General features: G+C 28.0%; 2 protein-coding genes across 3 annotated transcripts; both read right to left on the bottom strand.

The window, feature by feature from the left end:
• Positions 1 to 12,662: 12,662 nt before the first annotated feature.
• LOC141530884 (cell surface glycoprotein MUC18) lies at positions 12,663 to 136,682 on the bottom strand. Of its 2 annotated transcripts, XM_074248264.1 has the most exons (15): positions 136,380 to 136,682; positions 127,841 to 128,220; positions 113,745 to 113,880; positions 96,198 to 96,403; positions 75,581 to 75,691; positions 67,965 to 68,192; positions 62,045 to 62,196; positions 54,645 to 54,786; positions 33,820 to 33,950; positions 26,126 to 26,285; positions 25,652 to 26,008; positions 23,691 to 23,975; positions 19,410 to 19,649; positions 14,585 to 14,697; positions 12,663 to 14,419 (listed from the first exon to the last, which is right to left on the bottom strand). In XM_074248264.1, the coding sequence occupies exons 2-15, from the start codon at positions 127,971 to 127,973 to the stop codon at positions 14,339 to 14,341; spliced, it is 2,475 nt and encodes an 824-aa protein (XP_074104365.1). In that variant the 5' UTR covers positions 127,974 to 128,220; positions 136,380 to 136,682; the 3' UTR covers positions 12,663 to 14,338. The 2 variants fall into 2 exon arrangements, with proteins under 2 accessions (XP_074104365.1, XP_074104366.1); XM_074248265.1 differs by lacking the exon at positions 136,380 to 136,682 and having other exon boundaries at positions 127,841 to 128,862.
• A 6,441-nt stretch (positions 136,683 to 143,123) lies between these two features.
• Side (motor axon guidance molcule sidestep) lies at positions 143,124 to 197,210 on the bottom strand. The gene is made up of 12 exons (XM_074248266.1): positions 195,750 to 197,210; positions 174,438 to 174,573; positions 169,457 to 169,668; positions 168,388 to 168,495; positions 167,023 to 167,250; positions 160,773 to 161,069; positions 156,333 to 156,463; positions 152,091 to 152,250; positions 150,947 to 151,249; positions 148,578 to 149,036; positions 146,642 to 146,851; positions 143,124 to 144,460 (listed from the first exon to the last, which is right to left on the bottom strand). Exons 1-12 carry the CDS (start codon positions 195,844 to 195,846, stop codon positions 144,417 to 144,419), a joined length of 2,385 nt encoding a protein of 794 aa, XP_074104367.1. The 5' UTR covers positions 195,847 to 197,210; the 3' UTR covers positions 143,124 to 144,416.
• Between the last annotated feature and the right edge of the window lie 15,439 nt (positions 197,211 to 212,649).

Raw genomic sequence — 212,649 nt, forward strand, 5'->3', positions numbered from 1 at the left:
ACGACAATAGTAATTTAACAGATTTTTCGTGGAAATTTGTTCAGTATGATTCAATGAAAAGTTTTTATATCGAAAATTGTTTTGAATACTTAATCATGTTTAATATGATGATTAATATTATTTATCCGTGTATTCAGATTGCTGCGTATTACAAGAAACAAAAAATAAATGTAGCTTCTTTAAAAATTGAGTCATAAAGTTTTATGCTTGAGGTTACTTTTATTTTTCCATAACATGAAAATTATTCTACAGAATAAAAGTTTAATTAAAACAATACTTAACATTCTTTAATACAAGGAAATTAATTTCAAATACGTAACTTTTGAATCGTTAATTAAAAAAACTCTTTTTTTTTTTTTGTTTAGTTTAAATTGAAAATTAAAAGACTAATATTTATACTTAGAACTTTGATCACATTATCAATGTAATAATAATCTTTATAATTAAGAGAATCAGGAAAATTTTGTCTCGGGCGTATTTACATGCTACAACGAATTTTTTTTTTAATTAAATTTAGTTAAAGTGGAAAGGTCTTGAATGAAATATACTTTTCGAAACGAACGAAATATAAATTCGAATTTTACAGTGGATTTAATTTTCTTTTATTTATTCTATTTTGTGCATGTGAATATAGATATACATTATAATTAATCCATACTAGTGAGTTTATTTAATTTATATCTAATTTATTTCTAATTAAAAGAATAGGGAAAATTTTATAGATGACACATTTTTTTTTCATTTATCAAATATCCATAATAAACTTTAACAACAACTTTAAGCGAAAAATGCATAAAGAAATATAAAATACAGTTATGATAAAAACTTCTAATATTTCCAGGTTTAAGTTTAATAAAATAACTAAGCTAATTAAATTTTGACAATGTACGCTGTGTCATAAAGCTTATTTTTTTTTTACCTGTACCCGACAATATAACGACCTATCTTATGTGCAGAAGGTTACGCTTGGAGGTGAATCCTCAGTTTCCGACCTTGGTTGCGTTGATTTTATCCGTGTCTCGAATATTAAATCACATTCGCATGCATATACGACACGACGATTCCAGAATCGACAATAATTTCCTCGATTAATCGCCAGGATAAATTAAATAGCTTCATTAATAATCCACTACCATTAATTTATAATTAAGTACTTCATTATGATTGTTAATTATTAAACATAACGGTATTAATATTTTGCTTTATTATTTCGTTAAGCGGAATCAATATAGAAAATTCATAACGGTGGTAATATTTAATTACTTTGATTATGGAAATTAACGGCTATACTCTAATAAATAACTAATGATTTAAAAATTTGTTTAAGTTTACAAAATTAATAATAAATTAACCAGCTCTGTCCATAAAGTGCAGCTGTGATTTATTCCGATATACAGTTAATATTGTTTATAATCCGTTACAATAGATTATTAAACGAGGTAATGATTGACAAAATTATGAAATGCAGCTCAAAACTTGTGACTTTTTAAAAATTTTATTTACCTGTAAGCTGACAAAGCGAATTTAAATTCAATAATCAGATTAAATCCTCTATTATTATTCTCATATGAATAATATCATTATTGACATAAATTTTATTCGTGAATTAATTAACTATGCACTAGCGGGTTTTATTAATGATCATAACAATCGAATTGAGATCGTCAAAAATGAGAGTAAACAGTAAAAATGAAAGTAAGAAAACATGTGATATTTAATTCAATTTTAATAACAAAATTCAATAGAACATCGATAGTTCTGACAAACTATATATAATATACGGACAATCGAGAGAAACTACACAGAATTTAACAGGAAGTAAAACCGTCAGATGTATACGTGAATGGAAAGACTTCTCTTAATTTCCGAGTCTTTGTTAGTTGTGTTCAAAGCCACCAACACTTTCATTTCCGATATCATCTTCAATGTTCAAAGCCATAAATGTTGTTCTGACAAAATGGGCACTCTAAGTAATATTGATTTATTCACTCATTTATACACGTCTACTGCCGATTACTACAATAGAGTCACGTTACTTGAATTTAAAACTCATTATTATAGACACGTACTTTTGTTATAATCAAAATAAGATAAATTTTTTTTATCAATATTAGCATCCAATTTGTGCTCTGAGTGTCTGTAGATGTATATGTACGTGAATTTTTAAAGAACACGACAGCACGTGGATAAGCACGGCATTCTACGCTTGGATTGGAAAGAATTCCCAGAGGGAAAATCTCGCTGCTGCCAGAATTAAATAATTCGCGTTAAAACTTTGACTCCCATGAGATATAAAAAAGCTGGCTAAGAATAAAAATGAAACTTGCACTCACAGTTATGCATGTGTATATGTGTAAAAGAATGCTGCGATACTTACACTTTACATTTACCCTAGACTAATTGAACAAGGTAACAGGCCTATTAACTGAACATTCACTATTTCCCTTCATACAATAACTTTTCGCTGTGACAACAATTTTGCTGTAATATTTGACATTACCATGTATAATATACTTCAATTTCTGTATTAGAGTATTAAACTTGACATCTCAGTAGGTGTATGACCGCGTCAATGCTAGGCATGCATGCAATTTTTAATGCAAACATATTTTAAGTTATACATGGAATGTAAAAGAAAATAACTTATGTTATTGTGAGAAGTATATTTACTTATTGAAAAAAAATTTTTTTTTCATTTAGACAAAAACTACGTTAATAGACTACGTTTTAGTTAGCGCAGGTTCTGTTCGAGAAGAGTTTTCTGACTCATACTCAAGTCGGGCCTAAAGCAGTTTGAAACAAAAGTAAAATAATAACAAAAATGAACACATCAATTGTATTTCTCTTATCAAAGATCAGTTTGCTGAAGTTTCTTCATTTTTCAAACTTGAATGAAACAATCTTTAGTCACCATCTGATTTTCGTTTTGTTTGTTATCCAAAATACATGACATCTCACTCATTTGATAACAACTTGATAATGTGTATGTAATTGGAAGGCATTTAAATCAATAAGAATACTGGCATTTAAAAATATGGTCAATAAATATTTGAAGTCATAAAAAAAAAAATAATGAATAATTTAGTTTTGTATAAATATGAATTATCGCAATAGCTCATTATTAAACAAGTCACGTACAGTACTTTATGTTTAAAGTGGATATTTGCCTACTAATATTAGCATTACGATTTACGACGTCTACTTACTTCAATGTTATAAAATAAGCAAGCAAATTTGCATTGTAATAGACAACAGTGTCAAAAGAAAAATATTCATAAGTGTTCTAGGGAAAAATAATAATTTATATTTATGATTTGCATTTTTCTAAATTTTATGTAATTATTTGTTGATCGTATGTCAATTTTTCAAACTCTGTAAGCGTGTTTTTTATTGACAGTCAATGAATTCTTTATTATCATACGTCGAAGTTTCCCCGGTAAAGTAGTTTGTCAGATTGCCAGATACATTGACATTATCCTGTGCAATAATACTCACAAGTGATAAAATAGAATTTGCAAACTTTTTTATTATCGACAATAGTTCAAAGCACTGAATGTAAATTATGTGACTGCATCAGCTGATACGTTAAGAACGTGCCCTGATAACCACCTTACCTATAACTTACTGTCAATCTACGTCCGCAATTTGAAGCAAACTTGACGGAAAGAGTTGGCAAAGCGAGCGATTACCTATTAGTTACCTATAACTTACTCTGCAAATAGACGTCAAAACTTGCTGTACAAGTATTTCCTTCAAATTGTAACAAGTATTTCCTTCAAATTGTAGTCAAGTTGAAAGGAAATTTAACTACAAGTTTGATTGTTAACTTGTATTCAAGTTGCGGCCGTAGATTTCCGTCAATTTGCTTACAACTGTTGTTGAGAGAAGAATTACCGCCAACTTGATGTATAAATTAACCGTAACTGCTGGAAGTCAACACTTACTGAGAAAGCGCTGGCTATCAGGGTGCAGTTTAGTATTTTTAGTAGAAATCGTAAAGTTTACGTAAACTTTTTTTTTGAATCAAAATTATATACAATTTGATGAAAATCTACGGCCAGAATTTCAATATAAATTTACATCTAGCTTGAAATCAATCCTTTCACTATAACTCCACTGAAAAAACGTGCACGTTTAGTCTTGACGTCAAATTGCAGAGCAACTTACATTCAATTTGATTGAAATTCTTGCTTTTTCTCTAGACTTTAAGTTAGTTGCCGATTCTAGATGCAAATTGATGGCAAATTTGAGTTAACATAGGTAGGGTAAGGATGGTTACAGGGTGATTTGATACCACTGCCCTGATAGCCAGCGCTTTCTCAGTAAGTGTTGACTCCCAGCAGTTACGGTTAAGTTATACATCAAGTTGGCGGTAATTCTTCACTCAACAACAGTCGTAAGCAAATTGACGGAAATCTACGGCCGCAACTTGAATACAAGTTAACAATCAAACTTGTAGTTAAATTTCCTTTCAACTTTACTACAATTTGAAGGAAATACTTGTACAGCAAGTTTTGACGTCTATTTGCAGAGTAAGTTATAGGTAACTAATAGGTAATCGCTCGCTTTGCCAACTCTTTCCGTCAAGTTTGCTTCAAATTGCGGACGTAGATTGACAGTAAGTTATAGGTAAGGTGACTATCAGGGTGGTATCTTCGGAACATATTACCCACTATTAGTCTGTAGACTTTCTGTTCTATCAATCAAACTTCGGTAAAGTAGAAAAAACAGTACGTCAAACATTGATGTCGATTTACATACAGACCGATAAAAAATCTTATAAGATTTCTATATATAGTTTTCTGACTTTCGAATTAGAGTCGAATTAATGGATAAATTTTTAATGATAGATCGGGAAAATGTCGTGAAAGCTGCTGTACGGTCCTAAGATAAATTAAAAATGCTAGTTTCAATGTTTGGAGTCAACCAGAACTAGATAGTTTCCGAAGAATTGCAAAAATACGATTTTATTATAAAAGTTATTAAGAAAATCAAAAACTACAATTCAAGAAAGTAATAGTTTATTTTTTATTAAACATTATTCCTAAATTAAATAGTTTTTTTGCTCGACGGGCAGAAAGCGTCAACTTTCGGCCCGCTGCGCTAAATGAAGTTGCCACTTTCTGCCTTCGTCGAGCAAAAAAATAGCATACACTCCTCGGGAAGTAAATAAGAAAGCCTCAGATCACATGTTTGTTGACCTCGGCTTCGCCTCGGCCAACAATTACATGTGATCTGAGACATTTCTTACTTTACTTCCCTCGGTGTGTAATATACTATTCTTTTGTCATTCTTATTTATGCTTAGTAACAGAATTACAATGTCAGTGCAGTTGACGGTTATAATGACAATAATAAAGGTATAAAATAAACAAAAGATACTCTGATAGGATTGAAAATAAAGCTGCAACTTCATCTCGCGGGGAGAAAATCGTCATTTTCTGCCCTCCAGGAAGAATTGATTGATTCCTGCAACAGTCGTATTGGTCGGAATTGTCTAGTTTCGGTTGGCTCAACAGACATCGAAACTCGCATTTTTAATGCAGGTTATATGAAAAATTATATAGGTTGATGAATCGGTATCTGTAAAATCCCAAAATCTTACACAATGCCAGACAAATCGGTGCATGGCTTGGTATTTTGAATCCCATCTATATAACAGAGGGTTGAAAATGGTAATGCATAGGGGTGAGCAACGCTATAAGTTTGATTTGAGTTGAGACAGGGCTGAAGTTTGTTCTAAAGCTGCTATCGGTGAACCCCAATGTAAAAATGGAAAAAAGATCACTGTACCAAAATCTTTTCAAATAAGATAAAAAGTAAGCCGTATGAATGTAGACAAGCTGATCTATTTTCTTAAAATAGTAACAGCATAAATTTAAACTAATGTTTATGGAGAATTTTATTCCGTTCTTGTGTTATTAATTTTTAGTATTGTAGTAGCCGAAAATTGTATGTTCACGTAAACCTCAACTGAATTAAAAATATTTATAGTATAATCAACTACTGAAGTAATTGAACAATATAAATGGATCTAAAAATGTCAGTTTCAATCCATTTAATCTATGCCCATTCATTATTTATATTTGATTATTGCGATTACTCTATGATGTAGGGTATAAATAGGATGTGTAACTAGTATACGTAATTGCTAACTGGGAACGTTCTCTAAGTGGATTAACCAATGCAGAGCAGATGGGAAAGTAGTAAAAAGGTTGAATTGTCCAATTCAGTTGGATTCGAAATTAATCAAAAGTCTTTATCTAGTCTAATGATAATAGTTACTAATCGATTTTAGATTCAATGCCAAACTGAAAAATTTTGTGAAATCTTAAAGGCTAAAGAAAACGCATTGTCAAATTTCGACTAATTAATCCTTCCATAGTGAAATTTAAAGAAACAGTATTGCGTTACATTTTAGTTAGAATCTATTGACTTAAAAATTTGCCATAATTGTTATTTTAAAGAAATTCGTTGCAAAATAATTCTTCCACCAAATAGAATTTACTTGAACAAAGAAAAAAATTTTTTAAGAACTTTTTGCTCGATTGAAGTTGATGAAATTTTTTTATCTGTTCCATGTGCATGCCTCTATTTCAAATAGTGAAAACTTGAGGATCATATTTTCAATACTTTGATGCTAAGTTAACTTCAGAACTAAACATAAATTAAGTTTATAGGATCTTCACTTGAATACGGAATAAAATCATTAAGGTTATTACGTCAAAATAATTCAAGATAGACAGAAATTTTCTTTTAAAGTAGAAAACTCACTTTCATGCCGAATTTATAAAGAGGATCAAAGCTCAATCCACTAGCTTTAAATATTAAAAGTAAGAGCAGAAATGTAGATAAAGATATTTTTTTGATATACTTTAAATGTAACATATTAATCCATGTGAATTTTATTTTTATGTATTCCAAGTGAATTAGTAATTATAAGTTATTCATCATAAGATAAAAAAATGTGTCTGGAGATAATATTTTAAAGTAAATAATAACGACACTCAAGTATAATTTTCTTTTCCGAAGTGAATGCATCAGTATTCTTGAAAAATTCATCTTATGAAATCGAATCTCTTATAAGTAAATTGTAGTCATTATCTATGTTGGTACTCTAGTTGAATGCAGAAAAAGACGTGGGGTAATAGTAGTAAAAAGTAAAAAAATGAATGCACGAAGAAGGAAATTTTACTCGAGAACTGTGAATACTCTAGTTCTGAAATCTTCTCAAGTTCAACGTTGCGTGTAATTCCTGGAAAGAAGTGAGTGCATCATCGATTATTAAAAAATTTTCTGAAATATAATGGAAAGTTGGAGGATAACAATTTTGTTCTGCAGTTTAATATTGAAAATAGCAAAATTATTTATTCAATAACTTCAATTTTAGTAAAATTAAGCTTAAATAAGTTGAAAAAAGCTTTTTATGTAATACAGAGATATAATGTAATACATATTAAGCTGCTTAATTTTGTTTGTATTTTAAAATAATTCTCATTGTTTCATTTTTGTTTATGTTTACTGTAGTTCAAAGAAAATAATTTATTAATTCGTTACTATGCAACGTTATGATCTCTCATCGCATTATAATTTAGTATGCTATATTGAGAATAAATAATTTCATAAGTAAAGTTTCTCTTGAAAAGTTTTAAAAATCTTATGAATACTTAAGAATACACAGCAAAAAATTTTTCGTCAAATTTAATACAAAAAATTATGTTAACGACTTTTTTTACACAAACTTAGTGTTATTTCAACTCAATCCATGTGTATTGGTGAAGTCTTAATATTAAAATAAAGAAGAAATGTATGTGAAATCAATTTATTCATGATGTGGTTGGTCGAATATATTTTATAAATTTTAAATTCAGAAAGATTTTAATAAAATAGTTATCAGCTAGCACTTAATTTCCGGCTCTGTTACTGACCATCACATGTTTACAGTGATGTGTGGAGTTCGAATGTACGGAAAAGGTTTTCCGGCTCGCATCGTGTTACAAACCAAGAAGGATTATCGGAACTTTTGTTTGAAATCTATCGAAAGTTTATGCTCTAATAGTTTTAAATTACTGCAGGAAAAAGGAAATAGGTACAAATTAAATAGAACTAGCTTTTTTCGTTAAAAAACTTTACTCAAATTTAAATTCAAAGAACAAGTTGATCGCTCTACGAGATATTTTTAAATTTTAATCACCAAATAATGTTACATATTTGCACTCTGACGATATTTTAAGTCTCATAAATAAAGCTTTTATGTTCACAAATATAATTTCAGCTCACTATAACTATGATGTGTAAAGAGTCACTTCTTCTTATAAACTAAAATCAAACGAGTTCATTAAAGACTGTTTGATTTTTGTTATTCTTATTTGCATCGGATAACATTATTATAATGAAAATATTTGCTTTTGTGGTCGTTATTTACTTTGGACCTATAATTGAAATAAAAAAAAATCTAGTATACCCAATACAGTTAGAGTAAAAGATAAAACAAGAAAGCAACGATGATATCAAATAATCAATAGGAAAAGCTCCGATTGAAAACCTTTATAAGCACACTCCGCTTTGAATTGACGATATATTTTTACGGTAAGTAGTTTGTACACTTTACGTTATACCGTGTATTTAATCATCAAATTGTTTGGTTCTAGTTCTAACATGAAAAGTTACACTTTTTGATCATCGTGAACTGACAGACACGCGAACATTAAATTACCCAAGCACAATACCGAACTTGGATCTTTTTTTAACAAACTTATTATCTCATGCCAGTTACCATAATTATTTAGTTCCAAATCACGCAAACAAAATACAAATTATAGATACATGATTTTTTAACTTAACTAGCCACCTATCGATTTATAATTACATCCACTTTTATAATTTAGATGAAAAATATGAAAATATATCATGTAAGCAAACTATTCGTAACGTGATTGGGCAAATATATCAAAGCATAAAAATATATGCAAATCCTAAATTCATGCGCGCGCTTGCGCGCGCAAATTTAAATTCTAGTGCATGTAATTAATCTTTATAAAGATTAATTTGCTAGTTTCGGCACTTTTAAGCTTTATAAACTTTAATCTATCTATTTCATAGTATTTAAATTTTCAAAATTATTTGAATATTTGATTCGAATTTTAAATTGTCATTCGCCTGAAATATTTAAAGTTTTTAATACTTGCACACTCCACATAATGTTTAGAGTATAATATATGTAAATAGTAATTTACTGAGCATTTAAATTTATCTTACTTTAATAATAAAGGCATAGACTATCATCATCAAATTTATAAGGACCTCAGTGGTGACACTTTATCTTACGTAAGTAATTTAATAAATAAAACTTTAATTAATTACTCAAAGTTTGTAACTTTTAATGCGTTTATTTCATAGCTACATTTCCAAAGATGAAGACAGCTATATTTCCTTCATTACTTTGACGAATTTAAATAAAATCTATGAATCATATTTAAGGTCGTAAAATTTTTGAAAGTATTCAGTTTTGACTACTATTAGATTAAAGATTTTAATTGATGCTTTAAATTATTACAAAAATTTCATGATCATTATTTCAATAAATTTTACATAAAAATTCTGAAAATATTAGGAAAAATAGTAATCTAATATGATTGTTAAAATTACTAATTAATTTTCAGCGATTGAAGGAAAGTTGAAATAATGACATTTGAAGCATTAATTTTTTAACGAACAATATCTGTTATAACATATTATCATGATTTATAGATTAATAAAATTATTTCGTAATAAAGCACAACAAATAAATTAATTAAGCATGCACCTATAGCATGAACTTCAGTTGTTTAATTAAGAAAAAAAAATAACGAATGAAAGGCTCTAATTAATGTAGTGGATTTTTTTTATGACATAGTTGTTGAAAATAATATGCCCTTTTGTATTTTCAATGAGAGGATTTCCGCTTGAAAATTTTACATGCCTTTACCCTCGAACACTGTACTGTTTAAATTCATGCCCACCTCTCATTATTCAGCGATAAATTCCGCCATTATTTTAATGCCCACATTTCAGAGGCTTGGCTCACCGCTGAAACAAAAGAAAGATTACTGCCACTCAATTAAAACTAAAAAAAAAATCAACACCAAATACTGCACCATATTAATCCAATAGCAGTCAAATTGCATGCTCTGCATGTCTCTTATCGACCCGAAGAATTAAATTAATCAAAGGATATTTTATTTTTTTATTTTTAATCATTTCAAAATCAATAGGATATTTTTATTCCAATATTGCATGTATACCTTTCGAAAATCTTTCGTAAGCAGAATCTCAAAGAATCATTTATTTTTATTTTATAAAAATCTCAACACAAATCGATATTTATTTTTATTTTTATTTTGTCATAAACTATTCTATAAATCATACTTTTTCCGTTTTGAAATAATTTTTTTCCTTTTCCTCTATTATTTTCGTTCTTTAGCAGAACGTATAAATAATGCTCAGAAAAAACAATAAAATAACAAATAACTAACACGATACTGCATCCGCAGTGTATTTCTGTGTAACCGCAACGTCACTTGGTATCAGACTATAATGCATATAAAATAATGATACAGAGAGAAATTCATCTCTCATGCATGTGCGTCATGTACTGACGAATTGTTTTTCCGGAAATATCTTTATTTATACATGCACATATGGATACACATAAAAATACAGATTATCAATGAAATAATAATAAGAATGAAAATTGTAATGCGCGCTTTTTTATAAATATGTATTCTTAAATGATAACAAGAAAAAGTGACAAAAGAAATCTGCACATCGGGCAAGTATTTCCTTGAATTTACTTGGTAAGTTGCATTTTCTTTTTTTACATTATTTATATACACGTATAGTTATACATGAGTAGAGCTTTCGTATCTAGTCAGATTACGACTAGTGTATAACGAGAGAGCGCGCTAACCTCGTTTCGACATAAAGCACGCCTCGAACGTCGGAAAATATGGCTTCGGGTAGAGCGTAAATCCTACTGGGAGGATACGAAAGTGCAGCAACGAGTTACGTGTACGAATGTACGTAGGTGTATGAATGCGTATATGTATATATATATGTACCAGAGTCGACATATATAAAAATAACTAGAGAAGTAAGTGTGCACTAGTGAAAAAAAGCATTCGAATAGATTTAATATTAAATTTTAGATAATACTGCTTCGAAGTTCTCGAAATATAAAAGCTTTAACGCATTTATTGTCCATATTTTGTAAGAATTATTTAGAAGAAGCTTTCTGGAAAAAATGAGGATTAATGTTGTTAAAAGGTTGTTATTAATAAAAGGTTATCGTTATTAATAATGATTGCTTACCTGAAATTGGTGGATTATCACATTAATAATAAACTACTAAAAGAAGATAAGGATGCTTAAGTAATAGATTGATAAATTTCATGTTTTATTTTTTTCATTTTCACTTGAAATGATTTTTTTTTTTTATAACATTTTACATCAATATGTTCTTTATTTATATTAAATGAAATCGCAATTGATAATTTAAAAAAAAAAAATATTTTATTAAAAACTATTACTTAATATTATATCATTAGTACTGCATGTTTTGACATAATTCTTGTGCTTTTAAATTAAATAAACAGTAATTAAACATTTTGAACTGTTTCTCTTTCAAATCCAACTTCTACCGCTGATATGACAAAAAATTTTGTTCGATACTTTATGCTCAAAGGTAGGAACCCTGACAGACTTAAAGTGAAGGCACATGTTTGAGGTAATGGATACATTCTCATCAAGACCTCGTACTATATCCGGACTCGCTTCGCTCGGCCGGATATCTAACTCGGTTAAGAATGCGCCCATAGCCGCAAACTCGTGACGCTACTTCAAGTTGTCAGAATCTCTACCTTTGTGCATATCTATCGAAAATAACTAATTCCACTCTATCCTTGATGTAAAATATGGGAAAAAAAAAATTTGAAATAATAAAAAAATCGAAAAAATAGTTATTGAGCAAACGCTAAATTTTTCGAAATTGATAAAAAATATTTAATTCATGATATTACAAAATTTTTTTGTAAAATCGTTGTACTTTCAATGAGCAACACGAAAAAAAAAAATATTTTAAATTGTAAAACTTGTTTTTTTTTCTTTAGTCAAAAATACTTTCAAAACTTAAAACGTTTTTTTATCTTTCTGTTATTTTTTAAGATAGTGCAATTTCATTAATGTTGATTTTGATGGATTTATTTCAATAACAGTTATTTCAATTGATCTACTGTTATTGCATCGCATTTTTTCTCGTGACATAAAAATAAAAAAAAAAGTATCAAAACTAAAAATCTCAATAATGTTTGCTATCGCTAATTGATTTTATTGATTTCGGAAAGGTAAAAATAATAAAAAAATTGAAAATATTTTATCTTTAAATTTACTCTATGAAATATTTTCATTTGTTGGGTTTTAATGATAGTTCAGTAGTACTTTACCACTTTTATTTGTGTATTAAGACTGATTTAAAAAATTCATATTCTCAGTAGCAATATATTTCTTTTACATCAATACATTCTCTTATTAATATGAAAAGGATATTATTGAGTATTGGAATAAAATTTTAAATAACGTTAAATATGTAACACAAATGTATTTTTATTTATATACAATATTTACAAATGTATTTTCTATTATTATTTAAATTATTAATAAATATAATCAAAGTCTTACAAAATGTTCAATTCTCATTTTTAAAAATAACAATTTTAGTTAAATGGCCTTTTAATTTCTTTGTTCAGTTTATATTCGATGTGTTGGCAGTAACTCAATTCATAGTTTCGATTGATACTCTGTACTCATTTATGTAAAGCACATTTCGAGTTACTCTGTCAGAAATCGGGAGTGAATTTTCATTTCCTTCATGCTACTTATAGAACAAAAAAAAACGTTTATACAATTTTCTTAACATTGGAATTAATTTATTTCACCAAATTAAGGATAAAAGTTATATTAATTTATAAAACATTCAAATTTGTAGTTGTTAATCCTTACACGAATAACATTTATTTTTTTATTTTATAAAAAAAAAAATGGAGAATTTAATTCGCGATTTTTTTTTTATGAATAACATAATCAAAATTTTTCTAGCAGTAAGTTTCGCTCTGGTATTAAATCAATTACAAATCATCTATTCTAAAAATTTTTTACAAAGCAACATAATCGTATTTTATTAATTATACGTGTGTGTTGAAGTACATTTTTAGCCTGTTGGAAACATAATAATTATTTACCATAGTACAAAATGTTTTTTGGTTTCAAATGCAAATACATAGAGGATACAATTTTTTTCATTCAAACTTGAATCAATATAGATAAAATTGCTAAAATTCTTTTCGATTTATGATGTCAAAAAATTTTTATAGAAAATTAGTTGTATAACTACGATGAAACTATCCAGTAAAAAATATTGCATCGCTGCATTAAAAATGTTTGTGTTAAATATTAAACACTTTTAGGTGTGAATTTAACATTTTTTTATGTTAATTCTCTTAAATCAACATCAAAAAGTATATAATATTTAACACAAATTTTTTAGCATGTATCGTGAGGAAATGATTCGTAAGTTTGTGATTACTTGATCAACTTTTTTTTTAAAGAAAATATTTACAAAAAAAAAATCGCCATAATTTTTAATGTCACCCTTTATTTTGAATTATTGTTGAAAACTGATAAAAAATTTTCTTTTGCAATAACAAGCAAAAAATAACTTAAATCTCTTGGGTTCAGTTTAAATGATTAAAAATAAAATCGAAGCTCTAGAACGGTTTATAGTTCTCGGCCTCGCTCACCTTCTTTTATTCTATAGATATACGATTTATTGTAACGCAATTTAGGTGAGTATTAAATATATGTAATCTCGTTGAGCATTCGAAGTATTTTTTGCGAACCCCCGCAGACCGTATTCTCTCGTAGGATGAATTTAAAAAGCCATTTAAATAAATTGAAATTAGTAAACCTGATCTTAAAAAATATGTGTTCGATACCTCGAAGGTATATTTGGCATTGAGGTGTTTTTTTTTAATAGCTGGGTATATTTTATGTTACAAATGAAATGCAGCCTTATTCGAGCAATGATTATGTTAAAAAAAAAAAAAGTAGTAATGATGATAATAACATGTTAGATGATATTTATATATTTATAGTAGTTATGATCCATTTTAAATTTTCAATGATTTTTCATTTTGATCTATAATCCATTGCTCGAGTTTTTACCGTGTAGATTTGTATATATGTATTTATATTTTCATATTTATGACTTTTTTTTTTATTATTTAGAAATGAATTTTAAAACGAGTTCAGATACAGCTTTCCTGAAGTGCTGATGTTCTCACAATTGTTTCAGAATAACGATTTGGTCTTTGTAAGCTGTAAAAATTCTGAAAAAAGGTTAAAAGTTATCATTTTTGTTCTTTATTATTATGGCTTTAACTTGGTTGTTTGTATTTAGTGCAACTGTCATTTTTTTTGATGATTAAAGATTATTTTAACTTTTATTACATTTTTTTCAGTAGCTAAAGTTAATGTTGAATTGAGATACTTACATTAGTCGAAACTCGAGGATAATCCGGATTTTCAAGAAAGTCATGAAGCATTTCTCGACCCTCCAGGTGGCATGGTCTGCGCGGCAGAGAACCGTAAACTGAAAGTTTTTTATCTGCAAAAAAGAAATACAGAAATAATAATAAAAAAATTATGTGACATCAAGTGATAACTAGTTTTTCATGAGTTTTCATGTAAGAGAAAATGTAAATTTAGGAAGTGTTTTTCGTAGGTAATAATATTGATAACTATGGGCGACTTTTTACAACACAATAAAATTTTCTTGTTCATAAAATACTTGATCTATAAAATATTGTGAATAAAATAGCAATTTATAATAATAGAAACTGTTGAAAAGTACAAAAATAGCTGATAAAAAAAATTGTAAGTAGTTGTTAATTTTTTTTATTAGCTATGAAATTTTTCGGAGTTGATAAAAAATTAAGTGAATATATCGATCGTTATTAGATAAATATCTCAGTCTATTTTTTTTGTCACTCAAGCATACAGAGAATAGCTCTTGTATTATATTTAGTGTCGTCAAAACAAGCAACTGTTATGTCACTATGAGAACCTGGCATAGTTAACTAAATCCATCGCCTAAAATAATGATACAGATCGTCATTTTGATGATCTGCTCTATAGCTGAATTGGCTATGCCGCGCATCTCTTAAAGAAATGATCATGGATTGTTTATTACAGCTGAAATATCTTTCATTTTGACTACAGATAAAAAAACCATGAAATTCGACAAAAAAGTGTTTTTTTATATATTTTCATGAATATATTTTAAAATTTTAATGATAGGGTACTAAAGTTTTGCAACTGAATTAATTTTTCACTCGACAAGTGAAATTAAAACTAATACATATAATTATTATTATAATTCTTAAGACTAATAGTCGTTTTATTTTAAGTAATCTAACTAATTCATTAGCAATACGGTGTTTAGTTAGGGTATTCTGTTTTAAACTCACTACTTTTGTGATTTTTGGATCGGCACAGAAATTGGCTGATGTTCATCGTGAAGTAATTCCAAATACTGTTGTTAATGATACTGTTATAGATTATTGTAAATCAGTTAAATATCTAGGAATTATACTTGAAGACACTTTAACGTGGTCTTTACAAATTATTGATATCTGTAAGCGTAGCATGCGAGTACTTGCTCAATTAAAAATGAATGGAGATGTTTTTTCGTTGCCGATTAGAAAAAGACTAGTTACTACTCTTATTTTCCCAATTTTCGATTACTGTGCAGCTGTTTATACTGATATTACCGGTCAGCAACAGATCAGACTTCAGAGAAAATTAAATGCTTGTGTACGGTATATTGTTAAAATATCTAAGTATGAACATGTCACTCAGTATTATGCCGACCTCCGTTGGCTGACAATTGGTTCCAGACGTAAATTTTTCTTATCATGTCTTATTTATAAAGCATTGTATCTTAATCAAAAGCCTCTAATTAACATTGACATTCGTCAGGACTACCTTGAGTTGCCTCTTTATCACTTTGCAAAATATGAAAAATCATTCTTGATATCTGCGATTAAAACTTGGAATCAATTGCCAGCTTGCTGTACAAGGTTGTCAACGTTTACAGAATTTCGAACTGCCTGTAATCAATACTTTTTAGAAAATAATAGATTATAATATTAAAACATTGCTATTGTGTGCGTTTTGGTGATGATTGAGTGATGCGATATATTATATTATGTTATACATATTATATTGTATTTTATGCGATATAACTGCTTTATATATTATATAATTATATATAAATTTTTGTATCAATTATGGATGGCCGCAAGGGGTTTCGACTCCATGGCCAATTAAATAAATAATAATAATAATAATAATAATAATACTTTCTACTTTAATAGAGCTTCAACACCGTAATAGTACTTAACTTTGATGTATTCAATCGGTAGCTACTAATACGGGATATTTACTTGTTTCTATGCATTGATTTACATAGTTCATAGTTAGTAAAACAAAGACTAAATAACCAACATCAAACATTTAAAGTTCGCTATTAATTCTATGAATTCTAGTTAATCCTTTGCTAAACCTGAATGCTTTTGTATATTTGGGATTAAATAGAGGTGTTAAAAAATTCAACTAAAATTTTTATGAAATACTGAGAATAAGGTAAATAAAAATTGAACATTATGGTTAAAAATAATCCATCAGATCGTAATATAAGTTGATCAACTCAAGAGAAGTTAGCTAGTATTTAATTACAGGATGAATTGAAAGAGCATGTTAATTCAACACCGAATGAATGCAACATGCATGCAAACACCTTTGATGTGAGGAACCACATTCAAATTTGAGAGCATTGCCGGTAAAAGACGGATATGAGAGAATTTCCTATTTAATAAAACGCCTTTGTAGACAGCATTATTCATGATGAGTTAAAATTAATTTAATTAACTAGTGAATTAATTTGGTATATGATTGTGATGTAAGTAAGCTTAAAGGTACAAAAAATGAATTGTGAACTACACAGAGAAAATTAATTGATTGTAACTATTATCGCTCTTCAAGTAACTATTACTATGATTTGATATGATTTTAGTCAATTAATTCCAAAGCTAGTAACTATTATGAAAGAAGGATAACAATTATAATCATTTAAATTTCTCTGTGTATATTTCATGCTAACATCTTATTCTTTCAGTATTTTGAAAAACTACCCGAGTCAAAATCTCCAACGTTTTTCCAACGCTTCCAACGTCTCAAACGTTGGAATCGCGTTTGAGACGTTGGAAACGTTGGAAATTTCGACTCGGGATATCCATATACATTACAATAGAGATAATTAAATGTACCGTGAAATTTTTTAGAATTTATGTAATGAGTAATGAGGTAAAAAGGTTACCGAGTATATATAATTCTTTTATGGTATAATATTTATAAAATTTCATATACATTTAAGCCAGTTGAAAATGACACCTAAAAATAAAATTATTCCCTAATTGTAACAAAACAACTTTTTTTAAGGATTAAGGGAGGAAGTCGATGTAAAATCCTCAAAATCAGTTATTTTTTAAAAATATTTTTAAAAATGATAAAATAATTTTGTTGTTTTTAAACTTCAACACAACTTTATTGAACCTTTCTAGAGTGCAAAAGTAATTTTTTTTTTCTTTTCAAAATGGATAATGTTTTGTCCGCTGCCTCCGATGCGAGGTCTCAAACTGCTCCATTTATCATTCATCGACCATTAATTTAAATTAAAAAAAAGTCAGAAATTGGGACTATTTGTTTGACATTTTTAACCCAAAAATAGTATTTTATCAACGCAAAATTCGTTCAAAATTTAAATCAAACGAAAGGGAAAACTGAACATAACGAGCCTCTAGAGAGAAATGTGTCACCATTTAAAAAAGTTTGTTTTTTCTAGGTTCAATTATCATGAAAAAGTAAGGATGAAATCACTCTAACTCAAGAAAGTGTTTGTTTAAAAACTTTTCTAATATGACAAGGTTTTATAAGTTTAATGCATTTTAGTCTTTCTTTAAATATAAATTTATGATTCATCCATTAAAAATATCTCCCTTAAGAATGGACGATAACACAATTACTCAAATACAGAGCATATTTCTTAGGACAACCAATGAAAATGAAACCAGTAAAGTAATTTAAATAAATCTGTTGTGACTCAATTGATTTAATATAACAATCATACTTATTCTGTATCTTTTGGATAAAGTGGAAATCTTTTGACGGAATTCAACCGCTAAGTACTTCAAGAATAGGTGTGAGAAAGTTTTAAGTTGTTAAAAGTAATACGAAAGATAAAAGTAAGAAAGTGAATGAGTAATGAATGTATTTCTCAAGTGACTGTTGAGAGTAACGAGTCTCAGCTAATCTCGCGAAGAAGTAGACTTCAGACTCGTAAGGGGTAGCAGCAGGATGACTTGTGATGTTATATAACTTTCTGTTAGAGCAACTACTAAGGTTATCTCTGAAACAACGTATATATAGATGATAGCTCCCCTCGATAGGCAAACACTTAGTATATAAGCATTTAGTTTTGTTTTGCTCACTTTGCTCCCTTTACTCTTTACACACAAATTTATAATATTGAATTGAAATTCAATCGTAACTTGATTCGTCATTCTCGAAATAACTTTTATTATTGGATATTCAGAGAGGAAAACTTTAGATAAAATTTTATTTTGAGATCGGTAACGCTTAAGTCTTCCGACAACTTCTTTTTATAGACTTACTTCCAAACTGTACAGCAAACATTTTAAATTTCTTTTCATTTTTTGTAGAAATATTATCTTCTAATAATATCAATTTTTCATCTAAACTACTTTTTTTTGTTATTTTGTATACTCCACTTGAAAGACTGAAAATTTTGACTGTTGACGGAATTGGTTTGAGTTAAATTTTAAAAATTATGTTTTGTAAAGATTTGAACGAGTTCTTATGAACGAAATCAATTGTAATAACCTGATAACATTTTTTATTGCTTTCAATATGTAAATACGTGGCTATGCGTTTCAAAAATTTTCAATTCCTCAATTACCATGAGAAAACAATGATATTTAGTCAAAGAATGTCAGAGTAACTAAAAAAAATTAAAATTAAAGGCTATATAAGTGACAAAAAGTAATTAGTTATTTCTATAAACTGAACAAAATTTTATTGGTTGAAGCTAATACTACCTTTACTAGCTAATTTTTTTCTATATAATTTTGACAAAATTTTACGCATCAAAAAAGAAGTTTATTTTGTAAGAGTTCTATGTTAAGAGTATGTAATGATAGGATATGCAAGACATAAGGTACAATAAAATTACAAAATTACCTGACAAATGATTACTTAAAACAGTAGTAGGTATGATGTCAGGATTGCCATCATCTTCTTCACCCTTTCCAGTGAATGAAGAAATAGTCGGTTGTTGAGATTGTTTTGGCTTAGTCGGCGTCGCGGCATGTCTTCTCCACAATGCCATCAGTACACCCATGACAATGAGTCCCAATCCCGTCGCCGTTCCACCCAAGCCAATTAAAATAGGCGACATGTCTACTGACGACGTTGAATCACCTTAAAAAATAAACAATTAAATTGACAGGCGTACAATATGAACTTATTTAAAAAAAAAAAAAAATTTCCAATTTAAAATTGACACGTAACATAGAAGATATCATTTTTGATTAATTTAACAATATTTTTGTACCAATTATTATGGTAATTAATCAGCATAAAGTATGACCACAGTATAATAAAATTGAATCAAGCAATTAAATTATTTACATAAATGTCTATTAAAACAGTTAAATTAGCATTTTACTCAATTAATTAATATATCATAAGAAGAAATAAACAAATATATATATATATATATATATATATATATATATATATATATATATATAAACTTGTTGTTCGAAATATATGGTTGTATCTGTAGCATGCTGGCTAATGCTGAGAAGAAACATTTCCGGTTATTTGGACGTACATACACTAGATGCTTCCGTATTGCAGAAAGGCACTTTGCATGAGGGGTGGTGTTTTACTCAGAGCAAGAAGAGAGAAAACGGAATGCATAATAATAGCTCATAAATTTGGCGTGGTTCGTTTTCTAGTCTGTGGTGCAGTAGCAGTGGGCTGGCCACCGGCTGAACTGCAGACTATGTTACAATCTCAAAATTGGTTTCTATATCTATATATCTATCTCTATCTCTACCTTTATCTATACACCACGTGATATTGGTATATGTATAATATACATACATATATTTACATAAAACTTAACATGTTTATTTTATATATTAATTGTTTTCTCTCTCTCTTTCCCTCTTCCTCTCAGGTAGATAATAACATCGTCCCAACGATCACTGTATCAACAGAGATGCCCCGATTTCCGGTTTAAGTCTTCGAGTGTCTCTTAGTACCCACACCTTAATTTGCATCTTTATTATAATTTTATTTATATATTTAGGAGGAGAAATGGAGTAGCTAAGCGAAAAATATAACAAATTAAAAGTTGTCACTGACGATAACTTTTTTTTATGCGTTCGAAATGAGCTGCTCTAGAAATAGGAAAACTTTTTTTATAAAATCAATGAAAATAAAATGTATGTCAATGTCAAAAGTTTCAAATTATATTTTTTAGATAACAATTTTTTTGTTAGTATAGTTTCAAATTGTATTTGAATTTTTTTTGGAAAGTAAAAAGTTAAAAAAATTTGAAAAATTCAAAAGTGCACGCCTTATAATCTTATTTTTCTCAATAACATTGATTAAAATAAAATGTAAAAAGCAAAATAATAAAAAACAGAAAACTCTGCTATGATTTAGTGACGCCATAATTCTAAAGTGAAAAAAAAAATATTATAATAAAATGTTATTCGAGTTGAAATTAGTTGAATAAATTAATTCTAGTATTTTGAGTGAATAGTGGAGTGGATTATAAACTGTTTTGATAAATTGTTTTACAACTTCGCTTCAAAATTTAATAACCAGGCCTGATGCATCTATTCACGGAGTACATTTCCATCTAAATCATTTAGGTACGTTACTTTAACAGCATATGCTTCTTAATATCAATATAAACAATAAATAGCTATTCCTTCTCATTACCACAGTTTGTATGTTTTATTACTACAGTTTTCATTGAAACACATTGTGACCTACCACATGAACGCTATACGTGTAGCTATTTTATCGAGTGATTCGTGGTTTCATCGCGGTCTATCGTACTGTTACCAGAATCCCCCGGATATAGCAATAATACTATTAACGTTGGACGCTGATGGTAGAACATTGCGTTCAAACGCGTTGGTACTATTACTAGCCGTCGTTCCTCGTAAACTCATTCTTGTTAAGCTGAACGTCACTCACTTATTATTATGCATTAAGCACATTAATCGATGGATGTAATTAGTAATGAGTAATGAAAATTTTATTGATACTTGTTACGTTCTCGTAAATTTTAAATTTATTTAAAGTTTTATAAATCTATTTTAAAAATTATTAAATAATTATTTAAATTATTTAATTATTATCCGAGGTATTTCGTAACGGAAATACCTCGAGATAACAGATTTCTAGAACGTCAATGCAGCCTAGTAGACTAAACAGTCTACATTGTGGGTTTTGGACTGCGTTGATGTTCACATAGGGTAACCTGAGATGCAACGTCGCTAAAAATTCTTATAAAACTTATTGTAATTATTATAACAGATACATTCTGTCTTCAGACTTCATCTGGAGCAGTCAGTCCGAGGACTTAGCAGAGGAGAAATCTCTGTTGGTCCGAGGCTGAACCTGCCAATTCCTTGATAATAAATTTTGTTAATTGTTAAACAATTATGGAAATTTATTAGAACCCCAACCCAGGGTTGAGAGCGCTTATCAGCGTTCCACCCTGGTTCCTTTACCTAGAACGCTAGCCAGCATTCGGGTATTCTATCCAAAATATCCTAACTTTTACCCCCAGGGTGAGAGCGCTTATTAGCTGTTCTCACCCTGGTAAAATCGCCCAGAGCGCTAGCCAGCGTTCAGGCACTCTACTCATTACTTACCTGTAGGCAGGTAAAACAAAATTAAAATATTAAAATATATATTTTATAAATAACTTAAAAATATGAATCATTAAAATATATATAAAAAGTACTTCGCGGAGGAATCAGTGGCATGACCCACCTGGAGTCTATCGACTTCCTAACGAGGTCAAAATCTGGACATTTAAATAAATTAATTAAATTTAAAAATTAATTACACCCAAAATTTGGGAACGTAACATACTATAACAGTATAATGTATAATACGAATTACGAATTTAAAAGTCAAACATTAATATTTAGATTCACCAAATTTATAAAGCTACTAGCATACTAACACTTATTCAAAAATTCAAAAATCAGGCTGTAAGTATTGTACGGATTCAATTCGACTCAATTTATTGGACATGTTGTATTTTTAAAAATCTCATAACTTCACGATATGCAATTTTATAATGCAAGCATAGTCTTGTCGTTTGAGATAACATTAAAAAAAAAAAAAAATGGGCAATGTTGTATCAAGAAATTAATTTTTTATTACAACATTGCTAATTTTTTTCAAAGAGAATTTTTTCTCTCAGTGTATTTAAAAATTTTTAAGAATCAGTATTTTATCGCAGATATTGTGCTTGGTTTGTGAGTATTTTACCTGATAAACCCACGTAATAACTAAGGAAAGGACCAAAAACAGTGAAGAAAAAAAATAGAGAGTAAAAACTTTAAGTACACTCATAAACATTTCTTGTCTGAAAAAATATAACTGAGAAGCTTCCACATTTAAAAAATTATGATTCAGACGAATTAGGCCTTAAAAAATTATCATGGAGAAATTAATGGAACTTTTTTTATCAATGAATAAAACTGAATAATGGTTGTTCAAATAAACATAAATGTCAAGCTTATTGTTAAACTTTTATTGTTGCAAATACACCACAGTGTATTAAACAAGTACTATACATATTACGATGTTTGCTTACCAAGAAAATAGAAAAGTCATTTGGTCAAAATTATAAAGTAAAAAAATTCGCTTTTAATAATATCTATACTTCACGTAAGTTGAATTTATTAAAAAAAAAAAAAAAAAAAATCAAATCACACAAAATCGTCGCAGATGACATAAGCTTACAAAAAATAGAGATTTGACATAAACCTAGTCAAGATAAAAAGTAACCCAACATCTGCGGTAACCGGCGATGAATTTAGTGTCACTGAGGTATATAGCCTCATGTCGACGTACTCTATATTTTTTATGGCGAGTGAGCTTCAAAATACATATACTTGTAGGTATAACTATCGATTTATTTTATTATTCTTCGTTAAACCGTTTAAAGAGATCAATGAAATACCACACTATTGTTACAAATACATCAACAATGTTGAAGCGATACTGAATTTTAAACAACGTAGCATTCAAAGAGTGCTTATCAATATTAATGGTTTGAATTAAAAAAGATTAGTGGCTTTGTGACATATCTACACTCGATATATTCTTGAATATCGATCAATTTGAAGAGATAAAATATCCAAATAGAGTATAAGATTATATCATGATCATAGTTTCAATAAAACTGATAGTTACCAGTGAATTTGGCGACTCCTTTTAGACCAATGTCGTCCATAATGACGGGATCGCTTGACCCTTTGATATTCACGGCGTATAGTGCAACAGTGGTTGGCTTGTGAATTTCCAATATCCAGTTAGGACTCGTAGATTCCCATCTACGATCGTCCATTACGGCAACAAATTTCTGTGGAAACCCTCCATCAAATCCTTCAATACATGAAATTCGGATCTTTGTGTTGCTATTGTTATGTGCTGTGCAATTTTGGAGTGGATACGGCTTTCCTGCGTCCAAAGAAGATGCTACGAGAGTTTAACGTATTATTATTTGAATATTATAATACAGGAAAATTCGAAGTAGTATAAGGTCAGGCTGTTATTAAAAACCCGTCAAATATTTTTGTTTTGTAGTTATTAATGTAAATACTGTAAAAAATTTCGGTTTAAAAATAGACCTAGAGCACTTTACATGGCTGTGTAGTGTGAAATAACGGTGTAAAATTTTTTCGGTGTAATTCTAACACGGGATGTTGCCACGATTGTTTTCAAAATTGTCAAAATAGTGAAAAACACGTTTTCAGTGACTTTATTGATGTATAATATACCTTCTATTTCTGGTGTAGCGGAATTGCTTTTTTTTTTTGAATCAACTTCGTTTACTTTTATAAAAAAAATAGTTACATTTTCTATATACTGAGTAAGTCCGCTTATTTGTATCAAATTGTAAAACTGATTCCATGTGAATTGATCAAATAACGAGAAAACAATTCACATTCTACTAATGACAATTATTTCATACTTTCTTTAAAAAAAAAAATATGTATCATGAAATGTATCTTATAATTGGACACAGATAAAAAAAAATGAAACTTGATTTAACAAAAAAAAATCATGAACCAAAGCCATACTTTTGTAGAGGTTGAGCAGAAAAATTCTTCAATTCGAAATAATATTCTTGGCTTGGAGATTTTTTGTCTTGAGTTAAATTAATTTTTTTATCAGTGAATAAACTTGATTAACAATACTGGAACAATGTCATTTTAACGGGTATATTTCTACCGATAAAAACTACCTCGCTGAAGGATAATATGTGAAAAACAGAAGAATAATGAACCTCATAAAACAATAATAACATGATAGAGTAATTAAGATAAAAAAATACGTGACAATATTAACGTTTCACTAGCTATTGTACGATAAAAACTAAAAAAGCATATAATGTTTTACCCCCTTTGTAATTACATATTAAGAAATAACATGAGGTTGATGGTGTGAATAAATTATGAGTCCAATTATACGGTGGACGATATCGCATGAATACCAGCGGTAGTCATCCGTGAAAATACTGACACGTTTGGTATTGTTGTTGAATCTCGTGGTGTTGTGTCAAAATTAAAACCGTCAGCCGTTTTATTCCCAAACTATTTTTATTCTCCCACGTACTCATCACATATACCTAATAATTATTGTCCAAATACAAGTGCAATGCAACTATTTTTTTTTTTTTTTATTCTGAAGGACGTTATTTTTTAGTTCAGCAATAAAGTCCCTACTGTGTGATCTGCTCTTATGATAGAAATGTTCAACTGTAGTTTTTTATTTGTAAAATTTTTAAAATTTATTAGTATGAATAAAATTTGTTGAAACTGAATTTTTTAAGGTTTCTCCAGTAAATGGAGGTAATTTTATATTTTATTTATTTATTTATTCATTTTATATGCTTGTACATGCGGTTGACCGTGTCTCTTTGAGCTGTTTGATATTGGACAAGTAATTCGAGCTGATTCAGCTCGTGTTGTGAATACTAAATCAGCACACAAGCACATAGATGCCAAGGCACACACATAAAGTGAAAATGTAGAGAAATTTTAGTATTTATTTTGGAAAGTGAGTGCATATGCATGGACGCGTTGCATTGCATATACATATAATAGCATTGTTATGTGTTTTATAGAGACGAATGTAATTTAGTAACAAACCTGCAGGAATTACTGGGTAAAAACAGGGCTCTTTGGATTCCCCTATACTGTTACTAGCCCAGCATCCAATAGTTCCGTAATCCATGTCAGTAACAGGAGTGTAGTTAAGTCGGCTGATAGTGCTGTCGGTGGTAAATTTAACCGGTGAAATATCTCGTATCTCACTGCTGCTATTGAAAGTCCAACGAAAGGTGACTAAAGTTGGGTTAGCGTCGACCTCACACACCAGACTGATCATCTCATGCTTTAAAGCCCCATGTAGTTGTTCAGGCACGTTGAATGAGAATGGGGTTGACTTTCCAAAGGACTTTGAGGACACTACGTCAAAGTTTACTACACGCTTGCAAGTTGGCGCAACTAGTTGACAAATTAATAGGGTTTTTGTTATAACTCACGTGTATTCATTCTCCGTTTTACTATTATATGAGTACACATAATCTTTTTGATTAATTTTTATGTTAGTAGTGTACTTACACATCACGTCAAGTTGGATTGCATTTGAAGTCGAGTCACCTTCATCGTTCGCTGATGAACAAACATAATCACCCGCTAAACTACGTGTGATACTTTGAAGTACCAAAGAATGATCCGTCAACAAAATTCCGCTTGTTATGTTGTGCTGTAATTTTTTATCCTGAAAAATAATATTATTTATGTACATATGTACCTTGAAAATGTGTTATATGCATAGATCATGATCATAAATATAGAGATGATTGATCAATTTCGGTAGCAGATACCTCTGAAAGCTTCTTCACCGCGATGATATAGATTAACAAATAATCGCATTCATGTCCATGATGTTCTTTTTTTTTCAGAGGCGCAAAAATTTTTTTTTTTTATCAATCATTTATTTAGCTCAAAGGAATATTGGGACTATTTTTATACTCGAAATAAGCGTTGCTCTCAACAATTTCTGTTGCGTCTATACGAAAATTCTTTTTAATCATTAAAAAATGATGGGAATATTTTTTTTTGTGGAATCATCAGATGTGCATTGTTTTTTTTTTTTTTTTTTTTTTTTTTTATTACTAATGAATGAATAAACATACAATGTAATATTTTGTTAGTCATTGATAATTCTCTTTTATTTTAATGGTTTATATTATAACACAAAAGATTTTATCTTTTACAAGAGTACCACTTTTATGAATATTTATAGTGAAAACGTAAAATGTATCCTAATAATTATACATTCAATCGTCAAAATATTATTGTTGTAATTTTAATTGTTTTAATTCAATTTTAACAAATCTAATAACTTTAAAATATTCAACAAATTACGTGCAATTGAAAAAAAGTTGATTGTAAAAAAAAATTAATGTTTAATTTATTTCAACAAATTAAAAACAATAAAATCTCAATTACAATGAAATAACAATCGCGAAAAAAAAACCTTTTGAATTTCATCAAACGAACATAAAATTGTACTTGGCTTTCGACATTATGACTTGACATTGTAAAACAATATTCTCTGCTCGATTTTTGGTAGTTTTCAAAAATTCAAAATCATAATATGTTATCATGAAAATAGTTTTTAAAACAGAGAGAAATCTCACTTTAAATTCACTTTAGCTTTTCGAGTTAATATTAAACATCACTCTATATTATACGTATGGAGTTAAGGTACAGTTTATTCAAGAAGTTTGGACATGAATATTGATATTAAAACTAAAATCTACTCTACATTAACTCTTTCTACGCTATAATATTATTCTTAATTTAAAAATAAAATGCGTGCAATTTAGTTATACGTAGCGGCATTGGATTTTTACAAAATATAAATCGTATTGTTTCATTGAAAATGGTAACATTTTGATAATGAAAGTACAAAGAGTGAATTGCCCGCAAAAATATTTTCTAATATTTATAATTTATAAATGAAAATCAAAAAATAATTGATAATGATTTTTCAATTTTTTAATTCTTCCATAAACGAGTGCGTAAATTAATATTTCGTGTCTTAATAAAAAAATAAAAAAATGGTTTAATAGTTGAATAAACTGAAAACTATCTTTATCTCATTACTTAACGACTCAAACTTAACTCTCTTATAAGATAATTAAAAGATCATGAGCCCATCATCAGAAATTTTCAAGACCAACTTTGCTCATAAATTCTATATAAGCATATCAAGTTATGTCAGGACATATCAGGCCATTATATCTAAATGAAATTCACTTTCATTTTAATTAATGTTATACATAATGAGCCGAAAGATGTCAACAAAAAGTTTTTTTTTTCGTGTGAACTATATATTCACATGAAAAAAAAATTCTTATTAATCAGGGCGAATATTATTTTTATTTTAGAGATTGATGATTCTGATAAAAATAAAAATTATTAAAATTATCAAAATGAAAATTACAATTACTTGTCAGTTTGTATAAACATCTATACAACATAAAACTCTTATTATTCTATTGCATTATTAAATTTAAACAAAGCAGTATTTAACTTCATTACCTTCAATTTAAATAATACTGTAAAATAAAAAGTACTTTTTAAGCGGAATAAACTTCTAAAGAAGAGAATTTGTAACTAAATAATATAGTTCGCATTCATTTTATTTACTTAACCGTTGTTTTGTGTAAATTTCAGAATTTGCAACAGACTTAGAGAGTAAATGTTAAGAAATGAATGTTTTGGTACCTCGTTTGTAAATGCTTCATTTTTTCTCAATCTTCTCAACCGAAGAAAATTGAATATTCAGCCAAAAAGCTAAATACGCAGAAGGTTTAATAAAAATAACTTTCGAAAAATGACAGCTTTTATAAGGGAATAAGTTAACGATATAAACAGATTCATCGTTAAAGTAATGGCCTGCGGCGACTTAATGTATTTTCTTGGGAGAAAAGTTACCCTGAAAGTCTCCTGAGGGTTTATGACTGTATATGAGTTGTACAACATCAATATACAATGTACATATACAATCTACTTAACACATGAATGAAAGTTTATACGTACGAGATGTATGTAAATTTTGTTTGGTTAACGAGCTAAGCGAGGGTACACAAGCCAACATCTCAAGTGTCCTGTGTATTCCTGCGTTTGCTATTTCTCGTCAGAAAGCTCCGACGATAATGCTTGAATTCGTATTAGAGCAAGAGAGAAGACGTTAATGGGAGAATACAATCTACGAGGACAAGGTCATTCTTGAAATTAGACGCACACGAGCCAACCAGTATACCTGCTAACTTTTCTTGTCCGTAAACCCTGTCACTAACTTTCTCGTCAGTATAACTTATGCTTTAATGCAGGAATTTCGTAGGACATTGTAGCAACCGTCGGGCAAAGCTAGTTTGAATAATTTACTTTATAAATGTTTAATATTTCCGACTATGCCGTAAATATATACTTTTTAAATATACTTGTTTTAAATATTTCGCTATAAATTATTGCTATTAGAAAAATGGGAGAAAAGAAAAGATCATAAGATTCAAAAAATTCAATTTTTTTTAAGTTAATAAATTATTTGTAAAATTAGTCAAAAATATGTTAACAAGATTTCAAATTCGGTCAAAAAATTTTTTGATATGTCCATACAGTTAAATTTGACTAAAGATGCATTGAAGTGTTCAAAATAAACTGACTCACTCCTATTTTAATATTCATCCCAAAAATTCATGTTCGCTGGACCACAAATTTAATGAGTAGCCTAAAAGCCACACTTTAGAATCAATTGAATTAATTTTTGCTGTAATTTTCTATCATACCAGCGTGAACTTCATCAGAAAATCAATATTGAAATTTCTGTCCAGGGAAATATGTTAATTTTCGGGCTATTAACTCGATTAGTAAAATGCTAAAAATTTGAATAATTAGTAGTGATATGAGTTCTACTTCCGGTTTGGTCTACCTAAACTATTTTTCTGATTACATGTGAGTTATTGTTGAGATGGTTATGCTTTAATATTACATTTTGAACGAAAACAGGTTACTTAGATGATAACTTATTTCAGCGAACATGATTAAATATAATTATAAAAATTCTTTTACCATCATAAAAATTTTTATCATGATTTTTTCATCACACACGCGATCAATATTCATTCAAGTAATGTATTTTACGTGATTTATTGTTTGCGTTATATGTAACACAGCTATACATATAAGCATGGACACATGTATACAGATCGTTGATGGGAAATTAATGGATAAAACATTGATTTCATTTCTAGAATACGTACCAAAAAATAACAAAAGAAAAGCAAAAAGACATGAAAGTATAAGATAAATGATAAATTTTCTCCTTCCATAAATATGCTGAAAAATAATTTTATCATAAATCAATAAAAAAAAATATGAGCATACATAGCGAAAGTTGAACTACGTTAAAAATATTTTAATTAAATTCTTCACGTTCATCATCACACAATATTATATTGTGTAGTTAACTGAACAACTCTAATTTATGAAAATGTGTATATTATCTACACACATATATATAAGCAAAATAGGGTTTCTTAAACGATCCATCACGTTAAAACTGCTGAATCTATTGCAAGATCGCGAAAATGTAACAGATTAAAATAAATGCATTTTCCCAACATTTAATATGTGGAAAATAAACTCAGCTCATCTTCAAATAGAATTTGTAAAAAATATGTAAAATTAATTTTCTATAAAAAATTGATGTCACTAAGAAAATTTTAACAAATGATAAAATTCGTCGCACTTGAAGCTAGGCAGATTTTTTCCCCTTATTAGACCTGCAATTTCTTTAACTGAAACTTTCAATACTCATTTCAATTTTTTTTTTTTCTTTCATATCAATTATTATTCATTTTTTTAAAAAACCCACGGGAATGCTATAATAATCGTTTATTGAAAGTTACAATGAATATTAGCTAGAATAATCACATGAATAAAAGGTACATGCCAATTCGATAGAATTTGGAATATGTGCAAGTCAAAACAATACTCTAATTAAATTGTAAGTCTAGATCTAAAAATGAAATTCTATATAGTGCCCAATGGAGCGGGAGAGTAAAAGCTAGTGCAATATAAAAACGAATTAAACTGAATTCCTATCGGAATTAATATCGTTAAAATTATCCAGCTATATTAGTGAACGAGATTGTGCAGTCACCGTGCAGTAAAACCACATCCGTTACCTGTTCTGTATCGGAATTTTGCGTTCTCTATAAATACATGTTTAATATTAATATTTATAATATAACTCTGATTTATACACATATTTTATAAGTCTAATAGAAAGCATGCTTGAATAGATAATAATCTCGGATAGAATATTTTTTCAATATAAAGCCAACACTTACTAACTCTAACACTGATAAATATTCACAAAATAATATTTGTCCACATAAACAGTCATTTTATCTATATTTGAATCATTTACATTGACTGAATAGAAGTTAACCGTACTTAGACATCGAAAAAAAAGTGGTAGAGATATTGTTGTATAGTGAAGTGGAGAGTAAATAATAGAGGCGACGCTGTAACAATTTATTGGTTTCGGTTTTAAAATTGACAAAAGTGTACTCCCGAAAGTGTGTTTTGACATTGAATGAACGAATGAGTGAATGAATGGAAGGTGACAATGCTTGACTCGGAAATTCAAAATAACTTCAATATAGCTAACAATATAGCGATTGTTTGGCTGAATACACACGTAACGGTCTAGACTACCGTCGTAGACTCAACCAGTGATGGACGATATTTCTCATTCATAAATAAGGGTATTTTAAATTGTATATGACAGCCAGAGTGAGCCATTCATAAATACTGCTTTCCAAATTTCTGTCAAAAAAATCCATCGCTCTGTTTTCGACAATTATTATATGTACTTTTAAGGATATTTTTTTGATGAAAAGTGCAAAATGAGTGGAATTGCCTAATTTTCAAATTAATAGTTAATAATTATTAGCTCTACTTGTGACCTGTGCGTCAATTAGTCTTCATAATTCACGTGAATCATCAGTGTGTGGGAAACAACGAGGAGCTTTCGATCTCTCCACTGCACTCCAGCTCCAATTACATCATAAAGTCTCTACCAGGTAATGTTTCTATTGTAAATGCGTTCTGCGAAATTTCTGATAATCTGGGCTCTCTTAGAGGTTGAACATCCTCATGTTTCAATAATTTACACCGCAGAAATTAGCACAAAGTGGAATCAACCACGAACATAATGACTAGTAGGGGTAGTTTGACGTTTTATTCCCATCCAAATACACAATAAATAAAAATGTATCAATGTAATTAAATTAGATAAAAAATAAACTATCTCGGCATTTCCATTTTCCGAAATTTTATCGAATTCTTAAACTAATAAGAAAAGCTCGCTCGAAATATCAATTTTTTCGAGAGTAATTGTTGGCACATACATTATTAAATACAAATAAAATTTTTATTTGAACCAGTTTTGAATAATAACTCCGAAATTTACGCCTTGACTTTAGCATTAAAGATGATCATCCTAATTTTTTATTGACCTTTTTTATATTCTTTAATTTACTTGAATTATTGTAAAGAAGTAAACTAAATGATTTGAAATTATTCTTTTGATAAATTAAATTTTTTATAGTTTTTTTATCTACAATAAATTTTAAAAAAACGTTATAAACGATTATCAGAAAAGAATTGTTTCATGCTAAATAAAAAAAAAGTTGATTTAATTAGTGAGAATCATGTAAATTTATTTTAATTAGATATCAAAGTATTGAATTATATTTTTCCAGTATTTTTACTGACTTTTTTTTATCTAGATACATTATTTCTGACATGTATGCATGTACCTGTTAATCCTGTCATTAGAGAATCTTTCATGTATGATAAAAGAGTAGAGTAAATGAAAAAGAAAAAAATAGAACAAAACAAAAAAAGAAATAGAATAAAAAGATGTTGGATATGTGGAAAAGAATTTAACGCCTGAGATCCGTTTTATTTGATACAGGTATAGTAAGGGTTTGTTGGCTACGTAATTGAAGTTTCCACATGAAGGTGGTAAGTTTGTTGAGAAAACGAGTTTCTGCTCGTGAAATTGACTCTATTCTTGACGTTTCTATTTCTAAAAATTCTTCTTTAGACAATACAATACTTATTTTATACCATCTTCAGATTATTCTCATTTAACTTTTCTTTATAGATTTTTTTTCATCTTAGAGGTTTATTTTCCTGAGTTTGACGGGTCCAAATAACTCTTCTGATACTATTAATTTGAAAACTTTTCTCGTTTCTGATTTTTTTATTTTTATAAAATATCACTGGTATTTTGATAAATGAAATTTAGCTTGACATTTTTAAATTCCGTTACTTCAAAATAAATTACTTAAAATGTATATGGAAAACTAATCCAACAAACTGTTAAGAATAGTTATATACTATTGAGGGAGAAAGAAATGAAACGGGGTACTCAACAATAAATTATGCTTTTGAAAAATTAAATACAGTGAATCTTTATTTAAAAATCGAGTTCTCATCAGATCATCATATTTTTAGGTCCTAAGAAGCTGTTTTGATTACTTTCACGAAAAGTTATTGTTCTGTTTGTGTGTTTAAAGAAATTTTTAAAAAATTTTCACGCCATGTCAGAAAATTCTTTTATCGGCCATATTAAAAACATTTAGAAAATAAATTTTTTTTTTTCAATTTTTCGAAATAACCAAAATTATTTTATTCTTTTTCCAAGCAAAATATATTTTTTAATATTGCAGAAGATTTTAAGAGTAAACATTTTTTTTCAAAATTTTTGAGCTACTCCCCTTCGACCCTATCCCGTTTTGAAATTTTTTTTCTAGTGATGCTCATAGTGGCTGTAATAATTGAGATGCAGATAAACAATTTTGAATTGTATTAGCTGCTAATAAACATTGGCGCATTTTATGTAGTAATGAATTTATATATCGTTGAATAAGTAAACATTAATACCAACGACTAAAATCTGCTGTTAATACATTATACAATCATAAGCATATAATAATTTATTCACGAGAACAATTATATTGAAGTTCTCGTATATGTTAATTATGTGGTATTATCGAATTATATTTATCAATTTTGGTTGTAATATTATATGTACATTAATTTGCGGCTAATAAAATTATCATAGTTAGATAGTCAGGCATGTTTAATGATCCGCGATAATTACAACTGTGTTTTAGAATAAATACATAGTGATAGTAGTAGTATTAAGCAATTCAATTTACCTTATGATACCAAGATAACTTTGACACTGGGGGATTAGCTTTCACGTTACATTCAAAGTAAATATCATCACCTTCTTTAATAACTTTTGGGTTTATAGATGAGCCCATTCGTAATGTCATTACCGGCTTATCTGAAATGTAAAACAGAAATCCTTCAGTTAATATATTTTATAATGACCCATTTAATATTTAACTCTTGAAGTACGTATTAATGTAAGAGTATTATACGCCATAACTCATCAATACACCAAAAAAAAAATTAACTTGATTCAATTAAAAAATTCGAGAACCAAGAAAAACATTCTGAAGAACTTAATCGTCTTGATTTAGGTGAAAAAATTCTTAAGAGAAAAAAATTTTTTCTTTTAATTTAATAAAATTGATTCAAGAATTTTTTATTTTGATTCAAAGTAACGAAAATCTTCAAAATAATTTTCTTGTCTCAAGAATTTTTTTCTAAAATTAAGTTCAATTTTTTTTTTTTTTTTTTTTTTTTTTTTTTTTTCAGTGACGTTTAAAATAAATAACTTCTGTATTTATTATGATTATAATATTTAATCATTTTTAATTTTTTTATACGGTACTATATTATTTGTCCAATTAACTCTAATTTACTATAAATCTAGTTGAGAAAAAAGAATCCCGAGCGTAATCTACAAAGTTCATTTAAATCAGTGAATTAATTTATTTTTATCAATAAACTTCTTGCTCTTTGTTTTAACCTTACATTCCGCTTTAGAAAAAAAAAAAAAAAAAAAACTTTTTTCTCCAATCATATAAATTATCATTTCGTTTTATTCTTTTCACACTTATTCACTTTTAATGTGACCGATTAAATTCTACTTAAACATTTCAAGTGCTGACATCTAAATTTGCTTTTAATTGCGATTCGAAGTTGACAGCGAGGATGTTTTACTTACGAAGAACTTTACGCAAATGAGTGCAATAAATATGAAATGTCATCTTGGGAAAATGAATAGATGTGAATAGGGACATTTCAATTCAAAAGTTATTAATATTAATAACTACTGCAAAACTAATATTAATGACAGAAATCAAAGCATGGCCCATGGGCTTGAAAAAAAAGAAGTCATCACTCTAGGAATCGCCATGAGAATTGACGATAAATTAGCGAAGCATCGCGGTGTATTGCAGTAGCTGTGAATTTTAATTTTTTATAGGGTGAATTATGAGGTCCCAATGGGATACTTGAAAACCAGGGCCAACTTCAACGCAGTGTAATACGTAGCGTATTTATTATTTGTGAGAGGAATAACCGTTTTGGTAGATAGTTCAAATGTATTCACCCTGGTGTATTTATGTTTCTAATATAATATGATACGGACCATTTGTGATAGAGTCCATCAGATAAAATATGCATTTGCTTACTGAAAAATACAACCATGTGACCACGTAAATTGATTTATCAATTAACTTAGAATAACCAATTTCTTTGCAACCGAATATTTTATATTCTGGTAAATTTCTACTGCATTATGCTATCATTAATAATTTAAGTTCCTTCAAGCATCCATAACATCAACTATTCAACTGTTCGATATAATGTAAAGTTAACAGTGTGAGTGTTACTAAGCTTCCTTAAACAGTTATGAAGTTACAGCTTGTAAGCTATATTTATTGAATTTCCTAAGCTGAAATTTTAGTAGAATTACTGTGCCATTTTATTTAAAATATTGGTAATATTGAGCTTCAAATTAAAAACTCTACCACGTTACAAAGCAAATATAGAGGTTTTCAAATACGATTGGTAATTTTACGTATTTTTTTATATATATTATTTCCGTGTGGGTAACATAATCAATGTAACGTTTTAGATAATATTATGATGAAAAATCAATGGTCATATTACGTAAAAATGAGTGAATACAAATATTTAATAATATAAGTTTTTTTTTTTTTTTTTCCCAAAGTAGTGTAGAATAAACATTATTCTCTTTGCTTCAATATAATAAAATCATTTATTATTTAATTATAATACAGAGTGAAATATTTTCACAGATCGGTGAATTTTTAATTAATTATAATTAAAAGAGAACAATACTTTTCGAATAGCTTTATCATGGAAATAAACTTAATAGAAAATATTTATTGTTTTTGGTCGCATGTTTTCAATTTTTTATGAATATCACATAACAGAATAATGTTACGTGCTTCAACGAAATATTTCATAACGTTTTAAAATTTATATTTTACATTATATCATTACAATTTTTTGTTGTTCGGTGTAATATTATCTCATTTAGCAATATTTAACGCGAAGCGATTGTTTGGTAATTATTGATTAAATTTTCATAGTTAAATCTTATAATTAAGTAACATAATTAAATAACTCAAAAGTATTTTAAACAGTAGAACTAAAAATTTCGAAGAATTTCAGCATATTATATGTATATAATGTAAAATTCATAAAAATGAAAAACTCATGAAAGCTCTTGTGTGCGTCTATTAAAGAGACCAAAAAGAGCTGTGACGTGCATGTGGGTACACACGGCTTTATACGCGGTTCACTCGGTAGACCACCCTGGCTTAATTTTCATTATGCATGTACTCTCCACAAAACGTGTACACCAAGCGGACAGGTATGCCTGTACCTCCGGTGGTTATATACATTTACTTGATCTTGCTTCACTCTTACCGACCACATTTTCCATGCAGTAGAAATACAAGAAAATATAAAAAAAAAGTTCTATAATACAAGTACTGAAAGTTATTTCATAGCAGGCATTTGACATAAAATTAATTTAATATGACCTTACGTAAGCCCAATTCATATTTTATTAATATAACCGTTTTTACTTTTCGCAAAGCATTGAATTATTTTTAACATCATCTAATTTCTTTACGAAGAAGTACATTTTTAATTTAAATTATATTATTGGCAACAAGATGTTTAAAAATGTTGGTTTTCTTTATGTCTTTTGATAGAAATATTAACTCATAGTACAGCAGTTCAATCACCACTTTTTCAGTACTCTATTTCATTAACGTAAAAAAATCTTATTTCGTGCTTCAGTAGTTTTAATTTTAATTAAATTTTTGATAAAGATGACCAAAAAAAAAGGTAAAAAATAAATATAAAAAAAAAATAATAAATGTACGCTACTTCATAAGAATATAAAAAAGTATAAAGATATGGAGAATCTAAACGGGAATATTTTAAAGTTTTGTTTATTGAAAACAAGCATATTGATAATATTAATTTAATTTATATATGATTTATAAAAAAATTACATATAGGTAATATCCAATCCATCCTATGTTGTACAAAACACACAAGCTTAGAAGGTAATTTTACTGAATGTAATTCGTTAATGAATATAGACATAAAAGAATATTCACCAAATTGATCCGGTATAAATTGTGACTGTACGATAAACTAATTTGTAAAAAAAAAAAAAATATCTGTTACTCTCGAATTAAATAACAATTTAATCGAGTATTATCCATAAAACTAGAAATAGAGTGGTTGGCACGTAGAATTTGGCAAAGAGTAATCGGAAGTCGTGATCAAGTGAATCGAAGAGTGTCGATTCAATTTATCACTGTGTGATTTTCGGAGCCAAATGAAATGAAATCGTCGCCCTAGTTTTTTTCATTTGTCTATACACCGTTAATTTTTCTTTTCTGTTTCCCATGAAGCCAGATTTTTATACACATAGCTATTGTTTTATGCCAGATTTTCATTATTGTACGTTTTAAATTTCTCTTATTCTCGAGAAGGTTCGACTAATTTATTTTCTTCTTCCTTTCGTAGTATTTTATCCAACGGGGATTTTTACAAACAGTGATTATCAGATTTGATAAGAGGACAATGTCCTGCTGAATTGAACAGTGTACTAAAGTACTAAAAAAATTTCATGAACGAAATAGAAAAGAGACAATGTTTGCGTTTTTATTATTTTATCGTCTTTAGATTGTTGCAGTACCAAGCAATAAATTTAGTAGTTTATTATTCGAGAATTAAATAGAAATCGAATAGACGTAGATTGTCCATATATAAATCAGTAATGATGTCTGGGTTGCTTGGTCACCTCTGAATGAGGAATTTGAACTAGTCAAGGAAAAACGGGTTGGGGCTAAGAGTGAGAAATTCGATTCATTAGAATCCCTCAAGGGATTTACGTAGCCGGTGATGCAGAAGGAAGTCTCGACTGGCATATGGTCAGAAGATATTCTCCATATGAATTTTGCAGCATCGATTGGATATGGATATAGATCTGTCCGACGGTATCGGTAGAGACCTGTCCGGTGAGACGTTTTTGTTGTTCGATGACCCGGCTGATATCTGGGTGATGCGCCAAGATATTCAGGGAGGTGCGGACATATTGCTGTGGGCATACAGCTACTCCAACCCGATAGGAATCCCTTTCTTAGATCATTTGAGTGCCCGTTCAATTGCTATTTCGTAACCTATGTGTTGAATGGAATGAGAATGAGAACGACCCGGATATATATTGTGGTAAGGTCTGATGAGAAGAACGTATTGTATACTGATGAAAATTTCTCTATTAAACTCACCAACTTATCAATATTTTATCATTTTTATTTTCAAAGAAAATAACTTTATTTTTTAATTTTTTAACAGTAGTTACTTTTTGTGTTTATAAAAGATAATAAAATTGAAATAATAATTTAAAAAATTAATTATTTTAGTTATTCCATCTTTACTATTCATACATTATTAATTGAATTCTGACTGTTTAGATATTTATTCTCAGTAACATTTATCAAATGTGTAAGCTACAGTCAGTATTTATAATTATTTGATGAAACGTTTCTGCAGATGTCATGCAAACAGCTGCATTTCAACTGAAATTAATAATCGGTATGAATAAAAATATATTCAAAATTATAAATTTTACATTATAATTTTTTTGACAATGACATGCACAATCAAGTAAAAATCCCCATGAAATGAATTTATAATATAAATATACGTTGAAATACGTAAATTTATTTTAAACTGTAAAAAATTCTCAATATGTTTTTATACTTATATTTTTTATATATAGATCAAATATATTTTTTTATAGTTAGCTTAAAGTTAGCTATTGAGAATATATTTCTCACTCATACTTCATAAAGTTTTATATTTTGTTAATGTATGTTTAATCTTCTTAAAATAAATATTTCATTTGGTAAAATTACAGTAATTAGTGGTTCATACTGAATAGCTAATTGTCAATATGAAAATTAAATTTTCTTGGTGACCTGGATCTGGTACAAATTAAATTTTCAAGACGTTCTGTTGACCACATTCCTCAATATAATTAACGTCGAATAGGAAGGAAAAAATATGTAAATAGATTTAATTCCAAAACTATGAAATTATCTCTTAGTATTTCGTTCAATTCAATATTATTTTACTTTGCTTATATTAGATATTCTCTAGAATATTTAAACCCCTAATGAGAATATTAAAAGAAAAAATATTCGCTTTAACTTTGTACATTCTTTTAATAAAAATAAATAAGTAAGTTTACCCTAACGAATTTTCTAGCTATTTTCAGCTTTTGGATTACCTACGATTTAATTAAATTTTTTTTTTGTTTTTCAGAATAATATGAATGTATAATTTGGACTTATCCATAAACAGAATATAGTATTCTCTACATTAAAATGTCCAAGTAATTACTAAACTATCTCAGTTCAGCTCTATTCGTAACTAAATGAAACCTGTACTCCAAATTTTCGCTGGCTTTATTTTATCATAGAAAGGCGGATGAAACCTCTACTCTGAACGGTAAATTTACTTTTCATTTTGTTACGAATAGAGCGGATAAATATCTTCAAAATAGTAGTTCTTGCTTATAAGAGTGCTTGAGTTGTAGCATAGTAGTTGCAATAGAAGTTCTCATTTATGAATGAATATATTCGTAATGTATTTCATTACAAATAATTCATTTATAAAGTTGAATCAAGTGTATTTGAATATGAACCATAATTTCGATATAAATTAAACTAAATTGACATTTTTATGACGTGAAATAATTTAATTTTTTTGCGAAAATTAAATTGATTTGCTTAAATGAATTCGATTTTAATAATAAAGTCATCAATTACATATGGCTATATCAGGCTATATATAAGAGTAATAAAGAGTATGATTTGTTATAATTTTTTTTTTTTTTGTTTACGGAATGAAATTTTATTTTAAATTCCTTTAAAACTCATTTTCTCTCCGATATTTAATTAAAAACTAAAACTGTCACAAACCAGCTAATGAATATTATGTATATATCCAAAGAGAAATATAAAAAAAATACACTCATATTTGACAAGTAATATTAATTCATATAAAATAAATGTGAGCAATTTTGCAATGTCGATCATTGTAATTAATATTTTTTTATAATGTAGAAAGTTTAGAACAGACTGTCATCTAAATTGATTTTAAACAGTATTTATAGTTTATGGTTGATAAATTCAAAATATTAACTAATAAATTGTTTTCCAATTTAAACGTTTGCCGAGGAGCAATATTGATAAAACAACATATGTTTACTAATAATGAATTTCACCTCAATAAATTTGATTTTCACAATACAATATAAAAAATATAATATATAACTATAAATATAGAAATGTATCATTAAATCGGTGTGTTACTTTATTTCCATTTACACTTTCAATATCAATGTAGGTAAAAAAAGTATTGTAATTTATTATAATATATGAAAAAGTGTTCCTTAGTATTCAGAAGCAGGTTTTAAAAATAAAATAAAGTAGATTTTTACATTTTAGTATTATAACGTATGTATAGGTATCCATTCTGAAATTTTCTCGGTTATCTGTCGATACAGCTACTGCAGATGTGTTTAAATTTATGGTCCCCAGAGTAAAATCTATTGTTGCCCAGTAATGTATCATTCTTTGTATTGATTTTTTAGCCAGGCAAATGGTTTTATCATCGGTAATTTTCTACACACACTTTCGCTATTTTATTCGATATAAAATCACCACTGAAGCTATTTTAGTAATATTTTATTCGAAATCGGAATTTGATTTTAATTATTTATTTTTTCTATAAGATTATTTGTTAATGACGTACACTGTCCATAATTTCGGTGTAAAAATTGACCTAGAGTACTTTACACGGCCGTATAGTGTGAAATAATATTTTTGTTTAATGAGCTACAGCTGATCATGAAATATCTTTAATTACTTAAGTTTTATCCGGAATTAATAAATATATTAATATTATTTGTACATTGGCTATTTCAATAAAAGGTTTCGATTGGTGTAATTCCAAAATGATCTTTTACAGTGATACTGATGCGAATTTAATCACTCTGATAATTCAGCCAAAAAACGTCGACAAAATACTCCGAATTGATGATAATTTTAATCCGTTTTTAGTGTCAGGGAAATTGCGTTTCGTTTTTATAATTTCTGGCATGTTAGTTTGTATCAGAGTGGCAAAATTTAATTGAGGGATTGAAGGTACTAGTATAGCTGATTGAGTGTCCATATATTATATCAGCCGTGTTGATGCGAGAGACTCTACAGAGTGACGTGAGTTCAAAAGGTGTGTCATGAGTCATGACTAAAGCTGTTCGTAAATATTCATGCGAGATTCACCGGATTTCCGATGCCTTTGTATCTATCTCGTGTATACGAGACTTCCCAGTACTCGTGGCTTGATACACACCACACTGAATATCGACGCACACTGCAGAATAATTAGAGCAATTAACTGCCCCGTTGTAAACCTCGTGAGAATATTTTGTTGCTAAATATATTACTCCATTTTACATTCATTTTACGTATTGAATTTCCTATCAATAGTATTTTGTGAGGAGTATTATAATTCCTTTTTTATAAAAGTTTGAAAAATTTACATATGTTCAATCTTAAGCAATCATCTTTAGTTTTGAGAAAATTATAAATTACAATATTAAAAACAAAAATGTTTTTAAAATATAAATACATTTTATACATAAAAATTGTTCTTAATGTTTGAATAAGGTTTAGAGATTGTAAATCTTAAAAAACTCTTAGATTTTTTTATCAGAGAATTTTAATAGTTAACCATGTGTGAAATTTAAAGGCCTGAGGGTTTTGATGAGAATTTCGAAGATATAATTCTCTTGAATCTAGGATAAATACTTTTAACTGTGTAGAAAGAATGGGAAAATTTTTTCCTCACTAAAAAAAATATGAAAATGTTTGACCTTCTAGGTCATCCTATGATCCTCAAACGATATTCGAGCTCAAAGCGCTTGAAAAATTTTTTATGACGTTTTGAAATTTTATCGACAGCAACAAATCTTGAACACATTTTAGTTTAACTAGATTTAACTTAATTCAAGAATTTTTCGTCTTGATTCAAAATTGTGAAACTCTTCAAAGTATATTTTTTTTAATTCAAGAAGTTAATTTTTTTTAACTTATCTAAATCTTTAATTTTTATGGTTTATTGACGCCATTAATATTATCTCAAACAATTATCACTAATTACAAAATCTTAATTCTCCCTATCAAGAGATCGTCCGTTTTTTCAAGAGATTTTTGATTGCATTTGAAAAAATAATTGTTACCATAAAATACGGTGATGGTTTGAGTACTGAAGAGCGTTTGATATTTTTTTATCACTTTTCTGTAAATACAGAGGAATGCAGCTCTTTCTGTAAACTCAACAAAATCTATTTGATTTCACAGAAAACACCTCAACATTAAATGACCGAGAAGCAACATCTAAATGGTTCACACAAGTAAACTGGAACATAAAATCTGAATTGTTGTCGTAAAAGACTACTCTGTCGTTATTTTTGTTTATTTATTTTTTGTTGTAGCTTTACACTTACAACATTTATCTAGGCAATGCGCGCGTTTATCAAGATGACTATCATTTTTGTTTGTTGGTAACAAATAACGTGATAACGAATGGATTTTTTAAAACTATATTTATAGTTGTTCATTTTTTTTATTCTTGTTTCAATCCTTTTGCTATAAAAAATTTACAACAAAAGTGCTAATATACTTACCGGTTTTTTTTTTATAGTTTACTTAAACACGGCAGCTATTTCATGACAATTGGTTTAGTGATTGGAAACAATATAGTAGGAGTAAAAACTGTTCAAGAAGAAAATTGAACTCTAAAAACTCTCCCTTTCCCCTTTTTCACATTAATCTTTTCAAGACGTCTTATTTTTTATTTTATTTCATTTCTTTCTTTTTTTTTTTATTTTACATAACTCTCAATGTCTCATGAGAGAGTCTGGTAAAATCGTAACTCGTTCAAACGACTTTGCAGCAAGTTTCATGCCAGTTTGTCGGCTTTACGACTTACTGTGAGTCTCATTTGATGACTCTCGAGACAAAGTTTTGTCAGATCCATTTACGTAAAAATCCTGTTAATAATTTGACTTTTTTTGTACTATTTCTATCCTTCTATTCAGACATATATGTATATAAGATCGTTGCTGAAAACTAATTTTAGGAAGTTTATATTCTCAGCCCTAGAAGTACTTACTTTTATTCGAGAAAACAACTTTCATGGTTATGAATGCAAGCTTTTGAGAATTTTCCTTTAAAATTTTTTTTAATCAGGCCTAATATGTCCATATATAATTTAATATTTAAATGTTTCAACGTCCTGTTGCAGCAAAGCAATTAGAAGTACAAAAAAAATTTTTTTTTGCTCAAATCAACTCAGAAATGTTAGAAATGTGAAAATTTAATTTTTATTTTCTAACTTTCGGCTTCAGAAATTAAACGTTTTGTACTTTTAGAGGTATGAAAATTGAAATTTTCTAATTTAAACTCTTGAAATACCAACACGTTAAGATTTAAAAAAAGTTTCATTTTTTATCAAATCTATTTAAATTTGATAACTCCTCAGATTTAAAAAAATTTCCAATTTCTTGCTCTAAGGATTTTTTTTTGTCAAAGCAAAAGGGGCGTTTCTTGAGTGACATTCATTTTTTAATCAACTACTAAATCAATTTTTGTTCAATACAACATGTTAATTGCCGTACACATTTCTAAAAAATAAAATAAAAATGAAAGTATCATAACAAATTAATTTTTACTCCCCTGTATGGCTTGATATTCTCATACACGAGCCCATCATGCTTTATATAGCGCTATCACAAAAATTTTTAACGGAGATAACATAGAATAAATATTTAAATATAAATGATTCCCCTTATACACTATTCTTATCTTACCTACTCGTTCGTTAACAAACAATACATCGATCTTTAACACTATTTAACGAGGCAACGAGTTTTTTTTTTTACCTATACATTTCGTTGATTAAAAACGAAACCAATTTTCATTGTTTATTTTATTTAAACAACCTGCTGGTCACAAAACATAAGTGGTGTTGGTTACGTATATTTTAACCATCTCTAACTATAAACACACTGTAATTGTTGTTTTTACGTTCAATTTTGGTATTATTTTTCGCATGTTTTTGTTTACCTTCAATGTTTTTTTTTTTTTTTTTTTCCCGTAAAATAATCAATCATTAAAAAAATAATTGAAGGTTTTGCGAGCGTAAATTATACAATCTAGTTGTAACGAACACACCAAAAATCGATATTCTTTAATCAAAATCATGACAAATAATCAATTGTAAATTATAGATTTGCCAATATGTATTTTTCTGTCACAGAAACGTCAATTGAATCAGATGGGATTATATTTTCCATCGATTTTTTTTCCGTGTCATCATTTCCATACGAGGTCGTTCCTATACGCTGGTAATAAAATTCAATAGAATAAGAGTTGTTAATTTAAATTTACAATTGCAATCCCTAAAGATATTAAAAGTTAAAAATTTTGCATTTTGATGCAATGAATAAAAAACTATTTTTATTTTTGTGCATAAAAAAAAGTATACGTTTGTTGGAAAAATCAACTACGCACCTTCCACCGAAATAATTTTTTAATTTCAATCACAATAATAAAATATTTAAATATGCTCATTCAATTTTAACTCAAAATTGATTGTAATGAATTCACATTCACTTCTGAAGAAAAGAAATTTTTTTTTTTTATTGAAATCGTAGCGAATAATTTATTTTAATTAGATTGTGGTATATAATCAATAGGTATGTAAACAGCAAGTGAAAATTAGTATGTTTAGTCAGACATGCGACTAAAGAGGAAGTTAATCTTGTACAAGTTACATACAATTTTGTGGTCTAAAATAATATTTAACACAATACTTTATTGTATACGGTAAACCGGGTGCGAAAGCATATTTACTATGACTATTTACTATTATTACATTAACTATTTAAATTACTAGACACACCGTGCTTGATTTCCTTTGCCCTCATTCATCCAAAAAATCCGGCCATTATTCAATCGACCAATCAACAACCGAATAAAAAGATTACGGGAGTGACGTAAAACGACTAAAGATACGCAGTCAACTTTTTAGAAAAAGATTACAACCAATTGGAAATTCAAAACGTTCCGTATCTGGTATTCACAATTAATACTATAAATAACTTATTTTACAACAGCGCGTACAAAAAACCTTTTAACGATTAAAAGAAAAGTTATCTACCCTTTTTTTTTGTACCTAAAGTATTTTAAATAATTACATAATAACTGAACCCGCAAGTTTAATTTTACCGTGTATTAACAAAAAATAGGTAAAATTTTTTTTTTTTAATTACATATATTTTATTATTTGACAAGTTATGTACTGTGTATTTGTAGTGGTGGATTTTTTGTCTTTTTAAATTATAATGTGAAAGTCATAGTTGCAAGCGAGACTTGTCCTAATTACTTTAAACTTGTCCAGACCTTTCTGATGCAGATAGCGTGCTCTCGACCAGCAACGCCACTGTAAATAATTCTAAATAAGAGACTTTAACATTGCTGGATACTCCAACTTGAAATTACAAAAAAAAAAATATGTGAAAAAAAACGTAGTTGTCGTCATATTTCACAAAATATATTAAATTTTTATTGTATTACTTCCGACTCACTGAACCGTTTAAAATTAATTTTTTAATATTATTTTTTTTTCCAGAATGAACCATTGTCTTGATTGAGCAATTCGTAGCATTGTCGAACCTGCACATACTTGTTGTCAATTATTGTTAAGCATTGAATTATTCACAAAAGAGTTTCGTTGGTCTCCTTAGCGATAAAACAGTTACATATGATAATCTTTATAGCAGCTTATACTCGCTGTTTGTATTTATATTGGCTTGGAAATCTATCTCATAGGAGTGATGCTCTGTGTCACCTTAGGGAAATTAACTTATTCATACTTGGAAATAAAATGATACAAAAAATTTAGCATTATCTAAAATAGGGCTTAATTTAAATATAAATTCTTTCACTATCTTAATTATTCACTTGTAAATTATTAAATTAATAATAGTAATTCTACAATTATTATTTTTCTATTATTGTGAGTAATTATTGTACTCAAGATTGGTAAAAATTTTTTTTTTTTAATTAAAGCCTTCTTAACTTTATATGTCATTATTATTTATTAAAAATTTTAGTTACAATGTTTTATCAATAATTTTAACAACTTCAATGATTTTTGTTAAATAAACAATGAAAGTTGTAATGTAATTCATTAAAAATTCACAAAAACAACTTTGAAAAAACATTAGAGAACCAAGCTAGGAGTCGGATCTAAATCTCTACGATTTCGAGAACAACGTGTTTTCAAAGTTGGTCTTGTGCTACTCTGTGAATTGACATAATAGTTTTCATTGTTAATTTAACACAAGAGCAAAATTTGTTACTAAAACGTTCTGCATTGAAATTTTTAATAAAAACAATGTCAAATTGAAAAATTGGAAAGGTTTCAATATTGAAAAAAACAAAAAAAAAAATTAGATCACAAATTACAATTATATTCTTTCTGACTACCTCTAAAAAAATAAATCATTTTTTTTTGTCGGTATAAATTAAAAATTTAGTACAATGAATTACTGTTAGCTATTGTATCAGCTATGCAATTATTTGTTAAAAAAAAAAATTTTTTTTAAATACAAAGCAGATTATGTGTATCGTGATGAAAATTAAAAAGTAAAAAGTAGAAACAGAAACCAAGAAATGGATAAAACTAAAGTTTGAGTCTGTACATTTCGCACAGGTGAACAGAAAGACAACGTCTCACGGCACAAGCGCCTAGGGTATACGATGAATATATTATGTACAGGCGAACTCTTCGAAATGATTATATGTATAACTCAGAGACTGTAGCTCGAAGTCTCATGAGTTTGGGTAAAACATTCCCCTCGTCCTTTTAATATTTAATAAACTTGACATTTTAAATTGCGAGGAAAAGCATGACCGAGCTGTGCCGGTGCTCATGCGAGAGATGAAATGAAAAAAAATATATAGATATAAAATACATATATAATATTAATACATATATATTTTCATAGAAAGACGGGAGTTAAAGAAATGCTTGAGAGAAGAGTAGCGCCTTACTCGCTCACATAGCTCAACAACTTGATGTCGTTAACGTTTTATTTTTTTTTTTTTTTACTCTGAGGTGACTCTGGCCCACAGTAAGGCGGAATGCATAGCAGTATTAAATTGAACGTGAGAGTGGAAACGCGTAACTGTGGGCTGCAACATAAAGAGGTGGCGGATGGTTGTACATGATGTGCATGGGCAATATTATACATACGTATGCACATGACATGGACGTATAAATAGGTATGAGTATATATATATATATATATATATATATATATTGTTGTAAATATGTGAAGGTATTATATAATATATATATAATATATATAATAAATAATATATAAATATGTGCATAGAGAAGTACATTGCTCGACTTAGCTCCTCACTTCCATCCGTGAGAACTCATCATACCGTGTCGAAATATTTATACGCACGTAAGCTACTTCAGTTTATGGTGGAGATAAATGAGTTTGAGTACAGTATCCTTTAGTACATTTTGTATAATCAAAATGGAGGAAAAATATACCTTCCGTTTACATATGTTTGTTTTAAATAAAGTGATAAGCCGACGACGGTATATGAAAAATTATATCTTTTAATATCGTTTGAAAGTTTTTTGTTTGTCGACAGAGCGATTTTTATAAAATTATTATATTCGTAATAGAAATGCTCGAGTGAAAATGACTAAATACACACAATATTTTTCACTGAATGTCATATATTGCGGAACTAATTCCAAAAGGGCGCATAATAGTATATTACATTATTAGGGCAGAAAGTTTGAAATTTCTGCACTGCTTGCCATCATGTCCGTGTAGTGTATACTATTTTTCTTTATAGCCGGTCGAAATAAATATTTTATGTATTAATAAAAATCTCAAAAAGAAATAACCAGCTTGAGGGGGCCATCATGTCCCATCCTCCCCTAAAACATTAAGATTAATTTTTTATCAGAATTTAAATTTTCGATAAAATAAGCATTAAAACGGTTTCAAAGGGAAATGCAATCAAATTTGAAATTTATAATTATAACGTGCTGCGTTGAATGCTGAAGACTGTACGAAAGTAAATCGCTAAATTTAATTAGTCAAGACGCTTTATGTTACAGCTCTCTCTCCAGATATTCTTTGTGGCTTTGGTTGGTCCGCTTTTTGAATTAAATTTTTTTTCAATAAGTATTTCAATTGATGCAAAATATTAATTTATTTCAACACAGATTCTTCGTGAATAACTTCAACTTTTCATACAATCATAAAAGAACGTCAAATTTCTTAAGTATTAAATTTTTCTGAAACCGTCAAAACATCCAAGATGCCATTTGTGTTACACTGAAAGAAAATTAATTTCTTAAAAAAAAATACTCTTCATACTTTTACTCTTCTTATATACCAATCCTCAAATTACTATTATTTTCTATATCTTAAAAAATAAGTCTGAAATATGTTTTAGAAAGGATTAAAGTAAAAAATTTGTTTTTTCTTTTTAGATATTTTGAATGAAAAAATTTTTTTATTAATTAAGCCAAAAATTATTTTTAGTTACAGAAAATTTTGGCTTTTAAAAGATTTTTTTCCAGTATATCTACTTCGTAAATTTTTTTATATTTTTTAGTGCGATAATTGAAAATAAAATATGAATTCCGTTATTACTCACAGATGCGTGTTTTCATTAAATCTCAATACAAAAGAAAAAAACAATTGTTTAACCGAGTTTCCATTACTTGAAAGTTGGAATAATGGTTGATTTTGTGGGTATTCACTAATCAGTCTGGTTTTACCATTTAGCATTAGTTATGGCGTCATAATTAAACTATAACTAACTGAAGTTATATAAGATACGGTTTATTGTACCCACAGTATTATTACAGTGAACTATACAAAATTAAATCTTGAAAATTAATTCAATTTTTCTCTTGACAAGAAATAAAGTACACATAATTATAACACCTAGTTTCGTAAGTTAATATAAAAAATTAGTCAAGTTAATTTTTTTATAATAATAACTGTAAAATAAAAAAAATGGGGCTGAAAAAATCCGAGTAGAAGCGCGCATGTTATGAACAATTGATTTAAAAAATTAAATAAAATCGTAAATGCTTCGCAATATGAATAGTTAGTCCATTTAGCCGATGGAAGTTTTAAAAGTACGTACGAGTACTTGGAGTCTTTGTACGTTTTGCTTTTAGCCGTACGCCTTCCTCTATTCTACCAATAAATAACCTTGTAAGACCTACGTAGAACATTTATCGCACTGTGTGATTTGTGGTGCGAAACCAACTGGACGAAGGGGCTTTCGCCTGGGCTCGCCACGAAATAAAAATAATTTCACGGAGGGTTGGAAAGTGTTTCCGGCAGAGTTGTTACGCTTTTCCGCCCAAATATTATTTTGCTTTTATATACTTGGATTCGCTATTTTTTTTAACGCATATTTGCTTACTCACTACAGACATTTATTCAATAACCTTCGGCTTTCGTGACTCTTATCGCAGGTAATGAATTTTATTTTTATCGTATCTAGAAAAAATTAAAAAAATTAAAAAAAAAATAATAATTAAAAAAAATTAATTATCACAATTTTAACAAATTTTACAAATTTTCAAAAAAATTTATTAATTAAAAAAGAAAAAAGTTGAATATCACATTTTTCGAAAAAATTATATAATCCAAGATTCTACTGAGTATAATTCAAATTATACGGGATATTTTTTTGGATTATATCCAGTGTAACCTTACGCGGTATAACCAGAAAAATTACTTGGGCAAATCGAAGATTACACTGAGTATAATACAAAAATAATTTAGTATTATCTGAATTATGTTTGATACTATCTAAAATTTTTTTTCACCACAGATAACACAGTATAATATGGGAGGATATGCAATGTAAATTTGTTCTTTCCGTCTACATCATATAAAGTGTTACAAGCTTTTATGATCTTCAAAATGAATAAATTTATTTATGAACTAATTCTTAAATCAACAGCCATTATTTAAAACATTAATCTTCTCATTCCACTACCCATTAAAATTCTACACTTGAAAAGAGAAAAAACTAATTGGGTCGCGAGAAGTGAAAATCAATAAAGTATAAGGAGTGAAACGCACGTTTGATCAGACAGTTATTCCACTTACAATTTATCTAACTAGCATTAATTTATCCAATAATTTTTATTTGTTGATTTATGATTATTTTTTCGTTTTTTAGAGTCATGGTTATCATTGAGAGTTTCTATTATTTTTTTGTTGGACGAATAATAATAATATATTCAACATATACAGAATTAAAAAAAAAAAAAAAAAAAACTGCTTAGCAAAATCATTCTCATTTTACCTGCGCTGTTTCAACGGAGTATCAAAATGTGTGTGTAAATAAAATACTAGGGGGTTGCATAAATGTATATAAATCAGTTTGTGCGACAGTAAGTGTTCCGACCCGACTGCAGAGCATTTCATCTGGTATGCATTAGTTAATTAACTAACGCATCGTGGATGGCATTGCCAACATAATCGTTTCAATTATCTACAGTATACGAAATTCTCTATCGTAATTAAACTTTTTGGTAGTAAATCTACGGTATTGATTTGTATTGATGAATTATTTTACATTTTTAATTGAGCAAACATTGATTATCCAGAAGAAAATTTAATTTATCGCATTTCATTTACTTTTATTAATTATTTATTATGCAATCAGGCTAATGTTAGCGTAGGTAGAAAGTATTTCGTATTAAGTTTCAACTATAACGAGTTTAAATACTCGGAGTTGCCCAAAAGAACATTAATTGCACATATTTGAATTGTCAAAGTCTTTTGAGAATTAAAATTTCTCTATAAATCAAGGGTTTGAGATTACATTTTACCTTTGTAACAAGAATTCCATGTATCTGCTTTCAAACAACTACTAAATTTAACGAAAACAAAAATTAACCGAAAATTATTAAATCTTTCTGATTACTCACTACTGAATTTTTAAAGCTTTAAAAACGGTAGTTCACAGATTTTAATTTAATTAAAGTTAAATTAAGAGGTTAATCATGAAGAATTGAAGTATTCATTTGAATGCGATAGTAAGACATAATTAAAGCGTTGTACATTTATATAATTGGTTCGAAAAAGGTGATAAAAATTTGGAAATCGGTTGAAATTAATAAAATTGGTAAAATTTGTTTCACAGTTTTGTATAATTTTATCATACGCTGAAGAAAGATTTTGTAAATATTTAATAATATTTGATAAATAATTTTCCAACAAGTGCGCAGTAGCTTATCGGATCCGGCCCTTGCTTACCAAAGCATTGGACCGCGTTCGAGTCCGGCGTACACCAATGAATATTTTCTATATCAAAAGTTTACCCCTTACCGTAGTCGCTCATGACCTTAGTAGTTTATGCAACTTTAAACAATTAAAAAAAAGAAAAAAAAATTAGCTGTACTAAATAAATGAATAAATTATTGACAAATAAATAACTATGTCAACAATTAATAAAGTCTTCTATCAGTATTATTAATTAGTAGGGTCCTACACCTCGAGAGTAGTCAAATGTTTCCCTAGAGTACCTTAGGCGTTTATTATAAGTGCACGTTTTTCCAAAAAAAAGAAAAACGGGCCATGTCTGATGGGCCATGTCAACGGGCCATTTATTAATGTACTTTATTGTACGATACTGATATCCCTGACTTATCATATACACGGTATTATATTTACTAATAATTGATTGGAAAACCGCAAGCAACTTGTGACAGAGCAGCTTATATTAAATTAACACTTTCGCCTTATTGTCACTCTGTTCCACCGCAATTTCTACTGAAGCTGTTTAGTTTACTTTCAACCACTTTCGCGTCAGCTGACTTTGAACATTAATCGAACGAAAGCCAACTATAGTCAAAGGATTGAAAATTTATTTTAAAAAACCAATATTAGGTTCCAATTCAAATTAAAATTAATAAACACGAAAAATGCGAGCTATTACTCCCTTTAATTGCCTGACCGTATCTGACTATATCATTGCTTAATTAAACTTATAATTGTTTCATCATGAGTTAACTCATCAGCGGGCTTATCTCGGTTTATTTCCGCTTGCACATTTGGATCGCTCCGAGTACGTATATATTTTAAATTGAATCGCTAAACAGATTGATGGAGAATCTTGAGTAGTAAATCACATTAGAAATTCCCTAACTCTCGATGATCACATTATAATGTGAGTATCTAGGTTATGAGTACACCGGGATCTACTTGAACAAATTAGATCGGAGGTATAATAGTCGTAAATAAAGGGATAACGATACTGCATATCGTGAGATGTACCAACAGAACATCGGTTCCCTTGGTATCTCCTCATAAAGATAAACAACTCACGAGACAGATCTGATTAATTTTGTAACATAATTTCGTAGGAAGGCTCTAGGACATCATATTGCTCTTGCGTATCTATTTGTCATTTATTATTGTTACTGTAGAAAGATGTTTATATTGATACGCTACTTATGCCATATAAGGTTCTCTATTTAGCCAGTTAATATATAATAATTACTGTAATTAGCCAGTTAATATAATAATTAATTTTTATTATAATAATTTATAATAAAAACTAGCAATAACTTCCGTTTTTTTTTTTTTTAATTTTACATTCTTGATTATAGAACAAGTTTCTTTACTCAAAATACCAAAAAATCTTTAAAAAAAAGAAATAGTAATAAATGAAATACCAAAAATAGCCTAAAAACCCATTTCGAAAGTTATGAAAGACTTGTTTTCAATGATATAGATAATATGAGATATGGGAGGGTTGTTGATATTCTTGAGACAAGTCAATAATATCTTAAATCAATGTTACCGCTCATCTTAATCAATCAAAACTACGCTAAGAGAGTAATCTTGAGAGTCTCTAAATACACACCAATTTCACAAATGTTAAACCCATTATGTTTCTTGTCAGTCAGAGAGAAAATCAAATATAATGTGTATATATTTGCTTACAAAATACTTAACAACTCGACATCAGCTTAGTTGAATTGAATCATCAAGATGAATAATAATAAATATAAAAAAATACTATTCGACAGCCAAAATGGAAGTAGATTTCATAATGATTGAAAAAAAACTTCTTGGATTGTATACAAAAAAAAAAAACATGAAATCTACTTTGAAAAAAAAAAAAAAAAAAAAAAAAAAAATCATAATTGGCATAGCGGAATAGGACTTAATTTCAAGGCTACACATATAATGTGGTACTTAAATTGAAGCTTATTTAAAGAGCTTTCAGATGCAATTTACAGAGATTCAATAATTTATTCCATTCAAAAGTTAGTCGGGTAAGAAAGTGAAGAAATATGAATTTTTATGAATTTAAAAATTTTGAAATCCTGGCATTTCTAAATTACTTGATCGATTAAGATCATCTTCGAACATGACTTTTCTATTTATCTGTAGAATAAATATGTTGAATTTAGTAAAGATCCATTCTAAATTAACGACGCTATCGTCGTGACAAGCCGCGAGATTGAATCATTGTATGTAATAAGCAAATTTTAGACTTTTACAGATCAAAAATATTATTATTAATCTAAGAGAAAAATTATTTATGGGTAAAAAATAGCCGATCTAGTTTCAAAATAATAAAGTGCTTTGTTGAATTCGTGAAATTCTTAATTGAAGAATTTTTTCTCCACATCTTAGTTTTACTTTCTTGATTCTGGTCTTGAATTTTTTGTATTAATTCGAACTGAGTAACTCAAAGCAAGAGTGAAATTTTCAAGAGAATATTTTTTGTAGAATCAAGTTATTTTCTTTTTTTTTACAGTATAATAAGTAACAACTTTATTTTATCTTGTAAACTAGTGAACTCAAATGTCTCTTCAAGCATATAATGGATACATAAACTCTAAAAACAGTAAAAAGAAGTAAATTATATAGACGTGGTTATATTGGTATTTCGGCGGAATTAAATGAACAATTTGACCTTGAAGGACTTGTTCAATAGGACAGGCGAAATTGGATCCTTGTTATCCGTTCTCTTTCTCAGTCTTTCCCTCTCTGTATATAGAACGTCGTAGATTTTATTGACCAATCGGATATTCAAATGAAATTCTCGAGAATACGTAACCCGGTTGACAATGTAGTGTTATTGGATGTATATATGTATATATAAGTATACACATATATCAGTATCGTTGGAGCAACATAGTGGTAAAGAGAAGACTAGTCACTGGAATAATCGATTTTATTTTCTATTATCGTCAGACACGTAACCACTTTATGCGAACGATGTAATAGTGTAGTTGGGTATTATACTAGTAGGTACTCAAGAATGGTGGGATATGTATATAGCTATACATGTACATACATACCCAGTCATAGAATAGCGAGCTTATATCAAAGATCAATATTACTCACAGTGTACCACCAAGTTCCATCGATCTTCAATGGCTGCATCGGATAATCGTGAATTCTCAGCACGGCAAATCAAGTACTTGCCGTCATCTTCGTAGCTCGGGTACCATTCAAGTAGGCTTTCACTCGTCGTTCCGTCTTGAATCTGATTGAAAAATAATAATATAACAATGCATTTAAATTAATTTACATTATAAATAATTAACTTGATTTAAAAAAAATAACTTTTTATTTCTACGATGAAGTTTTTTTTTTATTTTTTTTTATTTACGTTCGCCTCATTTAAATTTGTATTGGCATGATTGGATGGAAGTGCTAAACGTTAACTGAATTTAAATAAGCTATATTTCAATTACAATTACAAACGCTGATTAATTTTATTCGAAAATGGAAATGATGGTTCCGGAATTCATTCTTCATTTTCCATTTCACTTTCCACGTTTCTGGAATATAGATATACATATGTGTGTATATGTCTTGCTATTCTAGTGTGTATAATGTGAAACCGATGGCTAATTGCAACACAATAAATTGATGACATGTCAATTACTAAAATCCTACTGAAATTTCATAACCACACTAATGTACTATATAGTTTGTTGAGGAGTGAGGAGTGAGTACCCTCTACAATTTCTCTCTTCTCTTTATCTCTAGTCCTTCGTCATTTTACATGAATTAATTCAGTGATTCTGAACGGCTATGACAGACATTTCCATGATAATCCCCCGGGTTCATGGAGTAACCTCATGGTAATATTCACTTTTCAATTACGTCAGATCCTTTAAAGACTATTTCACTTGGATTACTATTATTCAAATTTTTTTTTTGTTCGGAAAATATTAGTAATTGTTACTTCATTTTAAATACTTTAAATGTAGCTATTGAATTATTGATGATTTAATAAATACCGTGATGAGAATATTCATCGGAATTCAATTTTTTCTAAATAATACAAGAGATAGCAATATAAAAATTTTGTTGAATATTATTTTTAAAAAATTTTTAATAAAATTAATATTTCTACATAAAATATTGAAATAGATAAATAAAATTTCCTTAATTACGATAAATTCCATACAGTTATACACTAAAATAAAAGCTTGTACAAAAATCTATGAACAAAAAAATCTAAAAAAAGTTGTTTCAAGTGAAATATTCAAATAATATAAAACAATAAAAGTTTTTCTTTTATTTCATCGGAAAACTTATTAAATGCTATCAAAAATAATTTTTAGTTGCCGTTAAAAAATTCTTTAGCGATTTCGAGAGTAATAATTGATAAAAAAAAAAAAAAGAAGAATAATTAAATGTCTTTTTCTGAAGTGACGAGTTCACTTTTAGAAAAAAATCTATTAAGACTATGAAAATTGTTTATATAATTTTATTTATTTCTAGCAGAGCAGTATCTTTAATATCTTTTGTTCTATGCAGATTTTTTTCTCATGAAAAATTCATAGAATATCAACGTATGTTCATTAAAATGTCATAATGTACAATAATAGTATGTAGTACATCTTATATTAAACAGGATATTTGATACAAAATATACTCTTAATGTTAACTCAAATGTCTTTCAGCGGTAATTTAATTCTCCTGTAATATTCTGATTCTCTATACCTATCCGCAAACGGCTAAGTAAACAACGAGCACGGAGTGAAATGAAATAGAATCAAAATAAATGCATTTAAATATGACGCTTGAGTGAAAATAACTCGGATTATGTTTATTTTCACCTGCATAATTTCATTTTTTTTAATATGATCCAATTTATAAGCATGACTTGTCATTCATAATGGCGAAATTTTTTTAATTATTTTATAAAAACTAAAATAAATATCCAACTCGTAATATTTAAATTGATTTTCTGGAAAACTGCTCTCATGAAAATCTCATAATTAAAATGCAATTGTTATTACTGAGTTTCTATCTATAGTACATTTCAATCAACAGAAATTACTTGAGCTTAAGACCGGGAGTACAATGCTGCTTTTGTCATTGTTTATCTGAGGAAACGGTTCAACATTTTCTGCAAGAATGCTTGGTTTTCACAACTCTCCGTTAAACTATTTTAAGACCACAAAAAGAAAACGGTAACACATTGTATACTTTAACACTATTGTGCTTTATTTTCGCAAATGCACGGATCTCGTCCATTTTCAATCGGGTTTATCATTTTTTGTCCTTCTCACTCAGTAAGTTCAATTTTCGAACCCTGGGTGTCAACCGCAAAATTACTGATTTTTACACCGATAAAGAAAAACTCGATTCAAAAGAAGAAATCTTGAACCAAGAATATCATTTTGAAAAGCATGATTTTCTTGAAATAACAGAATAAATTCATGAGCAAAATAATTATTTTTGAGCGAAGAATTTTTTATATGGACTCAAAAAAATCTATTTCTTCAAAATGGTATTCTTGGTTCAAAATTTTTTTCTCTTGAATTAAGTTTACTTTTTTTATCAGTGTAAACCCTAATTTGTCACCTAATTTTTTCCGGCCTGGGCCGCAAAAGGTACTTTCGTTCTTTTTCCTTGTACCTTTCTTGAACAACAGCATAGTACCGAATAGTAGAAAAGTCACAACAACGTCATTTTGCTAACAATTAATATACAGTATATATCAGAAAAAAATCATCATACATGATCATATGAGACCACGTGTTAATTTCTTGCATGACCATGCCTGAATATTCGCCATACGTGAAAAAGCATGACCATGCATGAGCAAGGACTCTCATGTCTGACCAAACACGATCATGCTTTTTTAGATCTGGCGAATATTCAGACATGACCATGCATAAGCAAGCATCATAGTGTATGACCATATATAGAGAACAAAATAACGATAAAAAAATATTTTAATCAAGCAAACAAATTTTTTTTTGTTCATCATTGTTATAGACATTCGCTATTTAGTTGTGATCGATTATTTTTTTCACTGCACTTTTGGATTATCATGTCTTTAATAAAAATATCATGAAATTCAATGTCAATCCTTAAACAATTAATTTGAATAGTCCAATATTCGAACAGTTTGTTTTTTTTTTTTTTTTTTTTTTTTTATTTTTTAAAGTGTTTGATATATCTCGTTTCATTTCACAGATGTTGAATGTCGGTTAGCACAAAGTGAAACAGAACATCACTCCCATTTGATTGATTTCTGAGTGTATAAACGAAATTCAAGTGTGAGGTGCCATAAATGTCATAATATGTGATAGTTTCATCCCGAGGACCTCAACAAACTCGTCAGTAATCCTAATCTGATGGGTTACATTCTACAATCTACGTATGAAAAGAGCCAGAACAGTGCAATAAACTTTGCTGTAATAGCTCAGTAACACCCAGAGGCGTACGATAACTTATTCCTATGCATATGTTTACTTCAGCAGTTGAAATAGCTCAGATACGATGATTTCCATAGTTAGATGTTTATAATTTACTTTGTAAATTGTAGTGGAATTTTTGCAGTACACTATCCACCTGACGGCAAAAATTTCATTTCAGTATTTTTATTTAAAATTATTTATCGTATGAAATAGTTTACTGAAAATATCATAATACTTTTTTTAATCATCATAAACATACAGTTCAAAACACTTGTAGTTTTTTCTTCATTAACAATAATTTCATTAAATTCTCCATGAAACTACAGGTATTAGGAGAATTGATAGTCGGACTTTAAGCCATATACAGTTTGTATAGCTTATAAAACTTTTAAAATATCAGTTACAATTCATTTTATTCATTTAGGGTTTTAAAATATAAACACAGAGTAGTTGGGTTTTTTGATCATCAAAAAAATACCATAAAAGCTTCTGCTTTTATTTATTTTTTTTTTTTTTAGTGCACGCAAAAGTATTTAATGTACACTAAAAGCTTAACTACTCTTCCCGCGAGTTGAATTTAAGATAAGAAAGTCTACCGTGCAATTCTAATAATTTAACTGACGAAAAAGTTGGGTAGTTAGTTTAATTAAGCATATAATTACAACTTGAATATTTTTTTTTCAACTTTCAACTATTGTTATGAATATGGCCCTCCTGTTAAAACATTTTTTGATTAAGCTTGATGTGATCATATATGATGGCCACATCAGAAAATTTTATACGTCTACTGATATCCTAATATGTCCATGAATGAACAGATCTGGCTTGAAATGGCTGGATTTGTCCTAATATGACGTAATTTGCCCATATGTTGCCTAATATAGTCATAAATGCCCATTTATAATATTTTCATCAAAAGTAGTATTGAAAATTTCCGGCAGTGGGTGCATGATCGCTAAATCTGATTTCATTTCCTTACACCACAATTAAGTCTAAACAAAAGTAATTTTTTTACTTCTAAATCACTATTTAATTTAATTAATTGTTAAACTAGTTTTTGTTTAAATTGATATTTTATTTAGCGTGCGCATTTCTAGAAAAATAAAAAATTGAAATAGTATAAAAAAATATTGTTTTATTCTCACATATACGCTGATATAGCTACATCAGATAATTTTTTCTCGGTTCATTTTTTTTACAGTAAAAATTTTAATACACAATATACATATTTATAGCCTAGTATTGAAGTATTTTTTCATCAAAAGCTTCGGCAATCGAGTATAAAAGTAAAATCAAACATTTTTTTCATGTACTACTAACTAAAATAGTAAAAAATTTGTGTTGTAACCACTAGTCCATTTCTATGATATACAATTCAAATATTTCTATGATTGGATTCATCCCCATAATATTTTTTCTGACAATCATCCTGTAATATAACTGGAATAGGGTCTCCCGAATCGATCGAGCTAGTTATGATTGTTGCAGTATTTCGAGCTTGAAAATTAGTAAAATGTAAAAAATAAATCTTCAAACATTTTGTTATGGTTCAAACACGGACTATTTAAAAAAATGTATCCTATGTGATACATATCTCACTTAAACTTATTTGTAACATTTTAAAAATGTTATTAGCAATAAATCCTTTAAAATCCGATAGAAATAAAAAATTATTGTTTTTTAATAATATCGTTTTTTGTTAGTGTAACTAAAATCGTGGATTTAAATTTTACTAGAACGTGAAAATAGAACGGGCTAAAAGTTCATAATACGGATTATATACGTATATATCTATAGAGATAAAAAAAAATTTGAGTAAAGATAAAGGGTCATGGGAAGGCTCAGCCAGATTATGAAACTGGCAGCTGTGTGTTCGTACTTCTTCTCACGAAGCCAAGCGTACTCTCGTGGAAATAACAGGAGAAACTCAAAGTGATTTCCTCTTTGCCTTTTAAAATTTCTTTTGTATTGTTTTAACTGTTTATTTGTTCCATAAAAAAAAAAAAAAAAAAACGGAAATTAAAGCTTTGATACTATTAATTTTTTATCACTATCGACAGCTTAAAGTATTACTTTTGATTTTATTTTTATTTCTTCCTAATTTCAGGCTACTTTATATATGATATTATCCACTGTCCGATCAGATGAATTCATGGAAAGAGAGAAATTCAACAACGCTAGGCAGTCAAATTTATTGAGACGATTGCCAATATTTAATATGGTTTTACATAAAATTCATAAAATTTCCAATTTCATAGCAGCTTACAGAAGCCATCAATTTTTTACCAAAATTTCTGTCTATGCAATCGTACATACATTATATTACATAAGTAGAAGTATTTAATTTTCTTACATCCATAATAAAGCTCTTTTATTATCAGTAAATGTTATTGCATAAAAATGATAATACGCTTCAACAAAAATAACTCATAAATTTATCGTAGAAAATGTTTGAAAGATTTTTTATTAAATTTTTATTTAGGATGCAAAAATATTTCAACGCACGTATGGAGCAACTTTATATTCACCACATGTCGCTTTTTATTTTAACATCATTTTATGTTGCTATTTCTATACAATATGTGAGCTTAAATAGGAATATTCAACTTGTCAGTTTATTTAGACGCAAAAAATCAGACCCGACTTACATTCATTTTAAACCCTCTGGAGAATAAACTAATATAATCCGAGAAAAAAGTCACCTCCTCAGAGTTTACCACTGATTTTCTTTTATTAGTGCTTGTTGCCCATGACTTTTCTATTATCTGCGATTTATATAAAACACTGTAATCTCTCACACTGTCTACTGCTCTCTGAAAAAAGTATATTTTTTATTATATTATACGAAAGTTGTATTTAATTCCATCTTGATAAATTACTTGTTGATATTTTTTTTTTTTTTTAAATACACATCATCTATGGCCGAGTTACATTCGACTGGATGCATAACGTATCACAGTGTCTATTCGCTCTTAAAATAAATTAAAAAGCTGCGAATTTATGTTGAAGATTGTTTTGAAATATTGTTTAAATAAGAGTTGATATATCGTATCCATACATATAGAGAGTAAAGGTAAAACAAATGTCTCGAACAGAGACATGACGACGAATCGCAAGATAGAGGATGCTGAAAGTAACGGGAGTAGAGTGCAGTTGGCATACAACCACGCCCGTTGCATTTGCTGGCCGCGCTTTTTCATTCCGTTATTTACGCCTTTCTTCTCTCTTTTTCTTGCTCCATGGATTTTTTTTCTTTTTTTTTGTTTATTCTCGGAGCTTACTCGCAATTTTCTACTTTTCTGTCCATGGTACGGTTTGTTGTGCAACAAGAAATTTCTTTATGTATGGAGAAAAAAATCAAGGAAAACATATTCACGAGCATGAAACTAGAAAAGACAATTTTTTCTGACTACTCCAGAATACACAATTCAATTAAAAAAAAAAAAATTACAAATAAACCGCGTTTATTTGTTATCTTAACGGCAATCTTTTTGTTTGAATCCGTAAAAAATGTACTTGAAAAAAAGAACAATTAAATAAAAGTATTCTTTTTAGGTATGTTTGCAAGTATAAATTACTCGGAAAATATTTTTCATAAAGCATTACACACATATTTTCCAAGTAAATGAAAATGTTTCTGAGCAAGATATTTTTAAACTCTGAAAAATTCACGTAATCATGGAGTTATATAACTGTAAATAAAGCTTACTGTCTTGAAAAATCGAACAAATAATTTTAACGCAGCTTTGCATGTTTTTGTTCACATTTATCTTATAATCTTTATGTTAAATATTTGAAATACTTGAAACGATTATTATTCTTATTATACTTAAAATAATAATTAAAATCTCCATGAAAAAAATTTGTGGAATATATTAATGAATATCATATAAAGTATGTATAAAAATGTATTCTAAAAAGCTGACTTGCGGCCGATTTTCATATATATTAAATATATGTCTTAATTATAATTAAAATTATTTAAAAATATATGTAAAGTTATACATGGATGAAAATATAAAAAAATTAATATTTTAAAACTAATGAATAATGAAAGTAGTATTAAATGGTGCTTACATTTTTAACTCCTTTTTTAACTTGCTTTGATCCTTTCCACCATGTGAAATTCGCCGGTGGCTTGGAACCAGCACTACGACATTTTATTTCGTACCGTTTTCCCGCCGAGACAATCCGCTCTTTTCCCACGATCTTTACTGATAGCGGTCTCACTGAAATAGAATCGAAGTATACTCATTAAAAGGATCTTTTAAACTCTCTATCAGCGTTTTAATTACTGCCGAACTGAAAGTAATACTATTGATTCACGCAGCTATCTACACAGATTAATTGCAAAGAAAATTTTTGTCATTTCTTATTTCATACTATTTTTATATTAATTGCACGGCTCATAACGGAAATCAGTTGAGATAGAGCTGTACTCTCAACACCTCAAGATTAGGCAATTTTCTGAAATGCCATTACCTTTAATGTATTCATATTGCACTTATACTTTAATATTACACTGATAGAAAGAAAAATGATCATTTTAACATAATATTAATAAATATTTGATAGATTATCATTTATTTTTATTTAGCAGGGCCTATTGCAACAATTTATAACAATAATAATAATAATAATAATAATAATAATAATAATGATAATAAAAATTTATCGATTTGTATTGAAATGATGAAATGTGTTTTATTCATTCAACCATAATATTCCAATGTTTTTAAATTCCCGTCAGCAATCTGAATTTTCTATCAAAACTGGCATTGTGTGATTTTAACTTCCGGGTATTAGTGAAAGTTCATGGCACAATAAGTGTGTCCAACAATACCACAGCACAGTAATATCAGCATGTAGCCACGCTTGCTGGCTGGCTGCATAAACTGTTTAGGGGATGTGTTATTCCTCTAAAAACTTTGCTCATTACAAGCTCGCGTTTGTCTGTATAAAATTACTATAATCATCGTAAAAATACAGCAATTAATGTCTGTGGTTTTTCTTAATTAGTATTAATGTGATTATAATTATATACAGGAATAATATTAAAGTTTCATTATCCAAAATGTAGGAATTTATTTTGGTTTATCGATTGATAACATTGGTGGTATTTATCGCATTAAAATAGTTAGCGCTCTTGAAAATCTTTAGCAAATGTTTATTCACGATAGATCAATTTTATTAAATTAGGGAAAAATTTTTAATTAATGTAAGTAAAATGTGAAGAAAGAAACGTGAAATTACTCACATAGCATTCGAACTTCAAAAATTAAAATTTTCCGTACAAAAATTTGACTTGACAATCATTTGTGGGTCGTTTTTTTTAAATGCATATTTTTTAATTTTTTTTCAGCATTTCAACAGTAAATTGATTAAATATAAAATTTTGTATACTTATTCAGAAATTTTTTTATTTAAAGTTTTAATTTTCACAGTAAAAAGTAGAAAGAAAATTGCTTAACTGAACACACGCATAAAGATAAATTTTTCACTTTATTTTTACAGTCAAAGAAGTATATCTAAATAAAATAAATTCATTTAAATGAGCTTAGTAAAACTCTTAATTGCATGCTATATGCTGTAACTAACTCTTAGGAGAGAAACTCTAAAAACAAAAAAAATATTTTAAAAGGACATGTAAGCATAAGTTCGTTAAAATTTTGCGGTTCTTTGAAAGAGTAATGACATTTTCGCAGTGCCTCTAGACTATTAAAACTGTTTAGAGAGATAGAATTGGGAAACAGGTCAAGTCGCAGGTGAGTTGAAATTCAAATCTAACTTTGATTTTCATTTACTAAGAGCAACAAAACAATTTTCATAATTTCCTGAAATATCTTCTCAATTCTACATCTATACTGGCATGCACAGAATCAACCGACCGTCTAACTAACTTCTAAAGTAAGTAAGTAAGTAAGTAAGAACGATAACTCCTAGTGGCTATCTAAAAAAAAAAAAAAAAAGAAAAAAACGTAAGGAAACTAAAATACAAGATGAAATTGAGTTTGTTTAATTAAAAGAAAGCTGTAACAGGTTAAGTGAGTGGAACTTAGCGAACGAGTCGGTTTTCCTATCTTGCCTATTATTTGCCGGAGGACATTGTCGAAAATTTTTTTTTTTTTTCCGTTACAATTATCAGAAGTAAAATTAAATGGTAAACTATCTGTAAGGCAAAATGACGCAATTTTATCTTAGCGGAGAACACTATTCCGAGAGTGGTTAATATTAGTAGATTGCCTACTACTGCACTTAAGAACGTGAAACTGGCTGAATCTAGCGTTCTCACGATACAGATTTCCATCTACTATTATTACTACGATTATTTTTTGACTTATATGCATATTCTCTACGGAGAAATACTTACAGAAAAAAAAAGTGATGCAATATAATACTATCAGGAACAACTTTAACACTCAACAAATAACTCCCAATCAGATGGAGAAAAAAATTTTTTTTTATTGTATTTAATAAGAACATTTGTGATTTTATAAAAATTGTAGCGTAACATTTTATCGTATATAGCTGCTAAAGTAAGCATAAAAATTTTTTTGCAATATCTTAAAAATTTTTTAATTGTGTGTTTAATTTAAATTATTCTTTATTAATTAATTAATAAATGGATCCTCTAGTATAACTGTCTATTTTTAATATGTTAAAACAGATAATTTTTAATAAATTGATTTCACTTGAGAATGAGTTATAGGTCATGGTATTGCCGCACATTACAATGGCTTAGCATTAGTCAAACTACTGAACGGTGGTCTAATCTGCTGATGAGTTTATTAACTTACTCGGAATCAAATTACACTAACATTAAGTACAAAGCTACTCAGTGGGACTTTGTGCATGGAAAGAAAATTTGTGGATTGGCTAACGAACCAAGAAGTAAACAGAGATGGCTGTCTTTCTAGATGGTTATTGGTATGCCAAATTCAGATGGTATATTTTGGCTGAGAGACTATTGTTCCGGAATATTTTAGTCGAGAATTTAATGATCTGAAACTCCAAGCACTATGAAATCGGTATTTGTCTTCAAAGTGCTTATAGTAGCTATGATATATTTATTTTCTTTGATATTTTATTTCGAAATTTTTCTTTCTTATTAAAAAACGTTAACTGTCTTAAAAATTATTATTATTATTTTTTTTATATTTACTTTTTTCTAAAGACTGGTTTTATAATACTTTATATTTACTATAAAAACTATAATAAAAACTGAAAATATAAATTATTATTATTATTTTATTTGTGAACTTAACATAATTGTTTTTGTAAATATCTGGGGATACAGTTGTAGTTAACGGTAACGAACATACAGTTCTAAAGGGAATCTTAATAGTAGGTTGCTCGAAAATCACTGAAATGTTGGGGTTAATTGTATCTTCTGGCGACTTTAGTCTCAAGCTCACCCCTAGGAAAATAACTGGAATAGTCTTGTCGGTCTTACACTAACAGGATTTATCAGGTACAGTGTAGTCTATTCTCATTCTCTCATAAGGGATCACAAGCAACTGTTGTCACAATCTTGACTCTGTGTCAGGCTTTGCAATACCTACAGCAAGATACCTGGCTTTAACTTATTTAATATATTATAAATATACAGAGTATAACATTTACTTCAAATAAATACGTTTCATCATTTATTTTCAAATATAGACATATACCAAGAGAATAAATACATACCAGAGTAGACAAACTAAGCTGGCTTATTTATTTATTTTAAACTTGAATCACTTTCAACTTCCATTTCAAAACAAATAATAAAAAATATTTTGCTATAATGATCTTTACTTTTTATATGATTGCAATCATGATGATAGTGATGGTTATCGTTAACATAAAATTCTCTCCGTGTATATATCAATACACAATACATATCTCTTTTATTTACACATCTGTGAGATTTTTGCTATTATTTACTGTTAGTTATGAACCAACCATTATAAACACAAACCAGAGTACATAATAAATTAATCATTAAACTGTGTAAATAATATTACTCGCACCAGTTATATAATTGGCGCAATTTTCATTTCGCATTGTATATTTCCAGGCAATTTCTATAAATATTTATTCAACCTACAAAAATAGTTTGGCCCATATTATTAAAAATGAAAAAAATATAAATATATAATTTTGACGTAAATAAATTTTATGTATTAACACGGCGAGCTAGCAGTATTTTTTTATGTCCGTAGAGAATATACTTTGGAGTGCTTTGCCAACCGAACAATTTCCTCGCTTTGTCCGATTGCGTCGTCGATTTATTTATTATATTTTCAGCGTAGCTGTAGCGCATAGTTAACCGTAAATCACATCGATACATGAACAACGTGACTCGAAAAATGGTTGACTATCAGTCCAATACGAAACATTGAATTAAATTCAATATCTCAACGTTTGAATATACATATATATTTTCGATGCAGATTAATTCTTTTCTCGATATCCTATTTTAAGTTTTTTTTTTGTTGAAAAATATATATCTGTACGTAAGCACCAGCGAGTGTACGTTATTCTGATGTGTTGTGTATATGTATATACCGTTTTTTATATTCTTAGCTTTCTGGCAATACGACCAGCTGGTTGTACGTTATTAATGTTATCAATTGCAAAAGCTTTGATTGGTTTTTGACATTCCCATCACTCTTACCCAATACGTGTCCGCATAACGCCGATATCCCATTTTCAGTCGGCAATTCTATGAAAAATGTTTCAATTTCGTAAAAATGAATTAAATATCGTTATACAGAATAAATCAAGAAATTTTTTTTTAACTTATTTGCCTTTAAGATAAATTTGTGATATTGCAAAATATTTCTACATGCTTTCAATTTAAATTACAAATAATTAATTTTCCTTTCAATGGGTAAGGTATTTATTAGTATAATTTTTCTCAATATTTTCCCTGGATTTCTCCATTTTCATTTTTAATTAAATTGTATTGAGTATCCTTCAAGCGCTGAGGTTAATTTCACGTAAAAAATTTTTCTCTATGATTAAATAAAAATATACAGAAAAAAAATTCATTATTGCTAGTAATTAATGAGGAAATAAAACTTTCCACGGGCATTGTAAATAATATTAGTCAAACTAATTTGAATTCGAATTTTATTATTGAATTCTGAATAATCTCATACATAGAATATTTTATGATAAACTTTATCAAATCATCTCAACAATATAAAAAGAGTTTAAATAATTTTTAATAGAAATTTTTTCATCTCAGTGTATTTAACTTAAACTACTGCTTGATCAATGATCTGGTAGATCACTAATAGAATCAGTAAGAACTTTACTCATAACTGATGAATTGTTATTAATAATAATAATAAATAATGATAATGATTATAATAAGTCAATAATAGACTCACTGATTAGTGTTGTATATAATTACTATTTCTACAGTGAAAAAATTTTTTCTTGCTGATGTAGAGGAAATTTTTTTGATTCAATTTTTTCGGAGAAGAAAGTAATTTCGTAGTCGAATATTAAACCTCATGCCATCACAGTAATTTTTGATGTGGGAAATTTATTAGGTATACTTGGTATATCTAATTAAAAAGTAAAAGTCTCGAGATTAGTGTAGTCAAAAGGAGTGGATTATTACTTTAGTCTCTCTATTTTCACGGGACCCTCGCTTACAGATACATATAAATATTTATAATAGGGCGATAAGAACCCTCATTTTTCAAACTTATCCATTTTAACCCGAAATATGTTAATTCTTATCAGAACAGTAAGTATTCGTAGTTCAAAATTATTGCCATAGGTGACCTAAGAATTTTTTATTTTTGTGAATTATGAAATTATATTCTAAATTTTCTATTGGCAGTATATAGATTAGAAAAAATTATGACTTTTAAGAACTTTATTTGATTTAAAATTTTTTTATCTACTATTCGACGGGATACGAAAAAAGAAAATAAACAGAATTAATTAATACCATGCCATTAGAACTCTTTAATTATTAATGAGATGTTATACTTACTCAAAAGTTCGATAACAACAGTGGTTGATGGTGGCTCAGCTAGGTGGGTGTTATTGGTTTTGCACGTCAATTTAGCATGATGTTGGCTTCGGTTAAGATCTTTTAGCGTAATACGGTTCTCAGTAATGAAATTAATATCTCCCGTTGGTCCCTGGACATCCCGTTCTTCGTACGTTCCGTCAATCATTCGGTTTTCGAGGAACCACATAACTTGAGGTTTTGGTTTACCTGTCAAAATATCATAGTTGAAGTATATCAGTCAGGTTATTTCATCCAAATTAAATTGAAAATTATACAAAAAATTCAAATTTTTCTGAATAAAGTGAACAACAAGTCTCGACTTTTCACTAAGTTACATAAATATCGATTTTCATTCATTTATTTATTTATTTATTTAGTTTTAATGCCAAGCCGTTGAGTCGAATAGCAAATTTTATCTACATAGATAGTATTCAAATAAGTACAATAAATTTTGAAGTATTAATAAAATATACAAAACAGATTGCATTTAAAAACAAGAAAATACATCATTAATGTATCAACAAATATTATATCCCATCAAAAAAATTACTGAAATAGTCTGATACGTTCATATGATTTTTTGTTAAATTCTAGTGTTAAAAAATTCCGACAGGTGGCGCATAGTCTCTGAATCGTCTCTCCGCAAGAAAGTTAAATTTGCGGTATTAATTTATAAAATGAAAATTATTTTTTAAGAAGCTTATCTGGCATCGGCTAAGGTGTTATTCGACTATTAAATCAATTTTTAATTAATACGACGTATCCGTAACTAGAAAAAATAAAAATCATTGAAAGTCATCTTTTTAGTCTCATATTTAGCCTAATATTGTCATGTATGACCGTATCAGACTATATCAGAAAATGTTTTATTAAACTTATAGGAAGTGATTGGAGGTTTTTTAAGCTCATCCTTTGTCAATGTTAAATTTTTTGTCAATAATAATTAAAACTCTTCCTCAATAACTTTAATGAAGAATGTAAAACAATTAATTGTCCTCAGGATTAGATAACGGGGTTAATCGATTACCGGTAATGTATAATAATATATTTATGGATTCAAGCTTCAAGTCACGTGTTGAAATTGATGATGAGGATGGTTACTTAGAAGGGAATAATACCATGTCGCTTGGGCAGTATACATTAATATGTTGACGAACAGAACGTCAATATATCCCAACACCATTAATTATTGCCTAGTTTACTGTTTAAATACCTTCGTATTTTATAGCTCTAAAATGACCTATCAATATAATATACTTAAATTAAAATAGTATTCGAAAAATTATGTAATTTATATTTTTTTTTTACGATAAAATTATAAATTTACTAGAGTTGGAGGTTATAGTTGAATATACCAATATTTATTCACATGATATTTAATAATACAGAAGGGTTATAGCAATTCATGTTATTTATTCAGACATTTCTTGTGCAAGTTCTGTTCTGACTATAATAGAATACCCGCAAATAACCGTCATGTAAAAAATTTACATAAATTGTATTCACAAAGTGTCATATCCAAACATGTTTCTAAAAGTATTAGGGCACTACATTTTTATGTAAATTATGTTTTCAATATTTCGGTTTATTTTAAGTTCCGTAGTTTGAAAAAATTATTAATTAAAAATTAAAAATTAAAAATATATTGAAAATAAAAACTATTATTTTACACAATTTCGGTAAAATCATGTCTCAAAATTATTTAAATGTTCTGGAAAGTAAAATGCTTAATATTTTCAGGAAGAAATTGAACAAATAAATTTTAGCATTGGAAAAAAATTTATGAAATTATTTACTTTATGAAATTATTTACTTTTGAAATTACATATGTACTGAAGTTTCAATTTTTAAAGTATCGCTTAATCTTTGAAAGTAAAATTAATTAATTATCATTTTTTGCAATTGGTATCATTTAAATTATGCGCAATACAACAACCGTTGATCATATTATGTAACTGCAAGCAAGGTTGATAAATACATTTAGCCGTTTATAACAACTAAATGGAGATTAAAGAAAAAAAATCAAATTTTTTTGCTACACTTCTATAAACATATTCGTATCTTGCTCACGTAAGATCTTTGTTTTATGGACCATATAATATAAATTATTTGGTTTTCGGTACATTAACTATATTTTAGGATGTAAAAGATTGGCTTTCTATTTGTATGCAGAATTACAACTCCGGTGTATTTTTTGTTCAATCTAAATAATTATGTATTTACAAGCCATCTATTTTGCTGGTATTCAGATTTGTTCAACATCAGAATTATTCACAAATATTAATGTAAGCACGTAGATTATACCGTATTTTTACAAGAGAAATTCTTTGTCAGAGCAAAAACTGGGTTGTACTACTTGATATTGCTGCGACGTAAAGGTATATGGGAAAAATTATTAGTTTAATTACAATAAAATTTAATTAAATTCAGTCTCCAAAATATGAACGGCAGATGTTATTTTCGTAATTAAATAATTACAAACATTGTTGTAATAAGTATTATTCATGTACAGCGTATTACATGGTTTTTTGTTGATGTTGTAAGAGGTTAAGATCTGATTAGATTTTAGAATTTATCGGTACAACAGAGCTTAAAAGTTATTTCAAAAAAAAATAGGGTTTTGACAAAGTTATTTTTAAGATTCCTCAAATTATTAGAAAATTCAAGTTTAGTGAAATCTTTTAAAATTTTGCAAAAAAAATCAAAATTAAGGTCACGATGAAAAAATCGTTATTCCGTGAAATAATGATGTAAGAAGTCACAGAAACACAAAGTAATATTTCATAAAAAATAAATAATAAAATAAATCAGAAATTTGTTATTCGTTAAGTAATAAAAGAAAGTGCGACATTTATTGGTAACGAAACAAAAGTAAAAATGTTATTGGTTGAGTATAAAGAATTCTCGGTATGGGATCTCCTTGCTCGGCAAATCAACGAGCCATAGCTTCCGGTCTCGGAAGGAAATAACAATTACTTTCGTCTGGGACGTGCAGCACTGTGGTTTAAGTAACAGTTGTATATATACTTGAACACTCAACTTAACTTAAAAAAAAAATTTTTTTTTATTTATATTATCCTCCAGATCCAGAATTTTATCAAAACAAAATTAATAAAAAGTTTAGTGAATATTAAGCACAGTAATACTATTTTATAAACTTGCTCCAAAAGTACGTAGTCCAATATAAATTTTGTTTGTTAAAATCTCAGTTCCGACCTAAAAAATTTCAAACGCCAAAGTAACTGCTTGAGTTCAGAAATTATTTGTCTTAGAGTGCAAAATTAAAAATTCATGATATCGGGAAATACTTTTGTCATGGGGCTAAAGTATCCTCTTCTCGAAACTCAAGTAAGCCCGACAAAGACAGCTCTATATCGAACTTGAGATAGCGTTAAAAAAGTAAGGACGGAAATGTAAATTTGTCAAAAGTTCAAGCCAGGTTTTCGATCGGACTTTTCTTTATTCTTTTTACACGTCTCTGCAACTGAACAAAGTATATAGTAGTTCGTTCCAAAAGCTATCTGTCTCTCGTTACACGTCGACCTATCGTAATAGATGGCCAATCGAATTTGAATAAGAATGCAAAAACTTGCATCTCATATAGCGAATTTAGATTAAAGTACATCCTGGTATTAAAAATTCATTTTTTATTTATATTTTTACTTTTTATTATTACTTTATCATGAAAAGTTATATCCTTAACGAAATCTCTCAACGTCTTTTACTTTCTTGCTATAAGATAAAGAATGACAAGTTATTAGTTTTTATCCAATTTGACATTTTCAAGTCTGAGGAAATGTTTTTCAATATTACGAAGGAAAGAATATCATTTTACCTCGAAATTATGCTTATAAGATAATCGTAAAAATTTTCATTCGGTAAATATATTACTCTTAGATTTAATAATCTTCTGCATAGTTGATTTCGTAGTAAATTAGACACTAAGATAGTGTCATTTTAGGGGCAAGATGCCCCTTTTTCTGACTCTTCATCAATTAAAATCTACTAATTTGTCTTGTCTTGAGTTATTGAATGGGAAAAAAAATATGGACTATATTTGCAAACTTTATTAATTATAATTATTGCAATTAATATGTTCAGTATACCAGCTTCGGTGATTTTATTTCCTTACTTTCTAAATCAAAAATTGTTTCTGATGTAGAGAGTAAATCTAAATTTTTTGTGTATTTCTATGACTTAAAAATAACAATCGCAGTTTTTGAAATGATTGATCAAATGATGATCATTATTATTTTATCAATTGAACTGCTGATGTGCTCATCGGAATATTATATGTATCAATTTTATTGCGAATTTAAGCACTTCTCACACAGACCCAGTGATTGCGCTCACAATGTACCGTATTACGACATAATCCATTAATTAATAACGGTCACTCGAAAATTTTCCGTGTGACTTTTAGTCACTCTGAATCTATTAACTTATTCATATTCAAACAAATTGCAGTAGTGCACGGATGACCATTTGTTATGGTTCTTGTTGAACATTTTGAACAATTTCAGTAACATTAAATTTATTCACCTTTAAATAGATTTGTATTGGATTTTATTTTCTGTGACAAAGTTTTTATAATTATCCGAAGCACTTGAATTTAGTTACATTATTCAGAGTTATCTGCTTTTTTCTAAAAGTTTTTACTAAAGAAACTGTAAGCAAAGTTGTAACAATATTAATTGTAACCAGGGTATTTAAAGGGCGCCACTGGGATTTTAGACATGGTGTCCCAGAAACCGGAGAAGCATAAGACCGGGAAAGACAAGGTCGTGAAAATTTCGAGAGGGTTGTAAATACCACTGAGAAAATTATTAATAACAATGAAATTATTTATTTAATTTCAATAATAAAATTAACAAATGAGAATTTTATTTCTAACAATTGTTTCCAAACTTGCAACTTGCTAAAAAAAATCTTACAACTAAATATCACTGAACTCTTTATTTTTCTTAAACCTTTTGTAAAGTTTGTTTACTTATGTATTCATAAACTCTAAAGAGATATTGGAAAAAAAATGATATAAGTAATTATCGTTTGTGATATTTAAAGAAAAATATTAAGGAGTTTCGAAAGTTCAAAAAAAAGTGATAAAATTATTTTTTTTAAATAAAATCGTAGTGAAAAAGAAAATTATTAAAAATTGCAGACTGAGAAAAATGGATGGCCTAATTTTAGCTGACAAAATATGAATTCTTGAAAAAGATGAAAGAAGATTAGAATAAATTTTTTTCTTGCTGATTAATTTCAAATAAATGTTATAAAGAAACTCAAGTCGCCGACAGGATTATTCCATTTCGTTCGAGTATCACCTTCCTTAATATTTTTTATCCGAGACTTATCCACTGGTTGGTTATATAGCAGTAGCTCTTTGTGAATTCTGCGTTTCAAATGAAAAATCTTATTTTCCTTAACCACAGGGACTCTGGCGTTTCGCCAATTCCATTTAGAGCCTCTGGGCACACTCAAGACGAAGGAGTATACTATGTTGGCTAGACGAAGACGATAATAGAGTAAAGAGTTTGCTTTTGCTTTTTCGTAGGCTCCTCATGGCGCGAACCATTGCACCATACACTACATTTTTCTGGACGTGCGCCAATTTGATACGCATTTTTTTTTCTTATTTTTTTATAAGTTCTTGTTTTCATTTATCAATTGTTTTTTCTTACAAGAATCCATCTCCTATGCTTACAAGTGATCTTTTTCAAGAAATTGCGAGCTAAGAGTTACCCCCACTTGTTTCCGGTATACGGTCCAAAGAGTTACCGGAGCCAATAGTAAATAAAACAGCCAAATGATACTTGAACGAATTTTCCATCGAGTTTTAAGTGTTTACCCTCCGATTAAACACCCTCACATAAGTATGTATATTTGCTTACTAACTTATTCTAGTAGCAATCATTACTAATGAATATTTAATGTTGTTTGCATGGCGTAAAATTTACGGCTCAAGAGATTCTTATTATTGCAAAAGAAAAATTAAAAAGGTTTAAATGATGGCCTTTAGAGTCAACTGATTTCAAATTTTTTTTCGTAAGTGCTCAAATAGTATTGTAGTTTGGATTTCGTATCTATAGTATTACATGTTATAGACACTTACTATGCATTGATGTGGTACCTTCGACATCAAACCCGCTGATACAATATCTACACTAATCTGGTAGAAACGATCCCTTTTTCTGAAAATGTTTTTTATAAACATTATCAATTTACTCCAATAATAAAAGATAGCTAACTATCGAATAAAATTCTGATGAGTTGGTGAACATGTTATTTTAAAAACCGAAATTTATGCTATAAGGGGATTCCATGCCAAATCGACCATTTTTGGCTCCGACCCTTCTCGATTTTTCTGAAATTTCGGTATCTTTCTTTATCCTATTGAAAACGATTTTCAGAATGTTTTCAAATTTTTTTACCCAACCAAAATAAAATTAAGAGTTGGAATGCCCCATACAAATACTGTACTATACACAGTCAAAAATGTTAATCAGAATAATAAAATAGCTTCCCAATTTCAAAAAAAAATAAAAAGTTTTGTTTATTTTTGATTAAATTTTGTTAATACTGAAAACAACAGACATGAGTTTTATTATTTTCAAATGAAAAAAAAAAAAAAATTATAATTTAATCGTGAACTGCCAAAAGCACGAAATATTTTCGATATTCATAAATTATAATCACATGATTATCAAATACATACAATGTTTAATCTTCTTTGATACATAAATTTTTTTATTTCATCGATAAAATACATAATTTAACTTTTAAACCTTATATATAATCTGTACTATCAGAACAATATCACAGTTTTTTGTTTATTACAGACACTATCTTTGTGTGTGCTCATACCGAAATAATATCAACATAAATATGAGTCTGTATATATAAGTACGCAACTTTGTTGCAGGTCACATTAATACCTGCTATAAATATCGTGCTTTAATCTGATAAAAATTTTCTTTTTATGACCATTCATGCGTTACTAAATGTAAACGCGGAATCCGTGAATACGAATAAAATTTTCAGATTATACTTTTTAATCAAATAAAAGACTGAAATAAAAAAAATTAAAATTATTCAACTACACTAAATTAGTTATTTATTAAGCTTTTTCCTACCTGAATACAAAGGATTAATTTTTTTCTTTCATTACGTTTGTAATTTTTTATCTCAAAGAAAGAACACTCGGAATGTGTTGTAAATTTTATTGTGAAAGAAAATTATTTTCCACTGTTATTTATTTTGTAATTATTAATTTTTTTCACTTATCATACGCAAAATTTTCTACAATTAAAAAAACAACTTTTTCAAAAATTTAATTCTCCATTTTTTCACCTCATCTTATTGATAAATACAAGTAATTGTCTGACTCAAAACTCAAGATATTCTCTCATGGAATTTCAATTGAATGCTTATCGACCTATAACTGTTTTTTTAATAGATGAAAAAAATATCCAAATTCAGGGAAAATTTTATGCTTTACAAACAATAAATAAAGAATAAAGTTAATGTCTTTACATGAATGGAATTAATCAATTATCGACAACAATGCATCATTTTGAATATAATATTCCACTTACCTCCACGAACCTCGCAGACTAGAGTGAGGTTAGTTCCTTCGGCATGTGCCACCAACAGCTTGCTCATGTCACGACGCTTCGTGTCGTAGATTATTGGTTTTGACGGTGGCACTAGAACATATAAGATTTAAAAAAAAAATGAAAATAAACATACAAATTTGATAGATAAAAATAAAAACATGTCTACGTCGGGGAAGTTATTTTCATTTTTCTTTACTTGTGTTTATATTCGTAATCATATTTGCCTACAACAATGTAAATATTTACATATTGACATTTTCCTATAAAGTCATAGTCTTTTGAGTACAAAACACAGGCATAGAGATAACGATAAATAATAAAAGTAAGTTCCCTCTGAAAAAATACACAAATATCCATCCGAGATATAGAAGTTGTTTTATACAGTCGGAATATGTCTATATCTAGTCTATATTATATATTCTATATTGTACATTTCTAAGATCTTGTTGTCTATTGTATTGGTTGATGTTCGATAGCGGTATCATATATAAAATAGAATACAGCTTCACGTTTCTTCATTGAATTCAAGTAACATGTCCCGGTAAATTCGATAAATGTAACGAGATGAATAAAAAATGTTTTTTTAAAATATAAAATATCTTTTTCTCATATGTTTATGTATATGTTTTTTATACACATGTAATAATATTAAAGCACAAGGGTATATTTATACATATGTATAATAAAGCTCGTTTGTGCTTGCCACCTGTGTGACACACTCTATAGTATAGTACAGCATCTCCATGTCAGACTGAAAGAGCAACTTACTGCTATATGATAGCAATAAATGTGTCTGCATGAGTGCACCGGGTAAAAAAGGGTACACGAACTTATATTATGGCTACTATATAGACTCTAAGAAACATATATGAAAGAGGTAGAAACTCATAAGTTTCCTCTTGATAGTTCTCTGCAAAATGGTTTTCTACCCACTACCGCTTTCTTATCTTGTCAGCTATATATACATCCAGAAACGACGCACAAACTGATATGACATAGCACCGTTGTATACATGGATAAACTTAAATGTTGAAAATAAATCTCGAATCATGAATTATTTTTTTATTGATACATTTCAGTACTCAATCGGTTGTGACACAGAACGCCACTAAATACGCATGACTTCATGGAAATATTTATTTCCTTTCACCGAATTATTATTTAAATTTTCGTCTGTTATTTTTAAAATATAGTGGTCTAAATGCAGAGGGGTATTTTTTGATTTTTATTAATCAGAAAAAAATTGGAAGTGAAAAAAAAATTTTAATTCAGTCAATTTTTAGAGAAATTTAAGTAAAAAGAAAATGTTAGTTGATAATTTGTCGATTAAACTTATAATTTTTTTAACTTAAAATAATTTTTACTTTATAAATTAATAGATCAAGCTTTCTTCTCTAGTAACGAGACGATTAAGCCATCATGCGCTCTCCATCAGAGATTTCGACACTACCTTTTGTTGAAAAACTATGTATGGGTATATCAAACCACATCAATAAATATAAAAAATTATATATGGATATATCAGGCCAAATCAGACAATTTTAGGACGATTAAAAAAAAACGTTCCGTTGAAACATACATTAAAAATATAAATATTGAACTAAAGTATGTCCATGCTATAAAAATAAAAGAAAAATCCTCTTTTTGAGTTGAATAAATATTTAATACTTATAGTCGGGTTTTCAACAAAAAATGTTATGATTTAAGATGTAAAAATTGCACAATGTTGGTAGAAATTACGTAATTTTTCTTACTGTGTATGTCATTTGTTATGATAATGGCGTTTGAATTTTATCTCTGTAGAGCACGGCGCAAGCTGTGATTTTAATAATAAAAAATTTGTTAGTTGGGAATAGTGTGTTTGCCTCTATGGTTTGCAGATGAAATGTATGAGAGTTATACATACATAACATATGTACTTATACTTATTAATACATACATGGAAGTTATGTACTTTTATAGCTGTACTTGTATATATGTGTTTGCGTATTCTAAAATCTCAAGCTGCATCATCTCATTTTCTTTTTTTATTGTGACCTATTTTTATTTTTACTCTTTTAGTTTATTGTATACTTGTTTTTTTTTTAATCAATTTTTTAGAAAGTTGAATAAATCAGTACCAATAAAAAAAACATGAATCGCGAAATTTTATGGATTAAAGGCTTTATTGATAATAAACAAATATTTAATACGATTGCAATATTTCGAACGTCTTTAGTATATAATAAATAATTGGAGATTAAATAGAGAGGGCTTAAATTTGTGCAGTAATTATTTGTGGAGATAAAATGATGATAAATATATACGTGTGGTGGTTTGGCTCCGCTATACCAGATGGCACGAACATCATGCACCTCTCACAAGTATTCATTCTTATGCTTGTCAATATTAGTTATTTATGTACCTTGGGCGAGCCATGCGCCAATATGGTCAAGGTGATAAATATTTTCAGCAGGGATAGTATAAGGCCGATCGGGCCGAGGCTTTATATCCCTGCTGCAAATAATATGGCAGACGTACGCGGGTTTTTACGTACAAGGGATACTCAATTTATAAATAAATAGCGTACGACGCCATAACCCTTTAATCCTCTAAATAAAAATACACGAAAATCTTGACGTTAGTCATAGGTGCGCTTTTTATTAAAATGACAGTTTAAACGTAAGCTATTCGGCTGTATAGAGATTGGTGACACATGCGTGACATTGCCTTTGACTGTATAAAGTTCTATACAGCCCAGTAAATACTGGCGCGTACGCATTTTATTTACAAATTGAGTGTTCTCTGCACGTAAAAACCCCTATACGTCCACCTAGGACGAAAAGAACAATTTCCATCTCCTACTTCAGAGGTGTACTGGGCTGTATGTACGAAACACCTCACCCCTACATATTGCCTTTTTCTTTCACTCCTTTTTTTATCATCTTTCTCGCTTTCAAAGTGTTTCGCGACTATATCTTAGTAGTTGACTACAAATCATAATTAATTCAATTGACAATACAGTCGTACACTAACATTAAATATATTTATATAGATCTACAGGGGTAGAATAGTACTCGGTAAAATTAATTTTCATTACTTAATCACTGCTTTTGACTAATTGATTATTTAGTTTAACTGTAAATGCAGTAATAGTATATTACCATATCAATCAAAGTAATAAAACATTTTTGGAATTAGGTAAATATAATGAATAAATCGAAACATAATTCCGAAATCGGCTATTCACACATGCTTTCATAATGTATAATTCAAACAAATTTATACTTTATCATAGTAATTATTTAATGATTGATATATCTCGTATAGCCTTAAACAAAATAGAGCTTATATTTAAATTAAAATGATAAACTGATAATTGAACATTTTTTACTCATTACTACTCTTTAATACTAATACTTTAATACTCTCAATACTACTCTTTAATATTGATCGATGTATTAACTGGTAAATTATTCACTTTTCTTCACATGTGCTTTAATATACAATTTTTTGATGCTAACATTTATTTTTCATTCCGTTATTACTCGTTAAAATTGTTGGCAATAAGTGCCACGAATAAAACAATTACCCCAGAGCAAATAAAACATAGTTCATTAAAATACACCATTGTGCTCGTGTATTATGTTTTGAGTTATCCATCAATAACGGAAAATAAGGTCAGTGGTGATATTAAAATAAAAATGAGAACATTTGTTTGTTATCAATATTTTTTTGAATTTATACTATAAAAAATCGGGAAATAAAATAATCAACCGAAAATTATTGAATAGTACCGATTGAATGTACTTCATACAATGTAAAATTTATAACTTCGTAATTATAGACGTTAAATATCATTTAAAAAAAAAAAAAAAAAATTCAATTGAACAGCTGAATAATGCATCTACTAAAATAAGTTTTAAAACTTTTATTGAAAATTCAGTTCTATTCAAAATCAAGAGAGATTACGCACGACAATATTTTACATATAGTTAACTGACCTGTATATAAAAATTAGCATATGTCAAAACATATTTACAAAGTTTACTCAACAGCTTGTCACTGTATTTTTAAACAAGATATTTCTGTAGTGAATAACTTTGTTGTATATCCATTTATTTTATTTTTCGTAGCGCTGTGGAATTTCAATATTCCTACGAAAAACAGTAGAGAGTAGCCCCACGTACACTCAATGTCGGATCTCGTTGAGCACAATACGTTTTGGCACGTGATGGTGCACACACATCGTTGTGCTCATACTCATGCCTGTCTATCTATCTATCTATCGAGTCGGCTAAAATATGCCTTTCCTGGCAAGTATCGACGAGCACTTCCCACTGCGATTATTCATTCTTAACCAAAATCTACCCTATTGGCAACTATTGATCTTCTAAACTCGTAAAACTGAAAAGTGTTTCTACTTTATTTAATGTGCCTGAAGATCTCTTAACTACTTTTTTTTACCGATAAAAACAAACATTCAAATTCATTTATTTACTTACCATTCGACTATCTATGTAACATTCTTCCATTTATAACCCGTTCATTTATAAACTCGATAAGGTCAGAAATAGTGATATCAGGCTGGGTATATAAATATAAAAAAATAATTCACTGTAATTTTTTTTTATTTTTTAAAACATCAATTCAAATGTATTAAAAACAAAAATTTCATTAATTTAACATTAACATCAGTGTTAAATAAGTTCTTAAGGAAAGACAAGAAATCATTTTTAATTTAGAATTTTAAATTCAACTCTCTTGTAAGAAAACAGTTCAAGGACCATGCGCAATCTATCAGAAATTTAGAAAACTACCTTCGATATAAAAATCATATATAAGCATATATATGATCATATCAAAAATTATAGATAGACATCAGAAAATTTTTTAAGGAATTTTATACCTCAAATAAGACAATAAAATAATTCCAGTTTCTTAAAGTTTTAATATTAAGGTCGTACTTTCAGCTGTGAAACTTTAGAGGCAGTTATTGGGGAAAATTATATGATACGTTATGTTTCAAACAAGATGTCTAGTAGACAGATTAAAAACAGTCGCCTACGGTTATGATACATCTACAACAGAATGCGTTATAACCTCAGGGTCATATGAATTATGAATGTGTCATAAACTTTCTGAATTTTCAAATTTTTTTATAATAAACAATGTAAATAAAAATAGTCATAATCTTGATAAGTTATTCATGAATTTTATTCGTTTAACTGAAAAAGTTTCATAATTTTTTAATTTGTTAATTTATTTATTGTAAATAAAAAATACTTATTAGCGTTCTTAATAAAAGCTTTTTCAAAATCTAAAAAATAATTTCTTTCCATTATCCATTCATAATTAATTGTTATCTTATAAAATTAATTTCACCCGAAGATAGTTGTTTTTTTTTCTGAAAAGTTAGTCGTTTAAAAATGAGATTTTTTATCTTAAAGATTCGTAGTTCGTATTCTATTTCCTCTATTCTAGTTAGTACTAAAGATTTAAGATAATAAAATTTTTCTTATGGTAATGCATCGTTGAAGTATGAAAATGAAAAAAGTATTTGATGTGGGCATTAAAAGTGTATATTTATTAAAATTTTAAACAAGATAATTCCAGGTGGTTTAGCAGAATGCAATATGCAATAACGTATGCATGTAATGATCCCATAAAATTTTCTGAAAGAACAGTAATGTGTCAGCAGCAGGAGTAGCAGGAGCAAAAACAAAGGTGCTGTGTATAGCTTAAAGCCAGAATGGAATGAATATTGGAATATACGTTAAATCGTAAAACCGGTACCGGAAGTGGAGGAAGGAAAGTGGTTTAATCGATGAACAGCAATCACCAATGGATTGCCATTTTCTCAAATAGTGTCTCCTAGCGACAACGTGTAAACCGATCGAGCGCAGGCATTGCAACGCTAGTGAGGTATATAAGGCTTGCTGAACCGAAGAAAATATATTGCTAATAGGGTTGCAACACGGCCCGTTAGCTAAGAGTAATGTTTTACCACATCGGCACACATTAAGCCACTTAAACAAGTTTACGTGGTCCAAGCTCAATTGTGTTTCTCTTTAAGTCTAAATGAAATTTACTAACTTTTATATGTACACACATTTATATCCATCTAGATTACTCCACTCAATTATTAACTTACTCTTGCTTAACATTAAATACTCTACGCTGTGTGGGTAATCTCTTGATTTCTATTCTGCTACCGGCAGTAAACACCCGCGGCTTACACTTCGGAAAAGTTATAAAAATAAAATATCTCATTATTTTTTTTCTTATTCGTTCTAGAAGATAGGAAAAAAAGAGGATTCTGTATAAAAATTGTAGTGCCTTGTTTACGGTGAAATAAACTAGAAGTCAATCAACATTCTGTGCAGCCTCTTCTCACGTGGATTAACGATTGTACTCTTCTTGGTTGTTCATGGTTCGTGGTTCATGATGGCAACAACGTATGTAGGTTACAAAAACGTATTCTTGGTGTCTGTGTTTTGTATCATTCAAGTCCAGTCACGTTTCAAAGAAGGCTGAGGGATGAGATCTCATATAATACACTCTCTCTACTCCAAATGTCTTCCTTCCGAGACCTCTACACTCTTTTAATAGTGTTAAAACTTTGTACTGTTTACAATATTACTATAAAAAATACCAGATATAATATTGTACCAGATAAAGTTTAGATTGAGTTTTATTCAGCTGCACTCGGATAAGGATAATAAATTTATTTATTTATTTTTTTTTTTTTTGGAAATCACTCAATTTATGATTAATTTGATAGAAATTTTCAACCATAAAAAATTTATAGAATTCATTAGTGCAATTTTAAGTGCTTAGATATGGAATTAGCCTAATTTTTTTTCTCCAAAAATTCTTAAGATTCGCAAAAATATCGGAACATTAAATTTTTTAGTTAAAATTTTTCACTGAAGCCCAAAATGTTCGTTTTTATATCAAGAATTATTTTTCTTATCTCAATGATTAAATTATAAATGAATTGAAAAGTCCACTAACCAAAAGCAAACCTGAAACAATTTGTCACTTGGTTCAATTTCACAGTCACTGCAGCTAAGGAATATTCGACAATGCATGAATTCAAAGAGAAAAAGGTATCTTTCTGAACAGGCGTGGTTAAATTGATAAGAATGGATTATTTATTATTGGCAATGGGCTAAAAAAGACAGCGAACCGATAAAAATAAAAATAAATATTTTTTCTTTTTCCGCATAGTTTGATAAACGAATCTCATACGTGGTGGATCACGGTGAGTAATTGCAGTGTGAGAAGTTAGATCCAACGATGAAAGACGTAGTTGAAAGATGCCAGCTGTATATGAAGAAAGACGATATACCGTACCAAAGACAGAGTTGAGCGAGTTAGGTGGTAGGTGATGTATAAGCTTGGAAGCAGTAACAGCACCACCAGATAGACGATAGACACTGTTTCACCGAGGAAGAGGAAGATGGAGAGAGAGAAAGAGAGAAAGAGAAATGATGGGGGTACTATGGTACGGAGAGATAGCGTAACCAGGGAAGAACCATTTGTCATCGGATCTTCCACGAGGATGATCTTCTTCAAACGGTAAAAGCCATCGTCTGGAAATGATCGGGTGCGGTAAAGCTTCTTGGTGCTCGTCTTACCAAGACTTGGATGCTCCGCTTATTCTGGTCCTACTGGCGGTGCTTACCACTACGGGTTTGGATTATAATAGCGAAAAGGACGATAATAGAAAAGGGAATAAGACGAGGAAAATGACGTAAAAGAACAAGTAGGTGTCTGAATGGACAGATGGATAGTAGATGGTTGAATGTAGAATGTAAAACGGATAATATTCTCCATCAAAATCCAGGTTTACTGTGGAACGTTGCACAGACCATAACACACACCACTTCTGTCTGATGTGTCCTACTACTAGTCAGCACGTCCTTTTGTTGAACGAGCTTGTGGCATATGGATTTACTCACTCTTATATACTACACCATCCAACCACTTCCGACTATTCACTTTCCGGTGTAAGGACTTTTTTTCATCAACTACCGCTGAGAATGATATTCAATACTGGCGTATTGCACCGACTACCGCGATTACAATGACGACGGAAAGCCAGTCAAAACATTTCTTCTCAACACACTGCGTATCATCTCAATTTATTGAATTTCCAATTGTATATGCTGCATTTTCTGTTTTTAATACTCCTCGTGTCAAAGACCTCTGCATAGCTATTCAAATATATCGATGATATATGCTATTTCAATATTAAAGCCAATACTACTTTTGTATTCCGTTGCCAATAAGTAACGATAATGAAACGTGCAGGAGTTTGTTGGGGCTAAATAATCGATTTAAAATAAAGTTGACATTTTTGTTTTGATAGTGTTATTGTAGTCACATATGCTCAACAAAATTTAACAAATGGTTTTTTTATATAAATGATAAAGTGTCTGATTTCATTGAAATATAGTCTCCGTGAAAAAATTTTCTGATATAGGCAATGTCTATACATCGCTTGATCTCATGATATACTGCCATATCAAGCTATTTGTAAAAATATAAAATAACTTATTGTAATTTTTGCATTTTTTATTTTTCCTGAAATATTTCTTCTTTATCTCCGTTGGAAATTTTCAACACTACCATTGGTCGAAAAATTATATTTTTTCAATATACTTTTTTATTTACAATTTATTCAAGTCCCTCGGAGTGGATTAATCTATACGATGGAGTTATTTTGAAATGAATTTCTTTCCCGTTAATCAGCTAATGGAACTGTTATGTCGAAAACACAACTAAAATTTAATTATTTTTATCCTAGCCGTTAGGCTAATAGATAAGGATCTGAAGCTTTATGGGAAGGGGTTGAAGTTATAATATAAGAAAATGAATTCAATTTAATAAATATATTATAAAATTATCATACAAAGATTTGAACTATTAAAACAAACATAAAAATCTCAATTAAGAACTTACTTAAATGAACACTTATGTAAAGAAACTTACCGTTTCTTTACATAATTGAAATTGACTTTACTAACAATTGTTTTTTTTTTAATCTGACGCGTGGTTTCATTGAAACTTATAAAAACTTTTTCGATGTTAACACTAGGACGTCAGGACAACGAGAGATATTTTTGTTGAAAATCGTAAAGGTGTCGAATTTTAGGGCGTTACTTATTTTTACTAGATGGGAGAAATAATGTCCAATTATTTTTCTATTTCCTTGAGCCCTTGCCCTCTCTCTTAGATTTTTCTATAATGTTGCATGAGTCCCCTCTACTTGGGTCAGAGTACAATATCGCTTCTCCTTTATTCTTATGCTCTATTATACATCTATGTGTTTGTGTATACGTAAGCGCATTTATGCATAGACAAAGGCATACATGTGTACTATTTTACATTAAATTATTTACTGTGACCAAATTTTTATATTAAATTAGTTAGATAAAAATTAATTTGTTCATAGATTACAAATTATCATTAGTTTCTTAGATCTAAATTTTTCTTTTTATTTAAGTCGTTATTTTATTCGAAAATAAAAGAAAACCTTTATTTATTTTTTTTTTTGTTTAAACTTAAATTATAGTTATTAAATTTTGTTCTTTAAATTATCAACATATATTTTTTTTTCTGTTGATACTAGAATTATCATAACATTCCTTTTATTTTTTTTTATCATTATTTACTTTTATTTTATTTAAACTATTGTTTATATATACATTTATTTTGTTATCGAAAACTTCTATTTCGGATCTCGACAAAGTTTAAAATTCCATTAGGGTATTTGTTCAGGCTCAAATCCCTTAGTATGGTCAGGCCCAACTAAAACTAAATTTTTCAAATAAGTTTCTTTTGAAAATACTATTGATAAATTTGAAGATAACAAAAATTTAAAAATAAAATAAATGTATGTAATTAGTTGTAAGAACATAAAACTATTTATGAATAATTAAACTCCATTTGTTATAAAATAAAAATGTCGGACGCTGAGTCCGACATAACAGAACTTAGGTCTGAATTTTTTCACCTTACTCTCAAAATATTGTCAAAGAAATAGGAAGAGTGCATCGAATGGATATAAATGGAAATTTAAAACCTTGGACATTTTAAGGCTTGATGTAGTGTGCTGAGATTCTTTTTACGACTTCACAGAGTTTCGTAAAATTCTCCGGGTTTTTTCTTCCCATTCTTATAAAACTAAGTAAAGTGTGTTTCCACCTCACTGTATATAATAGAGTGACTTTTGCTTCAACTGCAAAATCTCACCTCAGCTTGTAAGAGCAGCTGTCTTCTTATTCTCGTGAGCTTAGATGCAAGTGTGTATGAATGTAAATATATGTTTATATTATATATATATATATATATATATATATATATATATATATATATATATATATATATATATATATATATATATATATATATATATATATATATATATGTATATATGTACATTGTGAGAAAATCTTCGAGTGTGTAATAGTCATACCTAGCTGTCGTTTGACTTAAGTTTTAGTACTTTGATTTTCAGTAAATATTATTATTACATTTATTAAAGTACATAAGAAGAAAAAAAACGCTGAAGATTAAAAAACTTTTTTATGAAATTACATCCAATAACTATATGAATTTATTTAATTAAAGGCAATAACCTGTAAAAGTTGAAAAGTCAAAATTTGATATGAATTTAATCTTTTTGTTTATCTCAAACTGCTGTTTTTTTTATAAATGTACTTTTCCTAATTATTTTTGTTTTCATGTTTTTAAAAAAATTTTTCAATATGTACATTTATGATCAAATCTATCAATTTATATTTTTTTGAAAGATAGAGTTTAAAATCTTCGATAGAGGGTGCATGATGGCTGATTAATCTCCTTACAAGAGAGTCAAGATTCAAAATAAAAATCGTTTTTTAAAATTTTCTAATAAATCAATTTTCATTTAATTAACCTATTTGAAGGTCATGTAAACTATAATTAATGTATATTAATTATAACACAATCTATTTTTGCAACAGAAATTGTCTTAGTTACAATTACGAAAATTTCCATTTTGTTGAAGATTAACCGCTAACTTTTGACTTTATTTCTTGATGTTTTAATCATAATTCTCCTCAGAGCAGTTTCTTGAGCCTTCACCGATTTAAGCGAGGCTTTTGATGTGGCAAACCACTAGAATCTGACACGGCAACCCAAAAACACTGGTAAGCTATCGTGATTTATCTACTAAGAAAGTCTTTGTTGTGTTTGATAGAGATACTAAAAATAAAAGAAAATTGACAGCTAAAAAAATAATAATAACAACAATAAGAAAGGCACTAAAAAGTGTTAAACGTTTTTAATTTTTAATAAATTTTTTAGGGAAGTCAAAAATTAAAATTCGATTGTGATCTAGTGAATTTTATATGAAAAAAAAGTATTTTTGTAGAATAATCAATAAAAATTTAATTTAACTATTGAATTAATTTATAAAAGCGAGGATTTAACCTGGAAAATATAAATAAAGCTCAGTCATTAAATCATAAAATGAGATTAAATTTTCTTGAAGAGGTATTAAATGTAATGCATTAAACTCTAAAGCTTGATAAGCTTACTGATTGATATATTAATATTATTTCCACACGAATTTTCATGTACGAAGAAATAATCGCTTATAATCCGAAAAAATATCAACAATGACAAACCAAAATTTTTATTTTTATCTGCAAACTTTTTTCCGTTGCCTAATCTTGCGCCGAGTTGATTTCTGGTTGGAAGTAATCGAGCATCAAAAGCGAACGCAGAATGGGAATTCAAGTCTGTAGAAACTGACAAATGGAAATGGGAAACGGAACCGGAAAATCCTGCTCTATTCCTTCTGCCTCAGAGAACGAAACGACTTGTTCTTTATTTCTTTTCATTTTCTTCATTTTTGTTCCATATATTTTTGAGACGTCGTATAAGTATCATTGTAACGATTAAGAGTTTTGCATGAAACATGTTATTCTTAAAGCTCCACAGTACTCATAATATATAACTACGATCGAGAATTATTTATGGAGTAAATAAGCTACAGGCATAAACTACGTAACTATTGAATATATTTTATTCGGCATATGTAGGATCTACTATTTGTCGAGTAGGTTTATTAAATATACAAGTTTAATTTAGATTCACATTAAATGCTCAGAGTATATGTGGTTCATCAAAATAAATGACTCACGGTTTCCTTTCAGAGTGTGAGATTGCTTCGGAATCGAAATTACTCTACTACCGAGCAGAGATGATGATGGAGACTCCTCTTAGACGTCCTTTCTCAGAATTCTCCAAGTTTATGGATCAGTGCCTTGAGGGCAATAATGGATCAGAGTCTCCTTCCTTGTGAGAAGAGGTTGTGCTTTCGCCTGCAGCAAAGTCCTCGCGGTTTCGAGTTAATTTCGTCTCGACTTCCTTGTGGTTTGGGTTAAATTTGAGTAGTACTGAAACTATCAATGGGAGGGAAAAAGACAGAAGACCAAATGAATTGAGCTAAAGATTGATAGAGACGGAATAGTAACATGAACACTCAATTTAAACTTCTATTGTCATTTCTACGATAGTATCATTTTCAATTTGTACTTATTCAAATATAAGATATAAATGAATTTGCTCATCTAAAGTATTAATTTCACTAGTAATTGGGAAGATTAATTGATTGTACGACAATACGTTTATTGGACGACGATTTCTTGCAAGATAATACATTTAGTATTATTCGCGTTCTTATCTATGGTTCCTAATGCATTCAATAGGTTCTTGTTTTAACGATATTTATTTATTTAATTTTACTTTCGCAGCTTTCTCAGGTACTACAACAGACAGTGATAATAATTAAAATTCAATTATATATAAAGACATAAACAATTAGTAATAATTTAATTAACAGATCAAATTAAACTAATTTAATAATTAAATATACTGATAAATTACCTTAATTACAAAAATTAACTGTTAAATTCATGTATAATATTTTGTCATTCTTCTGTTTCTAATTAGAAGCTGTGAAATTGTTTTGAATTATTAAAAGTTACATTTTATATTTTATTAATTTAATAATTGACTATTTTATTATATTTATTCGACCGCAAAAATAAGATTTTCCACAAACATTGATTTTAGAATTTAAGTAAATTTTACTTGATACAAGAATTTATCGTTTTGATTCAAGACAATAAAACTTTTCAAAATTATTTTCTTGGTTCAAGAATTTTTCTCTTGATTCAAGTTAATTTTTTTTCTGCTTACATAAATTTCAAAGAGTCAAAAGTTAAAGCTTACAACATATGTATTGAAGTACAGAAACTTTTCGGGAATCAAAGGTAATTTCTCATTAATCCGTGACAAGCAGTATTCGTGTCAATTAAAACGAACTTTAATTGGTTTGCCACGGTATTTGCTAAGGTCTCTATTTCGATATTCTGATGTTCATTCCACATATACACTCTTAGTTAGCAATTAAGTTTTTAAAAATTACTGTTTTGTAGGATAAAACATCTTCAAATAAATAGTAATCTCCTTTAGCGCGAATTTCCAATTTATTTTAACCAATTTCAAAAACTTTATTATAATCATAATAAATAAATTATTGATAAAAATCAATAACTTCAACGTCTCGGAATATTTTTTTTAATTACAAGTTTTCAATAGATCTGTTGCAATGCATATTTTTTTATAAAAAAAATTGGAGATGTTAATCATAAATTTTTGCTTAGAATTTAAATTACACCCCAAATTAAAATTTTACATTTATAATTTAAATTTCGGAGTGAAAAATGCGGTCTATTTTTTATCCTTCAATTACGCATTTTATGTAAAGGATCACTTTCTATGAATAGAATTGTCAGCACATGTTCGAATTTGAAATCAGAGAAATGATTAATAGCGGGATTACAAAGCTATTGAATTTTATGTGTGTATATGTATAAGAATAAAAAGGACGGTATAACCAGTAAAATCGTCAATATATACGAGAACATTTACCATAAGTTCGATCTCAAAGCTCTTTTTCCGTTGTGCGATTCGATAAAGCATACGGTTATAAAAGAATGTGTGTACGAGAAGCATGCAACTATGCACAAGTCCTTCTCGCCTTCAGCTGTATACATAAGTCACTTGAAAATCGGTTGGGACAACTGACACCTCGTTTTTCCGTTGAGTTTAAGATACGTGCCTCGAAAAACTGCTAAAATATACAGGTATTCGACAACGATTGTTCGTCTTCATTTTTTCTCATATTTCGAAATGAATTTTAAAGCTGTATACAAACATAAATATGATAATAATAATTTCAAATTTCAAGTGAGTTATTTTTAACTCCATTTAAATTTATCACTTTTTTCTACTACCATCACTTTAGAAAGTTAGTTCTTACTGGAATATGTGATCGCGTTGTTATTTTTTGTAATAAAAATACTTAATAATAATTATTTTCACTTAAAAAAATTCGTAGATAAGAGAGATAGATAAACAACTGAAAGCAAAAAAAAAATTTTTTTTTCTGGACGCCTCATACCGCGAAACGGTTGAGGTTGTACTTTACTCTCGACACGTCAAAGTCAAGCAATTTTTTGCTCTTAAAGTACCTCTACTACAACCAATTTGCATTTATACGATAATATGAGTAGATGTATTTCAAGAAAACACTTTAAATAATTTATCTTATATTTAGTGAAAAAAAAAAAAAAAAAAACAATAATTTTATTTTGCTACCTTAAAAAAAAAAAAAAAAAAAAAAAAACTGTTTAAAAATGAATATTCTCGATATTTTAGTAAATTTCTATCCAAGTTGAAAATAATATGAAGGTGTTGTATTTCATTCGGGCCACCTACGATAATATAATTATTCAATTTAATTTTTTTCATTTGTATGTCGTATATATTTCCTTTATTGTTCTATTGCCTGGAAAGCAGACAGGTTTTGCTGGCATGTATATTTGAAGTATGGTAAATATTAAACAAAAATTATCATTGAAGAAGTTTTCTATCTACAAATGAGACAAAAAAATCTCCTTAAGCAGGGTAAGTAAAAAGTGATAATTGCTATTGAAATATATTTAAGTTATAATAAAAGTGAAAATTTTTTTTCGTATTTAATCCCAGTTCTAAAGATTATTAAATAATAAATCTCTTTAGAAGAAGTATTTAATGAGTTTTATAATTAAATATCTGTTGTCTAAACTCATAATTTCTCTTCTGTTGATGGTAATCAAGAATCTTTAATGGAAATTTGCTTTCAACTTTTTTCTGTACATTATATTTTCCGCTGAAATTAGAAAAATGGGTACTCAGCACTCTTGTCCAGGGATAAATCTCGCTTTAGGTCTCCTATTTTGTTCAAGTAATTTTAGCATCAACGGTATGCGTAACAACGTTATTATTTAAAGCCCTCTTAACTTCTAGTTATTTTTAAAAATTCATTGCACCTGAATAACTAATAGCGCTTTAATGTAAGTCTGCAAGAAAAATGTATTGTTTTAAATGTATTATCATAAAACGCCATAAGATTTAGAATTTAAAATGTTTAAGATTCTTCGATTTGGTCTCAATAAGCAATGTATGAATTTTCAATTATACACCCATAAAACAAATGTGTAAAATATCTATCAATGTTCTGTATAATTTTTTTCACAATATAAATACCCGAAATTTATTTTTGATCCTACTTTAACTTTAAATAACTCTTCGAAAAATATTACGAAACCTTTTTCATAGAGCATTCAAGTTACTTCAAAAATATGTATTTGTCCTTCCTAATAAGTGCGTTGTTTACAAGTAACAAAATTCGATAGTTTTAAAATCAAATCGTGAAAATAGATTAATGTTCAAGGTCTCAGTCCATGAGAATGGCTTGACTTACGAAAATTCTCAATCAAACCTCTTTTATAAAACATTGGTTTCTTTTAAAATACATGTCACTTTAATTTTTCCGCTAGATGATTTTAAAGTTTCGAAAAGAAAATGCGTTCAGAAAGAAACATAAAAAATGGTAATAATAGACTTCGTCACATTAATATTTAAGACTTAATTTTAAAAATAATTTTATTTATGTGATTTTTAACGTGAATCAACTTTATGAGATGTCACCATATACGTAATACAACAATAAATACTCGATAGAAGGTATTTCACTCATTCAGTACGATAATAAACCATCAAGACAATCATACAAAGTATTTCACGCTTACATCCTAGTAAGATATCTTATTCTTAGAATATAAAAAGCGACTACTGCTTTAAACGTTTTCAATAGATATATTCAAGTACCGGTAGATTTTCTCACTAATTAATTTCATAATAATTAACGAAGAAGTGGTTCCCAAGATTAATCAATGCAACCTCAAGGATTCAAGTCAGATAAGAGGAGTCATAGAGTATATAAAGCAGTGAAAAGTTTAACAAACTAAATGGATAATGTCTAAATCAATAATGAACTTAACATTGCCATAAATTTTCCAACAAAATCGTTCGTTGGCTTTCTTATCGTTTCAAATCGACTTCTGGTACGCTGCCAAGAAGTGAATGACTTCCGACTGTCGATGTTACGGATTCTACAGTACGCGGATTTTCCATTGGAACAAGTTGTTTCAGTTTAATGGCCGACCGACGGCTTAAATTGTGTTAAAGATGTCGATGTCGAAAGGATGAGTTTCCTCAGGAAGTACGACAGAGTAGGGCGACGTCCAAGTCTGTGACTTGATTGTATTAGTAGATGTTAAGAGAAAGAAGGATTCGCTTATCTAATACAATGCTTATATTTATTCTGAGAATCTGCAATCAATAGATTCCCAATTACGATCAGCTATTATTACCATACCAAAAACTGTGTAATTTGCAGAGGTGGGGAGTTTTCAGTTATCAACTCAATCGAGAACAAAAAATTATTTTTAAATCTCTATCTCTAATAAAAAAAAAAAAATAAATAAAAACAATAACGGCTTAAATCATTGAAATGCGTAAAATGTTATTACATTTCAGCAGAATTGAATCAACCTTACTAAATAAAAAATGATAGACTTCAATTTATACGGTAGATTAAATGCTACTTTTTGCTACTTTTTTTGTTTTATTAATTTATAGAATTATCGATACGCTAAGGACAATTTTATTCACTGTGTAAATTTTTTACAATTAAATTGTTATTTAAAAAATATAATTTATTTAACTGTAAGGTATTTAAATAAATTTTTCATATTGATTTTGACCATTTATTTCCAAGTAACATTGTTTATTATTTCATCGTAGAAAAAAAAATGCACTAATACAAAAATTGATTTGGTTCAAGAAAAAAAATTTTAAACCAAGGACACGATTTTGGAAAGTTTGATAATATTGAATTATTAATTATAATCACAAAATTATGAAACTAATTATTTTAAAAATGGAAAATTTCACTAGTATTTTAGATGATGAACACTAAAAATTTCGTGTTGTAAATAATATAATTTAATTTTCTCCATATATACATTTAGAATGTTATTGGTAATTTTTTTTTTGCATAATATAATTTGTACTCTATTATTTATATCAAATAAGCTTTTTCAAATTGCATGGAATGAATAGTTTATTAACCTGGAGTATTTTATCAAGTTATAAAATACATCCATACATATTTCCCGTAATGAAAATAATAATAATTAAAGTCACTTGAAAGTTTGCTTAAATTACTGTTAATGAATCATGATACACTACGTTCTATTATATGCTACAAAATTTAAATAAATGCGCTATAAAATATTAATCTGTGCATTTAAATAGCAAGTTTTTTACTACGTTGATTAATGCATAAATTTATAATAATCACAAATTGTTCTACTGGTGAGTTAACGAGATTTCTAACTCAGACTATTAACTGGAGAATAGTTTAGAACTATTAAATTCTTAACGTTGAGAATAATCAACACAACGCAAAACTTTTAAACAAGCTGAAGATACGGAATGTGCAATAATAAATGTTGAATAATTAAATTTAAAAATACAGAATAATTATAAATAACTTGGGCACGCACAAGAATTTAAATTACTGTCATATATGTCCGTTAACACATCGTGTAACAGATGCCATGAAGGCGTTTTCTAGCCGAAATTGCCGTCTAACAGGCAATATGATATGTTATACAAGTATAAATTAAAAGGGGAATTGGTGGACTATGTAATTAATTACTCATTATTTTGTTTATTATCTAGTACGAATTTGAAATTCGTTTTCAAAAAATTCTTTTAACTACGCGCCACTTTATCAAAAAAAAAATTTTTTTTTTTTATAAGAGTTCTGACGACAACTATATTTATACTAATTAAAAATCTATCATATTTTTTTATTTCAGATCAGAAGGAGAGGTCAATCAACACGCGCCAGTCAGGTCCATTTTTTTTGGAGAGGAGGATTTCAACGCCATTTTTCTAATTTAAAAAAAATTTTTTTGTGTAGTTGATAAGTAATTTTCATTTTTGTGTAGTTGATAAGTAATAGAATAAGGGTAATAAAAATTTGAAAGTATTAGTCATTACTTTCGTATAGAAATAAAATTTTTTAAAATAGTTGAAGTTTTAAGCCGCTTTAATATTTTATAAAATTGATAATTTTTACAATTATTGTCATGTTTTATGAATAAAAGTCATCTTAAAGAATACTTCAACATTGTCTTCTAATTCAAAGGATTATTAGAAGCTACACGAAACCAGTTCTTATAGGAAACAAGTTTAAAGTATCACTTGTCTTAGTCTCAGAAAATGTTTTTACCTTCAACTCCACAAATCTCATCTTACAAAATCTTTCCCTCTTTGATGCAAGATCTTGCTATGTTTTTGCTGGAATTATTTGATACGTAAACATGAAATGCTATTTCATAAGAGTAATTCATGATCCGTAAGAGAATAATTCTGACTCGAGAGTTTGTTTTTATTATCTAGCATTAAAAAGAGATTTGCTTGAGTTTCCTGGATCACACCGAGGATAATATTAATAAATAATTAATCGAGTGACACAGTAGATGAACTCAGAAAGGAATTCCGTTTCTTTAAACATAGATTTTAATTTGTATAAATATTTAAATTAATGAAATTATAACGTTAAGTCCTCCGTTCTCTACATAGTTATAATTATATTAACACGAAATCGGAAAACTAGTTTACGTAATTTTGTAAAACTGCTTCTGCCATTGCGGAATTACATAAAGACTCGGTAATGAAATAACTAAGTGAATTTCTCTGCGGAAATTTTTATAGGTCACACTTATTTCTCAATGTCCCTGATCTTTAGTAGTTAAAACAAGAAAAATTAACAAAACCTATTCATACTAATTTCACAACGTTGTATTATTACTGCATTGTTTGCTTCCAAAAGAATTGATGTTACTTTGGGGTATACATTATTGGCCAGTTTTAGATCATTTTCGGTAGTTTCTAAGAATTATTAAAAATTCGAACCTTCCATGGTAATTAAAAATCTTTTAAAATCGTATTGAGTTCAAAACTTTACTATAAAAATTTTTTTGGACCCGGTGTAGTGTAAATGAGTCGGTGTAAAAATTTTCGTGTTCAAATTACACCAAATACCGTCTTAAATATTTTTACTTTTAAATATTTTAAATATTTACATTTAAACCGTTTTAAATATTTTATTAATGAGTAAATGGTTAAATTACTTACACTAAATAAATAATTATAAAAATATTAAAATATTCAACAAACTATATAATACATAAATAATATTAATATAGTTATGAATTGAGGATTAAAATTAAGTAATTAAAAATATTCAATGGTCGATTGTAATTCATTCAAGAAAAATAAATTAAAGAAAAATGGTGTAAAAAAAGGAGGTTACACCTTGTAATTGACGTTAAGTAAATTTTAAAGGAGTTAACTAATCAAAAAATCATAAGAAATTTTTTTTTGTAGAGCATTTGATTTTCTAGAAAAAAAAAATTTTATTGATTATTACGAAATTTTTATTTATTCCAGAGAATAACATTAAATGCAAAAATACTTTACATTGTTTGAGCATGATATTGTTATGGTTTGGCAAAAGTTAGGAACTTATTTTGAGTTAATTATTTTCTTTTTAGGTCAAAAACTAAAAATCTAAAGGAAAGCTGTACGAATAATCTGACTAGGAAAATAACGCCTACCTTTATGACCCTAATTTTCTTTTCATATAAATTACCTCACCCTTTTGTGTAATAATTCTCTTTTATACTCAAGAATAACATTAAATCTTTCTCACTAGCTAACATTCAGCGCATGAATGGGCAAAGAGTGTTTCCTGTCGCTATATAAATAAATACAATTTAGTAATAATACGAGATAAGTTTTCAAAGGTAGGAGGTAAAAAGCGACTATTGATTGTGAAATTATAAAAAAACACCGATTTAAAAATATCTCGAAATTAAAGTCAAACTTGATGCAGATTTCGTTTATTCTTATGAAAAAATTGATTAATAAGTTGTATTTGTTTAACACTTATGAAATAAGCCGTGAAAAAGATTTAATCAATAGTTATTTAAAGTTTGCTACAATATAATAATTAAGCTAGGACAAAACAAGTTATAAACTTTCTGTGCAAGGATTGCTGTAGGTTATATAAAATAATATCTTAACTCACGTATAACAGTAAAGTTCACTTTGATGTTACGTGTAGGAGAATTTCTGAAGTCAACTCGACATCTGTATACTCCTTCATCGCTAGGCCACACCTCTTGAATTTGTAATTGGGCTGGTGATCCAAGACGAAAAGTCGCTCTACTTCCCCAGAAATTAGGTTCACTCCATAATTTAACTTTTCCTGCTTGACGATTTCGAGCATCATAACTGTAAATTTACATTTTAAATTATTTGTTAGGCTTCCTTAGTTGGTTCAACTTTTTTTGTTAAATTCTGACATCCTTATTATTAATTGTAATATTATTATTGATATAACGTGAAGATATACGTTTTATCTATGAAATATTATTTATTGTGTACACATTTATAAAAAAATTTTTACATCAAAAATAATTGTAAACAAGAGTAACTAGTGATGTTCGTTTTTTCGGTGTTCATTTAAATTTAATTTAAATTTAATTAACTTATAGCAATTAATTTTCACTGCGTAGCTTTGTGTTGCAGTAATATCAAGTAGTATAACACAGTCTTCGTTCATATAAAAAGTGTTCAACAAAAAATCGCGTTTGACAAGTTTTATTAATGTTAAAATTAAATTTCATACGTATTATGAGGTTAAATTAATTATGAAGCTTCATTTCGGTATTTTTTTAATGGGTATTTTTTACAATATCCATGAAAATTAACTTAGCAGTTGATAATTTTAAGAATTTTTGTAACAAATAAACTATGGCAAAAAAAAATTGACATTTAGAAATTTTAAAAAACTACAAATGCAATTTTTAAAAATAATTTTTTGAAGCAAATTTATTTGTTAAAAAAAATTAAAAAATTGTCAAGTGACAGTTAACTTTAATGTCATACAATATACACATCTATGAAAAAAGTAAAAAATTGCAATAAATAATGTTTTCATTTTTATTTATAGCCTGATATGTCAGATACATACAAATCAGGCCATATGCACATGTAGCCAAATCAGAAAATTTTTTTACGAAAGATGATAAAAAAAGTTAATGAGATTATAATTACATAAAGAGAAAACTTGAATGTTAACAAAAAAGTTTCTAAGAATCTTTAGCTCAACACATATATTTTTCCCTCACAAATACCACAAATATACAGAAAAAAAGTGAAAGCAACAGTCAAAGATCACTCACCAGAGTTGTAAAACAAAAAAAAATTTATCTAGTGACTACCTAACTTATTTTTGCAGACATCTGATGTAAACGTTTCAAGAAACCTGTTGATAATCTCTTTATCAAATTCTTTGAATTCTCCGTCAGATAAATCAACTCGGTTTACTTTTATCTTTTATTTCGAAATTCTCAGTGACATTTGAAGCAGCGGAATTCAAAAAAAGAGTTTGATGGTTTTTACGGACATTGATAAACTTTTATATGGATTAGTCTATTCATATTATTTTCATTGAATTCATATTTTATCTATTTACATAAGTCAATAAATCAATAAACAATAACAGTTCGTAAATAAAAATTTTATAATACCGTTTTTATTCATTTTATTCATTTGACTCTATTATTTCGAATGCTATATTTTCTCGGTATTTACTATGGTCTTATTTGATTATATTTCTTTTGATTACCGTTATCTCAAAAATATAAAATAAAATCTCTCTAGATTCCTACTACCCCATCTTGGTTATTAGCTACCGAGTAGACGACAAAAGAAAGCCATATAGTATATAAACCATACGCTCGTTTTCATTAGAACTACGTAGTGCAAGAGCACTGTCTGTTTTATTTCAACAAGGAATTTCATTAGATAATATAAATAATATTTTCTTCTGTTATATCAAAAAACTCCATTAATTTTACAAATACTTTTTTAATGATATTTGTTTTATAGAAAAAGAACCATTCGAATTAGTAGTTCCGTATCTTGCAGGTTTTTCACATCTTCTTCGAGAAATTTCCTTTGAATGTAATATTACAATTTCATACTATTATTATTATCATTAGTCGAATTATTATCATCGGGCTGCAAAATGAAAATTTTTTTTCACTCGGCTGAGCGAAAAAACGTTTATTTGAGAAAAATACGCTCAAAGTTTTAAAAACCTTCATCATACTACTACAAAGCGCTCTCGAATTTCCACTGTATAACTTAGTTGATATTTCGAATTTTAGTCTAAAATTTTTACAATGTACTTAATATATTTTACTTTCGAAATAAGCAAAAAAAATTGTTTTACCATTCCAAGTGGCCAGACTATTTTAACCTTTATTCTTTTAAAACTAGAATCTTGATATTTTAAGTACTATATTCAGATCGTCATTACGAAAATGAAATCAATGAGTATCCGCGAATTAAAAATAAAAATACACAGATACAAAATTCAATCACAAAAAACATTTCATTTGACTTTTTTTGCCAACAATAAATAAATATGAAACCGAAAGAAGATATTATAATGATGACAATAGCCGAAGAAAGATATGAAACCATGTATCAAATAAAAAGTTTCAGTTTAAATAAAATGAGATACAGATATTTCTCCACCTACAACAAATGTGTATGTATGTGTAAATATAACTATATATTGGAAGATATCATGTGACTAAAGCTTTCCTTTTACCGCGCATCAGTGAATGTATATCCTCACTCCAGTTACTAGCTCGTATATCTTTAACTGAAAATAATAACAAATTTTAAGATTTATGAGATCTGTTCTCAATAGACTAATACATAATACATAATTCCTTGAAATTCGGAAAATATAACTTGTTCAGTTTTTTGAAAACTATAGTCAAGGTAACAACATTTTTATGAATTAAAGCATGTAGGTTTTATTGCAGGGAGTAATAATGTTTCTCCATTCAAGCACAATTCAAGCTTGATGTAATAAAATTCAAATAAATTATCCGATCATACAATCAATTCTCCTATCATTGAATGCGATCATCCAAGCTCCTCCGGATGCTTATTTATCAAACTATACAAGATGAGAGTCTATCACGGATATAAATTACGAAGGTAAAATACACTTCAGAGGTTCTTTAGTAGCATGGCGGCAGAATTGTATTAAATAAACCAATTTTAATCCATTGTATGAGTATCTGGTGTAACTTCCACAATAAATACGTCATTTAAGTATTTGTTATAAACATACGAAGAAAGGAGAATGAAACATCTGTAACGGCGATAAATTGAAGAATTAGCAAAAAAAAAAAAAGAAACAAACGAAATCTTTGATCAGATTATATTTTCCTATAATTCTATGAGATAATGTAAATAAATTAAATAAAGTAAGTAAATAAATAAAAAATTTTTTTGATATGGCCATATATGAGTCAATCTCGTAATAAACATATCAGATTGTATAGAAAAATTAGAGAATAATTTTAATTTTTCGATTTGTTTTTTTTTTTTTTTTAATATGTAGATCAATTTACATATTACATCAAACCAAGAGTGGTTAAGACCTTCATATAATAAAATTGTTTTTATTTGAAAATTTACTCATCAGATTTAACTTTCTTGTGAGGAGAGGATTGAGCGACCATGCGCCTTCTGTCGGAATTTTTTAACATTTACTTCGGTTGAAAGATTATATATTGGCATATATGACCATACTAAGCTCGATATGGGTTTTTAAAATTTTTTTTTCATAAACTACATTTTAATTCATAATTCCTGATTGGTATCCCATCCAAAATCTCGCCATAGCTTTAATGGAAATTGTTGACGCACACGCATAAGCCGATAGGAGAGTACTCAACATACGACGGGGATTGCTACTAAAGACATTATGTTATACAGGGTTGGTTTTAGTCCACGTGTTGCGCACTATACTTTATTTAACACATGTCTGGTTATCCTAATCTATCAAGAAGTATTAGCGATCGTTCAACGATAGAGTTTGGATATGGGTATGTAGAATTGAAAAGTGAGGGAAATTAGATCGCGACCATCTTTTGATACTTATTTAATTTTGAATTATTGAAAAAATGAAAATTTTAATTATCGTTCAGGAGTGGAGAAAAAAAAATTTATTGCTATTGATCGACAGCTCGTTAAAAAAAAAATTAAAAATCAATTTGTGTAAAACTTTGTTATTGATTTTTGCACACATATGCACATAATTAAATGAAATTTAATGCATTGATCATTAAAAATAATCCGCAATATTTTCAATTTCTATTTTCGATTACGATAGTTTTACAGCTGAGGACCGTTTATGTCACGCTTTTAACTTTTTATTCATAGCTTATATATACGTAGATATGTCAATGAGAAAAAATTAATGATCACCGCAAAGAAGTGTAATCATAGTATTAAGTCACACACCACACATGTTAGTTGAGTACCTAGAAATCTGCAGCGCCATTTTCTCGATTATATACGTCGGTCGATAAATGGTTCTATAGGGTTCACTTTACAGTAATGATGAAACAGGACAACGTACATACGCTGAATAATGGATATTCTCATCTGTGTTAAGTAAAAAACTGATGACCGAAAATTGAATAAACACACATAACGATTTTTTTTTTCGAAGTACCTTTAAATGAAAAATTTTTTTTTTTTTTAAATTGTTTATGAAAAAAAATATTACCGTCACTTTTAAGTCTTTAATATTAACTTCTTAAGTTAATTATGACTTCATAGATAAGTTTGATGAACCAAATATTTGTATTCACGCGATGCATGTCATGTTTTAAAATTGTTCGATTGAACAAAATATTCAAACCCAAAAACTGGATTAGTATTGACTCATTGACATACAAATTAGATTTGTTTCGACAATAAAGGAAAAATGATTGTCAGTACTATTAAAATGAGATTGACACACCACTCTGACACAGATATCATGCATAACTTTTTAAAATATTCATCTATGTATGCATCGAAAAAAATTAGTTATTCATATTGTCCAATTTTAAATTTGTTTTGTGGTGAAATCACAATGCAATAATTATTTTTTTTGTCCATTTTGATTTGAATCAAGTTCGAAATTTTGAAAATTTTATCTAATTATAAATAAACTGTTTATAATATAATTTTTATAGTTTTTATAATATAATATAATATAATACTCAGTATATTATAATAATTTAGTAATTAACATTAATAATTGGTTGTAAAGCAGCGATAATATAACGCGAATTTCAAAGTTTGAAAAAATTTATCGATCAATTCACTTTCGGGTGAGTTGACTATTGATTTCTGAACTTTTGCAACCTCAGAAAGTAATTTGTTAAAAATTTTTTCGTAACTTTTTAGAATTTCATTTTTCAATCCATTGAATTGCGGTCGAAAGTTGGATCTGCTGTCACGACTATAACAGATTTGATAATGACAGAGAAATAAGAAAAAATGCAAAATTATATAGATATACTACCGGACCCGACAAACGTTGTCCTAGACACACGTCTTAAATTTCCAAATTTCCAAAAATCTAAAAAATTATGTAACAGTTCAATTCGTTGAAAAAAAAATTTCTTACGTGGCTACATTTGACTAAATCGGGCCGTATCAGACAACAAGAAGAGCTCGTAGAGCTCAAAAGCATAGAACAGCGAACTTTTTGAGCTTAGAGAGCTCAAAATAACATAAATTATATTTTTGATCTCAAAAAACGTCATTATCGCAATTTTAATGGCTTAGGTATGGAATTAGCGAGTAGTTGCATTGATGTCCTTTAGAATCAACTGTTTTCCTAATTTTTTTTATGTAAATAAGCTAAATAAACTTTTAATGAAATTTCAATCAGTTACTAAAAACTAATTAATGCCAATTATTCCTAGTTCTAATTTTCTATTAAACTTTTTCCTGTAATTAATTAACAAGTAAATAAGATTTATCCGGGTGACTTTTATTAGAGGTTTTTCCCCTTGTACTCATCAAAATTTATTTAAGCTATCTGAATCAGGCTCTCTTGAGGAGTCTTATTACACCAACTTGATTCCCTTAATGCTTTTTCTATTGTTGGTTTGACCGGATCCAACTCTTTTTCCTCCTATCAATCTAATCAATTGGCGGTAATCTTGTTCTACATTTTCTTTTCTCTAAATTCTTCTTGGTATCTACTTCGAACTGAAAGAAATCGAGGGGATTTGGATAGAATTTTTTCTTTAATAATAAAATTATTTGAGGTTTGACAGTATGTACGTATTTCTGTAAATTTTCATTCATCCACTTTAAAATTAAATTTTTTGAACAGACAATCAGCATAAAATTAAAGTCGAATAAACTATTCAAATTGATTTTATATTCAAGCAGAATGACCTCCGGGAATATTTGGAAATGTTAAACTTTTCCGACAGAAAATAAAAATTTTATAAAAATTATGTACTCACTCATTCGCTTAGCATATAAAGCACTTGTCACTTAGTTTTATAATTTATAGAAAGTCAGCTATTAAAATACTTGATAGTTGAGGATGCAAATGAAAATAATTGCAAAATTTTTAAGAAACAAAAAAAGAATAAATGAAAAAAAGAAGCACAAAGTCAAATACGTTGCGGTAATTCATCTATTTAAATTAAATATAAGAAGTTTAATCTTGAATAAAGTTAAAAAAGAAAAAAAAATGAAAATAATAAATAGCAGTTTTACAGAAGTTTCCTTAATGAAAAGAGAGGTGAGATGTATGAAAGTTAAAAATGATCCCGTTTAGCGGGTATGCAAAAGAAAAGGATAACAAAACCAACAACAACTCTCGAGACACTTAAAAAGAACTTAACTTTGTGCATAAAATTAAATAATTGTAATTGCAGACGTGATGCGGAAGTGTGGTTGGCAGAAACCAACAGCTAAGCATCTCACTCCTCAACATACGAAGAGAAATATAAAATTTTTCCCTAGCAACTTTCATTACTACAGCAACGACAAGTTGAGCGACAAGGGAACCAGCCAAATATAACGAGAGTACCCGGGGAGATGGACGGAATTAAAATAAAATCAACTACTGCAAAAATAAATAAATAAAAGTACAAACCGACAAGATGAATTATTTCCTCTGCACAAGGGTATTCACTTGAAGAAACTAAACACAAATAAAATAAAAACACTCTTGTTTATTGAATATTGATTACTACTCGACTCTATAATCAGGAGGCACTCTAATTATTTTCGGATTGTTGACTCGTGTATGAATGAATATTTCATGAAACAATCAGTCCGATTTTTTAATTCAACTTAGAGGTTATTGCAAGAGTGGTAATTATTGCAGATGGTACCGCTGGTAATTGAATGATTGTAATTGAATATTACGAATTTATGGATACTTGAAACATATTTCCGATATTGGTATTTATAAATGGATTTATCTACTTTGATTTGTTTTCAATCGAAGCTTGCAGCTCACATATGTGATCGTTGCAAATATATCGTGGATTTTCTTGTGGAATATTTGATTAGATCAGAGGAAATATGACAAATTTTGTATGTAACTTCATTTGACTTTGGCAAATATGTCTCTAGAGAATATTAAGACTCATTGAAATTCGATTTACAAAATTAACTTAGCAAGTCCTTAAAAAAAATTTTTGGATATGGCCATGTATGAACTAATATAATCTCATACAGCCTGGCCAGACGTATCTGAAGATTTTTTCACTGAAAGCTAACTAGGATCGGTTAAATTACCCACGATTTTTGTTAAAATTATCTCACTTTTATATTAATAATAAGACTTATGATTTTAATCATTTTAAGGTTCATCTCAATGGGCGTGTGAACAGACTTCACTTTTATTATTTGAGATTTTAATGAATCAATTACTGGCAACTTGAAGAAATAAAATAAAAGAATTGAGTTGATCTTTTCATTTCAATATTATAATACGGATATTGAATTATCTCTCAATTCTAATATCGAATTTCCGCTTCAATGCAATTCTAGACTACAAATTGATATTTTTTGTTTGAATATAAAAAGTTGATGTGTTGTTATAGGAACATAATACATTAAAGAAAAAGTTGAATAATCTAAAGCGCGCTTTAAAATGCTTGTGCTACTTTAAGTAAATGAATTTGGGATTGATGCGCAAATCCGAATGAGCAAAAATAAAATCTCCATTTCTCACCGAATTATATAATTTGTATTTTCTTTTGTGAGAAATTAGTAATGGTTATAAAAATTTATTTATAAAATATTTTATCTGCATAATTTATCTGTCACATAAAAAATATGAAGGTTTCTGTGAGCATGTTCAATAGATACTTTATTGTGATACGCTATCCGTCATAATTGAATTTTGTTTACAGATCTTTTACCGCAAACAAAGAACTCTTTAATTAAATCCTACTGTGTAATGTATTAAAACAAAGCGAGTTTGTATGAAGATAATAGCTCTATAAAAGTTTTGGTTGGTTTTATTTTATCGCTTTTTATATCATATACGGAATAGTATAAACTGTTCAATTGTCAAGTCCTGAAATAGAACGGACAGAGTATCTATATATGAATATCTTCAGAACAATGCAGATGAGCTTTGTTATGAAGCTGGTACTGAGAGAAAATATAACATTCAGAGATGTAATTATTATTTCATTTTCTTTGTTATACTTTTTTCGGTTTATGAATTGATAACTTCTAAATTGAATGAACAAAGAAGTTGATAATCCGAGTCGAAAAAATAAACTTAGATGAGCTTAAATCAATTGTTTTAATATAGCAGTTAAATTCATTTAAGTTAATTTTTTCACCTCAGTAACGTATTTAATAACGGATTAGTTAATGCGTTTATAATAGTTACAAGGGGAATAATATTTCCTCGTGAAAAAATTTTCTGATATGGCCAATTACTATATCGGGTCATTGATGGCCTGATCTGATAAAATTTTTAGACACATCAGGCTACACATGTGAAATTAAATAAAAATTGATTAAATTGTTGGTTAAGCCAATTAATACTTTAGACTTAGCTCTTATTCAAGGAAACGATTCAGCGGTAAAAAAATTATATATGAGTAAGGTGTATCAACAAAAAAAATTTTTTTCTAATTTTGGCTAGGTATTTATTTTGACAATCTTCGATGACCTGTGAATGATTTTTTTGAAAGTATTTATCCCTTTAATAATCGGAGCTCTACAATATGACCCTGACCAATTGTTTTCACACACTTCATAAAAGCTTAAATCTTGCTCTATTATAATGGATTCATGCAGTAAACTTGTCTATTGATCAAAAATTGGTTTTAATATAGTGCTTAAAGTAGTAAACAGTTTGATGGCGCGGATTAGCGTTGTGCATGTATATATCGGTGTATAGAGGAAAACACGTTGGGTGTACGATGATGATAGTTAAAAGGACATAGCAGCATCAAAATATACATAGATAGATAAACCATTGGTTGGTAGTGTTAGCACATAATTTTACCGAGAACGTGTCCTGCCGACTGGTAGGATATACCATTAAACGTGCTATTGAAGATTAATTACACAACAAATATCTCATAATTTTACAGCTATTATACGAAATAATATTTCCTGATTGACGTTTAATATTTTCTAAATGTTTACGTAGAATATTTTACGCAAGAAGCTTGCAGCAGATATTTGTACATTGCTGAGAAGTGACAGAGTCAAAGAGTTATGTGATTTACTGAGATAAGACATAAATGAGATAAAAGCAATGCCATAATTTGAATAAATAAATTATTTTTAGTTTTTGCTTGAAAATAACTACTGAAAGATTATTTATGACGGATAAATAGAATTCATAATACACATTGAGGAAAAGTTAGTTTGGATTAGAGGTTACGTGAATGCACAGCTCTCTCAAGAGGTTAAAATATATAGTGTGTTTATTATGCGTACTAGGTCGGGTTACTATGGACTAAAAGTTATGTAAAGTATACCAATGAAAGGCCGAGTGTTGGAATACGGAGCTTCCAGACAAAAGCAAGTTGTACGATGGCGGTAACGTAACCGTTTTAAATAAATTAATAATTATTATTGTTATTATTACAACTACTAAACCGGAAATTCTTAATACTTCAAAATTAATTTAACTTGAACGTTATGTTTGTAAATATTAAGTACAAGCAATGATAAACATTGTTATCGCTTTGTGCTTCCGATTCGATCTAATTACATCTAATTATATTTCAATTAACTTGACTTTCGAAGTTGAGATATTGAAGTGAACACCAGTAATGGTTTGATCTTGTGTAATCAACGTTGTTACGCAGATTTAATTAGTATTTCTTTAGTCTGAGAAAAAATATACTGTTGTTGATCATTATAAGAGTGTATTTTATAAATTAAAAGTTTTGTTTTGCTTATGATTGAAATTATGAAAATAAAGTTAAATCATACAGTAAGCCCAGCTGAACCTAGTGGTTGTTGTAGGTATATAGTTAAACCAAGTTACATTTTGGCACACCCTGAATGCATAGAATTATAGCAAATATTAATAAAAAAATACGAATGTCATTAAAGTACGTCTTTAAAATTAATAATTGACTGATAACATAAAATGTTATTGTAATAATAATATTATAAAAGTTGAAGTTTTTGACATGAGAAGTTTTATAGACAGCTGAGAAGTCTAGAGCGATTACAGTGTCGCCTCAAAGTCGGTGGATAGTACCGTTACTTTGATTCTTTTTTACCGGAGATTCCGGTAAATTTTACAGTAGTTTCAGTAAAATCTTTTGATTTTAAAGGTAATTTTTAAAGAAAATTTCTTTCCGTGTACAAAATTAGAATCACTTGTTTTTTTCGTTAAGGAGTAAAATTTAGACAAACCTTTTTTCGTAATAATTAAACACAAATTCGTGAATTTGCGTTTTAGGTATGCAATATTGAAAATAAAGTAGTCAGATGTATTTTATATTCAACTGATCTAAATCTTATGTGTACTTGGTATTTTTATTTAATGTATTCTATTCAATTGCCTTTAGATTTTGTTTTACTTCCTTAGGATTTTCGTTTAGTCTATAAAATAAGGATATGCGGCAAATCACTTTGGATTAGCTTGGCGTAAGAGTGTGAGAAAAAGGTTGAGTATAGTGCGGCAAAGAGAGTCTGTAACGTAACTAAAAACAAAAAAAAAGAGCATACGAGCTGGAAAAGAGTATAACGGTTGTTTGCTGTTCTCTAACGTTGCATCCGTCATACATAAATGGATGGTGGATATAAAAGGGTGGGTGATGCTTTACCAAGGTGGAAAATTTTTATATTTACCAGCTGTATAAATGTAAATAAAACGTAAGTAGATAAAAATCTTATCTACACTTTTTTACATCTTTATTCTTACGGTTTGCATTTGCAAGCATTTCAACATCACCATCTTTTCAACTTGTCGAACGAACTGAATAGTTGTACGGATTTAGAATACTGATTGTCAGCTTACTACGCCATTTTTTTGTTTATTCCAATGAATAAAACAATTCTAAATAACGTTCGTGTTATTTTGTCTTACTTTTTTTTTTACATCGTCTTGTATACCGAGAAATATTTAACTCTTTGTTTGAAAATTCTACAAGTAATTTTGAAACTAAAAACGCATTCAAAAGTTATAGTAGTTTAATAAATAGATTTTGAACTCAAAGAGCTCAAAATGTGAAAAACGGTGGTTTGAGCTTGAAAGCTTAAGTATTAACCAAAAACTACATTTCATCTCGCTTCAAATTCAAACAGCGGAAAGTTCTAGGATTGACCTTCGCGCTCAAACGATTTTCAGATTTTTTATTCTCTTACATGTCCATATCAGGCCTCATGTGGGTAGATATGCCAATTAGCTGTGTGTAATCATTTTACTTGAAGTTGTTATTATTATACGAGAGAAGTTCCATCTCGATATAAAGCGGCCGTAGTTATGAAGTTTGACAAAGCAAATTACGTTAAAGGTTCAAATAGTTTTCGCCAATCCCTTTGCACTACGCGAAAATTATCCCTCGTTACCGTCTAATAATTCAATATCAATCATCGTTTATTACCAATTCTCATTCTCTTCTCTAAGTGACTTAACTAAATTTTGAAAGTTTGGAGTAGCTCTGTAAAATTGCTGAGAGTTTTTCAAAGTTTCAATGTATTGCAAGCACGAAATCATGAAAAATTTAAAGAAAATTATGATCGATTACTCAAGTAGTTGCCGGAGTATTATTATTATAAAATGTATTAGCCTATGAATTACACGATGAGAAACTTTTTTTAATGACTGTACTTTAACAATATTCTTTGTTTGTAAACTTCTACAAGATTATTATATTAAAATTTTTAAGCAATAAAAAACAACTGTCCTCAATTATTTCTGTAAAAAAAATTTACTGTTACATTTTTGTTTCTAATTTTTATTTTAATTATACTTCAAAAATGACAAAAAAAATCGAGTACAGATTATTTTAAAAACTTAGTTATTTTTTTCAGCGAGAATTAAATTCATCCTCCGTTAGTTTATGACATCCCATTTAATTAAATTGTTTTGTTCTTTATTTATTAATGAACAAGAGCTCAAAGTATAAATTAAAAAGGATTTCATCAAGGATGCCTACCAGCCTCGCTTTTCTCTTCACCCCATTATATACCAGATAAAAAAATAATTATAAAAGTAAAATTAGTAAATTAAATGTGCAGCCTTACTTTAGCTCATTACAATTCCAAGGGTGTTTGAAAAATGAGATCCTTGATAAAAGAGCAAAATAAAACGTTTAATTTTTTTTTTTTTGGACCCGCGGTATGTTGACGCTTCTCATTACCCTATTCTAATTAGAACAAGTTGACGTCAATGGCCAGCTCTGTAATGGCTTGAATGAATAGGCCGTAATAGGACCAAAGAGAGAGCCAAGCACAATTAAAAAATTTTTTTTTTCACTTTTATTTTCAATCGTACCACTAGTACAAAAAAGATTTAGGGAAATTTATTATTTTCATTTTCAGCTCACAACTAATGATAAATTATCATTGAAATTAAATTAAGAGAGGATTGTGGAAAAAATTTTCCGGATAAAAATCCGTGAAAAAATTCCCTGATATAGCTATATAGGTCCATAAAAAAAATTTAATAGAACCATACATTTTCTAATATGTTTATGAGTAGTCTTTGATATGACCTGATATAAAAATTGGTCATTTCAAATCATTTATTGATACATTTGCGTTATTATGATTTCATATGTCGTTTAGTAAACAATTTTTTTCCATTTTTATAAATTGCCTGATGTGGCCATATATGATCAGATTTATTGCGTGAACTCCAATGACAAATATCATATAATTATTATACTAAAGTTTACTCGATCGTAGATAATATTTACATTTTTAGGGCTCTGACTCAACTACAACTAAGCTAGTAGAGCTAAATCAACAATAGCACGTAACAATAACTACAGGGTAGTTCACTGGGATCGCTCGATCGTGGTCAGTTACACAGTACAGCCTGGTCATTTAAACTCCACTGGCTATCATGGTATACGTTTAACTGGTAGATATAGGGACCTACCGTTCGTCGTTACCTCCGTAAATGGTGCGGACAATAGTACGATAATTCGAATCGTTGTTACTGAACGTGGTCTATTCAAATTTCCAATGGTACGCGCACATACGGAAAATCACTGACATCTTACGCGTCTATATTTATGTGCACTATATATATTACATAATAACGATAATCCTACAACTACAACTACAATTATAATGATAATAGCAATAATAACCATAATTACAGTACATACTGGAAATATATTATTTTTAGTTTGACAGCAAATACGAATGTACGATTTGCTTTTCATTGATGCTACCCTTTAAAAAGTTGACAGAAATTATTCAAATGAAAGAAAGATTTTATAATTTTCGATTAAATCTGTTTGGATCATTACAATTGGTCGCTACACTTATGATAATAATTGCTCTTAAAAGACACTAGAAATTCCAATTGATGTTTTGTGTGTTTATTGCAACGAAAATGGACCCACAGGAATTGAATTAAGGTCCATTTCTATTCACAATAATCGTCAACCCTCTAGGTACTGCCGATCTTGTCAGTTTTCTGAGCGTTATTTGCTGATGATGCAAAACAGTATCAACTGGTCAGGTCACTTCAAGATAACCGATTCTCACAGAGAATATCGATCCATTTGTCACCTTACATAGAGACCATAAAATGGCATCGGAAACAATCGAGTATGAGATAAAGATAAAACGTCCTTCACTTAATCTCATAATATGATCCAATAGCCACATAAAATTGACAATGTGGTACTCCAACATGTAACATCTTGCAGTGATTTATATTGAGAATCATAGTTGACTCACAACTAACCCTTGCAGTTTATTTTTATGAAAAAGTTTTCTAATGTGTCCTAATACGTTCATAAATGGAAATTAGCCATATCAAGATATGCCTGGCTATTCATATGTCCTGAAATGACTAGATATGCCCAATGGTAATAAATGCTTATGTTTATATGTAATTTTTCAACCAGAGGTAGTGTTGAAAATATTTCACAGGTGGCGCATGATTATTGAATCGTTTCCTTGAAAGAGAGTAAGTTTAGTGTATAAAGTTTTTGATAGACCAGGAAAGAGAGGCCTTAAAAATAATTTATTTTTTTTTACTCCCTTAAGAAGCTTATTTGAGATTTATTTTTAGTTTAATCCTATAATTAAAATTGATGATTGAAGTGAAGGTAGATTAGTATTAAAATTCTCAATACTGATCGAAAAAATGAACCCTGATTCCTTATTGGCTTCGGATTAAAGCACACGCGTATAGCGCGCAATTTAAATTTCTAGTCAATGATTAAACCAGATTTTGTTTAATGTGACATCTTAACTGATGTACACATCTCTTGATGAAAAGGAAAAATTATAATTAATTATTATTTTACTCTACATAGCCAGATTTAAAAATTGTTCATGGATTATTCTTCTATAATTAAAATTAAAGACTCAGAAAAATACGAATTTGTGATGAAATTTTGGTAAAAAATTAAAACAATTTATTGCCCTTATACACAGGGGGATACTGATATTTTGCTACGCATAAATGAAATAATAAATAGGTCAGTACTGCATTGTTCGATTGATAATTTTGATAGGTAATAATTAATTGAATTGTAATATAATGTTTGTAGTCTATTCAGTGATGCTTGCTGCTTCAAATTTTTATATTCTAGGGCTATTCATTAAATTACTATTACTTTGACAGGAAATAAATAACATTAATCAATGCGCTATTTTGCAATGGAATATTAGATAATATTCATTCAGCTTATAGCTATTAAATATCAATCGAAATTGATTATTTAATTCAACATTGAATTTTATGAAAAAATAAAATAAAATGAATAATTGATTAATAAATAACTACGAAACTTTAGGTGATACTGATTAATGAGTATGATTGTACCGTAAAAGATTATGTGGTGCGAAGAGCATTTTTGTGTGAAAGGTAAAGTTGGTAAGTAGAGGGTATACATGTATATACTAGTGGTAAAAGCGGCAGTACTGTGTCGCGCAGCTTCCGTCTTCAGAGTCAGCGCTTTAACACTATCGCTCGAGTCAGCATTTGCCACTTCGAAGGATGATTATAAGAGTGCACACCAGCATTACCAATGTGTCAAGTGAAGTTATTGAAAATTGAAAATTGTCAGCTTACTTTATCCATGTTTTTCTTTTTTAAATTTATTGCTGAATGCTTATCAACAAAATCTTTTTATTTGTATTGTCTTTGTGAAATTTTTGTTCCCTCTCCCATTCTCTTGACTTAATACTAATGAAAATGAAATTGTGTGTGTGTAAAAAGGAAAAGTAATGAAAATATAGATCATTGGGTGGAAGACGTTTCATTTACCCGTACGATAACAGACTCATCAGTTAGGTGTGTCGTACAACTCACCTAAAACGCCCCATTCAATTTTGAGAAATGGGAATTGTGTTATATTGAAAAGGCTTAAATCTAAATGGTTTGACTTGTAATAAGATGTTTCGACTACTTTTAGAGTAAGATCTAGATATGTTTATTTATAAAACACTTGAATTTTTTCTGAAGTTCTTAGAAATGTAAACTTGTCAAAGATGAGTTCGATGCAGAACACTTGTAATAGTTAAAATAAAGTATATTTAGTTTAATATTGTCGGAAAATTGATACTATTGTCGAATAATTAAGTGCCACAAAGTACTACTGTATGTAAAAATGACCAAAAAAATGTTTAAATTATTATAACTCAACACTAAAACGATGAAGCGTTATTTTTGTTATTAATTAATCAAAAATACACTTTTTTTTATTCCGATAGTTTTTTTCCAATTCTGTCAAGGAATTTTTCGATATAACAGAGAATATTTGGGTAAAAAAAATTCTACAAAATCTATCGGAGTGGTAGGATGGAGAAACTATACCTATAAGATCGTTAGGGTATCATCAGATGCATTTTTTTTGGATCCTTTCGAAATTGATAAATATTATTTTTCATTGCAAATAATTATGTGTTAAATTTAAAATTGAACTAAATAACTTATTCTTTTTTTAGTTGTTGCTTTCAATTAATCGATATCTTAGTTACCTTTGTGTACACGTTGAAAGCAATGCTGCTCGATACATCCAAATCAATACCATCTATGTCTACATATCTTCTGTGGATCTCTTTGATGTACACATATTACTTCATCAAATAATTGTTCAAAGACGTATAAGCATCTACATACATGGGTCTATTGAGCATAAATTATTTGTGGCGCATATTTGGGCAGATAATACTAGTAACAATATTGTTCATACCATAAGGCATTTTCTTCAAAGTCAATTTGTTACAGCGAGAGCAAAAATTTTGGACAGACATCAATTCTTTTCAATGAAATTTTTTCCGTACTTTTTACCGGCTATCAAGAAAAATAGCATATACCACACTTTCTGCACTTGCAGTGTGATATACTATTGTTCAATAGCGCGACAATTAAATCAAAAACAATTGATGCAAAGTCCGTAAAATTTGAAGCACAAAATGGCATACATTCATAGATCTACAGTAAATAATAAAAAATTTCAACAAAAACATGAAAATTTTTCTTATGACGTTTACTCATTGTTCGAGTTTTAAAATTAATAAACGATAATAGTTCACGTTTCAATTATTATAAATGCAGCGCTGCGACGGAATATATATCTATTGTATTCTAAATTTTAATAATAAAATATGATCGGTATAGAATAAAATAAAATAATAATTTTGGACTCCAAGTGAATTAATTAAATAACTACAACGCATTCTTGAATTGTATTTGTATATTTTGCAAGCAGAATATTTAGTTTTTTTATTTTATAATTTAATTAAATTAAGCGTAATATTGACGTAAGAAAATTAATTTTTTTAAGCATTACAGTATCTTGTTTATTTAATTTTTAATAATTTTCAAGAAAATATTTTCATTAATATTATACTCATATTATCATTTTATTTTTTAAAATACTTTTTTAAATTTTTTTCATTTTTAATTGGTACCAAGAGTATTATCAATGCATAAAAATCGCATTTATATGCAAAGCATGGTTAGTGATAAAAGACTCAACTGGGAACGATAGACGGGATAATCCAGTAAAAGTATATGAATTGCTTATAAATATCGATGTACCTGTATATTGGCTCGCCACTTGACTCTTTGAACCACAATACCATTGAAACAGCATCGTTGGTATCGCGGGAATGAAGTAAATCGCAAGGTAGATATGCCCGTTGACCTGCCACACCTTGGACAGCTTCAATGGGTACTAAAATAAATCAAAAAAGAATAGATATATAAGCTTACCAGAATAGATATAATATATAAGCTTACCAGTTATAAACTTATGATAAAACATCGTAAGCAAAATAAACGTTATTTACATCATTTTTGTTAGAAAATATATCAAAATTAGATGTCCACGGGAAATTTTTGATCATTAAAAACTGATAACTTATATTTACTTTTTTAATTTAAAAAAAAAATCAATAATTTTTCAATTAAGAAATTAAAAAAAAAAAATTTTTGTCTGGCGTATTTGTGTAATAAAATGGTTTATTTAAAGAAATTGGAAAAGTCTTGATCTGTATTTTTGCCTTTTCAAGGTTTCATATAAGTTTAAACAATATTTTTTTTTTTTGTTTAAAAAAGAACCCAAACTACGTCTATTGTAATTAAAAATCCTGAAAAATCTCAGCGCCCAATTTCTTTTATTCATAAAATCCAACTCAATAAATTAGTGTATGAAAATACAATTTCATTAAAATTTAATTGAAGTAGTAATTTTGTAAGACCCTCTTAAAAGAACGTAAGATGTAATAACTATGTTGTAAAGTAAATATGTAATTTAGTAGACGATCGTTAATCGTGATTTTGTAGAAGAGTAGATCTTGAAGCCCATTGGGGATAAAAGAGACCAGTTATATTCTCGAGCCACCACCTAGTCTACCATCAGAAGAGACTTATCGCGTTTTCTTTTTCCTCGGCAAAGTATCCAATTTAGTTGAGAGGAATCAGGGAACGCCCGTTAAACGTTATTCCTGACCCTTGGGAAGGCTCCAGAGTCGATCAGAATAGAAAGAAATGTGAAGGAGGTTACGGACCACAAAACGTAAACCTTTAATGTTATTATGGAAGCTTGGCAGATTTCAAGTTTCATCACTTAACTCTATTTTTATTTATTTTTATAAATAAACTTTTTATTGGTAACATCAAGCTCGAGAGATAGAACAGTCACAGCTTAATTATTGTTGTGTAATTATCGATTGCATGTGCTAAAAAAAAAAAAAAAAAAAGAAATTGATGTAATGAATTTACAATTCTCTAAGCCGGTTATCACCAAACTTTTAGTAAGAACTTTTTTGATTGACTCTAGTCGTTTTATTTAGTGACTCATTGATTGTTTAATGGTGTAGAGACTTTTTTAAACTAAAATAGTTACAGAAGTAAAGAAAACCAGAGCAAAGTAAGCTAGCCTTTTTTTTAATAGAAAAGTTTTTTCGTGTTTATAAACATTTTCCGGCAACATTTTTATGGCTCAACTTATTCCTATTAAAAGTTAGAATTTCCTGATTCTGACATTATTTTTATGTTAAAATTGAATGTTTATTAGTAGAACCCGATTATAATCATAAATAGCAAAATATTTAATAAAAAATGATAAAAGTTTATTTCAACTTTTTTCTTTAAATTAAAAATTTTTTAATGTTATATGAAAAATAGGCCTAATCCATAAATTAACTACACGGAGAGAATGTTATGGTAAAAGCTCTAAAATACTTCAATAGTAATGAATACTACCTTTTATTATTATAAATATGACATTAATTATTCCGTTCATTCGTAATCTTAGTAAAAGTCAAAATTGATAATTTTATGTGAGTTGTCAATAATAAATTTATAAATAATTTTTTTATTTTATTACTGAGCTAAGAAAAATTGAATTTAAGTTACTTTGCTTTATTAAAGTTTTAAACTTAACGTTATCTTCAAGATGAAATCTAAACTTTTATGTTGTCTCACTAAATGCATCATTATTTTCGTTAAACTGATTCTTACGTACCCATTAACGAGAAGACTTTTTTTCAGCTGAAGAACTATAGATAAAAGTTTTGTGTTATAGACCTACTGTGGCTGGAGTTGCGCACTTATTAATTAATAAAATATGAAGATAAATAATGACAAATAGATAGATAAAACTTAAAAATATAGTCTTGTTACTATAAATAAACGGGAACTGAGGATTATAAGTTGGATATATTTACAAGACACGTAATTTTAAATAGAACCGAGGGCACATTGTGATTGTTAGAAATTACACGTTTATTACTCTGATCACACCAATCTCTTGTTTTCTTTCGCGATAAACGGACGCCAGATACTAACTAACTACTATCACCTAAAACAAACCGGACGGTGTATAATTAGTCGTTCTGTACACAGAAGTTTTCACTGTTTGTTTTTACTTTGTTCCTGTATTTACGAGCACCAAAACTACTTTTTTTATTATTTCTCTTCACGGACAAAATTGTTAGTTTAGGTATTTGAAATAATTTAATTATTATTTGATTTAATTAAAATATTGTCAGATAAAAAATCTACCAAGCTATCGGCAATTTTAACTTTAACAACGTAATTATTACAGTTTCAAACAATACTCCCAATTTTAGAAACTGAGAAATTCTCTTTTTCTTTTCTAAACAGTAAAAATTCTTATTTAAACCTTAAATTTTACAGTTTCCGATAGAAAATAGTTAAAATAAAACTAATACTAGCATCCTCGTTGGTTAGTTTTAGAATTACACAGTTGTTTGTAAAGTAGGAAACTTAAAGTTTTCTGCAAGATAAAGAACTCAAATACTCGATTCTCTCGATGTAAAGACACATGTTCTAGACACACAGCCAATCCACCTAAACTCAACTGTAGAGTGTATTTTCGTATTTAAAGGATTTACTAAAACCTGTTTAAACATTTTAGTTTCAAACTAAAAATTGAATTAGGATTTATTTCTTACAGAGAATGTAAGAAATACAGAGTATACAGCTTGTAAGCTGTAATTCTTGTATTTACAGTGTAATATTTTCTAGTTTGTTTTTGAACTTTGACTTTTACTACTTCACAGTAAAATTTGTAAAATTTTCGTTCTAGATGAAATTTAGAAACATTTTTAATAATTAAAGTTAGAGCTGTAAATTTTGCATTAAATCATTTATTTGTATATATTTTACAATATGCATAATTTAGGTAATTCTTGATAATTAAAAAACAAACATTCTCCTTTTTGAATTGCATATAAAAATAATAATCAGAGGTTGTTTTTAACTTTCAATGTTAACTTACGTATAAATAAATTTTAACGTTTTATATTTTAAATGAGTAAAATAAAAAATGAAAGAATAGAAAGAAAATTTTGTAATTTTGTAAAACGAGAAAATGAAAAGATTTTCTTTACTCTTAGTGGTCACAATCCCAGCTGTCTATCCTTATGGTTCTTATCATTTTTGTTGAAGCAACAAATTTTCTTTTACCTCCAAGTAAAGAATTTTTGCACATTATAATACTCCTTTCACACGCCCTTTTTACTTGATTTCTTCTATTCAGAGTATTTCCATTTCCATTTTCCGCTTTTGACTTAAAGTAGGCGTACTATTTCTTAGGAGCATGACTTCAATGTTCATATTTCTCATTTCATAACTGAATTTTTTTTTTTAATTTTTTTTAATATTTAAATTCTAAAAGAGGCCAAAGTTGCTCAGGTGGGAAAAGAACGAATTGGATAGCTGGGAATCATCCAGACGCGAACCTTAATTAATCGAAAAGACTGGGTAGCATAATCATAACTTAGCGATTTCTCGCGGCTATATTTCACAAGTTTTAATCGCTCCAACTAAATCGTTTAATCATCTCTATTCTGAAGCAACTTTTGTAACTTTTTTTTTTATTTCCATTTTTCATTTTTTTTTTTTGCTCAAGACGGAATACTTATAGTTATAGTTATGAATTGTCGTATCACAAGATTTACGATTTGGACTTAGATTTTTTAAATTATAATTAACAATTTATTCAGAATTAAATGCATGCATCTAACAAAAGCTCTACCCTTAAGACGTATTAATTAATGATACTATTAAGAATTCTATTTTTTTTTTATTTTAGTAATAAATTTTTCGGTAAAAAATAGCACACTAAAGTGGTAAAACAAGTGCATTGTTACAGAAAAAAACATTTCACCGGAGATATCTGACAATGCTTCAGGTCAGTAAACTTTAATAATAAAAAGGAAAAATCAATTTATTTTTTCATCAGCGATGATTGAAATATACGCAAGTCTACCCCTATTATTACAATAAGATTAAAAATACACGGTTCGACATGAAAAACCAAAATTACAATAGCTGATTTTAGAATAGTTAGATCGGATATTAATTTTATCAAGTTCTATGGTTGGATGAACATTTTTGTATGAAATAAAAATCAAACAAATTCGAAAGTTATGGAAATGAAATAAAGTTTTGAGGGTTATTCTACACTCTTTACTACTAGTAATGAAAATAAGAGTTGCATGGCGGCTTAAAGGAATAACTTTCAGTGTTGTCAATGTTATTTTAAACTTTCTGCCACTCGTTTCATCACGTTATCACTACGGAATATTCAATCTCATGCATTGTTTAATTCTACAGTAATATGATTTATTCACGGTAAAACATTTTTTTTATGTGGCCATATAAACACTGATAAAAAAGTTAACTTGAGTAAAGAAAATTAATCTTAAGGAGGAACACCACTGTGACAATCGAAAAAATGAGATGATTTTCGGAACTTTTTTTGACATGGAAAATAAAAGAATTTGGGGATCAGTTTTTTTTACTTTATTAAGGGCACATTAAAGATTATTACCCTAAATTTTTATTATAAAATATTTAATTATTACAAAGTTATTAATAATCCCATAGAGCACTCGAAAAAATTTCCCTCTCCATGGTCGGTTCGATAACTCAAAAACGGATCATCTGAAAATAAAAACCCAAATTTATTTTTAATCAGTAAAGATGTAGTTATCGTCGCACGTACGGAATTTTAAAAATTTTCATTTTAAAAAAAAAATGGCGACTGATTGAAAATTTTCTTACTATTTTTTTTTTGTTTTAACCCGGCTAAAAAAATTTTTAAAACAAAAATTTTTTTAATTCCGTACGTGCGACGATGACTACATCCTTACTAGTTAAAAAAAATTTAGATTTTTAAAAAGTACATCTCAGAGAAAAAAAACCTGTATGATAGGTTGAAGAAGATGATATAACACAATATACGAAGGATGAAAAATGTTTGAAAAGGTTAACTGTTACCTTATATACTCTAGAGATACCTAGCAAGGATAAGATATGTCAAGTTATACATTGATCTATCCAATATCTCCGATTCTATCCTCTCGAGTTTGCGATAATAAGCTTTAGTTGCATTTGGAAAAATTCAGTTAAGGAAAATTCAAGTTGAATTTCATAGAAATTAATATGGCTCACATTGATTCAGTAGAGTTAAATGCACTGTGAAATTGATACCCGTGAAGAAATTTTCTGATCTGATAATATATATGGCTATATAAAATTGTATGTAAGAACACACAAATAATTTGTTATGACTTTTTATTTTTCCTATGCTCAGATATGTCTAAAACATGTCATATCAAATAAGAATTGACTAACCAATGAAAGAGACATACATGCTTTGTAGAAGAGTAAATTATTTTTATTATTGAACTTGAAACATCGAACTGAATTCTCTTGTAACAAGACCATTTTAGAATAATGCGCTCTTCGGGGGAAATTTTTAACACTTCGGATCAAAAAATTATAAATGGACATATATTGTCATATTATATAATCCAACCCCTTACACAAATAATGTTTTGCTCTTTTTGATATTTAGTCAACAGGACACGAAATTTTTTATTTTAATTTCCATTTGCCGCTATCAACGATACAAGTAATGGTGTAATTTGGCTCCTCTCTACAAGATGGCAATAAATGATTCGCACTTTCCGCAAGGACACAACGATAACTGATTCTGCAGTACAATTTTCAACATGGGTACTAGGAGGAATTTATGACGCACTTAGCTGGCGAACATCCTACGTATGCATGTCTGAAAGAAATATATTTCCCACATCGTATTTTTAAGTAGAACATCTTTGACGCAACCGTGGAGTAAGTTTCGATTAATTGAACAAAACTCAGTTCTTAACCTTAAAAAATGACGTCGAATGCCGTTTGGAAGATCAGAATCGGTTCATCCGTTAATGAGATATCGTAGTCAACAGATTTCGAAAAAAAAAAAATGTTTTTTCTGACTCTTTAATAATAACTTCGGAATTTTCAAAGTAATCGATTTTTCACCTTATACAATGTCTTTAGAGCTCAAAAAATAACTTAGATCTTTTCTGTGTAGAAAGTCTTGAACGAATGCTATTTTTTGATCCTACTTGACCTCTGGAAACATAATATGACTAAGTTATCGGTAACTTTTGCCATTAAACCAAATACAATTGTTAGATAAGTAAATAAATCTAGTAATGAAGACCTATTCTTCAACAAAATCCGTCTTCTGCTAGCATTGTCTGATCTAAGGAGTATTCTAACTTAGATACTACTACAAAACGATTTAACTGCGTTATTTTATTAGTTAATAATAATATGGTTAATATCGTGAAGCACATTCAAGCTGAACTAGCAATCATTGTTAATAGAGATGAGCTATTATTAATCAAGTGTGTGATGGATGCAAATGTGAAATAATATTGAAGCTGTATCATGGATTTAATTTAAAATTCAATGAACTATTAGCTGTATTTTTCAATTCAGTAAGCCCAGGAAACGATGCCCAAAGTTTAATGAAAATCTTATTGGAGACATTATTTTATTAACCATATTCGACGCAACTTCGCAAATTACCTTTGATCCCTTATTCGTAATTATTCTGTGAATAGAAAAGGCATCAGTTATGTACTCTTTGAAGCTGCCGGTTTCAGGATCAGCTGTAGAATGTATAGTAGGCACTTTGAGCAGCACCATTACTAATATCCTTCTCAAGAGCAAAGTTAATTATGAACGTAACAGGCCTCAATTTTAGTTGAATCCAATTATTTATTGTTTTCTTAGTTTATTCGAAATAACTAACTTACTGATTAATGTTTTGCTAAGATCCGTTGTATAACTTTAACTTCACTCAGTAAAGTTTAGGTAGTAAAATTAGAAATAATTGAAGTTTTTTTTTTTTCAAGAATAAATTGAATATAAAATTGTTTTAAAATTTTTTTGTACCCACATAATATACCAAATAAAAGTTTTGTTAAGCAAAAGTTTTAATTGTTACTAGCTAAAATGAATGCCTAAAAGTTTCATCAGATTTAAATTATTTTTATAAAATATGTAAATGAATAATTATTAATTAAAATATAAAAAAAGTATATTCGTGGTATAAACCATTTATAATTAAAACCTGAGAGATCGTACGCACTTAGTCGAACGCTTGCCAAAACACGTGTTAAGGACGTTCCCAAGGAAAACACTTTTCTTGGAATATCGTTCAAATTTTGAATCCAGATACTTATAAGTGTCCTGTATACGTAGAAATTTTTTAAAACCTTTCTTGCGGTGCTAAATTTTGAATAATCGAAAGTTTAAAATCACATATTTAACATGTGATCCCTATCCTAACCCTCATTGTAGCGCACTTTTTTTTTAAATAACTACAGTAATTTTCTTAGAATTTTTATAAAAAACTGAAAATTGTTAATTGAACATATAATAATCATATTTCTCAAAAATTAACAAAAAGGAGCGGTATTCATTTAGTTATAAAAAATGTTGAAAGTGAGTTACTTTTCACTTTTTTTTCATTACTCGATCAAAGAGAGATGGTGGCTTGGCAACGCTGCGTTGGGCGGGAAGTTTGAAATACCGTAAAGGCGCAGCAGTTGTAAATAAATGCGAGTTGCTCACAAATAGGTTAACTGTAGGATGTTGTAAAAAAAAATGTAATTTCGTAAATCTCTAGAATATTTATTATGAATTATTTTTCAATATTAATACTCCATATGTTAACATTATTAATAATTATAGATTCAAAAATATAATTAACAATATAATTTGTATAAAAACTCTTGTTTCATTTACTAACATAAAATGAAAGATTTTAGAAATATATTATTTTTTAGACAAGTATATTATTTTTAAACCAATTATAGTGCTATAACCATTTAAACTATCGTAGCTACGCCCGTTACCGCGTTTAGACCAACCCATATCAAATGAAACAATAATATTTATTATTTCACCCAGTGCATTATTAAATAAATTTTGATCATCCTTTGAGGAAAGGGAAAGGACATCTAACTGAGGAAAAATATCTTGGACAATCTCCACTGGTCTGAAATATGTAATTAATAAAAATATTAATTAATACCAATAGATTTTTTTATAAAATATACAATTATACAACGCATATTTGTGCTTGTCAACTTATTGATCAAAATACTGTAAATAATTACAACAAAATAAAATATCTGCATTATTTTGTGTAAAGATAAATGGTATTGCATATTATACATTTTCTGATATCATAATAATTATAAATCACCAGTTTATGTATAATATTCTAATATAATATAATATACTAATCCTATAATATTCATAAAATCAAAGTAATAACTAATTCCGCTTAATATTTAATTACAAATAATTCATTCGCAGAAAATATAAATTTACAATTTTATAATAAATTATATTACGATTTAATAAACATCTGTGTTGAGAAAATGATTTATAATTATTATGGTGATCAGCGTTAGTCCATTGAACGGTTTGAATAAATTAGAGTGGATGCTTACAATGTGTCACACAAATTTTTCACATTTTTATCACCAATTCTTTTTCCTCTGAAGCAGCTCGCTTGCAACTTTCCTTAGTTTCTAATTCAATTGCTTGACCAATTATAGCTTCGTAATTTTTATAAATATTGTCTGTTATTCGAGGTAAATTAGCACAAGCAAGAATTTTATTTAAGCCAGTATTTCCAACACCAGCATGGATAGCCCTGAAACATTAAAATAGTAAATATCATCATAAATTTCGTATAAAAAAATTATAATAGCTATTAATTATGTTTATTCAAGTTAGTTACTTTTACATATAAATACAGAATTCCAAATTTACTTACCTAGAATTATGGACGTATTGATATCAGAAGCACCATTGCTGGACTCTCCGGTATGAATATCATTATATCTGTCACAAGTATCACATTTTATTTTAAATTTTACGTAAAGTCCTTCTCTGTTATAGTCATACATTTTTTCCATGTCCAAAAGATTTTTGCACCTGGTGCATTTGAGGTCTTTAGCTAATTTTTTTAATTCAATGATACTATTCCCATCTGGAATTTTAAATTGAGTTGTTGCATGCAATGTATCTAAAATTTTTGGGTTTTTAACCTCTGACATAGCTGTTAAAGCTTTAGCTACTCTATCACCAATTTTTTTTTTCACAAATCTTCCATTCCTCAAGCGTGAAGTCATTATTAATAAATTGTTTTTTATTAATTTCTCTTCAAAATAAAAGTAACCTTAAAATATTTAAACTCTATTACACTCGGCTCAAATATAAATAAAAATATACAGAAAGAGAATACAATGTTGCCAGATCGGAAAAACGACGCAATGGGTATATTTTTGGACTTCTGCACACGTTCGCGCCACTGAAAATGTACAGTGGATCGCAACTTTTTGTTGTTGCATTTATAGTATGGTTTATATGGGGAGACTGTTTTTAAAGTTGAGCACAACTGCTACTTGGGAACGTCCTTAAATTTTCATATAATTATGTGAAATACATAGTACATATGCACGCTTGTGCATACATGCACGTTGATAAATAATATATTCGTGTAAAGAGCGATACACAGACCACGTAGCTTACGGTAGGGAGCAAAATTCATTATTCCAGTCACCGTAATTTCCATATCCTAATTAATTTAAAGGTTTATCTTGAGCATATCTGCTATGTTATCTTTGGAACTTCTACATAGATATACATATACATATGCAGAGATGTTTTTAATAACAGAGGTTGAGATGAAATACATTCGACATTATAGTTCAACTAAATGGGCTATTTACATGTATACTCTTCATACACGTACTTTGAGTTGATTAAAAAATTACGTTTGTCGTCAAAAATTAATATCACCGAAAACATAATAGAACTGAGCTTAAGTGATAATTAATTTCATTATTTTGTGAACTTTTAATGCGATTAATCATTTCATGCGATTTAATTAATAAATAAAAAATTTTCTTTCAGTTTAAATATTTTGTGACAAATTTTTTTTTAATTCTATCCTTTATATTGTTGACACTCTTTGCATAAATAAATACAAATATGGATTACTGATACAAACCAAAACTGCTAAAAAAAATCAATATTTTAGCCAACGCATAACAGGATTAATAAATTCAATGCTATTTTGTCACACAGACTGATCCGAAGTGAATATTGGATTTAATATTGTAATAATACGATTTGTTATCAGTAAAAAATATCACCGCTCAAATTGAAAAGCAGAACATCAGCGAAAGATTTCAACAAAAAAGGGCAATCGTAAAAGTCGAACAGCGTCGAGCGAATCACACCCAATGTCACAAAATAAAGGTTATCTTTTGCACACCTCACAACGTGGCTGTATCTAGAGATGCACTATTCCCCGTCTGTTTACTTTGTTTCTCCATAAAATCTTGTCAATGCTCTAAGTTATACGTTAAATTCAAATTCAAATTCAAATATCGAAATTCACACAATCTTATTAATAAAAAATAAATTTTGTTTATAGTATAGCACGTAAATTAACTATAAAAACTCTGTGACCTCAGAAATCTGAAGTGAAGAATAAAAAAAAAAATAAAAATATACCTAACGCAAATAAAATATTTCTATAAATATTTTACCGCAACTTTTAGTTGGTGATAAGAAAATAAGTACAACCAAGCAACAAAGTCAGAATAGAGAGACTACATTCAAACTTTCATGAGTATAGTGGAGCAGAGCGGATTTCAGAGTACGACGTGCTCAAATTCTAAATACTGCTCTCTCTCTCTCTCTCTCTCTCTCTCTCTTTTACCTTTTTCCTCACTTTCTCTTACTACCCATGCATCGAGTACAACGTAAGCTGCTGCTTCGCTGATATCCAAAAGTTGAATTTAAACCAATATTACGACCGTACAGGGCAGTGTTCATAGCTAATAAACAATAGCAAGACACGAATTTGGCTTCTTTACCGATCATCTTCAATTGGCAAATTTTGATTAAATTCTTCATTTACGCCATAATTTTAAGTTATATGGTTATCTGCTTGAATGCTAATTATAATTATGAGTGAATTAAATTACAAATATTTGTAGATTGTAATGTTCTGTTTATCTTTAAATTTTCTTTTACACATCTCGTTAATCACGTAAGACACGTTTGATAATAAAAGAACACCATTTAAAAGAACAATATTTTTTGAAAATTTTTGAATTAAATTAAATATTGATTTTTTTTATGGGATTCGACGCAGTTCTTTACTTATGAAATTACTAAAAAATTACATAGATATACCAGTAATATGATTTAAAAATTTATAAAGTCTCAAGACGATTTACCAAGTGAATTCGAAATTTAATTTGTCAAATAATATATCACAATAACTAACTTTTAACAGTCATCAAAGGTCGAAAATATCTATTTTGAACAATTTATTTTTCCTAGAACATTCATTATTCAAGACTAAATTCAATTTTTAATTTGTAACAAAGTATTGGTACTTTAAAGGGCGAATTCAGCAAAAAATGATACAAATAGAGTACTGCTAAAAAACGTTCCGTTAAATTGAATAAAACTAATAGTTTTAGATTAACCCGGTAAAAAAAGCCAGTCGAAAAAAGTCAAAGTAAACTTTTAATTTGACTTAGTCAGTTTATCTGTATGTCTGTTTGTGAGTCAGTAAGTAAAATTCTGAATAAAAGTTACTTTAACTGATTCATGGCTCTGAGAGATTTTAGTTTACTTTTTACGAATTTACGAATATTTTACTATTTTGTTATAATGATAATTGCCGCTTCTCTAAAATTATTGCATGAATGACAAGCTTGACATATTAGTGATAGAACAACACTATACGCTTATTGAACGAACTAAAATTCTTCTGATAGTCGTGTGGTTCAACCGTTGAGTGTTTGAAGATATTTAGTAAGAAATAGAAACAGAAACACTTGTGCTGATGTTTCTAAAATGTTAATAAAAGGTAGAAAAAATTCCTCATTATCGTGTTTCTGAAATCTGAAGAAAAATTGATTGACTGATTGATTATATATATTATGACCGATGGCAAATTTCAGATGTAAATTTTACCGAAGAATAATAATAAAGTTCAAGTAGTTTCACTAGTTTTAAATAATACTGTTTTGATATTAACAATAAGATATTTGTAGGTATTATTAAAACTTATAAGATAGATTATAATCAGATTATTATTTAGTTATAGTTTAATTAGAACCATAATTAAACAAGACTTATGAATAAATAAATAAGTATAGAGAGCTTATCGAATTACGAATGTACGTAGAGATTATATCAACTTAAACAAAAATCTAGATTATTTAATATAACATTCATAATTATAGGATTACCGCCTTCGTAATTAAAATTTAGTTCATTAGGCGTTAAGTACTCATCACATTAGTTTTATCCTATTGCTGTATAAGCTGTGAATTTTAACGTAAAAGTTGATTGTAATTTTGTAACTTTACTAAGCACTCTTATTCGATAAGTTCAATCCATAAATAGTATTAAAAGTTTGTCAGTATGCAAAATATGATTTATTTCACCTGTAATGTAAAGAGTCTTGATATATACTGATTTAAACATTTGCTGTAATTAAGTTTAATGTGCTCATATATAGTTTTTCAAAAGAAGGTAGTTTTGAAAATCTCCAACAGAGGACGTAAGATCGCTAAATCGTCTCTTTACAAGAAAGTTAGATTCTAAAATATAAATCGTTTTTTTTTTTTCCTTTTTGAGGGAGATTATCTGACATTATTTTTAAATTAACTGACTACAAAACCAATTTTTGTTGATATTTTACTAAAACATATTAATTGATGTACACATCTCTAAAAAAAAAATAGAAAAATTAAAAGACTTAATTTTTTTATTTTCATATATTTATAACGTGATCTATACATGACTAGACTAAGCCATATCAAAAAAATTTCACGAAAATTGAAACATTAAAAGCATCAAACTTGAGGATGGATTGTAAAATTTGTTATAGATCATAATAATATTATTAATGAATATTCAACTAGTTAGTAATTGAAAAGTTAAAATTATCAACTATATACATACCAAAAAATAGTTTAAAAAAGTGTTGTTGACTTGTAAATTTTTTTTACTTCTCTTACTTGAGTGAGAGTTTACTCCCGATAATCTTCATAATGCCGGAATAATTTTCAAAGCGTTATTTGATGTGTAAAGAATAAAATACCACGTTTGTACGCAAATCTGAGAATTGCAAATGAGTGGCCTATTTGCATTCTGCTGAGCACTAGCTTTGGCATTTGCGCAGCAATAGTACTGAAAAAAGTGGTAAATTCGAAGAAAAAAAGAGTTTATCTTAGAAAATTCTATCAGAAATAAAATTGTTTTTCGATTAAAATTTTTTTTAGTTGAGGAAAACTTTATTACTTTATACATTCGAATAATTTTAAATGAATCATCTTAGTTGTTGTACTGTATTACAACTTCAGTTATTGAACACTTGAGAAATTAAATATTCTGTTATTTGATCATTTAGTTGTAAGTAATAAGTTTATCGTTTAATTATTCTCTTTGAAAGTTATGTAACTAGACTGATATCAGCTTACAAAAAAATATGCGTAAGTGATATTGATTATTAGCATAAAAAAATCATTTCGTACTCATTGAGTATATTACCAATCTTTTCATTAATATTCCGAAGAAAAAACTTTTCCATAAAAACATACAATCTTTTAGATGATCAAATACTATTAATGCAATATATAACGGAATATATTGAAATAGTTATAAGTACTTGGACAAGGAAAATAAAAAAAATAAATAGTTACAGTAGAGATCACTGTAACTAATACAATAAGTAAAGTTATAGAAATACTCACTGGAATGATCAAGCTCATCGTTAGCTAAGTTATAGTCATCCGGGCTCCGGGTTGGCGACGTCGTTCTTCTTGCGATTGCAGAAACGAGGGTCGACATCTCGAGGCACAAAGCTAAGGCGATCATCCACAGCATGCTGACGGACCAAATCTCCCTTTATTCTATCATCCACGTAGCATTATCTCGTCCACCCGACTACTTTCCACCTCGACGACGCTTTATAAGCGTCTTATATTGTTGATATTGTTTATTGTACTTCCACCACCGAATCTTACTCACCACTATACATGTATTTACACATGTAATACAATTAATTACATTCAGTACACTATTATTATTATTATTATTCGACTGATTAAATTCCTTTATATTGATCACTAAACTGTTGTTACAAAAATAAATTTATGTAATGAAAATAATGATTAAATTATTAATTATTCTAAACGATTTAAATAAAATTAAAATAAGAAATAATTTAATATAATTTTTATGATAATTGACTCAATAAGATTATCACGAGTTTCACTTTTGTCGATAGCTAAATACGAATCGAGTTTTCCCTACCGCGTGATCAATTTAATCACTTTTCTACTAATTCTGAGTACGCTCTGGCCAATTTAATTTTAGTAACTTGACTGGATCGATTTGAGTAAAACTTTTGACAAATGTGTTTATTATTCTCTATTCATGTGCATATTTTCAATGAACAAAAGGTTGTTCATTTTCTTGTCATTTAATTGCCAATTATTTTGATAGAATACGAATAATTAAGGAATGGACGACTGAACTATTGATTTTTTCGAATTAATAGCTTAAATTAAGTGATAGTTTGAATGTTTATAAATAATTTTTTATGAGTTTTAATATGATCGTGTATGGCTTGACATGCGCTGATTAGTTTATATATGCGTATATATAATTTTTAATATAATATAAAAAAAAATATTAGTGAATGTTTTGTCATTCAAAAAAGTTTTCTTCTATTAATTAATGTTGGAGCTATTCAATTATCTAGCGAAGTAACTTTTAACAACAGAGCGTTGGATTTTAAAAATAAATTGCATTTTTTTTGCGACGATCTTTACAGCTTTTTTTTTAAACTGAATAAAAAAAAAGTCTAAATTATAGTGAAAAAGAAAAAATTATTATAAACAGTCATAAAAATAAGGTCCGTTACCATTTATCATTTTTATAATTTTAAGCCCTGAAGTATTTAATAATTAAGCGGTGTTATATTAATATCAATAAAATGAGTGTCACATTAAATAAACCCTACGACAGTACTCAATTACAAAAGTATTTTACTCTCAGGTATATTCTATGACTTTCAATCAAAAACTTTTCAAACAAAAGTCCTTATCCAATACCGCGGCTTTTTAATTCATTCTCTTTTTAATTTCGCCGTCTGTGCTGATTAATAATTGTCGAAGAGCTCTTGTACAAAAAAACTTTATCATGAAAGAATTTTGAACGTGAAAAGTTTTGATGATCACAAAAAAAAAAGAATTTAGAAACTAAGGAAAGTGGTAGAAAAATAAAACGGCAATAATAATAAAAAAACTACAATTCTATTTTCTTTTTTTAAAGATTTAGTAAACCAGAATGAAGTACTATATTCTTTCTTTTTCCTCAAGGTTTACTTTAAAATATTAATGAGTTGTATCGAACATTAGATTTTTTTTTGAACGTTAGAATAGACGTGATACCAAACTATACCTAAAGTCATAAGACTTTGTCCCATTATAGTTCACGTCCACTGTTCTCTATAGTTTGTAAGTACTTTTTTGCTTAAGGCTATTTGAGTGTAGAGTCGAGTATATATAGGAACGAAAGTCGGATGAGAGTGTCGGATAAAGAGGAGAAAAAAAATAAAGAAAAAAGGAAAAACAGCGTAAAACTGAACTGACGGAAAATAAAGAGAATAGACAACGTGTAACAAGGAGAATGATCGAGAAATTGTGCTTTTACCTTCTCCACTGTGTTCCATTTCCGTTTTTTCTCACATTCCACTTGTCGTTTCTTCGACATTCGATATTACACGATCTGTCATTAACTATTTGTCGACAAAAAACTTAGGAATTTTTATCGCTGTCGCTTTAAACCTTTTAGCATAAAATAAAAGCAACCAAAAATTCACTAATGTTGATCAAATCAACATTTTATTTATCCATCGGCTAGCTATTTAAATTAGTGATTGTCCACTGATAGAAGAAGAAGAATTTCTTAGAATTTAAGAAGATTTCTGTGTATTTAAGAAATCATTTCTTAAACATCATTTCTTAGTATTTAAGAAATATTTCTTAAATACTAATAAATCCTTCTATCAGTGTGCTTAAAATGAATAATTATTTATAAAAGAACGTTGATACTAATAAAATAAATTTAATCAATGATTTGAAAAAAACTTGAAAACCAATTGGCTCATCTGAACTATCTTAATTTTTCAAAATCGAATCAGAATCATACTGCCCAATTTTTTTAATTTTAATTAAATTTAATTCAAAATTAACCAAAAATTGATTAAATTTAAGCTAGTCAATCTTTGCAACCGAGATTTGCTCGTTAGACATCTTGAGACCTGACGTTAGAAGCATCGGGTCTAACCCTCAACTTGACGAGGATCTCCGCACAAAACACGGATCGAGAGGACGTAACGTGACATGGCTCTAATCAGACGTCATCTAGTTACCCCCAATATCCTTTCTTACATCAATTATTATGTATCCGTTTCACTACATTGTCACTAATCATGACCGGAGGCTTAACAAGTGTCCTTTTATATAAATTTCTCTATATACTTTAGTATATTGCCCACTTGTTAAAAATTTTTTGACTAAAAAATCATAAGTGTTCTCGCATGAAAATTGTCACTCAAAATTTTATCTTGGCACTCAATACAAGAACCTGTTGTAACACGAGTTCACATACCACCCGTAATAGATATTTCCGAGTAATTGCGTATCATCTATATACCGGCAGCTTAGATTCTCATTTATCATTAATTTAATCATTATCACACATTCAATTGATCATAAGTCCATAATGACAGTTGAATTATATTAACACGCAATCAGATGTTTAATTAGCAACACAGTTGTCGATATACATCGACAGTAAAACAAACCTTCATTAATATTTTTACACCTAAATACATTAATTTTTTACATTAATAATTTTAAAAAAATCAAAACGAAAATATTAAAATATATAAACAAAACCAGATCTGAAATAGCTGATCCAAAGCGAGAAATTACAAAGTAACTACATTTAATTAAATTTTTATGTAATTAATAAATAATGTAAAAATGAAAATTGTCAATAAAGAGATCTAAAAAAAACTGAAGAAAAAATTCTTTTCACTCTCTTGCAGAGCTTATCTGATATTGGTTTTGACAAGTTTTTTTTTATTTCCATAAATGGGATGGTATTACCAGAAAATTTTTAGAGGTCCTTTACCATCAAAATTGATCTTTATTCGGAATTTATTGGACTAGAAAATAAGTAAGTCCTTAAATTAAATAAAAATTGTTTTGATTTCAGTTCGAAGTTCTGACAGGTGTCATAAACCACTATAGTAATAAATAAGCTCAATTTAGCAATAGTCTGATTTGATTTTTAAACTTTTTACGTTTTCCAATGCCTCTATATTTATGTATACACCTGGTTGTACTATTTTGCGTCAATCATCCCTCAGTTAGTGTATCTAATATAACAAGGTTAGTATACCTAATGTTATCAGGTTGGAACAGATGTATGTGAAGTATGCTCTACATATCCATCAAACTCATAGCACTGTAACTAAATGGATTACGTATTTTTATAAATAATCGCATCTTTCAGGAAACACAGGTCGAATTAATAAAAAAAAATTATATTATCAATTTTCATTAAATTTATACGGACAGCAAGTACAAAGTTAATATTCACTTATTAATACGTTTTGAAATAAATTAAGTCAAGTGAAATAATTTATTTGTATTAAAAAAAAAAATAAACAATAAATAAAAAACAGATTTGTTTATGGTTTAATCAAATTTATTCTTCCGTATTTTACTCTTTGTTATTCAATATAATTCTAAATAATGATACGGAACAATTCAATGAATTGAAATGAATTCATTAAATTCATTTATTCACTACGTCATCCCTGGTTGTGGCATGATAATGAAAAATTTCAAACTTTTTATAAATGACCTAAATTAAAATTACTCTTTGTGAATGATAGAATTGTATATCAAACTTTTTTTATCAAAATGCAAAATTACTACTTTTTATTAGTATACTTTTTACTATGTACTTCACATCTCGAACGTAAAAGCGTTTATAAAGTTCGTCTTCGAAAAATTTAAATATTAACATTAAATTTTGTAGTGCTTCTGCATAGTATAACGAGTATCTTCAAATCAATGGTATAAATTTTAATTAATTTGCTTGAAGTTAGTTTCCATCTTTCAATTAATATTGTTTTATATCAACGAATATATTCATTGTAAATATGAAAAAAAAAATTATCTCTAAACCCATTTTATTAATCAATAAATTATGATTCAACAAATCATAGAAAAGAGAGTGCATTTTCATCCAGTATCTTCTATTTATTTTCGCCCTTTTTCATGCAATGAAGAAATAAGATTTTCGAGAAAAAAAAATAAATTAATAAATTTGTTTGTCCGAAGTGAAACTAAATGTAAATCACAATTCATGATAAATTGATCTAATTTCTTTAGACAGCTTTCACTTAGCTACCCTAAAATGTTCCCTATAAAAATTCACTAGTGGAATTCTCATCGCTAGTCCAAGAAAAAGTAATTTAGATCTTACTATATCTGATAATCTCTGTACGTTTCCCTGAGGGAAAATTTTATTTACATTCACGGTGTCAAAGTATTTTTCATTCTCCACTACCTTCTGATGTATTAACAAGTATCAATGAATATTGAATATATCATTTTCCTTCCAGTGCCTAGTTAATTTCACTTCGCTGCAGATTTAATAAAGAATCAAGATCATTATTTTTACTCTTCAAGTTGCTCGTTAAACTTTTAGATTAAAAGAAAAATAATTACTTTGCCTTTTTGTTCCATAACTATCATGAACAAGTAGTAAGTTTGTTCTTATTTTTTATTCCTTTTTGATCATCAATTTTTTTTGTCCCGTTTTTTCTAAGTAAACAATTTGTAACGATATCACTTGTTTGCTGAAACAGATACTTTTTTTTACTTATTATCATTATTACAAGTTTTTACTTCATTCGATACAGCAATAAATTAATGACTTTCTAAGCTATATCTTCAATTTATTCTTTTTTTGATATTTTGTAAATTAAAATTTATCTCCAAAAAAATCTGACAAATCTACACAAAAAGAAAGAAAGTCTTGAGTCAAGCGTAAATTTTATTAACTTTTTTTATGCCAAGAAAATTTCTTCTTGCTCCAAAATAATTTCGGTCTTTCTTACAATTTTCTTGGTTCAAGAAATTTTTTTGTTCTGTTTAATTTCTATAAATTGAGTTTCATAATGAAATCATTACTCCTACCTTCTTTTTTTAGAAAACATCCGTACAGAGTATATACCTGAGATCGATAACAAATATCTTTGGAGAAATAAGAAAAACTCTGATTTTATTTTGCTTCGAAAAAAAAGCACAGTATATAGTGTAGTTAGTGGTAAAAAAGCTAATAAATTCCGTATTTCTATTTCGGCCTATCACGTGCGAATTTTACTCACGTAATTTCTCTACGCATATTTGATATTTTATAAAATAAAGCTATCCGAGCACGATATATAGCTTGTGCTACTGCTTTGTTATTTAGATATTAACGAAATTCTATGTCAGAAAAAATTTTTTTTATCCAAAAAAGTTTAAAAGAAACCATTCATGTTAGAAAATGTTTTCTATTTTTGTATATTTAGCTGGTTCAGCGAGATTATTTAAAATAAATGTTATCAATTAACATTTATAAACACTCTTGGTCATTTTTTTATTTTTTCGAAAAAAGCTCTTTATCTTAATATAGTTTTAATATCCGATCAACCTCAAGACGATAAAGATTACCTACCTACTTCAAGGGACGTTTCAGTTTCAGTTTTTTTTTTTTTTTTTTTTGGATTTTACGGATAACTTTTATTTTTTAATTTCGTTCCAAAAGGTAGGGCTTTTATTGATTTAGTTCTATAGTGGAACATCCTATAACTCTTGGGCCAATCAAGCCCGAAAAATACCAGAGTAACTTCGAAAAAAATAAATTCTATCGATAATTGGTAGTCACCAAAAAAATGTATCAGTTTATTTCAAATTCTGACAAAATAATTAAATACATTTTTCACTATTGTCCGTACTGGAAATAAAATATTTTCAACTTCCAGCTATGAAGTACGGGTAGATTTTGAGAAATCTCAAAAGAACTACAAAAAAAATTTTTTTTAAATGTTGTTTTTTTGGGATAACTTTTGAACGGCTCTACCGATCAATTCCAAAAACTATTTAGCTCTTAGCATCAAAAAACCACGTCGATCGCAGCCAGTCCGGTCAAAATCGGTTGATTTGTTAGAGATCAAATTCTGGATGAATTGGCTTGATTGTAAGTCAAAATTAATTGACACTGGCATGAGCATAATAATGATTTAAAGCTAATTGATACCGGAATTTTGTGCTAGCTGTACATCACTGCTAAAGTTTCGCGAGATAAAGGTATACAAAAGATTTTAGTAGTACGTTTTATTATTTATAACATGACATAGTAGTGGGCGTGGATTAGTGAAAGATGATAATTATGTTCGGCTTCGTTTTACTTCTATTGAAAGCTAATATCTATCAAAATCATAATGAGGCAAGACAACAATAGAGATACCTTCATTAGATATTGAAGAATTGAAAATTTTTAAAAAGGTAGAAATTTAAAACTTTTACTTAAAATAAAAATTATTTCATAAAGAAAAACGAGAAAAATTTATACATTCAATTATTGTTAATAGAAACATTGATTATATAGAATTTTCGAATAGTGATTCGAAAAAAAATTATAGCAGGATAATATTTCATATTGATCGGTACTCTCGAAACATTATCCATAATCGCCCTACATCGTATTCTGGATCACTCCCAACTTGTAAGTGCGTCTTATACTTATTTGTTTCCTTTTTGTATCAAAAGTTAGATCTAATCTTACTTAGTACTTATTTTTTCTTCCACCCTAAAATCTGTCCAAAAATTGTTTTAACAGGTCTTAATTTTGCTCAAGCAATTGACCTGATAATTTATTTTTGTGAAGTATCTCAACAACTTTTTCTTCTCAAAATCCTCAGCTCCATTTAAATTTATTATCGATTTAAAATAATTGATTCAACAGCAAATATTTGTACCATACTTCAATCGAAATAAATAATTAGTTGTTTAATTGAATGATTGAAAAATTTATTTAACGCTAATTCTGATCAAGTATCATCAATTGACGAAGAATGGACTAAACCAGAGCATTTCATATTGAGGTATCGTATGACAAACAAATGTTTTGTCGGTAGCTATAAGCGCTAAAGCGTGCACGGAAACTGCCTTCAAAAACTTCGATCTGTTTTATATTGTTCGAATAGTGTGAACAGGCATCACCACGCAAACGATCAAAAGTGTGAACGGCAGTCTTTTATTTCTCCAAATCATAATCAAATTATTAATGACTATTTCAACTCACTTACGATTTTTTAAATAAGTATCTGTATTAATTGTTTGTAAGTAAAACCGGTATTACATAAAAAAAAATATTTTTTTATAAATAAAAAAAAATTATTTCATCAGATAATCGAACACAATACAGCCAGCCAATAACTACGAGATTTATCGGAAAAATAGCACCCGAAAAATAAAAATTTATTCATTTTTACGTCGCTATCATTTCTCGTAGCTCGTAATATTTATTGCAAAAAAAAAAAGTTGAACCACTGCTCGGAGATAGCGGGAAGTTCTAAGGCGAGTCTGCAGGGTCAACCGTCAACCTACTATTTTTTATGACAGTATTTTATTTTTATTAAATTTTACTCTTCACCGTACTATTTACACATTACCTTCCTATCTTTTGAGACACTTGACACATAAAAAACTATTTATTTTTAAAAAGAAGAAATCGTTTTAAAATAACGAGGATAATGCAATATACCGGTGGCTAAAAAAATGCATCTAATCGTGGAATTATAAATTATGCAATTTTTTTACTCATACTCCAGAGCCGTGAATGAAAGTGGCCATTTATCGTACCCCGACGTTGGTGCGAATAATAGGTTTGGTATATGGTTTTCACGTGACACGGGAAAAATTAAGAGCAAAGCATGCATGAGAAATTACGATCTGATTTAAGCACTCTCGGCTGTCTAGTTGAACTTTCTTTGAACAAAAAAATAAAAATCTAAAATAAAACCGTGTTTGATATCGGAATTTTTCAGCCAATCAATTTTGTTAAATTATAAAATTAAGAACAAAAGGTTCTCTTTGACAAACAAAAATTGAAAAAATGACAATAATAATCTTGTAGCATGCACAATGTACCTACATTAATTAGTTATCCACTCATTAAATTAAATGAAAATAATAATTAAAACACACAATTAATCCATCATTTTCTCCCACTTTGGTGTAAAAATAGTTAACTGAGCACATTTAAAATCACATAAATCAACTGACGTTTAGTTTTCAGTAGTTACACAAAAAATATCACCTTTTGCATGAATTATAAATCCTAACATTGAATATTATTTTGAATAAAAAAATTGTTTTCCACACTGAAAATAATATATTATTCACACGAAAACTTGCCAATAATACCGAAAGTTAAAAGGGACCCTGCATTTGAAAACTGTTAGTCAGATAAGTAATGTGCGCGCGGAGGCTCACGATCATACTGTCGACTACAAGTTCCGTATACAGAGGATTTCAACCCCCGCCCCTGAGCTTTCGTAAAACCTCGGGAATTCTCGCGCTTATGTTTTACCAGAAGCGCACGCATCAGTTGGCTTGTACAAATAATTAATGTAAATAAATGAATAAAGTATTTGTTATTACAAAATTATTGAAATGAAATAATCAATAGAATTAATTACATAACAACGGTAGATACATAAAGGCTATCATTTAAAATTAACAACGAGTTAAATAACGAATTCATAAAACAATATTGACAATTTTTATTATCTTATCGGTTAAGTATAATTTTAAGGTAGATATTTGACAAACGATTTATGATTTAATTTTTTGGTTATTCAATGACAATGTTGAAAATGTGCAAAATGAACATGGCAAAAAAAAGTATTTTAAATTTATAGGAAAAGGGGTTGAAATATTGCGTGCTCGATGTAACGTCATGTTTGCTGCAAAAAACCTTTTTGAAACATATTTGTTTAATTAATAATAATAATTATTATTTTTCGTATATAATTTTTCGGACAAATGTAATGTTGAAAATCTCCGACGGGGAGTACAGGATAGCTTTTTTAAAAAGCTCATCTGACGTATGTTTTTAGTTTAATCAACTACACTGAGAGAAAAAATTTCTTTTGATGACAAAAAATTCATTTGTTTAAAATTTTTAACAATTTTATTTCTTATTGGAAGAAATCAATATTTTATCCCTTGCGAATTTTTATCCCTTATCTAGAAAAATTTCTTCTAACAACAAAGTTGCTGTGAGAAAAATTTTAATTTCTTCAGCTAAGAAATAAAATTGTCGAAATTTTTCAACAAATTAATTTTTTACTACTACACAGAAAGAAAGAAAGTCTTGAGTCAAGTGTAAATTTCCTTAAATCAAGAAAATCTTAAGGAAGATTAAAAATTTCTTGAATGAAGTTAAAATTTCTCAAGCGAAGTTAAATTTTTTTAAACCAAGAAAATTTCTTCTTGCTCGAAAATAACTTCGGTCTTCCTTACAATTTTCTTGGTTCAAAAAATTTTTTTTCTGTGTACATTCTTTATTTTTTCTCTTATATATTGTTTAAAATACATAAACGATTAAAATATTCACTAACTAACTAGCATAAAAAGTGTACGGTGTTAATAACAATTAGTGCTCATTGAATGAAATTAAAAAACTTTAAATACAATACCTATCATTTATTTGGATTGATTATTTAATTACAGTTTCCAAATTAATTGAACTGTAAGCAATTTATTCACGTATCGTTTTTTTCATTAAACACAATAAAATATTTCAAATAAATGTAAAACATATACAACGTTATATCATAATAAATATAATCATGGAGAATAGTTTTATATGAAATCAAATTGTAGCCGAGAAAGATGAGACGTGGATGTGAATAGTGCAATGTTAATTCAACACTGACAATCTAAACTAAAGGGAAGCGTATCCGCGTAGAAAATACCATAACAGAACATCAGTACAATTAAATAGAGGTATTGTAGGAATGTAAATACATATACAAGTTTATATAGATGTATGTGTGTGTATAGATGCAATGTTGGTCTAATTACGGCATCAACTGATTAGTTGTTACTGTCGCTTAGCTTTGCAAGACTTGAAACCACTGACGATGTTTCTCCAATCAGAGACGTACCTCAGTTGTCATCATACAGTCATCTGCGTTTTGATTGTCACTCGAGGTTTAATTATTCTTAAACAGAAACGTTAGTGAAGTCCTATGTGTTTCTTAATTTAAGAACCTCTCAAGAGGAACTAATTAATTAATTAAAGTTGAAGTTAGGTGGTGAAATCTATTAAAGTAGTACACGTAATTGAATTCATGACATACACGCTGATAAAGCTTGAAATTAATTGACTACAACTTTCGAAAAATCGAAAGGGAATTGGGATTAAATTTTCAGTCAAGTTTTTTTTCCGCTGAGTGATTTATGAGTAAATATGAATTTTTATCCGAAAAACATTTTAGTACAAACTTTTTAGACTAAAAAAAATGTTTATTCAGCTGAAACAAGTGTCGTGTGCAATATTATTTACAGACACCTCAAACGATTTATCTGAAGTTTAAGTTTTTATTTATTTATTTCTGGTAAGAAAAAAAACTGTGAACAATAATTATATTTTTCCAAAAAATTTTAATATTATATCTAATAAATAATATATTAATATTATTTTTTGATTTTTGTTTAATAAAATAAAAAGAAAGAATTCTCGATTTTTTTTTATTTATTTTTTTTTTTTTGTAAGTAAGAGGCAGTACTAGCGAGTGAGGAAGGAAACAATAGCTCAAACTCTATTATGTCAATTGCATAAAAGTTAGAGATAACCTATCAGTTGTTGTATTAAAAATGATGCCGATTGATTTAATTAACATAGAGTGTAACTAATTGAGTGAAATTATTTGTTTTTATTTGTTCCTTATTGACAAAGTTTTAAATATCTTCGAACAGATTTTCATGTTCAAATTCCCCTTTAATTATGACCTAATTTTGAATAAAAGTTATGAATTACTAATATTATTATTTGATTATGATTAAATACAAAACCCATCCGTATGGCACTGTCGAAGGTTATAAAATGCACACAGTTTGATGAACTTTAAATACGTATAGTTTGCAAACAATTTTAGATGAGGTAAATAACAAGCTCAACAATGTTCAAACTTACAATCAAGGATCAAAATAAAAACTTTTAATTTATTATAAAAAAAAATATTATTCTATTGAAGTCTCCATCAAAGTTGAACCGAAAAAATTCATGAAATTTTACGCTGTATTAATGAAGAATAAAAAAGAAGTAAAAAGTTCAATAAATAAAATGAAAAAATGATAGAAAGAAGAAATTAGATCAATAAGACTATAGTATTAAGGGTTTTTTTCCTCTTCAACTATTCTCATCAGTATTAGTATGTTCCTGGATTAAAACTAGTATCTGTAGTACCTTCTCTCTACGTTTCTTCCTGTGTTCGCAACAATCTCGTTTTATCGAAGTAGTGCAAAGAGAAAAAGGCTGGAGCTGTACTCATGGACTACTGCGGTTTATCTCAATGGACAAGATGAAGTAAAATGCAATCCGTACAGTGTAAATATTGATCAAACAGAATACAATGATAATAATAATTGAAAATCCCCTAAATGTCCCTCTTGATGATAAATTGATGCTCACTGTACATAATACATTATCTCATTTGTTTTTTTTTTTAATTGAAATTTCATTACTCATTTATTATCTTTAATCTATACTAATACTTGTCAAAAATTTTTAACATCTGCAATATTAAATCTGTTTCATTAATATAGTTTATTGACATCAACGAAGTAAAAAAAATATCAAAGTTTTCTTGCGGTTAGTGAGTCTTTTCTGGAGTACTTTCGTTTATCAGGATATTAGTTTTCAATAGTATTGATTATCGTTGATATCTCAGTAAACAGAGCAATTGGTAATTGAAATACTTGAATCATGTACTTGAAGAGATATTTTCAGCGGTAAGTTATTTTTTATTCCCAGACATAGATATTATTTGTCAAATAATACTGAGAGGGTTATTTCAATTGAAAAAGTTGAAGAATAATACTTATTATTTTTGCACACTATCAGCGCTAAGAGTCGAGGCTTTCATACTTTTATGTCGAGATATTTCATTGAATCCCCCATGTTATACTCTGTCTGCAGCTTCTATTACATACTTCTGTAATGTGAGATATCGAGCGTACTTCTGTAAAGTAACATCATAATAAACAAGAATGGAGCAATTTAAAATCTTCCGCTTTTTATCTTAATCGAAAATAAATAAGTACTATGTTGTACTTTTAAACTTAAACTAAACAATTTATTAATTTTAGAATGTTATAAAGTATTAATTTAGATGTTATTAAATAGACTACTCTATCCGTAAAAAAGTGATTTAAAATATGACTTGATATGCCATATCAAAAAATTTTTTTTGCTTTTCGGTAACTATTTTTATTATTATAGTCCTGTTAGTTCACAAAATCAATATATTTTGCACACTATTGTCAAGATAATTTAATGGCGATTAATTTGACACTTTTCAAAAATTTATTTAGTACAATAGAAACGCAAAAAAACATCAAAATAGGTCAAAAAAATTTTTCACGAGTGTAAATTATTTTTCTGAAATCTTTAACTTATGTGGATAATAAAACGAGCCAGAAATTATTCATGCATAAAGTTACTAGATAAAAAGGTAATTTTATAAAAAAATTTATATGGTATTGACACATATAGTATATGAATTACTTAATATAATTTTCCAAAATGAGTAAAAATCTTTTATACGTTAGTTTTTATTGCATTTTTTGTAATACCAGAATGTGTTTCAATTTTATTTGTCATTTTTTTGTCGTACTCGTACAATAGATTATTTTCTTGCCTTGAGCAAGTGCTACAGATTTATTGGTGTGCCCCGCTGTATCGAAAAATAAAAGTAACTAATATTCTAAAAATTTCTTAATTTTATAATGAAAGAAAACTTTTAAACTTGAATAAATAAATAAATAATTTCTAAGTAGTAAAATAATTAAATTTAAGTTTGAGGATATTATACGGATGTATTTAGAATAGTTTGAAAATAATAATACGTAAAAATATACGGAATGATCGCGAAAATCGGAGCATTGACAGTTATGATATATTTACATTTTAAAAGTGCTATGCCTGAATTTTCAGTTCAGGAAGCTCATCTATTGTCAAACTTTGACTTTAATAGTTGGCAAAGAGCCCGTTATCCAATCGAATATAATATAATATTTTTATTTTTACAACTCTCGAGAAAAGGAAATTAATTAGCTTGAATGTTCGAATTTAACGTTACTTTTTTCTTTCGAATCTCTTAAATTGCTATTCAAACTTCGATACGGGAACTTCTGTAATTTCTTCTTGCTAGTTGCTTAAGAAAAAAAAAAAAAAAGAATAAAATTAAGCTTTGATTTTCATTCAATGCAATAATTTATTAGTTTACTTTGTGGTTTACAAATATCAATCGGCTTTATTTTGAACTTTTTTTATCTATTTTTCATTAAATCAAACACTTTTAAAAAAACAGTATTAAATTAATTTCATTAAAGTAACATTTTACTTGAAACATATCTTTCAGTTTTGAAAAAAAGTTCTTAATTGATGAGTCACCTCATGATCATTAAGAAAAATCCCTACATCTACAACAGCGCGTAATAATAAATTGCCGCTTAATATATTATAGTTTAAAAAAAATAAAAAACAGATTTTGATAATAAAATGAACGAAAAAGTAGAAAACAATTTTTAATGATTTTCAAAACATTTAAAATCAGAATAGAGATTAACAAGAAAATTCATTTTATTGTAAAACTAGGAATTTCAATTGCGCACATACGCGCGTGCTTTAATTCTGATCAATAAAAAATCAATAACTATTCTTTCGAGATTGTCGATACTAAACTAACTTCATTTCAATCATCAATTTTATATTAGAGGATTTAATTAATTTAACTGTCAAAATTTTATTTATAGATATTGTGACGATATATTTATTAAAAAAATATCTTAAAAATCGCGCCATTTATTTTTCCGCAAAATAAATTTTTTTGGTATTCATTCAATTCTTACTTTAATACGGCTCTTAATTCATGCGTGTGCAGATTTTTCAATCAATTAGATGTCGCAAAGTTGGTAAAAAAAATCAAAATATAAAATTTAGAACTAAGATTTTCAGTGAAGAAAATTTATTACCAAAAAAATGAAAGAAGTGATAGTACATTATTGATATTAAAAATGTTAAAGTATTGAATTCAATAATAAATATATTTTCAATAAATTTATCTTCAATAGTTTTTTAACGGGCAGTATATAGAAATTTTTTTAGAGATTAATGAATTATTAATAGGGAGAAAATAATAAAGCTTTTAAAAGTACGAGAAATCTTAACTCAGAACGACTTTTCCAATAAAGTAATGCAGAACTTTGCTTCGAAACAGCATCACAGTGGAATACACTGCTTCAATTGGTAAATCGCAAATCTCTAAAAGTTGTTGGAAACTTGTCGATTGCCGGTCTCTGCGATTTGCTCCGTCTCACAGACTTAATTGATAATGAGGAATGGAATGAAAAAGTATAAAAAATTACACTCGAGATACACACAACTCATGGAAACTTTTAGCGCTTATCGTCTACTCGCCCTCATTTTAAATTTTTAAACCCAAATTTTTTTTTTTTTTTTTTTTTTTTCATATAAAAAAATTTATTTTTAAATAAATAAAAAATAACATCAAGTACAAATTTTCTTATAAACTAATTTACTATATTGTAATAATACATTGAATCTTAACTGTTAGTTGATGATAATACATTTAAATATTTTTTATTTATTTTTAGTCACTCTTATGAATAGTTTGTTTATAAATTTAAATTTTAGCGTAATTGGACAATGGAAAAATAATTGCACATTTTCTACTCAATATTATCAACTAATTTTAAATGAAAAATAGTGATTATTTACGTTATTCGAAATTCTATTTTTGAAATGTAAATTTATTTATTTTTCATACAAAAGTTCAGATTATAAATTATTATTAAAAAAAAAAAAAAAATTGACAAAAAACCTTTTATATTAAATAATCCCATTATTTTTTATGGCGTCTACAGATTACTAGAAAAGAAATCAAATTGACAAATTTTTCCTTTGTACGTTTGTCTGTCGCTATAAAACGCGTATTAATACGAAAAAAATTGATAGTTTGTTTTTTATCAGCTTTGAACTCATCCAAAAATAATATTTACATTGAATATTTATATTGACATTATCTATATAATTCTCTACGTTTTTATTCGGATAAATAAATATACAAATCAAAGCCAAGACTCGTAGATTGTAATGAGTATCTAGTTATTCTTATTGCCTGTTGGTGTATTTATCGAGCGGAAGAATATCGAGAATTTCCATAAGCAGATGTATAAAAATAAATAATTCTTTTGATCTCCGATTGTGACTGTAAGTTTTTTTTTACCAAAGCAAATGAATTGTGTTTATAGAAAATTAATCAAACGCAATTGATTGTTTTAAAATTTAAAACAAAGGACTTTTGTTGTAAATAATAAATGAAAAATAAAAATAAAATTTTTTTATTGTAAAATAATTCCATTCACGAACAAATAATTGATGTATTTTTAGAATAAGAACGAATGAGTTTTAATTTAATTAATGTAAAATAATAAAACTTAAAATATGAAATCAAATAAAAAAATTGATTTAATAAACTTAATACTTCCATGAGAGATGTAATGGTATATTACTGCTCTAAGTACCATTAATTAATGAAACAATACAAATAATTCAAAAACTAACTTTAATTGAATATTCTGTGAGGTTTCAGCTTTCATATTATGTACAATAAAACGTAATGAAACGTAAAAAGTATAAAAAAATAATAAATATGTACAAAATAGCAATTGAAAGTTATCTTATTTAAAATAATAAATAATTAAATAAAACTATATTTTCTACCTAGTTCCTATGAATTTCAATTATAAAATTACATTTAAAAGTAACTATTATAAAATATTAAATTACCGTTTAATTTAATTAATTCCAATACTAATTATTAAAAAATAATAATTTACAGTTTAAACTTTGTACAAAAAATAATAAATAATAAAATTATCTGTGGAGATCAATTTCAACCTGCGGCAGTAGATCGGGATCTGTAACAAAAAATGAAATAAAAAAATAAATAAATACCTCTGCTGATATAATGAAAAATGTAAAAATTTCTACATGATAAATATGTTTTTTGTAAAAGTGACGCCTGAACAACCAGGTGACAATTCGAATGACAGGATGCAGATACGGTGATAAAAAATTACTAGAAGTAGCCGGAAAAAAGAGGGTGAAAAAATAAACGAGAAAGTAAATAAAATAAAAGTCATGAGCGTTATAAATCGTGCATCTTGCAACCAAGACGCCGAGATAGAGTATCTTCTCTTCTGGCTCGTCGTATAGTGTCTATACATAGAACAATCCTCTTTGGTTAGATGCTTCCTTAGATCGTTCTTCTCCGTCCCTTAGGTCTGCACTGAGTCTATACTACTAGTAACTCCGCTGGTGCTTCTCGTACTTCACTCCTACACTCTCGCCCTTTACAGGCATCGAGCAGTGTTTCGCGTTTCCTTTCTCCTAAGAACTTAATCACCTTTTCCATGTTCTCATCTTGGCGTGTATTGCCAACTCAAACCTCGAAGCCAAACCTGAGCCCAAACCCAAAACCAACTAACTAGAGCTTTAACCATTTAGCTATAATCATTGGCCAAAGTAGTATAAAGTAGCAATAGTATGGCGAACTATCACGACTGACACTCTTACGCGCCACTTACCTCACTTGCTAGAATTACAAGTTTTAAATAGTTTCGAGCCAGAAATTACATCAGGGTAGTTTCACTACCAGCTACGCTAACTGCATTAAATATATTTATGTCTATATCTATATCTATATCTATATCTACAGACGGAGATGTATAATGTATATACATATACAGATATCATTCTACGGTGTTATTCAACTGTTTTCACCGTGTGGTACTTTACTTGCTGTTGAGAAGAGCCAAAACGCGGTCTCGGTATAACTTTGTAAATTACTCCCACGATTTTCGCGAGCTCACTCCTTTAGAGACGAACATATAACAAGATAATAGTATATTTTTTATTCCGGTTGAGTCGCTTAGCAAGATACGGTAATAAAAAAATTTCTTTAGAATAAAACGATACATTTAGTTTGTGGTTATCCACATAATAAACTCGGGAGAATGAAAAAGAAAACCATTTCACTTAATTTAATAATCATAAAAGTATTGTGGACGTTAATGTTACTTTAAACTTTTGAATTTTATTCGGTTGTTTGCCAGTGAAATTTCTGATAAAATAAGTCGTTAAATCGGGTATTTTACTGCAAGGTTTTCAAGTTGAGAAATAAAAGTGAAGTTGAAAAGCTTAATGCATCCGACAAGTCTTTTGTACTTTGACACAGATTGAAATTAAAAAAAAAAAAATTAACTTTCTGCTAAGAAAATTGAAAATTTTCAGAATTTTTTAAAATTGAAATTATTTTTTATTACATCTCAAAAATAAAAATTTTGATTACAAATTTAAAACTAAACTAAAACGAGCATATAGTAAAAATATCGCAAATAATTCAGTATTTTAAAATGAAAAACTACATAGTAAAAAATTTGACGTCATTGCGTAAAAAAAATTTTATGTTAAATAGTTAACACTGTTAGCCATTTTGTTAAATATTTGACCTAAAATCGTTTACTGTGTATGCAATTTTTACATGCATTTAATTAATTATTTCCGATAATTCTAAGATGGTGAGATGAATTTTATATAATTCATGCACTAGTACTTAAGCTTAGTACGCATGTTAAACTAGCATGGTGAAATAAGCAGAGCCGCTTTTATTTAGATTAATAATATGTTGATCTTTTGAAGCATAAAATTTTATTTTTTGACACTAACTTAGTACTAAATTATTCGCAAAATAATAATCTGGCCATCCCATAGATTAACAAGCATAAAGCCGGTTAATATTTACTTTACATTAATTCATATATTGTCTTCAATTCTAAATGAAACAAACAGAGAATATTCTTACATAATTCAATAACATAAATAATTAATAAGCTAAAAGTAATTTAATTTAATGATTTAACTTTAAATCAGGTCATTGATAATAAAAATAATTATTAAAAAATTGAATAAAGATATTATTCTATTCATTGATTCTAAGAATAAAAAAAAAGTTCTCAGTCGATAAAAAAAAAATTAATAGTAATTGAAGTATAAACTAATGAAATTAAACGAAAGATATTAATTTGTGGATAGCTTACCATTCTTACTCTCTTCCATGTACAAACTTGTCCTCTGAGACCGTCTACGATCAGAACCGTACTTAACTCTTGGCTCTATTCTCTGCGCTGATACATATGTGGGAGTTGTAAGGTCTTCTATATATTCAGCTCTAGGCGTGTGAACACGCTTGCGGCAGATTATTACACCAATGATGATACCAATACCGACTAAAATCGCAGCAGCACCACCTTTAACATTTACATTATTATTTTACTTCAACACAGATATATTATTTGATTTATTATTTTAAAAGTAGTCAAATCATCTTCCATTACAATAATTTATTAATATATAATCCAATAAATCTTTATTTTTCTAAACTTACAAAAAGTGTATCGTTATTTTAGATGCGAAATTTCAATTTTATCGGACTATTTTTATGTCAAAGGCGATTAATATCAAGCGAAATAAATTCTTCATGAAATCTAATTTGTATAAGTATTTCATAAGTAAATGTATAGCTGTAAGAATACTTTATGTTCGGTATAAAACAAGTAAAAAGATTTTCGCGTCACGATACGTAATTTATCATAAGAAATTATTCATTACTTTGTAAGGATACTTTCAACTGATTTTATTAAAAATTTTATAAATTATGAAAGGAAGTTTTTAACAGTCCGTTATAAACTGGACTGACAAAATTTGGAAAGATACCTGTGAAAATAAATTCTGATGTAGTGAACTTTTAACTCTAAAAAATTTGATTTTCTTTTTGTTTTATGAGAATTTCATAAAAATTAGAAAATAACTTTAAAGTTATTTTTCAATTAATTAAAATAAAATATTTTAATCGTGCTTTATTTCTTTCCTTCAATCTCTCAATTTTTGGGAAATATGAAATGTTCGCGGATTTTTAGATTTAGAATTTACTGCAAAATATCTTAATCTCACTATTTTTGCAATTAAAAAATTGTGAGGGAGTTTAAGAATCAAAATATTAATTTGAAATTTTAAAAGCCTACATTATTTTCAGCCGAAAAAATAACACAATGACAAAAAATAAAATTAATAGCGTAAAAAAATTCAATTTTTGATAAGTTTGAAAATCTTTAAGAATCTTGAACAATCCTTAAAAATTTTTTTTTCCAACTGATCTTTGAAGAGAGCTTTTAAAAGATATGTCAAAATTAAATATGAACACAGGCGATATCCGGAAACTTTTTTCGGCAATTAAATTCGATCTATATAAAAAAAAAAAAAAAAAAAAAATACAACATATGTAGTATCTATTTTCAGACAATTTGTTTACGGATCTGAAAAAAAAAAAATCCTATGAGTTATGAGCCGGTATAGGTGGGCGTTGAAAAAAGGGAGATAATTGAATCCCTCATAGGTGGTGATGTCATTATATTACATCCGGGACCGAAGAAAATAAACAAAAAAACAGATGATTTTTTTCAGGGATTAAAAACTTCCAATTATTAACTTGCGTTTAAGAATTAATTTAACGTCGAAATTATTTTTATAAAAAAAGTAAATGACACATTTATAAAAATAATTCTCGATGTAATAAAAATATTTTAAATACAACTCAGAAGCAAGCACAGTCGTAAGAAATCTCGATAAATTGACCTTGTCAACTACTTGAAGCGAATCAATTCACTCAAACTACTCGTACATTCGCTTTTTCAGTTCAATTTTAAATAAACTCAACCGAATGCTGTACTGTTTCTTTATTTTTCATTCTTAACGTTTTTAACATTTTTATCATCTGCGATTGCTTGCAGATCAATTGCTCTTTTTCGCATGAAAAGCTATTTTAATAAAGAGTTCTGTTATTTCAGTCAATCGTAAACTTAAAATTCGATTTAAGATATTGAAATTATTTTATAAATAAAAATAATGTATAAGAAAAAAAAAATATTAATCTATTATTGTATAATATATTTCTGAATAAAAGTAATAAAAACTTACCAATAACACCAACAGTGATGAGAAAGTTTTCTAAATTACTCCTTGGAATGATATTTTGCTTATTATCGATAACAAATTCACCCGATACTTCCATGTTTCTTTCAAGATCAGTCCCGTAAATTTTTACATTGCGAAAAAGTTTTGGTTGACTTCTTCCATGCTTGTTGATAGCATAAACAGCTAGAGTATAGTCATAGCCAGGCTCTAAATCGTTAAGTTGAAAAGTCGGTCGTAAATTTTCCGTCCGATAAATAGGCGGAGCCTCGCCCATCTTTCCTTGGTCACTTTGGGGCGTTTGAAGAGTCTGTGAAGTTTGGAGCAATTGCGTTTCTACCATGGAGCCACGTACTTCCAGCAGGAAGTGCTGAGGTAAACCACCGTCCGAGCCGGGGATGCAATTGACTTCAAGTGCGCTACTCTCGTTGTGAAGAGTACAGTCTATTGGAGATTGTGGTACTTCTGTAAGTTAAAATTAATTTTTTTCCTTGCCTTTTTGAATAAACACCATCAGTTAAATTAATTAATCTTTTTTTTTTCTTTTAGCATTTTAATTAATCTTTCAATGCTACTATCAACTTTCTTTTAAATAAATATTATATATTTTTATAAAGTTATAACTCGTTAAATTATAAATTTACTTAGCATTCTGGCTAGCCCGAAATTTTAAAATTATCTTTTGTGAAACTTTTATAACTTTGATGTAAAAAACTTGGTCGTCTCAAACTTGTAATCACTTATAAATTATTTACGAAAACGTTTTCAAACATTACCGCAGAATGCAAGAAGGTTTAACAATTAAAGTATCTTGTCTGTTGGGATAAAAGATGACAAAGTGGTAAGCAATACGTTTATTAAAGAACATTAACGTTTCAAAAGTGTGTATACTTATTATATAAGAGTTTTTTACACTTTTTCTTCATCATACAGCATATATGATAAAGGAGATTATAGTCAGTGGCGCATCAGGAGTGTACATTACTCAAAGAATAATGCCAGTGTGAAGACTGAATATCATGTGATAAAGTGTGTATAAATATTATTAAATTTATTACTTTGATGTTTGTGAAGCTAGATAATTTGAGCTAGCGGAAATTAATTGTGAATTAAAACCACATTCTATGAGCAAATAGGCCAATTTAGAGTAAAATGAGATGGATTCAAAGAAAAATTTTTTGCTTCTTTTTAGCGTATACTTTGAATGAGCTATGCGTCGATTTAACTTTATTAATAATTTCGATAGATGGCAGTAATGTAGGGATACAGCAATTGTATTTTTAGTTTGATTAATTAATACATCCCAATGCCTTAGAAATGGTATTATTCTTAAGAAAAAAAAAGTAAACTGAAAATTGAAGCTTTGTTAATTAAAAAGGTAGATTTAAAATAGTATCAACGAAAATTACAATACCATAAATAATTAAATTTTAAATATTAATAACTATTTTAATAATAAGTAAAAATAAATTAATCACAAAATTTTTTTTCTAAATAGCCAACAGAGATACGTTACATTTCGATTTCTTTTTTTTCAAAAAATTTATGTGTTATTGTGCAAACTAAATTTTGTTTTATCAATAAAATTCATAAGTTAAGACGATGAATTCTTGGAATAATATAATAAACAGTCGAAACTTTTCCGATTCTAGTAAAACTTAAAATTTAATTTGTTTACCAGATATCGGAAAGAGAAATTGCTTTTTTCAGAACTCGTGAAAAAATTTGTATGTATGGCTATTTATGAAAATTGGTCACATCACACTGTATAGAGTATTTCTTCAAAAAAAATCTATATTTGAAAAACAAAATCTGAATCAGTTGAAGCAATGGGAGGAATTAAAAAATAACCATATTTAATTAAATTTGCATAATTCATATTTTTTCAAATTTTTTTTCACAGGCAATAATATTATTGTTTAATTAATTTCGATCACATTTTGTTTATGATTATAGTTTTCCCCAAAATTCTCATAATTCTAAATACTAAATAATTATTTTCATTTAAGAAAATTTAAGAAAAATAAATATTTCAATTTAGAACTTTTTTTTCTAACTCATTAAATTCACCGTATTCGTATAAAGTTACAGAGTTCCATGGTTATACCTTGTAATTTCAAGTATTATCTGTGTAATACCAAATGATTGTATCATACGCTGTTCTAACTTTCTCCAAAGCGTTTTCAACTTTTAATGCAAGTGATTAATTAAAAAAAAAATATATCAGCTACGAGAAAATAAAAACAAAGTGTTCAACTAAAGTAACAAGGTAATTATTTTAATTGTTATAAAAATACAAAAAGGAAAGTACTTGTTGAATAAATAATAAATAAGCTTATTATTTTGATTTATGAATAGATTATTATGAAACTTACTTGCAGGTACAATGTTGAAAATACAAGGTGTTCTTTGTCTTCCTACGCTATTACTAGCCCAGCAGCCAAGAGTGCCATAATCACTGTCAATTAAAAGGATATATTCCAAAGTACTAGTACGCTCATGATTTCTTGGACGTGAATTTTGAATAGGCAATACGTCTCCTTTTGTTCCGTTGAAAGTCCAAGAAAATCTCACTTCATCATTTGGAGTTGCTTCAACTTCGCAGCGTAATTTAACTGTTTCGTCAAGTAATGCGACAATATTATTATATTCAAATCCGACTTTGCATCTTGGAGCATCTAATAAACAAGAAAACAGTTTATATATTAGTATTTTCCTATGGTTTATTAATAATCGCATTCTAAAGTCATTAACAGTTTATACTAATTATAAAATTTTCTTTTTATCTTATTGTTAAATGAGATGAGTTGGTACAAAAACAAATATCTTTTTTTTTTAAAGGTTTTTTTTTCTTTATAATTAATTATTGTTATTATTAATTAAAAAATTTTGTTCTCTTTATTTTCCAATTAAGTGCAAAGCATAATATTTTGCAAGCTGGTAATAAATGCTCTATTACATTTTAATAATTGCTCAATGTCGATTTTATTCTAAAACAGTTGCATCGGTTGAAATCAATTTATTATCTAATCGATGGAGTCTTTATCTGTATCCTAGCTTTGGTAAGCTACCCAATAAATTTAAAGCACTGTTTCCTAAGTAGAATTTCTGTAAATGTATTTTGTTTGCATTACAAAATAAAGTTCGACTCCTCTAAATATATAGTCTTATTTTGAAAATTACGATTTTAATGAAACAAACTCTTGATAATGTTATCTTTAGTAGTATACACAAGTTTAAATACAGTAAAACTTCGGTAACGTAAAAATCTCTCTAACTTAAATTTTCGTGTTTCCTTCCCTTCAAAGCCCTAAGACTTTTCACACTCGATCGAATAATTTGAACATTGCTGTTTAACAAAAAACAAACAAGTTCTTGGAATCAAATAAAATTATCTTTGAAACAAAAATTCCCTTTTTCAAAAAATATTTCACTTAATTCTTAAGTAAATTTCTTATTAAGAAATAATTTCTCAATAAATTTGTACCTAAAAATAATTCTAAGTAAGTTTGGACTTACATTTCATATAGATGAAAAATGGTTGACTTCTTGCCTCTCCAACATCATTTTTAGCATAACAAGAATACTCTCCAGAATATTGAAGACTTAAAACTCGTAATGTTAAAGTATTCGCAGCTATTAGGATTCCTCTTGCAATGTCATGTTCTAAGCGAGTATCCTAAAATTAACAAACAAACATTCACTTTTAATTATTTCTCACTATTCCTCCATAGAAAGCATTAATTTTTTCTTACAATATTAAAAAACATTCGCTGAATGCAGTTTTGGTATTCGAATTAATTTTGAAATTAATCGCTTTTATTTATTGACCCAACATATAATAAATATTTAATTGTAAATAAATTACGTCATTAAGACTTTCAAAGTAAATGAGGGAATAAATGTATTCAATTATCATAAAATCGCAAATAGTTATTCAACCTGTATTCAGTGTAACTTGGAATTCAGTCAAGTTCATATTTACATTGCTTACTCGATAGTAACGATAAAAACATCCAAACAATTTAATTAGAGTTATAATTTGTATTTACATTGAAATTTGCATGTGTCAATTTAATTTACCATCAATGGAATACTCACTCAAGCCAATTATTTACATTCAAATCTAATAGTTGCATAAATTATCGATACCCTAAATCGTAATAATTTTGAATTATAAATAATGAAATTCATAACATTTTAAATTAATTAGCTTCTTAAATATATATTATATATAATTATTGATCTGTCCTGATATTTCTATAGATGGCTCGATAACAAAAATTGATAATTAAATGAATTTTTTGTTCCAATGTCTCCGTAAACTTCAACTTATAATTCGAGGTCTGTCCTTCGTAAATTCTATTTTTTTTTTATTCCTTTTTGTTAACGCTTTATATTAGTTTTCTTGATGATACGACGCTGATTGAGCATACAAAGCTCTTGATTTGGGGCTGATTGATTTGCACAGTCAATCGGAGATGGACAAGCTTCAAGCTCATCTCGTTGATTTCCTGTCAGCGTGCTTGAGACTATCAGTATTATATCCTTTGTGACTACAATACGACAGCTTTGTAATAGGTTTGTTAAGTCTTAAGATTTTCAGAATTTTTAAAAATTCATAAAAACAATTTTGTTTAAGTCAAAAGTCAGGTTTTCGTTTTCCAATCGTCTTTAGAAACTTCAAAAAGCAATTTTCTTTTTTAAACAACCAAAAAACATAAAGCTTTCACATCAACAGTTGAAAAGCAAACGTTGGAGATGTAGAAAATTTTGAAAAAATAATTTAGAATGTGCACAAATCAAGAAAAATAATATAATTTGCTGTCATGTAACTTGTTTAAGAATTTTTTTGGGAAACGTTAGAGAGACCAATTGAATCTTATTCCTTAGGGATATTCGATGAACAGGCAAAAGAATTTAACGAGAAGTTAAATTACCGTTTTTCTCGTACGACACGGCTCGTTGAAGGCACATTCCCATTGGTTTTCTCATGCCCCATTACACATTTTCTGCTCTACTGTACGAATTTTTTCTGAAAATACTTTTATATACAAAAGTACACTAGATATTTGATTTACTTGGTTTATTATCAATTTATCCGAGAAAAAAGGAGATAAGAGAAAAAAGTTATCTCAACGAGGTTGGAAATAAATTAAAAAGCTTTATTATAACAAGTAATTACTTTTTTATGATATTTATTAAACCAACTGGATAATTGCAGCAGGAGTAAAGTATTTGTTCCAAGCAGTGTGTAATTAAATGTTTAATTCACGATTTATACAATATTCTCTATTATTTTAAGCTGTCGTTTTTCTTCCGTAAATAGTGAAAATTATTAAATACTTCATTTATTTTTGTCATTTCTACCAATAAAATATTTCAACCTGCTTCATGTTGAAGGGAACTTAAAATACTGTAATTAATTTAGTTTTTAAATAAATTCTTTACAATAATTTTTTTTTTTCATCAAAAACTTATGAGGTATCATGATAAATTATCGAGTGTCTAATAATACATGTATTTTATGTAATTACAAATTTTATAATTGAATATAAATTTTAAAAATAAAGGAAAATAAGAGGTGGACAGTTTTCAGGAAAGAGAAGTTGAGTGGGCGTGAAATTTAAAAAGTACGTATACACACTCAAGTTTATTTCGATTCTCTTGGCGATAAATATTTATGCGGATTGTGATGCATTAAAGGAAAAGTAATCTAGCCGTTAAAGAATTGAGAAAAGTTTCTACACTGAATAAATATAATGAACAACAACAATCGCGATTGCACTGGCTTTTTCTCTACTCTGTTGTATATATTAGAATGGATCATTTTAAACCTCTGTGGTTTTTAGTCTCAATGAAATTATTATCTTTTATAAGCTTAGTTATGGTTTTACTGAAAATCTGCCGTTAACATTAGCTGCTGAAAATGACTAATTATACATGGAATAAATACATTTTTTTTCTATTATTTTGATAATTTGAATAATAAACTAACGATGACCGAAAAAAATATCAAACCCATTTTAAATAAACTAATTCTGAGGTAATTTTAAACTACAACATAGTAACAAACTCAAAAGTTTCACAATGTTCCACAATTACCGTGGCTCAGCGGTCATTTTTAAGAAAATGTTTTTCTGTGAGCAATTACCTCTACAATTTCTTACTTTAATAAAATGCTTAGACATTTATATAATACTTTTTTGGTACCAAAAAATATTCATACACATGTAAACCAGATAAATGAAATTATTCAGCTAAACACGACGATCTTTAAAGAAAGTGTTAGTAAAACTGACGTAGATATAACAAATCATGAGTCAGACAAAGATAAACCGTAATTTAGAATCACCTACACCCTAGTTAAGGCTCTACTCGGAGGAAATTGTCAGAATATTCGGGATCCCCACGTAACTGCCGGAAATGGAGGTCTACAATGAGGATTAAGGTGCTTCTTATACGCGAAAAGGAACAGCTTTAACAAGAACAGTCAGCACGTACCGAAAGAGACACTTGACGAGACACTTCGGCTTTGTTCCTCTCGACGAATATAAAGTAGCGTTAGGTCAGCCACACTATATTCACTTGTGCGTTTTTGTTTCATTTTCAAGAGATTTTTCTATCCTCTTTTTCTTTTCATCTCTTTCTATCTCACTATCAGTCTTGCTCTCTAACGTGCTCTTGCTCTGTCTCATATACCCTCACTCTTTTTTCCATTGTATTATTTAAAACAGCTAAGTGGAGACACTCTGTCATCATAAAACGACATTATTTCATTGTATGTCTATTTTTTTTTTTTTTTGTTAAAAAAATTATTGTTTTTTTCCGTACAATTACTTTTAAATTATGACCGTGCGTAGAATAATTTTTTTTTAAGGAAATCGTATGCATATATTTCTTTTTTTACAATATCCAATTTTTTTTTTTCTATTAATTTGAGTTTTTTGAATATTTCTTTGGAAATTTCACTATTAAATTTAGTCTTATGACAAGAGTTTCAAAAAATTTTTTCATGTTATTATAGTATGTTAAATTAAAATTTAAAATAATGAAATATGCCTCAAACAAGGTCTTTTGGAAAAACTGTAGTAACAACTTTATCGAGAGTGTTTCAAAACTCAATTAAGTTAACAAAATAGCATTAATCTACTTTCATTTTAATAGCTTTCTTATAGTTTATAGCTTGTATAACTTCCAAAGAAATTAACCATCCACCAATGTGGACGTTTTATGCAACAATCAAAAGCTCATGAAGGTAAGTTAAATTTTAAAGCACCAAAATTTATTAATTAATCTTTGTGAAATTCATTTAAATTTGTTAATTTTTTTAAAGAGTTACTGTCAAAAATAAATTTTAAAGAAGAAGTGTCTTTTTCGTTTCTCATAAATTAAAGTGATTGATTGAAAGGTATGTTGAAAGATTGTATCAGTTTTTCATCTTGAAAAGCCTTTGGGATTACTACACAAATCACATCGATCAGTCAATATGTTTTCAAGGTTTCGTGTTATCATCATAATATTTCTTCAATACAATCTCAAGACCGTTTTCAATTGTCATTGAAACGACGAAAATCCGAAAAATTTGCTCTTGCTAGTATCTTAACCTTTCAGCATCCAAGTCGTGAGAATTTCACTCACGTTCGCCTTTGATTTTAATTATTTTTTAAATCAAATATTTAAATCTATGAAATTTTTCTTATTTTTGTGAATTATGAAACAATCTTAAGGAATAGTTTAAAATTTTATAAAAATACTTACATTATGAAACCACATTATATCAGAAGACGTGGGGTTGCTCTGAATGTGGCAAACCAATTTCAAGTCATCACCTTCTCTGAGCGTTTCTAGTATGTAGCCTGCAGCAAGCTGAATATCAACTATTGGTGGATCTACACAACAAAGATTTCCATTAATTACGTTCTTCAATTAAAGTTTTAGATTTGAAATTCAAAAAAAAAAAAAAGAAAAAAAGGAAAATTTTGAAGTTTATTAAAATGCATAGTATGATTCTTAAAATAAAACAACTAAAAATCATTATTCAGGTCAAATTGAAGGAACGAGAGTAAAACAAGAAGTTGTAAAACAAAATTTGTGATAGAAATAAATTCATAAAAATTGAATGAACAAGTAGAATTAATTCGTAGCGGGAAGTTGTTGATAATTGAATTTGCCATCTTCAGGCGGTTACTTTTACAGTAGAGATATATTCTCCGACACGGAGTTTACAAGGGGTCGTGTCAAACGCGCCTAGTGGTCGAATCACTTAAACCTACGATATTAATTAGAAAACTAGTATCATCTCACTAGTTTTTATTTACATTTTCTACGAAAGTATAAATATGAAAAGAAAAACAAAAAATATAAGAAGGTCAGCTAAAAACGGACATATGATTTTTGATTTTGTTTTTGTGCATATCAATTCACTTTATACATATTTTTATGTAACGACTTTCTTTAAGAAATAATAGTAGTTAATTTGATACAATTTATTGACGCATATTCAATTTCAGTAAAATTAGAATATAATTTAATTAAATTTTCATTTAATAACGATATGAATAATCCTTTGTATAACAAACAATTTTAAACATTGAAGTACAGCTCATATTATGAAATTAACCTTATTATATTAATTAAAATTGACTTAAGAATACAGAATAATTGCAAACTGTGTATTATTCTCGAGTAAATAATACAAATGTGAATTTAAAATAAAAACGGGTGAGTACTAGTCACCGTTTCTCTAGTGAAATAAATGACAGATATTAAATAAGTTCTTTAACAATCCCTACAACAATATTTGCAAATAAAAATAATTAAATTCGTTGTCTTGACTATTATGTTGAAATTAAATTAATGTCTGTCTTTAAATTAACTCATTTTAATTTAAATAAAAAGTATTAGTTATTGCAAAACTTTAAGAGAATTTTCGCAAATAGAGCAGAAGCAAGATGAGAATTTATATTTTACACCCGAATAAATTATTTTTAGAGTTTCACATTTTTACTTAACAAGTTGATCCAACTTATGTTAAACTCCTAAGTCAATAATTCTCATTGCATCGTTATAAACATCCAAAAGGAATTTTAGAAACAATTTTAACAGAATTTGTAGTGAACCCTTTTGATCACTGTACAATTCGACATTGAACGATCCGTTTGAGACCAATGAAATGTTTACATGTGTACACCTACAAAAGCACGTCTACCCGAAATTAGTTTGAATAGCTTCAGCTCCAGCTCTATTGTCTATAGGCGTATTATTTTTATAAAATAAAGAAATAGAAAAATTATAATTTAGAATTTTTTTTATTGTTATGTATAGCCTAAAATATCAGTCATATCGGAAAATGTTTCTACGAAGTGCTTTGAGCAGTTATTAATAAATCGTTATTTAATCAAACTTTAAAGCTAAAAATTTCGTCTCGATTACTCATTGATATTTTGGATAAATTTAAATGAAATCTTTTTCATCTAGTTGGTAGTTTTTTGTTTAGATTTTTTCCTGTTGGTACTGCAGCACATCTCCTTTAAATGGTGGTGGTATATATTTCATTAGTAAAAGCATCTGGATACAAGGCTTGAACAGGCGACATTGAAACAGCTTTGGCAAGAGCGACATGGTCTCCTTAAGTTCCTAAGCAATTTATGAATGCGGGCGGCCTAACATGAATTTGCACTATACGCCTCAAGCCCATCGGACACGCCATATATTGTTTCAAGAACTTTGTTACTCAGCTTAAAATCTAAGAGCTTGCAATTTTATTTACGGAGATTTGTTATTTATCTGACTACTCTGCTATACCAATAATTTTTACGCTTGCACTTGTGACGAGAAAAAAAAATTATAAAATGAATTCGTTAGCTTTCAGCTTAGTTAGTTTATTGTCGAGTGGAAGCAGACTGAACTAATCAAGAACGGGCAAGTGCAGAAATTTTTATTAAAAAAAACAATTGCTTTTCAATGATCAACGGTGTAAAAAAATTTTAACGGTCCTGCAGTTTATATCGACTCATGAGATAACAGTCTTTTTTGGTGAATGAAATTGGCTGACGCAAATAGTTTTTTTTTTTTTTTATTTTCCCGTCGCCTTTATCGTTCTCTACCGTCCGTTCAAGCTTTAGCGGCTTTTTCCTCAGGCATCACCGTTGAATTTGAGGCTTGCACCATTGATTTTTTTTCACATTTATTTTTTTTTATTACATTTAACTTCGATTTATTACCCTCGTTAAATATTGAATTTATAATTCTTTTTATTTTTATGCCGTACACACACATTTTATATTCCATTTCGTCTGACAACATGCTCTCCAGGCTAATTGCTAACTATTTGATTTATTTATATATTAATAGTCTTTGTATAACTCATAAAAAATTTATAGACTATATGAATTTGTAATAAAATTGATTTTTCATATTTTTTTATCGTAACGATTATAAATTTTAGTGAATTGCAATTTTTTATATTGATTTATAGACATGTTACTTTTGCAGTAAGTAAAAGTTAGTAATACGGATTTTGTTTTTCAATGTAGCAAGTAAAAATTAACTTGAGCAACTAGCAAAGTAAATATATTACTCAACTTAATTTTCATTATTTACCTGTTTCTGATTTAAATAAGTTACGTTATATCAAAAATTTGATGAGTTAAAGAAAAAAAATTAATCACTCATTATTGAACTTAATATTTGAAAAATGTCGAGCTTTATTGACGATAAAGCTAGATTATTGTCTCATAAAAAAAAACTCTCTTTACATAATCCAGATTCTACTTGACTTACGAACAATTTTTTTACAGCGATAATTTTTTTTTATGCAACCCGTGTAGCAGGTAAAATTACTTAATTTAAAACTTTTTTTTTCATCCATATGAATTTTATTATGTGACTTGAAAAATTTGAACAATGTAAATTATTTTTATTTGTTTAAAAACTGTTTTGTACTAATGAAAGTTTCATTCATCGAATTTTCGTTTTTATTCTTTCCACAATAAAACATTTATCGTCATTGTGTACAGTGTAAAAATTTTTCAGCAGAATATTTAACATTTTATTGTATTGATTCAATACAATTGTTGTTCCGTTTACAGTACTGTTTCTGTTCGTTTTTCAACACACTAAAATGTCAATCGATACTTAAGTAACACCTTTTAAATAATACTTTACGTTACGCTTTGTATCCGTCGATTGTCTGTTGAAAAATGCAGCTTTTATTCAAAATCTCGTGTTTAGCCTACTCAACAATAACTTCACAATAGTATCAAAATTAAATTAATTTTAAATTAAATAAACACGATAGAAATTTTAGATCGAACTATATATCAAGAATGAACGGTCAACACTTTGTCACCCGCGTGGATTAAATAGGCAAGTAGTGTGAGTGAAATAGTAAGTAATGGAGCTTCTCTGGTGATAGATTAAACCGTCGGATATAGATATTCCCCTAACGCCACTTGGAATTATGGTAATTGCCATTCATAACTGACATTTATTTAAGTCAAAGCTAATTTACGAGACCCTTAATTTTATACATCTCACTACCAGATTAATGCCGTCTCTTGTACACCACGTAAGCTTATATTAGTAAGTTTACCCGTGAAAAAGTTGTCTGATATGATATGATATGAAAATTGGTCACATATATAATTTTTCATCGAAAGATATTGTAGAAAATCTCCGACAAAGGGTACATTTGAGATGCTAAATTCTAGAGTAATAGATGAACAATAGTAACACGAAGGAGTAATAACAACACCAATTACCACAAATTACTGGTAACACAAAATAAGTGTCTTAAAATGATCAGTAATTCTAAATCACGAACGAAAATGACTGATAGTTAAAACAAATTGAATCATAAATATTAAAACTTTTTTTGTATGTATAAAATTATATCAATGAAAGATTAGAAAATTAAAAAAAAATTGTTGAATTGAAAAATGAAAATAAATTTTTTTTTGTTGTCACATATAGTCGCTTTGGCCATATATGATCAGATCAGAGCATACATATCCAGGTCAGAAAATTCTTACGAGTAAGTACTGTTGTATTCGGTTGTACAAATATGAGGTAAAGTAGCTCTTGAGAAACTGACATCAAACAAAGAGACTATCAACTGAGTCTCCGATGCATGCTGAATTTCTCAAGAGAGTTTAGTTTCGTAATTTTGTTGGTTACCCTATAGATTTATATACTCACATGCAACATGAAGTACACGGCTCTCTTTGAGTTCACCACCGGGAAAATTGTGATTGACTGCGGTGCAGCTGAGTTCTTTGCCATCGTCTTCACGATCAAGCACGAGAGCAAGTTTGCTAACCGTGGAATTGCTTCGTTGGGTTGATGCGACAACCGGATCTCGGAATTTCAGTCCACCGAGACTCCATGTGAGGGTCGCCGCTGGCCAACTACCCCAACTCTCACATCTTGCTGCTATTGGCTGTCCAACTTGTATCAGATCATCGTGCAGATGGATTTTTACCGCCAGAGGCTTCACTGCAATATAATAATAACGTAAGGTTACATATTACTAATTTTACTGATGTAATTCAGTATCTATTTATACTTATAAATGAATCGGTTCATTTAAAATCGATTTAGATAAGTAGTTTACGTTATTTAAATTAAATTTTTAGCTCAACTGAAGCTTTTTTTGGTTTTAGTAAATAGTTGATGTAATAAAATGGAGTTTGCAGCGATAAAATGTTATGAAGAGGAACAGAAAGTTGATGACCGGGAAAAAGAGATAAGGAAAAGAACACAAATCTCAATTAAAGAGAAGTAAAATTGTGGATAAGAAAAAAAAGTTTTGTTCTGTTTATTCAAAGTTAACTTCTCTTCTAATTCATGTGATAAATCATTAACTCAATATTATTATTATTATACTAAAATATATGTCTATTTGTATGTATAGAAAAAGAGAGAAAAAGCATTTGATATAATTCTCTATATCAATAACGTGGCTCCTAGATGACAATAGAATAAATATTATTGTATACTAATATTATTGCTTCAGTAGGAATTTTAAGCCATAAAGTTTCGTAATATTTTTCATTCATAAATCGATGCGAAAGATTTTTGTTGAAGTTATTTCAAGAAGAAGATGAAGAAATGTTTGAAATAAAGTAAAAAAACTATGAGAAAAGATATCGCTGTGCAGAACAATTTGAAGTTGGCAATAGTTGGATTTTTTGAAACGGCTTGGCACTTACTTGGACTGCAATCAACTGTAAATTAAGCCATCTCGATTTTATTGGTATCACAGGATTTGAGAATGGTTAACACAAATGAGGAAAGAGACGACTATTCTGTTGATCAGAAAATAAAAGACGGAGATAGAGACTAAGTAGACTGTTTGTAAGATTAAAAATAAATGGAGGTAGAGAGAAAAAAAGGATGAAAGAAACGCTTGATCAGGAAAGTGCACCTGTTTAAAGAATTGGAATTTCCGTTAGAATTGGAAAATCGAGAGTTGATTTCAAATAATGCGAAAACCCTGTTTGCTGAAATGTATCTAAGATCGATTTTTAGGATTTTAACTGTTGATGGGAAGTTTTGCAAGGGATTTAGCTTTTTCGTTTTACTTAGCTTGAAACAACTTTTGCCTATGTCGCTTTAAGTTTTATTATTGATTAAATGAAATAATTAAGATATTAATAAATACATTTATTAAAAGTCAATAAAGCTTATTAAATGTCAAAAAAACATCTTCTATCGGTGATTAGATTATCATTGTGCTTTTAATTAAAGTATCGAGAAATGTTTATTAAATAATTTTAATTTTTCTGCAAGTAATAAAAAATAAATTGATTATTTCTATAAAACTTATATAAGTTTGTTATTGAATTGAAGGATGTATTTCCAACATTTTTAAAGAATTCACGAGTACATTCTTGAGTTATTTTTCAGTGAAGTAGAGCAAAAAGCGAAGACATTCTTCATATCTGTAATAAACGTTTTTCGTTAAGCTAAGAAAAATTTTTTATACTTGTATAATTTCTTGTGAAATGATAAATTCACATAAACTTAGTTTCGTGGAGTTGAAGTTAGTTCATTAATAACAGAAGTGCATTTACTACTAAAAATAGTAATCATGAAAATTAATATATAGGAATAAACGAGTCATTAGTACGTAAATTAATATTCTACTTAAAATATCCATAAATATTCCGTTAGTAAAAACTTCTATTAAAATATTATGAGAGTTAAAATTGAAGAACTTTATTGAAAAAACTTCTCACACTAATAAAAAATTTTTTAGGTCATAAAATGAAAGAAAAAAAAATTGTAGAAATTACATACTCTCATTGCGATTTTTTTTTTAGATTTTATTTTGTGTAATTAAAAAATAAAAGAAAAATTATAACTAAATATATTATTTAATTAAATGTGTAAATTATAATAGGATTATCAAAGAAGAAAAAGTAGTTATGCAGCGGTAAGCGCGTACGGCTTAAGGGCATAATTATTACCAGATAATAGGCGAGAATTTTTAACGTTTCTTTCAAGCTAGCTTAATGAAATTCGCAAAATCGATTGAGCACAAGCTTTTACGCCTTATAAAATTTTTAAATAACTTTTTATAAAATATCGATATCGGTGAAGTACAGATGAGTCAGAAATAACCCTTTAATTTTAAAAAATTATTAAACCGAAATTATTAAAATACTCTTAAAATATTATATTCGTTTCGTAAAAATCTGAAATATTTAATACTAATTTTTTTCCTTTAGCACAAATTATATATTCAGACTTTAAGCTTTGTACACAATTACAATAATTTCTGTAAAGGACAGAATATCTGTTGAGGTATTTTATAAAAAAATAAATTTCATTCAACATGCTGCTACTTTATGGAGAATTGAAGTTGCGAAAAAATGGCTCAGGTTATTTCTATGACTGCAGCATCTCAGCTGAAGTATTTTTAGTTTGACGATACTTCTGAGAATTCTTTCACCATCAAAGGAGTAAAAGGAGTCCGCCCCCAACAGTACTGAAACTTGCTGTGCTTCCGCTGTGTCTATTTTTAATCTCTTTTGTTTCACTCTCAGTAAGTGCTATTTTAATACAAAAAAATCACTTCCACTCAAGACTTTCCTGTTCATTTAATTTGATTTTTTATCGATAATTATTTATAAGTAAATACCCTGCTATTAGAATACAAAATAAAAATGATGATGAAGACATAATAATTCATAAGATTTCAATACATTAACGTCAAAAGTTATAATTAATATACTTAATATCATCTGGGTAATGAACAAGGAAAAATTTAGCCTCCCGTGTATTTGTGTGACAAAATTAATTTTTTTTTTTTTTTTTTTAAATTAAATTTAGTTTTATTGAAAAAGTTTGACCTGAATTTGTAACTTTTCAAGGTCTCATATGCTTTTCAGTAACAGCTAATTTATTTTGATAAATTTTCGGAGTTGTTATAAATAAATTTGAATTTGTTACGAGACAAAATTTGTTTATTTTAAACTGTCTGCTAAGAAAATTTTCCATCAAATTAACAAAAATTGATCCAATCATAGCAGTATAATTTTTTTAGTTTATCTCAAAAGCACCGAAGCTATGTATATTAGAATTAAAAGTATCGACAAATCATTAAAGCTCCGATATTTTCATTCATAATTCTTAATACTTCGCAGTCACATAGTTACTGTAGGTTGCTAGCTTACAATACGTTGCTGAATTTACTAAAATAAATCGAATTCAAGCTTTCGACTTCAAATGTCATTAAATTTATTCTTTACAGTCTACATTATGATGAATATTTTACGTGTTGAGAAATATCTGAAAATTATTATTATCATTGTCTTAAATTATGAGCATTGTATTTCAATGGTATTACTTTACGCCAAACATTGAAACGGAGATCAAAACAGCTATTCAATTTCCTCCTTAATATTGCCTTGTACTTTCATTATTCTGATACTGACAGTAGGATATTAACGTGAAGCTAGCCCTTTATCAGTATACTTTTAGAGATATAAGGAAGTGATCATTATTTTTTTAAAGTTTCTCATTTTTGGTCTGTATTCGATAAGAAAGAATTTATTTTATTAATCATTTATTTTTATTTTTTCTAAACTTAAAAAAAATTTAAATAAGCATATTCTATTCACGCAGTTCTATTTTTAAAATTTTGAACTTGAATTACAGTCTATTTATCTAGCCGGTAAATATAAAAAAAAATTGAACTAATAGAATTCTTGGCCTTTACTGTTTGGTCACAATAAAGTTTATTTTCCGGATATCACACCGAAAGCCACGAAATAAAATCCGACGTTACTTGTTCCCAGATTACGTCTCGTAAAAGCCACTTACAAAACCTACTGCACAGAACTTTGCTATTTTTATTTAAGTTTCTTTTTATTTTCCGATTGCAAAAAAAGGATAAAAAAAGCTATAGATTGAAAGTCAGAAATAAGGGGATGTAGTGAGTATAGAGCGGAAAAACAGTGAGAGCATATATATATATTTTTTTTTACATTGATGCCGGCTTCTAGTGCTTTCAAGCGGCTCCATGAAAGAAATGGAGATTTTCAATTGAAGAGAGGCTCAAGTATACTAACACTCAATGACCGCTTTACAAAATTCTGCACCATATACCACAAAACCACGGAAAAATTATTCTATAATACGATATATATTTATTCTTGATTAATGAGTGAATTGATTTTTAGATTTGTAGTCGGAATTTTTAATACAACAGCTTGATACATATTAAGTTCGTAGTAAGAGCACTCAGATAGTGTTGCTACACTTTGAGGCGAGCAATTATAGAAGTAATTTAAGTTAAAAAAATTGTTCGATTTTTTTGAGTTTAGAATAAAACTTTTACATTACTTTAATATGAAGGAAACTTTTTATTAATGCTCTTTTGACGATTAAAAACTAAAAAAATTATTAGATAATACGAGGATATAGTTACAAATGCACCAAATAGTTGGAAAACGTGCATATTAGGTTGATAATAACGACATTCGAATCACTACTAAAAGTCAATATTATTCTGTTTAGTAATGAAACCAATCACGTCAAAATTGATCTTTATATCTCAATAATTAGAATGATATTTGCATTTGCTCTAACTTGCGTATAATTATTGCAATGTTTATATAAATATAAACCGGATAGCTCAAATGGTAGAGTAGCCGACATGTCATCGGAAGGTTCTGGGTTCGAATCCCAGTCCGAGCTATTTGAATTTTTTCTCGCATATTCTATACATTCACATTAAGAAGTTCCTCTCCCTAATCCTTTCTCAAAACCTTTCCCACAAAAATATACTGTTACGTGAATGTTGGAACGCTTCACGTAATGATTATCCGTAACTCCTATTCTTTCCCGCTTCACAGCATTATTTTCGAATTTGAATAAACATTCAGTCAGTGACTTTCAACAGGATTTGATATTACACATAAAAAAACAAATTAAGTCAATTAAATAGTTAATAATAAAAACTGTAAAAGTAATGTAAACCGAATTTGAAGTTTGTATGAAGCAATAATTACGAGGTAAAATAAACTTCAACTTCTATGGTTAAGGAATATATACAGTAATGGATACTAAATGCAACAAATATTCGATTCAATTTAATTTTCTCTTTAAAATTGCAGACTGTAGACAAATAACAGTGATACCGGTTTATAGGAATCAACTATCGAATATCTGGTTACAAAAGGTTTGGTAAAATTTTCGATAATTTAATATTTTCATGTTCATTATATTATTATGATGCGCCCTCGATTGATCAAGTGAGTTAAAAAAGTGTAAGGGTATCTGTTATTTATACTGAAAAATTAATTAAACGAAGGTCAACTGGTAAAAAATTGTATCAATATCAAAATATCGAATAAAGTATTAGTGATGTGAATAAATGATAGGAAACTTCTCCATAAGAAGTTTAAATTTTTTTATTGTAGGTTTTAAACTTCAGATAAAATGAATGTAAAATGTAAGGAAGAACTTTCTTTTAAAGTGATCACAAATAAAAGATTCATAAAAGCTTAAAATTAAAATGATAGATAAAATATTGAATATTTGAGAAGGTTTTAAGAAAAATTTTTTAAAGGAATTCATTGTGTTGTAAGGAATATATATTCAGCAGTTTTGTCGTATTAGATATCCTTCAGACAAAATTTGAAGGTGATTCAAGCATTTATAAAATTCACAATGATGCAAACTTAAGATAATTATTCAATATTGCAAGAAGCTTTTACTTGTTGATGAGTACGATATGTTAATTGACGAAGACAATTTTATAAAAATTAAAAAATTATAATAAACTATTTTTTTAATTTTCAGACATCGCTCAATTTAAAAGTATGTGAGATTAAACTGTATATAGCTATGTAAGAAAATTTTTTTTTAAGATTTACTTATGATAACTGTAAAAATTGTTTTTAACAAACTACAGAAAAAAAAATAAATTTTTACTCACAATAAACATCCAGAGGTACTTCTCTGACAATCGGTTTATTCATAGGACCCGACTGCGCTCTACATTCTAATGTAGAACCCCACAATGATCTAGTCACTTTACCGATGAAAAGATGATTTACCGTAAATTTGCTAGAACTTCCAGAAATGTCAGAAATCTCTGGCACGTCAACAACTCCATCCAAAAGTTGCCCATCTTTCCACCAAGTTACCGTGGGTTTTGGTCTACCTAAAATCGTAATAAACATTACTCACATATATTAAATACATATATACATACACATTTCACATATATGTTTACTCGAGGGATGAGTCGTAAAGGTTATAATTACTGCTATATCGACAGCGATTTCACAATTCGGAGTTTAACAACCAATATATACATGAATATAAACAGGAGGATGGATAAAATTGAATTTATTATGCCCTTGGGACAGTTGAACGGATTTCCTCTCGGCATAACGCGTTATGTATATACCTTGTTGCTTTCTCTTTGAGTTAATTTAACCATTCTGTCCCTGCAATTGTCCAAATGCCAAACAATTTTCAGTCCTGGAAATTAATTCCCCTTTTAGCTTTAGCAAATAATAATTGATGAATCCCTATGAACAGTTCAATTTTCTCCGTTCCGTTTGTTACTATTGCAACAACTCATTACGGGTAGTTCTATCTAATTAAAGAGAAAATGGATATCAAATAATGTCAAATATAGAAACAATGCAATGAAACTGATAGAAGAAAAGCGGTCTTTCGTAATACTGTTTTTGAAGTTTGCGTACGTAATCAACATGTAATTGATTCAATTTATGTTCAAGTGGACGTTGATTTCAATTTGTTATAGAAATTGCTTTGATTGTATCTTTAATTATTATCAAGATATGCTATACTGCGTTTGAAAAACATCAAAAAAACAATTAGTTTGTATTTTATAACATTAATATTTTTTTACAAAGCAAGCAAGTGTTGCTAGTAAGTAACAATAATTACTCTATAAAATTATCTTTGTTAATGCAAAGTTGGTTAAAATCTCGACTATAGATTGTTTCATAGATGGCTACCCTAAAACTCAATTTGCTAAGCTTAAGCGCGATAAACTCGTACATAATGCATATAATCTCATAATGAACATCTATATATTGATCCACTATTTAATTAATCACTGCAAGGTAAATTTTATTATCATTATTTTTGTTTAATTAATATTTTTATTCAAAATATTAATAAGAAAAAACAGACATTTTTAATATAAAAGGCAATTTTTTTTTTTTTTTTTTTTTCATTAATCGGAAGATAATAAATTTCCCCGGGTTCCACTCGGTGATGCCAACATAAAGTGGATTAAATTACAAAGGTTGTTGATATTTACCTCCGGATACTTGGCAAGTAAGCCTGAGATCATAGCCTTCAAAGAAGCGAGGGACGCCCATTACCTCACGTCCCTGTGCGTCATAAATTATTGGACGTGTGGGTTGCTCTGAAATGTTAAAAAATTTTTTAAATTATTTTACATCACAAATTGCCCCAAAAATTAATCTAACTACTGATAATATTATTTAATGAATTGGTATGATAATATTGAGGAATTGTTAGTTTTTCTAACAGGATAATAATTTCTAACAGGTAAATTTTGATGAAAATAAAAAAATAATTTTAATTATTAATAATTAAATATACTGATTGATATTTAAATTTGTAATTTTTCCTGTGACTAGTACTAGAATCAAACACGATGTAATATAGCTGAGTAATCAACATACACTGATCCGGTCAAAATCAGTTGATTCGTTCGAAAGATACCGTGAAGAAAAGAAAACCTAATTTTAAATACTAATAAAATTTTATTTCTATGAAACATAATTTTATTAAAATTAGCTAAGTTTTTTTTTTCAAGTCCTAATAAACTTTTTTATTACTATTAAATCAAATTTTCTATCAGTATATGTGATTAAATTTGAGCTTTCAGCGTAGCTTTATGATGAATGAAATTTTCAAAACAAATATCAATGTTTAAAATGAAAATATATGAAATACTACATCATTTCCTCTCTATTGGAATTAATGTTTATTCTAGCCCACATGACATCCGTTTACATTATAAACAAAGCTAATATGCATGGATTATATATTAAATAAGCCATTGACAAATGATATACTCTAGGTGAAGCTATTTTTCATTTTTGATTTTGACCTAAAATTTTTTAAGTCGTGATACCATGTGTAAGTTTTATATTTAAAATGAAAAATTTCCATATTGACACATGAATAACGCAAATGAAAAATCATGTTCGCGTGGATAATGTAAATGTGATTTATACATATTTATAAACATATAATATCGCCTTTTCTCTGCAGAACTTTTGCAACCATTGTAGATGCGAGTACTATCTCTTTTGTACTAATAAATGAATAAAATAAATAAATACGCTATAACTCACCAACTAACGTAAGGTTAACACGAAAATTTCTTGTTGGAGAATTCGAAAAATCAACTCGACACCGAAAGATTCCTTGATCCTCAAATTTAACCGCCTTCACCTTGAGTCTTGCACGATGGCCATTTCCGCTGAAAAAATGCGTTCGATTTCCCAAATCGTCGCTGGCTGCCCAATGTATGGCATCGTTCATTCCTTTAGTTCTTGCATCGACACTTGAAAGTATACATTTTAAAATTATTTATTATTTTTGGATTTACTTACTCAATTCAAACATAACTCTCAATAATTGAATAATTTTAAATATTTATTTTTCAGATTTAAAAACACAAAAAATTGAGGGTCATCGATAAAACAATCTACTAAAAAGTATTAACTTATGCATTAGTCGCAGTAGACGAGAAAATATGTTTAATAAAAAGTATTTCTGTCGGTCAATTGGATGAGTTAATGCAGAAATTATAGATTCAATAAAAGAGAATAAATAAATCCAATGAAGTAGTATAATTATGTAATATTTCCCAAACATCAGAATAAAGCTAATATTAATGTAAGATGGTAAAATTTATTTGTTTTGATTGAAGTTGTCGATCCATTATTATCGTTTAATTATGAAATTATAAATGCGGATTTAATATTATGTACTAGGAGGAATTAGTATTGCTACACTGATGAAAGGATTTTAATATATAATAAGTTTAATTAATTATGTATATTTGATAAATATAAATACACTAGTCACAAAAATTAAGGGATGTAAAAAAAATTCTAAATTTTTGGGTGATTTTCTAGGGTTACAGCTCGATGAAAATTATCCAAAAAATTAGAATTTTATTTATATCCCTCAATTTTTGTGACTAGTGTAATCATTTTTAAATAAATTAATTTATTAGGAGTTAATAGGTTATTTGATTAACGTAAAAAGAGTTAAAAAATAAATTTGAATAGCAGTGTAACATCCATCAAAATTTTTTGATAATTTTGTATATTTTTCGAAACATATCCCGTAAAAATGATCGATCAGTAAATTCTACCCTCAAAATAATAAAGCAATCCTTAATACAGGATAGTAGTTGTAAAGCTTTACCTTACAACTCCACAGATTTTCAGATTTAAATCGTAGCAACCGAAAATATCTAAAAATACATTCCACACCGGATTACGATACTGTAAAGTTAAGCTACATAACAGTGTACAATATAAATTATTAGCTTTGAACGATGGAAATTGACATAATTCAGTATCTTTGACTATTTCAATAAATAGATGTATCGAAATAAGTTACTATCCGCCTCCAGTTGTTACCAGACTAATACGCTCGAGCTCACTACGGTATTTTGGCTCCGTTCTATTCGTACTAGAATAAAACAAGTTCGAGACATACAGTGGATGTCAACATTAGCCTTACTTATGAGTGTGTATGGTAATATATACGCATACTATCGACGTAACATTTGCACTTTATATTTATGGTATATAAACATATACTATTTGAATTTTTTTCGGTAAATTATTCATCATGATTGATCTAGACTAATTGAAACAGTATCGTAATAATTTTGATAGCTATGCAGAAATTTTCAACCAAGAAACTAGTTAATTTTTTGTCAACTGCCAAAATTTAAATATAAATTGAAATTCACTATTCATTACATCGAAGCGCAATCAATTCAGCAAAAAGGACACGGCTATGCATGATTTATTGTGCAGTCGATAAACAAAACCATCGGACTGTAATTCATGTCTTATTAGAGTTTGCTCGAGCTCACGATATTAACCAAGGACACAATTCGTGTTTGCTTACCAAATCAATGAGATATTCTCTTTCATGTATCTGAGACACATCAAATTTTAAATGAAAAGCTTTTTTGTAAAAACTGGATTTTTTTTCTAGTCTTTCAAATTAGTTAACTCAACTACAAAAAAAAAAATGAACAAAATAAATTAAACGCTCACTCTGTGCAGTAAACACGCTTCTAAATAAATCTCCCAAAAAATACTGAACTTTATAACTAAATGTATATTTGGTTTAGATTTCATACTAAATTCAATGTAACTACTTATTTAATTTAACTTGACGGTTTATATATATTTATATATATATATATATATATATATATATATATATATATATATATATATATATATATATATATATATATATATATATAAATTCAAATACGAGATTAAACTCAACATCACCTGACATGTCTACTGTGAATTATTTTTCCCGTATTTTACTTACGCTACAGTACTTTTATTTATTTATTTTTTCGTACAAACGTTTACCAGTGGATGCTCACGATTGTTTGTTTTCTTATTTTTATTTCTGTATTTATGATTTTTTATCACTTCAAATTCATTTCTGCTCTATTTCTCCTATTCATTCACATTGCGACCTCATTTAAATCTTTACTTCTTTATATAAATGTTGCGCATACCTTTATAAATACGAGAATTTTTCTTTTCAATCCAAATGCTTTTTTCTAGCTATGCTTCGTTCGTTTTTTTTACTTTTTAATATTATTTTTCACGCTTACGTTAGTATAAAGAGACATAAATTACAGCATTCTGTTAATTTAATAAAATAATAAATAACTGTCAACCGTATATATATATTCTTTTTATTTATTTTCATTTATAGAATGCACAATGTTATATTTTACTTTAATGAAGAAACGGTTTGATCAATTATACGTGATTGTATATTTTCTTATACAATTATTTTCTGCTTCTATTCAGCGAAAATAATTGATGCAATTTATTTTTAAGAGATGAATTATAATTATATTCTTTTAACTTCTTGCTATTTTTGGTGATACTATCAAATACGGCCAAAAAATAAATTATTAAAATTTTCCAATTTTTTATATTGTTTATGCCGGAAATTTTTAACACTAACTTTAGTTGAAAAATTATCGATGGGCATATATGACTATATCAGGTCTAATATAGGGATATAAAGTCATATGAAAATATCAAACTAAATTGGAAAATTTTTTTTACGGAATACTTGAAATTTTCTAACAATCTATAAATATTCAAGCTTTACAAGTGTAACAATATATTCATCGATAAGCTTAATTTAATTTTTTTATCTCTACCAGTTCATTCTCATACAGACGATCAAGGTAATTTGAAAAAAAAAAAAAAAAAAAATACTTCTAGTTGAAATTTGGAACAATCATATCTTTTGAACAAATTAACCTATTCGAGTGTTTTCAGGCATAAATAGTAAACTTAAAAACTATTCATTGAGACAATCGAAAAACTACGCAACGAAAGAAATAGAAAAAAAAATCTTTATTCTAAATAACTTCAATACCACTCGACTGATCGAGTTTAAAATTTGATTACTTCTATGTCTTTGATAATTTAAACGCCGCAACACTATGCAATCGGTTTATTTTTTCGACAAATATTGTACGAAAAAAAAAATTCATATAGATGAGACTTTGAAAATAGTCAAATAGCTTTTTGAAATTTGAAAATACCCAGAAGTTATTTTAAAAATAGAACTTCAAACAATAACTCTCTATTTTATATTCTTATAAATTTTATATCTTCTCTAAATCGGCGAGCTAAAATAGATTTTGGTGTAAACATTAATTTGATAAATTCAATCAAACCTTAGTTCCACATTTTAAGCTTTTGAGTAGTTGAACGATTTTTTTTTTTTATTTTTCCTATTCACTTAATAAATCTGCAGTGAAAACAATCTATTAAGAGATAGGAATATAACTTTTTAGCTTTTCTGTAATACATAACGATGTTGAAGCTCAAAGCTTCGTATTGCTGGTATACTACAGCGACTACTATCGATAAAATTTTTTTTGTCTCTGATAACGTGGGCCACATATATATTTCTCTTATCGTTTGTATTTTATACGTCAAACGGATTTATAAAACAAATAAAAAAAGCTGAGTGAACGAAACTTGTTTTTCTATTCTCGATATCAATAAATTCTGGATTAAAATCAGAGGTAATCAAGCGCGTAGACGAATTTTATCGTCACGGATGAATAAGTTTAAAATAATATAGCTGATATTGTGAGTAAAGATACAATAATACTGGTGAAATAGAAAGCAATATTATGTTTTATAATTGGTTATGTTTTTTCCAATCTTTAGATAAATAAATTATCTTTGATATTAAATGCACGATTTCAGCATTTAAATTCAAGATTTTCAATACGTTAATGTACCAAGATCAATACTAATTTTATTAACTTCATAAGACTCATGAGAACGTACTTATTCGCATTTCAATAAATTAAGTAAGATTTTTTTTCGATTTGTGTGATTTTGTACTCCCAAAGACATTCGAAGGTCTAATTTTGTCTAGCTTTACTTGCCATAAATTTAAACTGTCGACCTCTTTCCGACATAACCATATAATCCGGGAAGAAAGAAAAGTATCAGAACATTATCGAATTCTTTTTTTACTGAGTTAAAACCCTTTCAGATAATACTTGCTCTTTTTGATCAGTAATTTACTGAGAAAAAAAATCAATTGATAGCACAAAATTTATTAAACAGTAGAGTAAAAATAAGTCAAAATATTCGCATAGGTCGGTTAGTTTATAGTAAAATTTATTTTATTTTTTATTATATAATTTTCCATTAATTTTTATGTAAATTCTTATGCAATATTTTTTTATGTAAATTTTTATGTAATAATTCTGCTTAATTTCTTGATAACTTAAGAAATTTCTAACTCTTAAATTCTACAATTTAAACTAAATTTTAATATGTTTAACTAAGATTCATTATTTCTATTAAAACTAATTTCGAGGGTAATTTTAATTTTTAAAGAACCATTTGCTACAATAGTTAAATATTATAATTTATTGAAAATTATGGAACGAATTTTATCATTTTGACTCTTTAGGCGTACGATAATTTTATAAAGAAACCGGACACTCTGTCGTTAGTCATTGTCCTTAAAATAAAATGATTTGTTCTTTGTAAGACTAAAATTTACCTGTACAAAGGAATACCGATGTCATCTTTGAACCAGAGAACCATAATAACAGAGTCCATCGGCGTTGGAGGTGTAAGGTCGCAAGGTAATTCAACATCATCATATTCTTCGGCCCAGACCAATTTAGTTGGTGTTCCTGTGAAACAGAAAAAATTAGCATTCTAATCAGTATATACAGGAAGTATGAATTGAAAACACAACTTAGTATGTTGGATTTATGCTGTCATTCTATTTTGTAAAAAAACATTTGATACTTGACAGTATTCCTACAAAGTAATTCCCGATAGTGGACAAAAAACAATCCAATAAGTAAAAGTAAAAATACTCTAATTTCAAAAATTGAAATGAAAATTCTCCTATAAAAAGCAATCAATTGATGAATATAGATATATAAGAGAGGTTCTTTTGTCCTGATACTCTGATATTCGTGAAAGAAAAACTCGGGTGAACTGTAAAGTTTGATACACACCTCCACGGGTTAAGTCATAGTTTGAATGGATCCGGCGCCAACGTACCAATGGATATAGAGCCAAATGGAGAAGGAACAAGAGGGGAATTCATCCGGCCTCGATATCTATTTCTGGGTGGTACGCCCGCCAAAAGTACGTCCAGAATGCTTACTTTTCAGTTATAAGTTGCCATATGTATGAGTATATGTATATACATATATATCATATGACGGTGAAAAAAAAGGATCAATGAATAGGGAGCAAATATAACAGCTAAAATAGTTTTACTTGATAGTCATCAGAAAAGTATTTTGCTTACTCTCTTTCTATTCGTATAAGAATCTCTTCAATAATGAAACTATTTTCGGGACCTATGTCATTTAAATATAGCTCAATACTGGGATGCTTTAAAAAAAAATCGACTCCTTTTCTTTAAAGATCTTAAAAAGATAATTTTTTTTCCTTTTTTCTATACAGAAGATAAAAAAAAATTTTTTTTTGAACGTAGAAATTCATTTTTTTCCGGTCGTTTTTTTATCATAATTCGTAAATAGAATACTCAATCACATTCATGAACAAAAAATGAGGAAATAAAAATAAGCAGAAAAATTTTTCTGAATTATATTTTGACAATGTTTGGCCATATTAAAGATACTACAAATCTTCTTACGATAATCTTTATTTGAATTATCAAAAATTTGAAGCTTGGATTTCGCTATAGCCTGTTATGCTTTTCACTGCATTTCTTTGTTCTTGGTATCTTTCAATATGAATGTATATATTTACTTTTTTTTCAACTGAATCTCGTTTTTCCTCTCTTTCTCTCGATTCTATAACATCGTCGAAGGATTACGAGGGAAATATATTCGGCCAGGCACTGAAAATGGTCTTTTATCCGCAGTTTATCAAAGAGCTCCGGCATTTCGAGGCTGTACAGAGTAAAAGAAAAAAGTTAAAACGAAAAAATGAAAAATATATGGTAAAAGAAAGAAAGCTTTGTTGATTCAAGAACAATAAGGTTTTTCTTTGACCATAAAATGCTCCTTCATTTGATCAGGAAGAGATATATTTACAATTTTTATTTTTTAAATAAAGACAATTTATTTTGTCAATAACTTATGATTTATGAAAAAAAAAATTTTTTTTTGTCAAGGAATAAAAAGATAAAATTGTTGAGAAAAAAATGTCTTCGCAAATTTGGTAAAATCTAAAATAGATTCACCTGTAAGTTTACAATTTTGTTTTATCCTTATTGCCTATAGGAAAGTACATCGTAAACTATTTACAGATAAAATTATGCATGAAATAATATTAAGTTTCAATTTTGTTTTGTGGGAAACTTGACAGTATTAACTCAGCGATAATGTGTACATATGAAGACTAGATTTACGTTTCAATGAATTTCGTAGGATATAACAGTTTCAGAGTTTCACAATGACGTGATAAATACATAGAGGTATGAGACTTGTCGCATTGTCACTAGAAGAGTATTGTTTGTTCAACCTATTGCGAAATTTTGAGATGAACTGTCTTTGGTAAGTGTCAGATACTTCTAATATAACGCCCTCACAGTTTCATTGTTTGTATTCCACACTCCGGAAATCATCCAAGTTCTCGAGCGACTTGTTAAGAAAGTCAAACATGCGGTAACTTACACAAAATTAACTTTTAAGTATACTTTTTGTCGCTTAATTTTTTTGTTTGATTAGCAAAGTTTTATCATCCGAATAACTAGACTATTAGCTGGCCTAACCTTCGGAAACTCAAACGACTTTTCTTTCAATAATTTCTCTTTCTATTATCAAAGCTGGCGTGCTATTACATGATTTAAATTATTTTTATAATTTTTATTACATTCGCAGTAAAAAATTTCGGTGTAAAAATGGTTCGCGAGAACTTTACCCTGCTGTGTGAGTGTGAAATGACGGTGTGAAAATTTTATACATTATTCTTATCTAATATGCTCATATATGATTTGAAATGACCAATTTTTATGTTAAGTCATAGGAGAAAATATTTTTTTCAAAAATATGAATTTTTTATATGTTACGCACCTTATTTTAAGTAAAAAAGTAAAAATTCAAAATCAGAATCACTTATAAATTCACATGTTTGAAACATTCAAATATTGCGAATTTATTATGAAATAAATACAACGGTATTTTCTTATAGAAATAATATCAAGTTCGTATATCTTTATTTAAAGGACATTTTTGTTGATGCATGATGTAAATGTTTAACATCAATATATACATCAATCAGAAACTGTAGTCATAATCAATGTGCAGATTATCCTACATTTCCGTTGTGTGCTGAAAATTTCAGCGAAGTTCAATAAATTTTATAATTAACCAGAAACTTTATACTCTGAAATTTCTATTTAGTAGTCATATTATCTTGCATAACTTATAACAAATAAATATACAAAGATGATACATAATGAGCGGGTAAATATTTGCGAGTTTATAATTTTATTGATAGTCATGAAGTTTAACTTCTAAACTTTTTGATCTGCTCGTTGAATATCTCGTTAACAATTTTTGTTTACATTTAAAATTCAACAGTTTCGGTAGCGTTGTTCTATGTTTGTTTCCTCAATTCGTTAATTAGATTGACAGGTAAGCTTCTAGTTTACCTGTTTTATTTTTTAATATTTATCATATAAATTACGATTGATAAAATGTTCAAATGTCATCCTGGCATTTTTTCTCAATATATAAATCTATTAACTTCTATTATGCTAGCCCATATCAGGGCTCATGTGGCCATATATAAAAAATTCTTGGAGGAGTTGATAAATAATTTTAGAAACGATAAATTATGCATGCACTGGGTAGAATTCATTAACTGACGGGGCTGTTGTACAATTGTAATGTGAAATAATAATGTCATAACAAATAATAATAATAAGTGTTGCATTCTAATGTTTTAGCTAGATTTTAAAAATTCGGTGACATTGTACAAATAATATAAAAAGTACAGTAAAACGTTTTGTCGTCCAATTCTTCTTGCTGACATTTCACAGTTTTTATCTACACCGTACATGCCAAGTTTTTATACCATCTCGACGAGTCTCGTTGTTTTCTCATGTCACTCAAATAAAAAAAAAATGACTCAAAGGTTGTCAGTGAACAAAAAATTACGACTGAAAAGTAAGAACTACTCGTTACTTTCAAATAATATTGATCTGATAAACTAAAAAAAGAGAAAAAGTACGGAATAGCAATGAGTTTTCGAGAATAGCCCCGATAATTTAATGGAAAATGTTTTGTCTTATATATTTATTGGTATAAGAACATATTTAAAAAAATGATTTGTCGGATAATTGATTTTATTGATTAATTGTTTGTATTTGATTACAAATAAACATTCTAAAATTTACGATGAACAGTAAGATGAGAAAGAAATTTTTTTCCAACAGATTAATCATGCTTTATTGCAATGATTTGGTAATTAAAACCTCTTTAGTAGAATAAAATAAATTTTCACCGAGATCTTCATAAATTGAAAAGTAAAATTCGAAAAATATTATCCCATAAAAATGAAAATAATTTTTTTCGGCTACATGACGAATCGTTGCGATAAAATTTACATTTATCGATCTTTAGTACCACACAGATATACAGTCACGAAACATACTTGTGAGTTCGCACAATCATGATGAAAAAAAATTAAAATAATATCTCCCTTTATGAATCACAAGGGCTTTGATCTTTTTTACAATCTTCTATACTTTATAGTTTAATCAGACACTTTTGAATTTTTTTTTGTTTCTCAATAAAACTCAAAGTTAAAATATATATTTGTAGATAATTTATTTTCTAACGTAAGTATTTTTTAAAAGCATTGAAATTTTTAATTTATAACTTTAATACGAATAGCTTTGTTATCATCGTAATTTAGTGATAAAGTTACATACTTGTCGATACTAAAGCTATGGGACCATTAGAATAATGTGTTTGGTTCGTCCACTCTACAATCTTTTTCTTCTACTACTTTTTTTTCTTTATTCTTTTCCGTTCTTTCATCATCTACTAGACCGTACTGCTTTCTCTCTCTTATTCATCACTCGGACAGTGAGAAGTATGAGAAAATTCCATCGAATTCGTATAGAACCCTTCAGTAGTATAAAGAATGATTTAAGATCAGAAATTGAGGCTTGCAATAAAAAAAATTCTATAAAAAGCTTTTTACCCGGCTTCTTTTAAGACCAACCATTCTCTGTATATCCGTTCCTAAGAAAAACTTTTACAGAATAGTTCTCAATATAATGTGAAGTAAAGGATTATAAACTTTTATACCTTTCTTATTCCGTTATACTCATTTATTTTTTCATTCTATACGATATGGCTGCAATAAATGACTGTTTTTTCCTGGTCGGTGATTTGAATTACTCACGTACGCTTTTAATACTTACAAAATTCGATATTTGCTTGTAAATCATTTTTCGACCGAAAGTAGTATTCAAAACATCCGATGGAGGGCGCATGATCGCCGAATCGTCTCATCACAAGAAAGTTAAGTATTTTTTCATTCGTTAGTGTTGTATAATATGATCATATTTAATATCAGAACATTTTTGCACGAGAAATTTGTACTTATAGATTGCTGCAAAAATTATTATTGATATAAATTTAATGGATAAATTCGACAAAAATGATTTAATGATGAAATTTTGTGGCAAACTGACATATCGAAATTATAATAATTTCAATATCGAATCGAATCCATTTGAGAACTCTTCATTTATTGAAATTCATAAACATAGCGTCCGATATTTTATTAATATTCAAATTATTCATTGACATGGAATTGAATTTTATCTGGTTGAACATAAATTTTTCGAACATGTCATATATGTTTCGATTATCTGATAATTGATATTAATTATAGCTGATCATTAGTAAAGATCTGTAATGTAATATTCTGTCAGAAAGAGGAATTCAATTTGAAAATGTATTACGCTTTTAATAGAGAGAAATAATACTTATTTGATTAAATTCAACAGTAGAAACGGATAATACATAGAAGAACTGCGTAATTGCCACTTTAAATGCAATGATTGTAATTAAAAATATGTTAAATATTATATAGTAAGTTTTTGTTTAGAGACGAAAGTTAATTAACTTAAACTTGTGTCAATGACTTGAATTTTTTATAAAAATTAAATTTTAATGATTTAAAAAGTATGAAAAAAATTTTCCAAAAAATTAATGAAGCTGTTTAGTAATAGTGATTTTTCTTTTAAGGAAGTTTAATTATTTTAAAAATTCACTGTGAATTCACTTGCTTTAAATTTCAAAATGTTTACAACACTACAAGTATAAGAACTTGTTGAATATCATTTTTGAGATCCTTCATTTATAATTAATTAATACAAAGTTTGATATGCTAGTTTCACACGGGAAATTGTAGTACTTTGTAGTACGTTCTACCTTGTATATTCATAATATATACATGCAACGAAGCATAGACAACACAACCCGAAGCAATTAAAATTTCTTTATAAACTATCTGCAAGTGAACAGTCGATAGAACAGAAGTTTTTAACTAACAGAAAAAAGTATATTAAGTTTTATACATTTTAAATGTCGTGTTTATAGAGATAGAATAGTTATTAAAATGACGTAAAAGAAAACTTTGTGCCAACAAAGGCTGCGATATCAAAATAACTCTAATTAATTTGTAGATTCAATGATTTAAAAAAAAAAAAAAAAGAAGAAAAAAAAACAATTTTGATATTTGAAATTTACTATGTTATTCTTACTCTCTTCAATAATTACAAGTAAGTATATAAAAGCAATAAATGTCATGAACCGAATACTATCTTAGAAAGATCAATAAAAACCTCTAAAAAAGTATGTCCTTTATTTTATTATCGGAATGCGGTATTGAAAAAGACAAAAAGTAGTGCAGTGACAATTCGAGTGACATTTTCAAATAAACTATCCTGAAATGTGACACTACCATGGATAGCTAACATATATACTTTTTAATTAAAATTTTTTTAAAAGCAATTCAATTCTACAATCAGAACTTAACGGAAAAAATTGATTTATTATCAGCAAATATATTATGAAATAAAGTTTTAATACAAAAAGATTTAATTTCTTAAAAAGTGTCGTGCATTTAAATAGCAGACGTAAAATTCGTATCTTACATGCCATTTTACTGGTGCTAATTTAAGAAGCTTGTTTCCACAGTTTATTGCTCTTGCAACTATTTTATTTAAGTATCTACTGCTTCCACTTTAACAATTCAAACGGCGTGTTATTCATAAATGATACGTTAAACAGTATTAGTTTTTTTTATGCATGTTATGAAATTTGTAGGCATTATGATTTGAAATTTTTTACTTTATTAAAAAAAAAAAAAAGAATTATTTCTAAAGTGTACGTTAAAAATTAGTAGATGGAGATGAAACCGATTGACTGAAAGTCCAATGCGACCCGAGTGACAAGTTGTGTAGTCTCATTTCGATGAGAACGGCGCTGGGTTATGTAAATGTGGCAAGAGCCATGGGGACTAGAATCGCTATTTTTGTTCCACCACGTCGGGAAACCACGTTTTCATTCGCTCGTCTATTTTTGTACTCCATTGGGTTTAGCTTTTTTTTATATCACCACGTTTTTCACTCTCTTTCGTTATCAATCCATACACCAAATCTCTTGCTCGTTAATGTCAAATTCACAAAAAATACAACATTCCATTTTGTAGTACCTCCAATCCTACATTTTTTTCTACACTTTATCAGATTACAAGTGGGATTTTTTTATTCTTTTTATGAGAATTTTAGAATCGTATTATATTATTCATTTTTTTTTCTCGAGTTTTAAAATGTCAACGCTATTTTTTTTTCCTCTGATGATTCATAGGACGTTAGAGAACGAGTGGAAAAAAAATTATAATATTAGTTATTCAGTAGTAATAAAAAAAAATACTGTTAAGTGACATCGACTTTTTAACAGATAGCTAAAAAATTATGACTGTAATTTTATTATAAAAAATGTCGATTCAATTACATCGATTTTTTATTATTTTTCTTATATAATGATAAAAAAGTTAACAAATAATTAGCAACAATACCCGTTTATAAATTATTTGTTAATTTTCTATATACTTAAGAGATTAAAAAAATGTTTGTCTTCAGTATATTTATATAATAAAATTGGCTTTTTTTTTTTTTTTTTATAAAATTAGTTTTATTGGAAAAAGCTTGACTTGAATTTACGTCTTTTAAAGGGTTTATAAATTTTTCAGCGATACTTGATTAATTATGATAAGTTTTCAAAGTCAGTTATAAATAGATTCGAATCATGCACTAGATGTCATTTGTTGACTAGTTTATTTATTTTTTTTTTTCATGTGACTGTCAGTATGTGTCAAATATTAATCCATATAATAAAGAGAATAAGAAAAATTTTGTGATGGGGATATATTTATTATGAAATGCGTTTTTATAGTGAAATTTATTACTATCAGAAAGATCGTAAACTGAATTTATATCTTTTTACGGTTTGATATTTTTTCGATGATAGTCAATTTATCATCTAAATAATTAAGAGAATAAAAATGTTGTGACAGGAATATTTTTATTTTACAGGGAATTTTTACATTCTTAAATTTATTTCCTAAAATTTTCCATTAAATTATTGATAATTGATCCTGTAATGGCATATGATTTCTTAAATTTGTCCAAAAAGTTCACAAATTATATAAACTGTGATTAAAAAAATTGGAAATTCATTAGACCAAAGTTCTTTGATTCATAATTTATAATTCTCGATGGTTACATATTGACCATAGATTGCCAGCATTTTATTATTTCTCAAACAATAAAAAGAGAAAATATTTTCTATTAATTAGTTAATAATTGTCTCAACATAATAGAGTTTACTTTTTACATTTATATTCCTTTACGTTTTTTTTTTTAATTTACACTAATCTCGTCACCTTTCAAAATGTCAGAATAATCCATAACCTGAAAGTTTCATGACACATGTATGACAAACTTTTGTGTGAAAAATAAATCATTGTACAGTCTATAACCTCGAGCACGTACATTGAAACAGTATGAATGCTTGAGGGTATGTCATCAGAATACTCATTGTTACCACCGTTTTTATTGTGTCGTACGAATGTTTAATTTTAAAAACAAAACAACGAAAAGTTTCTGCAGGAAACAATATATGGACGGTCAGAAATGTACTCGTGAATATTTCTCGGAGCTGTAGAATATGCTAAAAATTGTTTAATTTAATATTGAATTTTTTTTTTTTTTCCCCAAAAATAAAAGCAAACATTTTTTTCTGTTGCATCTTGAAAAAATGGATCTGAATACATGCATGCATTTGAAAAAAAAAGTAATGATAACATGTTTTTTCGTTGATACCAACTATCATTTAAACAGTCATTAAATCGGTTATAATAATCAATCAAATTTATTCAAAAGATAAATTTAACAATTTACACAATAAAATTTAGATTAACTTACTGCATGTGATGGCGTCAATCATGAAAACCAGCCCACATATGTCAAACATATTTATCAACTACATTTTGTTTCATAAAACGCACAATAAAATAACAATTTTTTTCATGCAGAGTTTCTAACAGCAATGAAGTATGAAGTATAACTACAATTGTAAAGAAATATGAACAGATTGCCAGTGAATTTTTAATCAAAGTTCTCAAAGCATAAATAACAATAGAACAACATGATAAGCACACTTTGAAAAAGCTCCATGAACGAATTATATCATCAATTGAAGTCGACTCGTATAACTACCGTAAAAATATTTCCTTGAAGTTATATATATTCTATGAGACAACTAACAGCCAGTGAAAGAGTTTCCTTTCACAAAAAGCAGAGGTAATTTAATAACGATGAAAACTTATGGTCCATTGATTAAATTATAGTGAATAAGTGAAACGAATGAGAAAAGACAAATAGAGAAAAATTTAACACGGTAATCAATACGCGAGGACCAAAGAGTTGCCAATATTTATAGACCACTAGAGATAAAAATTGGATATTGGCTCAGTGACTACAATGTATACACAGACACTCTTATTGCTAAATTTTAGTGTCAACTTTACTTATAAAATTGTCGACTACATCTCTATTAGTAGATTTCATACTGTTAAATATCTCTTCATACAACTCTCTTGTCCATCAGTTGCCACAAGTTGATAATCTCATGTGTGACTTGATATGGCTATATACACGGAAAGAACAAAATGACACTAGATATCCTGTCACATTATACTCAGGGTTATCTGTGGTGAAAAAAAAAAATTCAGATAATATCAAATTTAATCCAGATTACACTAAATTATTTTTGTATTATACTCAGTGTAATCTCCGTTTTGACCAAGTAATTTTTCTGGTAATACCACGTAAGATTGCACTTTTAAGTAAAAGAAAACAAATTTAATATCTTCTGAAGTTATGTTACAGATGAAGCCGAAAACAAACTTTTGAAGTCATAATCAAAACATGAATAATGATAATTGGAAAAAACCTTTCAAAATTCAAATTAATGAACACACTTAACAAGTGATTGCTTGCGAAGCTTACTACCAATGTCTCGAAAATAAAAACATAAAAAATACAATTATTACTGGCCAGTAACATATATATTAATGTTAAAATGTCAGTGGATTAGGAGTCATGTGGTTTGACAAGGATAAGATATTATATTCGGTTACTGAATAATCCCGGGTAAACTTCTAACCCCGAGGGAGGACACCTCGATGAATATCCTTCGTAAACTCTCTATACACATGAAGGACTTTCAGATGTTGATCTCAACTCACGAAAATCCAAAGTAACCCTCTCAGTTATTTTATCGATACTTTAAGTAATATTCTCAGTAACTGGTTGGATGATATGTACTACTCAAGTTTTGAATTTAAAGCTCAAGGTTGATATTGAGTCAATCTAAAGTTCATTTTATCCTTCAGTCGGAAGTTTATTTTATTGCTTTTTCACGACTACTATAAACTTACATAAATATTAAATAAAACCGCAACACTACGCTAATACAATACTAAACCAAATAGGCCAATTATTTGCTCTATATCAATTTATGACAGTCTTGTCTATTTTATTGTGTTTGTTTCTACTGAAAATGGTTTATTACTTTTTTATTTCCTGTTTTGTTAACCATAATTACACGCCTAAAGAGAAAAAGCTCTGGGTTAACATTTTTTTATCACCGAAGTTGCTTTGCTATCTGATCTTAAAGTTCGGTCATACATTGATATTTAGTTTATTAACCAGTTAAACTATAAAAATTTATTTTCATAAGGATTTCATGTATTTATTATTTTCTATTACGTTACAGAATTTTTAATTAAAAAATTTATTTTTCCATGAAGAAATTCATTGAAATGGCTTACTATGTCTAATATACATGGCTTGATATGTATTGATGTGAGTTGATAAGCTCATATATGCCCATAAGTAATTATTTGATTAAAGATAGTGTTGAAAATTTTTGACAAATTACAATCAATTATTTTTTTACTTGCATATATAGCCTGATAAAACCAAATCTGAAAATAGACCATGTATGGCCATATCAGAAAATTTTTCATGAGTTATGTACTATTAATTTTTTTATTTTCATACTTCTGAGCAGTCATAAAAGTATACAAACAATTTGAAGTGAAGGCTATGAAAACTATATGAAATTATGAAGGAGCAATAAATTCGTACTAGATCGTTACAGAGCCGTATATAGAGGAGAGATAACAAGATAAAATTTCAATTCATACGAGATGAGGGTTGTCATGAGAGATTCTTTGATCTCTAGCGTGGATAGTATCTATAGTTCCTGTACTACCTGCTTATTATAGTCTTGTCAACTCCATAATTCTGAGAGTACAATTGCATTCAAGCCAAAACTGCGATTATCACTTCATGAAGTAGCAAGCACATCAGACGACAAGCGTGGCTAGATATACTTTAATACTGATTGTTGAATTGTGATGTAGATCACTTTGTACTATGCAGACACTTCAACAGGATTTAACTCACACATAACACTTCCCTGACCCGCTTTTGACTACCATTTTCATTTTTGGCTATTCATACTCGCAGCACACCAAGGTTTTGGCAATAATTTATTGCTGAAGATCGTTAAAAGACTCTTTTCACATTACTTGCTTTGGAACTTTGGGTTTTAATGTTGCTTAACCAATTGAAACAAGACAATTCCAGGTTATTGCAATTCGCCGGACAGAAACTAATCAGTCGGGTCTCTAGAGAAACTCGTTTATTTCTACCTCTGCATTAGTTTCCGACTTTATCCAACTTCTATCAGAATTGGCGTTATTTATTGTAAACTTCATAATTATTATCCAGATTGACTGGTGAATTTTAAAATAAATTTTTGTGTATTATTTTATACTAAAAATTTTACAAAATTTCATGAAAAAATTTTGTCCCGAGCTTACAGATAATATTGAAAGATTTTGAAAGTTACTTCAGGAATAAGTTTGTAGCAAAACGAAATATTAAGTAGCTTGAGGGATATTGAAAGTACTTCTATGCAGCTTTATAATGTGGAAGAGATAGCGCTGAAATGTGTGCTCACGAGAGAATCGGATTGAATTGAAAGTTAGGTAAATTAAAAAGTTAGTACTTTCATGGCTTTAGTATATTATGTATTACGGTATAAATTGTTCTTATCATTTCGGAAAATTGCGCGCTTAATTTTAACTTTTGATTATCTAATTGAGAAATGAGCCGATAAATAAACTTGAGTAATTGTTCTGGTTTACCTTTATCGATACACAAATTAGTTATATTATACTGCAATATATCAAATGAAATAAAATGTGGTATAAAAATTAATATAATTTTAAATTTTATGTTTTCAGTATTTCTTTTTTCAAAATATCAAAATTTCCATGTTTCAAATACTCAATATTTATATAGCATAAAAATATCCAAAACGGGACATGATAAAAATGATTTATCACGGTACCTGGCTTGCAAAATTATTTTCAGATAATTTAATTTATATCTCGTTGAAGCGAAACCATTGCATGCAATATGCCAAAGTAATCACGGATTTATTTATGGGTAAACATAAATAAATAAGTGCAGATCAAATGGATCCATTTGAAGAATAATCGATGGATAATAAAATAAAAAAATTAAAAATAAGAATGTAAAAGAGATTTTTGCATCAAAGTGAGTTTGATGTGATAGAATAAAATGATTATCAGCATAACCATATTTTAGCTATATTAATCTGGCGCCTCTGTTTGCTATGAAGATTAAAGAGGAGCAGAGGGAGCTCCAAAAATACATCTTAAACGCTCTCCCTCTTGCGCGATTCCTATTTTCGATCCAACATTTTCGAGGTCGTTTACGAAACGGCATGTCGTTGAAAACACGACATCTTGATGGCTGGAATCTCGTTGCAGATAATGCTATTCTGCCCTTTTGTCATTCGTTTATTTTAGATACATACACATATTCCATATATATAGAGTTAAAATATCACATCTTTGATACTACAAAGCATATGAATTTTTTTCATTTTATCCCTTTGAAATCACTTGAAATTTATATTTTGATAAAAAAATTACTTTACAATTTATTGAGCTTTTGCTTGGTTAATCTCTGTTTGCAAATGGATCAAAGTTATAGATTTTAAAGACCTTATATAAGGAAAAAAAAATTTAGCTTTACTTGCAAAAGATTTAAAGTTTGTATAAATCCATTCAATTAAATTCAAAGTTAATGATAAAAAATAAATTCTATTGAAATGTATTATCAAAGTTTATGAATCCTATATTTAAAAAATTTTATCGAACATTATTACTTTAATATAACTTTTATAGATTACAAATTGTTTGAAAAAAAATCATTAAAAAAATTGTGCAGAATTTAAGTAACTTACCAAAACTTAAACTCTTTATTTACTATAAATAAAATTGACTTCTGAGTTTATTTAATTTTTCTAAAATTAATCTCATAAACTGCGTAAATAATTTGGATTAAAGTGTGTAAATATACGATTGAAATATATAAATAAATATCAGCGTGGGATTATTTTATACGACTAAGTAAATTCAAAAACATTTAACATAAATTGCTATCAAGATCATATTGATAAATTTCAGACTAAGTGATGAGATAATAATGGAAACTCACCCATTTATTTTATAATTAAAATTCTCAAGAAACTTTAGAGTTTATTTATTTTATAAGAATAATTAAAAAATAAGTAGACGACTCGTTGGGATTTACGATCTAGTTCATCTCAGAAAGTTTTTTCCGTCGTTTAATACTTAAAAATCTTGAAATTCCAATCAAGTTTCAGGTTGTCTAAGTGTCGTATGGAATTTATTCTATTTTGAAATCTCTGTTCACGAACAAAGCATTCTTTTACACCGAGGATAAAAAAAATACGACAAGGAATAGTTTTTAAAAGGAAAATATTCATAACTGAAAAAACTAAATTATTTAGAACGTTCATAGTTTTTTAGAAGTTTTTTTTATTAAATACTACTTAAATTTTTTTTACAACGTTAATATTTATTTAAGTAAGTTCTAAATGTAAAATTATTAATATAATATGAATTCTTGAAGTTGTATCATGGATTATATTATTCATGAGTGGTTATTATACCTGGCATTACCCGGCTTACATTCATTTTGAAGATCATCAGTAGAGGGTTCATTTAAAATACTAAAAATTCCAAAGATAAATTGAAATAATCATTTCTTGCTCTAAATTTATTACGTAATATTCAGAAGCTTAGTAAAATAAAAACAGATAATTGTTGAGTGACTGTCAGGAACAGTAAACTTATTTTATTTTATATTTTTGTCAGTAACAGTATATTTTACGGTAAATATTTTTGCAGAAGCTAAAAATTCAATATGTTTATTTCGCTTTTTGTAATTTTAACCCCTAAAATATTGTCTGACCTAGTCATATATGACCTTATCAGGTTATGGATAAGAATAAAAAAATAATTTATTACAATTTAGTGAGTTTTTAGTTTTTTTTAGGAATTTGTATGCAAATTAACATGTTTTAAATTATAAATAAATTTAGTTAAATTAAACTACCCACTAAACCCCATGTCAAATCTGTACCTTACGATGGTTAAAATTTTTTTTCATGTCGGAACTTAAGTCCTTAACCTTGACTCTCTGATAAGGAAACAATTCAGTGATTACGCGCCCTTTGTCGGATATTTTCAATACTACTTTCAGTTGAAAAATTATTAATGGTGATTTGTGACTATACCGGGCCTGATATGGAGTTATCAAGTCATATCAGGACATATAAAGCCATATATGTTCTTGTATACCCATATATAGTCAATATGTTTAATTTCATACCTGGCCATGTATATGAATCCATCAAATTTTTTAATATGGCTCTATATAGATGAATAAGGCGATATCAGAAAATTTTTTTCACCCTAATGTCACTGAAGCAATTGTGTGAAATGTGTGAAAACTAGCTATCAGACATGCTGAGGTGTCTCAGAGATAACCCTCTTGAAAAACACTCAAGATTCTACTTAAAATAAATTACACTCTATAAAACTGTTCTATCTTTAATCAAGTCTCAGTTTACTGTGATATGATGGTACTGTTTAAATCTCTCTACTGATTGTAGCATTTATACTTAATTAAAAATTTATAAATTACATTTTGACTCATAAAACGTCAAAATGTAAATATAAAAAAAGTATTTCTAATTTTGTATGAGATTGATGCTATTTTCGTCATAGTAAATGCTTTACTTTATTATGTTAAGTGTATAAGATATAATACATTGAATATAAATTTAGAATCACTTTTTTTTTGTGTACACAATTTTTTGTGTCTTTTACACCTAAATAGTGCACTATAAATTAAAAAAAAATAACAAATAATGTCTAAATTCGTAAAGATGATTTTATTGTGAAAACAAGCATGCTCTTTCGACACCCAAACTATTATTTCTTAAAAACATATGAGCTTAAATAGTGGCATCTTCAGACACATTATTTGATCTATTACTATTTCGGCCCATCTATTTTCGGGAAAAATTATACGCATGGTGACACACTTGTTAGTAGGGTGTTGGAGCACATTATTTATGTTTAGAAGTATATTTAAATACAAGATTGTCTAGTAGTATTTAGCTATTAATTGGTTTGTACGCTATAAAAAATTACTGTCTTTAAAGTGGTTGTGAAACTTTATACATAAATGCGACGATTGAACTAAATCTGAGTATATTAAACTACACAAATTCTTAAATAAACTTCCTAAGTAAACACCACTACATGAATCATTAATAAATATCAAAAATTAGGAAAATTGAAGATCAATTTCATTTTTTTAATCTTATAATATTTTTATGTAAAAATTATAATTTCAAATAATAATCACATAATTTATAACTTTAGATTTTTACTTTGCTGATGTGTGAATGAAAGATAACATTAAACTTACTCAATAACAAAAAAAAATCAAACATCTAAAAATGTTTGGTCAATAAAATACAATTTTTTTTTTTTTTTTGTCCACTTTTATTCGGTTATACGAAAAAGTAGCTTCAAGCGTTGTTTTATAACATAAGCCGGAAAAGTGAACGGAAAGTAAGGTCACTCCGGAAATTGGTTATTTTAGGGACACGATTCAGAACTCGTAATTGTACATTCTCAGCATGTATGACAAGAAAAAGTTTAAAAAACCTTTTTTCTTTACCAAAAATTTTTTACTAAACTAACTACTATGCTTATACCTATCTGTTGAAACAATAAATTATTCTGTCTTGAAAATTGCTTTATAATATTCGCTGAAGTAATTACAAAAAAAAAAAAAATAAGTAAAATAGTTATAATAGCAAATAAAAGTTTTTTGTTGAAAAATGAAAATAATTAAACTATCATAACGTCAAAGCAAGAGATTAGTAGCGGAAAAGTTGAATAATGAATTCTATAACTTAATAACCGTAATAATTATCACGTATAAAAGTAATCAAAATGTACTTACAAAATAATATACATAAAGGTAGATTACTACATGCATGACTGTATACGTATACGTACGCTAATTCAATCGCTTATAGTAGTATCCCCATTTAATGCGCGCATAGGTTTACGTGTTTCAGGATGAGAGCAAGTAATCCACGCAATCATGCGGTCATTCGATCGTTGCTTTACGTTGATAGTTAACTGTTAGTTGTCGCGACTAGTATATGCTAAATACACGCCGCTTTTACGGTTCAGTGATACAAGAACAATGCATTTTAAATACCACAAGCCGTATGGGCTGCTCATAATACTCTGCTTCAACATGGTTTTCAGTAACATTATATACATGTGCTTTATTACGAATATCAGATTGTAGCGATTTCAAAACTAAATAGTTGACTTTTATAATTAAATATTTAATGAAAATTTAAATATAACAACTCATTTCACTCTATTCTCAATTTTTTAATTTAAAATCGTCCCTAACTAAGAAAAATTCTCTGACATGGCCTGATCTGTTCATATATATCATTTTTGGACCAAAATAATGTTAGAAATCTCCGACAAAAGGCGCATGATCACTAAATCGTCTCTGGACAAGAGAGTATTTGGAGTAGTAGTAAAGTTGGGGTATTAACTTCTTAAATAAAAATAATTTGCTGTATGATCTTATAAGTACCTTCCTACAAGAAGCTTATCTGCACAGCAAAAGAATTAACTTCACTCAAGAGAAAAGTCCTTGAACAAAAAAAAATCAGTTTGAAAAGCTTTATCGTTTTAATTTTAAGGAAAATATTTTTTAGATCATCTGAATTTTACTTAATTCAAAAATTTTTTGTCTTGATTTAATGTAATCCTTCAAAATGATTTTCTTCATCTAAGAATTTTTTTTTTAATCAAATTAATTTTTTTTTTGGTACGACATTGATTTTTAGTTTAATTAAATACTACACTTTTTTTTTACAAAAAAGCGTTATATAAATTGATGTACACATATTCGAATATTTCAGTAATTACTTTATTTATTCTAATATATAGCTCAATATGCCCAGATAAAGTCATATATGACCAAATATGAATTTTTTTTTGACGACTGTACGTCAAGTTATATATTTAATTTATATCAATAAATAAGAGAACTTAAGCAAATAAAAAATTGAAAAATAAATAATTACATTAATAGATTTATTACCTTGAGTCATAGAATAAAAAATGTAATTGAAAAATTATTTGTTATGCCATTTATTCGTCGTCACGATCAGCGGTATCTCACGCAATGATCTAGAAAATCTTCTTATACAACTTTTCATTCATCTTTTAACGCTCCATTCATTTTTTTTTATCAACTTATCAACGATCAAAAGAGATTATTAATAAAAAATGGTATATTTTTGAATTATTTTTTTGTCCATATATCCAAATGTTACTTAAAAAAAACTTTTCCCTGCAATATTAAATTTAATGTATAACACTAAAACAAAATAAAAGAGAGGAATTTTTGTTAAAGAATATACTATATTCCAACAAATACAATATAAATTTCAGTTTTCTGATAAGGTATCAGTTTATTATTACTCGGAAATCATTAATACATTTAAATTTTCCGCTACCAGTATCAATTGAAACTATATATTCATCAATTCAGTTACAATTATTAATATTGCGTGGATTGACATAACAGAGTTCATAAAGACGGAGACTCGAAGTAATTTGAGAACCCACCGGACCCCTGAATTTCAAACCTCTCGAATAAATTAATCGACTCAAATGAATCTTGCGGCATACAACAAAGTTTCTCAAGATCTGGAGTTAATTTACAATCTTAAAAGTTATTATTGATGTTTTAACGTTTCCATGAAATTTAACTCATGATGGATCATATCGAAGATGCAGAAACTATTTTCATCTGTCTGTGCCATCGAGAGATAGATGAAATATATTTACTTTAGTATAAACACAGTTAAACTTAATACAGAAAAATGATTCATCAAAAACTAAATTTACAAAAATGGAACTGACATCAATATCTTCCTTCAGTTTTTCTGTGTAAATATTTTCTACAATACAAAAAAAGTTAAAAAATATTGAAAATACTTTTCTAAATTAAATTTTTTACTAAAAAAATTATAACAGCTGCAATTTTATATAAATTAGTAGTAAAAGAATTCTATGAATCTTATAATCTTGAATTTACTGCTTCTGAAATATTTATTCATGTATTTATGTAATGTATATTTTTCACGGCAGATAAAAACTTGAGAAAAAAAATGTAAAACAATAAAAACACATGCTCTATCGGATTTTTAAAAGTATTTATCAGAGTATGAGCTATAAAAGTTTACTCGTAGATAAAAAGTTAAGTAATCCTCATCCTGATTAATGTATTCTATCGTATAAGTTTCCGATTCAATATTATTTAAATATACATATCTAATAGCAATTCTTTATGATTAATAAATCTTTATAGAAACAGTAAACTCTTTAAATATTATTTCCGTAAATAAAAATAAACATAAATATTCTGTTGAGAAAATTTGATTATCAATATAAATTTATTCTTCGAAACTCAAAAATCTAATTAAAAAATATTTTCAGAATCTTCTCCGTAAAAAAAAGGTGGAGCTAGCCTTTGAACAGTTACTTTACTTTTAATTACATTATTTACAGTTATCTAGAATTTCACTCATTCTTCTTCCTCAAGTAATATTTCTTAAGTTAATATTTATTCAATAGCTGATTTATTAATAATTAAAAAATTAACCGTGGAAAAATTATGTTCTTTTAAGTAATTATTTATTATAATTAAATACCACGAATACCTAGAATTTATAAGAATATATATACCTAATTTGTTATTTATTGATGCACTTAACCCCTTATCTAGACATACTTTTATTATTGCGTGAGAGGAAAAAAATATTTTTCACGTAAATCAAAGACTAAGATTGCGCAACTCCCTCTTTTATTTATTTTTTTTTTATTTTCTATACAATGGTGAATGGAGATGAGTCAGATAGTATAAAAGTAGTAAAGATGTTACAGTGAACCACATAATTAACAGGGTTATAAATTTAAAAATTATTAATGTACTAGCACCGCAGGAATCATAGGAAAATAAACTTTGTTAATAAGAATAATTTTAATAAATTATTCTAATTGAATTAGTAAATTTTTTAAGCCAAAGAATATCCGCTTTAATTTTATGACAGAGGGATTATAACGATCATTTCTGAAAATTCGTTGATTACTCATCAACATCAAGGTAGCGTCTTCGCTTACATTAATTTTATTTATCATCTCAATAAATAAAAAAAATATTTAGCTCAGACATTCTAGCTCTCATTTTTACGCTCCGAGTTTATTTCGTAATTTTGAAGCTGAATACAGTTTGATAATTGAGTTAGCCATAAATTTTTACTTGTTAAGTTTATAATTCGAATACTGTTAATAAAATAGAAAAAATTCATGATGATATTTATTTTATTTAATTGATCAGACATTCATATATATATAAATTTATTAAACTGAATAAAATTTGATAAAGATATGAAAAATAAATTACAACATGATGGACTAAAAATGAATGTTATCACTGAAAAAAAACAAATTCATTCAATTAAGACTTTTATTTACATTTCTAGTCTAATTCACAAAGTTATTTCTATCCTTTATTTGTAGCTGCAGCAATAATTGAATTGTTTAATTAATTAAATTTGTGTAATTAAAACGAATAATTGACGTATTAAATTAGTATTAAATACTCAAAATATACATCAAAGCATTTTAATTAATTTTAATTATTCCATTACTCCAAGCAATACGATTTATAATGAAAATCTTAATATTAAAATAGAGATGAAATGTATGTGAAACCAATTTATTCGTGATATGATTGGTTGAAAATAACTATTCTCATTATGATTGGTTGAAAGTGAATATAATATACATAAACGACACATAAATATATCAAATAAATATGAGGCGCGCGCTTGCGCGCGCAAATTTAAATTCTAGTCCCATAATAAAATTGAGATGAAATGTATGTGGCATCAAACTATTCGTAACGTGATTGGTCGAATATATCATGAGCATGAAAATGTATGCAAACGCTATAGTAAAGCGCGTGCTTGCGCGCGCAAATTCAAATTCTAGTATATTAAAAAATGAAGGTATTGTATTTATACTCTCCAACTCACAGCTAAAATTCTAAGAATTTCTTTCGTCTTTTATTTTTAAATTTAATTTTGCAGGATCAACTTTGACATGTTATAAATAGCTTAAAGTATTTTGAGTACATTCTTTTACTATCTTACAATTTTTTAGCGAATGCGATTTTAAACACAAGTCCTAAAATTCTTTGACCTAAAATTGAAAATTTTTATTTTAAAAAAATTTTTTAACGTTTTAAATAAAATAAAATTCTCATCTACACGGAAAGAACTAAATTACACTGCATATATCCTCCCATATTATACTCAATGTTATCTGTGGTAAAAAAAATTTCAAAATTTCATAAATGATATTCTCAACTACAATATTAATAGTCTTATTTTATATTTATTTATTTCTTATTCCGTTTTCTAGATCACTGATCCTACGACGGGTCCGGCAGACTTCCAGGTCGATAGGAAGGTAATCGTCGAATAGCAGTATTTTAATGATCGACCTTCTCAACCAGGTTGTTATGTTATTTTTATGATTAGAAATAAATGTAAATGTGTTAAAAAAATGTACCTTAAAATTTGAAAAACAAAATATTTCTTTGAAACACGTTATCAGCAAGGTGACAAAAATATCGATATTATTAAAAACAGTTGTATATGAATAAGTTTTCAATAGTGAACAATGAATATCTTACCTTTGTTCGCAGAGTCAGGTATGCCATTACCTTTGACGAGACAATATGTCAGCATCAGTAAACTCATGAAAAATACAAACGACGACGTGAGATGCATCTTGAATCACTCGAGCGCTTTTAAACTTTTTTATAAATTTTTTCTTACACTTATCGATACACTCAACTTGTCACGGCAACACATTTACTTTCATCCATCTAAGATATTTCAGATCCATATTATATTCAATTCTGTGTAACATATATTAAGACGTAACATATAATCCCGGTGATTTTGTTTTTTTTTTATTTTCAATCTAAATGATCTTCTCTTTTACTCCGAAGATAAAATCTCAAACTCGAGCAATCGAATTCGCCGCTCAATTGTCATTACTACAACAGTCGACAGATTCTGATCGCAAATAAAAATTCCCAAAATGTAACGACTCATTATTGAAAATTACCAATAAAATTTCAAGTTTTTTTCCTTCAAATTGAAATAAAATTTTATTCGTCCCTGAAGAAAAGTTATGTGCGCGGTAAATTCAAAATCACAACCCGCACATTCGCCGAACTTGCCAGATTGCCGTCATATTTTTTTTACAATCTTCAAAATGACATTTTTTATCCATTTTTTTGTTGTAGATTTTTTGTTATAATTCTACGTTATATGTTTGTCGGTAGTGACGAAAGCGCCACATGTGCTCATTATTAAGAAGCGATGTCAGGTCTATGTCAAAATCATTTCATAGTAAAAAAAAAAAAAAAATTATCTTTATACTTTTTTGGCTTAACTCTCAGCAGCACCAAATGTTAATTCCAATCATAAAGCTTAAGGACTATTCAACTTGAACTTAAGCTAAAACTTTTTACTTTATCTTTTATGTTAAGTGATACAATGCTTGCTTAAACCCTTAACTTCGCGAGCGATCTCAAGACTGCCAGTCTTGAGTAGTCACTATGGAAACGTTTGTCTGTCACTTTATTTAACTTTATTTTTTTCAGATTCTTTCGCCTTTATTTAGCAACTTTCGTCAAAAAATTAACGATTTTTCTCTTCCTCCCGGCTAAAATTAGCAAAAACGAAATGTACAAGTTTCGTTAATTATTTTCACAACAGTCTAGTCGATTCGTTATCAAATTTAATCAATAGATCAATTATTTTGTGTTCTCATTCAACCATAATCACTCGCTAGAAAAAATATAAAGAATTTATGAACGAACTTGTAAAAATATTTCACGCCAACTAGTATCGTTCGATTGGCTAAATCAATTAAGCCACCTCAACCTGATTGAAAAATTTTGCATAACTACCACCACAAGTTACTGCACTGTTAAAAAAAAAAAAAAAAAAAAAAAAACTGTATCCCACACTAGCATATCAATCCACAAAACTCAAAAATTAATTTATTTATTTATTATTGCTTGAAATAAAAAATAAAAAAAAAACTCCGCTATTATATTAATGAGTTAGTCATGCACAGAGCGAAGATTGTATTCGACTGAAGACTGCCACGAAACTAAAACCAAAACCAAAGACACGCGTCTAAGTTCCCCACTTTGGTGTCGTGCAGAAGTAGACGTACCAGAGAAGTATTATTATCATCATTATGGTTGCTACTGTTGTAATTATTATTATTATTATTAGGCATAGTAGACATACATATATAGAGACAGATGCAATCTACCATCATGTCACGGTTATAATCGTTTACGAGTCGTGGCATATATCGTGAACACACTAATGTAATGTAAAGCGAGTCGAGTCGAGTAGCACACAAAGTTAACTGAAAGCACACACTAATATAAAGGGCTCGGTGACGAATAAACCAACATAGGATGACCGGAACTTTACTACATGTGTCACAGACAGTCGCTGTATCTATAAGTGTAGCATACTACACAGTTGCGTTGGCGTTGATTCTATTTCATATATCTATATCTATGTATATATATGTAACGATATGCATACATGCACACACATGTACAAATCTAATGTGGTGAGTTATAAAGGGAATGGAAAGCGCCATGCGACAGAAAGACGCCAGAAGGGGCACAGTGTGCTCACTTTGGTGTTCCCCGGAAGCTCATTGAGTCAGAAGGGCAAACTAAAGCACGTATCGCATAATAGGGAAGAGAATGGGATGTGGGAGAAAAAAAAAAAAGAAGGCAAGGGAAGAAAATGAAGAGTGTTGAGTATATGTATCGTATTCTATATATATCACCACGCGTGTATGATTACGACGTACGTTTAAGGATGTCGGAACTGGGGATGTAGGAGCAGAGGAAAAACGGTTTTGTTGTCACGAATTGTGCAGTCCGACGGTGAAACTGCGGAGGGTGGAAAAAAGGCAGTCATGCGTGAGGGTGGCACTGGCAATAAATTCGAAGGGATTTACCAACCCAATGACCGTGAACTACTACTATAAAATCTGTGCACCTTACGGACAAATAAAATTTATAACTTTTTTTTTTTGTTTGTTTGTTTCCGCATTGTGGGTAACTAATATGCACTGTGTAATTTGAATGCACTTATATTTTATACCGACACTGCGTTTATAAATAATCAAGTTTATTTTAAGAGTGACCTGAGATTTTCGCAGCACTTGAGTTCAGATAAACTAGTTTATGAAAAAATTTTTGATTTATTATTTTTATTTTTAATTGAAAAATGTATTTTATTAGATTAATTTAATGATATACTTGTTTAATAAGCTTTCATTTATGTTAATGTTGGATTTTATTTGATCACAATATTTATATTCTCGTCGACTGTTAATTACAAGCATAATTACATTTTATTTGTATTTAAAATTGTTATTTAATTTATTGGCACGAAATTTATTTAAAAGCTTCTATATTTATTGTTAAAATAACGGTTTTGTTGGATACACTGAAAAAATTAATTTTAATGTTCTTCAATTAAGATTTTATTTAATTTGCGAGAGAAAATTTGACACGTTTGTCAATGTTGACAATAAAATAATATTTAAAACAAAAAATTCGATTTTTTTTTTTAATATATTTATTTTTTTCAAGCTTTCAAAAACGAATGAAAAATTGCCATCGGAAAATCCACGGCTTTAACTTACACGAACGAGCAATTTAGACTATCGCTATTTTACGTACAGATACTCGCTCAGCTTTAAACTTGATTTTCTTAAACATTTTTCCAGGAAAGATAAAAAAATTAATCAACCGTTTACCCTCCAGATTTCACGCCTCATTTTACCAGTCATTGACTTTTATTCGAATTAAATTTGTTATAAAATATTGAGAATTTCAAGGTTTTTATTTTTAAAAATGACTATTTTCATAAATCATTTGTGTAAAAGATTGATTTTTTTTTCACCTCAATAGCAAAGCTTAATAGGTTATGTTATTATCGATAATCGCTTAGCTAAATCTTTTTTCAATGCTTATTTTTGTGCTCTGTAAAATATTTATTTTTATTTTGAAAATATCCTAGATCTTTTATTTCTCATTTTTTTGAGTTGAGAAATTTTTATGCAACTATTGTCGTCATTTAAAACTTAGAAATAACTTTATACCACCATCAAACGATATTTATTATTTATTACAATACTGTAGAAACAACGATAATAGAATGAACTCAATTTTATGGTGACACGACAGAAATATCTAACGACCAAATAACTGTGACAAAATGAAGCGTAAAAACAAATTTCACAGAATTAAATTACATTGAACAATTTATAAAAATTTTGCCTTACTAAAGAGAATATTGACGAAATCGTAATTGTTTGTATATACTATTGTTTATGTCTTTTTTCAAGCGATATTTCAATTGATAAAAATTATTCCTGTACCTTGTAGCTCTCGTCTTTCTTACTCAAATTTTCTAATTCTATTTCGAAAAAATTTATCAAAATATAATTTGGATTTCTAAGAAATTTTTATATTTTATTTCCGAAAAATAAAATAATTATTTATTTTTATTCAAGTATAATAAATATTGTAAAATTTATAAGATATCAAAATGTTAATGTTTTCTCCAATAAAAGAATATCCTCGAATTTCTAGGAATAAATAAAAATTTTATAATGAAACTAAATTCATAAATTTATATTTTTACAATTATCATCCATATTAATTTATTATTTACATATACTTTATAAAAATATATTTATAACCAATTCGTTTCGCACGAACGCTTTTATAGCTCAAGTATATATTTATTGCTTTTAGAAGCAGAAAATTCTCGATAATGTTATATTAACATTAAATCTAAAATTCAAAGCCCCAAGTTAAAAATCAAGAAAAATCCATCTGACAGCCATCAATTTGATAAAATAATCCAAACTTCCCTTACAATCATTGTATGTAATCATCATAACTCGTAATATGTAATGAAAAAAAATGTACAACTCAATTGGAACATTTTAAAAACTATCTGTGCAATATAATGAATGAAAAAAATATATTTACAATACACATAAACGTATGACAACGCCCTATAATATCTATAAACCTGATGCGTCATCCACGCCAGCCAGCGCAATCAATTTTTCCTCCCTCGGTTCTTATAATTATGACTCACATATTTAGCTTATATTTTTATTTTAATACGGCTAATATCTGAGACTTTTCACGGCAGTAAATCATTAAAATATATCTACAATCATATAAAATATAAATACAGACGATAGTAATTAAATACAAAGATACCCATCGATTTATTTACCTGTACAATATAGTTTACTTTTCTAAAAGTCAATGAATTATAAGTAAATAAGGTATGTGTGCTCCTGTCAAAAACTCCATAAATTAAGTAGGTAATTAACTTATGTGCGGTTAAATAACAGGAGCACGGGTATACTATAAATTGGATAAAAATAACGACACGTGTACGTGAATAGAGGTCAGTGACAGCTGCTACAGCAACACAGGGTGCCAAAAAGGTTTCGGTTCCCCACGGAGTATCCAAGGGAAAAATGTTATACAATACATACTTTCACTTTACTTGCTTTCGTTACATTATCATCGCAACACGACAAAGAGAGTAGATTGCTGTTGATTCATCTTTTAACCGAAGAGATTTTAAGTTTACATTGTGATTTCAAGATATTAATTCTTTAAAAATTTATGGAAAGATTTATTGTCTTCCATTTCGTCGATATAACCTGAAATGCCCATAAAATAATTTTTTGACATCCTCCTTAGAAAATTCAAATAACAAAATATGTTATATGAAGAGTTCTACTGTGCAAATCTTGGTTAAGATAGTCCGAAATTTTTTAAATATTTTTTAACAATATATAATTCATTGAGTTTATTAATAATTATATCGAATAAATGTTTCAAAGAACAAAAATAACTCAATTAGTAGATAATTTTACACTTTATTGGAGCTTTACATTCGATCAAATAAAATATTCGATCAATCAATGTTTAATTGTAATCGATCGAAGTTGACAGCATTTGTATCAATATTTCGTAGCTACTCAAATACTATTTTTCCGAACACATCGTTGTATAAAGAATAATAACTCACCATTTAGTTACATGTAAAATTTCTTGAAAAAATTTTGACTTTATGCTGAAAGGTAACTTGTATCAATGAATCGGTAATTCACGTTAATTCTTGAAACATCTGGGTTTCTGAAATATTATTTTATCAATAAGTGAAAGATAAGCTCTGTTAAGGTAGCTTTACATAATAGTGAGAGTCATTTGAATTCAGCAACAACCAAACAGTAAAAATTAAATTTACGATCATATAGTTCTTTAACAAATGCTTTTTAGTTACTGATTCATAAAAGAGTTTTTTTTTTTTTTTTTTTTTTTTAATTATTAAGGAATAAAGAGTAAGAAAATGTGAAACAAAAAAAAAACGAGGCTTGGAATTTTTCGTAATTGAAGTGACACTTAAATTTCGTATATATTTCCTTGCTTTAACTTCAAAATTCTTGAATCTTGGATGAATTATAAAGAAAACTTTATCGATAAATTCTCCGTTCGATGTATATATGAATAGGTATGTAAAATATATACCCTCGAACAGATATATATGTATATGGAAACAAAACTATTGGGCATACCACAACCGCCACCCGCAAACTATCACCCAAATTCAAGAACTCAATTGAATAAGAGGATAACAATTGTGAGAAATTAAATTATAATTTACGATCAGTTACAACATATATTTCCTACCTTTTGTGCTATTTTATTTTTCTTCTTTGGTTATCTCCTTTTTTCGTTTTTTTGTTACATCATCGAATATTTTTCGATGCTAAAATGTCTTCAAATGTACATACGTAATAAAATATGAAGTAGGGACTGGGGTATAAAAATAAAATCACTCCAGGTGATGGAATTCAATTGTAATGAATCATTGTTAAATTTCGAAGTATACGATGCATTTATTATATTTATATTATGTTTATGACATCGACTAAATTTTATATATATATTTTTTTAGACAAAGTAAATTGGTGACTTTTATTCAATAGCCGTTTTTATAGTGAATTTTACGGTGTTAAATAAAATTTAGGGATCATTAAGTGACTTTGTGATAAATTTTAATGGCAATTGTGTCACTGGATTTGAGGTTTTTTAATGGCCAGCTGTTGATACGGTACGAAATTTCGCAGATAAAATATCAACAGTCATGGAATATTTTATACGTAAATTTACTTGAAATAAATTCGCAATCAAAGCATTGATTTTGCAATTAAATAAATGAAAATAGTAGTTAATCTTTAAATAACAAATATTTTAGTGTTTTTAACACTTAATTTTTTTTTATAAAGAGTAAAATTGTCTTTTCAAGGCTTACAATCATTTTTAGCAATCGAAAGCCAACTGTTGTTAATATATGACTTTAGTGAAGTGCGTATGCAGCATTAAAGAATCTATAAACGTGTAACGGGTGCATGTAAAATGCCGTATCACAGCCGAAACGTTAAAGATTATCATAGTCTAGCCTAGCTCGATAGCTCATTAAAATTCAAACGTGTCAGGAATTCAGTATCCTCAAAAGGATCATTCGTCGCTTTTTCTTCCATTAAGTAACCCGCTTAAGACGATTTTTTGTACTCTTAACTGTCCAAGTACGACGTAGCAGTTTACGCCATTAAATTACGAGCACGTAATAGCGTCAGCTTTTAATTTGTAAAAACTGGAATTTAAAAATTTTCATTATCTTAACTACGTCAAATTGAGTGAGATGAAAACTCGGGCGTTAGAATCCGACAGCACGGTTAATTCTATGATCCTTTGTACCCATGGGAGCTCCATCCGAGGAGTACACGTAAGGTCAATGTTATTCTGATGTTTGTGACAACTGTTTGTATTCTTAACAGTGATCCGTGCTTTTGTGGTTTACTATTGTTATTTTATTATAATGAAGTACGAATATGTGTATCATTTTTATTCGATAATTATATAAATCACCGCAAATTCATTGAAGCTGGTTTTTTTTAAGTACTACCGATTATCGCTCGATTTGATTTCAATTCAAGTTTTTTAAACCTTTAATAAATATACAAATCCTTCATCCGCATTTTATGTTTTATTTTGCCATGTCATGTTCGGTAAATAATACATCGTATTTTTTGTATTCATTGTACACTTCAAATCGTGTAAAAAGCGTTGTTTTATAGTACAATTTTTTTATTACAAAACATACTATGTAACGGTTGGTACCAGTCAAATAACTTCATATATTTTAATTGACGCATATTTCTATTTATTTTCAAGTTTCATGATTTTTCTATCCATATCCAAATATCATGCATCTTAAAATAAATATTTACATATTATGGCTTTGCTTAGAGAGAACAATACAAGTGATACGTTTATTTTTATTTTGTGATGTATAAAATAAAACAAATATGGTGGTAATTGTTCTGCAAAAGTAGTAGTTTGTTTACAAATTGTTACGTGGTAAAAAAATATAGTTATGAAAATATTCGTCTATATGTGTCTAAAATATCTTCCGTTCTTGAATAGTCATGAATTAAAAAAGACAAAAGTCCGTCATTTCAATTGAGTACAGAGCCAAATTTTGTTGAAAAAAATAAAATATTTTAATGCAATCACTTAAGACCATATAAGAAAATTTTTTCTTTGGTATTAAATGTAAATAACTGTACGAATAATTTTAATTCCGTACTTTCCGAATCATCTCTTCGAAATATTTAGTATTTGAAAGTAAAGAAGTCAAAAATATATAAATCACACATTTGAGTTTAAAAAGTTGAAAAATATACTGATAGACGTATTAATGATTGCTTCAAGCTCGAAAATTAAAGAAATTCTAGAGAATGGCCTGTAAATTCAACAGTTTTAGAACTTTTTTCTGATAAATTGACAACATACTTCAACGTGGCTATAATTAAACACAGATTATTATGAATATAAATATAAATCTGGAGTTAATAAATTATTTTGTTACGTTGAAGCGTTTTTACTGCAGCTTCCTCATTAGAGGTTTTTTCACTTCCATGATTTGAGAACCCATGCGGGCGTATATGCATTAGGAGTAGAGAGGAAAGACCCTGAGTACACAAACCGGAAGGGAAGTCAATCTACTCGACGTTAATGTGTTTTCTAGCTACATTACTGTGTTGACAATAATAATTCACGATATGTTTATGAAGAACGTATTTAAATAAAGATTAGGATGCAATATCGTAACTCAAAAATCTAATTTGTGACAACATTAATTACAAATTTATAGAATAAACATAGTTTTAGAGCCTTAAGTCAATAAACTATGTAAATTAAATTATGTTTAAAAACAGAATAAAATGAAACGAATGATTTTAATTTATTAAAATAATTCGTGCTACATGCTCTATCCTATTTTGGTGGGATACTTATTAATCAATAACTGCGAATAATTCATTAAAATTAATTTTTGAAAATAATGTATAATTTTCAGTAAAAACGAAAAAGCTCGTATTAAATAAAATATTACTTAATATGGTCTTATTAGTATATTTTACACTAATGGCAAGTTAACAGTAAAGAACTTACAAACATCAGTAAAGTAGCCTTTAATACCAGTAAAGTACTCCCTAAAATCGGTGAAGTACTTTCTAAAATCGGTTAGCTGCTTACTAAAATGTAGTTGTTTTTTTTTTTTTTTCTTCAGAAATTTTACGTGTTTTAGTGTGTTGATATTTTGTGACAGCTTTCTATGTTTCATTTCTAGACAACTACCATGAAAAAAATATCTAACTCGCTTAATACTTATGTCAATACATAATTTTTTTTTTTTATGGCTATTTATGACCTGATATGTCTTGATTTAAATATTTTCCATATCAGAATATATCAAGCCACTTTAACTGAAATGACTTGAAATACCCATATATAATTTTTCGGCCAAAAGTAGTATTGAAAATCTCTAATAGAGAGCGGCGATTTCTATAAGAGTGGAAAAGTAGAAAAATTATTTTTCTATTCTCAAATATAGTCTGATGTGACCATATAAGATCAGATTAGACCATATCAAAATATAGATTTGATTACATCAGAAAGTTTTTTCCTTAGTTTTGCGACGAACAAATAGCGAAAACAATATGTATTTTTGTTTGGTTATTTATTTTTTTGATTCCGTTTTTCTCTAAGAAATACAGTTTCCTAAATTGATATGTCATTTCAATCTGTATAATAATAAAGGGAACCTTTTTTATCTTTGTTTTTTACTGTCTTGTACATCATGACTCACACATTTCACGCCATAAATTGACGTATTATTTTATTGCGTTTTTGCGTGGGTATACTATGATTCTCAAGCATGGACTTTTTTACGCCTACAAAGTTATATACATAGGTATACGCAACATCAGTCACCTTATATATTCGGTGATTCATCCACAACATTACTACTGTGCACCCTTCTATAGTAATCACGAAAATCGCTTGGGTGCTACACGCAATGAGAATCTTACAAACCACCCGAGCTAATTTCATTAGACTTATCTCTGACAACATCTCTACTTACAAGATTGCTTAAAGAACTCGAAGATTATTCCATTTTTCGGTGGACACTCAGATAACTTTAGTATATATTGAAGTAGTTAATATTAATTATTCATCATTTATTATCTAAATAAGTAGTTACAGTTTTTCTTCTTGAGTAAAAAAGCGAGCGAAGCGTAAAAAAATCTGAAAAAAGTTTTATTCAGTAATAGGATGATATTGTCAACATGATCACACTTGAAACGTGTGAACATAGTAGTCTCAATAATTTAGTAGGATAATTTATAAAATGATTTATTTAATTTCACGGAAAGTAAATTGTTCGTTTAAGTAAGCATAACCAAATAAGACAATAGTATGTTGTGTATACATGGAAGATGAGAAATTGCTTTTATCAGTTGAAATTCAGAAATTGTTTGGCTCAGGTGCCGAAGGAGGTTGTGGTAAGCCACGACCAACCGCAACAGCTCCTTCGAGTTTGGCCACTTACGAACTATAGCAAATGTTCTATTACACCCAACGAAGTCTATCCCAAATCTTCAAACTCCTTGTGGTTACGATCTTGGTAGATCGATCAATCATTAGAACTTTAAATACCAATGAAGTTTCGAATAAATAAACTAATTTTACTGATAGAACTCTATTATCGGCAATATGTTACGACCTATGTAAATAATATCATAATTTGTTTTACAAACTTTGATTTATCTTCGGCTAATAACGATGGTTTAACTGAATACTTTTAATGAATTACTATGATTCGATTTATTACGTCTATACGATAATGCAATCTCGTAATATTGACTCGTGTATTCATAGTTTGCGTATTATTGATACAAATTTGGTGGTAATTATGTTCATCACTAAAATTCAAATTTAGATGTCTTAGTTTAAAATATAGTAACTAATATTTCTTGGATTTTTTCAAACTTGCTTTATTAAAAAAAAGTTCACACTCCAAATTAATAGAAAATTTGATTTATAATTAGAAAATATATTCACCAAAATATTTGTAAGACAATAAAACACCATAATTTTCACTTAAAGTATTAAAAATGCAGTAAAACCGAAAAAAAAAATATTAATAGACCTATATCAGATAAAACTTAAATTTTGATTGAACTAAGTATAATTGTAGCCAAATAAAAATTTCACAACTTGCCGTGAGTGAAAATGTTTTGAGTCGATCTGTACCTTTGCCTTTGTTTTGTAATGCTACGCTGTTGAATAATATTTGTCTTGTATCGAAAGTTATATAAATAATTTTCAATTTCAATAATGTTTTTTTTTTTTTTTACCGTTGAAGTAAACAAAGTTCTTGATATTACATAAGAGAATCTTTGTTCGTTTCACTTTGCATGGTGCGCTCTCGGTGTAAAGTAATTTAATGATTTAAATGTTTTATGTTTTTAATAATGATGATGGTAAAATTTTTACAGGCTAAACAGGAACATTTCAATACAATCAGCAGTATTGCTTTTATTTTTATATTTTTTATGGTGGATTAAACTTTGCCATTTGGTGGATATACATAGACAAATGAAATTTTATTAAAAAATACCATTTAAATTAAAGTCATTAAGAGAGTTGGTAGAAGATAAATATAAATGAAGTATAATTTACGAGAAAGAAAAAAGTATAAATAAATTTATCTTTCTATAATTAAAAAAGTTTGTCAAGACTTTAGACTTTTAATCATCTGAAACTATCGAAATATCAGTTTCAGTCGGATCCTTACTCTAATTTAGATTGAAATCAGTGAGTTGTGAAATCAACGTTAGACTATACCGTATTAAGATACTGTTACAACTCTAAGTAGTTCAATTTATGCAAGCTTGCCTCGTTAATGATATTGGAAGCAGATATTAACGATGAATAAAATCATCAGTTAACTGCATAAGGTATTCAGTAATCGATAAGCCGATTTGACAAGCAATTCATTTCAACGAAATATTTTAAAGCTGTAGTAGTTTCCACTGCCGTGTTAGTTAAATTGTTTGAAAAATTTTTTGCAATAATATGACTCGTAGAAAATTTTTCTGATAGCACTTAAAATGTCCATATATCGTCTGATATGTCTATATATAATTTTTAATATCACCTGATATGGCCTTTGTTTTTTTCATCGCAGCTTATTCTGTCTTTCATCACTTTAATTATTATTTTATGCAAAATGTTAGCTGGCTATCAAACGACTCATATATTTTCCTTGTCATTTGTAAATTTGTTATTTACGTTGAACAGCGAGAGAGATTTTGAGCGTTTTATCAAAATTATAACGTAGAGAAGAAATGAACTATCAAAAGACATTTGTAAATTAACAAGTACATGAAGAAAAAAAAAGAAAAAAAGAAACCCTCTCAACAGCGTTAAGGGACTTTTATTACGACAGCTATTTGTGGTATTCCCTGAAAATTGAGTTAAAATAACATAAGTACAACCCTAATTTTACTACAAGTGTACTATGTGTTTCACTTTTGCTTTCATGTTTAATTCTGGACTCTATACGAGGACAAAAATAAATCGGTCATAACAATTTCATTTGATGATTCTACATATTTTAATCAACTTTGCTTTTTAACAAGGCTGATAATATTTATATTCAAAATTATATAATTTAGTATTTATTATAATGAGGTGACGAGAAACGAGCTAAAAAAAAATTATACTGCAGTTATGTCAAGAAATGATTAATTAAAAAGAAAAGTCTTGCAACTTTCTCATCTGAGTAATTAACAAAGATGGGTAAAGAACGATATACATATATATAAGCGACACTTTGTTAACGTTCTCGATGGACCACTTGGTGTAATTTAACAGTCTGCTACCGGCTGTCCCGTATAATTTTACCTCAGATAATAGAGATGAAGCCAAGTGGTAGAACTAAAAAACGAAGGTACTTGAAATTATTGACGAATCACCCCTCTCCTCAGTGGCACACAAAGCTTCAAGCCGATTTCAATATTCATGAATTGCAAGTACTACTTTTTTTTCTGTCTATTATTTCGTTCATCTGCAGTTTATTCTAGTGACGACTATAGCGGATGAGTGAACTAAAAGTTCAATTTAAATTAACAGTATTTTTTTTTTAGTTTTATTACTGAATTTCGGGTTTTATTTTTCGAGTTTTGATACTCAAATAAACAAATAAGATAAAAAAAATCTAGCCCACAGTTGAATAACCAATTTTTTAAGTATTGAGCGTTTAAACTCATCCGTCAGCTTATACATATATACAAAAATTATATTTCCGTATTATCGTACGGGTTGTTTGTTATAGTCGGGCTAAAACAAAAAAACGTTTGCAACATAAAAGGTGGTTTTGACAGAAATCGTATGTGCAAAAAAGCATTAAAAATTACGTGAAAGAGTAATACGAATGAATTAATATTTTTTTTTTCCAATAATGTTATACATTTGAATAGACTGGCTATCGACGTGTTAATGCAATGAGTGAAGTAAGTGCATCAACACACGAGTGCCAAAATTCATACGTAATTATATAAATTAACGTAATAAATTATCGTAACTAACTAGTATTTTACACGATATAATTATTAAAAAACGAACGGTCATATTATAATGTAGAAATGCGTAAAGGTAAATATTTATTTATGAAAGATATATTATATTATCACGATGCTGTGCGAAATAATCGCATGGGTAAGCTAGCAGAATTATATTATTGGTAACATTTTTATTTAAAAGATTTCGTTTAATTCTCTCATTAATTAAAAAAAATGTTAATGATGAACTCAAATATAAAACAAAAATAACGTGTTTTCAATTTAAATTTTTCATATACAAAATAATTAACAAGAATTAATTTAAATGGTTGATCATTTTTGTAACATTCACTTCAGTGATGAATCGATCACTCCCAATTTATGTATCAAGTATTATCGAATATAAAATGAATTTAACTTGGTATTACCATGTTTATTAAATGACCTATGTTATCGAAAACAACATCTATTGGCTGTCGAAATTTTATTTGTTTATACGCTATAGATCAAATATGATTACGTCGTCATTTGTGATGTCAATTACTAAGTTAAAATTCAAACCCATTTTATGCATTCACACATGCATTTCAATTTATCATACAATGTTTAACGCAATTATCAATGGTTGACAAATTGAATATACTGTTATCGATCACTTATTTATTTTTATTCATATACGTATTTTATAATAGAGCATATTTAACAATGAAATACTCATTCCATACTCATATTGATATGAGCAATTACTACTGGTCTACGCAATGAGTTTTTTAATCTACGATTTGAATAATAAAAGAAAAGTTCCATAATCATGATAAAAATCTCGGGTTATTTTTCAAGACAATGAATGACATAACTAGTAAATTTATTTCAGAAAGTCAAAAGAAGCTATATTAATCTAAGACAATGGAAAGATGAGCTTGTAGACGTCAGATTTTGACCGATGAAAGACACAAAATTACTGACATTTTAATAACAATCTAAGAGCTTGGATTTAGATCATTTCTATTAAACAAGAGATTAAAACTAATTGAAAATACTGAAGGATTAGCTTTTAAAAATGAAAATCATGCAAAAAAAAAAAAAAAAAAAAAAAAACAATCATTGTCTAGAAAAAACTTTGTGGTTGAATAATTTGTAGAAATGAAGCACATTTTAATTAATTATCTTTTTGACAAACGAATATTGGAAGTGTCTATTCACATGTAAAAAAAATCCTTATAAATCTACGCAGCACGGATATAAGTTTGCTTCAAATTACGGTTGTTGATTGACAGCAAGTTTCAGGAAAGGTGGCTATCATGGTAAGATTTTAAATTTTATTCAAAAACAGATAACTGAGCACTCTTCGATATCTGTGTTAGTAAATGACGAAGCTTTTATCATTTGTTGATAAATATGCCCACTGTTTATATTAAACTAGATTACCAACGAGTTTCAAATTTTTTGATAGATGTTCAAACCAAAGATAAGTCAGATCTATTTTACTGGAAGGTGATATTAAATGTTAAAATCAAAACGGTTATCATCATCACAAAATGTAGAGTGTTGAGAAAATACTTTCCACCCCAGAGTAGAAGGATAGTTTTAAATTGAGATTATAGATGGCTCTGAGTACCGCGCACGAGTTATCTCCTGAATGTAAGAACACCTAAATCATCCCCTTCTTGCATAAATTTAATTGCTTTTAAATACAAAACAAATCTTGTAATTTCGATATTGCTTGAAAAATTTTTTACAAGTTTAATCCTCATTTTTTTACTTTTTCTTTAATATTTGCTTTGTCAGACCAGCAATTGTTTTTTGTATTTTCAATTTATTTTACGAGAAATCAATTTGTTTATGTTAAATGGTCATTCTTTTGAAAGAAAAATTAGTTCAAGTAATTAGATTTCGTCTGATTTATCTACCTTGGTTCAAAATTTTAAGATTAATTATTAACATTACATATTTTAAGAAAAAAATTCATCTGAACTTATATTATAAAAGAAAAAAAAAGATTCCGTTATAAAATAGGGAGTATAATAAGGACACATATACTGATGCGTCATAGGTGATTCCATATATTCAAGGTTGTCGGTGGGTCTATTAGATAAAATTCAAGAGTAAACGATTATGACGCACTGTAGTCTACAGTCAAACCTATATATATATATATATAGGTCAGGTATAAATTTATGTGGTGATAGTAATTATAATCATACTACGACCAAGGATAAAAGTTTCTGTGATAACTATAATTACAATAGATCAGGACTGAGGATAAAAAATTATTGTTTCTACAATCGGCATCAAGTAATTTTAATAAATTTATTTTAATATTGATTAAGTAAATAACTTTTTAAATTTTGGTTTCTAATTATGTATTTGGTATCGTCTACCCTAAGGAAATCGAGGGAACGTTGGAGACAATTCAACGGTGAGTGCTTAAAAATTTTATTGAAATTTGACTTTCAACTCTTCTGCATAAATATTTTTTCATTTGACTTCTATCTAAAAACTTTAAGTTTAAGTTTCTCGAAAAAATGTCATAAAAATCTTTAAGTTATTACTTGATATTGGCAAGTTTGTAAATTTAGCTTGACATTATAGAATTAGCATCAAGACGTTTTTAAGAGAAAAATTTCATCTTACTCAGTTTCCCTTTGTTACTTATTTCGTCTGAATTTTCAATCTTTTAAAAATTATGTTATTCCGTTTATTTTGTTGTTTATATGAAATTAATTTATCACTTAATTTAAATTTCAGACTATTTCTCGAAATTTGTCCTTCAAAAGGTACAAAACGGGGTGGGAACCGAAAGGCAACAAATGTTTATCCTAAAGTTATCAAGTTGATCACGATGATTGAACCGTATACTACAGAGTATACTAAAGAGTAACTGCATCAACACATGACGACTGCTCTACTGTCACTATTTAATATTTATTACTTCTCTATTATATGACTTCTTATATTATTAAACCATTGTATTATTACGGTGCTAATTTCTATAAAAATAATAATATTATTATTTATATTTTATGATACTACATTACATAAAATAATTAGTTAATATTAGTTGTAATGAAATATGATCTCAATTACTGATATTTTATAAAAATTTATTTTTTATGAGAATAACGAGATCATTTTATACTACAAACGATATCTGTAATGTGTGAAATTGCTGACTTATGCTTGATAGCTTTAAGTATGTCTTGAAATAAAAGTCATGAATATTTATAATTTTATTAAACTGAGTTTTTAATAAATGTACCTTATTTTAAATTAATTGAATACTTTTTATTTCGGTGGTTACATAAACTTAAAACACGCGTATTGAAAAATTGCAAATGTCTTTCTTATATTAACGGAAATCTAGTTAAAAAAAAAAATAAGACTCGACTGTACAAATATTTTATAATTTTCCGAAATTTAAGCAAAATGAATTCAGTATAGTTAAAATACAGTATTTTATA

This window comes from Cotesia typhae, unplaced genomic scaffold (genome assembly GCF_013202065.1).
Source record: "Cotesia typhae breed Kobodo isofemale line unplaced genomic scaffold, CoteBio_Ctyphae contig_5, whole genome shotgun sequence".
Lineage (NCBI taxonomy): Eukaryota > Metazoa > Arthropoda > Insecta > Hymenoptera > Braconidae > Cotesia > Cotesia typhae.

What these genes read in the sequence shown, in the direction of transcription:
- Side (XM_074248266.1), bottom strand. Translation starts at nt 195,846, where the DNA reads ATGCATCTCACGTCGTCGTTTGTATTTTTCATGAGTTTACTGATGCTG. An exon ending in TGTTAACCTTACGTTAGTTG is followed by an intron (nt 168,496 to 169,456) that starts GTGAGTTATAGC and finishes TTAACATTTCAG; the next exon opens with AGCAACCCACACGTCCAATA. An exon ending in ATTTTTCATCTATATGAAAT is followed by an intron (nt 151,250 to 152,090) that starts GTAAGTCCAAAC and finishes CTTGTTTATTAG; the next exon opens with ATGCTCCAAGATGCAAAGTC.
- LOC141530884 (XM_074248264.1), bottom strand. Translation starts at nt 127,973, where the DNA reads ATGCTGTGGATGATCGCCTTAGCTTTGTGCCTCGAGATGTCGACCCTC. An exon ending in TTAAAAAAGGAGTTAAAAAT is followed by an intron (nt 54,787 to 62,044) that starts GTAAGCACCATT and finishes TTTTTCAATCAG; the next exon opens with ATTCAAGACGGAACGACGAG. An exon ending in ATGGAACTTGGTGGTACACT is followed by an intron (nt 33,951 to 54,644) that starts GTGAGTAATATT and finishes TTTACATTTCAG; the next exon opens with ATAAGCCGGTAATGACATTA.